The 287,363-nt window shown below is 42.3% G+C and overlaps 2 protein-coding genes across 4 annotated transcripts; one reads left to right on the forward strand and one right to left on the reverse strand.

Moving 5' to 3' along the window:
- Positions 1 to 44,315: 44,315 nt before the first annotated feature.
- LOC148039063 (P-loop containing nucleoside triphosphate hydrolases superfamily protein) lies at positions 44,316 to 74,779 on the forward strand. Of its 2 annotated transcripts, XM_087674949.1 has the most exons (10): positions 44,316 to 44,915; positions 45,648 to 45,710; positions 50,532 to 50,609; positions 50,720 to 50,940; positions 51,029 to 51,101; positions 51,177 to 51,461; positions 51,959 to 52,102; positions 73,796 to 73,846; positions 73,957 to 74,140; positions 74,357 to 74,779. In XM_087674949.1, exons 1-10 carry the CDS (start codon positions 44,538 to 44,540, stop codon positions 74,521 to 74,523), a joined length of 1,644 nt encoding a protein of 547 aa, XP_087531075.1. In that variant the 5' UTR covers positions 44,316 to 44,537; the 3' UTR covers positions 74,524 to 74,779. The 2 variants fall into 2 exon arrangements, with proteins under 2 accessions (XP_087531075.1, XP_087531076.1); XM_087674950.1 differs by lacking the exons at positions 44,316 to 44,915; positions 45,648 to 45,710 and adding an exon at positions 46,706 to 46,870.
- Positions 74,780 to 136,663: 61,884 nt separating this feature from the next.
- On the reverse strand, positions 136,664 to 242,441 carry LOC148039064 (Nucleic acid-binding, OB-fold-like protein). 2 transcript variants are annotated; one of them, XM_087674951.1, is made up of 14 exons: positions 241,898 to 242,441; positions 220,296 to 222,286; positions 219,831 to 219,969; positions 219,640 to 219,738; positions 219,104 to 219,367; positions 218,900 to 219,013; positions 218,512 to 218,583; positions 218,311 to 218,397; positions 180,000 to 180,071; positions 179,784 to 179,873; positions 177,817 to 177,933; positions 177,386 to 177,454; positions 137,533 to 137,611; positions 136,664 to 137,378 (listed from the first exon to the last, which is right to left on the reverse strand). In XM_087674951.1, exons 1-13 carry the CDS (start codon positions 242,186 to 242,188, stop codon positions 137,537 to 137,539), a joined length of 3,480 nt encoding a protein of 1,159 aa, XP_087531077.1. In that variant the 5' UTR covers positions 242,189 to 242,441; the 3' UTR covers positions 136,664 to 137,378; positions 137,533 to 137,536. The 2 variants fall into 2 exon arrangements, with proteins under 2 accessions (XP_087531077.1, XP_087531078.1); XM_087674952.1 differs by having other exon boundaries at positions 220,311 to 222,286; positions 241,898 to 242,440.
- Positions 242,442 to 287,363: the final 44,922 nt, after the last annotated feature.

Genomic DNA, 287,363 nt, shown 5'->3' on the forward strand with positions numbered 1-287,363 from the left:
ACAACCAACAAATGAGAATAGCACACCATAGAAGATCTCTGACAGACATTGTGGTTGACCTTGAGGAAGAGAGGAAATTGGCATGGATGGCATTGCAATGCATGGCAATTCATAAAAAGGAGAAAAGGCTCAAAGGTTGTGTCATGAGAGGGAACTCAATGAGATTCATAGGATCCTAGCCATATCGGGTAGGAATAGAATAGGAGGCAATGGAGATAAGGAGTGAATTTTGGAATCCGATCTTACAATGAGTGAGCTACTCACCAAGAGATTGCTAAACAGTACTAGCACCGAGCAGAGTGGAGTAGCCCTAGCACCATCGCTGCTAACCGGGTTGGGAGTCACCCAACGCCAAAAACCAAACAAAAATACACATCGTTGCAAAGAAACTTGATAAATACTAGACAAGGAGTGATCCCTACAGCTTTGTCAAGCAATTTGAGAAATTGTGTGAGACAAATAACCTCATGGACCCTGCTCAATGAGCACAAGCATTTGGTCTATGCTCGGGAGTCAAGGGACAGACTTGGTTCACTAGCCTAGATAACGCTGAGCACAATGACTTCACCCAACTGAAAGATCTCTTCATCATGAAGAGATTCTTAGAGATAGGATACTCCAATAGCCTCATAGTTAAGCTAATGAGGTTAAATGTCAACCAAAAGGACAAGTAGGACATAGAAGACTACATTACCCATGTGAGGAGCCTCTATAAGAGAATACCAACAACTGAGAGACCCAATGCGAGAGCAATCTCAACTGTGTTCATTAATGGGATCCACATTGAAGAGCTATATAAGGCCCTAGAAAGCAACTCGAACATGCAGAGAGACGTGGTTGTTTGAGAGAGTCTTTGAGGAAGCTATACAAGTAGATGACTTGCTTAAGGAGAGAAGCTCTCGGACAGCACAATAGGGTAACAATGCAATCAAGAACACTAAGAGAGTGGCAACAACTAGGGAATGAGCTTTCATTGCCGGAAAACAAGAGAAAGGGAAGAATATTGACCAAACCCAAGCTATAGCCAATCTGAAAGCGGAGGTGTCTAGACTGCAAGAGTCAATGCAAAGACCTGTGCGACCCCACATGCAATGTGTGCACTGTGGAGGAAGTCACTTGCCATCTGAATGTCTCGATCCCAGAGCAAGGACTTGTGCCAATTGTGGAAGATTCAAGCATGACACCATACACTGTTGGTTGGCAAGATGGTTGCCTTACCACCAGCAACCTTACTATCTAGGGGGTAGACAACCCTATTTGGGAAGGGGAGCCCCCTTAGCCTTCCCCATGCCCAATGACTCAAAGCTAGTTCTGCCAAGGATAAATATTAACCCTACAAGGATCCCTTGACCTCCTGCACCCATCCACCGAGCAAAGCCCCAATGCACTTGGTGGAAAAACCCCTAGAGGAAGAATCTTATTTGAATCCTTATATTTCTTACGACGAAGAAGGCAATCCAATATTGATAGACTATAGACCAGTGTCAATCATGGCCTTAGGTAGAGGAAGAGGACAAGGCTTAAGAGAAACTCAGAACCAGGGAACCATAGCATGTTGGACATGTGGCCATCCAGGGCATGTCTCATCTCATCACCTTGAAAAGGAGCAAGCAAATAGAGAGAAAGCTTATTTGAGATGCCCCAAATGCAGAGTCACACATCTTTTCGTTGACTGCCCTAGGAGGAAGCCCTTCACTAGCTCGACCATTGTACCATATGTGCCACTCGAGCCCTCTTGCATCAAGATGCATGGCATCGATGCCACACCTACACCCTTAAAAGTCGTGACACGAGCTCAAATGAAGCAGGCCAGTATCTCACTCCCGATGTCTTTGTTGGAAACGCATGCTAAGTGGCCTTTCACGAGTCCACCAGTGGACCTTCATACCTAAGGGTAGGAGAGATAACACCACCCCATGAGCAATTTCATGGGTGGAGTGAGAGGGCCATGAATACACCAGGAATACACAAATAGTCCAAGAACATTGGCAAGGAATCCATGAAGCTGAGGAGGGAAAGAGGGATAGTGGCTTGCTAGCAACACTCACAACGACTCCTGTGACAGTGTCATTGGGAGGACTGCTTAGGCAAATCCCCGCACTTTGGCAAGAATTGAAGCGATGGGTAGAACATTGTGATGACCATAAGCCACAAAACCTTCCAAATCATGATGCACTGGCACACATACCCAGTCTAGCAGTGAATTCCATGTCTAAGTCCCCACAAGTAAATGCCTTTTGGGAGGCCACTGAGATGTACGTAGTCTTACCTATCATTGCCTTAGGAGACACTAAACAAAAGGGGATAGTGGACATGAGAGCAAGGGTTAGCATACTTAGTCATGCATTCTTGCAAACTTGGGGAAACCCACGAGTGGAAATTGCAAGGTTCAATGTCACCCTAGCAAATGGAATGAAGGTTAGAACCTTTTAGAGTCCTAAAGGATTGGCCACTAAAGATAGAAAGAATCCAATTCTCTATAAACTTCATAGTCATGAAGGGAGTGGATTATGATATCTTGTTGGGGAGGCCATGGATAAGAAGTGCCAGAGAAATAGAGGACTGGGGATAATGGTCTAATATTCTTGGGAAATAGATCTGAAGCAATCCGGGTAGAAATGGATACTTGGAAGACCTCATCCATGGATTTAAAGGCTATCTCTAACTTGCTAAAGGGAGACTCAAAAGTGAGAAGCGATTATGGGGCTCTAACAAAGTACATTCCTTGCCCTAAGGATGAGCAGGATTGGATGCACGTGTTGGCAACCATTGACCTCTCCCATTCTCACAGGAAGAGGATGAGTACATGCGAGTTGTGGACTTCACTTACCACTCTAAGAGTGCCAACACTTCGAAGATGCACACAATACCTATGTGCATGATGACCAGAAGTCCCATAAGCCAATCAACATCAATCACCCATCATGTCCCAGTAAAAAAACTTGAACTTCACAGAATCCTTGAGCACTTGTTAGGAAAGATGGTCGGCAACCCAGTTACCAACTGGAAACCCCTTGAGGATCTTTTGGAAAGTAGGGAGTTGTACTGGACCAAGGTGCACAATCTAAATTTGTCATATAATTGGGCTCTCTTGACAAGTGAGACCGCATCCGGGTGTAAGGACCTTGAACCTACCTATCACATCAAAGAACCATGGGCCAAAAATGCAAGTGGATTCCCAAACGTAAACCACTGTTTCACAAACATCAAGCACTAGGGGCGCGCAATTTCCATACCTCTTACTTTAGCCTAAATGGGGGAGTTGGAACTCCCATAGTGCATATGTGATTAAGCAAGCACTGGGTCCCAAAGGCCATTTTTTGCAAGCCCAAGGATATTATGAGGGTAACCTCTCATTGCAATTGTCCAAACTAGCGAATGCTAACTTGGATCCCCAATCCCATGTCCCACAAACTAAGCCCCCACAACCTCAATCAAAACAAGGGAGGAGAGGAATTGAGACAGAAAGTGCTCAAACCTTGAGCACCCAAATGGTCTACCAACCTAAATTGCATCCTGGAGTCCAAGCACAACCAAACATAGTCTTTCCTAAAAGCTCTAAGATAATCATCAAGGCCTCTAACACCTATGCATCAATTGAGTTGCAGCCCTCACAATCCGAGCCTACCAAAACCATTGCAGATCTTTTAGTGGAAAGACCCCTAGTCAAATTGTCCTGCCCAACCTAACCCAAGACACCAAAAAAACACCTTAAGTTGCTGCCACCACGGTGATCTATCCTTGAAGTGGCATCCAACATGGCCATGGCCATGGGGGATGATTTCACCATGTGCATTTGATGGCTAGATTCAACTTTCACACTATTCACTAGAAGTTATGAACCTTTAGACCTAGTTCACGATGAAATCTCACGAGAGAAGGCCGAAACCCAACATTTAATCACATCTTATAATAAAAGCAAAACTCCCATACCACTCCAAGAACTCTCTAAACTCCAATGACTTGTTAAATCCAAGTCCAATTTCATGTGTAAGTGGTATAATTTGTGCCTTTCATGGGCCCAAGAGGGACATCAGAGTGTGACCATACCTATGTGGCCCCTATCTCCTTTAGGGTGATGTCCCTAACCAAGAATCAGCCCTTAGAAGACAATGTCATGCTTCACCCATGCTTGGATAAAATTATAATAGAGGAGAAACTCCACCTTGAGAGTCGGTTTGTTGACTCAAGTGACATCTTGACTTATGTGAGAACGTACATCACACAAGTAGGGATTCGTCCAACAGGTTTTGGATCATTATGTGACCCTTTAATATAACCCCAAATTTTACAACTGGTTCTTGAGAGATAGTGAGGCACATCACGCACATGCTAAAGATCCATAAACTTTGATTCCCACAATCCTAGGAAGGATTTCTATCTTTCCAGGGGGAAGGGGGTAATGGATGAAACTCAAATGGTGAAAACTCAAAATGAGTACTGAATTGTTATAAAAGAAAAGAATGAAGGTATGGTTCACTAGTATGTGAATTCTTAACTTGCGGATTTTTGTAGGTTATGTTCCTCATGGTATGAGAGTTTTAACTTTCAAACACTGATCTTTCTAGTTAGTTTAATTTTTATGCAAGAGTCACCCTCTAAAGAGAACTAATGGTGGATGTTATGTGGTGACACGAACCTAAATTGAAGGACAGTAAGATAAAGCCAATAGGCTTCCCTTTTCAAAGGAGGAGCACAGAAGATATGGACTGGCCATGGAAATCCAAGCTTTCAACCAATTAAAGTAGCATAGCATCCACAACCTCAAAGAAGTGGTGACAACTGAAGGGGTGGTGTCCTAGATGGTGAAACAATGCAGCTTACTAAGTATCTCGAGAAGGTGGGACAAGATATAGATCATAGCAAGTGCACTGAATTACTAAGGACCTTAATGTCCAAAGAAGCATTGGCACAGTGACCGTCAAGCAAGGTAAGAATTCTAGAAGTGTGGTAGTCCCCCTTAGCCCAAAATTTGTAGAAAAGGCATCAGGGCTAGCAGAGAAGCTAGAAAGAAGACCCAAGAGGATGTGTATGGAATGCTAAGGAAGGGTCTACACCAATGATGACATTAGCCTGGCAGATATCCTAGATCCTACCATTCAGTTGAAGGCCAAGACTATCCATACACTATTTTCAAGCCAAAGATACAATGTTCTAATGAGTAGAATCGGGGTGCCCTTACTAGAAAGCCTCGTAGACAATGCCCTAGATGAGGTAAACTAGAATGTCTATACAGAGAATGATATAGTACTTAGCAAGGATGCTAGTTGCAGCACCAAGGATGGCAAGAGGAGAATCCACAATGACCCCTTCAAAATTAGAGAGGAAGAAACCTGCCTCTAAGGCCTAAACCATAGGCTTTGGAGGAGTGCTAACAACCATCATCTAGGAAGCACTACAGGAGGCAAAGAGAGAGGTGGAGGAGGAAACCCTACAATCATCACCAACTCACCAAGAGCCATCACTAGTTCATGAGGAGCACCGCTCCCCCACCGTTACAAGACATGTCATGGACACGGACCATGTAGCTAAAAAGAAGTAGTTGAAGACCAAGGAAGCCCATGCCAAAAAGTGAATGAAGAAGCTCATTCTGCCCAGGCAAGAAAAGTGGAGGAGAAGGCAAGCTCAGAAAAAATGTGGGAGAGCACCAAATATTCTAACAAGGTTCTCTCAAAGATGGAGGTCCTCTTAAGGATGAAGGAGGTCCTCTCAAGGATGAATGAGACTCTCTCAAGGATGAAGGACGCTCTCAAGGATCAATGAGCCTCTCTCAAGGATGAAGGGCGCTCTCTCAAGGATCAAGGAAAACCTCCAAGGGCTCTGGCAATAGGAAAGTGCATGGCACAATGTAACTCATTTTATAAGAGTGCAAGGCTCCCTCCTGTGCAAGTTGTAAAGTCTAAATGGACATAGGTAAAGGGATAAGACAACTAGAAGGGAGTAGGGAAAGAGGACCTTTGCAAGATTCCCGATCATGTAAAAAAGGGGATGGGTGCCCAAGGGATTTAGGGCTTGTATATAAACTTGAAAAGTGAATGAGAAGCTCATTCTTTAGTGTGTGGCAAAGGTGGTCTCTTCTTCTTCTCTCCTTGCTTGCTTGTGTGTGCTTGAGAGAGGGAGTGTGAGGGAGTAAGGGAGTGAGTGTGTGAGGGTGAGGGATCATGGAGAAGAAGCTCTCCATCATCATCATCATCATCATCATCTTCTTCTTCTTCTTCTTCTTCTTCTTCTCTTCTCTTCTCTTGTCTCGCATGTGGCTATGGAGGATGGAGCTTGGAGGAGGAGGCTCGAGCTTGCATCTCAAACCGTGGAGCTATTGACTTGCTTGAGGGAGGAGGCTACTCATTTGGGTATCAAGCTAAGGTCACTATACCCTCATAGGATCAAAGTTGCATCAGCTAGGTGAGAGATATCCATTTATGCCCACTTGAAACGTGTGAAGCAATAAGTGGTCTGTGGGTCTTGGTGGTTGAGCGTGACCTCCCACTACATTTTGGTTCTATTGCCGAGAACAATGGATTCAAGCTTGAGCACTTGCGCACCTCAAATTGAGCGTCGAAGTAGGGTTGCATCCATGAACCGGTGTTTGAGATAGGTAGGAAATTTAGGGTTTTAAATCTTCAAAAAACATAAGTATTTTGGGTTTTGGATGAGTAGACAAGTAGGAAAAATCATAGTATTTGGGTTTTGATTTTTGTTGCATTTAGACTAGGATAGGATTAAGAAATAGAAGCGAATCAATTTAGGTTTTATATTGTAAACAAACCCAAAACAAGGCAAAAATAGGGGGAAATGGGCTTGCAATCCATTCACAAGGCATAAGCACTAATGGGGCAGCACTCAAGCATTAGAACAAAGATTTAAGACCCAAGGAAGGGGGGGTGGGGGGAAAGCTCATTTTTAGCTTCTGCAGTAGTAGTAGTAGTAGTAGTAGTAGTAGTAGTAGTAGTAGTAGTAGTAGTAGTAGTAGTAGTAGTAGTAGTAGTAGTAGTAGTAGTAGTAGTAGTAGTAGTAGTAGTAGTAGTAGTAGTAGTAGTAGTAGTAGTAGTAGTAGTAGTAGTAGTAGTAGTAGTAGTAGTAGTAGTAGTAGTAGTAGTAGTAGTAGTAGTAGTAGTAGTAGTAGTAGTAGTAGTAGTAGTAGTAGTAGTAGTAGTAGTAGTAGTAGTAGTAGTAGTAGTAGTAGTAGTAGTAGTAGTAGTAGTAGTAGTAGTAGTAGTAGTAGTAGTAGTAGTAGTAGTAGTAAAGCTCATTTTTAGCTTCTGCAGTAGTAGTAGTAGTAGTAGTAGTAGTAGTAGTAGTAGTAGTAGTAGTAAAGCTCATTTTTAGCTTCTGCAGTAGTAGTAGTAGTAGTAGTAGTAGTAGTAGTAGTAGTAGTAGTAGTAGTAGTAGTAGTAGTAGTAGTAGTAGTAGTAGTAGTAGTAGTAGTAGTAGTAGTAGTAGTAGTAGTAGTAGTAGTAGTAGTAGTAGTAGTAGTAGTAGTAGTAGTAGTAGTAGTAGTAGTAGTAGTAGTAGTAGTAGTAGTAGTAGTAGTAGTAGTAGTAGTAGTAGTAGTAGTAGTAGTAGTAGTAGTAGTAGTAGTAGTAGTAGTAGTAGTAGTAGTAGTAGTAGTAGTAGTAGTAGTAGTAGTAGTAGTAGTAGTAGTAGTAGTAGTAGTAGTAGTAGTAAACAAACCCAAAACAAGGCAAAAATAGGGGGAAATGGGCTTGCAATCCATTCACAAGGCATAAGCACTAATGGGGCAGCACTCAAGCATTAGAACAAAGATTTAAGACCCAAGGAAGGGGGGGTGGGGGGAAAGCTCATTTTTAGCTTCTGCAGTAGTAGTAGCAGCAGTAGTAGTAGTAGTAGTAGTAGTAGTAGTAGTAGTAGTAGTAGTAGTAGTAGTAGTAAACAAACCCAAAACAAGGCAAAAATAGGGGGAAATGGGCTTGCAATCCATTCACAAGGCATAAGCACTAATGGGGCAGCACTCAAGCATTAGAACAAAGATTTAAGACCCAAGGAAGGGGGGGTGGGGGGAAAGCTCATTTTTAGCTTCTGCAGTAGTAGTAGCAGCAGTAGTAGTAGTAGTAGTAGTAGTAGTAGTAGTAGTAGTAGTAGTAGTAGTAGTAGTAGTAAACAAACCCAAAACAAGGCAAAAATAGGGGGAAATGGGCTTGCAATCCATTCACAAGGCATAAGCACTAATGGGGCAGCACTCAAGCATTAGAACAAAGATTTAAGACCCAAGGAAGGGGGGGTGGGGGGAAAGCTCATTTTTAGCTTCTGCAGTAGTAGTAGCAGTAGTAGCAGTAGTAGCAGTAGTAGCAGTAGTAGCAGTAGTAGCAGTAGTAGCAGTAGTAGCAGTAGTAGCAGTAGTAGCAGTAGTAGCAGTAGTAGCAGTAGTAGCAGTAGTAGCAGTAGTAGCAGTAGTAGCAGTAGTAGCAGTAGTAGCAGTAGTAGCAGTAGTAGCAGTAGTAGCAGTAGTAGCAGTAGTAGCAGTAGTAGCAGTAGTAGCAGTAGTAGCAGTAGTAGCAGTAGTAGCAGTAGTAGCAGTAGTAGCAGTAGTAGCAGTAGTAGCAGTAGTAGCAGTAGTAGCAGTAGTAGCAGTAGTAGTAGTAGTAGTAGTAGTAGTAGTAGTAGTAGTAGTAGTAGTAGTAGTAGTAGTAGTAGTAGTAGTAGTAGTAGTAGTAGTAGAGAGAGAGAGAGAGAGAGAGAGAGAGAGCTTGTGAGAGAAGAGAGAGTCCAGGACCAAACAAACAGATCAATCGAATTGTGCTGGAGTTTTTTGGCCATCCCAAGTATATACAAACCTTGCCCCTTGTCTATTCTTGCACTCTAGAAGGTTGTGTGGCCTGGCAAGCCCAAAATCATTGCCATCGATTTTATTCTAGCCTTGACTAGAAACACGACTGGCAAAATCGAACACAACAAATAGAGTCACATTCCCAAAATCAGATTCACACTATACGATTCCGGATAATTGTACAATCCGATTTTGGAAATCAGATCACTCGGACACCACTCAACTCATCCAATCGGACAGGTGGCCCATCCAATTCTAACAATTGGGAACTCAAACGATGTGACTCACACCAATCAGACACTTAAAATTGGACCACCAGGGAATCAAATGACACAGAACAATCGGACACCCAAATCAAACTAGTTTGAATCGGAGTGACACTCAAAAATCAAACGTTCGATTCCGAGGATCAGATGATATTGTAGAATCAGACACTATCAAATCGGACCAAAATTCTAATAGGAGAGACTGACAAATCTAGCGCATCCTGGGCAAGGCAAAAAACCTCCCGTAATTGGGAAAGGCTCTGAAAGCCTTACAAGCACAATCGACCTTAGAAATCATAGCAACTGGATGGCTAGACATGACTACTGAGAGTCATATCAGCTTTTAGTCTCTTTTAGAGCTATAAACTGACCCCCATACCCCCATTGGACCTTGATCAAGGTGAGTAGAGTAGCACAGACCTTAGAGACTAGAGAGAGCAATCAATGAATGAGTATAAAGCCCTATTTGACCAAGAACATAGACCGAAGTGTGAAAGCTGCATTCGTTATCTTGTGTTCGCACCCACATTGTTTTCAACACTTGAAGTGCACTTGGAAAAACGGAAAGCTTGATTTTGCATAGCGCATGGAAAAGAACACCATGCACGCATTGAGTGGATGTAATTTGAGGATTGTCTATAAATAAAAAAGGAACACACTTAGACTTAATAACAAAACAAACCCACCAATAGGAGATGATGCTCAAACCTAGATGGGGGATCAAGCAACCCCAATCGGTAGGACCAAGTGACAGACACAACACAAAAGGCCAAATGCATCGAGGGATCAACACCATTGGGAGTGCAACATTGCCTGACTTGATCAACCTCATCGACAATTTAGTGGAGTAAGAGACCGTAGATATGGTAGAGCCCCGTGTAAACCACAAAAACAAAGAGCTTGACCTGGGAGATTTTCCAATTAAAATCCAGCTAATGGTGAATGAATATGACTTGCAAACCAGGTTGGATCACCATGGCAAACCATCAAAAGACATCATAGCGGACCTTGAGAAGGAAAGAAAGCTAGCGCAGAAGGCCTTGTAGAGCATAGCGGCATACAACCAGCAAAGCAGCCAATAGACTAGGAGATTGCGGCAGGACATTGAAATGTGAAAGGTCTAGCGAATAAAAACTAGAGAGGACCAAACACAAAGAGGGAAAGAGTACAAGAGGCAGACTCAATGATGAGCGAGCTTCTCATGAAGCAACTAATGGACAGCACATCAACAAAGCAAAGCACAGCAGCACTAGCAACATTATTGCTTGCAAGATTAGGAGTTACCCAGGGCTCCAAGAGCCAATCGAGGATCCCTATAGTTGCAAAATAACTAGACAAGTACCACCATATAGTTTTATAGAGAAAATTGAGCAGGTCTGCAAGGCTAACGGCCTCACAGATCTTGCCTAGCGATCACAAGCTTTCAGCCTATGCTTAGGCGATAAGGGTAGGATGTGTTACACAAGCCTAGACACTGTAGAGTTCAACAATTTCAATGACTCAAGAATCTCTTCACTAAGAGATTCTCAAAGTCCAGATACTTGGATAAACTTATCGTGCAGCTAATGAATGTCAAGCAAGGGGACAAAGAGGACATCAGGGACTACATTACTCATGTGCGGAGTCTCTATAAGAGAATCCCCACTAATTAGTGACCCATCGAGAGAGAGCTGTCTACAGTGTTCATCAATGAAATACATAGTGAGGAACTCTATAAGGCCTTGGCAGGCAACTCAAGCTTGGAGAGAGATGCACTAGCTAGGGTCTTTGAAGAGGCCGTACAAGTGGATGACAAGCTTAAGGAGAGAAACTCCAAGACCTCAAATCAAGACGATTTCGACTGTAGAATCCTAGAAAGGGCAACGCCATCCAATGAACAGTCAAGTCCAAGCAACCAAGTTAAAGGGAAGGGTATTGACCCAAACCTAGAGCTAGCAAAGATGAAAATGGAGCTAGCCAGGCTGCAAGAGATGATGAGAAGACCTACATGGTCACACGTCCAATGCATGTATTATGGCAAAAACCACCTTCTAGCCAAGTGTCATGACCCTAGGTCTTGACCTTGCACCGATTGTAGAAGGTTCGATCATGATGTCATGCATTGCAGATTGCCACAGAGACTCCCATACTCACAGCCTTACAACCAATCTTACCAAGGGAATAGGCCTCCAAATTTATGAGAGAGAGGAGTCCCATTGGCCCTCCCAACACCACCTAACGATACAAAGCCAACCATCCCTAGGATAGAGATCAATCCCATAGGCATACCTAGGCCGCCTGAACCTTACGTAACCCATCCATTGAGCGACACTCCAATCCACTACGTGGAGGAACCAAATGATGAGGAGGAGCCTTACATGAATCCCTACGTCTTATATGATGAAGAGGGCAATCCAATTCTCATGGACTATCGACTAGTGTGGGTGATGGCATTAGGAAGAGGAAGATGGGTAGAACCAAGAGTCAATTTCTTGTTGGACTTGTGGTCACCTAGGACACATCTCTTCGCAATGCCCCGAAAGGGAGCAAGCTAATCTAGATAAGGCTAATCTCAGATGTGTTGTGTGTGGAATCACTCACCTTTTTACTGATTGCCCTAGGCGGAGACCATCCTCTAGTTCGGAAAATGGTACCATCAGCTGTGTTGGGATTGTTTGGCATCGAGACACTCGATGGGGAGGCCACACCCATCTCATTGCATGTTAACACACAGACGAAGCAGGCTGGCATATCAGTGCTAGGGCCTAGTAACCTAGATGCACCCTCAATTGAAAAGAAAAATCATAGGTAAAGAAAGAAGAAAAGTGAAGCAAAGGTCATGTTGAAAACTGAGATCGCAATGACATTGCCTGTCGAAAAGAAAGTCACGGATGTTGAGGCTAAAACATCTGCTCCAAAGACAGCTAAAAAAGGAAGTGCCAAGGTAGGTGAGTACCCCAACCCAAAGCGCCAACTCACGGCCATTGAAAATGACAAGGAGTGGGTGAGAGAAGCCCAGGAACACCTAAAGGATATTGAGCCCATTTTGGAGGATGAGATCAATGATCTCTCTAGCATGAGCACACCAGTCTCTCCCACATGACCGAGAGGCGCATCTCCACTCCACGTAACACCACATAGATAGAGCCTAGATGCCACAGGTGGGCAGACTGCCCAAGATCATTGGTAAAAGAGTGCAAAGCCTAATGAAAAGCATGTAGTTGACAACTTTCTCATGACATTAATATTAGCCCCTGTAACCCTACCTCTGGGAAATCTACTTAGGCAACATCTGACGCTATGGCAGGAGCTAAAGCAATGGATGGAAGGATCGATGGAGCAAGCTGCCCGTCGACTTGCCTGGCCACAATGCAGTAACGCACATACCAAGCTTAACCTTGAACTCAGTGCCTAGGTCTTTGCACATTAATGCTTTTTGGAAAGGCACAAAGATACACACAATCTTGCTTGTCAATGCATTAGGAGATGCTATAAGAAAGGGAATTGTAGACATAGGGGCAAGAGTCAATGTACTCAGCCATGCAATCTTGTAAGCTTGGGTAACCCACTTGTGGAGACTGTAAGGTTTAATGTCACATTGGCTAACAGAACGAAGGTTAGACCATTTGGAGTGCTAAAAGACTGGCCCTTGAGGATAGTAGGAGTCTAGTTCTAAGTGAACTTCATAGTCAAGAAGGGAGTGGACTACGATGTCCTGCTAGGTCGACCTTGGATGCAAAATGCATGGGTGATAGAAGATTGGGGCAATGGTCTCATATTCTTAGGCAACCAATTGAAATCTATAAGAGTCGAGATGGAAACTTGGAAGGCCACTCCAGTCAACCTAGATGCCACCTTTGCTATGTTGAAAGGAGACTCACAAGTCAGCAAACTCTATGGGCCACTAATAAAGTATATCCCTTGCCCCGAGGACGAGTGGGATTGGATGCATGTGCTAAGCCACTATCGATCTTCCATTCTCAGATAAAGAGTAGGATTATAAACAGGCTACAAAGGCAGTCTGTGAGTCCCAAAAAGTTGCATCATCTTAGTCACCACACCGAAAAATAGGGTCCCACCATCAATACCGCTCTGCATAATGGCTAGGAACCCTAGTAATCAACCAATACTACCAACATATCCACTGTACGAGCCTTCCATTCTAGATCCCCCTATGTGAAATTCTAAGTCGCCACAATAATGGAAATTGAGGAGAAAGTGGCACTTGCTTACTTGCGTTTAATGGTCACTGCCCAACAGACACATAGATTTGATGCATTGATCGATGAGGGAGCTGATTTCAATATCTTAACTCACGATCATTGGAGTCAAATTGACTGCCTGCAACTACAACCTACCAACACCAAACTTAGCCCATATGGGGGTCAATCATATACCCTTCTAGGAAGGTGCAAAGTAGCAGCCTCTATCGAGTCTAAAAGCATATCCATAATCTTTTACGTGTTGCCAAACACAAAAGATGTTGGTTAAGAATCAATGTTAGGGCACTCATTTAAAAAGCAAGCACATTGTAATGTCGACTATGAGTCACAGCGTATTCACCTTACTATTGGCAATGTACGAATACTCACAACTTTTAGCAAGGGCAGCACAGCTCCACTAAAGCTCATGAGGCCACCGATAGAGGAACCCACCACCAAGTCTAAGGAGGTTCTGGGGTCGAGACTTGTCACAACCCGCCATGCCACACCATCAGCAAGCCCTTGAGATCAAGGCTAAGGCCCCTACACCGTAGTTCAACTGGGTGCCTAAACATCAAGGACTGTTTCCTAGGAGCATGCAATCACGACCTCGCAAGTCTATGTACTCATACTCAAGACCTAGAAGGCAAATAAGAAATTATAGGCATCGACGAACGGTCAAAAGCCATGATGGGTCCCCGAGACCTTATTACAAGCTCAAGGCTATTACAAGGGCAATGCTTGGATATGGGTGCCTAAAGCTAAGTTGGCCAACATCACTATTCGAACGCCACCCTTAAACCCAACTATACAGAGCCGCACAATAGATCATACACTAAGGCTGCAAAAAGCTCAAGCGCTGCGAAGCCCACAGAGCCCAACACCATTGACCCAAAACCTCAACGAGTCTATCAACCAAAACCGCAGCTTAATGACTCCAAAACAACTTAATCTAGCACTATTATACTACTCAAGCCTCATAGGTATCTGGCAACACAAAGTCAAAATCCTAAACCAAGTCTACCACACGAGAGGCCAAACTACATACTATGGAGTAGCCGCACCTATAGATGTCAACCGTTGAGCTATCGAGTCCACCAGCCCCCCCACCAGGCCTTAAACCTTCTTATGAACAATGTTCGATTCTTACCTTGGCCGCAAACTCAATTGAAAATACAGGGGATGACTTAGTTTGTTGCCTTCAGTGTTTTGATGCCACATTTACCACACTTGCTAAAAGCCATGACCGATTAGACCTAGGTCTCTTAGATGAGCCTTTAGCACAACAATGGAGGTACGCACACTGCCTTGCTCATGGGAAGAATCAAAATTTTTGTTCATCAAGGCTCCCCAAGTAGCTGAGAAACTCATAGACACCGAGATTACCCGTCGCGAACAAGCACGCAAGCAACACCTCATTACATCTTATGCCAAGGGCATGGTCCTTGCCATCGACCAAAAAATTGTGAAGCTAAAACAGATGGCTGCTAATGACTCCTCTTTCTTGCACCAATGATATGCTCTAAGACTCCAATGGGAGTAAGAAGGCTACCAAATCATGACCAATACTAAGGAGAGATGTGCAATCAAGACCTCGGAATATGACCCAACTTATGTAACCCCAACCTCCTATAGAGTGTTGACCACCATCTGCAACTAGCCCCTCAAAGAGCATATCATGACTCACTCCTACTTAGATCGCATGTTGAACGAGGAGGAGCTATACATTGCCAGCCAAATGGACTCTGGTGATTTCCTCACGGATGTCCTCACTTACCTCACCCATGTAAGCATCTGACCTGTTGACATGGACCATTATGCTCAAATGGAGTACAACCCGAACTTCTATGCTTGGCTCATGTGAAGGTGAAACATAATGAGTATGCGCTAAATGGTCTCCACCCTTCAACCTCTAATCCTGCAGAGGATTCTTCTCATCTCTAAGGGGGGAGGGTGTGAATGATAAAAGGTGTGGAGCATAAAAACAAACCATAAAACCTCAATCAATGTTCAAAAACGAAAAAGATTGTGTAACAATCAACTCATGATTGAGTAAAAGTGTCAGAAATTTGTGTGAAATCCATGGACTACTTAAAGAAAATTTCTCTTTTTATATTTAAACATTTCAATTTTCATAAGAATTTCTTCCATCTCCTATGCGTCTTTCTGCAAAAAATATCTGAAGAATACTAATGGTGGGCTATGGCTTCATGACAGGCACCTACAATGGCAAGACAGAAGAAAAGTAGTAAGCAACCATTCTAAGAGGAAGAGTAGGAAAAGTACGGCCTCTCAGTGGTGGAGACAAGGGCCTACAGTCAATTCAAATTTAGGCACATCGTGAATTTGGAAGACACAATCATGGAGGAGCCAACCATCAAGCAACTCATAAAGCAGTGTAAGCTATAGAAATATGTGGAGAAGGTGGGCCAAGCCGTGGACTATGAGAAGTGCACGAAATTCCTTTGAACTTTTAATAGGAACCACGGCACCATCACAGTGCATCAAGAGAATGAAGCCCGCTAAGTGGAAATCGAGCTAAGTCTCGAATTGGTGCAGAGAGCACTGGATCTACCCAACAAAGTTGAAAGACGGCCAAAAAGGGATGTGTACAACATGTTGGAAATGGACAAAGTGATGGTCCACACCAACAATGGCATCAACCTAGCTGGCATTCCCAACCCTAAAGTCCAACTACAAGAAAAAATGGTGCACACCTTGTTCTCTAGCCAAAGGTACAACGCATTGATGAGCAAAATCAATGTGCCAATGCTAGAGAGCATTGCTACCAAGTCCTTTGATGAAGTAAACCTAAACAGCTTTGTCTCAAAGACGATAGAAACATCAATAAAAGCATTGGCCACAGGTGGAAGACCCATGGGGGGAGAATCCCTGGCCTTCAAAGCTAGGAATTCGTCATCGTCAGTGTCCTCTACCATTGGCTTTGGAGGGGTCTTGACAGCCATCATCAGAGATGCCTTGGGGGAAGCACAAGAACATGAGGAAATCAGTGAGATGCTAGGTCCCCTCTGCACCAAGAACAAGAGCAATCTAGTGAGAGGGCAGTGAGTGACGAAGAAGGAGAGTGGCAAGCACAATCTAGCCAAAGAGGGGCCAAGAAGTCGAAGAAAAAGACTCCACAAAAGAAGGCCGAAGAAGAGAGTAGAAAGAAAGGAAAAGCAGATCTGCTAAGAGCCCAAAGTGAGTCCAAAAGTATTGAAGAAAGAAGAAAGAGAAGAGAAAAGGAGGAGATGAAAAGAATAAAAGAGGAATCCAAGAAAGCTGAAGAGGAGAGGAGGAGGAAAGCAGAGCAAGAGGCCGAGGAGTCAAGGAGGAAGGAAGAAGAAGACATAGCCCTGGCCATCCACCTCTTAGTGGAGCAGCCTTCAAGGGAAGAAGAGCTAGCAGTCATGATCCCTCACAAAGAAGAATGCCCAAGCACAAACTCCCAAAAACATGCCACACCTAGTAGCTGAGCACAAGGGAAACGGTCTAATTAACCCCATCCCACCTATCCTAATGCCCACCACCCAAGTCTCTGCATCCACCCAAGGCTCTTCTTGTCAAAAGACATGGATCTAGAGCATGGCTTGAGCTATGGAGGATGGAAGGTGTAGACAAGACTCATGTAGACATAGACACAGACAAGACCAACTATCACACAAGTGAATTAGGTTCCAAGATTGAGACTTGGACTCATAAACACAATCTTATGTGTAAGATAATGACACGGAAAATTGATTGAAGGACAAAAGTATTATGGCATTGCATTGAAAAATGAACCAAGTACATCATTATATAGTCTCTGGCATTTCTCCACTCCCCTTTCACTATGCATGTGGGATACAAGAGCCTCTGTTGGGCATCATCATTTACTCTCTTTTTCAACACTCTTTTTCAACACTTCTACCATGGTGAATGCCAGCAACCTTGTGGCATGGGTGCAATTCTTGGTTAATAAAGAGACAACTCAAGGTGCAAGTGGAGGGACCCCAATGAGTGGAGCAAAAAGACCGACAGCTGAGGATGCGGAGTCCATACATAGGACCCCAAAAGGTAGAAGATAGAAGCATCTACAACCACTACCCCCCCCCCCCTACATTGTCATCATTGTCTACAAACTACGACAAATATATTTAGGAACTCCTGTCCCAGTTAGAAAGAGAAAAAGAGGAAAAGAATGTGGCAGTTGCTAAGCTAGAAGTAGAGAAAGACACATTAGCGGCTTTCCAACTCGAGAAAACCTACCAAGTAGCCAATTATCAGCATGAAATGAGCGAGCTAAAGGCAGCATTCAGGGCCAAGGAGGAGCAGGAGGGCAGCTGGTGAAGAAAGCTTGAAGATGCAAATCAAGAGGTAATGGGGCTTCAAAGGGAGTACAAGCTCTTGATCCTACAACAAGAAGAGCTAAAAGGACAGATGAAGAGGGTCCAAGATGCCATGAAGGAGCTCGTAGTCGGGGAAGAAGAGAGAGCCCAAAGGTACTAGGAAAACATGGACAAGTTGGAGAAGATGGTGGATGTGGAGTACACTCATCGCACTTTCCCCATACAAAAACTGGGTCCTCAAGTATGGGACCACACCCCAGGCTTTGCAATTTGACTCAACTCCCAATTCCACTAGCATGGGCACAATGCACCACATGGTAAGGTAGACACACCCCCTAGGCAATGCACTTTTCTTTTTCTTTTCAAGTAAATGCGATTACAAACAACCACCGGCATCGGAGGCCCCCGTCACCCACCCAAAGTACCCTCGATCTCCACAACCTCAACCATTTTGGCATGCCTCTCTCCCATGTCAAATCCCCACAAAATCCCCATCGCCAACCCACAAGGTCAACCTTCAACCACCCAATCCCTTACCCACAAGTGCCATGGGACTGGCACTCGTGACTAGGAGGGGGATAATGTTACAGACATGTTATGGACCATACAACCCAAAAAGAAGTAGAGGAAGACCAAGGAAGCCCAAGTCAAAAAGTGAATAGAGAAACTCATTCTACCCAGGAGAGAAAAGTGGAAGAGAAGGCAAGCTCAAAAAAAGTGTAGAAGGGCACCGAATATTCTAGCAAGGTGCACCGAATATTTTAGCAAGGAAAGTGTAGGGCACAATGTAATTCATTTTAGGAAAGAGCGCCAGGCTCCCTCTTGTGCAAATTGTAAATGTAGAAGTGCAAGAGCAAAAGAACCATGGAAAGAGGAAAGACATGAGGAAAGAAGACCTTGGCTAAGACGGCTAATCATGTAAAAAAGAGGATGGGTGCCCAAAGAGATGAGGGCGTGTATAAAAGTCAAAAAGTGAATGGAGAAGCTCATTCTTGGTGTGTGGCTAAAGTGGCTCTCTTCTTGTCTTCTCCTTGCTTGTGCTTATACTTGAGTCTGAGAGAGAGGGAGTGTGAGAGTGTGAGGGAGTGAGTGAGTAAGGGACCGTGTGGTGGAGAAGCTCTCCATCTTCTCTTCTCTTCTCTTGTCTTGCGCATGTGGCTATGGAGGATGGAGCTTGGAGGTAGAAGATTGCTCGCAACTCAGATCATGGAGCTACCGAAGTGCTTAAGGGAGGAGGCTACTCAATCGGGCAACAAGGTAAGTTCACTACACTCGTAGGATCAAGAGCATATATGGCTATGTAAGAGGTGGCCGTAGCATTCAACTTGAAATGCTTGAAGCAGTAAGCAGTCTATGGGTCTTGGCAGTCGAGCAAAGGCTCCCACACATTGGATATTTAGGATGTTCATAATTGATTAGGTATAGTTTATCTTTCATGTAACCACAAGTTACATAGAAAATCAAGTATGCATGGTTTATCCTTCATGTAAACACAAGATATTCCATGAGCACTTCCCAATGTAATAAATTTTGTCCCATATTTTGTGGCTTCTTCTTTACTCGAGCTTGAGCCTTGTATCCCAACATACTGATTGACTAAACATGATACATGGGTTCTTGTATGTCATCAAAAGATAACACATTGCAACGTATAATATAGCCAACATATGCATATTTATGTACCAAATGAATCATATCCTATATATACTCTTTATATAGCATCACCATACCTTTAGATCCTCTACTTCTACCATCTATCCATGGCTGAGGCTAATCTATGATTCCTACCTATAACTATGGACCTTTGGTATCTTGCTTTCTATGAATTAGTGTATCTCAATGTACATTGCAATGTCCCTTTCTTTGAATCTGTCACACACCTGGGAAATCCATTAGAAATGTAGAGAATTATTCTCAAGGTTCTATAGGCCATGCACCATCTCACAGACCTTATTTAGTGTGATCACCTTCACATCTCTATATATTGCCCATTTTTCCTCCTTCCATGCCTCATCCACTTGTCACTTCATGAGAGTACATGCACGGCACATGCATCAACTATAATAAACCAGTGCAACGCAAGGAGACATCACTTATCTGAATTCCATGGTGTTGACTTAGATACTTATCACCTATGCTTGATTATCTTTTTCTTTTGCTAAAGCCATGAAATATATTAAACGCAGATATGAAAAGTTTATATAATTGGGGAACCTGTCAGCACTTAACCATTTAGAGACAAAAAGTCATGGCCAGGTAGCATTTGATAAGCCTTTTATACAACATGGGGCTACTCTATTTGTACGAGGCAGAGCGAGTCCAGGTGGTCGGGCGACTGAGGCTCTGCTGGTGAGAGGCTCCTGTGAGGTTGGGCAGGGAAGATGTCAGCCGGGACCTGAATGGTGTAGTCCCTGGCCGCAACTGTTTCCAGAATGCTTTTGAACAATGCATCAAATTCCTACTTGTCTCGAGATGCCCTCTCTTCTTTCGAGCACCTGGTGCCCGAGTGTTTGGTGGGGGCCCGCACGACCAGTGTTGCCACGCCCCCCATGTGCTCCCTTGAGCTTCTATTCCCCTGGCCTGGGGATTTTTTGGCCTATGTCCGAGGCAGTGTCGCTTGGGGCCTCATTTCTTTGCATACCTTTTAAGGGTACATACGTAGCATTTTGGCGGAGGAGCTTGTGCTGCATGCTCCCTCTGATGACAAACAGCGTCCTTGCAAGCCACTTGCACTAGGTGCTCCATGTTGGCTACCGTGGGGGGACCTAAAATTTGTGAACCAAGGATTAGGCCCTAAGGCAGGATAAAACTATTCGCATGGAAGGGATTATACAGCGGGTTATCTAGCACATATGACGAGGAGGGGTGAGGTGAGGCATGTAGCGTTTGTTGAAGAGGGACAGCTCCCTATTGATGTTCGTTTTGCCCAGCCATTAGCAGATCTTGGCTTATGCTAAGTTGTATGGAGTGGTTGTCATGGAGTGGAGCAGGGCTCATCCCTAGAAGGATAGACCGAAAAAGGGGAAAGATGTATAGAAAGAGATGGTGCCCCATCTACACCATCAGAGGTGTTGGTCAGAGCTTCATATGGTGGTAATTAGGGTTGCATGCCCTCCTCCTGGAGGCGGGAATGGTCACATGACTTCTAAATGTGTGGTGAGAGGAGGACCTGAGGAGCTCAACCTGTCAAACCCAACTCTTCTCCCTACGCTTGACTATCATTGCTTGTGTGTGTTAATATTATCTATACATGGTTACAAAATTCATTGTGTATTTATGTACATGTTTACGAATCCATGTCACTTCACAAGGATAAAAACCAATTGTAGAACTCTGGATTGTATTGGAGTATGGCACATGCATCCAGTACTCGTGGCAGCTTACTCTATAACGATAGATATTTTGAACATCGAGTAGCATGGCGCCTTGTCCGAGTCTATTGGCAACATGTAACTCCTCCTCAGTGAGAACCTTATCAGCCACAAAGTTCTCTTGGCTAGTTCTAGCTAAGTCCGTACCCCGAATGGCAGTTAGCACTCGAAAGGAAGTTGGTGCCACATAGGTTGGGTCTCTTTGAGATAGCCATTTGGCCAATTGCTCCTCTAAGACTGTCATAATTTGGGCTCCTAGTTTGGCCATTGCAACATGGTTTTCAAACCAACATTTTTCAAATTGACTTCGACCCTCTGATTGCCGCTTTAGTTTCTCTATCTCTAAGAGATTTGGTTGGCAGAGCACATCATTGAATGTTACAGTTAAGTGTAGTTCGTCGGCTTCCTTGTCAAAGGTGACTCGCATGCGCTCATGCAGGAGCCTGTCATAGTGCTCGTCAAGATGTTCTTTCTCTTCCCGGGATAGGGGAAATGGCAAGTATTCTTCAAGCTGCTCCCTAGGGAATGTGCCCATGTCTGCAAGGACATAGACACGTGCAAATACCCTGAGTTTAGCATCCAACTCGATTAAGCATTCTGCGACACTTCTATGTTCAACGAGGGCTTGCTCAGTTGCTATCTCATGCAAGGTTCTAGGAGTTTGCCTAGGCTTTAGCATAGCTGGGGGCTCAGGCCTAGATGAGCAAGATTGGTCAATGCTAGGATTGCTTATGCTCTCGGGGTTTCCATGTTTCTCCTAAGGCTTTGTTATTGCGTCATGGTTCTCCTTGGATGTGACTAGTATAAATTTGTCACCCTATTGTGATAGCATTGTATCCACTCTTGATTGGTCAATGCGAGTTCTATTGTTGGTGGATTGAGTGTTGCAAGCAACCGTTGATGGTAACGACTGCTTTGATTTTTCAGAACACAGGGATGTGTCTAAGGTTTCACCACTATTAGGAGAGACATCAATGGGTTCATTGGTGGATGGACTCGATGCTTTATTCCTCAGTTCTTCGACACTCTTGGTTTCAATCTTCTTGGGATCTACAGCCACTTGCAACTGCCATTGTTGTTTTCGTTCTTTTCTCTTCTTTTTCTTAAGCAATCGAGGTGTATCCCTTGAAGACTCGGGACCTTGAACTAGGTCAAACATCAATGTGCTTGGCTGGGCCTCAGCATTATCTTTCTCTAGTGTGTCCTCATGGAACATAGCCGCGGCCTACTGAATAGTCTCTCTAGGTTGTGAGGGTACAACTACCTCTCTTTTTGGAGAGTCTAGCTCTTCAGTCAATTCCCTTCTATTTAACTTCTCCAGCCTAGGCTTTAGGCACTTTGGAAGTGCTGGAGTTGTCAAGGAAGTTGGTTATGACACCTCCTCCACAGGTGAACTACTAAGGACACCTTCCACAAGGGGCATTGTCACGGCCAAGGGCTGTGACTGCTGTGATCCCTAATTGGAAGTAGTAGTAGCTAGTTCAGTGGACTGGCTACTATTGGTGGATTGCAGTGTCAAGTCCTCAGACCGATTAAAAGTGGTCGTGTCTTTTGTTTCCCTTTGAGCATTCACTTGTGCAAATCGAGCCTTAGCTGTTCTAGTCACAATAGATTGCACATGCATACCCTTGGGCCGAGAGCTACGGCTCATGCCATGTCCCACCTCTTGGACATTTGGAAGCTTAGATGGAGATAGAGATTGGGATTGAGCAGCTGCCATTAATGACTGATGTTGTGCTTCTTGTGTCCATTTGGGAAAAGAGAGTGTAGGAGATCTGGGACTCTTAAGTGGACTTGGCACTGGCTGAACGATTTGCTTGAGACTGTTAGATGATTGTGCCATTTGCTTTGTTGAGCAATCAGCCTTCTTACGAGTAGTGTTGTGCCTCTGCTGCTCATTATCCTCTTGGGAAGTCAAAAGCTCATTGAGCACTAGTGGTCTTTGTGCACGCTCAATGGTTATATCTGACATCCGCTTATTAAGCATGCTAGACTGAGACTCTTTCTTTTGAACACTCATGTTTGGTTTCTTGCCCCAAGATCTAGAGTTTCTCTTAGATTTCCTCCTGTGCTTCGTTGCTTTTGATGCAATCTAGCCTTCAGCTGATAGAGGTGGTTTAGTAGGGGGTTTTGGTACCCAAATCCATATCGGCGTTGTCCTTGTTTCAAGCATGACCTCGCTCAATGGTTCTCTTTGTTCGACCTGTGCTTGTATCAACTCTTCCAACAAGTCCTTACTCTCGTTAGCAGGCTTGACTATTATGTCAGCACCTTCCTTGCCTTTCCCTCGAGGTTCGATGAGGTCACCCTTGCTAAAGGTTGTGACAATCCTCACACCTGGTAGTGCCAAGTGTATCCTCTGTGCTACATAATTGGCCTCACACTTGGTCACCCTTTTGAAGGGTCTTCCTAGGAGGGTTTCCTTCATGCAATAAGCACTACTTTGAGGGACATGAAATAGGATAGACAAGCTTTCAGTTTCAATTGTCGCAAGGATTTTGCACTTCCCTATGAGTGCTTGTAGGTGTCCCCCATAAGGGCTAAGAGTTGCATTAGTCAGTGTGAGCTCTGGTTGGCCTAGTAGGGTCCATGCTTTATAGGTCAAGATATTAAAATCTGCTCCTTCATCAATCAGAGCATCGACAGTGTGCTCTCTTTTCGTGGTGAGTTTGACCCTAAGATAAGCAGATGGTACTATGTCTTCGTCTTCTGGGTCTTGGCTTGTAAATTTAAGCCTTCTAACAAATGCCCTTGAGTCCCCAACTGCACAACTAGATGTGGATTCTCCACTTATGTCTTGGATCGTCTGTGTAGTGCTATTCACAGAGCATTTATCATCACGACTATCATATCTAGTCATTCTCGCCGTTGTAGCTTGATGTTGTTGCTTTCTGTTTTGAATAGATGCAGTCCGAACACAACACGTACGTGTTTTTGCAGTGTGTCCTTTTTGCCCTTGTTAGCTAGATTGGCCCATTGAGGTTCTAGGATCTCTATTTGTCTCTATTCGAGTATGGGCTTTTGGTTGCTCTTTTGCACTAGATTATCCATGCTCGTGTAGAGCCATTACTACACTAGGGTCTAATTTGGAGGACCTGTCATGGTGCATGTTTTCTCTCCAACCTACTCGGGGGAGGTGTGGAGAGGGCAGAGCCCCCTCTACGGGGGTTCGGGGGGTTTATGGCTCAACGGGTTGTCTCTAGGACTCTAGGTCTCACGACAGCCTACGCAAGCTGTTAAGCAACTGCGCCTTACGATTTTGCCTATTCCTTGTGCCAGAACCGAGTTTTGAGCATCAAGAGGACTCACGATAGGTTGTGCAACTGAGCTCTAGCTGGGTCTGGTCAAATTTCTAGAAATTTTGGAAAAGTCCACACTCGACCCAACTTGTCCGAATTGCAGGGGCCGAGTGGGTGACTCGAACACGGGCCGAGGGCTGAATGGACGACTCGGATAGGGTGGATTTGGACAAGCCGAGGTGCTGACTCGGACGGGCCGAAGAGGTCCACTTGGATGGGGCCACTTGAACGGGCCAAGGGAGTCTACTCGGATGGGCCGAGGGCCGAATCAAGTTTTTCTGAGGGCTGAGTTTTGTGCGGGCCGAGGGCCGAATTGGGTCCCTCGGACGGGCCGAGGGGGCCGAGGGCCGAGCCGAGGGCCGAGTTTGTAAGTGGGGCCGAGTGATATCACTCAAACAAGCCGAGTAGGGTTTTGGGCTGAGTCAGCCAAAAGACAAAGGGCCGAGGGCCGATTCTGGGACTCGGCCTAGAAATCGGCCACTCAGAAAGGTCGAGTTGCATGCAACGAGCCAGCGTCGAGGCGATTTTGATCGAAACTGACGATTTAGCTAATCATTTCACACACAACCTTCCAGATCACAACTAGGGTGCAAGGGGAAGTGATTGATATACCTGAAGCAATTAGTAGGCTCTCTGACGACAAGATTGAATCGATTCTCTGCGGTGTCTCTCTCTCTCTCTCTCTCTCTCTCTCTCTCTCTCTCTCTCTCTCTCTCTCTCACTGCAAGGGTTGCAAATGAGCTCTCCCTTGGCCTCTTGGCTCTTAAACCCCTTCTCGGGTAAGGTTTCGACGCTCCCAATCACTCACTTGCTGACATTAAGCATCCCAAGCAATCTTTTTGCCATTTTTTGCATGATTTATGCCCTATTTTGCCCTGTTTTGCAATGGTAAACCCTATCCTTTTCCGATTTGATTTCCTAATCCTAGCCTATGCTAAATGCAACAAATCGACAGCAAAAAACTAAAATGATTTCTCCATATTTTCCAATCATCAAACAAACAAAATAACCCAAAATACTTACTTGATTCGAAGATTAAAAAACCCAACTTCCTACCTATCTCAAGCTCCGGTTTGGGGATGAATCCCTTACTTCGATGCTCAATATGAGGTGCGCAAGTGCTCAAGCTTGAATTCGTTAGTCGCGGTAATGGAACCAAAATGTAGAGGGAGCTCACGCTCAACCGCCAAGACCCACGGACCGCTTATTGTTTCAAGCGTTTCAAGCATTTCAAGTGAGCTCTAATAGCTATCTCTCACCTAGCCGACGTGCCATCGATCCTACGACTGTAGTGAGCTTACCATAATGCCGAAATGAGTTGCCTCCTCTCTCACATACGCCGATAGCTCCATGATCCTAGATGCTAGCTCAAGCGTCCTCAAGCCTCCTCCACTCCAAGCTCCATAGCCTTGAGCAAGAGAAGAGAAGAGAAGAGTAGAGAAGAAGAGAGAGGAAGATGGAGAGCTTCTCCTCCCCAGTCCCTCACCCTCACACACTCACTCCCTCATACTCTCACACTCCCTCTCTCAAGCACAAGCTCAAGCAAGCAAGCAAGAAGAAGAGGAAGAAGAAGAGGAGAACTACTTTTGGCCACACACAAGAATGAGCTTCTCATTCACTTTTCAATTTTATATACAAAACCCTAAATCTCTTTTGGGCAGTCATCCCCTTATCCCCTTTTTTACATGGTTGGCTGTGGTCTAGGCCCTTTTTCCCATTGTCCTCCTATCTTCCTAGCTTCCTTCCTACTGCCCATCTACCTTTACAAATTGCACGGGTGAGAGCCCGGCGCTCTTTAAATTAAATCATAATGCGCTTGCGCTCTTTTACAAAGGTATTGACTTGTGCTTTTTCTTGTGCACATTTTTCCTTTATGTAGGACTTTTCTGCACTTCTTGTGTTTCCATATTTTTCATGTCACGCCTTCGTCTTCCATTTACTTTTGCCTTGGCCTTTTTCTTCTGCTTTAGATTTTCCAAATTTTCCATCTTGTTCGTCTGACGGTTAACATGATACGTTCAGATCTCGAATCTGAGCTCGTTTACCCCTCCAATTTTAATGAAACTAAATGAAGAATATAAGTGTTAATTAGGTGACTAAGAGGCTAAAAAAGCCAAAAAGAACTCCATGATAGGGGAGGGAAAGGGACATGCATTTTTTCAATGCCCCCTTAGTTCTCATGATTTTTGGGATTTGCAACTATTAGACCAACAAGGAGCATTCTTTGTCATGATTTCCTGATTTTCTTTACTCTCCATTGCCACAAGAAGCAGCTGAAATGATGCATTCTACGAAAAGATTAGTTTTTAGTCTTTCTCTCTCCTCCTCTCTACTCATTGTGGGTGTTCATACGGGTTGAGAGAGAGGGAAAAGGGGTGCTAGAGTGTGATATAATGCAAGCAATGAAGTGAGGGAGTATGAAGATGGTTGTTAGTGACAATGTGGAGCATCAACAAGCTACCTAAGTGATTCCAAAATAAAAATAAATAAAATGATTTTATGAAATAACTTACAATAAGACTCGTTTTATTTGAAAATGGAAAAAAAAAGGTATATGCACACATAAAGTGTTCTTATTGAGTAAAAATCAAAAAAATATTTTCTAAACGCTTAATCAACATGCTTTCTATAATAACAATTGATTTTCAAAATGTGTTCATATGAGTAAAATTGCAAAAAAGGGTGTTTGAGGAAAATTGAATGATTACATGGATCCCGATATTATGAAATAATAAATATATGTTTGTGTAATTTTTGTATAGATTCCACGACATGGAGATTACTTTAATGTGGTTCCATATTGTATGCTAAGATATGTTCCCCTATGGTTTTTCTCATTTCATTACATTCCTAAGAATATAACAACACTTATAAATTTTATTAATAGGGCATGGTAAGAAGGAAAAATGAGATTAATTTGTTGATTTTTTGATATTTTTTCATATGCATATTGGTCTGGTTTTTTTTTGTGTAAGGAAGATAGTAGCACATGTTTTTTTGGTGATGTCTTCTATATCATCGCAATATGTATGGTGGAAAACATGAAAAGATATGATTGCGCACATGGAACATGATGTTTTTTTTCTTTTATTTGTGCACTTTAGAGCATTTCACCCTGCATGGAAAGAGCATAAAAGCATGTAGCAGAATAAACTTCCTAGATGCATAGCAATTGCTTGAGAAACCCGTTGACCCATGTGGAGTGGAAGAGGATCCCTAGCCATATGTTGGCATGTTCATTTTTGTAGGCAAGATTATGTGAGGTTATGAAAAGTCTTCTAGAATGATAAATATCAAGAGAGAATGTTATGATGTTTTATATATTTCAAACATCACGTTCTAGGGCTAATCCATGGGGTGTAGAAGAGCCATAGGGGCCACAACAATCAACTAAGGGTGCTCTTTATGTATGTGATTCAAGGTGAGGTAGCTATCTATGTGTGGAAAAATCCCTTACTTGGAGTCGGGAGGAGTAATTAGTTAGATAACAATTAGAAATTGCATTTTCAAATTGCAGTAGTTAGAATCTGAATCATTTATAGTACCCAAACACTCTTAGGCCACAAGGCCATGTAATACTCAAACACTCCTAGTCGCGAGGCCATATAGGTCATTTGGCATGTTTAAGTACTAGTTGCAAGGCCATATAGGGCATTTGGCATGTTTGATAGCCCATTGGAGAGCTGTCAGAGCTAGTATAGGGCATGATTTAGGTTCCAACATGTAGTGCATTTGTTGCGAGTCCCTTAGGATTCCCAATTGGACCTAAGAGTCAGATATATTGAGTGTATGTCTTTTTGCTCAAAAGTGGAGAGAGAACTTCTAAGTTAAGAACGAGAGAGAAGGTTAAAGATCTCTTGTATCCAACGAGAGGAGCATAAAGAATGGCTAAGGAGACATGTGGAGGTTTTTTGCAAATACTCATTTGACTTGTAATAAGAGAAGTCTCAGCACACAGAAAGTGGTATCTTATCCTTAATACCTAAAGCTGGCCAATCTACCCTTTGAGGACTAGCCATAGTGGTAAGTTAATGCTACCACCTAGTACTACTAGAAGTAGCACTATAGTTGTTACAAGTCCTATTCTCATATCTACAAGGATGGCACAACTACCACCCTTAATTCCCCCTCAAGCAATTCAAATTCCAGCAGGTACACTAGCTCTATCCGCTTTAGGGTACTCGTTGCCTATCTTTAGAAAAAGTTCAAATGAAGATGCAGAGTTACACATCAAAGACTTCCAAAAACTTATGTTCAATTGTCAAGTGAAGATGTGGAGTTACACATCAAAGACTTCCAAAAACTTATGTTCAATTGTCAAGTCGAAGAGGAAGCACATCACATGATGTTCTTAAGCATGACTTTGAAGGGAAGCACATCACATGATGTTCTTAATTGAAGGGAAGTATAGCCCATTGGTATTACCATTTGAAGTAAATTCGATTACTAGCATGTAATGGTTCTACATTATATTTCGTAGAGAGTTCTCCCCTAAAAAGGGGAGCCAATATTGGCAACATGTCTTAAATAAGATTCGACAAGAATTCAATGAGTGTAAAAGCATATGCCTAGAAGCTATGCAAGGTCTTCCCATGTTTGGATAACATCATCCAATTACACCCTACCACCCAATCACAATTCTTCTTAAGAGGTTTGGATTTCATGATCCAACTGCACTTGAGTAACATTGCACTAAATGATCTAGATGTGACCATAGTAGCAATAGAGGGAGTTGAGTCAAGAATTCAGGCTACCTATTCTCAGTAAGGGTGCAAGCCCTCTCAATGATTGGGATGGTGTCAAATGTGGTACTAAACAAAATATAACTCAATACATGCACAACCCAATAATATTATGGATTAAAGTCAAGGGACTTTACATTAAGGGTTGCCTCAATTACCCACACCTATATAAAGTCAAATGTTACCCAACTAAGACCCATGATATGAGCAGTGGGCAAGGTGAGACCTGAATTTTAAAGCCGAATTTAAAGCACAAAAGTGGCCCAAGATCCATAAAAAAACACATTTTTGGTAAAAAATATATCAATCATGAATCAAGGAGTTAGAGTTTTTCTAGTTGCATTTCAATGTTGGGAATCCAACATAAGTGTCCTTTCATCAATTAGAGTCCATTTGACCCACCATTTAATGGCCACAAAGGTTTGACGTTATGAAGCAGCTACCCCATCTAGAAGCCAAAAAGCAAATGAAGAAGGTTAGGGTAATAGATTTCAATGCCAAAAAGTCATCAGTATAGTCAGATTGTGAATCAGAGGTCATTTGCTCCTCCATTTGGACTGGAACCACTTGTGAGACAATGTGAATGCACTGGAGTGAACTAGTTTTTTGAAGTTTCAAAGATTAATGTTGATTAAAAGAAGCCAAACAAGAATAAAATTTGTCAAGATTGGGAGGGGGGAGGCACAATTTTTTTTGCATCCCATTTTTTCATGATTTTTGGAGATTTGTGACTATTGAGATCATGCCTCCTCCTCCTGGGACTGAGTTTTTGTGACAGATGTGAGGGATGGAACAAGTGTAAAGGAGGCGTCAACGGATGTAAAAGAGCATTAGTGGCATCTCATTTTTGAAATACGATGGAATGGATATTTGGTTTATAGAGTAAGCATCTTTTATTGAATTTTATGATGAGTCTTTCATTCTTATTATAGAAAATAATTGAAAATTTTGTAATGTGCTTGAGTATTTTTGAAATAATCAATAATTTCTAGCAATTCACGTAATGAAAATCAAAATCGTAAAACTTGCAATGTGGGATTTAGTAGAAAATTGATAATTTCGTGGATTTTTATGGTGCAAATGGTGTTCCTATACAATTAACCTTGTATTTGCATTCTTATACATGGTATAAAGAAAGAGGAGTCTTCTGAATGCATTGTAATTAGTTGCTAAACAATTAACCAATGATGAGACTGTGAGAATTCCTAAGCTGTAGAATAGTACGAGTTTCTTTGGGGGACTCTTATGTGAGGAAACATAAATATCTCCTAAAACACTATATCAAAAAAGTAAACGATGTTGAGACAACACATCCTAGGGCCAATCCCCGAGGTGTAGGAGAGCCATAGAAGCCATAGTGATCGGCTAGGAGGTGCTCAGTATGTGTGTGTATTGAGGTGTTAGTCACCTATATGTATGGTATACTCCCTCTGTTAGAGTTGGAATAGGAAAAATCATTGGACCTACACTTGTCAGACATTGTCATTGTCATCTGGGATTTTTTCGGGGTCTACCCTATGTTTTTTGGCATTTTTTCATTAGTGACGAGCATTTAATGCTAGTCGTCCAACATTTATGGCCTCTTTAGGATGAGGTTGGCTAGTTTTTTGGTGCTTTTGCTATTTATAGTTGCACCCCCCACTTGGCAAACATACACTCTTCAGTCTTCAATTTTCCCTTTGTAGGTGCACACTCCAATACTTTGACTCTCCATGCTTGGTGCTACCATCATCATCAGCTTGGTATGGTCCCCTCGCTGGTGCTTTGGGCTACATGCAAGGATTGATCAGTCCGTCTCCATTGTATGAACATTCTTCTTCAGTCAATGCAATATTCTTCCTTCATCTTTGGCTTCTCTTCTCTCTCTCTCTCTCTCTCTCTCTCTCTCTCTCTCTCTCTCTCTCTCTCTCTCTCTCTCTCTCTCTCTCTCTCTCTCTCTCTCTCTCTCTCTCTCTCTCTCTCTCTCTCTCTCTCTCTCTCTCTCTCTCAAATGTATAGCCTCTAGATACTCCTAGCCGCGAGGCAATGAGGGTGGTTTGGTGAGTATAGGAGCCCAACTAGATCCCTAGAGCTAGTGTCAGGCCTATTTTTGGTCCCGACACAAGGCCCCACCATAAACTAAGGGTCTATGCAACTAGCAATTCCTTTACAAAGCATAAAACCAAGTTGGAGGTGGGTCTTGATGCCACTTGCTACGAATCCTCTACATCAAATATTGTTGAGGAAGTTAAGGACATGATGAAACATTACGTTGATAAGGATCACATGGAGCTAACCCCAATTATCACACGATAACCTTTTGAGAAATGGGGGATTGACTTCATCACACCCATTAGTCCTACAACATAGTATTCACAAGCCAAATACATCATTGTGGCCATTGATTACCTAACAAAATGGCCGAAAGCACAAGCTACGAGAAAGAACGATGCTAGGACCACTGCTAAGTTCCTATGGGAGCAAGTGATCTCACGATCGGCTGCCCCATTGAACTAGTTAACGACCAAGGCACGCACTTCATCAATGAAGTAATAGCTCACCTCCTATCCTCCTTCCTAATCATCCATCAGAAATCTTTGCCTTATTATCCTCAGGCAAACGATCAAGTTAGTCCACGAATAAAATCTTAGTAAACATCCTGACCAAAGTCATATCTGCCTTGCGCAGTGATTGGGATAACAAGTTAATGGGGCAGTCTTGAGGGCCTATCATATGGCTTACAATACGGCTATAAGACAAAAACCCTTTAGATTGACTTATGGTACGGAGGCAATTCTCCCCTTGGAATTATTTATACCTAGCCTCAGGATAGCCCTGCTAGAAAGATGGGATGGGAAGGTATGGACGATTGCCTAATTGAGCTAAAATGCTTATCGAAAACCTGGCTTCTAACCACTCATGCGCTAATATGCAAAAAGGCAAGACGCAAAAGCTGGTTTGACAAGCATGTCAAGTAGTGCAACTTTGAACAGGGTGACTTAATACTGTTGTACTCAGTCAAAGGACATAAGCAAAAACTGAAGTTTCAAGGGCTAGGACCTTTAAGGTTCGAACCATTAGTCGAACGGGCAACATAGAACTTGAAACCCTAGAAGGTGAGGGCATAGGCTTCTTCAATGGAGGTCGCATAAAGAAGTACTTCCCTCCCATGCACCCATTGCAAGAGCCCCTAATGCCAGCACCCCTTATCTGTGTGCGATAACCACTATCACTGAGATGGATAGTGAGGATGAGAAAGTAGTAGAACCTGTCTACCTAAACATGACAATCACTGCTAAGCACACATGCACCATCAATGCACTGATTGATGAGGGAGCTAATTTTAATGTCTTGACCCATGACCATTGGACCCAAATTGGCAAACTGCAGTTGCAGCCCACTAATGCTAATCTCACCCCTTATGGGGGCCAACCCTACAAACTTTTGGGAAAGTGCAAGGTTGCAGTTTCTATTGAGTCTGAGTGCATGCTGATAATTTTCTATGTGTTGCCCAACACTAAGGATGCAGGCACAGAATTGTTGTTAGGACGAACTTTCAAGAAGCAAGCTCATTGCAATGTCGACTATGAGTCGCAGTGCATCCATCTAGCCGTGGATAACATCCTTCAGCAAGGGCGGTGTGACTCCTTCCAAGTCCACAAAGCCACCGGTAGAGAAACCCACTGCTAAGTCTCAGGAGGGGGGTCGTGACTTGTCACAACCTACCCAGTCTCGAGGCTAGCAACCCACTAGAACGAAGCCCATGAACCTAGTTCAAATGGGTACCTAAACAGGGAGCATCACCTAGGAATAGAAACCCACGGCCTCGCAAGACTAACCATCTGCACCCAAAATCTAGGAAGCCAAGGCCGAACCATAAACATCGACGCACAGTCAAGCCGCGATGGGTCCCCAAGGCCTTATTGCAAGCGCAAGGCTACTATGTGAGTAACACCTAGATTTGGCTACCTAAAGCCCAAGCATCCAAAGGCACTACTCAAACACCATCTTCAAGCTTGACCACACAAAACGTCCCATTAGAACCACTCAAACCACAAGTGACTCAAGCTGCTAAATCCATGGAACCTCTAAAGCCTAGCTCAGCAGGGCATAAGCCAATATATTGCCCAAAACCGCAACCTGTTACTAACAAACCAACCACATCTAGCCTCGGTGATGCCCCTCCTAAACTCTCAAACACACCGAGTAGCACGTCAATGCAACCACAACCACGCCCATCGAAAATGAGGGCAAGCTACAACCTCACGAGCAAACCAAGCGACAACCATTAGTTACTGACCTCTCTAGTGCTGTCAAACCTCAACCACCTGCCATGCTTAAACCCTCTTATGAGCGGCCATCAATTCTAACCTTGGCTGCAAATTTAGTTGAAAATAATGGGGATGACTTGGTTGCTTGCCTCTAATGCTTGGACACTACTTTCATGACATTGGCTAAAAGCTACGATTTACTCGACTTATGCTTCTTGCAAGAGCCTATAGCAACAAAAGTATGAACACCCCCTTACTCTTGGGAGGAGTGAGTTGATTGCAACCAAGTTGTCCAAGGAACAAGCAATCAAACAACATCTCATCACATCATATAGCAAGAACACGATCAAGGTCACACACCAAGAAATTGAGAACTTGCAACGACTTGTTGACAACAACTCCCCCTTCTTGCGAAACGGGTACGCTCTACGATTGCAATGGGAGCTAGAGAGATGCCAAATAATGACCAACGTTGAGCAATGATACGCAATCAAGGCATCGGAGTATGATCCCACCTATATAGCCCCAACTTCAATAGGATATTGACTACCCTCTGTAATTGACCCCTCGAGAAACACATTGTGGGACATCCTCATTTAGATCGCATCCTCACTCAGGACGAGTTGCATGTTGCTAGCCGCGGTGACTTCTTACTTGATGTCTTCACTTACATTATGCATGTAGGCATCCACCCTTTCGATATAGATGGCTATGCTAATTTAGAATATAATCCAAATTTCTATGACTGGCTCATGCAAAAGTAAAACACTAAGACTATGTACTAAAGGCCCTTCATCCTCTAACCCTTTAATCCTAGGAAGGATTCTTCTCATTTCAGGGGGGAAAGGGTAAGGTGAATCAAACCAAACACAAAAGGAAAACAATAAAGGAAAAGCACACATTGCAAGAGTAGGATGAAATAACTTGTTGAAGGAAATGTCAATAAAATTTGAAAACATTAGACCAATGGGAAAAAAAAGTCTACTTCTGCACTCAAGCATTTCAGTTCAGCAAGTATGTAGTCGTTTCTCGTGGCTTGTAATTATTCTAAAAAACACTAATGGTGAATATGGCTTCATGACAGGCACCCATCATGGCAGGCCACCAAGAAAAGGCCAGTAAACTGCTTTTTTCAAAGGAAGAACAAGCAAAATATGGGTTTTCGGTGGAAACACGAGCCTTTAACCAGTTCAAGTTCCGGCATATCTTCAACCTAGAAGACATGGCCATTGAAGAATGGGAGGTGAGGCAAATCATCGAGCAATGCAATCTACAGAAATACATGGAAGCAGTGAACCAGGGGGTGGAATACTTTCACTATGCAGAGTTCCTGAGGACTTTCCACAGGAACCACGACACCATAACTGTGCATGAGGGAGAGGAAACTCGTCAGGTGCAGATTTAATTGACCCTAGAGCTTGTGGAAAAGGCGTTGGGCCTGGCAAACAAAGTAGAAAGGAAGCCAAAAAGAGATGTATATGCCTTGCTAGGGATGGACAAGGTAAAGGTCCACACCAACGACGACATCAGCTTGGCGAATATTCCTGACCCCGAAATCCAACTCCAAGCCAAGATGGTGCATGCATTGTTTTCTAGCCAAAGATACAACACCATAATGAGCCGCATCAATGTTCCCCTGCTAGAGAGTGTCACAACAAGGTCACTGGATGAGGTGAACCTCAATGGGTTTGTGAGGAAGACCATTAAGACCTCAGTAAAAGCCTTGGCAATGAGAGGACAGCCTGGTGGAGGAGAATCTCCTGCCACCAAAGCTAAAAGGAAAGCTTCATCTTCAAAGGCTACAACCATTGGATTCGGTAGGGTCCTCACTACGATCATTAGGGAAGCCTTGGGACAGGGATAGGAAGAAGGAGGAGAAGGGGTGGGCGAAACGCCAAGCAAGTCGCCACCTCACCAGGAATGGGAGGCACAGTCCAACGAAAGGATGCTAAGCAAAGAAAAAGAAAGCAAGGAACAAGAAGAGCGAACTAGCGGCGGAAAAGCTAGGAAGACGAAGAAGAAAGCTACACAAGAATAGCAGGAAGAGGAGAGAAGGAAACAAAAAAAGGACTTGCAAAAGGCCCACAGGGAGTCCAAAACGGCCAAGGAGGAAAGGAAGAGAAAGCAGGAAGAGGAGGAGGAGGAGTTGAGAAAAAAAAAGAGGAGGAAGGCATGGTCCTCACCACACACAGGTCCATTGAGCAGAAGTCTAGGCACGATGAGCCAAAACCCACGAGCCCCATTAGAGACGAAGGGCTGAGTTCAAGTGCCTATGTGCCTGAGTTTGTGCCATCTGCAGTGCAAGAAGGCAAGGGCAAGGCCCCGATCACCCCCATACCCACCCTCCTGACCCCTGCTATCATCCTCGCTATCTCCACTCCCAGTTCTACGACCCAGGTGGACTCCAGCAACCTAATGGCTTGAGTCCAATACTTTGTGAATAAAGAAATGGGCCAAGGAGTAGGAGAAGGAACCCTCCTAATAGGAACCAAAAGGCCAGTGCAATAGATGCCAAGTTGAGGCAAGACCCTAAGAGGCAAAAGGTGGCAAGCTTGACAACCTCCATCCCGGCAATAGAGAGGTCGCTCGAAGAATACGATGAGTATGTCAAAGAACTCCTCTCTAGCGAGAGCCAAGGAGGAGAAGAGAACTGCGGTAGCAGAGCTTAAAGCTGAAAAGAAGGTCATGGCAGCATTCCAGTTGGAGAGAACAACACCAAATGACCATGGCCTAAAGGGAAGTCAATGAGATGAAAGAGTAGCTATAAGCTAAGGAAGAGACAAAAGTTGAATGGTAGGTGTGCTTGAATGGAGAAACCAAGGCCACTTGATGCATATGGCAGCACAATGAAGAGATTGTGGCACTCTACGAAGGTCTGCAAGCTCAAATGGAGAAACTCACTAAAGCCACAGATGAGCTGGAGGAGTTGAGGGAGGAAAGAGCTCGCAGGTATGAAAGAGAGGTGGAGAAAATAACCCAAGAGGCTACCTCGACACAGGAAGAGCAGCAAAAGCTAAGGGCACAAATGGAAATCAAGAATGAAGGCTAACAGTGCTAGCAGAATGCCATGAGCAGGGATCATATGGCCTGATTAGCTACAAATTAGATAAGCTACGACAATGGCAAATTGAAATAGAAGCTTAACAGCTTCTTCAGATTGTCACGGTTGCTACGTGCTTTTGCCCACCAAAAGAGATTCGAACTCTTAACCTTCAGCATGTGCTCTCCTTATTAAGCTATTGGTGTGGGTGGAAGGATCTCATTGGCAATGTTTAAAGTGCTAGAACAGAAGGTGTGTTTCGAAGATGCGCGTGAAATTGAGACTTTTGATTCAAAAGGAGATGATTAGAAGGTTTAGCACCCTTTTGATTGCACTATCGATGAACAAGTTCAACATAATCCTCCTTTTGCTAAATCAAAAGATGTTGAGGTAGAAGCTGAATCAAAAGCATGGCCTAACAAATGCTTAAAAGCAACCTCTCTTAAATGAACGAATGGTTATAAACATCAGAAACAAGTGAACCTCACGTTGCAAGTTGCTAGAATGCTTAAGTACTTTTGCTATGATGTCAGCTCCATTGATGCAAGTATATTTGATGCGGCCTTGCCGATCTAAGAAAAGAAACTCCACCAAACAATTCCGAGAACCCAGCTATTCATTTCTATTGCTTTGTGCGATGCTGCAGAACCTTGGTAATTGGGATTTTAAGACGCAATCATACCCATGATGTAAGGAATAATTGACCTACATCATGACATTTCAGTCTTTTTAACCATTATTATGATTTTTGTATTATGGATGTTGGTTCGCACTTTGTGGTATTTCCATGTTAAGAGAAATCCTGTTCCATGGGGGAAGAAGGCGGTGGGACAAGCTCTTCTTCATATGGTCCCATTTCAAAGTTCACGTCCACCTCCCTCTACTGGCTTGGCTCTTGTTGCTCTTGTGGGGCTCTTCTTTGAGGAACCTGAGTATGTCCACTTCCTGTGAGGTTAGGCCTACCAATAGGAGATAATGGCATCGTTCTTCCAATCTTGGGCCAACTCCACTAGGTTGGGGTGGCCATTGTAGTCCGGATGGCCTTCTATGCCCTAAGAGCCATCCCCAATTTCTTTTTCATTGCCTCCATGGACTCTCCCTCCTCTGCCTGGGTGACGTCCAATAAGGTTTCTAGGAAGGTGCATTGTTGGGTGTGGAAGCTCACTTGGGCGGCCTTCGCTCTGCTTTCGGTGAGTATCTTTTCTTCTTCGGCTTGAGCGAGGTGGCGTGCCAAGGCTTTGACCCTTTTTTCGTTTCGATTGGCCCATTCCTCTACCCTCTTGTTCATATCTTCGAGGCTTTCCCCCAAGTGTTCATTTTCTTATTTTTCTGACACTGAGAGATGAAAGCTAGGGGAGTGAATGGGATTAGAAATGCCATAGTCCTAGCCGTAAACAATGGATACTAAGCATTGCCTATATCGACCTGTGCAATGTTGTAGTGTTAGCGTTAAGTATCCGAGAGTACTTAAGTGGCTAGGGGTGAATCAAAAAGCTACGAATCTATTCCTTTATTGAAGTCTAAAGGGCCATAAGAACCTACAGGCGGGAAAAGGAGTCCTCCTTCACCCCACAAGTGTGCAACCATTGTGAAACAGATCCAGGTCCCAATACACCCAGTGCCAGATAATAGCAAGAAACAACAAGCCAGATAGTATGATAGCTACACCTCGTAACTCTAGATACCTACATAAGTTATGGTATCTCTGGTAAAGCTCCACAACCACTCCGTGACTTTGTTACTCCAATGCGAGTCATAAATGGAATAACAAACATGCCTTGTTAGGAGGAAAGCCTTGAATAGAGGCCTTTTATGATGAAATGTTCTGGCTACAAGTCAATGGACATGTAGGAAGAATTGCTCAATATGCATTAGCTCTTGAACGTTTATGGCATTGAAGAAGTGAGAAACACAAATCAAAGAAAAAATGAGATTGTTTAAAGCTAGAACAACAAAATAACCATCCTAGAAAGAAGAATGATTGACTATCATACTAAATTGTCAGTGGTGGATGAGACCGGTTGAGTGATAACGGTCAGGGATGGAATTGCACGTGTTTATGGATTGAACAAAACTTAACCAATGGAAATGGTAGAATTTGCTAGCAGTGTCAAAGGAATGGCTTCGAATTGTGTTCAAATCCTATAAACGAATCATAGTTGTGCTTTGTTTGCTGTTTGGATTCGCCTTCCTACTTATGCTTTTATAACACAAGATTTTACCACCCACTTTATACCCATCACCAATATATTGCTAGGTTTACCATGGTAGGGGCCATATTCTTCATTAGGGATTATGATCCGAAGCAAAACAAAGACAATGTATTGTCAAGAATGTTGGAGCATAAAGAAGCAATAATATCTCATTTAAGTTGGGCTAGCTTATTTCTAGGTTTCCACACTCTAGGTCTTTACGTACATAACGATGTCATGCTAGCCTTCAGAACTCCAAAAAAACAAATTCTTATTAAGCCCATTTTTGCATAATGGATACAATCTACTCACGACAAAGTCTCGTATGGATTTGACGTACTTCTATCCTCAATAGATAGCCAGCATTAAAAGCTAGTTAGAGCTTATGGTTACACATAACTTTTTTTTTGGCATTATCGAAAAAGAAATATGGTTATCGATCTTTCTTAACTTTACAAAATACTTTAACCACCTTTTAAGCACCCTAACGGTTTAAAGCAGTTATTTCATTTAGAAATCAATCCCGTATTATTATAGTAAAAATATCTAGATTATAAGCGATGATCTCTTGAAAAAAAACCAGATCGGTTTACCATACTAGCCAACTATAATGCCTTAAAATGGCACGCTATAAGAAAACAATGTCAATTATAATAGAAACAATGCCTAATTTAAACCCTAGCAAGAATCATGAGAGAGAGATCAGATTCAATGCTAAAAGATGGATTGAACCAAACTTTAAGGGCTTTCCCTTACTTTGTTTCCAGAGCACAGTAGCTAAATAGTGCAATATTTGACTATTTATCAGGCATTTCCTTCGACCAGAAAAGTGGCCATTGGTTCACGATATAAATATTGTTCTAGGGATGTCGCTAATAGTTTCTACTAGACAAAAGTACTATTTTGAACAACTGCCTCAGCTTGTATTGTAGCCGTGGGAATGACGGTTTCGGTACGCGTTGTTGTGACTGAGCTAGCAAGGTTGTCTTTCATAACAGTAGCAAGTTCGTAACTGATAGGTGCAAATAAGGTTGTGTTTATACAAGTTCGACAAAAAAAGAAAAGCAATAAATCCTTTGGTTTCCAGTAGATGGAAGATCTGCATGAGCAATACAAAAATTCTTGTTTAATAACAATCTTTGGTATTCGGAATGTAAGGTGATTCACCTTGCCAATGGCCGTTTCACTTACGATTGTTAGTAAAAGCTAGTAACTTACTAAGAAATCATCATCAACCTGCCTCATATGGTAGAAATTCACTAAAAATTTGGGCTTGATCCTAGCCCAGAATGAATGCTAACGATATGCTTAACACATGTAAGTTGGATGTCATTTCTGTTATATTTTTATGGAATAATTGAAAAAAAAGTAGCAAACCAGTGCATAACGTGCAGAAATCTACCAAGCAGTTTGGGCTAGATCCCAAAGCAATGCAAGCAATAAAGCTATGCAAGAAGATAATAAAGCATCGTTTGATGAGCCTAAGTAGTATTAGGTAGTTGGTTGGGTCAAGGCCAAGTCAAGGCCAACCAAGCCTACGATGCTTAGCTGATATTTTCGGATGACCAGCCACGCTAGGACTGAGATACAGCCCAAATTCCGCTAGGAGGCAGCAATGGGGAATCTTGGACAATGGACGAAAGCTTGATCCAACAATATCACATGAGTGAGTGAAGAATGTCGCAAATGCGAGGAATGGCAATACCACTTGTAAAACCCTTTCGTCAAGTGTGAGATGGTGACAAAACTTAAAGAAGAACTCTCGAGTAACTTCATGCCCACAATCGTGATAAGATGGGGGGGCAAGTGTTATTTGGATGACTAGGTGTAAAGGGCACGTAGGTGGTGAGTTAGGTTGAAGAGGTCAAAGACACTAGCCCAACTGCCGAAATGCTTACGAAACCAATTTACTTGAGTAAGATAGAGAAGAGTGAAATTTTGTGCGTAGGGATAGAATCTGGAGATATATGAACATTGAAGTAGCAAAGGCAGCTTTTTGGGTCTCTATTGACACTAAGGTGCGAAAGCTTGGGGAGCAAACGGGATTAAATACTCTAGCAGTCCATGCTGTAAACGATGAGTGTTTGTTTTTGGTCTATGGATCGAAAGCTCAGCTAACGCATTAAACACTCTGCCTGGGGAATACGGTCGCAAGACTGAAACTCAAAAGAATTGACGGGGGACTTGTACAAGCGGTGGAGCATGTGGTTTAATTTGATACAACATACAAAACCTTACCAGCTCTTGACATAGAAACACTTGGTGTATGCACATTTGACATATGAACTAGTGTACTTGTTCTTAATGGGATAAGAGAAAATTTCGTATAGGTGCTGCATGGTTGTTGTCAGCTCGTGTCGTGAGATGTATTTGGTTAACTCCTATAACGAGCGAAACCCTTGTTTCATGTTGCAAAGACATGCTTTTTACAAAGGATCCATGCCGTCTTTCATTAGTAGCCATACATAGTTGTGGACAAACAAAATATGCAAATGAGAATAGTTTAGAGCTTAAAGAATCAACATATTGTCGCACAGGTAATGATCACTATACCAAGACATATCAATTTGTTAATGTTAAGAGCTACATCAACAAAAAAAAAGTTGTTACATACTAAAATGCAAAGGCAGGTTGCAAATAAACACATCCATGTGCAACATGCATGGGCGTTTCACAAACACATGCTAACAAGAAACCATGACTGCCAGAGGTATTTAATTTTGCATCATCAAAGAAAGCAAGCTACACTTCCATCTAAACAAGGCAAGACAGTGCAAGAAATAAAACCAGGCAATTCAATGAATGTGCATTTGCAAAGTAGTGGCATGCATTCCCATTTATGTCCTTTGCTAGGTGGCAATGCAAAACATTTTTGACAGTCCATCAAGAATTGAATGGAGCAATCACTTATCCTTGAAACCGCTATTCAAAGTAAGCCTACATTTGCAAAAAAATACTTAAACATTGATAGAGTATGATCGACGTTGTGGCCCTTTGGCACAAACAGATCATAATGAAGACAAACATTTTGAGGCATTCTATGTAAACTTTCAGACATAATATGACTAGAGGCCAAAAAACAACTCTACTTTTAAACAGAACTATCGAGTTATTGCATGCCTCGCAATATAAAATGCAAAGCTCATGACCATGGAGGACATGAGAGACACCATTTCATGATTCTACATTAAATAAAATAGGTGGATGCAAACATAGCTAGTGTTCTAGGCATGGATGCATTATTACAACACTTTAGAGATGTAGGCTTTTCCTAAAGAATTTTCAGGCATGGAATTAAAATGCAGAATTTACATATTAAAAATGGATGTTGGCCTTGCATGCATGTGATTTTGTGGGTGTGAGATGAGGGAGAGGAGCAAGATTTAATTGACCAACCACAATCATGCTCTTGATGTTGAGTGCATGCTTGCTTTTCATGTGTTAGTGATTTGAAGGCAAGGTGGATGCAAGGTAGGTTTGATGCAAATAGGAAGAAAGCATCATGGAAGAGGTGGAGGTGCATACTTGGAAGGGAAGATGTTGACGTTGGAGTATGCAGACGGAGACCTAGGTGTAATCAAGGACAATGCTCCTAGCATCTCTCTTCAGAAGACCTCTCTCCCTGCACCACGCAGACTCCACATCCTAGTAGATAGGTTGTGTGTATGTATGTGTGTTTCTCTCTCTCTCTCTCTCTCTCATTTGACAAGTTGTAGAATAGGAGAATGGGCCACAAGTGTGAAAGTGGGAATGGAAGGGGGCAAAGACATGCAAGGGGGTAGGGACCCCAAAAATCGATCATGATCGAGAGCTCGACACCACATGGTGATCAAGTTCTCTAGGTGCTCCAAGTCACTCCACATTTGGAGTGGCTTGGAAGACCATGCCAAGTCGCCACGGCCACATGTGGGTTGCATGAAAATTTGGGACCCCACCTAGGTCCCACAACTTAGGCGAGACTCAGCTCTTATTCCCTCTTCCTGAGCAACAAGTCTCTAAATGTATTGTATATTTACAATAGGTAAAAGAAATTTTTTAAAAAAAGAAAGGAGAGAAGAAAATGAAAAAGAAAAAGAAAAAAAGAAAAAGAGAAGGCAAGACCATGATGAGAGAGAGCAGAGCCACATGCACTCAGCCTAGGGATAACCCTAGCCCCTCCCTCCTATTCACCATTCCAAGGTGCATCAAGGGTATGACACCACATTTAGACCATGGATTTGTCACCTTGGGCATTGTACAATGCAAACAACAATGCACCAATTGTGTCCTTAAGAGTGGAACAACACCTTGGGCTTCAACCCCAACTCCCAATGGACTAGCATTCATATCTTGCATTGTATCGAGATGAGGTACACCCAAGGGAGTGCACATGATTGTCATGGTAACGATATCGAACGTGAACCCAATGATATTGTGCAACCTCCACCTCTCCATCCCCTTTGCTTACATTGACCATGAGGCTATTCTCTAGGTAATGAAATGCCACTCTCTAAAGCAACTAAGTAAGCCCAACCCCTCCATGCATCAGGACTACCACCCTCCAACAATACATCACTCCAAAGCCATCCTTAGTGCAACACCCCACCACGATGCTGAGTGCCAAGAGATTGGCACTCATCTAGGGGGGTAGATGTTAACTCATGACAATAGCAAAAGAGCAAAAGAAAAGGGCAACAATAGAAAAAGAGGCATGATGATCTTAAGGCAAAAATCTATTGTAAGGGCTAACAAAAAATGGGGTGGCTAATGTAAGAGAATACCCAAAAAGTACCCATGTATACTTCCCTCTCTAACTCATCTCTCTCCCTCCCCCCCCTTACATAGACCTAGCCATGGGCAATAGCCCATGCCTAGATGGCTTACCTAATGAGGAATTCAAATACTTCCTCATTCAACCTCTCTTGGTGGTCTCGAAGGAATCTAACAGAGCATGTCAATTGGGAATTGGTAATGGAAAATGTCCAAGATGTTTAACTGAAGTAGAAAGCATACCATATATATTCCTATGTAGTACATATAACTTGAATGCATTGAATTTGATGCAAGAAATTATAAAGCTATACCATCCAACAACTATCAACTAGAAAGAGTAACTTGTAGGGAAAATCTATGGACTTCGCCCCTTGTCATTTGGAATTTGTTAATGAGTCTATTACTATGGCACATCTGGCTTAATAGGAATAAAGCATTGTTTAATAATGAAATTGTTAACCCAATTCATAGTTTTAAACTTGACTTTGTCACATAGGCCCAAAAGAGACGAGTCCAAGATTGCTTAGCAACATAAGAAATGGTCCAAGAAAAAGTCTACATAGGACCTATGGGATGAAAACGATTTAGATATTTGTGCAGAAAGGTGGAAGAAAGAATAAAAAATGAAAGATGAGTAGCAACCTTAGAGGCAACCTCAGCAAAGACATGACCGTCGAGTCCATTTTTGTGTAGGCTTTAGCAAAGGATGCCCAATAGTTGGCAATAACCCTACCATCTAAATACTGCATGGAATTAGCTCTCAGTCATTATTGGCCATATAAACAACTATTAGCCATGAGTTATTAAGCGCTAGCCAAGGGTTGAGCTTCGAGGGAAAACCCGATGTAATCACCAATCTTGTTAACCTTTTTTGCAACACATTTTAACATTTCTTCCAATTTTTTTTTTTCAACCTATGAAACAAGATACCATTTATAATCCCTCCAAAAAAGAAAAATCACTTTCGCCTTCTCTTTGTCTCCCTTATTCACGATATTTAGTTGCAAGCTTTGTAACCACATTTTATCACCAGGGAATATCCCGTCCGCCAGCGCGTCGTGGAATATTCTCTCGATTAGCTTCCTTGTTCTTCTCTTCATCATAACGATCACTGCCTCCTTTGAGCGCCCACCCATTTGCCGTGCCGTGACCTTCCTGGTCACGTCTATTCGCATTTTCTATCTTCTCTGACGAATGGGCTTGGAGCCATAGCTACCACAGTCCTAAGAATCTCCTCTGCTCCTGCAAGAGCCGCCCCATCCCCTTCTTCAGTGTGCCCTTTGGCCAAATTGGAAGGCTTCTTGGCCAATTGGAAACGTCTTTGTGGCAGAATGCATGCCCTCGGAGCCCTCCGCCTTGAGGCTGCACCATCCTTCTGCCCCGAGCTCGCAAGAATTCGCCCGGACCGCGTCCACATTCCTCTCCGCACTTCCCCCCACAGTAGCACCCTCAGAAACAGATTAAGCTTCTTCCTTTTGAATTCTGATAGTGGATCTTTGAGGACGCCTCCGAGCAGTTCGTTGTCAGCTGCGGCTTTGCACCGTGATTTGAAAGTGTCCTGCTCAGCTGGAAATGAGGCACAACTTGCAGGGTCCTCCATGAATGATGTAGATTCCGTATACAACAGTCAAAGTGAGCTCTCCTCAGAGGGCTGTGCTGCTCGGGATGGCGCCATTATAGTTTGTGATGATCTGGATGCACTGCTACAGGTGGTTTAACTGAATCCTTGTGAAAATTGTAGTGGGCTCTTTTTCCACAACTGTCGGCACGTCACACATTTCCAGGATTTTTGGCTTTTCATGGTGCAGCACACACCAAACATGCCATTAGGATGTATACTGATTGCTACGTGCTGCATCTAGAAGCTTACATCATTCTTTATTATGTAGCTTCAAATTCAGTGGGAAGAGTTTGCTACTGTTAAATCTCATAATTATGGTACTTGAGTAGTGGAAGTTAACAGCCTGTAAGGGTTGAACCCCCTCAAACTTTTTCCAACATAACTGGTAGAGTTATGTTGGGAAATGGCCTTTTTGTTCCCTACATTCTAATGAGACTCATAAGAAAATAGACATTCCAATTCTTCTGATTTAAGTCAAATTACTTATTCTTTCATGTGTGATAGTCATAGAACCAATGTTCAAAATTTATTCTTTCGAAGTGGACTCTTGAGGAGGCTGGCCTGACTGTTTTAAGATTATTTGTAAGGTGTAGGTAGCAGGGATTGATACTGTTTGCTGCCTGTAGTGGTTGAGATCTAATAGTGTGTGTCATAAACTGCTGTGAATGCAAGTGCTCACACATTGGCAGAAACATCAAACATTCAGGCACCTTTCAAGACTTTGAGATGTATGGCAAGTAAGACCACAAGTTAGCAGGCATAACAAGAAGCTGTTAGAAGCTTTTGAATTGTGACAATTTTTGTTAGGGGTATTTTGCAGGTTTTACCCGAAGATGTTCAGGAGAAGTTGCTGATGCATCCTCGCAGATCAGACTTGCTGGAGGTAATTTGTCAGTGTCACATGATTAATCTCAACGTTACTAACGCTTATATAATTACAGTTGTAGTTTTTTTTGCTCAGTAACACCTCCATGCATGGCAGCATTAGCAGGGTTAGTTCTTCTAAAGCTTGTGTATCAAGCAGGTCCCGGTGTCCCCGGGTAAGCAAAAAGTGATGTCGGAGCTCTTGATGGGCCTGGGAATTGCCCTGCACTTGATCCTAGTGGCCACAGAGTGAGTGGATGATGGATATCGAGAGCTCTACCAAGGTTGCATACACAGAGACACACTCTCCTCCAAAGATCACATATGTGAATGAGTGCATGCACACACATGAGCATAGACGTGAGTACTTTCATAGACAACATCAAAATATGAGTGTGAAGGGTTGGTCATGATGACATTTGGCACTATCGCAAGAGCCAATTGGCACAACTAGGGAATCATTCTTTTTGGACATGTTAAGGATTGTAGATGACAAATTTGATATTCTTAACTCAGATGGTGTGTGTTGGAATGTGCCGAGCCATATGTAGAATTGGTGAGAGACTGATGTGGTTATCTTTAATGGGAAGGTGCTATGTTTTACTGATTTTAACGCTTGGGTGCTTAGCAACCTTAATCATGGCCTTTGTTGATGCTACTTTGTGAGAGGGACTTGTTTCATTTCATCCCTTTTGTGAAGAGGATTCATGTGAGGCATATCATCATCAATGAGTTAGAATCAACACTACTTGAATGTTTATGAAAAAGCTCTATGGGATTTTGGTATGCTTGACTTGAGACTGGAGGTTTGTTAAACATATTTGCTGATTGATTATGTAGTGATTATGAACTAGAGGCTTTTGGAAAAACTCGTTGAGTTTGTGCTGCAGAGGACTAGTCAAAAACAAGAGAAGGCTAGATTTTTGGCAAGGATATAATGACTAAATGCTCCTTGTTTATGAAGTCTTAAAAGAAGCCTTGCTCTGTTTAGGTCTACAATATCTGCTCAGCTTGAGGAGCTAGCATGGAGGCAAGATCATATCAGTAGGTTTAGGTGTTTTGGCCACCTCAATTGAGAAGGTGGTTTATTCATATATATAAATTCTTTTTAATCAAAGGGCAATGGAGTTGCATACACATGGACAATTGCCAATGCGAAGTGGACCACAAAGTGAAGAGGTACCCCTGTAGCTGTCAACCTCTCTCACTTGCTGTAGTCTACTTTTCAAGATTTTTGTATATGTAAAGGTGAAGTGAGATAGATTTAAGAGGCATTGAACTTATATAGGACAACTTTAAATGTCCTATATAGTGAAAGGTTTTTGTATATGAAAAGGTGAAGTGAGATAGATTTAAGAGGCACTGAACTTATATAGGACAACTTTAAATGTAAAGTCTCTCAAAAGAGAAGAGGTACCTTTGTAGCTCTAGGCCTCTCTCTCTTTGAAGTTCATTCAGAAGACGCATGGATATGAAAAGGTGAACTGAGATAGTTTAAAGAGGGGCTAGACTTATATTCAGGCATCATTGTAGATTATAAAATCAATAATACATCAACAGTGATGAGCATTAAATAGTGGGCACAGGGTGAAATTTTGAAATAATGATACAGTTTAATACAAACTACCATAGAATATATGAAAAATGGTTAAAACAATAATAATACATTCACATACTAGGATCAAACAAAAGTTCAATAGTCCATGATGCTTGCTATTACTACCTTGGAGATGTTCCCACAGACTTTTTCGGCCAGCAGACATTTGCATTTTTCTATTGCAGGTCCTTCCATCAGTAAACAATTTTGTTTTGTTTGGTTTTTTTTGGTTTTTTTTCACTGTATGTCCTTCTATGAGCAGACAAATTTTGTTTCTGCTATCCTGACCATTATCCATATTTGTGGGCTGCCTTTTGTTCCCTTCACTATTATCCACCTGTATTTGGTGCCTTCTTTGACATTCCCTATGTCTAGAGGACTGCGCATTGCTCTCTCTGCTGCATGGTTGAGCGTAGTGGATTGTGTCAGAAGCGGGTGTAGTGATGGAAGCATGGGAACTTGCTATAATGGACTGCACAATATGAGGAAAGAGAGATACCAGGTCCTAAAAATAGTAAGTAGTCATAGTAGGTTCATATGTCTGTCAACAATGCCTTTGAAGTAGCAGACATGACTAACCTGTCACCAATGATGGAGTGCATAAATGACCATGGACTCCCCACCTTTGACTAGACTGCTAAAGTGTCTCCTTGTGTGAGCTTGGATGAGCAACCAATCTTGCTCTCTATCTAAAAACAGCCCATTATGAACTTGGATGTCAATTTCAGCTCTAGAGTTTTGTAGCTGTTAATAGATTGCATGACACAAGAGAAAAGAGAGAGACTGCAAAGAAGAGAAGAACTTTGTGAAAGAGAGAAGTCAAAAGAATGCTTGGGAAATGAAATCCATTTACCAAGGCATGAGATAGAGATACAACAGTGAGTCATTAGGTGAGTGGGCACTAGGACTAGCATTGGCTCCCTCTCTCCAAGAGGACTTGTAGATGTTAAGAGTGTGCTGATGTGAATGATTGAGGAGGGAGCTCAGCCCTAGAAATAGGCCATGATCAGCATAAAGTTGGCTAACAGAAAATGCATAAAATAATCATGTTGGTGAGCTAAAAAATATCAGGAGGCCACAAACTGGTGCAAATAAATTGACACCCACTGATCTTCTCAGGAAAAGAAATGCAGAGTCCACAAAACCCATCACAGACTCACATGAACTAACTAATCTGCCAACAAATTGTTGTTGCATATCAAGTTCCATAATGAGTAATGACACATTCGGACACCTAGACACATTCTTAGGCACCTCTACCCTGTCCTCGAGACACTAAGGTTCAAAGCCCCTTGGTTGTACGATGTTTCATCCATATTCTCTCATTCAGCATTCCACTGACAGCGTACTATGTGTTGTTGTGCACTTTGCATTTTCCCTGTGTTTGCCATACAGTTTCTTTGCAAGCATGTCCTCTCACCATCATGTCAATGCTGAAGGTGGAAGAGGAGCTAGGAGACCATGAGTGTTTGTTGGGGTCCAAAGACTGATTGAAGGATGCCCAGTTGAGACGTGGTCATCCTTGCAAGTTGGTTGCCTTGATTGAGGTGCATCTGCTGCCATCTCTCTGCAGCCATGTCTGGGGTTTATCAATGGTGGTGGCCACCTTTGTGAGCTAGGACAAAAAAGATGGAGTATGAAGATGAGGGGAGATGGGCCTCACAGGTGAAGGATATTGTCAATGCATATTTTCCCCAATCACACTTCTATCGATTACTGAAGATCTGTGTGATGTGATGCCACCAATGATGAAGAAAAGTGTGACGTGTTCTCCATGATGGAGGAAAGCGGACATAAGATGTTAGGTTGTATGCCTTGTGAAAAATCAATGTTCTTAATACCTCACGAGTTGTTGATGAAGCTGTGAATCAGCAGGAGTGTGTTGTACTCAAACAGATTCTGAATCCAGCAATCTGTGAGCAAAGGGTGTTAGACCTGAGAATATCATGAATAATGATGCCAATCAGCTGCCCTGCAAGTACAATCAGGATAATACAGCTCTTTTGGCCTGAGCTGGTGACAAGGCAGGCTGAGCTAGTGACATGACAGTTGTGTTTTCTGGCAGCAGTAGGGGTGCAGCTTCTTGGAGATTAAAATGCAGCTGTCCTCTGATGTGGCAGCAGCAAGGCAAGTCTGGGCAGCATAGATGGTATTGTCTTTAGCAATCACTGGGCTGGAAAACTGCAGCAGTAGTGGTGCAGTTTCTTGGAGAGAAAAATGCAGCTGTCCTCTGATGTGGCAGCAGCAAGGCAAGTCTGGGCAGCATAGATGGTGTTGTCTTTAGCAATCACTGGGCTGGAAAACTGCATTTGGGGTAGCATCGGTGCTGGAGCAGTAGGACATTCACCCAAGGTAGCAATGAGGTTACCAGTGAAGCAGCACAATGCCTCCCTCTAGTGTAGTCTTGAGAGCCTAGAGTGGAGCTGAGGGCTGATAGTGATGGCATCTGGAGCAATCTGGTGCAGAAATTTGGCAGAAAAAGGGATGAAGAATGGCCAAGCACTTTTGTCCCTTGAGCCAATTGTCCTACCAAAACTGTTTGGGTTTTGGTTTCTTAGTTTTAAAAACATTTCAATTTGGGGCTGGCCGTTGTACAATAGCCCAATATATTGGTGGCCAAGATTGAGGATTTTACTTTGACCTAAATTTTTGTAGCTTAACACATTCATGTAAGTAGATGCTGGCACCAGTGGTCGTTTCACGTTGCTCCATTTAGCTTATCAACTTCTAAGTCCAAGATGAGAACTTTCTGAATTGAGCTCACTAGTTTTTGCCATGCTCCAGCATGAACAACATGAGCTCCCATTGCACATTGCAAGCATTGTGTACAAGCATGACAGCCATATGCCCATGTGCAATAATTTTTAAAGGCCCCAAGCCCAAGATTGTGCGTTTTGAACAAGGAGAGAGAAGAAACTGTTTGCTGTATGACAATGGCTAACAGCTGGATCATGAATGGAAATGGAATGGGTGTATGCATTGCAGACAAGATCTTTGACAGCAGTAAAAACATTTTTGGGCATTGAAATCTTAACACCTGCACTTACTGCTAATATGAGCGGTGCAACAATGAATAGGTGCCTATGTATTTCCAGTTTTCTGGTTAGATTCTAGAAAGAAGTTTGAACACTTAAATTTACAATACAGACTTTGTGAACAGTAGAGGAGAGCAAAGTTAATATTTAAGCTTTTAAACCAAAAAAGCTGCTTCTTTTACTGCTTCATCCTCCATATGCATTGCAGGTGGTCCTGGATTTGGGCAGGCGACCTGAAGCACGTTTTCTTGGGGATGGGGCTGGAGAAATTTTGGGATCAGAGGAGGTATTTAGCCCTTTTTGTCTTGTCCCTTTTAAATTAACCTTCAGTATTTCATTGATGTGGTCCTTATGTTGAGAGGCCTAAATGGCACTTTGCATTTGTTCTCTTTACAGATTACGCGGGAAGATCTTGATGCTGCACAAGCGTCTGTGGGAGAGTTTGGTGGTGACAATCGTGCAGGGATTGAGGGGACTCTACACAGAATTTCAGCCATCCGTAGCAGAAAGGGCTCTGTGGTTGGACTAACATGCAGAGTTGGTCGGGCTGTAACTGGGCATGTGGATATGGCACGTGACCTTCTTCATCTTGGTCAAAGCATTCTGTTTCTTGGAAGGTACTTGGCATATGAAAGTCATGCAGGACTAACACTTTCTTTTTGGGTACTTGGATCAAAATTTGACTTGATAAAATTTTGATTCCAGACCAGGGGTGGGGAAAACGACTGTGATTCGTGAGATAGCTCGAGTTCTATCTGATGAGTTGCGCAAACGAGTTGTATGTTCTTTTTAGCATCATTGTTTTTGTAATGGATTTTCTTTTCAAGGCTTTGTGACAATGTCTTATTTTCAGGTGATTGTGGACACAAGCAATGAGATTGGAGGAGATGGTGATGTCCCACACCCAGCTATAGGAGGAGCTCGAAGGATGCAAGTTCCAGATCCTTCCATGCAACACAAAGTGATGGTGGAAGCAGTGGAGAATCATATGCCTGAAGTGGTCATAGTTGATGAGATTGGAACTGAAGCAGAGGCCTTGGCTTGCAGAACAATTGCAGAGAGAGGTGTCATGTTGGTTGGTACGGCTCATGGTCAAATGCTTGAGAACATAATCAAGAACCCGACATTATGTGACCTTGTATGCCTTATCCTTTCAGCTGTTAACATGTTGTTCTGTAAATTTTATTACTGGTGAAGCTACTTAACTGGAGAGACTTTAGATTCAGAGTCTTAGTTGTGTTTGCTGGTGAAACAAGTAACCTTAGTTTCATGCTTTCCATACTTTTTCCTAGTTCCGAATCTGCAAAGTTTGAACGGATATTTCATAATTCCTCTCCTGTCATGTGATAACTTTTCATCACATTTGGCCTCAATCTTCTTGGTACAAGATTGCGTTATCTAAATGTGCTACCCATTGCATTTGAGATATTCTTCTACAGGGTCCTTAGATTCATTTTTTATGCGTGAAGTGAGGTAACTCAGAATTCGCATGTATATGTCCTGAAGTAGAAGAATTTGGTCACACAAGTAGAAAGAAACATTGTGTGTTGTAATGAGGGCCAAGTCTTGATGTCAAGCATGATTTGCAACTCCTCAATTTCAGCAATAAGCTTAAACAAGATGTGTATGTTTCAGGTTGGTGGAGTGCATACTGTAACTTTGGGGGATGAAGAAGCACGTGCTCGAGGTACTCAGAAGAGTGTGCTGGAGCGTAAAGCACCGTCTACTTTTCCCCTTCTAATTGAAATGAGAGAGCGGAGTCACTGGGTTGCACACCAGGTGCCCTACTTTATTGACCTAAAAGAACTAGATAACCTGCAGTTGCATTAATTTGTGTTGCTTTGTAAAACGAGCTTCATTTCTCAACTGGGCTGCATGGTGTACTTGACTGCAGGTGCAAAATGAAAAAGATATTTAAGTTCTTGAGCAATGCTTTTGGCTGTATTGGTTTGTGTGTGTCTATGCTATCTGCATAATGATTTGGATCGCTGGTTTGTAACATTGTCTCTCACACACACACACACACACGTGTGTGTGTGTGTGGTAAATCTTGTATACTAAACATGCAAAAGCTGTATGCATGTCTCAGAAAACAGCAGCTACATGCCTACTGACAGAGAGATAAACCGTGCAGAAGGTTGAACTACAACAGTGAGTGTTAAAACCGGCAAAGTTATGCAAGAACCAAACATGCAATGTAGTCAGTAATCTTTGTCGCTGGACCTGCCTCCTCCTGAAGGAGAACACCTGTGGATTCCACAGATTCCACTTGCCACAACAATAATCTTCCAAAGGATCCACTTGCCACAACAATGAACTCAAAACCTGACCAACCTGATCATGAATGCCCAAAATGGAATCAAATATAAATGCATGCCTAGTTCTCTAGATATGCCAAAGTCAGGTCTGTTGCATAAAGGGAAACAAGTGAGGATGTTGCAGTCGCAAATTGGTGGCAGATGGCAGTTTTCCCAAGGTCCATGCATGGTGATATGCTGATGTATCATAGAAGGTCAGACTTGTGAGATAAATGCCACAAATGTATAGTGACTAGATGTGTGATGAAAAGTTGAGGATAAGTCTCATCACATGGCACAAAATCAAATGGCTATGCACAATTTTATGATGTTACACAATTTAATTTTATATTTGAGGCAATCTGTCCCCATACTTAGTATGGCCATCCTTTGATGATCACATTTTTTAGCTTCCTCTATGACCCATCTCTTATTTTCCACCATCTTATATAATCCTTTATTGGCTATATACTAAAAAAAAAATCCTCCAATTAACACCAGGCATGATCTAGATTCTAGACATGCAGTGGAATCCTCATATTGAGGTAGCAAAGAATGATGCCGTTTTTTGTCCTCCAACCATTTCCTAACCGGTCTCTAACTTCTATGTAGTTGAAAATGATAGTCATGTGCGGATCTAACTCCATAAGTGAGAACATGATGGAGAGGAGAGGCCATAGAAAGCATGGACTAACATGGGTAAAAAGTGTTTGCTTCAAAGATGAAATGAAATAATAATGAATGAATGGTCTTGTTAGGTACAATCTCGAGAAGTGGAGGGATCCAAGTGCAATTAGCTAACATGAAGGTGTAAGCTCTAAGCACAAGTGGGAGAAGCCAATACAAGCCTCCACAAGTCATCGAGGGCTATGGGGTTGAAGGTAGGGCTTGTTGCCTTGCAACTACTGACCAATACATGGTGCATCATGTATGCCCGCAACGGATAGTTGGATCTATCCAACTAACATGCAATGCAGTCAATAATTTTGTTGTTGGAGTATGTATAGAAAATACTCATCTATGGATAACGAAAACAATTGTATGACAAAGCATAGACTGATAAAGAACATAGTTAGGGTTAGGGAAACTTAGAGACAATGAACACTGAAGATGGAGGAATGAATAATGAATAAATACAATGCTCAATGCAGCAAACACACTGTGCAAAATGAATATTAAACCTCAAACTCTCATTTCTCTAGGACCAAGGTAGAGAGTATGAGTTGGAGAGTGTCTCATATTCGAACAGACTGCGAAATGTGGTAGGCAGCTTCCAATCAGTGTGCAGCAGGCCGAAATCTGTCTTGATGATGCAGTCGACTGCTGCAGCAGCAAAACACAGTAGTTTGGATGATGTGGCAGGCTCACATGACAAGCAAATCAGCTAATGTAGGTGCTGTAGATGACATGGTAGTCAGATGGCTGAAGCAGAACAGCAAAGGCAGGTTGGATGGTGACATGGCAGCAAATCATAGCTGTCTGCAGTTGCCAGGCAGTAGGAGATGGCTGGGATCTATGGCTTGAAGACTCAACAGCAAACACCAGCTGCAAACACATGCCTTGACAGCAGCAAATTGATGCGTGATAGCTGATGATGGGGCTGGAAGCAACTGCTTGGCTGTAGGCAGGAACTCAAACTAAGATGTCCTTTGGAAGACCAATAGAGATAGGTTGCCAACTCTAAAGAAATACCCTAACACAAAAACATAAACAGAAACCGTACGACAAAGCACAAATTGATAAAAGAACACAGTTAGGGTTAGGGTAACTTAGAGACAATGAACACAGTGAATGAATGAAGTGATATGACTACTAAATATACGACGCTCATGTAGCCAACACACTATGCAGTGAATGAATACTGTACCTCGAACTCTTGTATCTCAAGGATCAAGGTAGGGATAATGAGTTGGAGAGTGTGTTGTACTCTGAAAGGATCTCGAATTGCAGCAAGGCAGCCTCCGAATGTCGAACACCAGCAAACGTAGCAGTGAGAAGTTGGATCTGATGCAGACAACAGTAAGGTGAGAGAAAGACTAGGAATGTAAATTGCAGGAGAGAGAGAGACTAAAAACGCAAGCAAGACAGCTTGCAGGAGAGAAAAAGACTAAAAATGCAGGGAAGACAGCTTGCAGGAGAGAGAGAACTACCAAACACAAGCATAACAGCTGTCGACTTTGTTGGAGGAGAGAGAAAACTGCGAGTCAATACCTGCAGTAGCTGGGCGACAGCCTGTAGGAAGCAAATGTAGGGCTGTGATGTGGTGATAGGCTGTACGGTAGCAGGTCTGCACAAGAACAACAGTCGCTTGGTTGGAATCAGCTTCAAATTGCGTAAAGAGGGCTGAAAATCAGACGCCAACTGATGGAGACAACAATTGACAGCTTCGGCTGAGATGTTTTCCGCGAATGGGATGTGGGTAGCAAGCTAAAACATCTGAAATCTGCAAAAACGAGATTGAGGGCTGAATGGAAGGCAACATACATATTTATAGAAAGTTTGGGCCCTCCCAAGTGGGTTTGTGCTTATGGGACACAGAAACTCTCTAGGATCGCGTTTCTTTTAAATAAACTAGGTTTCTTCATTAATTAAGCATGTTTTGAGGCTGTTTAAGTAAAGCTAATGAATTTTTAACGCAACACCCTCTCTCAGGCCCAACAACGGTGCCACAAGAAAAGAGGCCAGCCAAGCCCCTGCTTTGTTTCTCTTTTACCCCAAGGCGTTCCATCCCAAAGTAGCCAAAGCATTGGACAAAGGGTGTAAGTCGGCTGCCCAGTGGCTTATTAAGACTACAGAGGCGATGGTTATCTTACCAAGGGAGCCCAAGTGCTCACCCCAAAGAGGACAAGGCATCAGACAAAGGTTGCACGTCGGCTGCCCAGTGGCCTACCAAGCCCTACAAAGGCGGATGGAATCAACTGTGGACTTTTTTCTTTTTTCGTTTGTTTTGTTTAAAAAAAAAAAAAGAGCTTTTTAGGTTTGATAGATTAAGCATTAAGGGAGGGTTTCAAATTAGTTTTCGTTCTATTGAGTATTCATGCTCCAAATGGGAGAGTGATAAGGTATGGTCAGGACTTGGATCCAAGACCTTCACATGACATGCATACTATCCCTACCATTATTGGGTGTCGGTGACGAAGAAAATGGCGAAGGTGGGTGTATAGCAAATATGTCAAGCAAGCAAGATAAGCAAAGCAAGTAAGCAAGCTGGGAAAGACTGCCATGTGCAATGCCACGAATATAGTGGATCTGAGAGTTGACCACTCCAAATGACCGAAAAGGGATAAATGCGCACAGATGCACGCTTACATGAGCAGAATGCCAATGCATGGGGTAATGCAAAGGGAGATGCAAGATATCATGCTCATGCAATATGCTATGCAACGGTGCCATTGGGACAATGCCCTCACAGGGGAATTGTTCACTTGTATAAGTGTCCTTTTACAATCATGTCATCCTGACACTGCGGATAAAGTTACAAATGTCCATAATACAATACAAAAGAATAAATCAATGTAATGTCTAAAAAAAACTATAAGTATCATAACTATCTCTATCAAGAGTAGAAGCCGCCCCCTCTCAAACTGAAAGGGAAAGCAAGAAGGAAGCACTCTCTCCCCGTCAAGCTAAAGAAGTAGGGGAGGGTATGTCCAAGCCGAATCTTGGGTAGCAGGTATTGAAGAACCAGCAGGTTGACTGGGGCGGTCAAGATATATCTACAAAATTATCTAATGATGGCACAAACTCTAGGCGAATAGTGCCTAGCTCAACCTGCTCTCTGGAAAAGTGGAAGTGGACTCCCACATGCCGTGTTCGTGGTGTGATGATCGGATTGCCTGCAAGGGCAATGGCACTCTGGTTGTCGCAGTAGACAACTGTGGGAGAGTCACATGGAAAGTGAAGTGCCGGTGGTGCCATCGAAGAGAGCTTGATACTTAGTCTCGGTCGTGGAAGTCGCCTCCGTCACCTGCTTATGGCTGGACCAAGAAATGGGAGCCGTGCCCTAGGTAAAGAGGTAGCCACCATGGGAACGCTGGGTGTCAGGATCTCCTACCCAATCAGATACAGTGAACCCCTGCAAACATAAACGAGAACCATACGTCAGGCCATAAGAATAAGTATACCACAAATAACGCAACACACAAAGACATGCAATCCAATGTGACATTCTAGGTGCTGTGAAATATTGATTGAGTATGCTAACTGAGTAAGCTAAATCAGGCCTAGTGCGAATTAACCAAAGAAGTTTTCCTATAAGAAAACGATGGGTATGTTCATGGAAGGTCTGTCTTAGGGTATTCTTCGACAAGTGGACAGTAGGATCTAGAGGCGTGGCCACTGACCGTGTCTGATCTGGAGTGTACTGGTCCACGAGGTGAAGTGCGTACTTTTGTTGTGACACAAAAATATAGTCTCCAGAACGAACTACATCCATCCCCAAGAAATAGGACAACAAACCAAGGTCTATCATCTCAAATGTAGCTTTAAGCTTAGCCTTGATTTCTGCTATGGCAGTAGAATTTGAGTTTGTGATGAGTAAGTCATCAACGTATAGTAGGACATAGCTAACCCCCTCTGCAGTAGATCGAGCATATAAGTTCGGGTCATAAGGGATAGAATGGTATACGTGAGTATGCAATAACTCATCTATCCTATGGAACCAAGACCGCGGCGCTTGCTTCAACCCATAAAGAGCTTTATACAAGTGGAATACCTTATCCCTAGGGTTCCTTGAAGGAAAGCTCAATGGCTGTTTCATATAGACTTCCTCCTTAAGTAATTGTTCAGGAAGGCACTCTTGACATCCATTTGATGTATCGGCCAACTGTCGTGAGGGGCTAGCGCGAGTAGTAATCGAAAGGAAGTCAACCGTGCAGTAGGGGCAAAGGTCTCTTCATAATCAATGCCATGCTTGTGTCGAAACCCTTGCATTACAAGGAGAGTCTTGTACTTGTCTAAAGTCCCATTTGGCTTTTAGCTTGGTTCTAAATATCCACTTTGTTCCGATGACTTTCTTGTGGCTCGGACGATCCACCGATGTCCTATTGAGAAACCCTTCACCCTTCACTCGTAGTTTGCGTTTTTGCATTTCTGCGTTTTGGGTTTAGGATTTGCAACCACAAAAAGAGGCGCCATCCTAGACTGACTGTGCCTATTTATAGGCCACTTTCTTATTCATTCCTTATGGCTGATTCATTCAGTCCGTCACCTCTTCTCTCCAGCCTCTCCACTACCCTCACACCCCTTCAGGAGGACATTGCGGTTTGTGGTTCGTAGTTGTCTTCATCATCTTCCTTGTGCTACAGCACCCTTGTTCCCTTGTATCACATTCATTCCATGATTTAGAACTTCATCATTCCATTCATCAGAGTTTCTTCTCTCTTCTCTTCTCTTCTCCATGTTTGCCCAGTCCACTCTGTGTTCCTCCCCACAAACCCTACTGTCTCGCTGGTACGTCATCTTTTGACATGATATTAGAGCCGGATCTACTCAAATAGCGGCAAAGATCCTCCACTCGAGTGAAGGCAAAGACCAGTGGCGGGTGGCATCCACTTCTCTTCTTCCACTGCATCAATATCTCGTTTTTGCAGGTTTTAGGCATTTTCAGCTTGCTGCCCACACCCCTTTCGCGGAGGACATCGCAGTCTCAGCTGTCCCTTGCTGTCATCTACAGTTTGGCGCCTGTTTCCAGCCTTCCATCCGCAGTTTGCAGTTGTTTGTAGCAGAGCGACTGTTGCTTATCACTCTCCATTTAGAAAACGATCTCGTTTTGCAGATTTTAGGTATTTCAGCTTGATGCCCACACCCCGGACACGCGGTCCAAGATGGCCATTGCTGTCTACAAGAGTGTGGCGCCTGTTTCCAGCCTACCACACACTACTCGGAGCTGATTTCAGCGTACTGACTGTTGTTGCTGGTTTCATTTGCGTTTTTAGTCTTTCTCTCTTCTTCTCATCAGAGAAGATAAAGACCGGTGGCGGGTTCGGCATCAACATTTTATTTCTCTATCATTTCTGTTGCCCATTGGGAGATATCCTTCTTCTCCCTCCCACCCTCCCTTATCAAGTTTACCACACTGACACCATGGCATCTCCCCCGATAGATTGCCCTTCTACTGGGTGTTCCTTGTGCCACCTCTCCTTTTTGGGCCACAGAGATCATTCTGCATCGGCTATTGAAGTATTATGCTCAAGGCAATAAGCCGCACCCAACGCGCACTAAGTCCTTTCAACCACACGGAGGCTCTAAGACCTTATGAGGCGATAAGCCCTCCTGGAGACCACCCCACTGCGTGGAGGTTTTTCCCCACCCACTTCCGGGTACAATTGCTTCCACGGCCCACATCTCCTCCACAGCCCACTCTCTCGAGAGCCCGCTATTGTTCCCCACCCTTGGTTCATTCTAAGCCTTCTTCTTCCCCACCCTCTTTAACTTAGGTTTGAGAGGCCACTTCTAGTTGCTTTCCGGCTTCTTCTGAGCCCCTGATACCTTCTTCAGCATGACCAGCGGCACTTCCTTCGTCATTAGATGCTTCGCAGTCCATGAGCCATGAGTGGTTGGATTCCCTTTCTCTCTCAGACTGGGATTCAGAGGGGGATTTTCTTACTTCACCCTTATGAGGGGGACTTCTAGTTCTTCGACTTCAGAGGGGGCTCCTACTACTTCTTTAGATTCAGAAAGGAACCCTATTTGCCATGAAGTTCTTCACATACCACCACCTTTTACTTTCGAGGAGTGGCTCTCCTTTGAGTAGCCATTTCCTCTACACATACCCTAGATCTAGAGGATCTACGTAGATCGGCACCCTTGGATCTTCAACAGCGACTTGGTGGCTAGGCCTTCGTATTCCTTCCAGCATGGAATCACGGAGCCAGTGGCTTCTCTCTCGAGGTTGAGTTTCGGGTTTTACAGCTCATCCAGCCTCTTGACTATCTTCAAAGGTCTCCTTTCAAGTGGTATTCTCAGATTACAGGGTGGATCTTCTCTTCTTGCCTCGGTCACTTAGTAGGTATGGAGCCACCTCCCGAGATCGAGTACGGGCATATCCTTATGGTTCTTGGCATCACACAAAGTTTGATATTCCTCCTATGCATTGCATGTTTTCATCATCTTTGTACTAGGGCTCTTGGGCAAGTGAACAAATTTCCCACGAGGGACACTGTCCAAGTGGCACCTGCTGCATGAGCATTCTTTAGCATGTAGCATTGCATCTCCACCTCACTGTTCTCTTATTTCCCTTTTTGGGCCTAAGAGGGGGTGTTGAGAAACCCTTCACCCTTCACTCATAGTTTGCGTTTTTTGCGTTTTTGCGTTTTGCATTTAGGGTTTGTAGCCCCAAAAAGGGGCGCCATTCTAGATTGACTGTGCCTATTTGTAGGCCACTCTCATTCATTCCTTACAGTTGATTCATTGAGTCCATCACCTCCTCTCCAGCCTCTCCACTACCCTCACACCCCTTCAGGAGGACATTGCGGTTCGTGGTTCATAGCTGGCTTCATCATCTTCCTTGTGCTACGTCACCCTTGTTCCCTTGTATCACATTCACTCCATGATTCAGAACTTCATCATTTCATTCATCAGAGTTTCTTCTCTCTTCTCTTTTCTTCTCCATGTTTACCGAGTTCAATCCGTGTTTCTCCTCGCAAACTCTATTGTCTCGCTGGTACGTCATCTTTTGACATGTCCAAGTCTCATTTCGGTCAATACTCTCTAGCACCTTCTCCATGGCCTCTAGCCATTGAGGGTGCTGAAGACCCTCTTGCCATGTATCTGGCTTAGAATGCACTATATAATCAGTTGTAAACAACGACGCAAATGATGCTTGAGGAGTAAGCCGAGCAGATCTTCTAGATCCCTCCGAAGTGGAATCCAGTGGTAGGATCCCCGAATCCCGCATGGTCTGCTGGTACCAGCGAGGTAACGAGTCTCGCAGAGGGGGCTTGGGAGCGGAAGAATTTGTGGAAATGTCAGGAATGGGAAGTAGACCAGGCTCAGTAGGCAGGATCTCTGATGTTGTGGAAGAAGGAATCGGATTGGAGTCCTGTGCAGAGGACTGCACGATATTCCGTTAAAGACAACATCCTGCCTAACGATCACCTTGTTTGTCCGAGGATCAAACAAACGATAGGCTTTCGCTTCAAGGAAATATCCCACAAAAAATAAGGAGATAAGCTCAAGGAGTGAGCTTGCCTATCTTGTCATCAGGCGTGTGTGTGTGTACGCATGACACCCGAAGACTCTGAAGTGGAAAATAATAGGCCGAGAGCCAAAAAATGCCTCATATAGGGTCTTTTGAGAAAGAGCCGTAGTCGGATACCGGTTGAGGATGTACATCGAAGTGTTAACAGCCTCGACCCAAAGGTGCTTAGGAAGCGCTGCTGCAAACAATATAGAGCATGCCATCTCCATGACTGTCCGGTTCCTACGCTCTACGACTCCATTCTAGGAAGGGGAGTTGATAGAGACAAGCTGGTGTAAGGTGCCATGCTTCTATAGCAACTCAGAAAACTTGTGGGAGATGAACTCACCACCGCTATCATTCCTCATGCAAGCGACACGACGACCAGTTTGGTTATGAACCAACAGCATCCAAGTAGAAAAATATGTGAAAGCATTTGACTTATGCTTGTGAAAGTACACCCACATGTATTTGGAATGAACATCCACTATCAAAAAAGAAGTACAACGTGCCATTCAAGGTGGCAGTGGATATCGGCCCACAAAGATCAACTTGAATCAATCTAAGAGGGGCCTCAGCACGATGTGAGGCTTGTTGAGGGAACGGGATATGGTGCTGCTTCCTGAGCTGACATGCCTTACAGACATCTTGAGCTAGCTTTAGGCGTGGAAGGCCCTTAGCCAGCTCACGGCGTGACAACTCATAAAGAGAGTCATAACCAAGATGCCCTAAGCAAAAATGCCAAAGGTGCTCATTGTTTGTAGGCTCTCGAGATGTAGCTAAGTCCTGGAAGCTATGGAACACAGAGCCCTCAACTATTGGCTTGGTTAGATGATGTGTCATGTGGTATAGGCCATTAGGCTGCGCCTCACCGCGAGCAATCACTAAACCAGTATGAGAGTCAAGGACCTTAACTGTGGTTGTTGTAAAGAAGACTGCTCGCCCCAACCGGGAAAGCTGTTGAACAAATAACAAGTTCACCCCAAGCTGAGGGACATGATATACATTGTCTAATGAAGCCAGATCCGGATTCTTGTCCGCGACAAAGCTGACGCAACCTTGAGCATGAATCTTGACCAAGGAGTTGTTTACTATGCGGACCCGTCCGGCTATAGGGGCTCGGAAACGGAAAATGTCCGCTATAAGAGTCATATGATGTGTAGCTCCACTGTCCACAATCCAAACAGGAGTTGAAGTGCTCAGCTGTCTACAATCCAAATAGGAGTTGAAGTGCTCAGCTGTGACGAGTGGGCCTCTATGGTAACCTCTTCAAGAGGTAACTCACAGATATGGATGAGACTCGCATCGGATGTCTCCATGGAGACGATGTGGGCCTCTGCAGGCCAGTCAGACAAGCCATCTGGAGTTGAGAATGCTGTCGACTGAGATGGCTGAGCGGTGGCAGTATGAGTCTGACCTCTAATGTCCCTTGCGATCACTCTATCTCCCTTGTTGGGGTTTGCCCCAATTGAGGGGCGGGGGTGTGTGACTTAGATTTTGGTGCTGTGCCTCTTGTCTTTGATCGACACTTGTGGTTAAAATGGCAAGCCTTTTGACAATGTTGACAATACCTATTTTTTAAAGGTACATTCTGCTACCCAGGTTTGAGAGATTGGGATGTTCCTTGTGATTCCTTGGATTGATTTTGCTTTTTCTTTTTCTTTTGATTTTGATTTTGATTTTGATTTTGAGTGGAGGTTTGATTTTGTTTTCCGTTCCCTTGTTGCTCTTTCTAAGAATGAGCAACAAGAGCCCCCTCTGAAGAGGAATTCATATGAAACTGATCGAACAACCGTGCATAATGCAACAGATGACACTCAAATTCATAGAATGTAGGCATGGTAGGCTTTGAAACTATACCTTCCATAAAATTGAAATATTTCCTGGGGAGTTTATATAAGAATAATGTGATCTGATCGTCAGAGGACTTGCGAGTCCCCATGGTGGAGTATTCAGCGAGAAGATGCCAATACTCAACCAACTTGACTTTCAAGTCATCAGTGATTTTGAAAAGCTGGAGCTCATGGTCAAGATTGATATGACGGGTCCTATCCCGAGCCGCATAACAGTCGGTCAAGTGCTGCTCAGACACTAAGTCAAATGCCGAAGCTGAGAATGAAACTCAGGTAATAATCCTTGCATCAGCTCGACAATAGTGGAGGCATTCCTAGCCTTCCATGAGCAGACAACCTCGTATGGGAAAAGTGCGGGATTGGGTTGGGGTTCCAACCCTTGCACAAGATCCCATAGGTTCTGGGAGTCAAGGACATGTCTCATCAAGTTCGACCAAGTGGTAAAGTTTGACCCGTTAAAACGAGTCTTGTCATTAAATGCATGCTTGGTAGAAGATGAGTTAGAACCATGAGGTGTCGTGTCGGTGGGGTAAGGTGGATGTGGGGGATAAGATGGTGGAGGTGGATATGTCTGATAGGTAGAAGGAGGGGGTAGAGGTGGGTAGGCAGAAGTAGGCTGTGAGTGTCCAATGAGTGCCGATTGAGGCGGAGGTACTGGAACATGAATGTTTCCATAAGGTGCCGATGTAGGTGGAGGCATTGGGACACGGAAGCCCTGTCGAAAGTGAGGCTGGGACACAGCAGTATGACCAAAAGGTCCACTAGGTAAACCCATGGAGGCTAACTGTGGAGTTAATTGATTCACACTCGGGAGAGATTGGGGGGGATACCCAGGCTGCAATGATCCTGAAAATGTGTGTGAAGTAGATGGAATACCACCCGGCTAAGGGAAGGATGAGGTCCTAAAGGATGTGCCTATGTTTTCATAACCCTCGGTGTGATGTGTGGTGCGACATGAGGTGTTTGAAATGGAAATGTAAATGGTGTGAATGGAAGTGGAGAAGTAGCGGAAGAATGTGGTGGGTTTTGAAAATGTGGTGTGTGAGGTGTAGATGTGTTTTGTTCATTTTTATCATTTAATGATTGGAAATGAAAATGTGAAGATGATGATGCACTATGCAATGAAGAAACAGGAACACCAAATTCATTCTGATTTTGTGAAGTAGATAGAAAAGAAGGAAGGTTAGAAGATGAGGTATCTGGCTTTTTCTTATAATCCCCACGACGTGTGTTAAAATATAAGAATTGGTCCTTAAGAGAACCTTTTCCGTAGTCAACAGGCTGGACTCTTTCTTCCACATGATCTCTACTAGAATATTGCAAAGCAGAAGAGGTAAAAGAAGAAGGAACAAAAGACAAATCTAAAGTACTTTACACGGGAGTGGACGAAAGAGGATGAAAGTAAGGAACATACTCCAGGTCTTGTTCTCCAAGAGGGGAGACCCTTTCCTAATGGAGGTCTCGACAGCCCTATAACATCATTAGATTTACGTGGAAGATATGAAGAGAGAAATTCATGCATATCTTCATTTAAAAGCTTTTCTTGAAGGGCAATCCTTCAATCAAGCTCCTTAATCTTCTTTCATCTATAAACTATGATTGGTTTGTATTCTTTAGAGGTCATCTTGCCTAGCTTTTCTTCCATGTAATTAGAAGTGTCTTCCATTACGTCAGAACTTTGCGGAGCAAGCTGATCGGCCCACTCTTGCTCGGTTCTTGGCATAGTTAGTTCTGGAGACTGAATCGGTGTTGTTGTATTCAAAGTCATTTGAACCTACTGTTGTTCTTGCTTCTTATGTAGAGCTTTCAGATCAAAGGCCTAGGTTTCTCAGAGAGAACCAAGCTCTGATACCATGTAAAGAAATACACCCTAACATAGAAACATAAATAGAAACCGTACACTAAAGCATAGATTGATAAAAAAACACAGTTTGGGTTAGGGTAACTAAGAGACAATGAACACAATGAACGAATGAAGTGATGACTACTGAATATATGATGCTCATGCAACAAACACACTATGCAGCGAATGAATATTGTACCTCGAACTCCTGTATCTCAAGGATCACGGTAGGGGTAATGAGCTGGAGAGTGTGTCGGACTCTCAATGGATCTTGAATCGCAGCAAGGCAGCCTCCGGATGTCGAACACTAATAAACGCAGTAGTGAGAAGTTAGATCTGATGTAGACAACAGTGAGGAGAGAGAAAGACTAAAAACGTAGGCAGTAGGTGAGAGAATACTAAAAACACAGGCAAGACAGCCTGCAAGAGAGAGAAAGGCTAAAAACGTAGGCAGGATAGCCTTTGCAAGAGAGAGAAATACAAAAAACGCAACATACAAGAGAGAGAAAGACTAAAAACGCAGGCAAGACAGCCTGCAGGAGAGAGAAAACTGCCAAACACAGGTAGAACAGCTTGGCAATAGCCTATAGGAGCTAGAGATTGCTGGAGGAGAGAGAAAACTGTCAGTCAACACCTGCAGTAGCTGGGTGACAGCTTGTAGGAAGCAAATGCAGGGCTGTGATGACGTGGCATGCTATACGGCAGCAGATTTGCACAAGAATAGCAGTTGCTTGGCTGGAATCAGCTCCCAACTGCATGAAGAGGGCTGGAAATTAGGTGCCAACTGATGGAGATAGCAATGGACAGCTTCGGCTGAGATGTCCTTTGCGAACGGGGTGTGCCAGCAAACTAAAACACCTAAAATTTGCAAAAATGAGATTGAGGGCTGAGTGGAGAGCTGCATACATATTTCTAGAAAGTTTGGGCCCTCCCAAGTGGGTTTGTGCTTATGGGACACATAAACTCTCTAGGATTGAGTTTCTTTTAAATAAACTAGGTTTCTTCATTAATTAAGCATGTTTTGGGGCTGTTTAAGTAAAGCTAATGCATTTTTAGCGCAACACCAACAATCTATGAAAAAGAGATTGATTGAGTGGTGGGTAGTGTGTCTATTTATAGATGGATGGGTTCCCCCAGATAAGGGTTTGGCTTATGGGACAGATATTAGATATGCTCAACACCCCACCCTCATAAGGTGCCACCAATGATCCATGGTGCTCAAAGTTACCCCCATTATAAGGAGAAGCCATATATGAGCTCGGATATTGGTTGAGTCCTGACTTGTATGTCAGATGAGGTCTATGTGACCGGATGGCAAAAAGGTGACCGTTGTGGGTCTAATCTTTGGGTTAGACGGAGTAGTTAAGCTGGTAGCAACTCGAGGCACATTGCATTGAGTTGCGGGGTAAGGGAGTTATCAGGGGCCCCTATTTTGGGGTCCAAGGGCCGCAGAAGCGGCCCCTGTCTCGGTAAAGGGAATATTTCCTGGTTGACTAGTGGAGGCTCATATGGTTAGGTCAGTTAAGCTGACCTAACCGCCTTCGCGAGCTATAAAAGCTAAACCCCTTCACAGCCATCCATCATCTATCTTTCACCTAGTCAGAGTTGCTCCAGCTAGTCTTAAGCTCTTCACCTATCTTTTGTCTAGATCGCCGTGTAAGCTTCACAGTGGAAGTGCTCTTGTAGACAGAGTCGTCTTTGTATCGGTTGTTTGGAGCTAAAGATTTTTTTATTCTCCTCTTATCTGTTGTGTACTCCCTATCTCTTTCTTAGATTTTGTTCGCTGTGCCGTGTAATTTTTTACAACAGATACTCTCTATTACATTTTTTAAAAGAATATGGTAATTTTGAGTTTTGACCCTTTTATAAGAGCTAGTTAAGTTATAATGTATTTTAAGCTCAATGCTCTCTCTCAGGCTCAAAATTGGAGTCAGGAAAGGGTAGTCAAGATAGCTCAAGCCCAATTTTTCTTTTTTTCCCAAGGGGTTCCACCCCAAAGCAGCCAAGACATCCGACAAAGGATGCATGTCGAAGCTGCGGAGTGACCTACCAAGACTACAAGGCGATGTTTATCATACCAAGGGAGCCCAAGTGATCACCCCCTTAGAGAGACCAAGGCATCAGACAAAAGGGTGCTTATCGGCTGCCTAGTGGTCTATCAGGATCTATGAAGGTGGATAGAATCACAACGGACTTATCTTTTTTTTTCTTTTTTTTGACCTTTCAATTGCTATAAATAGTAGAAGAAGCAAAAAAATGACCGATTGCTGACTAGTCCGACTTGCCAAATCTGGCCGATTGCATTTAATGCAGTGAAATTGACGATGTGACAAATCTTGGGAATAATCACAATAGTCTGGGCTTGGACAACATTTAGTAGGCACCACAGGCTATGTAAAATGAATGAAGGCACAACCAGAGCTCCTATGTTCCTGTCAGACATTGACTAGGGCTCACAACTAGGAGATTACATATAGATAGCTAAATAAGGTAGGCTAATATCCCCTCTCAGATCTTGGGGGTGTTTGAAGACCTAACAATCTCATGTGATGAAGTAGAGAAGCCTTGGGCAAAGGCTTTGTGAATAGATATGTTGCATTGTTCTCCTACTGTGGGATAGTAGGCCACCACTAACTCGGAATCCACAATCTACTTCTGTCCATAATGATTTTGAATCTCTATGTGCTTTGTGCGAGCATGAAACACATGGTTCTTTGCTAGAGCTAAGGCACTTTGGTTATCCATGCGCAATTGAGTGGGTCCTATCTGTGGAAAGCCAATCTCTGCCTCCATATAACGAAGCCAAATTGTCTCCATAGTTGTAGAACAAAGGGCATGGTACTTTGCTTTTGTAGAAGAAAGTGCTATGGTAGGCTGCTTCGTACTGCTAGATAGCTCTCGATCCAAGGAAGAAAGCATAACTTGTAGTGAATCGTTGTCGCGAATCCACATTACCTGCTCAATATGAGTCACTCCATCCAGAAAGAGTGGCCCCCTCACTGTACATGATCCCGTTGCTTGTAAATAGTGTAGAACGTGCAGTGGCTCTCTAGTGAGTTTGTGTAGGAGTCTTCATAAAAGAAGACAACAATGCCACCGGAAAGGAAAAGTCTAGCCAAGTGTGAATAAACTAGATAACGAGATAGCCAAAAACTTGGACTCTAGGTCCATGGGGCAAGAAATAGGTCAACACTCAGCCATACCAAACTCCAAAAGTAATTTGGAGATGTACTTGTGTTGGGACATGAAGAGGCCTTGTACCAACTGATAGATTTCCAAGACAAGGAAGAAGTGTAGGATCCCAAGTTTCATCACGTTGAACTCTTGTTGCAAGATCTTCCAAGTTTGATCCACCTCAGATGAGTCACTTCTTGTGATAATCAAGTCATCTAGATACAAGATGAGAAGTACTCACATGTCATCCTCAACCTTATAATAAAGGTTGGGGTCATGATTTGATTGATGGAAGCCTTTGGTACCAAGCTTGAGGAGCTTGCTTTAGGCCATAAAGGACCTTTCGAAACCTATAAATATAGTCCTCCTTTCCTTGCACAAGAAAAATAGGAGAGACACAAATCTCCTTCTTTACAATGCCATTCAAAAAGATAGACTTCACATCCATTTGAAGCTTTTGAGAGGCTGAATGTAGCAAAATAAGATGGTGGAGGTGCTCTTCTGAAGGTAGAAGACTATTGAGAGCTTGAAGGTAGCAAACTAGGCCATTCTGAAGGTGGATGTGTGTACCAAGAGGAGTTGAGGAGAAGGTGGTGACCCCGGGGAGTCCACTTTACAGAATATGTAAGATACCACGTGAGTTCAAAGGAAATGGTATTTTATTTAGTAAAATTTACAAGATTATATTCACAAAATGGTTTTTTAATTATAATAAAAACAAACCATAAGTTTAGTAAAGTAAAAGGAGTCATTTTATGGCCTTATAGCATTAAAAAAAGGGTATTGATCCTTAAGAATTTGTGACATGAGAGCATAGTTCACACAGAGTACATAGAGTGAACTATTCCGCTGGCCCTATAATCTAGTTGATCTAAGTGGGCTTGAAAGTATAGCAGGAAAGTGAGAAACACCTAATTCCTACATAAGCTGCCGATATCACCCAGCAATGGTGATAGGCTCATCTTGCTGCGAAGGAGACTTAGTAGTCTTGGGTACTTGCAATGTACTTGTCTAGGATAGGAACTTTCCCTCACTAGGTGAAGGTAAATCCCCTTATCCGAAGAGGAAAGCTCCCTTGTTGATGGCTCAACAGCCCCAAAAGAAAGGTAAGGGAATGGGATAGAGTAGGAATACTCCAAGACGAAGTAGTAGAAGGAGCTGTCAAAGGAGGAAGGGAAGCAGGTGGAGAGGGAAAAGGAGTAGGAGGGAGAGGAGGTGTAGATGAAGGAGTGTGGAAGGAAGGGGAGGGGCTGATGGTCTTGGGGGGGCGGGGGGGGTAGTTGTTTGTTGACGAAGAACCACTTGCACAAGAAGAACCATCAATTGGATCTTTGGAGGCTGAAGCTGCATCAAAGATCGCATCTTTGCTCACCTTGATCTTTTTTTGTTCGGGTCGTAGAGTCAATAGCCCTTTGTGTTTATACTATAGCCCAACAAAGATAAGCTTCTTTGACTTGAAGTTGAGTTTTCTCCCTTGGTTCTTCTTATCCACATGGATAAAGGTTCTTCTTTTCCACATGGATAAAAGCATTACACCCTAAGATGCAAAAAAGGAAAACAAAAGCTTCCTTTCCAAAGAAAGCCTCATAGGGAGTCATATGTTGTAATACAGAGGTAGGAGACCAGTTGTGGATGTGAACTGCAGTAGCCATCGCCTCACCCCAAAGGGAGTGAGGAAGACTCCTATGCTCTAACATCGATCGGGCCATCTCCAACATGGTCTTATTGGCACATTGCACCACACCATTCTTGGGTGGTGTGTTCAGATGGGAGTACTCCATGTGAATGCCATTATCCATGCAAAACTTAGAAAAGAGGTTAGAAGCTCAGATGCCTCGAACCGTAAAGGATGTTTGTGTTTCCTCCAATCGCAGGAGTTGGAGTATGCCCCGCTTAGGTATTCCAGAAAATAAGGCCACACTTAACAGTGGAAGTCATCACAGCGATCTGTTAGAGATTTAATCATCCCATGGACTAGCATTGTTAGGCTACAATAGGTACAGCTAGTTTTCTTAAGCACAGCTATGCATTTCTTATTAGTTTTGGGCATTTTCAGCAGCCACTAGGAGCGAGCACCCTTTATAGCAGGTCAGACAATCTAGGGCAGCAGTGCCACGTGGCAGCTCTACTGCAGATGGCTGATTTTTTGGTATTATTTATGTGCTGTTGGTCAACTGGTTGACTAGTTTTACTCGGCTGAATCGGTCATTTTATGGCTATTTTTTCAACTATTTAGGCTGAGTATGCAGCCAAGCCACGTTCACTTGTTTTCATGTGGTGAGAGAGATATTGGCTTGAGGAGGTACCTTGAAAGCCCATTTGTATATCTGCCTTTTGCATTTCAGCATTCATTGATTGCAAATTTTTGTTTTACTGTCTCTTTTCTCTCTTCCTCTTTTCTCGTATTCATTGTCTTTCAGTCTTGTCCATATGCTTCCACATTTGCTGCACTCTAACATGGTGTCAGAGTAGTGTAGAAGGGTTGATTGATTGTAGGCAGACTCGAATGAAAGGATTCTTCGTGACAAAAGTTTACTTTTTCAGCAATCGAAGGCTAAGCTGAACAGGTGAAGTGCAGGGAAGGAGCGAAGTTGCTAACTTTTGCAGATTTTTGCTGTTTGTGAAGAAGAAAAGGTTGTGCTTCGGCCTTCTGGAGCAGATTTTGAGTTTTCATCGCGTTTGGCAGTCGAAACTCTTTTTGGGCGAGCGGAGGAAGCCCTAGCAAGCATTGTGTTTAGAGTTAAAGGGGGACTGCCTTTTTTGTGCCGGTTATTCTGTTGACAATGTCTATTGAGATTGACGTGGAGTTTCAGGCTATTATGGATTGGAAGGTCCCCATATTATTGGCTGTTTCTTCTGATCAGAAGCTCAATGGGGAGAATTACTACATCTGGCGGATAATGATGCTTGATATCCCAAAATCCTATAGCCCATGATGCCTCCAAGCCTTCTATTGACGAGAAAGTCGAGTTGATGAAGGTATAAGTACGTTGGGATAAATTGATTGCCCACATCCATTCTTTCTTCTTTCTCTCTTTTACTCTAGCTATTATTGCTCACATTAAGTACTTTTGGGGGTCAGTTGGTATCAGTTTTGACCCTAGGATAGTTGTTTGGTCAATAAACGTCAGTGGTGATACTAGGGACTAGTGTTAATTAATTAATTAATTCCAATCTAAGGGTCCCCAAAGGTTGGGGATCACTCCAGGTTGCAAATGGCCTAGCCAATTTAATTATGAATGGGCATATTTAATTTTGGGTAGGGTTAGAGGGATTGAATTAATTTTCAAGATTATTTAATTTTAAAAATTAATTTAATGACTAGATAATGCTGAAAAAGGGGATTAGAAGGCTGCCACTTGGCAAGAATGCCCATGCAAACTCAAAAAACGTTTTTGGGGGCTTGGTCTCAGCCACTTAGTTAATTTATAGCTGGGGAGAGAGAGAGAGAGAGAGAGAGAGAACTGCTGGTCTATTTTCTAATTAGAGAACAACAATTTGCTATAGAAGATAGCTATATGGGGGCCTCAACAACCAGGGGACAGCAAGGAGACACCTTTTAGGGGCTGGCAATAGCATTGCTGATCAGGTGACAACATTTTGGAGGTGCTTGGCAATAGGTGATTGCATTAAAAATAGACTGGAGCAAGTGGCAGGCAGATTTTAGGGTTTTCTTGTGAAGAAAATAAGATTTCTCTCTCATCTTGGCTTTCTCTCACTTGCTCTAGTCAATTCTCAAAAGATCTCAGCATTTCTCAGCCATTCTCAGCAAACCTTATTCAAGATTTGGTGGACAGCAAGAGAATTTTTTCTGTAAACCCTAATTTTTTGCAAAAAGTAGGGTTTACCAGCCAACTCAAGACCTGTGCTAGCAGGATAAGGCATCATACACTGAAATTAGCACCCTCAATTTGTTGTATTGATGTGGATTTTAGGTGCTAGGCCATCCATTGTGAATTGGGGCAGCGTTTGGTCAATTGGTGGTTCCATTTGTGCAAGTCCTGGGTAAAAATCAAGGGGGAATTGGCCCAAATTGCTTGCTAATTGTTTGTACCACAAGGGGCTCTTGGATTAGCCAAGGAGATTGGAGAATCTCGGCTTTTAATTATTCCATTGGCAATTGAAGTTAGAGAAATGTTGAAAGGGGCACCAAATTTGGGGCCAACAGGGTGTCTATTGCCCAAGATTGTTAAGGTAATGTGTGCATTTCAGCTTTATACTTGATTATTAATTGCTGTAATTAAGTGCTTGATCAGGTTTTACTACCCTATCTGAGAAGGAAGATTGGTTTCAAATGAAGACACAATTAGAGCTCCTATGTCCCTGTTGGACTTTGACTAGGGCGGCTCACAACCAGGAGATGATAGATTGACAGACTAAATAAGGCAGGCTAACGGTCTCGACATTGCAATGGTAAATGACATCGTCAATGGCAGATGATAGATTGACAGACTAAATAAGGCAGGCTAATGGTCTCGACATTGCAATGGCAAGTGACATCGTTGATGGCAGCACTTTTGAATAGTATTGTGAGTTGAGGAAATAATGTTGACAATTGTGTCACCGAGTAGGCAGGTCAATGATGGGCAGTAGAGGAGTGATATTGCTGTATACGATAGTAGTCATGAAGACTAGGGTGCAAGCCTGTTGGTTTAGGTGATTGGCGGTAGTCTGCAAGGGTAAGGTTTTCATGAAGCGCTCCAAGAAGAACATCCATCACGTATGGACAGGTCCCACAATCTCCACTTCATCTATGGGATGCACTAGAAGGTGAGTTTGTATCGTGAGCATGCTTGTGGGCAGGTACTTGTCAAAGAGATAGACCATTTCCACCACTCCTTACCTTGCGGATTCAATAGAGGATGTCTTGATCTCCTTCTGTGAGATCCATTACACTAAATTTGACAACCTATAAATTGCCTTGCGTATTTCTGGAGTGAGGCACCCCATGATCACGATCGACAGTACAAATTGTCACAAATAGAAAAGTATTACAAACATCAAGTAGACACTAAATAGCAAAATATTGAGGCTACTTGCAATCAACATCAAGACCAAACCTAACATATCTTATGCTAATCATGGAATTTCAGCCTTAATAGAGTTGGTCATCTTTAGAGAAAGCAGACATGAGGGAACACATTATACCCGTCGGGGTGAAGATAGACCTGATAATTTGCTTCACGATGCGCTCTTCTTTAGTGGATAGGACCCAAGGAGTGTGAGGTAGTTGCAAGCGACCATTAGTGCTTGGATTGTGGCCAAAGTGCCTCCATCTTTCCTACCTCCTTCAAATCCATTCATGCCCTTATAGTGTCTCTCTTTCTTGTGATGTGGTCCCATAATAAGCTACCCACATTCTTGAAAATATGCATGGGTTCCAACTCAGCCCTAGCAACTATTGCACATTGCACCCCATTTTCCCAGTATAGATTTTGAGCATCGGGATGAAAAATAGACCAAGGATACAAGCCCTCTAAAAGCATATGTCTGCCAAATGTACTGAGCAGCTGCTGTATGTACCCAAAAAAACTGGTTATGCTGTAAAGAGGACTATTAAAATGCGAATAAAAATGCTTGAGCAGGGCTTTAAAGGCCTCTGCAGGCTGCCACAATGTTTTGAGCATGTTGGTTGGGACCACTGCCCCCCACCCCCCCTTTAAAACAGAAAAACCCAATTGCCCCCATTTTTCCTTTTTCTTTATACCCTTTCTTTTTCTCTCTCTGGTTCAAAACCCACCTTTTATAAAACACGTGCAAGTATATGCATGACATGTCTTATGCTATGGTTAGAGTTCTGTATTGCACTCTCTCACACAGAAACATGTTTTTCAAAAAATATTGTCATTTACACACACGTGGACACAAAAACATCATGCTTTCTTTGTCTTAGGATCCTTTCAAGTCAACCCTGGAATGTATCTCATCCTTGCTGCTTCACATTTTTATTGTTTAAAAGCAGTCTCTTTGTCAGATTTCATCTGATCTGGTTTACATGGTTACTGCAATGGAATTTCTACAAGTATGCTGGTGCTAATTTGGAACTGACAAGAAGCAAACAATTTTTTTTTGTTCTGCTTAAATTGTAGTCTCATTCAAGTCTTTGTGAGGTTTGTTTGAGTTCAGACAGATCGAAGTGTGGACTCTCTTCTTCATGGACGAAGGCCAATAGTGGAGGTAACAACCATGCACTTCATCTCATTTGCACTAACTCAGAGAATGTCTCCTAGCTGGTAGCCCTTTGGTTGTCACATATTATATTTCTGATATTTACCTGGTCTCTTCAGGTTCGAACTAGAGATGAAAACTTTAAAGTGGTTGTTGAAAGGAAAATGTATGACGTGCACTTGAATAGTAAAGCAGATGGAGATTACGAAGGAAGTTTTGGCACAGCTGTCTTATCCATGATGGGAGGTCTCAGAATGTCATCGGAGGAGTCTCAAGAAAACTATGCTTGGGCATCTAAGCTAGGTGTGTTCCGTCGATCTTGTAACTCTAGCAAATTTTATGTGCTTTGAGCAGTCAATGTTCACGTTTTTTTTAAGCTTACTGGATGACCTAACACTTTGGCTCCTGCTTCTGTTACTTTCAAGTGCAATCACATGCTGAGAAGCTTATACAGAAGACCATGCAGAGTGCTATTTGCAAAAATACATGTGTGAATGTTGTTTTACATGATTGTTTCAGGTTACATTCAAGACAAAGATGCAATAGCTGAGCGAGCTGTAAGCTATGTTGGCAAGAGAATTGCAGGGGAGGATTATGATGAAGAATATGGTTATGGTGGTTCTGTGTACCCTGGCAAAAGAGGATCAAAGCGTGGGCCTCGTGGTATTCGGCAGCGGAATGTGTAGTTGAAATTTGTCGACAAGCCATTTAAGCAACTAACTATGCGAGAAACTCCCATTCAGTTTCTCTGGATAGCCCACCATCATGTACAGTGGTGGGATGATGTATATTCATTTTTCCTCAGTTATTTGACTATTATAACATTGATTCATCAGTTTGGAGATGATAACTCGCTATCATCCACTGATACTACTTGTATATTAATTTGGATGTATAAAGTTGTGCAGCTCCCTCTGCTTTGGCAGGGTGGTGCACTTTCTTCCTGATTGCATCTGTTGATCCTCAATATTGCATTACGTCTGGGGCTACATATTACATTATAGCCTGTACAGATTTTTTTGATAAAGTGCAGCTAGAATTCCTAGGTTCAAAGTCTAGCAGAAGACTTGAGCCTCAGTGCATGATCACAGTCTAGTCTTTGGATCATGATTTTCAGAAACTGTTTGACTTGTTCTCAATTGTTGCTTGGAGGAGTTATTTGATGTCAAGGCCGTTGAACAATGTTAAGAGTGCTGCTTAAATCCTATTTACACCTTGAAAGGTACAACGGAAACCTCTTTGGGGCTTCGTAGGTATGCTTTGGAGTTGGATGCAAAACGCACCTATATGCAACTAATGGCGTGCTCAAGTGGGGTGTCCAACAAGTGATCTCCATACTTTGTGGTGAACACTCACATGTGCAGCATCATGAGGGTGTAGTCCAGAGTTGAGATTTATGTGTTGTATCTTTCTATTGAATCAAACAAGGATTCCTTACTGATACATTCTGTGTCCCTTTCCACTATGCCATTTTTCAGGTTTCCACTTGAAGTCTCACGAAGGTCCATAGCCGACCGTTTGGGCAGCGGGGGGGGGGGGGGGCTGCTTTGGTTTGGGGTTTTGAGACCACCCCTCTTGTAAGAAAAAAGCAGGCAATATGGCAGAAACAAACTAAATTAATGAGATCTAGTCTTTATGTCCTAAATTTATAGGTGTTTTTCAAGGTTCTAAATAGCAATTGATTAAAAAATGTATAAAATAAAACTGAGTTTTTATCAATTTTAAAATCTCCTCTCTAATATTCTAGAGTTTTCTCCCCGCCCAACAAGGATTCTTAGATAAGTTTGCATGAGGAATCAACTTTCTTTTTATATGTGAAAAACATATAGTTTTTAAGAAAAGAAGGATAAATTTGTACATCACCCTGAAAAGGGAAAAATTAGGCTAAGACCCTAAACGTCAATGACCTAGCAAGAAATTGATCCTCACAAAGCTTGGAACAGAAAGGACTAAACTCAAGAGTTCTGAGCCAGTCATTTTTATACTTCCACATTATTTTCAGGAAAAGGCCTCCCTAATAGCTCATATCCTAATGTAGTCATGGGACAATTGGTTTTTGATGCAGATTTTATACAATTTGTAGAACAGTGAACATGATACTTTGATTTTACATAGAATATTATGTATATTTGAAGGTTATTTAAAACTACTGCCAGAGTTCCCATAGTATGGAAATTAATTGCAGAACTCTATTTATAGTAGAGCCAAAGTCTAAAATAATTTTGAAGATCATTGTATTTTTTTTGGTCTTTACCTTAGCCTTTTCTATTGTCTTTTAGCATTTTGAGCTTCTCCTGTTTCTACTGCCAATATATCTTGAGATTAAAGGCTCATTATGACTGAGAACTCAAATTGAACTCTCATTGAGAAGGGAGCTTATCGATAAATGCTCACAAATGATGCCATGATGTGTAACAAGAAACGACCAGAGCAAAACCCAAAGACACTATGTACTGCAAATAACCCCAATCCCAAGAACACTATACATTGTAGCTTTGGTTACTAGCTCAAAGGGGTGCTCATATAATGTAGAAAGGAAAACCAGAACATAGCTCAAGGTGGGTTAGGTGCGGCATAACATTCTTAGACCACGATGGGGTGGAGCCCATGTGTAAGGGTGTTTTGGCAGTACAGCTCACTCAGAGATGAAATGGATGTCGAGGGTAATGCTGGGAGGTAAATCGCCTGAGGTACAACGAATACAAGTTAATGAGATCAGCATCACAACCTTTTGCAATCACGCCTAGATTAGAGAGGGCAAGTAGAAGCTCTCAGCTAGCCTAATTCCAGCTCTCCTTCTCAAGTCGGCCTCTAGCTTGCTCTCGACGACACCACCTGCCCTCCATGTCCGTGCAGCCGCCTCACGTTTGCCTCCCTTCCCATCAACACCACCAACCTTATGTAGGCTTCTCTTCTCACCACGGCGGGCGGCCTGGAAAGCCTCTGTTGATGTCGCTAGCCCTCCTATTCGCATCCGCTGCCATCGCAGAACATTTGAAAACACGAACATAAAGACCCATTGGAAAGCTTTGGCCTTTAAGCCTCAAAGTCACAATTGGCAAATGCCTTTCAAATGCTAGATGATAGACAATCCATGCTAGTCAAATGATGGAAAAACTATTTAAAGTAGCAACAACACAAATTCATTCAATCATTCTAGTAGGAACAATATGAATGCTTCTAGTCAATGAAATCCATAGCTGAACAAATAATAACATGAATCCATCCAATTATTCTAGTGGCATTGCCCTCCTATTCATTGCTCCCACCCTTCCAATCATTTTGAGAGCTCTCTTGCACTTCAATTGATAGCAACATTAAGGCATCCAAAGTGTCAAGGCATAAGCTGCACCTTGCGTTACTCTTTACTAGCTTTTGCCTTGGAAATCCATGCTCACATGAAGCTGTGCTTGCTGGAATGACCATGCTGGTTTACCATAATTGCATCATACATGGATATAAATCCCACCAAGGCTTGGTAGTACTACAAACTTCCCAAGCATCATACATACCTTTATTTTGAGCGACTTGATATAACATCCTAATAAAATCCTCCCATTCATTCATACACCTTCTAATGTCAACTACTTGACTATCAACATTGATTTTGTTGATCACTTTTCCTAACCATTTTTGAGTCATTTTATCCCTCTCAATTGAATCCATAGGATGTGATGAAGGGTTCAATATCTTGAATGCATTGAATACCAATAAATCCTCAAACTTGCTAGTCAAAGCATCCAAAATATATTGCACATATGCTCGTTCAATAGAGGTACATTCAACTAGAGAACCTATTTCAGTTGCATCACCTTCAATATACATATTCAAGTTCAAACCCTCATGCTCACTTTCTAAATCACTTCTAGCCTTAGATTTTTCCTTCATTTTGACACTTTAGGAATTGGCTCCAATAAATATGTATGTACAACACCATTAGCATTCGTATAATCCATCTTTTGATTGCTTGCCATCTTTATAAATTTAGCAAGGTGTTTGTACCCAACCACAAACTTATCATCATCACATATAAGATACCCTCTTTTAAGTTTTTAAAAAGTTAAATCAATAAGTGCACCAATCATAGTGACATCCATCTTCTACCCTTGAAATTTTGAGTTTAATTTATTTAACTCTACAAGCACATCCACTGAAAGATGTATGATAAATTACACCATAAAAGTTGTAGCATATTAATATCACTTATTCTTGTGTCTTTTCCATTTCTCAAGAATAGTAGGCATGATTTTTACAAACCTTTCTATGATTTTGACTTCTAGAAAGCCATCGAATTGCATTAATTTGCAACATCTTTGCATCCATACTATCATATTCGTGCATGATCTTCCAATGCTCCAAGCGGCAGTTTGTTGATCTACCCAACCATACATACACTTGGTTTGCAACTTTATCCATGAAAGAAAATACATGAGGATATGAAATAAATCTATCCTTTGCTGCCAACGCTCGTCGGTATGCAATACAATGTATGTCTATAATGCGTAGAATTAGTGCTTGAAAGCATCCCACAACTCTAGTTTGATGGCCTATGATAGATGAAGCACCATCTGTTGCTATGCAACAAGTTTAGACATATCCAAGACACTTTCTTGAAAGAATGCATTGATAGCATCATATATGGTCTCTGCTGACCCATTTATTATTGGTAGTAATTGTATGAAACTACATATTGCATGCCCTTTGCCCCCATCATTGATATACAAAGTATAAATAATAAAATGTTTCTCCAAGGTGCAATGCATGCTCTCATCAATGAGCATAGAAAAGAAGGGACTTCTATATACTTTTGCATACATTTGCTAGCTGCCCTTACATGGTCTCTTATAGCCAATAACATCTCTCTTCTTGAAATTGGATTGACATGCGATCCATGTTGCAAACATATTTGCAATAGAAAGCTCTCTTTGCAACTTAGCGCTTTTGTTTGTGGGATTTTTTGTCCACTCCATGATCCATAGGTCCTTTACTATCATTGCTAATTTTTAACTTTGCAATTTGAGTATATAGAGCATTAACATGATCATAAGTTTTTGCATGATCATTTAATGCAAATAATCGGATGCTTTGAGAACTGGCTTGAGTGTAGGCAATCACTTTACCACCTTCTTTGCACCACTGATATTTTACCCTTTCTTCATTACATATGGTTTTGCATATATAAGCCCATGGATGAAGCACAGTCCAGTGGTGTCACCACTTTCATTTGACTTTTTAGAAGAAGCATCACCTGGAGATGAGCTCTCCATCCGATCATTTTCAACAATTACATTTACATTCTCTACGTTAGGTTCTTATATTGACACTGTGAGATTTGTCATTTTCTCCCAGTGTTGCACCCTTTTGCCTTGTAGAAATATTTTGACATCTACAAAAGAAAGACATGATAGAAGAATCTACCTTTCGTTTTATATTGCACCCTTTTGAGATCATGATGCATCCATCCTTGATTTATCTAAATGCACCCTTTTGAGATCATGATGCATCCGTCCTTGATTTATCTAATTGTACATAAACAAACTATATAATAAGCATTACATTTTGATGATATATATAAGAACTTTGAATAGATCTCATACTATATAATAACAAAACTTTGTAACTTTATCTAATAAGCAAATATATGCATATATAGGTGAGTCCACAAGAAACTTTCAAGTCTCAAACCCAAGAAAAAAATCCAAAATATCTTTACATAATGTATCACATAATTATTTTCATCAAATTCTAAAATAATACACATTACATGCCAATGTTAATATAAGTGCTTTTCAATAGATTTCATGCTTATATCATTAGAGTAAGCAAGAAACAAAAGAAAAGAAAGAAAGAAAGAAAGAAATTGATACTCCTTGAGCACTAAAGATGGTTACATCAATGTATGAAAAGTCCAAGATACTAGGGTGTATATGCATAGGCACCCCTGTGAACTACAAGACGAAACCATAACTATAACCATTGAATGAGGATGAGCAAAGGAGAAATGTATCACTTGCCCAAGGAAAACATTGCCCAAGATTTCCAAACTAGAAATCATAAACCCAAGATACTTAATAGAGAATGAGATATTTCCATATATGAATAAAATAAGGGATAGCTTAGGCACCTTGGATCTACTATTAGAAAAGGACATCATAAGAATCCTTAAGATAGTGTGGACCTATGCCAAATTTGGCCTTGGTCTTACGAAAGGAATTATGTCTAGATTATATTTTAAATCAAATATCTACACATAATTATTCCCATCAAAGTTTTGTATAAACACATTTCATACAACACAATAAGAGAATGAGGTATAAATTTGTACATGAAATGCTAAATAACGTACATTGTGAATGAAGCTGCAAGGAACTCTCGAGTCAAAAATTTGAATCCCAAGCTCAAATGCAATAGTATTGGTAGAGAGTGCATCACTTAATTATTTCCATTGACGCTTGATTTATTTAAGGCAATGGCATCACATGATACTGGCTTCCAAGTTTACCTTTGGATGTGTGAGGTTTGATGCAACAATCACCTTGTGTTTGTGCATTGAGATGATACCGTAGGTCCTCAACATCTCGTTCTTTTCTCGAAGTGCTAGAGTCTACATTCCAATTTCCCATCGAAGAACAAGGGAAGAAAATAGTTAAAACAATAGAAAAAAATAATTAAGAGTGTCTAAAATAACGAACTAGAGGCTACAAATTGCATTAGGAATCAAGCGATGAAGATGAATCAAAAGGGGTTGGTTGTTGTGGTGCTTCGCGGGTGATGCTTGCCGGTTGTCGATTGATGCATCATCCTCTTGCAGTTGGCACAATCTTTGGTAGTTGGAGGCCCTGTGGTGCTTGGCGGCTGAGCCATCCATCATCTTGTAACTTGTTGCAGTTGGATGCAGCACCTGGCCACTGGTGCAAGTAATAGCAGTTGCATTCGGCATCAGTGAGATTGAGAGATGAGTGAGTGCGATGAGACTTTTGAGTCCTCTGACTAAGGCTCACCTATGGAGCACTGCAACAGTGGAATAATGCCAGAGTGGCGAGCCTGGAATGGCGGGTGAGTTTTGCCTCAAAAGGTTTAAATACTTAAAAGTGAAAAATCCTCGTCAGCTCGACTTGGTGAAGTAGTGGGTAAAGTTTTGACTCAAAAGGTTTAAATACTTAAAACATGAAATATCACTAAGCCATACAAGTTGGCTAAATTGTAAAATGTAATTACATAGCTTAACTTTACCTTTTTTCTTTTGTTTGGCTAAAAGCATTAATTTTATTGCAAAAAAGATAGAGTTTGTACAATGGAGGGGACTTAGCCCATTGTTTGGGACTTAGAGAAGTTACATGGAGAATTTACATGGGTTCAGTCATAAGTAGGCTTTCAAATAGGGTTAGAGTGGGAGCTAGCAGAGTGTTGGGATGTGGGATTGGGTGTGAGGGTAGGGAAGAATCCGATACTCGAAAGTCCTCTTCCCATATGTGTTTTTAGATTTCCTGATGTTTAGTCCATCGCCTGGCCCGCGCATCTAGTGTGTTGGTATGCCTTGGGGGAATGCCTGATGTCCAAGGTCCAAGTGAGAGCCCCTTCTCTAGCTTGTTAGTGGTCCTATTGGGTGAGACCATATTCATCGGGACATGGATGGTGTAGTCTCGAGATGTTGCTGTAGCAATGATTGACTTGAATAGTTCAGCGATTTGTTTCTTGATCACAACTCTTCTTTTTCCTCTTTGGAAGCCCTTTTCCTGCTTTTCTTGATGATGGAGCGAGCTTCCAGTGTGGCGAGTGTTCAGGTCCTCCTTGCCACATGCAAGAAACAATCATCTTTGAGATAGTGAAGAAGGTCCACACGTTTTTTATTAAATACTTGTTCATTTCAAGTACATCAGACTGTCCATAGATAGAGGCCTTGAAGAAGAGTCCATAGAGACGGGGGGAGGCTATTGGTCTCACCTAACAGAAGTTCCTTCCAAGTAAGTTTGTAAGGGTGGCTAGGGAGGATGAAGCTTTGAAGCTAGTGGATATCTTTTTTATTACAGGGGTAGTTGATGAACTGATGCATTAAAGTTTCCTTGTCTTTGTGACATCGAGTGCATAGCCCATTGCCTAGTCCAAGTGCCTTTGCTTGTACATGTGTCGAGACCGCTCTTGTGTAAGATCAACCAAAGTAGGATTGAAATTTTGGGGGGATGAAATAGGTCCAAACCTGTTCAGACTAATATTCCCATTGATAAGGGTTCCAACTACGTAGCCATTTACAACTTACGTTAGCAATAACATAGGTGTTGTCTCTCGGAAGAGTAGGCAATGGGGTGAGGGAGGAAGTGACAATGCTTGGCACTAGAGTTGGCGGACCATAATGAGGGGAGTTGCTGCAAAATAAAGGGATTATCATCTTTGCTTTCTTCCTCTTCAGATTAAACACATGCATTTTAAATGCATATGTCAAGAGCTTGTCTAAGGATGGGGTCAGCAATGTAAGGAGTGTTTGCAGTTGTGTGAGTAGTGTGCTTGTTCTTTCCTTGGTTGAAAGTTGTAGATCCACATTGGTAGATGGCATGGTTACATTGTTGGAAGTGCTATCGAAGTTTGCAGATAGAGATGAGACCATATCTATCTTGAATGAAAGGAAGGCATGTTCTATGTTGTAGATTGAATGGTGGGACTATAGATTTTATTTATGGAAGTAGCGCATACTGGATGGAAATTCTTTGTGCAAGCAAGAGCAATATAGAGACAGTCAGAGAGTGGAGGGTAGGTCCATATAGGCAATGTGAACACATTGTAGGGGGAGCTCAATGGATGGGCTAAGAGAGACAGAGTGAGCGAGCTTTGTTTCTAAGTGTTTATTGACACTAGGTAGAGAAGTTAGACATGCATGACATCATAGAATAAAGGCCACTAGCGTTGGAGAGAGAGAGAGAGAGAGAGAGAGAGAGAGAGAGAGAGAGAGAGAGAGAGAGAGAGAGAGAGAGAGAGAGAGGCCAAAGAGAGATCTGTAATGACTAGAGAGAAGAAAATAATGTAGTGATTGATCCTTTGAAGCTTTGGTTTATGCACAAATATTTTTCTTCACTGGCCTACAAGTTTGTTAGGGTTTCGGCTTTTGAATCAATTCTCTTTGACACCCTCAACGAAAAATGCAAGAACATAAAACATAATACGAGATATCCAGAGATAGCATGAAGCTCCCACTAGCAGAAAGATTGATGTTAATTGAGCAACCAAGCTCAAATATAGCATGTGAATGCAATATGCATCATGGAGCCAAGACCGTGTATCAATGGAGCATCTAGAGCAAGAGATTAGTCAAGCATCACTAATAACATCAAGTACATCATATAATGGTCAATGTCAAATCTTTGACAACCCAAATAAGCATCCAAGACCTCCAAAGCATGCAAATGAACATCCAACTGAAGCTCCAAGTGGCAATCAAACACAGACAATGTAAGGAGCATGCATTTTTGACATATGCATCAAAGCATGTATTGAAGGGTTAAGCATAGACCATAGGCATAATGACTATCACAAAGCATGCCACTGTAGACCAATGTCAAGACAAAGCTTGATCAAAGCTCAAAAGGCATTTCGGAGCAATACAAGACATGTGGCAACCTCCGTATACATCCGTGTAGTTGTATGAGTCACCCGAGAAAGCACCCGTGACCAATAGGTAGAGCATACACTAACCAAATAGGCTTCAGCCATGGTTATTACAACAATAAATTCACGGTCAAAATTGAGTATATCAATCCTCAAATGAAGTTCAAAGCCACCTCAAATCATGGTCAAATGATATACCAATGTATTAGCATCAATAGTACACATTAGGAATGCATATAGAACACCAGAATCATAGCCAGAAATAATAGGCACATAAAATCCCTGTTAAATGAGGTTTAGCCCTGTTGTATAAAACAATGAATACACTATCAAACCAAGCTATTTCAGTACCAAAATCATCTCCAAATCGAACCCATAACATGGGCATAGCATTCCCATACATGTAGACATCACTTCAGCATAATCGGGCATCATAAGACTAACAAAGCTGATCCCATAGAAGCATCAAATAGAGTGCTATCCTATATTTCTAGCCAGCAGACCTAAGCCAAAATAGAGTAAATGAAGTGGTTAAATCAGTCCAAAATCAACTCCAAGCAATGACATAGCATCCCCGAATATATAAGCATCAATTGGGCATCATCCGACCAATAGCAATGAGTGTAGACATCAAAGATAAGTGCTGCCTTGTTTTATGACACTTTATGGACTGTTATAACAGTCCAAAACTGAAGCTTAGCACTCAAATGGAATGCCAAGAGTGGAAGGATCAATGCCAAGCATAAAAATCAAGTGTATAAGTGCTTGTATAAGGAGATTAAAAACGTGAGATGTTGCAAAAAATGTTTCACACAACGTGATGCTGCATCAACAAGGTGAGGGTTGCTCCAACTTACTCAAGAAGACTCAAAGAGTGCCCAAGAAGAATGCAACCGATATGAAGCTCGAACGGAGTGGCTATGGTTGCCAACAAAGAGATGACTGCTGTAGGTATTGGAATGGAAGTTGAGAGTGTGCTAGACCAAGCTCAAGCTCGCGAAGAAGAAGGCTTTGATACTAGTTGAAGGGAGATGAACCCTGAAGTGGAAGCACGAGTAGGAGTAAGAGCTATGGTGGAAGGAGCAAGAGCAAGAGAGAGAGACACACACAATGTGGGAACTCTAAGAGTCACAATGTTTGACCGGCCTTCCCTTTATTCAAATGTCACTTAAAGAATAAAGAAGAAGTGACAGTGATGGGCACTCCCCGGTTGCAGTGTGCAGGCGCGGGTACTGTCAGTGTAGTAATACACGGGCTGCTAGGCATATGCGCCATCCCAAAGATATAGCTTTGTTTAACATTGCCAAGTTGGATGGCACCAACTATGGCTTCTGGAAGTCTCAAATATGGTAGGTTTTGGTGTAGAAATTGCAGATTAGGCCACTAGTAAGAAATAAATGTATTAAACCTAAGAATATGGACAATGATGACTAGGCTAATTTAGATGCACTATGCAAGTCCACTATCATTTTATCACTCTCTGAAGAGGTCCACAATAATGTTGTCGAAGATGAAGATCAGAGTGCATGAAATCTATGGAAAAGGATTCAGGAACTTTATGTAAAGCAGAGCCCTACTTTGCAGATGTATTGGCTTAAACAGTTGATGGATCTCGGCATGAATGATGCCAGGAGGCATATTTCACGGTGGATTCCGTGAGGTTTTACGGTGGATTCCGTAAACTTTGTTGACCGGGGCTCATACACAAAGTGGATTCTTTGTGCGAGAAGTTGATGGGGACGGCTATCCTTTTCGGGTGTTTCATTAATTTAGTGTGTACATGGGTGATTCCATAGCGGGTGATTCCGCAAAATACATATTAAATTAATAAACGTTTATGAGTTTAGAGTGGGCACTCGTGATAAATTAAGGTTATGATTGATTTCTAACCAGTTGATTTATTTATGTAGCTGAAGATTGCTAGGTATTCACTTTTGTCGGTTTAATTGTATTATTTTACTAACGATTGTGAATGCTTCAGTTGATGTGTAGAGATAGCAGCAGTGGTGGAGGAAAGCATTGGAGGATAGCATGTATTTGAGTTATCACTTATATTTTGACGGGCGCATACCTTAGGCATGGCGCCTATATTTTGTCGCGCCTATTTATTGAGGCGTTGGATATTTATTTATTATTTTGTATGCGCATGGGCGCACGATTATGATATTTGTGTTTGGACATTCTATTGGGTATGCCTGACTCTTTGGGCGTCCGCCCATTAGCTTTATTTCTATTTTGTGCTAAAGCAAACTCAAAAGCCAAAAGGGTGCTATTTTGCAATTTGGGCTATTATTTGAGCTTGAAGATGATTAATACATAAAATACATGCTTTGTGGAGCGCTCACACAAGGCATGGGGAGAGATTGCACCCAATTGGTCTCTTGTTTATGTCGTGCATGCTTTCTACCTTGAGTTTTGTGCAAAAAATAGAGTTCTTTTGTTCTTGGGGACCTTCCGGCGTTCACTACGCGAGCATACAACATCCGATCTATGCACCAATGAAGGAGGGAACCCCATTGTCTGCTCACTTTAGTCAGTTTCATTCTATCATGAAGAATTTGCTTCAGCAGGGTATTGAGTTTCAAGATAATAAGCATCCTTTGTTTTTACTCGGCACTTTACTCGAGTCTTGGGATGTATTTCGCACTGCGATCTCTGTACCAACAAACTTGATGGGCTGGAATTGAAAGATGTAGAGAGTGTTCTTTTGACTGAAGAAATTAATAGGAAAAACAATGATGCTTCTCGTAGTTCACATGCTTTATCTGTTAGAGGTAGTGGAAGTGGTAAGAGAGATAATGATCATCATGGGAAGAAGTCTCAGAAGTCCCAGTCTAAGTCATGTAAACGCAGCAAGTCCTGTGGGCGTAAGTTTGATCTTATATGCCATTATTATGGGAAAGCAGGACATATACGGCTGCAGTGCCATAAGATGCACGATGACAAGCGCAAAGAAAAGAGGAAAGAAAAAGTGCAGGAGAAATCCAATGATCGCATCATTATACCTGCAAAGTCCAGCATGAGATTGAGGAGATAAATGTCATGCAACCTGAGGAGTCCAATGGTGACTACATCTTAGTAGCCTCTTCATATGATGCCTCTCAGTAACCACGGCTCATCTATTCATACATAGCGTTGGCTCTTGGATTTGGGTGTGCCTTTTCGTGTGACCCCCTACGGTGAGCAGTTTCATACCTATTACGGTGTATCTGGTACTGTGTGCTTAGGAGATGATCAGTCTCTTGCTATTGTTGACATTGATAATGCCACTCTATAGTTTTCCTCTGGTAGCACTTTTGTTCTGTATAATGTATGTCATGTACTCGCCATGACTAAAAGCCTTATGCTTGCTGGGTAGCTTGATGATGTAGGCTATCGTATATGCTTTGGTGATTCTGCATGGAAGATAACTCGTAGCAAACTTGTTCTTGCAAGAGGTGCCAAGTCTGGCTGCCTCTATCCCTTGGTTGCATGTAGTACTATTGACCATCTTTTGTCAATGGGTTCTATCATCCCACATGTATCTCTTTGGTATGCTTGTCTTGGGTATATGTCGCTTAATGGAATAAAAATGGTTAGTGCTTTGCAATATCTTCTGCCTTTTACCTACTTATATTTTGAGTTGTGTGATCATTGTTTATATGGCAAGCAAACTAGGAATTCACACAATTTCTTTCACAATTTCAAGATTGTTTTACTGCTGACTTACCACTTGGCTTACCACCTATACGTCCTGAAGATCACAAAATAGACCTAATTCCTAGATCACAACCACCATGTAAAGCACCTTATAGACATAACCAAATTGAACAAAAAGAAATTCAAGTCCAAGTTGAAGAATTGTTAACTCGAGGACTCATTAGGCCCAGTAGTTCTCCATTTGGTGCATCTGTCTTATTAGTGAAGAAGAAAAACAATACCTATAGGATGTGCATTGATTATCATGCCCTAAATAAGATCACTGTCAAGAATAGATATCCGATCCGTAGGGTAGACGATCTTATGGACAAACGACAAGGGTCTGCAATATTTAGCAAGATAGATCTTAAATCTGGATACCATCAAGTCCGATTGGACACATGTGATATTTTCAAAACTACATTTAGAACACAATTTGGACACTATGAATTCCTTGTTATGCCTTTGATGAATCACATATTTTGAAGCATCAACATTGTGTCATTGTTTTCTTTAATGACATTTTGGTTTTCAGTAAGAATGAGAACGAGCATTATGAACGTTTATCCTTGGTTTTCAAATTATTGAAAGAGAATCAATTATATGCTAATCTTGAAAAGAGTAAAATTTTCCAAACACAAATTGAATACTTAGGACATATTGTTTCATCTAAAGGTATTATAGTTGATCCTAAAAAGATAGAAGCAATTTTGAATTCGTACATGAACTACGTTCTTTTTTAGGTCTTGCTAGCCTTTACAGAAAATTTGTGAGAAAATTTTCATTACTTGTATTACCTTTGACAAAATTATTAAAGAAAGGTATTGTGTATCATTGGTCTGACAATCAACAAAAGTCCTTTGATTTACTGAAACATGCTTTAACTCATGCTCCTGTATTGCAATTACCTGACTTTAATAGACCATTTTTCCTAGTAGTCACTGACGCTAATGGATCTGGAATAGGAGCTGTCATTATGCAAGATTCCCATCCCATATCCTACTCTAGTTGCAAACTTAAATCCTCTGAACTTAATATTCTACCTATGATAACGAATTGCTAGATGTAGTACAAGATTTACGTCAATGGAAACACTATTTAATGGGATCTGAATTCATGATCAAAATTGACCAATAAAGTATTAAACATCTCCTTAGTCAACCACAAATATCTGACCGACACATTAAATGGGTTGCTTTTATTCAAAGTTTTCAATCACTTATATAATATCAATCCAAAAAAGAAAATGTTGTTGCCGATGCTTTAAGTAGAAGACCGCGACTATTCATAATATCTCTATCATATCTTTTGATTCTCTTCTCCCTATGAAAGATACCTATGATTAAGACCCCAATTTTCAAGCTGATTGGAATAAATTAGTTGCAAATAACTGGATTCCAATTGATTCATTATCTTACGCTAATGGATTTATATTTTATGAAAAAGATTATGTGTAACTGTTCCATTTCGATTATTTGTCTTGCACGAAATTTATTGTCCCCCATATCAAGGCCATAGAGGAATTATTTCTACTTTGCGTACATTGATTGAAGATATATGGTTTATTAATGCCTTTACCAATTCCAGAACGACCATGGGAATAGATTTCAATGGATTTTATTACTTGTTTATCCAACACTAAAGCTAATCATGATATGATTTGGACTATTGTAGATAGGTTTAGCAAACAATCATATTTCATTTCATGTTAGAAAACGTTAACTGCATCTCAAGTTACTCAATTGTTTTTGAAAACTGTTTTCACTAATCATGGTTTGCCAAAAGTTATTATTTTTTACCGTGATTCTAGATTCTTCAATAATTTTTGGACTAATTTGTTTGCTAATTTAGGAACAAAGATTGATTTTTCATCTGTATTTCATCTTGAAACAAATGGCCGAACAGAAGCTACAAAAAGTACAATTTTAGATCTTTTGCATGCATACACAATTTCAAAACCACAAACATGGGATATACATTTACATTTACTTCAATTTGCATACAATAACACACCACACACAGCTACACAGAAAGCACCATTTGAAATCATTTATGGATATAGATTGCCTACACCTGTTACATCATTGTCAAACAAAGTTCAAGCTGCTAATGATATTGCTAACATGCATACTACTATTTTTGATGAAGTTAAAGATATGATTGCGAAAGGCCAGCAATCATATACAAAACAAGCTAACAAGAAAAGAAAATCTATGAGTTTCAAAGTTGATGATTATGTTTAGTTACACATTGAAAAGAGAAGATTACAAAGTGTTGACAAACACCCTGTTGTAAAGTTAGCTCCTAGATTTTATGGAGCTTTCAAGATCATTCACAAAGTCAATGACAATGCATTTAAACTAGAATTACTCCCACACTGAAAATCCACAACACTTTTCATATCAGTTTGTTACGACCTTTAAGAGGCCAATTACCTGTACACCCTGTCTATGAAAGCCCTTCTTTGTTAGAAGAAGAAACTGAAATCCTTGAACCTGAAACTATTCTAGATACTGACTTTATGACCACTAGAACTAGCCGTAGATATTCCAAATATTTGGTTAAGTTTAAAAATCATCTTGTTGAAGAGGCCCAATGGATGCACGCTCGCGACCTAAGTGCTTACCCCTCACTGTTGGCTCCACATTGAGCTAATAGCAATTGAGGACAATTGCTATTCCACCCTGGGGGTATGATGCCATGAGGCATATTCCACGGTGGATTCCATGAGGTTTTGCGGTGGATTTCATAAATTTATATTTATTGCTGTCGGGGCTCATACACAAGGTGGATTCCTTGTGCGAAAAGTCGATGGGGACGCCTGTCCTTTTTGGGTGTCTCGTTAATTTAATGTGCTAGTGGGTGATTCCATAGCGAGTGATTCTGCAAAATTCATATTTAAATTAATAGACATTTATGAGTTTAGAGTGCGCACTCATAATAAATTAAGGTTATGATTGAGTTCTAACCAATTTATTTATTTTGTAGCTGAAGACTACTAGGTATTCATTTTTTTCGATTTAATTTTATTATTTTCTAACAATTGTGAATACTTCAGTTGATGTGTAAAGCAGGGAGCGGCTTTGGGAAGCACTGGGTGATAGCGTGTATTCAAGTTATTTAGAAGAAATTATCAATTTTGATGGGCGCGCATTTTAGGCATGGCGCCAATATTTATTTTGGTGCACTTATTTATTAAAGTGCTTGACATATATTTATTATTTTGTATGTGCATGGGCGCATGATTTAAATATTTGTTATTGGACATTGTATTTGGACACAACCCGACTCTTTGGACGCCCAACCGTTTTATTCTTTACTTGGACAAAAGCAAACACAAAAGCTAAAGCGTGCTAATTGTAAATTTGGGCTATTTTTGAGCTTGGAGAGGAATAATATATTAAATACATGCTTTGTGGAGTGCTCACACAAGGCATGGGGGGAGATTGTACCCAATTAGTCTTTTTGCTTCATGCTGTGCAAGTCTTCTCTCTTGTTTTTTGTGCAAAAGTAGAGTTCTTTTGTTCTTGGGGACCTTCTGTCGCTCGTCACTACGTACACATATAGCATCCGATTTGCGCACCAATTTGTGTGGAAACTTGATAACCTTGGTTGAGTTTGGTACAGTTTTGGATAGGTTGGAGTTAGAGTTTATTGATGGCTGTTGAATATTGGAATAGATATGTTTTTCTGTTGATACTCTTGCACATCATAGGGATTATGGGTTCATGAGTACTTCAGGTTGTGCTTGTCAGATGCACTGCACTCGGGGGCCGTCTCTTGATCTTTTCAAATACTTCCATGCCATGGGTTGGGTTTATGTATGTTTTGCACCATCATTAAGCACTAGCACGGCATGAGGCCCGTTGCAGCTATATGCAGTAAATCTTAGTTACACGTGCACTTGAGAGGAAACCTTCAATGAGCATACCTAGTTTCTTGCATGCACGAAAATTGGGATATTCATCACCAAATTAGGAACCTGTGGTTGAGAGATTAAGGTGGTTGGGTGAGATTGAGGGTCGTGTAGGATCCGCCAGTTGTGAGATGGGTTGTTTTACTAGTCAATATCTTGAGGACTGTCATTCTTTTTAGTGACAATGAGATTTTGGGTGGGAGGAGCGGAGTATGACAATTTTCTTTTTGAGTGTTGAGAGAAGAGGATAAGGATCTTAAATAATCAAGGAATTGTATTTGCAGGTTGCATGACGCACGGGCACATGTAGATAGGCTAGGCACGATTTTCCAGTGCATCCATATTTTTCATGTTGAAACATTGCTTGTTTGATTGCATAACATGGATTTGACTTTGTATATCTTCTTCAATTCACATATGATTGAGCACGGGGTACATTTTTTGAAGCATATTCTTTAGGTCAAATTGCATGGAAAAAACAGATATGTACATCAGTTTTAGAAGACTCAAGAGGGGGAGTTAATGTGAGCCAGAACTTTTGATATTGGAGGGGATTTTTTCAATTAAGGTTGGAACTAGTGTGGAAGATTATAATGCCAAAGGTAAAGCAAAAAGTAAAGAAGTTCTCATGCTTATTCAGAATGTAATAACTCGGGGAAGTTACTAATTGAAGTCATTGAAAATTTGGAAGAAGCAAGTTTTTAAGGTCATCATTTTGAACTTGAAAGTGAGATTATGGAGCATTAAGAGTTTTATAGCTCATCACAAACCTAATTTACATGAAGATAAGAGTTTGGGGGGGTGTGGATTGACCAAACTACAACTCTTGGAGCTTTGTACTTTATTGCAAAACCTCCATCACTAGACATTCAATTGCCACCAATTAAACTTCTTGAGATTGAATCTGTTACAGAAGGAAAGGGCCGTATTGAGAAAATGGCTCAATGTTAGTTTTCGATGACTGCAACACTCAACAATGAGGAGTGTTTCATCAATTGCAACAGCATAGATTCTGAGGGTGGTGTGACAGTTTTGGAGCGACTCATGTATATTGTTGGCTTGCTTGTTCGTATACTTTTTTGTTATAAATCAATGTGAGGAGGACAACGATTCTCTATGAGTTTTTGGGAGACTCCAAGAGTATGTATATCATCCGATTGTTCAGGGCGCCATATTGAAGGATGAGAGTATCAGTCGAGTCATCTTATGATCCCTTAAAGGCATTTTATGTGCCCAGAAACAAGATTACCATCATGTGTTCTACTGAGCTTCTTTAGTGGCTTATGTACTGTCAAAGTTGAAGGAGACATAGGCCTGTTTGTTTGGGGCATTGGGCCAAAAATTATCTTTCGAGAAAAAACGTTATTCATTCAATAAGCTTTTAAGCTTGTTTTAAGAGTTAAGAGTTTTTTCTTTAAATAACACATGCATGTTTCTTAAGCCTTATGGCTTTTTGCCTTATGCTTTTGGGAAAGCTAAAAGCGTGAGTGTTTGAGAAACTCAACGTGTGTAGGAGAGAAGAAAAAACTATATAAGAGAAGAGAGAGTAGTTGTACGGGCCTTGCCCTACTCTTGAGAATTCAAGTTTTATAACTTAAGGAGAGTGGAGGGTCGCATGTGCAAGTGGAATCTTGTCGTGCCAATCGAAGAGATTGAGAATTTGGAAGCTAAAGGGCCAAGTGTCATATCAAGTTTTTTTCAAGGCATGTGAATTCAATACAATTGTTTTTTGTTTTCGAAGTGTGTGTTTCCAAACATTACCCAAGGTGTGTGATGCTTTACTTAAATTGTGTTTTTGATATTTTCAAGCTATAAGGCATTGTGTATCATTTGGTTTCGTGTGTGGCTTGTGTGGTGTTTGTGAAACTTTAAAAATTTTATGTGTTGTGTTGTTCATCAACAAAGTTAATAATCCTAATCGACACTACTAAACGTCTTGTTATCGGTTTGTGAGTGAGGCTTGCTCTCGATCATCGCTCATGTAACAACGTGAGACATATTCACCCCCATTATTAGATCTTAGTCATATTGGCCAATACCTAGATTAATTCTCAACAAACGGAACAAAGTATTAAAATATGGCTAAACCCTCATATTTTTGCTTTATAAAATAGGCCAATAATTAATCTAAAAAATCATCAGTAAATGTGCCAAAGCACTTAGCACTATGCAAGAATTGACAAGGCATGGATTCACAAACATTCGAGTTAATGAGAGCCAAGGGCTTACGCATGCGTGTAGAACCAAACTTATAATTTGTGTTACATATCTGTCGGTCAAAAAACAATGATCACAAAAATCAAAATACGAATAATCCAAGGATGGAAGATACTCTAAAAATGGGTCAAAACTTTCATTCATTTGAGTGGCATGTGCCCAAGATGGCGATGCCATATAGATACATGAGGGAGGTCAATAATAGCCAATACGTGATCAATGAAGCTAGAGATAGTAAAGGATAAAGACTTCCAATCTTGGCACCTCTATCAAACATGAGGTTGCCACGAGTAGTTTTCCAAGCAAAGTCACCAAAAGAAACATGATACCCAATATCATCCAACTATCATCACTAATGTCAACAATATTAGAGACATGGTCATCCCCTAGGTGTACTAAACCAGAAGAGTATGGCAAGTATAGAATCAACTATCATGTGGGGTCATATAAAAGGAAGCACCTGAATCGAGTAATCAACACTGAGAGAAAGAAGAGAACCATTAGTCAATATCATGGCATTAAGTAAAGAAGCAACTAAAATATAATAATTTGAACTATACTCCAATGCATTTATCTCCTCAATTTTGATAGTGGACTTCATAAAACATTGTTCATTGAATGTCTTAGTAGTATCATGTGCTTTAACTTTGCCTTTCTCATGCCTATCATAGTGTATCTTATGGGACTATGGCCATATATTATGTTCCTATTTTCCACAGCAATGATGAATAAGAGATGACTTAAGATTGCGAAATTTGCTGTGACCCTGTCCATGAGGTCTAGACTTAGACCTATTTTGTTGTGGGTCTCAACCATGAGTCTTAACTGCCCCTAGTATCATTTTTGCCTAACTATAAGAGTATGAGAAGCATGAGCTATATCAACATTCTTTCTATTCACTTCCTCGTCGGTAAGCAAAGCTCCCTCTATATCTAAGCATTTCAAACCATCCTCAAGGCATTGGTGCTAATAGCAATACGGAACATATCCTAAGACTCTAGAAGAGTGACAAGAAAAAATATAGACTTTATGTTAGCATCAAGGATAATCTTCCATGAAGTTGCTTACGAATAGAGTGAAACTCATTCAAATGAGTAGACATAGGCATTGTTAAAGGGGTTTTTATCGAAAGGTCGAATCCACCGAGGATCAGAAGTAGAAGGAAGTAGAGATAGGAGATGGAAGAGAAGATAGAGAATACCCAAGTGGTAAACACGACAAAAATAAATCACAATGAATTGAATCAATATGTATTGAAAGAACCTGGAATCTTTGCACTACTCAGAAGCAATCTCCAAGCATTAGTTCTCCTAGAGCTCCTTCGTAGACCAAAAACGTGGATCAGAAAAATCAGCTCTTTCTCTACTGCCCAGAACTCGAATTTGATGGCTCCGTTGGCTCCGAAAGGGGGGCAAAACTGCAGGACACCTGCTCACGGATCTCCTAGATCACTCCTTCTTCCTTCAGTTCAATCTGCAGTTTTTAGCCTGTTTACGGCGATCGCGGCGTGCACGTTTTCGTCAATCTGTCCTTTTTATGAAAAATCTCATAATTGGCTGAAAAAGCAAATAGCTTTTTGCATGCCATCCTAATCTAGAAGCTTTTTCTAACTTTTTCAGATTTTTACAATAAATAATATAAAAAATAGACTAAAATTATCCAAAAATCTAGTATTTTTGGATAATCCATGCAACTCACACTAGTACTAATGGTGTAGATCACATTGACTCTCTAGATCAATAGAGAAGTCAGATGATGATGCATTCCATACTTTTTCACACTGTGTCCTCATAACATCATGACATCCACCCCCTCTGAACCTGCACATCCTCCGGTATGTGCCAAAATCCTAGTTGTCACCGAATTATGAGTCCTCCTTATCCTCTACAACCATATCCTTAACTTCTTCATCTTCCATATCTTCCTAGCTAGCCCCTATATCATGGTACTATTTTCTTCCAATTCTGGCAACTCATAGGCAGTAGATTCCCACCTTTTGAATAATTTGATTCTTTTCCTTGCTATTGGAAGTTTTATGGCTGTCCCATCTAGCTCATTTAATGCATAAGTAGCATTATCAAACACCTGTCTTACCACATAGGGTCCAAACCATCTTTTGGAAACTTTACACATGGCACTATGCTGGTTATCTAAACTACTATCATAAACCAATACCCAATCCCCATCTTGTATGGTTCTTGGTCCCAGTCTATGTCTTTTGTCAAACCGTTTCTTGTTCTATATCCTTGCTGCCCTTAACTTTGTAGTTGCCGCCTCTATGTCTTCTGACTTTCTTTCCAGCTGTCTAATGCGTAAGTCCAACAACTCCTCTCGATTCAACTTCTCCTCCCAAGGTAACACACTCCATGTGACTGTCATCTCTTCTATCGGCATGATAGGTTTTTGACCATACATCAATTCTGCAGGCATATATCCTGTAACAGCACTATGAGTTGTTCTGTCAGCCACAAAGCATAAGGGAGCAATCATGGCCACTCTTTTATCTTCTCTCCACATGCTTTTGCCAATGCTTTCAAAATAGGTGGATGACCTCTTTCATTTTTGCCATTTCCTTCAAGGTTATAGGCTGAAGTTAAAGCAAGCTTTGTCCCCAACCGTGCAAAGAAATCATGGGCTTCATCTGCATCCAACTCACCCCTATCTGCTGTAATTTTTCCCACACAGCCATATCAACAAAAGATCTCTTCTAAGAGAAAAGTACATACATCATTTGTCATCTTAGTACGTAGAGCTCTCCCTTCCACTTGATTAGTCAAGTCTTCACGAGCAAGCACAAGATACCTCATTTACCAAAGACCTGTAGGCATTGTGACCAAATCCACCACCCACTTAAAATGAAGAGACAATGGATATGTGGGTTGCAATCCATCCCGATGTCTCACAGTTGAATACATTTGACATGTCGTACATGTTTCGACAAAGTGAGCAACATCCTTATACATACCCTACCACCAATATCTTTCTTTGATTTTTGTAAAAGTACCCCAAATACCTCTATGACTAGCCCACAAGCTTTTATGAAATTCTTGCATTACTTTTACTTGTGAAGCTCTGTCACCCAAAACTCGCAATGGCATACCTTGTTTCTTTTTAGCATGTTTCCATAAGTATCCATCTTTTAAGAAAAATCCATAGGCTTTCCTCTTGATCTTCTTAAACTCCTCATCTGACCATTCATCTCTCTTTGTTAATGTACTCAGATATTGACCAATTCTCAGGTGCAGCCACTCTCTTGCATATTTGTCTTCCAGAAACACTTCTACACAAGATGCAAAACATCTAAAGTGTCTTCTCTTTGTTGTCCAAGCTTCTGTTAATGCTATAGCAACACCTTACATTGCTAAATTTACTCTTGCAACATCATTTTCAGCCATAAGAAAGTCATCTTCTTCCTCCTCATCCATCATCCAATCTTCATTCTCATAGCGTGCTCGATATAACATGTATGCCATTGGGTTATCTCTTCCTGCAATATGATGAAATTCAGGGTTCAAAGATTTGATGTATGCAATCCACCGGAGCATAGCAATGTTCGGGGTAGCACAACTAGTAATCATACCCAATATCGGCAAATAATCAGTCTCAATGACTACATGAGCACCCATAAAATACTCCTTATCACATTTAAGGGCTGTCACAATTCCTCATAATTCTCTTTTTACTTGTGGATATCTTCTTTGTCGTTCAGTCAATACTTTTGCACCAAAACGTATTGCATACCTTTCCCCTTCCTCATCATCTTGCCTAATTGCCCATCCAATCCCGATTGGGCTTGTATCAACAGTAATAATGATAGGCTTTCCATTTGAATAGTAAGCCTTTCTCAACATAGGAGCATATTTTAAGAGTTGCTTCAATTTCTTCATTTCTTTCTGATGCTTCCTTTCCCAGTGAAAATTTTGACCTTTCCTTAGAAGCTGATAAAGAACATCGGCTACATGTGCAAAGCGAGGAATCCATATCAAATAGAACACACATGCACCTAAGAATCTACGCACCTCTTATACATTCGTGCATACATCTTGCATTCTATCAATCCCATCTATTTTTGCTGGTGATGGCCTTCGCCATAAGACCCACACATATGCCCAACAATCAAAACCTCTTCAACTCCAAAGACAGACTTTTGTCTAGAAAGAGTTAAATGCACCTCTTCTAGATGTGTCAAAATTCTCTCACAATCCATAATATGATCTGCAACAAACTGTATGCATCCACAAACATCCATCTCTTCATTCTTTTCATCCACTGCACACCATTTGATTGGAACATCATCCAAGAAGGGCATAGTCAATTGTGGTATAAAATCCCTGAGTACCCTATTCATAGCATTTGTCAAGTGTACCACTGAGTTTGTTGCACCCTGTGGGAGAGTACACATTCGTACTAACCCCAAAGGAGTCTTCATGGTTGTGATATCCCTGCTTTCAATTGCAAGCTGAAACTGATCATAACCCGAGTAAAGATCACCCAAAGAGTAGATCGCTCTGCCTGCAAAAGCCTCTACAAATTCATCAACCACAGGATCTGCACCCACATTTCTTATGGTCACTTTATTGACCGGTTGCATGTCTTGAATAAATCTCAAAGCCCCATTCTTTTTGGGCATAGTAAACCAACGATTTGAGTACGGGGCTGAAGAAGGCTCCAAAATCTTCATGCAAATCTTTTCATTTAGTAAATCCATCAGCTTTGGCAAGTAAGCTTTAGGCACTGGAATAGGCCTCAAGTTCCATGGTACATGTGGCACAATAAATATGACCATAGGAGAGACAACATTTGGATCCACACAACCTATCTCACTTGGTTGAAATGCAAATGCCTTCCCATGTCTAGCCAACATTTGCATAAAAAAGTTTCTCTCGACAGGCAAAAGAAACCCTTCTGCACCAACTTTCAATTCCTATAATATTTCAGATGTAAACTGATGACCTATATCTTTAGGATCCCGTAAGCTTGGCTGCCTTGACACTTTTTCATATATACCCTCACTCTCTGGTGGAAGTGGCAAAGTGGAACCAAAGGAGACTCTCAAAGCATATCACGATTTCTAGGATGATTAACACAAATAGTAAGAAATTGGACTACTTTCCTCCCATCTTTGCTTCTGACTCTTGCATAAGCAGAACCATCATCAAGTACATTTGTTTCCATATGCACTCCTGTAATATAGGGCTATTCCAAAATCACTGCATATGAGGAACTATATTGCACAAAGAAGTGTTGCTCTTCCTATACATCACCAATTGTCACTTTTACGTTAAGACATGCAGCATATAACTCCCCTGAAGAATTATTTGCAGCCCTCATTCGCCAAACATGATCATTGTCTACAGGCCATGCACCATTTTCATACAATCCACGCTCAATGATATTTATCTCAGACCCATGGTCAAGTAAAGCAACACAAGGAGTTTCACGCTTTCCTATTTCCACTACCGTTTCAGTGGTAGCTCTAGCCCAATGATTTCTTGTGTAGTGACTTCGAGGAATAAATCCTAGTGTCTCTTCTCCATATTGTTGCATTTGCCTTACTCCACCATGCATATTGCTACAAGACAATGCATTTTCAACCACTTTCTTCTCTTTTACACATGCTGTCCAGTGATTAGTAGCATCCTGCATAGATAATCCAGTACTTACTTCATGCTCATATTCGGCCCGAATACCCAACAAACCAGTTTCCTCTTCAAATTGCAGCAATGCACTAGTGGTATCACCAAGAAACTGGCACTTCCTTTTAATTATGTCAATGATCTCATCATGAAATTGTCGCTTGGCAATGCCAAGCACCTCTCCCAAGGTAAATTCCACCCGACTGTTTAAGATCGGTTCTTCAAGAACCTTCTTATCTCCACTCTATTTTCAAACTGGTCTCTGTAGTCTGATCCTCCAGCAAATCATCAAGCTTCTCTTGAAGCTCAGAATCAGCTGCCTGTAGAAACAATTCAATTTTTTGACTTGCAAGAGCTTGCTGTTCTGCAAGATCCAATTGTTCAAATCTACTTTCAAATTCTCTTAATAATTCTGTAGCCACAAGACCCTTATTGGGTTGTATAACCCACTCCTGAAAAGTCTTGCGTGTAATCAAACTGGTGTCCTCAATGTAAAATTCTTCCCTGAGTGTCTTCTTAAAGGCTACCCAGTCAGCATCCTGCAAGTATAATTTAGTAATCCGTGCTTTGAATTCATGAATAGTAACACATACAAAATACCGGCTCCATGCAGATTGAGCCACTCCAAAGAATTCCATCTTCTAAGCATAGGTATGTACATATGCAGATACATTCGTGCCATTGAATAACTTCACCTCGCGCTCAACTACTTGCAAAGCATTCATCACAACACTTTCTGTTTGAGCTGAAGCTTGCATCACTTGTTGTTGTTGTTGTACCTGCATAAGCATATTCATATTTTGCACCAACTATTGCAAAACATCACTAGAGATTTTATTCAAAGGTTCTCCCATATTATCTTTCCTTCTTCTATGACGACCTTTCACATCGGGTTCACCAATGTCATAGGGGTTTTTGTCGAAATGTCAAATCCATCGGGGATCAGAAGTAGAAGGAAGTAGAGATAGGAGATGGAAGAGAAGATAGAGAATTACCAAGTGGTAAACATGACAAAAACAAATCACAATGAATTAAATCAATATGTATTGAAAGAACCTGGAATCTTTGCACTACTCAGAAGCAATCTCCAGGCATTAGTTCTCCTGGAGCTCCTTCGTAGACCAAAAACGTGGATAAGAAAAATAAGCTCTTTCTCTGCTGCCCATAACCCGAATTTGATGGCCCCATTGGCTCTGAAAGGGGGGTAAAACTGCAGGACACCTGCTCACGGATCTCCCAGATCACTCCTTCTTCCTTCAGTTCAATCTGTAGTTTTTAGCTTGTTTACAGCGATCGCGACGTGTGTGATTTTGTCAATCTTTCTATTTTATGAAAAATCTCCTACTTGGCTGAAAAAGCAACTAGCTTTTTGCATGCCATCCTAATCTAGAAGCTTTTTCTAACTTTTTTGGATTTTTACAATAAATAATCTTAAAAATAGACTAAAATTATCCCAAAATCTAGTATTTTCGGATAATCCATGCAACTCACACTAGTACTAATGGCTCAGATCACATTGACTCTCTAGATCAATAGAGAAGTCGAATGATGATGCATTCCATACTCACACTGTGTCCTCATAACATCACGACAGCGTGCCTTCCTTCATCTAAAGGTCCACAAGCTTTTTGAGCTAGTATGACTATGAAGCAGGGCTGTGCTTATCATAAAGATCACATATTTTCTCCCATAACTTCCATGCATCACCCTCAGTCTCAATGACAATAAGTATTCATCTCAAGTGTCAGCATCTATATATTTATGCTTTATACCTTTGCATTTCAATGGTCGAACATGCTTCTTTTGCACCAAAACTTGCTATATTAGGGTCTTCCAATAATTGAAGTTATTGCCATCCAACTTATCGATATTAAAGATGGAACTATCCTCAAATGCACTAGAAGTATCCACCATTATGGCTATAAAGCAAGGAGAGAATGGGCTATTGTAATAATGGTAAATCAGTCCCAAAAAGTAAGCTAATGCAATAGGGGGAGAACAACCCAATGGTATTGCTGTCCACAAAGTAAAAGCATTAGAGTGCTTGACCAAGCTATGTTTTAAAGAGATTTCAAAGTATAACCTATTGTGACATGACATACTACAGCATGCTTGATACAAATGTCTCCTCTCAAGAAAGTAGCTCAAAATTTAATTTTAGCAATGCTGTCCATAAAACTCAATAAATAATAAGACAATTGTAGGCAAAAAAATCAAATTAGAGTCCTCCCACTGCTAAGAAGTCCAAAAAGAAACATGACTTACAATACAACTAGTAGTATCTAAGAAAAAGCATGGAACTTTGAGTACCAAATATTGCCAAAGAATCCAAAAGTGTAAGATACAAATGCATCCCAACCATGGGGTAACCATGTATATACGCTACTTGTGCACAAGAGATCTCTAAACACTTGTGAGATCTACCACAATGCAACAAACTCATTGCTCATGAATAGTAAAGCTTAATACATAATGAAGTATTGTTAACCGTCAGACGAACAAGGTGGAAAATATGGAAAAGCTAAAGGAGAAGACAAAGGCCAAGGCAAAGTGAAACGGAAGACGAAGGCACGCCAAGAAAAATCTAGAAACACAAGAAGTGCAGAAAAGTCCTAAATAAGGGGAAAAGACGCACAAGGAAAAGCGCAAGTCAATACTTTTGTAAAAGAGCGCAAGCGCATCATGATTTAATTTAAGGAGCGTCGGGCTCTCACCCGTGCAATTTGTAAATGTAGACGGGCGGTGGAAAGGAAGCTAGGAAGATAGAAGGACAATGGGAAAAAGGGCCACGGCCGGCCATGTAAAAAGGGAATAAGGGGATGACCGCCCAAAAGGGATTTAGGGTTTTGTATATAAAGTTGAAAAGTGAATAAGAAGCTCATTCTTGTGTGCGGCCAAAGCTTCTTCTTCTTCTTCTCTTGTTTCTTGCCTTCTTGCTTGTTCTTGAGTGAGGGATTGAGGGAGTGTGAGGGAGTGAGTGTGTGAGAGTGAGGGATCGTGGAGAAGAAGCTCCCCATCTTCTCTCTTCATCTTCTCTTCTTCTCTTCTCTTCTCTTTTCTTACGCGGCTATGGAGGATGGAGCTTGACGGAGAGGGCTTGAGGTTGCTTGAGCTTGCCGCAAGGATCGTGGAGCTACCGGAGTGCAAGAGAGAGGAGGAAACTCGATCGAGCGTCAAGGTAAGCTTACTACACCCGTAAGGTAGGCATTGCGCATCGGCTATATGAGAGGCAGCCATGGCTGCTCGGCTTGAAACGCTTGATCAATAAGCGGTCCGTAAGTCTCGGGGTAGAGCTTCGTAGCTCCCCTTCATTTTGGTTCCATTGCTGGGACCGACGTAATTGAGCCACGAGCGCCACGCGCATCGAATCGAGCATAGAAGTAGGGTTTGTAGCCCGAACTGGTGCTCGAGATAGTTAGGAGATTTAGGAGGTTTTAATCCTTGGAGCAAGTAAGTATTTTGATTTGTTGTTGAATATTAGAGTAGGACCATCCATCTCCATCTCTGTTTTTTATTTTTGTTGCATTAGGTTAAGATTAGGATAGGAAAAAGAAGGAAAACAGAAAGGGTTCTGCAGTTGCTAGAAACAAGAAAATAGGGGCATAGATTCAAATTTCTGATTGGAAGAGTGTGAGGGATTAGCTTCTGAGGTTACAGCAGGCTGGGATGGGGCAATAAGAGGCCTAGGGAACCAGAAAAGACCACATTTGACATTCTGCTTTGTGAGAGAGAGTGAGCTTGAGAGCCAGGGAGAGAGAGAGAGCTGCAGGGAGATTCTTGAAGTGCCGTTCGATTCGAGCACCACAGTGATTCCAGGTATGTCTGGCATTTCCTTGTAGTGTTTTGCACCTATCTGGAAGGCATTGGATGATTCCATGGAGTAGGCGCTGAGCTTGAGTCATCACATGCCTGTGGACTATCGTCTGCGCAGTCGGACCAGCCCGTCTGATTCCCGGAATCATACCACCCGATTTCCTGAAGTCGGACCATCTGACTGCGAGAATCGGACCACCCCGTCCGACTGTGAGAATCGAACCCAGTGCCAAAATCGGACCACATGTCCTAGTCCCAAAATCGGACCAATTGCAAGAATCGGACCACTTTTCTTGGTGTGAGAATCGGACCACCCTGTCCGATTTTCACAATCAGACTAGTCCATCCGATTCCCACAATTGGACCACCCTGTTCGAGTCCCACAATCGGACCACTTCACCTGAACTTAAAATAGAGGGTTTTTGAACCTGCTTGACAGTCCTGGCCACCCTGTTCACATCTCTGACCCCCCTCGAAACCCAATTTAGCCCTTAGAAGCTAGAGACCAGACATGATAACCAAGGATTCACCCCAAACAACTAGACACTGGTGAGCGAACCAAATTAAGAACTTGACTTTCGGTAACCAACTGACTAACCTTGAAGCAGAATAGAGAACACAACATGGACTTTCAGTAAGACCTTAGATCAGCCAGAACCTGCGCTTAGAGCCATATCAGGCTACGAACATGAGGGGAAGAGTGGAGTTTGCGTTGGGCATCTCCTACATCCGCACCTCAACTTTGATTTTATCACCAAAGGTGCGCTACAAGAAAAGAAAAAGCCTATTTTCGCACTAAGCACTAGAAGGCACGAATCACAACTTGTGAATAAGTTTGATAACTGCTTTCAATAACAAGGAACTCATCAGGAGATATAATAACATCACGGAACTCACTATTAGGAGAAGATACCAAAACATAGTTGGGTGCTTGAGAGCCCCATCAGTAGGACCTTAGGAGGACACAAAGATTCAGGAGGCGATAACATAGAGGATCGGACGCTGTTGGAGCTACTCAAATTGATCAACGACCTTGTGGAGTTGGAATGGGAGCAATGTCAAGATCACGAGATGGACAAGGAGAGGACCGACTGGACTTGGGATAATTCCCAGTCTTAGTGCAGGAGTTAGTCAATGAGTACGACTTGTTGACTAGGACGGTAGTTTAGGGCAGACCAGTAGAGGAAGTGGTAGCAAGCCTAGAAGAGGAAACAAAGGTGATTAGAAAGGCACTAGAGAGCATAATTTCCTATAACCACGAGCAGAAGGCTAGGAAACTCCAACAAGATATAGACATGTACGAGGCTCGGCGTGTGCTAGCCTTGGCTGGTGCGGCCAAAGCAGGGCCAAATGCAGAGAGAGAATGAGCAACAGAGGCTGACTTATCGTTGAGTGAACTCATAGCCAAGTGGCTCATGGACAATACGTCCGCTGAGTAGAGCGCAACAGCCTTAGCCACTGCATTACTCTCGGGATTAGGGGTCATGCAAGGGGCAATCTAGAATCCCTATTGTAGCAAAGTAGCTAGATAAGTATGAACTTAGCAATGACCCATATAGCTTTGTGGAGCAATTTGAACAAGTTTGCGAAGCAAACAATTTCACGAACCTTGCACAACGCTCTCAAGCTTTTGGTCTGTGCTTAGGTGATAAAGGGAGAAATTGGTACACTTAGTCTAGATGCAGTTGAGTGTACGAATTTTGCCCATCTTAAGGACCTCTTTATCAAGAGATTCTCTGAGGCAGGGTACTCTGACAATCTCATCATCCGGTTGATGAATGTCAGTCAGAGGGAAAAGGAAGACGTAAGGGACTATGTCACTCATGTGCGTAGCCTCTTCAAGAGGATCCCTGCAAATGAGAGACCTAACGAGAAGGTTGTGTCTACCGTAATTATAAATGAAATTCGAAGCGAGGAGCTCTACAAGGCTTTGGCTAGTAACTCCACTCTATACCGAGACGTGTTAGCTAGAGTTTTTGAAGAGGCAATAAGGGTGGACGATCAGCTTAGGGAGCAAAGCATGAGGAACAACAGTCGGGATAGTACAAGTCAAAGAGCTCCAGAGCGGTCAACAATTTCAGGAGAGAGAGAGAACTCTAGCATACAGGATAAGGGAAAGAGTGTTGACTAAGGCCAGGAGTTGGCTGAGGTGAGAATGGAGCTTGCACGATTGCAAGACCAAATGAGGAAACCTGTGCGGACGCATGTGTAGTGTATACATTGTGGTGGTAAACACCTCCCAGCCAAGTGCCAAGATCCTAGATCTAGGCCATGCTCGAACTACGATAGGATTAGACATGACGCATTACATTGCAGACTGCCAAGGAGATTCCCATATGTGTAGCAATACAACCCTCCACACTTAGTCAACAAGCCACCTAACCTCTTTGGCAGGGGAGCCTAGTTGGCGCTTCTAGCACCAAATGATGCAAGACCGGCCATTCCTAGGCTAGAGATGAACTCAACAGGCATACCCAGACCATCAGGGCCCTATGTGTTAACCCCAACATGAAGAAAGCAAAAGAAAGTGGAAAAGATGCAGGGCAAAGGCGGAAGAAAGGTAGCCCGACTGAAGAAAGAAAAGGAGAAAAGGCCAAAAGCGCAAAGACAACCTTAAAAAAGGGAAAGACGCATTTTTGAATAAAAAAGCGCACCCTAAAATCTTGTAAAAGAGTGCCGGGCTCTCACCCGTGCAATTTGTAAATGTAGAAGGGCGGTAAAAAGGAAACGAGGAAGATAAAAGGATAATGGAAAACAGGGCCTAGGCTATGACCGGCCATGTAAAAAAGGGAAAAGGGGATGACCGCCCAAAAGGGAAGTAGGGTTTTGTATATAAGGTTGAAAAGTGAATGAAGAGCTCATTCTTTGGTGTGTAGCAAAACTAGTCTTCTTCTTCCTCTCTTCTTCTCTCCTTCTTGCTTGTGTGTGCTCTTGAGAGAGGGAGTGTGAGAGTGTGAGGGAGTGAGTGTGTGTGAGAGTGAGGGATCAAGAGGGTAAAGCTCTTCACCATCTCCTCTCCTCTACTTCTCTTCTCTTCTCTTCTCTTCTCTTGCGCGCGCGGCTATGAAGGATGGAGCTTGGAGATGGAGGAGGCTTGAGGATGCTTGAGCTAGCATCTAGAATCATGGAGCTACCAAAGTGCAAGAGGGAGGAGGGTACTCAATCGAGCATCAAGGTAAGTTCACTGCATTTGTAGGATCGACGGCGCGTCGGCTAGGTGAGAGATAGCCATTAGAGCTCGCTTGGAACACTTGAAACAATAAGCGGTCCGTGGGTCTTGGCGGTTAAGTGAAAGCTCCCACATTTTGGTTCCGTTGCTGGGACAAACGGATCCAAGCTTGAGCACTTGCACGCCTCATATCGAGCATCGAAGTAGGGTATTCATCCCCGAAACGGAGCTTGAGATAGGTAGGAAGTCGGGTGTTTTCGATCTTCAGAACAAGTAAGTATTTTGGAATAATCTGGTTATTAATGATTGGAAAACTTGGAGAAACTAGTTTAGTGTTTTGCTTTTGATTCAGGTTGTCTTTAGGATAGATTAGCAGTAGGAAATCACACACGAAGAGGCAGAGGGCTGCTGCTGTGAAATAGGGGGAAAACCATAAGAAACGAAAGGAAAAAATGGAGTAAATGCAAAGGTAACTGCATAGGAAACGCCAGGGAAGGAATCTGTATTGTTCAGGGCAGAACTAGCAAGGTATAAACTCTGGGAGGGCAAGAGAACCCCATTTCCAACCAATGGAGAGTGAGAGAGATAGAGAGTGAGAGAGTGAGCGAGCTTGGCAGCCATCCGATCGACCAAGGCACGGAGGACATCGCATTCGGTGACTCCCAGGTAGCCGATCTCCTCCCCACCACTTCAACTCCGTCGCTGGTTAATCGCATGGTCAATAGGATAAAACATCTGGAGAAAATCGAGCAAATCCGTGTGCGCAAGCTCATCGGACCGGCGGAATCGGACGTCCGACCTAGTGTCCGATTCTCGGAATAGGACACTCGGACAACCGTCCGATCGAAACGACCTGTCCGACTACTAGGCTCGAACCAACTAGTCCAATCGGACGTGCCACATGGCACTCGGACCAACCCGTCCGATTTTGAGAATCGGACACTCGAACCAACTTGTCCGACTCAGACAATCAGACCACTCGAACGCTCTGACTCAGACTCCCCCTGTCTGATCGGACGAAGTAATACACGTCAGCAATCGGACCACCTGTCCGGTCCGATTCCCAGAATCGGAATCGGACCACTAGGAATCGGATTACCCGGTCCGATCGGACCGCCCAGAATCGGACCCTCTTGGCCGATTCCTCGAACACCTGCCCATACGATTCTTGAGAATCGGACACGCGGACCTTAAGACTACCACTCAGCCCTGATATACCTGGTCCGATTCCCACAATCGGACCACTGGTAAATCGGACCGCTGGTAAATCGGACCACTGGTAAATCAGACCATTGGCAAATCGGACGTCCAATTCCCAGAGTCAAACCAAAACAAAACCTGACCCATCCAGGGACACACTGGGGCACTCCCCCAGCGACCCACCCCCACGTGAGCGACAGGAAGCAGCATAGGACCCTGGGACCCGTAGAGCAGCTAGGACTAGAGTAGCAAAGCCTGTCAGGCCCAAAACAAGCAAGAGTGAGTGAGACGCCAGGGAATCACTCACAGCACTCGGGTTGAATTTCCGCACTTGAAGTACACTTAGGAAAGCCGAAAGCCTGATTGAGCACAAGTGCACAAGGAACAACACACTCACGAGTGACCATAAGTTGAGCGCTACATTCAAAAATTAAAAAGAACTCACTCAGATAAATCGCCCAAAAAACCCACCAATAGGAGAAGACCCAAGGTGTATGAAAATGCGCGGAGCGCAAGGTAGGATCAAGCAAGGAGCATCAACGACAAGGATTTGACTTACACCAGGCGCAAGAATTCAACCATGACAGAGGGAGGCTCAGATCATCGGTTTATAGGGGAGCTAGATGTTAGCGCATTTCCAGACGCCATACAACAAATGGTGAGCAGTTACGATGTGCATGCCAGGTACGAACACCGTGGCAGGACGGCAGAGGCAATCATTGCGGACCTAGAGGAGGAGAGGAGGCTAGCCCGCAAGGCATTGCAGGGCATAGCCGAGTACAATAGGGACCAACAAGCCAGGAGCCTAAGGCAAAGCATGGAGCTGCATGAGGTGCAGTGAGTGCTGAACTTGGCTGGCCGAAACCAAATAGACCAAGAAAGAGCACTAGAGGAAGACCTGTCTCGCTAGGCGAGCTCCTCATGAAATGGTTGCTCGATAACACCGCGGTAGAACAGAATGCCACTGCGCTAGCAACCTCGCTACTTGCAGGGCTGGGGGCAAACTAGGGCTCAAAGAGCCAAGCTTGTAGACACAGGAGCTAGGGTTAGTGTGGTTAGCCACGCAGTGTTACAGAAGTGGGGAAACCCGCCTGTCGAAGCTGCTCGGTTTAACGTCACGATAGCAAACGGTATGCAAGTGAAACCATTCGGGGTCTTGAAGAATTGGCCAGTGAAGATTGCAGGAGTCCGGTTCTCTGTCGACTTTATCGTCATTAAGGGAGTGGACTATGATATCTTATTGGGTCGACCCTGGATGCGCAATGCTAGAGTTATCGAAGACTGGGGTAACAGCCTGATCTTCCTGGGCAACCAAACTAATGCTGTGAGAATAGAGATGGACACTTGGAAGACCTCGCCAGTCGACCTAGACGCCATCTCTACTCTACTCAAGGGAAACACCCAGGACAAGGAACCCTATGGGTCCTTAACTAAGTATATCCCATGCCCAGAGGATGAGCGAGATTGGATGTACGTTCTCGCTACACTCGACCTACCGTTCTCAGATCATGAGGCATACGAGCAGGCTGTCAAAATTATTGGCAAGCCAAAAGAAACACTTCCTACACCTGTCTACATGATGGCAGCAAGCCTCCATGAAGGGCCTAAGCCTGTCGCCTTCCAAGTGCCTACCAACAGGAGAGAACTCCACGGAATACTGGGGCACTTAACGGAATGACTGGCACGCAACGCACCCGCCAATCTCAAGCCTCTCCAAGACCTCTTGGAAGAACCCGAGTGGAAGTGGACCAGGGTACATGAACTGAACCTCAGGTACAACTGGGCGTTGGTTCCCGACCAACAAGACGAGGCAGAGCAGGCTTTGGGGGACGATTTGCAGTCTAGCAATGCAGATTCTTGTGACGAATACGAAGATTGCCAATCCTTCGATGAAGGAAGTGAGGGTGAGGTGGACACCGTAGAATACGACACCGAAGGGCGAGAAATTGAGCAAATCCGGGCAGATGCTAAGCCGCAGACGAGACCGGTCCTTAGAGTGGACCAAGGAGTCATATGTATGAAATGCGATCGTGCTTGGTTGGAACAGATGGGAGCTGTGGATTTTGAGCAAGCCGGCTTGGCCCAACCAAGAATGGCAGCAATGCTTAGAACCGAATCGCCATCCAAACTGCGGCCGCCAGGGGAGCCCATCTCCTCTAGTGAAAATGGGGAATTCGACTCTGAATTTGAAGTTACTTCAGATGGTGACCCAGAAATCCCTAGGCCACCCATGACCAGACGCACCAAGGGAGACTTACATGTCCACCTGAGGCGTAGACGGTTATGACAGAATGAGGCTAAGCGTCCCAGCGATGCGCGATCAGAGGAACAAAGGAAGCCACAAGACCTCCCCAAGCACTTTTCGAAATTCAAAAGAGGGGACAGGGTGGTGGTTCTGCTAAGTGCCAAGCGCCAAGGGCAAACCCGCGAACCAATCGAAGGGCTAGCCAAGGTCAAGGAGGTGAACCTAGCCCTGGAAGGGGAAGTACCCCGACCAGTGTTCATTGCCGAGAACTTGACCACGGAAGAAGAGTCGAATCTTGTTACTCTTTTGTGGGAGTACCGGGACGTATTTGCTTGGTCTTTAGATGAGCTACGAGGGGTAGATCCGAGTGTTGTGACTCACAACATACCCATGACGACGGATGCAATGCCGGTCAAGCAGCGACCATACCCCATGAATCCAAAGCACGCTCATGCTATCAAGGAGGAAATTGACAAGCTGATGAGAGCCAGATTCATTTACGAAATTGAGCACACAGACTAGGTGTCACCCATAGTCATTGTGATGAAGAAAAACGGCAAGATTCGAGTGTGCGTCAATTACAAGAAAGTGAACGCTGCTACAAAGAGAGACAACTACCACTTACCGTACACCGAGCACATGCTTGAGAGGGTGGCAGGTAAGGAAGCCTACAGTTTCTTGGATGGCTTCTAGGGGTACAATCAAGTGCAAGTGCATCCTGCAGATAGGCACAAGACCGCCTTCGCTACTTAGTGGGGTGTCTTTGCATACGTAGTCATGCCCTTCGGGCTAACCAATGCCCCCGCCACCTTTCAACGCCTCATGCACACCATATTCAAGGACATGCTTCGCAAGGAGTTAGAGGTCTTTGTCGATGACCTGTGTGTCCATTTGGCCTGGATTCAACATCTCGAAAAACTCCGCGCAGTCTTTGAACGGTGTCGCTTATATCGTCTCTCCCTCAACCCCCTGAAATGTCAGTTTTGGGTGAAGCACGGATGCATCTTGGGGCACGTGGTGTCCAAGAATGGCATTGCCACGGACTTCTCGAAGGTCAAGGTCATCGTGGACCTCCCACCCCCAAGTAATTATAGGGGAGTTCAATGCTTCTTAGGTCACACAAGAAACTATCGACGGTTTGTATTGAACTACGCGCTGATCGCTAGGCCATTGTACAAACTGCTGATTGTCTTCGAGTGGACTGAAGCGTGCCAACGAGCCTACGAGGAACTGAAAAAAGCCCTAACAACGACACCTATCCTACGAGCCCCAGATTGGACAATGAATTTTCACGTACACATCGACGCCTCTAAGTTTTCCGTGGGGGAAGTGCTGTGACAACTTGGTGAGCATAACTTAGATTACCCAGTGAGTTTTGCTAGCAGGCAACTCATTGAGACAAAGATGAATTATTCAACAACGGAAAGGGAGGGATTAGCCATGGTATTGGCCGTGAAGAAGTTCTGGCATTACCTATTGGCCACCCCCTTTACCTTCTTCGTAGACCATCAAGCCCTGCTCTATTTAGTCAACAAACCTTGCGCTACAGGACGTATAGCTTGATGGCTTCTCTTGCTCCTAGAGTTCGACTTCTCAGTGGTGGTGCGGAAGGGAAAACAACATTACATGGCTGACCATCTGTCCCGTATACCCACAGGAGAAGCTGCTGGACAAGGCATTGTGGACGAGTTACTAGACGGCCACTTATTCCATGTGTCCAACGAAAGAGAGCTATTCAGGGCCGATCTGACACCATACTGGGCAGACGACATAGTCCAAGTGCTCGAGCATGGGCTGCCCGAACGACCAATCAAACGGGCACGGCTTAGGCGCTTAATCCTGAAAATCCAGCCCTATCAGCTAATTGTAGGCCAGCTCTATAGGCTGGGGCAAGACGGATTGCTACGTAGATGCGTGTGTGAGAATGAGATGCACGATGTACTCTCAGAGGCGCACAACGGTATTGCAAGAGGACACTTCAGTGGGGACACTACGGCACGAAAGGTGTTGCAGTCCCAGCTATGGTGGCCCACACTCTTCCGCGATGCCACACAATTTGTCAAGCATTGTGACGAGTGCCAACGGACAAAAGTCCCGGTTCGTAAAGATCAAATGGAGTTAACCCCTATTATCGCTCGCCAACCCTTCGAAAAATGGGGGATTGACTTCATAGGACCCATCAGCCTCGCGGCACAATATTCACAAGCTAGGTACATCGTGGTGGCCACGGATTACCTCACCAAATGGGCGGAGGCGAGAGCCACGCGAAAAAACGATGCTAGGACGACTGCCAAGTTTTTATGGGAGCAAGTAATCTCGCGTTTTGGTTGCCCCATCAAACTGGTTAGCGACCAGGGAACTCACTTCATCAACGAAGTGATAGCCCATCTCCTATCCACCTTTCTCATCATCCATCGCAAATCCTCACCATACTACCCTCAGGCTAATGGCCAGGCTGAATCAACCAACAAAATCCTCATCACTGTCCTAACCAAAGTAGTCTCAGCCTCACGAAGTGACTGGGATAACAAGTTGATGGCAGCCTTGTGGGCCTACCGAACAGCTTATAAGACGGCCGTCGGTCAACGCCTTTTAGGCTAACCTATGGGATTGAAGCTATTCTCCCATTAGAATTCTTCGTCCCTAGCCTGAGGATAGCACTCCAAGAACGATGGGAAGGGAAGGAAGCATGGACGCAACGCTTGGTTGAGCTAGAACGCCTGTCAGAGGTACTGTCAGAGGTTCGTCTCTTAGCCACCCACGAACTTATCTGTGAGAAAGCCAGACGCAAAAGCTGGTTTGACAAACATGTCAAGCAACGAGAGTTTGAGCAGGGTGACCTAGTGCTCCTCTACTCAGTTAAAGGACATAAGCAAAATATGAAATTCAGAGGTCTCGGACCCTTTAAGGTCCGCACAATCAGCCAAACTGGTAATGTCGAGCTGGAAACACTGGATGGTGAGGGAATGGGCTTCTTCAATGGCAGTCGAATCAAGAAGTACTATCCGCCCACTCATCCGCTGCATGAACCACCAATGGTGGAACCGCCCGTCAGAATACGAGTAGCCACACTTACAGAAATCTGCGAGAATGAGGAGGAGCTTATAGAACCCGCCTACCTCCGCATCACGGTCACGGCCAAGCAGACGTGCTCCTTCAACGCCCTGATTTGACGAGGGGGCGGATTTTAACAGTTTGACGCATGAGCATTGGACCCAACTTGGCGCACCAATACTTCATCCCATAGCAGCCAGATTGAACCCATATGGGGCCCAATCCTACCCGATCCTCGGCACGTGCAGAGTTGCCATTTCTATCGAGACTGAAACTATTTCCATGCTGTTTTATGTCTTACCCAATGCCAGGAATGCAAGCACAGAGTCATTGCTCGGGCGAACTTTTAAAAAGCAGACCCGTTGCAATGTTGATTATGAGTTGCAATGCATCCACCTAACAATCGAGAGCATGCCTATTGTCACAACTTTTAGCAACGGCCTCGTAACCCCATCACCGCTCACGGGGCCACCGATAGAAACAATCGCACCTAGGACTAAGGAGGAGGGCCGTGCATGTTTGGCATTTCCTTGTAGTGTTTTGCACCTATCTTGAAGGCATTGGATGATTCCATGGAGTAGGCGCTGAGCTTGAGTCATCGCGTGCCTGTGGACTGTCGTCTGCGCAGTCGGACCAGCTCGTCCGATTCCCAGAATCGGACCACCCGATTTCTGGAGTTGGACCATCTGACTACGAGAATCAGACCACCCCATCCGACTGCGAGAATTGAACCCAGTGCCAAAATCGGACCACGTGTCCTAATCCCAAAATCGGACCAATTGCAAGAATCAGACCACTTTTCCTGGTGTGAGAATCGGACCACCCTGTCCGATTTTCACAATCAGACTAGTCCGTCCGATTTCCACAATCGGACCACCCTGTTCGAGTCCCACAATCGGACCACTTCACCTGAACTTAAAATAGATGGTTTTTGAGCCTGCTTGACAGTTCTGGCCACCCTGTTCACATCTCTGACTCCCCTCGAAACCCAATTTAGCCCTTAGAAGCTAGAGACCAGACATGATAACTAAGGATTCACCCCAAACAGCTAGACATTGGTGAGCGAACCAAATTTAGAACTTGACTTTCGGTAACCAACCGACCAACCTTGAAGCAGAATAGAGAACGCAGCATGGACTTTCAGTAAGACCTTAGATCAGCCAGAACCTGCGCTTAGAGCCATATCAGGCTACGAACGTGAGGGGAAGAGTGGAGTTTGCGTTGGGCATTTCCTACATCCACACCTCACTTTGATTTTATCACCAAAGGTGCACTGCAAGAAAAGAAAAAGCCTGTTTTCGCACTAAGCACTAGAAGGCACAAAGCACAACTTGTGAATAAGTTTGATAACTGCTTTCAATAACAAGGAACTCATCAGGAGATATAATAACATCAAGGAACCCACTATTAGGAGAAGATACCAAAACATAGTTGGGTGCCTGAGAGCCCCATCAGTAGGACCTTAGGAGGACACGAAGATTCAGGAGGCGATAACATAGAGGATCGGACGCTGTTGGAGCTACTCAAATTGATCAACGACCTTGTGGAGCTGGAAGTGGGAGCAATGTCAGGATCACAAGACGGACAAGGAGAGGACTGACTGGACTTGGGAGAATTCCCAGTCTTAGTGCAGGAGTTAGTCAATGAGTACGACTTGTTGACTAGGACGGTAGTTTAGGGCAGACCAGTAGAGGAAGTGGTAGAAAGCCTAGAAGAGGAAACAAAGGTGATTAGAAAGGCACTAGAGAGCATAATTTCCTATAACCACGAGCAGAAGGCTAGGAAACTCCAACAAAATATAGACATGTACGAGGCTCGGCGTGTGCTAGCCTTCGCTGGTGCAGCCAAAGCAGGGCCAAATGCAGAGAGAGAATGAGCAACAGAGGCTGACTTATCGTTGAGTGAACTCATAGCCAAGTGGCTCATGGACAATACGTCCGCTGAGCAGAGCGCAACAGCCTTAGCTACTACATTACTCTCGGGATTAGGGGTCATGCAAGGGGCAATCTAGAATCCCTATTGTAGCAAAGTAGCTAGACAAGTATGAACTTAGCAATGACCCATATAGATTTGTGGAGCAATTTGAACAAGTTTGCGAAGCAAACGGTCTCACGGACCTTGCACAACGCTCTCAAGCTTTCGGTCTGTGCTTAGGTGATAAAGGGAGAAATTGGTATACTAGTCTAGATGCAGTTGAGCGCACGAATTTTGCCCATCTTAAGGACCTCTTTATCAAGAGATTCTCTAAGGCAGGGTACTCTGACAATCTCATCGTCCGGTTGATGAATGTTAGTCAGAGGGAAAAGGAAGACGTAAGGGACTATGTCACTCATGTGCGTAGCCTCTTCAAGAGGATCCCTGCAAATGAGAGACCTAACGAGAAGGTTGTGTCTACCGTAATTATAAATGAAATTCGAAGCAAGGAGCTCTACAAGGCTTTGGCTAGTAACTCCACTCTACACCGAGATGTGTTAGCTAGAGTTTTTGAAGAGGCAATAAGGGTGGACGATCAGCTTAGGGAGCAAAGCATGAGGAACACCAATCAGGATAGTACAAATCAAAGAGCTCCAGAGCAGTCAACAATTTCAGGAGAGAGAGAGAACTCTAGCAAACAGGATAAGGGAAAGAGTGTTGACCAAGGCCAAGAGTTGGCTGAGGTGAGAATGGAGCTTGCACGATTGCAAGACCAAATGAGACCTGTGCGGACGCATGTGTAGTGTATACACTGTGGTGGTAAACACCTCCCAGCCCAGTGCCAAGATCCTAGATCTAGGCCATGCTAGAACTGCAGTAGGATTAGACATGACGCATTACATTGCAGACTGCCAAGGAGATTCCCATATGTGTAGCAATACAACCCTCCACACTTAGGCAACAGGCCACCTAACCTCTTTGGCAGGGGAGCCTAGTTGGCGCTTCTAGCACCAAATGACGCAAGACCGGCCATTCCTAGGCTAGAGATGAACTCAACAAGCATATCCAGACCACCAGGGCCCTATGTAACCCATCCACCGAGTGATGCTCCTGTTCACTACGTGGAAGAACCTAGTAAAGAGGAGACCTATGTGAACCCATACATATCCTATGATGAGGAAGGTAATCCAGTCCTGATGGACTACTCACCAGTACCGATGATGGCGCTAGGTAGAGGAAGAGGTAGAGGCTTTGGAGGGCCAAGCCAAGATTCAATCTCATGCTGGACTTGCGGTCATCCAGGCCATATTTCATCACGCTGCTCGGAAAGGGAACATGCAAACAAGGACAAAGCTGACCTTCGATGCACCGAGTGTGGAATCACACACCTATTTCTTGACTGTCCTAGACGAAAGCCATCAACTAGTTCTGCAAACGTGCCCTCAGTACCCTTGGGGCTGTTCGGGGTGGAGACCTTTGACAGTGAGGATACGCCCATCCCACTACATGTCATGACACGAGCACAAACAAAACAGGAAGACATCTCATTGCCTGGGCCCAAAGATTTCCCTTAAGACTGAGGAAGCTACAACGTTAGTGATAGGAAAGAGGGTCACTGATGCAGAGGCAAAGACCTCAGCTCCTAAGACATCAAAACTAGGGAGTGCTAAGGTAGCGGAATACCCTCACCCCAAACGGCAACTCGAGGCTATAGCCAAAGTCAAGGAGTGGGTCAAGGATGCCCAGGAACACCTTAAGGACATAGAGCCCATACTGGAAGACCAAATTGAAGATCTCTCTAGTGTGAGTACACCTGTTTTACCATTGCGACTTCAATCGGGAAATGCACCCACACCACATGAGATGCCATAGAGGCAAGACCAGGAAGAAGCATATCAGCAAGCTAACCAAGACATATGGCCAAAGAGTGCTGACCAAGGAGGAAGGCAACCACCCAGCAACCTCCTCACCACTTTAGTAACCACGCCAGTAACCTTGAGCCTAGGAGATCTGCTTCGGCAACACTCTTCTGTAAGTATGGCAAGAATTAAAGCACTAGGTGGAGGGAAAAGAGGAGCACACTATTGTTGACTTGCAAGAGTAGGATGCAGTCACGCAAATTCCAAGCTTAACGCTACACTCAGTTCCAAGGTCACTACACGTCAATGCTTTCTGGGAAGGCACTGAGATGCATGCAGTCTTACCTATCTTAGCCTTGGGGAATGTAACACGAAAAGGAATCGTAGACACAAGCGCCGGTGTCAGTGTCTTGAGCCACGTAGTTCTACAGGCCTGGGGAAACCCACCTGTGGAAACGGCTAAGTTCAATGTCACATTGGCCAATGGAATGAAGGCTAGACCATTCAGGGTCCTAAAGAACTGGCCAGTAAAGGCCGCAGGGGTGCAGTTTTCTGTGAACTTCATTGTCATGAAGGGAGTGGACTACGACATACTGCTAGGCCAACCCTGGATGAGGAACGCTCAAGTTATTGAAGATTGGGGTAACAATCTCATCTTCTTGGAGAATAGAACAAAAGCGGTAAGGGTTGAGATGGATACCTGGAAGACTACCCTAGCCGATCTTGATGCTATCTCAACCATGCTAAAAGGTGATGCACATGCAAGCAAACCCTATGGGTCATTGACCAAGTACGTTCCTTTCTTTCCCTGAGGACGAGTGGGATTGGATGCAGTCTTGGCAACCATTGACCTACCATTCTCAGATGAGGAATAGCTATATAGGCAAGCTGCTAAATCCCCAAGCGTGCTAGCAAGGGAGCCCATCATGCCACTCTGCATGATGGCAGGAAGCTCATGTAACCCAGGGAAACCGGTCTCGTTCCATATCCCCACCAACAAGCTCAAGCTTCAGGAAATCGTAGAGTACCTGACCGATCAATTGAAGAGCAACATGGCTGCCAATCTAAAACCCCTAAATGATCTTTTGGCTAAGCTTGAGTGGAAATGGACCAAAATTCACGATTTGAACCTATTATACAATTGGACTTTAGTCACTGACGAAAAGGAGATTGGAGAGGAAAGCCTGGGGGATGACGAAGAGTTAGAGGGGCAAGACTTTGATGATGAGGAGTACAAGGACTGCTGCTCTATTGGAGACGAGAGTGAAGAAGAGTTAGACACGATAGAATATGACACTAAAGGGAAAACGATCGAATAGATCAAGGCAGACTCTAGGCCTAGAAGGGAAAGGGCAGGCTGGAATGAAAGAGGAGTCATGCGGATGGAGTGCGATAGATCTTGGTTGGAGCACATAGGAGCCATGGATTATGAGCAGGCAGGAGTGACACAACCATTGGTAGTTTCAGTGCTTAAGACAGATACACCTACTGAATTACGACCCCCTGGCCAAACTCCTTCCTCAAGAGAGAGATGTGAGTTCAACTCAGAGTCAGAAGTCAGTACGAAGAGTAATCCTGAAATACCCCAACCCTCTAAGGTCGGACGCACCAAAGGGGACTTGCCAATCCACCTAAGGCGCAGATGGCTAAAGGAGAAGGCCATGAAGCGAACTAAGGACTCAGAAGCAGAGAGGCAAAAGAAGCCGCAGGATCTCCCCAAACACTTCACAAAGTTTAAGAAGGGTGATAGAGTGGTGATTCTGCTAGGAGCAAGGAGACAAGGGCAAACTAGTGAGCCAATTGAGGGACCCGCCAAGGTCAAGGAAGTCAACTTGGCAGGGGAAGGCGAGAAGCCTCGACCTGTGTTCATTGCTGGCGACTTGACCAAGTATGAGGAGGCTAAACTTGTTGCTCTCCTACGAGAGTATGTCGACGTGTTTACTTGGTCCTTGGAGGAACTTAAAGGAGTCGATCCTAGGGTTGTGACCCATAATATCCCAATGGTTCCAGATGTGGTGCCAACAAAGCAATGACCTTACCCTATGAATCCCAAACACGCCTATGCAGTGGAGGAGGAAATCGATAAGCTCCTAAAGGCGAGATTTATATATGAGATTGAGCACAAGGATTGGGTATCACCTATAGTGATCGTTATGAAAAAGAATGGTAAAATTCGAGTGTGCGTAAATTACAAGAAAGTTAATGCCGCTATGAAGAGGGACAACTACCCCTTACCGTATACCGAGCACATGCTGGAGAGGGTAGCAGGCAAAGAAGCCTACAGCTTCCTATATGGCTTCTCTAGCTATAATCAAGTGCAAGTGCACCATGACAACAAACACAAGACTGCATTCACCACGGAGTGGGGTGTATTCGCCTACATCGTTATGCCCTTTGGGCTAATGAATGCGCCTACGACCTTTCAACAATTAATGTGCACCATCTTCAAGGATATGCTTAGACGCGAGCTAGAGGTGTTCGTAGACGACTTATGTGTACACTCTAGTTGGGCCGAACACTTAGAAAAGTTGAGAGCTGTCTTTGAACGGTGTCGATTATACAACCTCTCATTGAACCCCTTAAAGTGCCAATTCTGGGTGAAGCACAGATGTATCCTAGGGCACGTAGTGTCAAGGAACGGCATTGCCACTGACTTCTCAAAAGTCAAGTCATTGTCGACCTACCACCACCCCCATTAACTACAAGGGCGTTCAGTGTTTCTTAGGCTATACGGGATACTATCGACGCTTTGTATTGAATTACACACAGATTGCTAGACCATTGTACAAGCTAGCGATTGTATTTGAGTGGACTGAGGAATGCCAGCATGCATATGAAGAGTTGAAGGAGGCTCTCACCACTGCACCAATCTTACGAGCCCCAAACTGGAGCATAATGTTTCATGTACACCTAGATGCCTCTAAGTTTGCTATTGGAGCTATTCTATGCCAGCCTGGTGAGCATAACCTAGATTATCCCGTGAGTTTTGCCAGCAGGCAACTCACTGAAACGGAGATGAACTATTCCACTACAAAAAGGGAAGGGTAAGCCATGGTGTTTGTTGTAAAGAAATTTAGGCATTATCTGTTGGCCACCCCCTTCATCTTTTTCATTGACCATCAAGCCTTGCTTTATCTCGTGAACAAGCCGTGCGCATAGCTAGATGGTTACTGCTCTTGTTGGAATTCGATTTCCCTTTGGTTGTACGTAAGGGAAAGCAGCACTACATGGCTGATCACATGTCTCGCATACCCACAGGAGAAGCTTTTAGACAAGGCATACCTGACGACCAACCAGACGCTCATCTCTTTGGCCTGTCTAGCGAAAGAGACTTGTTTAGAGCCGATATGACGCCATATTGGGCCGATGATGTAGTTCAAGTGCTAGATAATGGTCTACCTGAGAGAGACCTATTGAGAAAGCCAAGCTAAGGAGACTTATCTTAAAGATCCAGTCATACCAACTGATCGCCGGCCAATTCTATAGGCTAGGACAAGACAATTTGTTGCATAGATGTGTGTGTGAGCACGAGATGCATGATGTATTGAGAGAAGCACATGGTGGAATAGCTGGAGGACACTTTAGTGGGGATACAACATGCCGTAAGGTGCTACAATCCCAACTATGGTGGCCCACCCTATTTCGTGATGCTGCTAAATTTGTAAATGCCAGAGGACTAAGGTTCCTGTGCGCAAGGATAAGATGGAGTTGAGCCCCATAATAGCACGATAGCCCTTCGAAAAATGGGGCATTGACTTCATTGGACCTATGAGTCTTGCATCACAGTACTCTTAGGCATGCTACATCATTGTGGCAAAACTGATTACCTGTCGAAGTCAGGAGGGCGAGCCAAGTGGGCAACAAGAAGATGCCATAGCTTTCCGGCTATGGTATGAACTTGAAGAACAAGACAGATTGGAGAGGGAAATAGAGTTCGTAGAACAGGAAAGGCCGGGAGTTCCCACAGTAGAAGCACAAAGGCTGCAGAATGAGGCACAACGACTGCAAGATGCATTGGAGATTACCAAGGGAGACATAGAGGCCCTCATGGCCATGGCCTTCACCCAAAGAAAATTGCACTTCGCAGAGACCCAAAGTCATGAGCAGCTTGTGCAAGAAAAGTAAGAGCTATTTGCTTAGGCAGAAAAAAGATTCAGCATTGCAAATCAGGCAAAAGAAATTGCTGAAGAACAACTGGCTCGAAAATCTAGGGAAAGGAACCAACTCTGGTTCTTAACGAATGAGTAGCAGTAGGTTGTGACAACCTTGGCAAGTGAGCTAGAGGAGGGAAGAAAGAAGATGGACGAGAGAGCCAGTGAGTGGGAAAGAAACAATTTTGAAAGAGTTAGGGACTTAACAAAACACTTGGCAGTGGGGGCTGAGTGCGAGAGAGTGCTTGCGGAGTCCAAGAAGGCAGAAGCTACTGATGTATGTGCCAACACACAAAGGCAAGCCTTCCTCAGCACAGTACTACATGTCACCCAGGCGGAGGGAAATGATTCAGTGGAAAAGGTAATAAGGAAGCTAGAATTGACCACCTGAGCACTAAAGTATGGCCTTCAAGAACGGGAGCTTCCAATAGGCACATGAATCACAAAAGAGCAGCAATTTCACTACCTACAATGTGTCGACCTCTCCACTGTTGAGCTTAAGGAACTTGGGTTTGAAGAGCATGAGCAGCCACCATCACCACCACAAGCGGTTCCATCAGTTGTCAAGCAAAATGTCGAAGAGGGTCCGGACTTTGAGCAGGATGCTGAAGAAGAGCAACAAAGAATGCCCAGTCTGCCTCTACCAGACCTCCTGCCTGAAGAGCTCGAAGATGCCCATATGCCCGAGCGCATTGTGGCAGCCAGAAGAAGAAGACAAGAACTAGCAGAGGAAGCCCAATGCAAAGCACGATCACTACCAAGACAATTCCCCGAAGAGCCTGTGCCACTACGGGGGGATCCCCATCCTATCGATTGGCCTTAGGAATTGGACATATGGTGTCAACGGGAGTTCCAGACGAGGCCGTTTGAACTTTCATTTGCTTATCCAGGTTCTCTAGACCATGCTTTTGCCTCTAGGAATTCTAGCCAAGATCAAGGATCTGGCCAATGATCTTGCAAACAGGTGGATAGAGGAAAGAAGCCTCATAATAACCAGATGGAGGCAAGAGCTTGAAGACTACTAGCAAGACAAGGTAAACAGGGCTCCCAAAACCGTCCAAGGCTACGAGGCATAGCCGAAGTGGTGGAGGATTTGGGATACCAATTTTGATGCCTGGACCGCCTTCTGCAGCTCGCTCCTTGAAGAACGCAACGACCCCATCTACATGCCCTACCCCCGTAGGCATGGAGTTGACTATGTTCGAAATATTCATGGGTATTTTGACTTTCCTAAGATATATAATGTTAATGCTCGGAGCCCCGAGGAATACCTAGTCTTTAGGCTAGAGGATCTCCTCCCATCTATCAACCGCTTCCTCGCAGATTTTTCTTCTTGCCCAGATCCAGCCTTCTTAACTACCTATAATTATCTTAGGCTTATCAAGTTCCTACTAATGCAGAGACCCACAACCGAGGAAGCCCACCTCCCTCCACTCTTTTTTGACATCAAGCTAGGGATAGATAGTAGAGCCATGACTAGACTAATGATGAGGGCAACCCTGCTTCCCTCCTTTTGCCTAGAAATCTTAGAGGATATGAGTGATACCCGCTTCACGAGGTGCAATCATCCTTTCTTGTCATCCACACCCTTGAAGGCCTGGGCCGGTATTAAAGAATATCTACAAAGTCGCGCATTCCTATCCCAATGCTTGCGACAGCCTCGTAATCCAGTTCTGAAGGTGATAGGCATTAGCTAGGATATCTTCCTTGTATGCAATTCTTCAAAAAAAAAAAGAGAAGAAAAAGAAAAAAAAAATCACGAGGGCTCACTTCACTCACTACACCTAGGGTTTATACCTAGCCCCTCCCCCACTTCACGCTTGGGGCACATCAAGGGTAGGACTTCTAGACCTGTCACCCTAAGTTTTGCACTGCACCTCCAACAACACACGAACTGGGTCCTCAAGTGTGGGACATTACCAAGGGCTTACCCAAGGTTAGATCCATCTCCCAGTTCCACTACACATGCACTTACACCACACCATGAGACAGACACACCCCTTAGGGAGTGCACAACTTTCTCTTGCAGGCTATGATTGTGACTCAGTGAATGGCTACCCAGCTAAAGAAGATCATCCACGACATCTGCTAATGACAAATAATTTTTCCTTGAGTCGGACAGGACACCACTACAGCAGCTTCAGGAGTTTTTGCATACTCCAATGGTTGGATGGACCAACATGCTTGATGTAGCCGACCATCTGCCCGTTGATGGCTACCATGACTGAACCAAATCAAGCAGGAGGAAAACTCAATGATGGACCCATCACTGGCATAGATTTTGGAACCTCATATTCTCCAAATGATTAGAGATGCCCATGCAAAACCTTTATCAGCTGTCGCAGAATGGGAGCTACAACTGTGTGAGAAATTCGGAGCATCTTCATGAAGTCTAAAGCACGCCGGAATCTCTCCCGATCATCGTTAATCCAACTCCATCACCTCTCATTCACAACAGCACCTTTTGATTGTGGTCATCTACCCACCAGTTCCACTTAGCAACAACCCCAACTACCCCACTACTCCCTACCACAACGCCATGGGACTGGCACTTGTCTAGGAGGGGGGTAATGTTAACCGTCAGACGAACAAGGTGGAAAATCTCAAAAAGCTAAAGCAAAAGACAAAGGCCAAGGCAAAGTGAAACAAAAGACGAAGGTGCGCCAATAAAGATCTAGAAACACAAGAAGCGTAGAAAAGTCCTAAATAAGGGAAAAAGGCACACAAGAAAAAGTGAAAGTCAATACTTTTGTAAAAGAATGCAAGCCCATCACGATTTAATTTAAGGAGCACCGGGCTCTCACCCGTGCAATTTGTAAATGTAGATGGGCGGTGGAAAGGAAGATAGGAAGATAGAAGGACAATGGGAAAAAGGGCCTAGGCCACGGCTGGCTATGTAAAAAGGGGATAAGGGGTGACCGCCCAAAGGGATTTAGGGTTTTGTATATAAAGTTGAAAAGTGAATGAGAAGCTCATTCTTATGTGTGGCCAAAGCTTCTTCTTCTTCTTCTCTTGTTTCTTACCTTCTTGCTTGTGCTTGAGTGAGGGATTGAGGGAGTGAGGGAGTGAGTGTGTGAGAGTGAGGGATCATGGAGAAGAAGCTCCCCATCTTCTCTCTTCGTCTTCTCTTCTTCTCTTCTCTTCTCTTTTCTTGTGCAGCTATGGAGGATGGAACTTGACGAAGAGGGCTTGAGGTTGCTTGAGCTTTCCGCAAGGATTATGGAGCTACCGGAGTGCAAGAGAGAAGAGGAAACTTGATCGAGCATCAAGGTAAGCTTACTACACCCGTAAGGTAGGCATTACACATCGGCTATATGAGAGGCAGCCATGGCTGCTCGGCTTGAAACGCTTGATCAATAAGCGGTCCGTAAGTCTCGGGGTAGAGCTTCGTAGCTCCCCTTCAAGTATGTATCTATGATTGACAGTATGTTTGATAGGAGGAAGTAATGAATACCAAAATATCAAATAAAGATCAACCTAAAGTGATCAATGATTGCATAGAAAAGTTGTGCATAAACTAATGAGTATAAAGAGAGATCCCACAAGCTCCAAAGGCCAAGCTTTGCAATACAAACATAAAAACTACTCCCATTGGAAGCAAACCAGAGTGTTGGAGAGCAAGGTAAGCTCGATGCATATACATCATAACATTTAAAAGCCCAACAATGTTAAGTAATATATTCAAGAGCATCCAAATGACATAAATATTCAAGCCTACAAGTGGTACATCATTGATCAATGTAACCTCTACCAAGTATGTATGTAAAAGAATCTTGAAATCAAAGTCAAAGCTCAAGCAAGAGCATATTCATCATAACCACCAGTTGTAACTATACATTTGACCCAAGAGCATTTTTTAGTAGCATAAAAGCATGTATTTCATTAATATTCAGCACATAAGCTTGTTTTCCATGGTTTATGACAATGAAAAATATTACAATGGTTGGCAAACCAAGCTCTAATCGATCCGTGGAGTCACCCTGAGCATTAATACATCATCCCAACTTTAAATCTTTAGTGTATATACATACATCAAAGAAGCATAAACCTTCAAGATTTTAGTGCCCAGAACCGTGAACATAAGGTCTTTCCATAATAGTAAGTCAATGGCTGATAATCTCAACTTGGAATGATGCTTGAAATGGAGTCCAATAAGCCATAATGAGCCACCAAATGCTAGCCAACAAGCACCATGAGGCATTGGCTGATGCAAGTAGGGAAGGGACATTCCCTAAAAATGTGGTGCAAATTTTGGGTTGTTCCTTGGGGCTTTTCCCTATTGTGGATGGCATTTCAGGGTCACTTTCTAGTGAGTAAAGATGCTCCATATGTTAGGAAACAAGCTAGAGGAGTGCATACCTCCGTTAAAAGAAAATCTGGTCGTGATGAAAGCTCGGTTGAAGCTCTCTTTCCCAAGCTAAAGAAGAATGGTCGAAGCTCCTTGAATGCTCGCTCTAATACCATTTGAAAGGGTGAATATGTATGAGAGTGAGAGAGAAAGAGAAGCTCAAGTGGAAGCATGAGAGGAATGGTTATTGAGATCTAAACTCATGAGAGAAAGATTGATATGTGAGAGCTCCAACTATCACAATGTGACCTCCGTGCCCTTTATTATTTTACATTAAATAATAGAAAATAAACATGACAATGATGGGAGGCTACCATCTACAATATACATGTGTGTGGGCACTAATTACAAGATAAATATAGGTGGCTAGGCACATGTGGCCTTTAACTCCCAACAAGTAAAAGATGATTATTGAATGATAAAGCTCAATCCTTTAATTGATGTTTCCCAACCAATTCATCCCATTCCACCCCCTAATCTCTTTCTTTGACCCATGTGATTTGTTATCATCTAAAAGATGTTGGGTTAAAGGCCAATGTGGCCGACTGCCCATCTTACTCACACTAACCCTAACTATATATACACACACTTATTCTTTATTCTTTGAGTGATAAGACAATAATATGCTACTCACAAGTGAGCTATTGAAGGAACCAACGTCTTTTGTGTGTGTGTGTGTGTACAACCCCTATTCTCCTTGCAACTCCAACAAATAGTATTAGAGTGGGAGGGAGTCTCCAACTAGTGCCACCAACATAAATCTTCATGGTCTCTATTTTGGATGAGATTTGATATGCATGAAGAGATCGAGAAATTCTAAGGGTAACCCAATTAGGGCTTAATCTACTCCATTTTTTTATTTGAGGCTATTTCAAGCCCCATTTTTTACTTATGAGTATTGCCCATGCTGTTTCATCTTTTTTTGCAATTTCTCACATGTTGTTTAGAACTTGCAAAATAGTTCAAGGATTACAATGTCCACTATTATAGAGATGGTGTAGACAAGTTGCTGAGAATTGGTTAACCAATGACAGACTTCTAGAAACAAGTAGTTTTAGATTACAAGTAGTTTGATGCATGTTGTAGATTACAAATTTCATGGTCTTGGAGCTTGTTGTTTGTTGACTGCTATTGTATGTAGCAAGTGTTACTAGAGTAAAGACTTGGATATACATGCAATAGTGATTCTTGACCTACATAGCTTGTCCACTATCCATACATATTTACTTCTAAATGAAGTGGCTTTCACAATGTTTGGACAACAATATATGCATTACTACTAAACAATGGATCATTTTCGATCTTCTCTCAATTTTGGTTATACTAAGCGGGTGTTGTAGAAAGTCTGTTAGCTTTGTGGTGTGGTTTGGTGATTTTCTAGCTTTTGTCACTTGATAGTTAGTTGTTGTTTTGCACAAATGGCTTTAATGGACATGGACCTATAAAAATCAGGAAGTTTGATGTTACCAACTTGAAGGAGAAGATCCAAGATATCCCTATTTAGAAGAAGTAGCTAAGTCACATAAGAGGCATAGATGAAAAACCGGGAGATGTCTTTAAAGATGATTAGCTATACATGGCTTACGAAAGAAGCTATGTGACACTTATAAGAAGTAGACTATCTCTAATGAGGTGTATCTTATGAAAAAGTTGTTTGAGTTGCAAATAAAGGAGATCTCTGCTATCGCCTCCCATCTCAATGAATTCAATATCATATTTACTTAGGTGCAATCTCAAAAGTTGAAGCTCAAAGATGAGGTTAAGGTAGTGTTTTTATTATGTTCCTCGCTTGCATCATCGAACACCTTTAGAACAATATTCGGTAATTCAACTTTAGATGGTGAGTTGAAGTTTAATGATGTTGTGGGAAGTTTATTGACAAAGAGATATATAGGAAATTGATGGACCAAGGCTGAAATGGTCAAGCATTGGCAACTTTGGAAGAAAGAGGTAGAAAGTAGTATAAAGGCAAGAACCAAGACCATGGACAATGGTCGTATAGCAAATCCAAGTCCAAGAAAGATAATGAATGATTTTGCTATGATAAAACATGTCACATTAAGAAGGATTATTACAAATAGAGGCAAGAGCAAAAATATAAGAATAAGTAAGATAAAGACGTTGACAGGAAAGAAGGTAAAGGAAAGGCAAATATTAAATAAATCAATGCACTGACTATGCATAATGATGATAATGAGGTGCTATTTACTTTTACTCTTCCTACACACATGCTAGCTGCATTAGATAAAAAACTAGCTCAAGATTGGATGCTTGATTCTGACACATCTTTTCATGTGACTCCTCATATAAGGAGTGGTTTTGTTATATGACAGCAAGTGTGGATCAATCTATCATGGTAAGGTGTGGATCAGTCCATCTTGGTAATCACTATATATGCAATATAGTTAATGCAGATGATATGTAGTTTGCTTTTCAGAATGGATCTACCTATATTCTTTAAAATGCACACCATATTCCTAAGCTTACTAAGAGATTGATATCTATTGGTCAGTTAGATAACTTGGGATACTCTACTACTTTTGGAAGTTAGTGATGGAAAGTCCACAAGAGATCATTTGTTGTTGATAAAGGAGCCAAATGTGGCACTTTATATCCCCTTTATATATCTTTTGTCAAAAGTCATATAATTGCAATAATCGAGCAGCCATCTGTATCTTTATGGCATTGTCGATTAATGGATTGAAATGAGATCTCATTTGGGTCACTTGCCTTCTCTTGATTTTTTTGATCTTTTTGTTGTGAGTGTTGCATATACAAAAAGTATATATGTTCATCCTATCATAAAAACTTAAATAGGAAAAAGAGTGAGACCCTTGACTTAGTGCATAGTGATATATGTGGGCTTATACCTATGAAGTCTTTGGGGAGGGGCACGGGAGGGAAACATTCTAGTTTATCACATTCATTGACAATGCAAGTAGAAGAGTATGGGCTTTCACTATGGGTAGGAAAGATAAGGCTTTGTCTTATTTTCAAAAAAATTCTAAAAATTACAAAAAATTGGTTTGGTAAGAGACTTAAGTGTCTTAGAACTAATAATGATGAATTAGATTTCTCTCATGAGTTAGGAATTTTTAATGAAGCATGTGGGATAAAGAGAGAACTCACAACACCTAGTAATCTTGCCCAAAATGGTGTTGCAATATGAAGAAATTTCTATGAAGCACATGTGATAAAAAGGGAACTCATGACATCTGGTAATCTTGCTCAAAATGGTGCCGCACAACAGATAAACATACCAATAAATGAAAGGATGTTGAGTATGTTGTCTAATGTTATTCTTACTCAAGGATTTTGGGATGAGGCTATGGTGACTATTGTACATTTAACAAATAGGTTGCCTAATACTACTTTGGATGTTGGTAATCTTGAAGAGGCATGGTTGGTGGGCAAAAAGTCCTCTTATGATCACTTAAGAATGTTTGATTGTGAAGCTCATATACATGTGCCAAAAGAAAAGTGTAATAGGTTAGAACCACAATCCACTCATCTTTTTGGGCTATGTATAGAGTGCTGAGATAGGTTATCACCTTTGAGATCTTGAAGGTAGAAAGATTTTCCGTAGTAATGATGTGATATTCAATGAGAAGAAGATGCATAAGCATCCTCTTAAGAAAGTGGAAACAAGGAGGGTTAATTTTCAAGATGCAATGCCACCTATTGTTTTGCCACATAAGGAAAGTGTTCATGCTCCAAGTATGCAGTGGGCACAAGTGATGCTTTCGCTAGTGAGCAAGATGCATGGAGATATATTGAGTAGCAAGTTGAGACCCCTATGGTGCTTGACGAAGACAGAGTGTAGGTTAAAATTTCCACTCTAAGTTAGCCCATTGTGTTATGTAGATTTACTTGTATTTCTCATCCCCCTTAGAGATTTCAGTTCGGGGTTGACAGATTGTGGGGAGCCATCTTGCTACAAAGAGGCCATGATTCATGATGATAAGAGTAAGTGGATGCTAGCTATGCAATTTGAAATGGATTTCATTTTGAAGAATCAGACTCTAGAGTTGGTTTTATTGTTAAAGGAAAAAAATACTTTGCCATCCAAGTGGAGCTATAAGGTGAAGGTCACAAGTGATGCTAAATCAAAGTACAAGGCAAGGTTAGTGGCAAACCTTTTTAGAAAAAAAAAGTTGTGGACTTTAATGAGATTTTTTCACATGTGGTAAAATTGAATACTCTTTGCATTGTGCTTGCCTTGGTGGCTAAAGATGACAAGGACCTTGTACCATTGGATGTTAAGACATCATTTTCTCATGATGACATTCATGATGAGCTTTACATGCAACAACTAGAGGGTTTTGTGGAACATGGTAAACATAAGCTTGTTTGCAAGCTAAAAAAGAGTCTCTATGGATTAAAGCAAGCCCCCATGAGAATGATATAATAAGTTTGATGTATTTGTGTAGTCTCTTGTAGACACTGCTTATGCATTAAAAAGGCTAAAGATGACAACTTGATAGTGTTGATACTTTATGTGTATGATGTGTTGATATAATTAGGGTAAACAAGTATGAGATTGATACCTTGAAGAAAATATTAATGGAAACCTTTGAAATGAAGGATTTGGGACATGCATATCACATTCTTGGTTTTGTGGAACATGGTAAACATAAGATTGTTTGCAAGCTAAAAAAGAGTCTCTATGGATTAAAGCAAGCCCCAAGAGAATGGTACAATGAGATTTGATATAGAGTCTCTATGGATTAAGGCAAGCCACATGAGAATGGTATAATAAGTTTGATGTATTTGTGTAGTCTCACAGCTACAAGAGAAGTGAGGCAATAGACCACTGCTTATGCACTAAGAAGGCTAAAGATGGCAACTTGATAGTGTTGATACTTTGTGTGTATGATGTGTTGATATAAATAGAGTAAACAAGTATGAGATTGATACCTTGAAAAAAAGATTAATGGAAACCTTTGAAATGAAGGATTTGGGACATGCATATCACATGATCAGGAATAAAATAAAGAGATTGCTTTATTTGTCCCAAAAGGATTATGTCAACAAAGTGTTGCAATGTTTCAATATGGAGGGGGGAAGGAAAATAGTACTCCATTTCCTCCACATGTGAAAATTAGTACTAATTATTGTCCCAAATCTAATGAGGAGAAGACTGGCATGGGCAAGGTTCCATATTCATCATGTATGGGTAGTCTCATGTATGCCATCATAGCCACACACTTGGACGTTTCATTTGTAATATCAATAATGAGTCCAGGTCCATAATAAATCAGGAGGAGAAGACTGCCATGGGCAAGGTTCCATATTCATCATGTATGGGTAGTCTCATGTATGCTATCATAGCCACACACTTGGACATTTCATTTGTAATATCAATAATGAGTCTAGGTCCATAATAAATCATGGCAAGAAGCATTGGGAAGCAATGAAAAGTATCTTAAGGTGCTCAAGTGGTATAAGAGATATATGCATATGAGTTGGGAGAAGTAGTAGTGGTATACTTTGATATGTAGACACAAACTGTGCAGGGAATGTTGACAACAAATAGTTAACCACATGATATGTTTTTACCTTGTACGGTGGTGCATTCTCCTAGATAAAACCAAGTGTATAGAAGTGAGATATTACTTTATTTGTCAAGTGCTTGAGGTAAGCAAGTTTGGCTTATCAAAGTTAATACTTATGCTAATCCTATATATTTTCTCACTAAGATTCTACCCTCTAAAAAGTTTGCACATAATAGGAAGTTGATGGGCATTGGGTTAGGGTAACTCACATGTATTACACCTCTCATTCTTTTGTCCCCCCCCCCCCCCCCCCCCTCTTAACGACACATTGGCATATAAGTGGGAGGTTGTTGGGGTAAAGGCCAATGTAGTTGGCCGCCCATCTTACTCACAAACCCTAACTATATATGCACACACTTATTCTTTATTCTTTAAGTGATAAGATAATAAGGCACTCCTCACAAGAGAGCTATTGGAGGTACCACAAACATGGCATCTTCTTGCTCTCTCTCTATGCAATCTCCATTCTCCTTGTAGCTCTAATAAAAGGGTCATATTCTAATCACTACAAGTAATACGGCATGCCTTGCCCTAGTAAGCTTTAAGTCTCACCAATGCTAACAAGTTAAGGCATAAATGTGGATGACCTCTAGGATATCATCACCCTCTATAGTTTTAATAACAACCAAATTGCCATCATCTCCTTTACATATCAAAGAAGGATCATTCACATCTTTAACCAATAGAAGCATGCATTTTTGATACTTTTATAAACATGAAAAAAGGATAAATATCCTCATCCGCATCCAATTTTAGTATCCTGCAAAGCTAATATGCTAGGTTTTCTCATTTTAAATATCCTATTATATACTATCCGAATCTAAGTTGCTCACATCCTAAGAAACACGCATACCAAGAAAACCAAGAAAATTTAAAGGGTTTGGAGCAATAGTTTGGTCCTTCTAAGAAATAATATAGAGAGAGTGAGAATCAAGTTAGAAAGGTGAAAAACCATTTTTGTGGATTTGGATACAGTCTCTAGCATGTTTGTTAAATGGAGATATGAATTGTTCTCTTGCACAATGATATTTGAATTGGTACATACCATGCCCCAAGAATAGGCAAGATTGGATTCATTGGCTACATTACAGTTTTCCTTCACAAAGAAAGGGGGTTATTGAGAAGCCCACAAATGCACAAGTCAGAAAGACACACAATAAACTACTTTGCACATGCTTGCACCTTATCAAGAAGCACTCTCTGAACTAGTATTAATGATGAAGATTAGAGCTTTGCAAACAATGTCCTCATTTCAAGAATAAGGATGAATCTAATCTACTCATTTTGAGGAGCTTCTTATTAGCTCAGCTTAGCAATGGACAAAGTTTCATCAACTATTATGTGACTACCACAATGAACTCTTTGTCTCACCCATGGAGACAAAGGAGATAGAGAGTGAAGAGAAAAGTGATGACGAAGATACACTAATTGAATATGAGTATAGAGAACCTGAGAGATAAGTTTGCAAACTATGATATTGATGGCAAAATGATAGATCAAATCTCAGCTAACCCTAAGCCCTCCAAGGCTAAAATCTTGAACTCTTTGTCTCACTCATGGAGACAAAGGGGATAGAGAGTGAAGAGAAAAGTGATGACAAAGATACTCTAATTGAATATGAGTATAGAGGACTTGAGAGATAAGTTTGCGAAATATGATATTGATGGAAAAATGATAGACTAAATCTCAGCTAACCCTAAGCCCTCCTAGGCTAGAAGCTTGTACATAGATATTGATATCATCGAATTAAAAATTGATATGGAATGATTAGATCACTTAAGAGTCCTAGACCTTCAAAAATCCAAATTTCTACTCAAAGACCTTGTCCCAAATCCTAAAGTATCGAGGATTGAGCAAGATGAAGACTTACCTTTTGATGCTCCATCAATGTCAAAAGACACTAGCTTAGAGTTGGAATGAGATATAGACACAAACCATGAGGCTCCACAGGGATTGCTACTCCAAATTCCAAGCCTAATCTTTCCATCCATTTGAGAAGAAGATAGTCAAGACTACTCATAAGGATGTAGAATCTAACCACAAGATCTTTGGAAGTAGTTCAAGATACTCAAGAAAGGAGATTGAGTCATAGTAATAGTTCGCATTGAGAGATAAGGCAAAGCTAGTGAATCCATAAAAGGACCTACGAAGATGAAAGAGGCGAACCTTGTTAAAAGAGGGAAACACCCTAGGCCAACTTTCATTGCAGATGACCTTGGTGGTGAGGCTAAAGGTAAACTTATCAGCTTAATAGGGATTATCTCCTCAGGTACTAAGATTCTGAAACTTGATGCTAAGCCATTGAAACAAAGACTTTACTGAATGAATCATGTCATGCATACCATGTTTGTGAGGAACATGTTGGGGTGAGCATGCAATGGAATGCGAGACAGAAATAGAGCAAGAGCAGTGTTGAGAGTGAGAGTGAGAGAATCCCAAGATGAGTGTACCAACAAAGTCACACTTAACAAAGAATAAAATGTATTTTTTTATTAGGGTACAAAATAGGATGTATTCACACCCATATAAGTTTATACATACAAAGATTAAGGGACTTTATGCCCAACAACCTCCCACTTAAAGGATCGAAATGGTATCTTCAAGCTAGCAACTCCCACTAATTGGATGCAATGCTCATGTTGGAGCCTTTGTAAGACTCTTAGCGAGAACATCTGTAGGGTTATCTTGGATTTTGACCTTGGTTAGTGTGACAAGACCATCATCCAAGACTTGTCAAAAGAAATGGTACCGAACATCTATGTATTTGGTACATGCATGAAACATGGCATTCTTAGCCAAACATACTACACTCTAACTATCACAACCAAGCACTGGAGTACGTGAAGAGAGACCAAAATCCTTGACCAAAAAAGCCAAGTCAAATAGCTTCCTTAGAAGCTTCTGGGCGGCTGAAATAGCCTCTATAGTACTCAGTGCAATAATTTTTTGCAACCTTGAACATCAAGAGATAGCTCCACCAACTAAAGTAAAGACATACCCACTGGAAGATTTCCTAGCATCAAGATCTCTTGCCATGTTTGAATCATAGAATCCCTGCAACTTGTGTACCCTTTCCATAGCATATACAGTTCTCTTGTATACTTGTGAAGTATCTAAAGATACATTTCACTACTTCCCAATGTGGCTTGCTAGGGTTAGACATGAATCTACTAATAAATCCCATTGCATGAGCAAAGTCATGGCGAGTTGCAACCATGGCATATACCAAAGAACCACAAGCTAATGCATAAGGTATGCCCTTCATAGCACTAGTAGCTGCATTATCCTTTGGGCAATTAGCTTTGCTAAGCTTTGTATATGGTGGTAAAGGCACACCAAGAGGCTTAGGATTAGTCATGCTAAACCTGTCAAGTACTTTGCTCATTACTTGTCCTATGAGAGAAACAACAAGTGCTATTCTCTATCTCTTTTAATTCGCATGCCCAAAATGTGTTCAACTGCCCCCAAAACTTTCATTGAGAAGGCTGAACTCAACTACCTTTTAAGAGTATTCAAAGTACTCTTATGCATTCTTGCAATCAACATGTCATCCACATATAAAACTAGCACAATAAGGCTTCCATCATTAGCTTTTTTAGTGTATAAGCAGTGATCTGCATGACTGCGTTTAAATCCATAGTTGAGCATGAAGGTATCAAACTTTTTATACCATTGTCTAGGGACTTGTTTTAGCCCATATAAGCTACCTTTTAGCTTACAAACCAAATGCTCTTTCCTTGGAATAGCAAAACCTTTGGGCTATTTCATGTACAATTATTCATCCAGGTCACCATGAAGAAAAGCAATCGTTACATCCATTTGATCTAACTCTAAATCCAAGGATGCATTGAGAACAAATAAAACACAGAGGGTAGTTATCTTTACCATTGGTGAAAAAACCTCTTGTAAGTCAATGCCTTCCTTTTGTGTATAAACCTTAACAACCAAACGTGCCTTGTACTTGGGCTTCCCATCAATACATTTCACCTTAACAACCAAACGTGCCTTGTATTTGGGCTTCCCATCAATACATTTCACCTTATAAACCCATTTGTTAGGGACAGCTTTCATATCCTTCAACAAAGGTACAAGCTCCCATGTGTTATTTGTATACAGAGACTTTATCTCTTCCTGCATAGCAAGCTTCCACTTTCTCTTGTTTTCATACGATTCTCTCTCTAAATGTCAGAGGTTCACCTTCATTAGTCAATAAAATGCAATCGAAAGATGGTTGAAACCTCTGTGGCTACCTTTTGATATGTGTAGACCTTCTTACCCAATGATATGTATTGTTAGGCAATGTGTCTACATCCTTAAGTATGTGCACACCATTACCTAGCGGCTGATTTTACGCATTTTTTTTCTAATGTAACATGCTATTTGTACTGTCTTATTCCATCATATGCATCTATTTGTTGCTCTTTATCTTCTGGCTGTAGCACAATAAGTTATTGCTCATTTTCAACATCAAAAGAAACAGATTCTTCAATTGATGGTTGTTGAATGGTTGGTTGTTCATGCTGAAATTTGACCTTTTTGTCAAGGTCATAATGTGTAGCATTTTTTAGCAACTTTGTCTCATTAGATACTATGTCTCGACTATGTACTATCTTTATATATCTTACGAAGCCAAACTCTATAATATATCTCTTCCTCATCTTCATATCCCATGAAGATGCCTTTGATGGATTTCATATATAGTTTAGTCCTCTGATTTACAAGAACATGCACTAAGGCATCACAACTAAAGTACCATTTTAATGCCTCTAGCATTTAGTATAGAGCCCTTATGGACCTTCCAAGATCCACCACCAAAGGTAGTAAAATATCCTCTTATATGAAGCTTCCCAACTGACAATAGACTTTTCTTTATGCCAAATACATATTTGACATTCTATAAAATTAGTTGTTGGTTGTTTTCAAGGGCCAAGTGAATGGTATCTACACTCTCTATCTCACATGTATAGTTATTGCCCAAGTAAAATTTACCTAGGAGACAACTTAAAGTGTATCCAAAAAATGACTCCAAAGAGATAAAACATGAAAAGAGACACCGTTGTCTACTATCTATGCATGAGACTACAACAAGTATCTCTCTAGTGTCAAAGAGCTCTTCAATGACCATACTAGATGCAACATTTGCCTTTGTGATCTCTTTTGAGAGAGAGTTATCATCTTTCTTGTCATCCTTATTTTTCTTTTCTTGTTGTTTCTTTCTTTCTTGCTCTTTCTTATAGAATAGACAATCAAGCTTTTTATGCTCTTTATGTCAACACTGATAGCAAGTAACATCCTATTATTTGCCCTTGTTTTTACTCTTACTTTTGTCTTTATTTGCTACATTATTTCTCCTCTTTGACCTACCTCTAAGATGATAAGCTAAACCACAGCCTTTTTCACTGGACTTTCTTTTGATCTCCGCATTGAAAATAAAGCCCCTAACACCATCATAAGTTAAATTAAGAATGTTGCTTAGTGAAACAATCAAAGACTCCCAACTATCATGTAAAGTCATCAACAAGAAAATAACATTCAATTTATCATTGAAGAGCTGAAAACCAAAGTCTTGCAACAGACTCAAAATCCTTGTGAAAACATTCAAATGCTCAAATGCTGGCTTAGACTCAATCCAACTCCATGTCTATAAAGCTTACGCATGAGATGCATTTGATTTACTGGAATTGTGTTTTCATGAGTATCCATTAACTTTTTGCATATGACATAAGCTGTATCAAGATGCTTAATGTCTGTAAAGTACATAATTAAATACAGTCATTTTAATGTATGCAATGGCCTTCTTGGATCTGCTTGGTCTAAATTGATCTATCGATTGGCTCACCTAGTACACGTGTTTGAAAGATAACAACCTAATATATGTGAGCAAAAAACAAGCTTCAAACAATGTCGCCAGACTGTCTCTTGCCTCGAGAAACGTGCACACAATGCCCCAGCTGCGATACCAGCTTGTTAGAGTAAGTGCACAATGGAATGTGACAAAAATGTAGTAGTAGTAGTGTTGAGAGTGAGAGTGAGAGAATCCCAAGATGACTATACTAGCAAAGTAATGATAAATAAAGAATAAAATGTATTTATATATTAGGGTACAAATAAGGATGTGTTCATATATGTATAAGTTTATACACATGGAATTTAAGAAATTTTATATCCAACTAAATACCAATATTTTCTATCTTAGCATGTATTCTTTTTAGATCCTAAACATGCTTGTGTAGAATATATATAAAGTGACACCAAGATGGTACCATCCTAAAGCTTGTTTGTTCATAATCTAAACACATTGGTGCACGATGCATGCAAACTAGCACCAAAAAGTTACTATTATTTAATGCATATTTACCCCCATCTAACATATACTCCTTGTTAAACGTAAACATGGTGGTGCAAAATGTATACAAACTCGTACCAAGATATTACTAATATCTAATGTAGTTTAAATTTGTTTTTTAAAAATAATTTTATATATTTACATATTTATAAAATATATCTAAAAAATAAGACATTATTTTTTTGATTGTGTATGGATAGAGATGTTGATGTTTTTGTAGGCTATTTAGTTAGGATCACAATAGTTCTTCACAGAATAAATTCTGAATTGCAAGCTCTAGTTTATATAGAGTGGAGGGGGTATATCTTTTGTACAAAAGATTAATGATTCTACAATAATTAAGGTGTTATATGGATTATACAACCATATCAACTATATAAGACAAATTTTTAAATAATAATGCATATAATGCAACGTAATTTTCATGTATTATTTAATCCCACATATCCCTTGTAGAACTTGCATAAACATCTTTATGTTGTAAGCTCCGTAGAGCTGTGAACAAAGGGAACCAAATATTAGATCACACAAGAGCATCTCTTTGTCTACTCCCATGTCCAGCTGATTGTGCTCCCTTTCTTTCTTTCTCCCAACATCATAGAGCTCATGTAGTTTGTAGAAGGACATAATCTTTTGATGGCTTTCACATGTCTCACACGAGGTTCCTGTAGTACCAAGGTTGGGCATACCACCTTCAAATAAATAACAACAATACTCTGTCTGATAATTTGAAGCCAAGACTCCATGACCGCTTCCTCTCGTTTTAGCGATAAGAATGGAAAACTCGCCTTTGCAAAGTTCACATGCTGCTGCTCCTTCGGCATGGAACACTGCTTCCAATCTCTTGAACACAAAACCAGATACGACACAGAAGTTACTCAAACAGGTCAGATGGAGAATGTTGGCAGCCGTTCACGTCTCGGCCCTCATTCTGCAGAGGGCCAAACTGAGTTAATCGCTGGAATCAATCAGCAATTGAATGAAACCTGAAACCTACACAATCAGGACTCTGCTGTCGTGCAAAGTCGTACATGCTCCTTCATTTTCTCTCTATCAAGCGATGTGCGCACAAGAACCTGTGATTAAAAGAATTTGCTGTCACAAACAGATCCAAGCAGCTTTCCTGGGGTGTAAATATATCACAAGCGATTTCCAAAGGTAAGACTTCCGAAAAAGTATCTGTTATCAAGCAAGACCACAAAAGTAAGGGTGGCAGAAAGCTTCGTGGGTAGAGATGGAGGTGGTTGAACACCAGTGACTGATGCAATCCTATGTTGACGTTATCAATCTATCTTTATGTTTGTACTTGTTCTCTCTCTCTCTCTCTCTCTCTCTCTCTCTCCCCATGGAGTTTCATCCGCCGCAGCCTGCTGGTCCATCTTCATGAGGTCCATACCCAACAGTGGTGTTAGAGCAGTGGTGTGGTGGTTTGCTGCGTAGTGTTAGACGAAGAATGAAAAGACGAAATGAGCAGCAGAGATACTGCCCAGTGCTGCCCATGTCACCTCCGAGATCTGTCGCCTCTCATCAGCTGAACACTGCCTAGCTCCGCAACAAGAAGAAGAAGTATTGCACTTCCTGTCTGCACGTGTGCCCTGCACCTGTCCTCCACAACAGACCTGCCTGCTGCCTGTCTGATGTGTTAAGCGCACTGGGTTGGAAGGGCGAATTCCATGTAAAATCACTTGCTGGCAGTTTGTCCATCTCTGCATGTGTTAAGCGCACTGGCTGGCTTGGAAGGGCGAGTCCCACGTAAAACTTCTTGCTGGCAGTTTGTCCATCTCTGCCACGTCTCTACAGCCCCAGCCCATCGCTAATACGCGAATCGCACCCTGCCGAGTGCCAACTGGTCAAATTCGTCATTGTCAGACGTCAGTGTCTACCCCACGTCACCCTTTGGGCGACTTCTAAGTTCTCACCATCCGCAGTAGCCTGTCTCTTACAGCCCATAAACTTAAAAAGGGCGAGCTTCAATCTTTTCAAACATTTTATCACACCTTATTCACACACTTTGTTTAGGGGCATTTTACTTGAAATTGGTACTGTACAATTTTGAGCCAATTGTTCAAAATTTTGTGGACATAATTTCAAGCTTTTTGGATTCGCAACTTCTACCACCAAATTGAAGCATCTGATGAGAATCGAAGACCACCCACGTGCTCACACCTTCGACATCGGGCAAAGAATGACCCGCCAATCATCTAATGCTTGGTGACGCTGCCACAAACAATCGACCCTAACTGTGATGTCCTTGACATTAACATTGAGGAGAGGGATTTTTATCCCTACAAAAATTTAAAAAGTAAAAATTTTAAAAACATAATTTTTTTGAAGTAAGTAAAAATTAGGTGATTAGAATTAGACATTGGTCATGCTCAAGCATGTGGTAAGACCTTTCCATAACTTATAAAATCATTTTGTGGGGTCCTTTGCCCAGATTTTAATTGAAAATGAGTTGTATTTCTTTCTATTTTCTTTCCATCTGATTTACAAATTATGTTTCGAGAGGCATTCTAACCACTTTAGGGATGACCACTAAGTTTATCTAAAAACTATACCCATGTATTTGCCCTCTGGTCATTTGGCCAGTGCCTCTGTCACCAAGATGTGAAATTTTGAGATGCTTTAATCTTGCCAATAACATTTGATTTAGTTATTACTCAAATGTGCAAGGTTGCTTAGCACAAGTGATTCACATGACAAGCACGAGGCCTTCAATTTGCATGCGACCCATGTGGAGAGGGACACAAAGAAGCCCAACTCCCACCATTGAACATGCAAGTATTGCGGAAAGCGCTATACAAGTGGTGCAACTTTGCTTCTTCAACATCTTTCCAAGACGGGGGGGCAAGTTGCTCCATGCAAGGAAATCCCTCAAAATATCACGGAGGAGATTCTTGCCAAGATGAGAAGGGGATCCACAAGAGGAGGAAGTGGCTTATCGGCACCAACTCCTAGGCCTACTAACGAGAAACCATCGAATGTGGGTGTATCTTCAACTGATGCGGGAGAGGTCTCTACCATTGGTGGTGGGGGCTCCACATCTGCATCCGGCTCCAGTAAAAGACAAAGAGCGAAGGCTCATGCGGTGCCGAGAGAATCCTCTCTCTCTCAAGCTCCCGGTCATGTGCATGGATCGGTTGCCTTTCTTAGAGAAAGGCAACAACTTGCAGACATTGAAATTGCACACACAGTGATTGAGTGCAATCTTGCATTCAATATCCTAAAGCAAGAGCAATGGAAGAAGATGGTAAAAGCCATTGCCAATGTGGGTTCATGTGAACCAGTGTCACATATAATGATATGAGGATGAAAAATATTGATAAAGAGAAGGAGAGGATTGATAGAGCCCTTGATCCTATTCAGGCCGTATGGATAAAATATGGTTGCTCCATTCTTATCAACGGATGGAGTGATCGTAAGAAACGGGCATCATGAGTATACTTGTCTCATGTTGACTCGGCACTTACTTTTTGTGGGCCGTAAATACCGGCAAGAGGGGGAGGAAAACGACGGGCGCATTCATCTACCACTACGTTCGACAAGCTATCATTGAGGTATATATTGCCTTTTAAATTTATTTCACTTTCTTTCATTATGATAATTGATTTATGCATAACTATCTATCTTTCTATTCTTATTTCTCTCTAATTTTTTCTTGGGCCCCAAGGTTCCCAATCCCCATCTCTCTTCATTCTTGAATCTTAAAAGTTTCAATGAAAGGCTTAACTCTCTCTTTCTCTCTCTAACCTCCGTATTGTTAGTATACTTGTAATTTGTAAATTGTGGTTGTAGGTGGACCCCTCAAATGTGGTGCAAGTTGTTACCGACAATGCATCGAATTGTCGGCGCATGGGCCGTTTGCTTGAGGCCGAGTTTTCCACGATTATGCAGACTCCATGTGCAAGTCATTGTTTGGACTTTCTCATGGAGGACATTGGAAAGCTCAAGTGGGTGAAAAGGGTGGTCCACAAAGCTACATCAATTATCACCTTCTTCACGGTAAAGGTAAAGGTGCTTCCGATGCATCGTGAGCATAGCACACTGGAGTTGAAGAAGCCTTCTTCAACTCGCTTTGCTTACATGTGGTTATTGCTGGAGCGCCTTTATGAGGTGCGGTTTGCACCTTGCACTAGACAATGGTGTCCACTCTATGAGACAGAGGAGGCCAAAGCCATGCAGTGCTTGTGCCTTAATGAGTAGTTTTGGCAAAAAGTCTGTGCCATTGTCATTGTCGTGATTCCCTTTTATAGGATGTTACGTATGAGTGATTGCAAGGGGTCCACCACGAGCCTTCTCATTCACTTCTTTAGAGCAGCATTGGTGGAGGCACATGCTTGTACAATGATCACAAAGCCTCAGCGTGCACATGTTTTAGAGATAGCAGAGGAGATGGGCATGGATGCATAAGTCCATCCATGGTTTTGCCGCATTGGTACATCTGGCCTACAAGTCACCAGCGGTCATGGATGATAGAGAGTTCTGTTCGAACCAACTTGCTTATTTGACTCGTGTGGTCCCTGTGGATGATCACAATGCAGTGCTGGAGGAGCTAGGATGCTATGCAGATCAGAGAGGGCATGTGGCTTTTGCTTCTTCCACTTGTTGAAGGAGAGAGTCACTTGTGAAGCCTTTATTTTGGTGGCAAAAATTTGGAGACCCATTAGCCCTTAGCCATGAGGGTCCTTGCCTAGGATTGCTCTTTGGGTGCATGTGAGAGAAACTAAAGTGCCTATTCTCTCATTCACACAAAGATTCGCAATCGGCTTAGCACACGATAGTTAGAGCGGCTAGTCTATTGCCACACTAACTTACGCATGATGAGGACTATAATGAGCATGGATAGTCCGAAGCAGGTAAAGTTTAAACACTGAATCATAACATTTAAAATTTGTTGTTTTAAACTTTGAACTTTGAAGTTTATACTTTACAATTTAGACTTTAGTATCTACAATATTACGTGCATCACTGCATTGTGTAGGTGAATGTTAATACATTCAAGTTGGTGGGCGACACTCTTCCGAGTATACATCAGGAGGTGGATGAGAAGGAGGAGATGAGTTTTGCAAAGCTCTATAAAGAGCTTATAGCAGCAGATACTCGTGATATTCACAGTCAGCGTGCTTGTAGGGGACCAAGAGTTCGAGTAGATGGTAGTAGGGGCATGGTTATTTAATGCCCTCCATCATCAAGGACGGGTGGTTCAAGTGACTTGTAGACATATGTAAGGCGGGGCTCTACTAGCTCACATCCTGTGCCTCGTGATGGCATCCCCACCTTGCCTACACAATCACCACCTAGGGAGCCATCATTTCATCATTTGATGATGATGGTAACCTCATCAGTGAGGATGAGTATGAGTGTGTCTTATCATCCGATGCCGAGGAGTCATCTTCAAACTCTCTTAATGAGCACTCAGATGGTTCTGATGATGATGATAGTGATGCCTCATCATAGATTCATAGGTCTCTCACTTTTTTGTATCAGATATACTAGACTGTAGTTGTATCGCATGTTTTGCGCAGCCCATGTGACCGCGATGGTCACCCTCATGTATTTATCTTATTCTCTAATGAAATGGCTATTTCCACTTTAAACATGTATTCTATGATCTATCATTTAATGATTTATAGTTTTTACTATTTAAAAAATCATCTTAAATTTTCTTTCTTACTAATATCGTACCATACCTTATAAAATCATAAGGTACCATTTAATACCGTATTTTATTGTACCGTATCATATCGTATCTTTCGTACCTAACAACTATGTTTGCATCCACTTTTGACATATATATCCTGCAAACACTTGTTTCTTGGAAGCTAATTTGAACTTGTCCCTTTGTTTCTTTGAAGTGTGAGCATAGGCATCACATCCAAACACCCTGAAATAGAAAACATCCCGCTTTAGCCCAACATACACCTCAAAAGGAGTCATACTTGCAATGCCAAAGGTAGGTATGACTTTGAAGCTAGAAACTCCATGAACCACACATCGCGGGTTGTATAGACATCTTGTGAAATAAGATCATATATCATGTACCAATGCAACCAAGAGCTATAACCAACAAACACCTATTTCTTGGAAGCTGCCTCGAACTTATCCCTTGGTTTCTTTGAAATGTGAACATAGGCATCACATTCAAACACCCTAAAATAGGAAACATCCCGCTTTAGCCCAAAATACACCTCAAAAGGACTCATACCTCTAACGACAAAGGTAGGTGACAGAACTTATCTCTTTGTTTCTTTGAAATGTGAACATAGGCATCACATTCAAACACCCTAAAATAGGAAACATCCCGCTTTAGCCCAAAATACACCTCAAAAGGACTCATACCTCTAACGACAAAGGTAGGTGACAGATTTAGAATTTGAACTACACTGGCTACTACTTTGACCCAAAGACACTAAGGTGTCTGCCGATGCTCCATCATAGTTCAAGCCATCTCGATCACACTTATACTATTCTGCTCCACAATACCATTTTCTTCAAGAGTGTTTGTGTTACCACACTCCTTATGAATCCCTCGATCTACACAAAATTCAGACAATTCATTGGAGACAAACTCTCCATCTTTGTAGGATATCACTGTCTTAAGCTTCCTACTTGAACGTTTTTTCTCAAAGATGAGCCAATCCTCAAAATGTGAGAAGGCTTCAGATTTGAGTGCCAGAACATATGCCCATGTCATCCTACTGTAATCATCCACAATCAACATAAAGTAGAGACTCACCTTGAGCGACTTTGTCCTCATCAGTCCATATAAATCTGTAGAAACAAGATTCAAGGGCTCCTTTGCCCTTCTTGAAGCCTTGCTAGAAATCACATCTCTATGTTGTTTACCACGAATGCAAGAGACAAATGGCAGATGGCTCACCCCAATATCTGAAATCAGTCATCAATGTGGGCAGAAAATCAGCTTTAGGACTGTGCTCAGCTTGTGTGAAAACAGCACAGCGTGTGCAGACTACAGTGTGCTCACTACTGAGTACTCAGCCCCATCCTCTCTCTCTCTCTCATCTCAGTGTTTTGGGTCAACATGGTTGGAAAGCAAGGAAAAGAGTGGCAGTTGGTCACTGAATTGCAGAATTTGAAGAATGGACAGCACGCTATGCAGTGCAAATATTTTTCCCACACATGGAATCGTGGCCCCACTCATCTTTGTGCCCACATGTTGGGGCTGATAAATGCTCTCGCGCACTACAAGATGTAAAAGATGCAGTTCATAGATTGCATGTAAGTGCTCCCATGAGTTCACAGGATGCAAGGGATACAAAGGTTTCTGATTTGGGAGATGCATCAAGAAGTGCTAGTGCCAACATGGTTGCTTGTTTTCATGAAGCTAGTGATGCTCATGGAATGATGCCTAAAAGGTGCAAAGCTAATGCTAGGTAAGGCCCCTCGTTTCAAAGTTGTGACATACAAGCAAGGAAAGAGGCATCAATTGCCCTTCATCAATTCTTTTATGCAAAAGATATTCCTCATTGGAAGGTGAGGAGTCCTTACTTTCTTGACATGGTGAAGGCAATTGGAAATGTTGGCAAGGCCCCTTCATACCATCACTTGCACAATAAAGAATTGGATGATGAGATCAAATGTGTGCAAATAGATTTTCTTGATCTTAGAGAGAAATGAAAAAGATATGATTGTAGCATTGTTTGTGATGGATGGTTTGATGCACGTCGTCAACCCATTATCAATGTAATGGTTTCATACATGTTTGGTTCCATATTCTTGTGATCAGTTGATACAAGTGGTGAGTACAAGTCAGGAGAATATATCTTTGAAATTCTTAAGGGTGCCATTTTTTAAGTGGGGCCTCAAAATGGAGTCCAAGTGTGCCTGGACAATGCAACCAATTGTGTTCTTATTGGTCACTTGGTTGAGCAAGATTGGCCAATCATTTTTTTCACCCATCGCACATGCCATTGCCTTGATTTGTTGTTTGAGGATATTGGAGAACTTTCTTGGGTGAAGCTTGTTTTGGAAGAAGCTGAGAAAGTGGTGACATTTGTCACACGAAAAATTAAAGCTCTTGCTTTATATAGAAAGTTCAATTCAAAAGAATTGCTTAAATCATCACAAACTTGGTTTGCATATATGTTTATCATTTTGGCAAACATGTAAAGTGAGAAAAAGTACTAAGGCTTTGCAAGTTTCATCTATTGTCTTGGGTTCTTTATTTAAGACCAATGCCAAGATAATTGTGAAGCTATGTAGTCCAATTTTAAAGATTTTGTGTCTTGCTGATAGAGAGGGTGCCTCCATGGGGTTGGTGTACGAGCTCATTGATTGCATGATAGAAAATATTGAAAGTCTTGAGGTTTTTGATGCTTCCAATCCACAACAAGTCAAGGCACTTTGTGTAGACCAATGGAACATGATGCACTCTCCATTGCGTACTACTGCTTTTGTGCTCCATCCTATTTGGAGAGCAAAGAATCCTAACAATTGAATGTGTTTCAAACTATGATGTAAGTGCCCAAGGGGAGTTACATGATGAAGTGGATAAATTAGGTGCATTTGTGTGTCCTATTGCAAAGGATGAGAAGAGGATGTATCAAGGTGTAAAATGGTGGGAGACTTTTGGGGTAGAGACACAAAATTTGGAGCACTTGGTACTTCGGATATTGTCTCAAGGCACTTGTGCTTCACCATGTGAGAGAAATTGGAACACTTTTTCTCTCATTCATAGGAAGAAAAGAAACAAGCTTAAGCCAAAGAATACAAGAAGCTTGTTTTTATATACACCTATTTACGTCTCATAAGCAAGTTGAAAGAAAGAGGATTTGAGAATATAGAAGTGACCTTGGAAATGCTAAACAAGGAAAAGGATGATGAAAGGCAGCTTGCTTTGAAAGAAATGAGGGAGGAAGATTATGAAAATTCAGCTTTGTGGTAGTGGGTGCATTGAGTGCTGGTACCTCTAGTGTGCCACAAGATGAGGTGGAGGATGAGGATGAGGAGAATGATGTTGGAGATGAAAATGACTCATGAGTCAACTTGAGTAGCACATGATACAACAAGTCTACAATCTGGACTCTTGACCCTTGTCTCTTCAATCTCTTGGGTTTTCTCTAGTGTCTAGAGTACTATGATGTATTATGAGTCATGACATTTTGTGACCATGGTGGGCTGGTTATAATTTACGAGTCAATGAGTCATAACCTTTTGTGATCTTTGTGGGCTGATTATAATCCCAGAATTCATACAGTCCCCTTGTCAAATTTCATTGTCTTTCATGCTTGTTTTTCAAAGTGTAAGCTTTGAAATGTCTACAATTCATATTAAGGTTCAACTTATCATTCTTATATTTTTCTAGTCTTTTAAGAAAAAAATCAGAGCAATGTATGATTTCAGCCCAGGGGTCTGAATCTACTTTAGTCATACTTTCATATCGTACACGTATGGAAGTATGAGACGTATGTTATCAACTATGAGCCCAAGTACTCAAGGGTGTCGATGAAGAGGGATGAAGTAGTAAGGTGGTGAAGAACCACTGGTGGAGACAGCTCATGATCCGCCCAGGTGTGCTCTGCACAATAGAGCAAAATGCCTAGGATATTGAAACCAAGAAAGGAAAGATGTGCATTCCATGTCTCCAACCCAAAAAGGACCGGTGGAAACTTGCATGTTAGCATCAAGAGAGATGTGGCAAGATCCACCTCGAGAAAAATGCTAGGATTATGAAACCATGAAAGGAAAGGTGTGCATTTCATGTCTTCAGCCCAAAAAGGACCAGTGGAAACTTGCATGTTAGCTCTACATTGAAACACAAAACCTTGCAAAAGAGATCAAAATCCGCAAAACAGAGGTTGGTAGGGAGATGCTCCAAAGTATAGGCAGCTGAGGCTATTTGTGTGCCACATGCCCAATAGCCACTAGGGCAAATGGAGCAAATGGGGCAGCAATGGGAGACGTAGCCCCATGGGATTGCCTAGTAGGAATGGAGATAGGCGTAGCGGTCTGCTAAGATTTCTTAGGAGGAAGATCCTAGGGCCTGGCCATGGTACAACACTCCTCGTCCACATGGCCTGATCTCTAGTAGTGTGTGCAAAACCTATTTTTCCTAGGGAGTTGTTGCCAATTAGGTTTAGTTTCTTTGGTTCGGTCCAAGGAAGGGATGTCACCCTTATTTTGGCTTGCCTTTGCATCTTGTAAGTTATTGCCATCATTGATTTTCCCTTGTGAAGAAGAGGTAACCAAATCCATCTTTGCATAAGAGTATATGTAGAACTTCTTGTGGACTTAATCGTGCAATCTCACATAATGCAAGCACTAATGCTTGAACTCATAGAAGGTCGCCAATTGGGGCAACAAGATAATGTACTGAATAAAATAGAAATATTTTTCAAGCAGCTCGTTTAAAAAGAATATAACCTGATTGCCATCTGACTTTTGGGAGCTAGTAGTGGCAAACTCAACGAGTAATTGCAAATATTTGGCCAACTTGACTATCAGATTATCCCCTTCCTTAATGGAAAACCCCTAAAACTCAAAGTCAAGATTGATACATCAAGTGTAATCTTCACCACATAGCACTCAATGAGATGACTTCAATGCTCAAATGCGAGGAGAAATGTTGTGATTGAGAATTAAACTCAAGAAGTAACTATTGCATTAACTCAACATTGATTGTGGCATTGCGGGATCTCCATTGACGAATGTGCTCACAGCAAGCTACTAACAAAGGCTCTAGACCAATGACAAGGTCCCAAAGTCCCTCACATTCAAGCACTTATTGCATGAAGTTCGACCAAGTGGTGAAATCCGACATACTAAAACAAGTCTTATCCGTGAAGGCATTCTTGGCCATAGCAACAAGAGTGGTAGTGCTATAGGAGGGAAAAGATGGGTAGGGTGGGTAGGGTAGGAAAGTGGAGTACACTCGGAAATTAATCCCACAATACCCACCATGCATGTGAAAAGTGTGCACAATGGATCCAAATGTGGGCATGGGCATGGTGACCACATGAGGAGACTATGGAGGAGGGATAGGGACATGTGGAGCAAAGGAAGGAAATACCTGCATAAGTGTGACCAGGGAGTGTGTGATGGTGCAACATAAGCAAGGATGGAAATCCCTGCGTTTGAGAGGTTGATAGATGAGGATGTGAGTGTCCAGGGGTAGTGAGGGGGATGCCCATCACAATCGTCCTAGGGTGAAAAGAAGTGCTCACGTGTGGGTATGTGCAAGGCATAGTGTTAAATAGTGGCATTCCCCCTAATGATGTACCGAGGTGCAAAGGAGTAGTGAAGTGACGGTAGGTAAAATATGGTGTGGAGAAAGAAAAAGTGCTAAGAGCCGAAATGAAGCATCCAACTCCTAGTGTGTTGGATGCGGAATTGGAGTGTAATTCTAAGTTTTGGAGTGAGGAAGAGAGGAAATTGAGGTGTGGATTAGAAGGGGGTGGGATGGAAGGGATTTGAGAAGAGTGGTTTATATGCTCAAATGAAATAGAAGATATAGATATACTTGATAAATGATGTTTGCTTTGAGAGCCCTCTCTATTGAAGTTTACATATCGAAAATCATCCAGATCCTACACACCAAAAGGAGAAACAAGAGAGGGTTTTGATTCATACAACTCAAAGGGGTTGTACGAACCTGACACTGGGCCTAGCTGAAATGAAGAAGATGGGTTTCTAGTAATCCCAAATGTCGTATGTCCTCCATGATCGGAGAGGTGACCCGTGAACATAGAGAGAGAGAGACAGAGAGAGTATATTAACGTCTCTAAAAGGCCAATGTGGCCTATGAGACCAAAGCAGTACATACAATGATGGTGTGTTTCTCATCTGGAATGAGAAAAAGATGAAAAACATGCCTATATGACTGAAAAAGAATGAAATAGTGTCCTATAAAAGGGAAACATGTCAGTGATCTGAAAGTGAGAGTAGAGAAAGGAAAACTCTCCATCAATGATACGTCTGTTCTCTAGGGAGGTGTATCTCTGCATGGCTGAGGTGTCTCGGCATCTGTCTCCTGTGGCGCTCAATGATGGCTTTAATTTGTCTCTGGTGTGGATGTCTAGGTCTTCGTCCGGGTGGACGTGGAAGCATAGACCGGCTAAGTGCCACTGCTCTATCCAAAGGGACACCTACAGAAGATGAGGTCCAATGATGTACTCCTGTAAGCTGTGTGGCAGTAGTAGTGGTATCTGCCATACTCTGTCGTGTATCAGTGAAAAAGTCAATGACTGCTCTCTGTCTATGTGAACCGAGCTGTGGGGGCCTCCTACTCCATAGAATTGTTGCTCTGCGCCTCTGGAGCTCCAAGAGGGAAAATCCCAAGCATCTCTGATCCTCAAACTGCATGATCCGTCTTAGGGGTCCAAAACCCTCTCGAAATAGAGAATGGTATCTACCTCGTATGCCATAATATACAGTGCATCGGCAGATATAGTGTTCCTCTATCTCTGGCTCTCTGTCGCATAGTGGGCATATGCGTTCTTCTGTCTATATACCCTCCCATCTGCCTGTCTCAATCCTCAGGTGGTGGGATGAGGTGCGGATCTGACCAATAACTGTGCGTAGTCCATGAGGCAACTGTGTGTCCATGTAATTGGGTCGGGTGATGAGACCATCCTCAGATACTTGAAGGAAGTGGGTCTGGTAGTGTGCCATCCTCGTGCCATGGGGGGAGGGGGGTCTTTCTATTTCTAGTCTACTCAGGTATTCCCGCTTCTTTTTGCGTACCAACCGTCTAAAGAGTGTTCGAGCATGCTTATGTGTACATATGCCAAGTGCCATCTCTCGCTGAAAATGTGCTCGTGTCTCTCTGCACTCATCGTCATACCAACCTCTCTGTGGGGCATTACCTTGTGGAGGTTTATCTAATGGTATAGTGTGTGGGAAAGCGTATGCTGCTGAAGTGTATTATCTCGGCCAACTGTCCTGTAAACTCATCTAGAGAGGCTTGTGTGTCTAGCTCCCTCAATGTATCTCGCACAGTAGTGTTGTATATGTGTGAGGTCGCTTCCACAAAATCATAGCGTGGTAATTTTGGTATGTGTGACTGTGCTTCGTGTATATGCCCATATTGCATTGTGAAAGCTAGAATAGCATGGTCTGCTACTAATCCAATTGGTCTATCTGAGATTTCAAAGCTTTTTATGTCAGGTAGCAAGTTGGGTGATTCAATCAAATAGTCCACTGTGCTTGACCCTTTCTTGTTATTCCAACATGTGAAACCATTAGATCTTGGCCACTGTGGTAGCCCGTTAAGGATGGCCAAACCATGTGCACTTCCCAATGCCAGTAGATGTATTCCATATTCTGTTATCTCTCTATCTTGGGCTGATCTAACTAATCCCACTTCATCTAATGCAATATCTCTGAATATCTCATCACTAGTGTCAAAGAAAGCAGATTGGTTGTTTCCTGTGCGTGCATTAAAGTCTCCTGCTAGTAGAACATCCCCAATTCTCATGTATCCCATTATGTCCGCATATAGTGGTGTATACGGAGATGCCTCTTTAGGGGCAAACTTAGAGTATGCAGGGGGAAAATAGCATATGGCAATATACATGTCTCGAGTTCTGCTTGTACGTAACCTGATCCACATGTATATTGCCTCTACATCTCTATATACCACTTGGACTATATCTCGGAGCTCTTCCCTAAATAGAATTGCCACACCTCCTGATCCCCTCGTCCCTCTAGGCTGCCTAGGCTGAGGGCGATATACACTTTCCCATCTATATCCATATACATCAGGTAGACGACTGTCTTTACATTGATGTGTCTCAGTATACATAGCAATGTCTATTCCTTTGAAAGTATCCTCAAAATAACCTGCATTTGTCTTAAGGGAGCCATTGCAATTCCACAGTGTGAACTTCAGGGTCTTATAGGCCGCGCACCGTCATGCCGTCCTTTTCTCTGTGATGATGACTCTTTCATCTTTGTATACAGCCCATTTACTTGCTTTCCGTGCCTCTAGAACACGTGGCATATTTTCCCTCCTGTGGGCTAATTGGGCTGGGGTGAGGTCTTCATCTAGGTAGATCTTTTCTCCTTTCAGAGCGATTCTCTTGGAGAGGAAGGCTCTCTTCTTTTCCAAGTCTCCAAACTTCAAGATTAGGACTTGTGTTTTTGTGTCAGCTTTCCCGACTCGCCAAGCCCCAATGATGGGTACATCTGTAGCCCCAATTTTGGTGGCAAGAGCTGTAGCATCTTCAATTGGGGAGCTTTTCTCATCTAGTCCAACCAATCTTACGTGGAGTGCGCGTGCCCGTCTTTTTGTCTCTTCTTCCAAGGTGGCATTCATAACTTCCACTTTGTTGCCATGCATTCCTTTGTTCTTTTTTGCCACATCTATCCATTCTGCATTTTCTTTGATGGTATTCTCAACATTCTCCATTTTCTTTTGGGTGCCTTCCACCACACTTGCGTAGGTGTGCATATCCTTTTTTAAAACATCCATTTCTTTTTGTAGTTCCGGTGTGGTTTGTGGTTCCTTTTGTGCGTCCAGTTTCTTTTTGCATTCCTCTAGTTCTTCTTGTAGATTAGAGATCATTGAGTCTTTCTTTACCATGTGTGCATCCAATGTTTGTTGCATCTCCTTTTTTAGTTCTTCCATCATTTCAGCTCGAACCCGCTCTTGTATATCCTTTTCCATTTCCTTCCTCATGGTACGTATTTCAGCACGGAGTATGGTCAACATCTCCTCATATAGTGTTTCATTAATTTTGCGGGATGTCTTCCCATATCTATTCGACCCTGGAGAGACATTCCAATCTCGGGTTTTACGCCCATAGGTTTTGTATCTCGTGTTCTTTGGCGGTGTATGAAACATTGTCTCCATGGTTGGTTTTGTGATTCCTTCATTGTCAGTTTCTTCCATCATGATTATAGTATGTGCTATAGCATAAAACTGTTTACAGTCTGAGTGGAGTAGTAAACCAGTAACATAAACTATCACTCTAGTATGAACTGTCAGTATATCATAAACTGTCGATGTGATTGCATCATAAGATATGACTATAGCATGAACTGTCAATGTCGCATAAAACTATCGATCTCACATAAAACTATCACTGTAGCATGAAATGTTAATGTGCGTCAGTTTGAAATCACGCAGGTCTCCAATCCACACAGCATGCAAGGTTCACATCAGTCTGAGTACATCTGCAATCTCAATACATTCACAGTGTCTGCATTCATGTCAGTCTGAGAGAGTCTACAGATTTCTTATACAGTCACAATCACGACCCAAAACTGTCCCATCAGTCCTTGCGTATCTCTGCAGATATTGCTCACAAGACCCACCACTGTTTACTACAGGTACATCCCGTCACTGTTCATTTAGTGCTCATTCGTCACTGTTGCCACAGTACATTCGTCAATGCTGCCACAACACTCATTCGTCAGAGCATTACTGTCTCGCATCACGCTTGCATTACTGATGACGTATCCTGCATCAGACTTGACAACCCATCACGTCAGAGCATCACACAGCAGCCGTCACGTCAGCATCACACGTTACGCCAGGCACACGTCCCCGTCATGTCAGCGTCACACAGAAACCGTCACGTCCGTCAGCATTCGCTCATCACACGCCCGCCAGCATTCGTCCGTCACACGCCTGTTAGCACACGCCCGTCAGCATTTGTCTGTCACACGCCCGTCAGCATTCGTGAGTATTCGTCCTTCACACGCCCCGTCACACACCCGTCAGCATTCACCCGTCAGCATTCGCTCGTCACACGCCCCTCAGCATTCGCCCGTCAATAAGAGAGAGAGAGAGAGAGAGAGAGAGAGAGAGAGAGAGCGCGAAGGAGACAGTGAAATGCAGAAAATCTGTAGTGTAGTATGTTGTATAGGAGTGCAGAAATATACACCGCTGTAGACAGAATATTTGCATGTGTCTCCGCCTTGAGAACCTCGATCTCCGTCAGCCCGGGTGTTGTCAATCTCTTTTTTTTTGCAAATAAAGTGTGGCTAATTATATTACTTCAGAAAAAACTGAAAACAAAGAAGTGTTCATGCTCAATAAACTAGTTGGAGCTGATAATGAGTTACAGATATGTCAAGTGTACAAGCCTCTCAAGGCAGTCTGGGGGGAATGGGGGCAAGAAGTCATGGAGGGGGGATGTATTGCCATCTGGGGCTGCCTGCCTGCATCACGAAAAATAGGTCCCGGCCGCCCCAAGTGCGTAGGAAATGACATTGGAGCTTCTGACGACCCTGGACCCGCCCTGCACCTGATCCCATCGGCCGCGGAGGGAGTGGATGATGGAGGTCTAGAACTTTGCTAAGGTCGCCTGTACTGAGAGTCTCTCTCCGCCGAAAGCCTCCTGACACCGCACCTTCTAGATATGCCAACCAATAAGACTACCTATGATCTCCCATACCTCAGAGCGGTCTGCTGTGGCCTCCAATACCTGGCGGATGGGTAGAGCCTCTAAGCCGACCACTGCACACGACCTTGCCTCGATAATGAATATCGTGTCTTGCATTCCGGCCTCATACAGAAGGTGACGGTCCTGGCTAACCGCCTGCCAAGAAAGCTCCCCATGAGATACATCCAAGATTGGGTGCTCTACAGCGAAGGATCCGACATGCTCCTCTCCATATGAGTTTCGCCGCCTCACATGACCAAAGGCAATGCTTTGGGGTTTCTAGAGACTGCTGTGTGCAATGCTTACAACCTCTCTCCTTTTGCCTTTGGGCAAGCCAGCTTCCCACTGCCAAGTCTCCCATGTGCCACTAGCCATAAAAAATACGATACCCTCCTCGGTCTCCAGCCATTCCATAGGTGGCGCCAGAAGGTTCGTTGGAAAGGCTCCGTGATGCTTTGCTCCGCCCAGTGCCTGCTACATGACGGCGCCCAATCCATATCCTCCTGCATCAGTGCGTGTCTGCCAATCTTAGTAACGTACTCCAGGAACCTCGGTGGCTTCTTGGCAACCGCAGTGGCCGGCCATAGCCACTCTCTCAGATCCCACTCTGGCTCATCAAGTGGCTTGCCCTCCCAGATCCAGAGGCGCTACTTCGTGAGCTCTTGCCAAAAGATAAAAGGGTCTAGCCGCCATGTCTTCCCCTAAAGGCCAATCACCCGGATCCTCTTCCATGAAAGGACAGCTATCCCCTCATCCTGCTACCCTCTGTCAAAAGCCAGGCGCCCCCCCCCCCCCCCTGTATGGTGAAGAAGGTCCTAGGTGGAGCGCCGCCCACTCTACCTACCACCTATGAGGGGATGCCTGCAGGTGAAAACCTAGTGGCCCATACCTCCTAGGGCTCTATCGACTCTCGTATCAGGGGAGCAAGACACTCTTGAGTTATTGTTGCATCTATCTTACTTCTCCTCAAATCCACCCCTCTTTGGCAGCCTGATACTTGTTGCAGCACCTCCTTGTCCACCATCCTGTACACCTCCCGCCATGTTTTGATGGTACAAGCCGGGCCAGCCTTCCAACCAGCCCACTGGATGTGGCGGCACTCGCCAATCTGTGCCCCTTCTCAATCCCTAACCTAGGGGTTCCAAATCACTGGCTGACGGTCTATCTCCTCCTGGCAGCCTTGGGGGCTCTGGATTAGGGCCTAACGGAGGCCTTGCCACACACGGAGCAAGCTGAGTAGGAAAGGTAATCTAGGGAAGGTGATCTGGGCTGACATGAAGATCCATCTTAGGGACGGCCTCCACTCACCGCCAAGCCTCAATCTACAATCCTGGAGACCCTCCTGCAATAGGACCTTCTAGGTCTGCCCTCCCAGTGTGAGGCCGCGGACAACTAGCTTGCCCAAGAGGGCCATCCTCTGATGCTCTCAGTCTATGATCCCAAGTCCTCACTCTGACCGATGTCGTATGATGGTCGCCTACACCATCTTGGCCTTGGAATCCTTGGAGCCACCTGACCCGGACCAAAGGAGATTCCGCACTAGGCGGCGAAGCTGCACTACTCAAGATGATCAGAAACACCAACACGAGGCGATGTGCCAAGCCGTCGCTAGAAGGACCAAGTTAACCACCAGGGCTCGGCTAGCTAGTGAGAGGCGAACCGTGCTCTAGTAGGTCAGCTTCCTTCAAATAGAATCGAGGACTAGAAGAAACTGCTGGGCGGGAGTGATGTCGAATCCCACCTGGAACCCTAGGTACCAAATGGTCTGTTGCCCTCTACTCACCCATCTAAATCCCAGGTGGATGCCCCACTCCGTGAAAGAGTCCGGGTCTGTGAGGAAACCAACCAACTTTCACCATTTGATTTTCGCTCCCTTTGCAGAACAGAACACCTCAAGAGCTACCCTCACTGTCTCCAGCATCAACTCATCGTCCTCTATGTAGAGTGCCATATCGTTTGCATACTCTGAGTCTAACAACTCGGTCTCCTCTCTCACTGGAAGTCGAAGTTCGCGTAATCCCCTCGCACGTGACCTGAGGAAGTGAGATATTGCATGTGCAAAGAGTAGGAACAGGTATGGGGCCAGGGGGTAGCCAGAACGATTTCTCCAGCCGAAACTCCTCCCCTCGCCTACCACCTATGAGAACCTGCTGGTGGGGCCAGGGGGCAGCCGGAACGATTTCTCCAGCCGAAACTCCTCCCCTCGCCTACCACCTATGAGAACCTGTCGGTGGCTGATCTGTAAAGTGCGGAGACCCCGCAAATCCAAGCCTAGGGGAGATCCAACCTCACCATGGTGCCCTCTAGGAAATCCTACTCCACCCTATCATGAGCTTTCTCAAAATCCAAAAGTAGTACAGCCAATTTCTGCCCAGTGTGCTAACCCACTCTATCACCTCAAAGAAGGTGAATACATTGTCGAGGATGCTCCTATCCTGGACAAAGCCTGTCTGTGTGTCATGGATGATATCTAGAAGCACAGGGCGTAGTCGCCTACCAATCATCTTTGCCAGTGCCTTATAGGCCACTGACAATAAGGTGATCGGTCTCCACTGGGAAAGCTCCAACCGGTCTCCCCCTTTGGGGAGAAGACTAATAAGGCCTGCTGAAAAGCTCCCTGGCATCTGTCCTGAAGTGAAAATCTCTTGGAAGGCCATCAATAGGGGGTCCTTCACCACTTCCCAGTAAGTAGTTAAGAAGGCCTTAGAGAGGCCATCCTCTCCCGAGCATTTTTGCGTGTCCTGTGTATCGAAAGCCTCCTCTAGCTCCTTTGTGAAGAGGGCTAGGGGGGAGCGTCCCATCTCCTCTATGACGAGGGATGGGATGTGATCCTAGACTTGCTGCCTACATCGCTATCCTCTAGCTAAGGCTATCTCCTACTGGAAAAGGCGTCTGTAGTAGTCGGTGGCAATCTTCATCACATCGTCTAGGCTAGAGCGAGTCCTCCCGTACTGGTCTCGAAGGCTGCGTATCTGCTCTCCTGAGGTGGAGGCTGGTGCACCTGGGAAAACTCCCTACACATTGTGTTTCCCTTCAACGCCCAGAAAGCTCCTCAGGTGCAAAAAGAGAACTCTGAGCGCCTCTCCTCTAGACCAGCAATGGCTGCTCGTGCGCGCACCTCCTGTGCATGGAGGGTGGGATCCCCTAGTGCCTCCTATAATAATCTCTGCGTGGCCGCAAGGTCCTACCGGAGTGCTCTTTCCTCCTCCCAGCTTTGTTGCCTGGCCTGTATGGCTAGCTCTTGGCAGATTCTACTCGACTCGGCTAGGATCTCAGCAACCTCCTCTGTAATCCGGTCCCTCCCACCCCACTCCCTAGTCCAAATCTGCTCTATTTGTCTCGTCACCTCCTTCCTTCTATAGATCGAGTCAGGGATCCAACAGGATCATGTGTCTAGGGCAGATGCTGGGGGATCTAGTGTCAGGAGAACCAGGCAATGATTGGACAACGTGGTGGCCACCAACTGTCCAATCTGTCCTCCATGAGAGTCTTCCCACTCTCCCATATATAACCTGTCCAATTGCTCCAATAGGACTCCATCTAGTTGCCTGTATTCCCAAGAGAAGTCTAAAGACCTCTCCCTCTTGTGGAAGGACGGGTCTCTCCAGGCATCGCATGCTTCTACTGCCAGTAGAAAGACCTCCCATGCCTCTTGCTCCTCCCCGGCCATGTCCTGGTAGTTTTTGCCTCTACCCTATTTGTCCTCCAAAGCCTCTAGGTTGTTCAAGTCTGCTCCAACGATTCAGGAGTCCACCTTTGGGAGTCTATCCGCAATCTCCACCCAGAACTTGCTGCATGCCCTAACCTCCGTAGGGACATAGACATTGAGGACTCCAAGGCACGAGTCCCCAATATCCAATATGATCCATAGAACCCTCCATGCCACTATCGTCCCGTGGTCTTGTACACAGGCGATAAGACTCCGGCCAATAGAGGTACATACGCCTCCACTCCTGCTGTGGGTGCCTATAGCGTACTCCCAGTAAGTATACGAGTTGCCCGGGAGTATCTTCCCTATCTGCTCGGCCTGCATGGAAGCGAGCTTGTGCTCTTGTAGAAGTAAGATGTCGATCCGTCCGGCAAGGGCAGGCTGTAGCTCCTGCCAAACAATCAACTTCCTAGAATCACATGCCCCACTGTAGTGGAGGCTATTCACATTCCAAGATGCAAGGTGTATGCTCATGGGAAAACCTGTGATTGACCGACCGAACAAGCACCTGTTCAGTGTGGAGGCTGTTGATGAGGAGGAGAAACTGTGGGGCATGCAAGTACACTTTGCTGCGGGTTTGGATTGCGAACTCCAGTCCCCCATGGTAGCCCTCAGACGGACCATAGGGGTGATAGATGCTCTAGGTGATACTATCAATATATCTATCAGCCATGCTGAGAGTCGTAACTCTGTACATTGGTAGAACCGGGCTGCCTGTGCCAGGGGCCACTCAATCACATCCCTCGGATCTCTTCACTATGAAGGGGCTCGGAAGATAATGCTCAAGTGTGGGACCTCGGCACCAGCCCACCAGTTAATGTCCATCATGCAATGAGGCCACTACTATGCAAACAATGCTAGTCCTACTTCTCCCATCCACTGGGAGATGTAGTCCGCCACTTGACTCTTCAACTCCTCTATCTGTGTCATTGTCCAATCCCCTGAATGAGAGGACTGAAGGAAAAAAGCATAGTTTGGTCCATCCAGCAGTGCTAGTAGATGGACCTTGCCCCTCCTTGACTTACGAACCACAAAGATCCCCACCTCTAGAGGTAGTGGAAACTCTCCGCGCTCCGCAAGTCTCAAGTAGGATTAGGGCCCTGTTGGGTGTAAAGGCCCTTCACTACACTTCCCGTGTATATATTTTACTTGTACATGTGACCGCACTCTTGCGGGTGTAAATGTACCGTACCCTAAAACATAAATACATTATTTCATTCTTTGTGTGTGCCACACTGGTACACACCCAACTCAAGTCTCTACTCTCTCTGCACTCTCTACTGTTGAACATACTCCATTCTCGCTGCGCACACTACTTGGGCATTTTCGCTTTCCTTCAAACTGATATCAGAGCTTCGGCTAAGGTGTGTGCGCTTCCCGGAGCTTGTGCGAGACATCGCCAGCGCTTTGCTCATGAGAAATCAGCAAGTCGTCATCTCTGCTGGTCAGGTGAGAGCACGCACGAAACAGGCAACATTGCTACAGGCTCGTTTTTGCTCAGTCTGTAACCAGACAGGTCAGGCGCAGCCATTCCAGGTCAACACAGGTCAGGTCGTCATCTTTCCAGGTCACGTTTCTATTCAGGACAGTCAGGCGACAGTGTTCAGGTCACGTTTTACACAGGCGACAGCTGGACACACAGTCGCTAGGTCAGAAACAAGTCAGAGTGGACAGGGGCGACAGCCAAATCTGCTCAGCGACAGTCAAGCGACAGCTGACGTGGTCAGCGTGGTTAGGTGGCAATTCGTTTCTGATCAGCGTGATCAGTCGACAGGTCACAACATTCATTTTTGCAATTTTTTGTGACTTGTCACATTAAAGCAGGCCCGGGTTCGCACGCGTAAGCACAGTTCTCAGATTTGTGCAGATTTGAGCCAGAAAATTTGGGCCTTTTCAGATTTAGTGCCGTTCATGCATAATACAGACATCTGCGTCAAAATTGCAAACATTGTGCGCATATAAATTGGGGATTTCGCCAAATTTGGTGAAACTTTGCTCGTTTGAGTAAAATTTCTCAACATTGGACCCATAAAATTTGGGCCTTTTGCTGTATTGGTGAAATTTTGCTCAGCTAAGTCAGATTGGTTGACATTCGTGCACACTTGGACCCAGAAAATTTGGGGCTTTTGCAAAATTTTATGAAATTTTGCTGAATTTGCTCGTTTTATGCTCTCGGGAACATGTATTAATGCAATTGGGGCAGATTTATTCCAGGAAATTTGGGGCTTTTCACATTAGTGATGTATTTTGAGCCGATTTGTGCTTTGACAGTGGAATTACAGCAAATTCACTGCTAAGTGGGAGAAATTTGGACTTGGGATGTATCAAATGTTATGAAAAGGCAGCTTCTCTTGGTACATGTATTGCTGAATGCTCATTGTACAGTGAAACAGTGGCACATACAGCACCCGGGTTATTGCATTTGGGCATTACAGTGATGTATTATTGAAGTGGGAGCTGTCTTGTATGCATATGTATCAGATTTGCTTTGTGTATATGGTGTAATCAGCCCTTTGGACTGAAATTACAGCAAAATATCTACTTCTTGGGCACACTTTGAAGTGCAAGTTTGTGTATTTGCTGTTATATACAGCAACCTTGCTATTGGCTGATTGCATTCAGCATTCTATTGCAGAAATTTATTGCTGAAAAATGGCTGGAAGTGCATCCACTGCTAACACAAAGAATCTTTTTGAGATTCGCAAATTTGATGGCAATGGCTTTGATCTTTGGAAAGATCCTATGCAAGGTATCCTTTTTCTGAAGGATTGTGAAGATGCTTTGGCAGAACAAAAACTTGCTGCTTTGTCAGATGAAGATTGGGCTAAAATGAATAAAAAGCCATTACTTACATCAAAATGGCAGTTACTGATGATATCTTGGTTGATATCAAGGGACTCAACAGTGCATATGCAGTTTGGGAGAAACTCAAGGCTATATATGAGAATTCTACTCCTGTTAATCAGGTCCATCTCATGCGAAAGTTAGTCAACTTAAAGCTTGATGAGTCTAAGCCCGCCTCAGAGCATTTGGCTGCATTTACAGGTATTTTGAGTCGGTTACAGGATGCAGGCTTGCCGGCTTTTGATCCTAAGCTAAAGGCTATCTTCTTGATCATGACTTTGCCAGATTCATGGGAAGCATTGGTTGTGTCATTGAGCAGCAACCCCAACTTGACATTTGATGGTGTACGTGGTTCTATCCTCAATGAGGAGATTAGACGCAAGTCTAGTGGGGAAAACAATCGATCAGCCTATAATATTAGAGGACATATTGAAGAGAAGTCAAATGCTGCAAATAAGCATAAAAATCGCAGCAAAATCAAAGAAAAACAGCAAGATGTCACTTGCTATCAGTGTGGACGCAAAGGGCATAAAAAGCCCGATTGCAGGTACTATAAGAAGGAGCAAGAACGCAAGAAGCAGGCTAATGCAAAAGGCAAAAAGAATGAGAAGGATAGCAACTCTACCCCTAAAGAAACAGAAAAGGCAAATATGGTATCTAGTGTTGTCATTGAGGAGATAGAAGAAGATAAAGATGTTGATTTGTTGGTTGCATCTTCAGATCCACATGCTATGACAGTGGAAGACATGTATATCACTAAAAGGGATGTGATAGATGCCTTGTTATCTGCTCATGATGGTTTATCACAATCGTGGATTGTTGATAGTGGTGCCTCATTTCATGTAACTCCGTCTCTGGAGTGTTTTTCTACTTATACAGCAGGTAATCTTGGGAAAGTTTACCTAGGGAATAATCATGCATGTCATATTGAAGGAGTGGGCACCATACACCTGGCTCTTGAAAATGGCCAGGAATTGATTCTTCATGATGTTAGGTATGTACCTGGCATTAAGAAGAGCTTGCTTTCTGTTGGGCAGTTAGATAGCAGGGATTACTACACTACCTTTGGTGGTGGAATATGGAAAATACAGAAAGGATCTATGCTGGTCACTAGAGGTGGTAAAAAGGAAACTTTGTATTATCTTCATTGCAAGGCACTTCCTGGAAAGTTTGTTGCAGTTGCAGAAGTACAGTCACACATGGAGCTATGGCATAAGCGTCTTGGACACTTGGAAGAGTTGATGTGAAAAACTCAAAGCTTGACTTTTGTGATGACTGTGTCTTTGGAAAACATGTAAAGAGTTCATACTCTCATGGAGCCTCTAGGAAGGCATGTATCTTGGATTTAGTCCATTCCGATGTATGTACCATGCCAATAAAAACTCATAGTGGTTTCCATTATTTTGTGTCTTTTATTGATGACCACTCTAGAAAGCTATGGGTTTATTTGCTTAAGCAGAAAAGTGAGGCATTGGATGCTTTTAAAAGGTTTTATGCATTTGTTAGTACTCAAAAGGGCTTAAAACTGAAATGCATAAGAACAGATAATGGGGGAGAGTGCGTATCTAAACAATTTAATAGTTTTTGTGATGAAAATGGGATTAAACGAGAGCTTACAGCCCCTTATAATCCGTCATCTAATGGTGTGGCTGAGCGAATGAATCGCACTTTATGTGAGAAGATCCGGTGCATGCTATCCACAGCTAATCTCCCGTAATTGTTTTGGGGAGACGCACTTAAAACCGCAGTGCATATTTGCAACCGATCTCCACATCGTGCACTTGATAGTGGCATCCCTGAAGAGGTTTGGTCTGGCAAACCTGCTTCATATGACCACTTAAGGGTCTTTGGCTGCGAATGCTATGTACATGTGCCTGTTGATAGCAGAACCAAACTTGACATGAAATCCCTCAAAGGCATTTATATGGGTTATGGAGATGATGGTGAAATGGGTTATAGAGTTTGGGTTCCAAGCATGAAAAAGGTGCTACGCAGCCGAGATGTGGTATTTAATGAATCAAAGCTGCTAAAAAATGCCACATCTAGTGATGTAGACAAAAGGAAAGTGAAATTTCAACATGATCAGCCACTTAAACAGCCATCAGCCACTGAAAATTCAGCTCCATCTGATGCTGATTATGATAAACAGCGTGTCATTATTGAGCCAGATGCAAATGGGCAGCAAAGGGATGCTGAAAATCAGTTTGAGCAACAAAATCAGCATGCTGAACATCAATTACAGCAGCCTGAAATTTTATTACAGCAACCTGAAAATGCAGTTCAGCAGCCAAATAATGAGGTCATTGACATTCCTTTGGATGTAGATCCATTGCTTGATAACACAGATCATTGGGTGAGAAGGTCTACACGTGTCAGGAGACCCATACAAAGGTTTGATCCCTCTTTGGACTGCATTTTACTCACAAATGAGGGTGAACCTTACATATAAAGAGGCATTGTCATGTGAGTTAAAGAAAAAGTGGGAGCAAGCTATGCATGAAGAAATGAAGTCATTGTATCAGAATGATACTTGGGATTTGGTTTCATTGCCCAAAGATAGGAAAGCTATTCCTAACAAGTGGGTCTACAAAATCAAATGTGTAGATGGCAAACCCAAATACAAAGCCAGGCTTGTGGCTAAAGGTTATACTCAGAAAGAGGGGATTCACTTTCAGGAAGTTTTTTCACCTATTGTCAAAATGACCACTCTTCGGGTATTGTTTGCTATTGTTGCATCTATGGATCTTGAACTTGATCAGATGGATGTTAGAATTGCATTCCTGCATGGTGATTTAAAAGAAGAGCTGTATATGAAACAGCCAGAGGGCTTTGTTATGCCAGGAAAGGAGCATTTGGTGTGCAAGCTTAAGAGAAGCTTGTATGGTTTAAAACAGGCTCCTAGACAGTGGTATAAGAAGTTTGATGCCTTCATGCTCTCACATGGGTTTAAAAGAAGCAATGCAGATCACTGCTTATACACAAAGAAGGCTGATGATGGAAGCCTTATTATCCTTGTGCTTTATGTGGATGATATGCTTATTGTTGGTAAGCATAAGAGCCAGGTTAATGCATTGAAAAGACAGCTGAATTCAGCCTTTTCCATGGACTTGGGTGCAGCTAAACATATTTTGGGCATGCGTGTGATGAGAGATAGAGAGCAGAAGCTCTTATTTCTCTCACAAGAAACGTACAGCTTGATCATTTCTCTATGATAGATGCTAAGTCACTTGGTATTCCATTACCACCATACCTTAAGCTTAGCAAAGCTGATTGCCCAAAAGATGACATGGTAGCCAACTCTATGAAGGGTGTTTCTTATGCTTCAGCTTGTGGATCACTCATGTATGCTATGGTTGCCACTAGACCTGACATTGCTCATGCAGTGGGAATTGTGAGCATGTTTATGTCGAACCCTGGCAAAGCACATTGGGAGGCAATGAAATGCATCTTTCGATACCTTAAGGGCACACAAAGAAAATGTATTTGCTATGGAAAGGGTACATTAGATCTGCATATTGTGATGCAGACATGGCAGGTGACTTGGATACTCGCAAGTCTACTAGTGGGTATATATTTACCTTGACTGGTGGGGCAGTTTCTTGGTGCTCTAGATTGCAAAAGATAGTAGCACTTTCTACCACTGAGGCTGAATATATTTCAGCCACTGAAGGTTCGAAAGAAGCTGTTTGGCTTGGTCGCTTGGTCAAGGATTTTGGGCTGCCCACCAAAACACCTGTACTTGGATGTGATAGCCAGAGTGCTATATGTTTGGCTAGGAATGCCATGTTTCATGCACGTACTAAACATATTGATGTACGGTACCACTTTATCAGAAAAGTTCTAGATGATGGTCTAGTCACACTGACTAAGATCAAAACACAAGATAACCCTGCAAATGCTCTCACAAAAAATCTTGCAAAGGCTCAGCATGAGCATTGCATTCGACTAGTGGGAGTTGGTTAAAGGTTTGCTCATGACCTTTAAGTGGGAGGTTGTTGGGTGTAAAGGCCCTTCGCTACACTTCCCGTGTATATATTTTACTTGTACATGTGTACCGTACCCTAAAACATAAATACATTCTTTCATTCTTTGTTTGTGCCACACTCGTACACACCCAACTCAAGTCTCTACTCTCTCTGCACTCTCTACTGCTGAACACACTCCATTCTCGCTGCGCACACCACTTGGGCATTTTTGCTTTCCTTCAGGCCCATTGCGGAAGAACTCCTGTGGCAACAACTATGCCTGTCTCAGGAAAGTGTGGCAGGCGGTAGGGGCAGATGAGCTAGTAGCTGTGTGGAAGGGTGAAAACTGTTGGTACGAGGAGGATGTCGGCATGTGTGGCTCATCAGCTCTTGTGGGAGGAGGGGGGGTGGATCTGGGGGGGATCACCTGAACCAGGTGCGGATTAGGGGGGGTGCTTGGCAGGGGAGGTGCTAGGGGGGAAGAGGATCGAGGGATGGTGGGATGGTCCAAAATACATGGCGGTGTGTGTGTGGGGGCTGTGGGATCTCAGCTGAGGTAGTCTGTGGCACGGGTGGTAGATGTGGGGGACTGCGGTCCTACCGGGTGGGGCAGGCAAGGGGGGCTGCAGGGTGCTCTACTGAGGGGGCGTTGCTCACCCTCGTGCTCCCTCTTGTCGAGGCTGTGTCTGAGAAGCTGGCAACGGCCCCCCCTGCCATCTTCCTCTCTGTCGTCTCTAGACCCATGTGAAGCCATCAGCGTCCACCTGTGGGCTTGTCGGCGGAGCCGCCTTGACTCCGAAAAGCATGCAATCTGCTGCTTGATGCCCAAAGTCATGGCAATGCAGGCACTGCCCCAGTTGCCCAATCACAATGACTTGTTGCCTAAAGGAGTGACCTTTTGTCTCAATCTCCAGGAACTTTGGTATATTCTTTGTGTCTTTCACAGCCACTCATACCTTTGGGACTCCTACGGCTGTCACTGCATCCGCGAAGGAGGCAGGAAGAATTGTGCCAAAGAGCCGTTCGAAGTCCTCCACAAGCTGGCAGTGCTCTACTGCCAGTCCGGGAAAAAGTAAGGTGACTGGGTGTCAACTCTATGGCCCGGATAGCTAAAAGCCGTTCCTCAGAAAGGACGATGCGCAAGGTGTCTGACTAGGGGGCACTCACTGAGTGTGCCAGCATCTCACCAGCGGTTTCCATTGCGTGTCCTTGCTGAGAACCTACCTATCACATTGCTGTGCTACTAGAGGGGAAGTTGTTGCAAGGGGGGTATGAGCAGGCGCTAGACCAGGCAGGGGCAACATGCCACAGGCAGAAGGGGGGGAGGCAATGGCGAACGGGGGGGGGGGGGGGGCGCGGGGCTTGTGCGACGTGATGGGTGCTCTTCAAATCACATGATTTCTTGGTGCACCTTTCAGACTTGGATCAGTCTCTTCTCCAAAGGGAACATTGTTCTAGTAGTTTTTGCGGGTGCTGTCAATCTCTGCAGTCTGTCTCTGTCAGATCTCAAGATCAGAATGTATCCAAGTGCTGGACTGGACTGCTATAAATAGTAGAGAAAATACCACCAAAAATGACCAGAAGCAGGTCAGCTGTAATCAATGCAGCTGACTGCATAAAACAGTCCGGCTGCTGCTGTACCTGGGTCCTGGCCGACTGCTGTACCTGACCGACTGCTGATGTGGCTGCAACTGCTGACGTGGCATCGACTGCACTGTCCGTACTGCCTGCTGCAATACTGCTGTCCAGGAAACGACTTCTAACAGATTTTGGGTGCCTCTTTGGCACGGTCCCTCCCCCCTTTTGCTAATGTAATCATGGTCGCAAGGGTTCCGAAAGTACAAGTGGCAGTGGAAGATACAAAGAAAATACCAAAGCTTTTAGAGATTGAGGTTGACAAGCATACCTTTAGACAACAGGTCATTGTCACAGGGCACCCAGTTAGTGCCTACAATGTCACAGCTTTGGACACTAGGCTGCAGAGTATACTCACTTGGTGGGAGGGTGACTCAGCAGGCAGTTGCACAAGTGGATGACGAGGAATGCATGAGGTTCTAGCAACATTAGAGGGAGAGGAGACGATACTGGCCACAACTGGTACCACAGCCCCAGCCTCGTCAGCATAGAGCCAGTAGCTGTTAGTTAGGTCCCTGTCAGAGGGCCCCCCTCAGCAACCACCACATCCCCCCCACCCCGCAGGAGAGCAGGGCTCTCCCTATGTCCCCCCACCCCCCTCATTTTCCCCCTTCGTAGGACTCTCCACCCTAGCCTCCCCTTCCTACACCAACCAACCACCTTCTCCCCCCACCTCCACCAATCTACTTCCCACCCCCCCCCCCACATACAGACACATACCACCCCTTTACCTAGTCCCTCACTAGCCTCATTGCCCCAGCTGTAGCCTCCCCCCACGAGGGGTGATGACCCCACACCTTGCTAGCTCTCCTTGTCTACAACCTATCTCCCCCCTACACAGTGCCTCTAGTTTCGCAATAGTGCCAGCTCCTCGCACCTTCCCCCCATCAAGCACAGCTTATGACATAGGAGTTTTTTCATTGTGGCCCCTGGTCACACATGAGACTGGCTGGACATGTAGAGTTTCCGCTTCCCTAGAGGTAGGGATCTTTGTGGTTTGCAATTTAAGGGGTGGCAAAGCCCACCTACTTGCACCTCTAGATGGGCCAAACGAGACCTTCATTCAATCTTCTGATTCAGAAGCTTGGTTGACAACACTCGTGGATGAGGTCATGAGGAACGAAGTAGCAAACCATATCTCTTTGTGGCTGGGAGAGGCAGGACTAGCACTACTAGCATAGCAGTGGCCGAGATGTTGGATGGACATCAACTGTTGGTGCACGGCTGAAGTCTCACACCTCAACACCATCTTTCAAGCTGCCCCCCCCCCCCCCCCAGTGGATCTTATTGATAGATGTGATTGAGTGGCCACTTGCCCAAGCCACACAACTCTATCACATGACAGAGTCTCGTCTCTCAGGGTGGCTCATGGATGCCTTGGTTGTGCAACCGGGAGTGTCTATTATCCCCTCGTACATCACAGGTCTACCATGGGGGAATGGAGTTCACCCACTAGGCCTATGGCAAAGCAAATGCACAAGCCCCACGATTCCTCTTCCTCCTCGGCTTCATCCATGCCAAACAAGAGCTATTTGGCAACTACTAGCCCTATCCATGAGTTTACATCTTGCATCCTAGAACGTGAAGAGCCTCGACTATAGTGGGGTGCATGGTGCCAGAAAGTTGATTGTCTAGCACAGCCCATTGTACAAATTCTTCGTCAATCTTCAGCATTCATACTCTGCAGTCTTTAACATAATATTCTCTCTCTCTCTCTCTCTCTCTCTCTCCATGTTCATGTCATTTCTTTTCAATCCAGTCATACACTTCCACATTCGCTGCACTTTGACATGGTATCAAAGAAGCTTAAAAGAGCTAATTGATCATGGACAGACCTGAATAGGAGATTTCAGCATGACTGTGTTTTCAGCCTTCGAGGGCGAGTGGGAGGGCTGTGCATTGACACAAGGCTGAAGTAAGCAGAGATGCACAGGAAAGGAAGGAAGTTTGCTGTTTTTTGTCAAAGAAGGAGAAAAGGTCGTGTTTTTAGCCTTTTACAGTAGGTTATGTTTTTTAGTTGCCTCCCATAGTTAAGGTGAGTGAACAAGCAGAGGAAGCCCTAGCAGGCTGCCTTTTCAAAGTCAAGGGGCCTGCCATTGTTTTGTGCAAATTATCAGAAGCCATGTCATCCGAAATAGATGGGGAGTTCCAAGCGATTATGGACCAAAAGTTCCCCGTTTTACTAGCTCTTCCATGTTATCAAAAGCTAGATGGGGAGAATTGCTGCATTTGGCAGGTGATGATGCCTGCCATCTTGGAGTCTTTTTTATTTTTCCAAGAAAAAATGGCTAATTATATTACTTATAAAACTTTACAATGAAGTACATGTGCTCAATAGCCTAGCTGGAGCTGATATAAGGTCAAGCTGGGATCATATATACAAGCCTCTCAGGGTGATCTAGGGAGAATGGGGGATTAAAGGTGCGAAGGAGGAAAGTAGTACCTTCCTGGGGTTTGTTGAGTTAAAATATGCATTACTTGCTGATTAGCCTCTTAAACAGCCCCAAAACATACTAAAAAATGCCCTTTTAGAGTAAAAACCCTAAAACGGGGAGCACTTCGAGAGAGTTCAATGGAAACCCTAATTTTTGGGGCGCCCTTCCACATCTATAAATAGACAGGCTGCCCCCATTCAGATTCATTCCATCTGTGCAAGTTTCGGACTCTCAAGTGTAGATTTCAGCCCCATCAGTCTACCTCCACATGGCTGTCCAGCCCTTGCGACTGCTGCCACCTCTCCCTCCAACCTCGCAGTGCCCTGCGCCTTCTTCCAGCTGTCACCCACTATCAGGAGCCATCTCCCAGGCTACGTTTGGCCTCCAGCTGCCATCGCCAACATCAAACGACATCCTATAGCCTGCATTTGCATCCTTCTGGAGCTGCCTAGTGTCATCTCCCCACTCTGCAACTATCGCCTTTGTCTCTGGCAGGCCCTGGTATCAGCATTTTACAGTTTCCTCTCTCTTCACTCTTCAACTGGTGGTTACAAACTTGGGATCCGTCTCCAATGGACGTCACACTCCGACATTGCTCTACCCTTGAGCACATTGTACACTCTTACATTCATTTACAGCATTCATTCACTTCAAGGTTGTGTTCTCTCTCTCTCCCTTCTATTTGTGTTTGAGTTTTTGAGTTTTGCGTTTAGGGTTTGAGTTTTGAGTTTTTCGTTTAGGCTTTGAGTTTTGCTCTCTGTGTCTGTGTCTGTCTCTTTGTGTTTCTATCATAGTCGTACACTTTGTGTGTCCTCAGTGCAAACCCTAGCAGTTTTCTTCACATGGTATCAGAGCCAGTGCTCTTGTAAAGAGCATCCTGCGGATATTGTGGAGAGCTAGTCTTTGTGCGAGGCACACAATACGACTTGTAACCGAATCACAATGTCCCATACACCTTCTTCTCTAGTTCTTATGATGGCTTATCACGCTTCTCCATCATTGGAGGCCCTAAGATGGCATTATGGACTCGGTGAGAAGGACGACACTCCACCTTCACCAGATTTCACTAACATGACAGAGGACTTTGAGGAGTACTATCGCAATAAGTACGGTGATGTTTACACCCCTCCTACCAATTTTGCTACCACATTCGGACCAGTTGGTGAGGCTGGCCACCTCTCCAATCATGGAGGACATAGGGCATTCGGAACGTCTAGCGATTCCATCTTCATTATCTCAGCCAAGTCCAAAGTCAGGTTTGTACAATTCTTTTGTGTTGCATGAATCAAAACCCTCACCTGTTTCTTCTTTTGAGGTGCAGGATCTGGATGGCTTTGCGTATGTGAACTTCAATAGAGGGGGCTCACGAAGCAGACGGAATTCAAGTACATCTACAACTTCTGTTTCATTTGAGCATATCACACACACTTCCCACTTCCCTCCCATTCCACCCTCTTCTATATCACACCTTGATGACCTCTCATCATCTTTCCAAAACCTTGGATTACACTCCACATCTGCATCACACACCCTAGGATTTGGCTCTTCCATCTCCGCTCCTGGCGCCTTTTCCTTCTCCACCCCATTCTCTACCTCTTTGCACCATGGTACTTCATTAGGGGGAATGCCACCTTTTAACATAGTGCCTCTCACCTTTCAGCAAATGAGCACACCCATAACTCCTGGGTTGACTATGATGGGCATCCCCCTCACTATCCCCAACTTCACATCTCCCATGACCACTCATACGCAGGGGTTTCCATCCTTAGCTTATGGTGCATCTTGACACTCTCCTTGGGTTACACCTACGCAAGGATTCCCATCTTCTACTTTTCGTGTTTCCGTCCCATCTCCTTGGGTTCCTCATGTGGCTACCATACCCATGCCTAGTTAGCCCATCCCTACCTATGGATCCACCTTGCACACTACCCGTATGCCTGGTGGGCACTCTGGGGCCCATTCCCAAGTGTACTCCACTCCCCCATCCTACCCACAATACACTTTTTCACACTATCCATCTCCAAGCACTACCATTCTTGTTGCAACGGCCAAGAATGCCTTGACGGATAAGGCATGTTTTCACAGGTCAAATTTTACCACTTGGTCTAATTTCATGCAACAAGTGCTTGAGTCTCAGGGTCTTTGGAACCTCATCATTGGTCTAGAGCCTATGCCGGCAGCTCACCCCGATTACATCTGTCAATGGAGAGCCCGCAAGCCACAACCAATGTTGAGTTGATGTAGGGATTGCTTCCTGAGTTTCACTCTCAGTTGCAGCACTTCCCACTCGCATCAAAGTGTTGGAGTCACCTTCTCGACCACTATGTGGCTCATGATTGTACTTGATGCATCAATCTCGACTTTGAGCTTCAAGAATTCTCTATTAAGAAAGGGGATGAGATCTGAAAGTCAAGCTGGCTGAATATAGGCAGTTACTTGCCAAGTTCGCCACTACTGGCTCTCCAAGTCAGATGACAATCAGGTTACATTTTTCTTGAATAAGTTGCCCGAAAAGTACTTCGATTTCATTCAACACATCATCTCCCAACCTCGATTGCCAACCTTCTACAAGTTTGAGTGCCAGTTCTTGCATTACGCAAGGCTGCATAATCAAGTCTACAAGAAATCCTCATCACAGCCTTATTCAGAGCAGAGGGGGTTGGTTGCCTCTTTTTCGAAAGGGAAAACCACCAGTGGCAAGAACTCGCAATATGCGATGGCAAGCCAATCCAAGGGTGACTCCTCTTCCTCAGCTGGAACCAAAGAATCTAGATCTATCTGGCAGCAACTTCCTAAGAAAAACCGGTTTTGCACACATTGCCAGAGAGCAGGCCATGTGGACAAGGAGTGTCGCTCCAAGGCCCAAGGTCTTCCACCCAAAACGCCTCAGCAGACCATTGCACAGTCCAGTGGGGCTACGCCTTCCACTCCTGCTTCATCTGTCCTTCAGCACCCGTTGTTGCTGCTCAACATGTGGCTCGAGTACAACCTCAACAACCCATCTCTTTCACTTCCCCTGAGGGATTGGTTGATCGGTCTGCAGGTTCTAATCCCGTTGCACTTCATGCATCTATCTCACCTTCCTCCCCACCTCGTCAAGCGTCCCCTTGGCAGAGAGCCCTGCTACTGGAAATACGTGATGGTGGCCACCTTCTTAGACTCGCATGTCTCTAGGTCCTTTCAAATACCCTAGGTCAATCTAGGATTCATTTTTCGCACTCTTAGAGTCGGGCCCATAGAATTCATTGTCCTTAGCTTTTCCATTATTTTGTCTTCCACTGCATTTACACACACATACACATTCATTGCATTTATTTTGAGTTAGATTTTCTTTCTGTTATGTTTTGCTTTGAAGCATCTCACCACTAACCTATGTGTTTGCAGATTCTCATCTCTTTTGCAAGGTTTTGTCTTTTAGTGTAGGGCTAACTTGCAGATTGCTTTGGTCCTACTTGGGCTCAAGACGTGGGAATACCCACCGTTCCTTTCATGGTTTCATCATCCTAAGAGTGCTTGCTCTTCTTCCAGCATGGCGGTTTCCCCTCCCAAGACAGATCGTGCAACATCTCTCTCAATGCTATCATGGCAGTGACTTCTACCTTGCTCTTCTAGCAGGGTGCTTCATCCACTTTCTCTTCTTTCATTCCTTATGGTTCTCAACACCATACAAAGACCAACACCAGGCTCCTCTTCCTTCTTCAGCATCTACATCCAAGTTGAGAGGGAGATTTCTATCCTCCTTGGTATTCTATTGGATGCAACACTTTGTCTTCGACATCGGCTTCTTCCCCCCTGTTGTACCTTACCCTTTGCATTGCATGATTTCATCATCTTTGTACTAGGGCGCTTGGGGAAGTGAACAATTTTCCCATAAAGGACACTGTCCAAGTGGCACCTGCTGCATGAGCAAGCATGTAGTATACTTTGCATCTCATTGTGCAGAGCACCACTTGAGCAAATCCTAAGCTATTTCCACCGGCGGCAAATGTCACCACACCACCATCCTCCATTCCGTGGATACCTCATCACCTATTTTTTCTCGTCATCAACACTCTGAGTGGATAGGGTAGCTTGTTCTGTTTTGTGATGTGTTGGGCGTACCCTCCCTACTCCGGTCTTCTGGGTCACTATTACTCAATCAGCCACATCCCATAAAATTTACCTCACTTATTAAAAAAAAAAAAAGTTTCATGTAGTTCCATCCGCCTTTGTAGGGCTTGGTAGGCCACTGGGCAGCCGACATGCACCCTTTGTTCGATACCTTGTCCTCTCTAGGGTGACTACTTGGATTCCCTTCGTAAGATCACCGTCGCCTCTGTAGTCTTGGTAGGCCACTAGGCAACCGCCGTGCACCCTTTGTCTGATGCCCTGGCTGGTCGTACACCCTGTGTGTCCTCAGTGCAAACCCTAGCAGTTTTCTTCACAAGGTTGCCTACCTATATTGTGAAGAGCGGATCATGGCCACCCTAGGTACGTAAGAAGTGGTATTCGAGCTACTTGCAAGCTTGAGAGTCACCTTGCACCTAGTCCCAACAGTCGCAGAGGGATTGGATGGTCCAAGTCCACAGCACTGCTAGAGTCTCATACGTGGTTAGCCACTTACTGCCCAAAGCCAACTGAAAGCATGCCTTTCAAATGTGCCAAATTGTGAGGCTTCAAATAATCTCCCATACCTTCGACCACTTAGCTATCGGCTCCAATACTTGCTACATGGGTAATGCTTCCAAATTGATCACAGCACAGGCAATTGCCTTGATGAGAAGAATGGTATCATACATCTCCGTCTCATACAATAAGTGGCCGGCCCTAGCTAGCTACATGCCAGTAGACAATCCTCCCTAGGATATAAAACCTAGGCTAGGTGTCACCAATGGAAAATGCAACATGCTCCTCTCCACAATAACTATGTTGCCTCACAAGACTAAAGGCAATGCCTTAGGGGTTCCAAGTGGTACAATGAACAACATTTGCAGACTCCATTGTGTTGCATCCGAGCAAGCCAACTCCCAACTGCCAAGCCTCCATGTGCCAGTAGCCTAGAAAATAAGACACCTTCCATGGCCTCTAGCTATCCCACAAGCGTTAACAGAAGATCCGATGGAAAGCCTCAGTGATGTGTTTTGCTCAGTGGTTGTTGCATGAGGATGCCAAATCTGTGTCTTCTTGCATTAAGACATGCCTGCCAATCTATGTCGTGTATTCCAAGAAGCCCTGGGTTTCTTGGCAACCACACTGGTCGGTCAAAGCCATTCTCCAAGGTCCCACCCCGCCTTACTAAGGCACCGGCTCTCTTAAATCCATAGGTGCCATTCCCAAAACTCACTCCAAGGCATGTAGGGGTCCACCAAAGTGTTCTACAAGGAGGGCTTGTCCCATCACCTTGGTCACAATGGGTGGGATGCACTCCCACACTTGCTATCTATATTGGAGCACCCTATTTGATGTTGCCTCTTCCTGAAAAAGCTGTCTATAGAAGATTGTACCAATCTCCATCACCTCCTCTAGGCAAGAGCGGGCCCTCCCATATTGGTCATCGAGCCTCCAAATTTGGTCTCCCAGGTGCATGGTTGATGGGTGTGGAAGAACTCTTTGCACATCATGTTCCCCTTGTACACCTAAAATGCCACTAATGTGCAGAAGGAGAACTTTTTTAGCCTATCCGTTAAGCCTACAAGGGCCGTCAGTGCTCTAAGCTCTTGCGTGTGCAAGGTGGGATCCTGAGATGCCTCATGGAGCAATCTCCATAAGTTGAATCTAGGATGCGACAAGAGTGAGTGTCCAGTGCAAAGGCAGGTATCTTCAATGTGAGTAGCACCAGACAATGATCCAAGAAAGTGGTCCCAACCAGGTACCCAAGTTGCCCTCCTTTGGAGCAACCCCCCACTTCCCAACATAAAACATGTCCAGTAGCTCCAAAAGGGTGTCACCCAACTGCCTATAACCCCAATAAAACTCCAATGAACCATCTCACTTGTGGAAGGCAAGGTCCCTTGGACTCTCTCCGAGCATCTCATACGCTTATTGCACAAAGGAAGACATCCCATGCCTCTCGCCCCTCCTCCGCCATGCCCTAAAGCACTTTACTGTGGCCATGTTGATCCTCTAGGGTCTCTAGGTTGTTGAAGTCACTTGCAACAATCCAAAAGTCGACGATGGGGAGCCTTGTTGCAACCTGCATCCAAAAGTTGGTGTGTGAACCTTCATAGGAGCATAGATGTTGAGGACCCCAAGATAGGAATCTCCCATATCAGGCCTGATCCATAGTACCCTTCTTACCACAATTGTCCTATGGTCTCATACACAAACCAACAAATTGAGACCAATAGAAACGCAAACTCCTCCACTCCTATCACTGGCACCGATGGAGTGCTCCCAATATGTGTATAATCTCCTTGGGAGTATCTTCCCCACCCTATTGGCCTAGGTGGGGGAAACCTTGTGCTCCTAAAGAAGAAAGATATCAATCCATCCTTCAGCCATGAAATCAGCCCATAACCATAATGGCAAACATGACTCTGCAATACATCAGACCACATAGTAGCATCCAAGTCAATGCAAGACCAGTAAGTGGCATAAGATCCTACCATGGTCAAGCTCTAGGAGAAGCCCAAATACCTGTACAGCATCATCCATACAAGTGGCTCTGTAAGGTATACAATAGTAGACTATGTGCATAGATAGGAAAGCATACATAGCATCTGCTCTCTAACATGGACGGCAAGCAACAGTAGCCCAACTAGCATAGAAGCTAGACAACAGAGAAGCAAGAAAGCCATAACTACAGCCCAAGCATTGGGAAGTCCACTAATCAACCAAAAAGAACCCCATAGCTATTACCACATGGGTAAGAGACAGAAGGGTGTAGGGAGATTGAGAGATGGAACAAGACAAATGCAAGAGAATCTAGAATTTGGAAGATTTAATGGAGACAGATAGAGGTGAAACCAAGTGACTTCATTTCATATGGCTCACTAGAGCAATCAATTTGCAATACATCTAATAGATCTAATAGATATGCTGAAGGCAAAGGCATATGCACACACTTGGGACAATAGCCCAAAACAAATTGAGACTATGGCTCAATATACACACTAAGACATGAATAAGCTCTCTTGAACATAATTGAAAAGTTGTAGGTAATACCTCCAAAATCTCATGCATACATCAATCTGCTGATGAAAGATGATAAGGGGCACCAATGTAGACAAGCCACATGAATAGGAATGCATAAATCCCTGTAAATACCCTCTACAAGCCTTCAAAAGCACTTCAGCCTAGTAATTATAATTTTATTGCAACAGCAAAACAAGGTATAGATGATGCCTCAAATCCAAGAGAAACTATATTTGTCATCTATACTATGTCTACCAAAGGTAGAGAGCAAAAATCAAGCGGCAAAACTCAAGAGAAGCTCTATTTGAGCATCAAATCTTCATTTCCAGCTTGCTGCTCTATTCTTCCCAAAACAATCCACATGAAGAGCATAAACCAATCAAAACTCTTCTTTGATAATTAAGGAAGGCTCCCCCAATGTTTGGGACCAAGAACCAAGTGAGAGATGGCCTCAAATACCTTGTAAGAGATGAAGATCTTCAAGTATAGCTTTCTGCCTTCTCTTCCCCTATTTTCTCCTATTCCAAAATACTCCCAATACTCTCCTCTCTCTTCTCCCATGTATGAGCCTCTAGCCCTCTTACTTTCTTTGGCTCTTTCCCCCAACCTTTCCCTTTTATCCTATCCCAGTTAGCATGCCATTGCCCTCACCATTTGGGCACGTTGGATAGCAACAACCCAATTAGTCCTGTTGGTGCCCCTAAATCTATGTTGAACGGTCTTCTTGATCTCACGCTTCATTCTCCACCATATAGCCAACAAAACAAGTCACTTAAGTGACTATTAATCACTACTCAAAGCCACATGGTCATTAACTCCCAAGACTCCACTTGACTAACTCCTATTATCAGGACAATGAGTGAGTTAGAGAAGTCCACTAACTAAGAAGTTCGTCACTTATCATTCAGTAAACAAAGCATGAACTCTTCCACAAGACAAAGCATATCTTGCTTTTACACAATATGTCAAAAATGGCATGACACCGCCCTGCCAATCTGCCCTAACTGCACAATAAATGCTGGCGACTCCACTAAAAATTGTCTGACCTGCTCCAAACCAGGAAAATCTTCCCTAGACTGTCCTGGCACAGCTTGTGCCCATCTTGGGAATGACCAAATCTCTAACAAAGTCAAAGCGTCAATAGCCAAGCACTCAGAGCATGGGGAATCAACCAACATAGAACGTGCACCTTAACTTAAATAGGCTGATGGACTAAAGGTAGACTAAAGGTGAAACCTATGGGAGTACTTAAGGATTGGCCAATGCAAATTGCAAAAGTGCAGTTCTTTGTGATCTAGCAGCAATGAAGAGCATAGACTATGACGTACTCTTGGGAAGACCCCAAATGCAGATTGGGATGATAGCCTAGTGTTCTTTGCCAACATGACAATGGCAATATGTGTGGAGATGGAAACTTGGGAAACCTCTCCTATCAATCTTGATGCTATATCCAAACTACTAGTGGGACAAGAGGACCTTATATCAAATTCGAGCGAGTCCAAAGGAAGGGCAAGATTGGGGTGCATATCCTAGCCATGCTAGACTTTTGCAACATTGAAAGTTGACCAATGTGAGACTAGTCTAGCTGACAGAGCTAGACCTAAAGATGAACCAACCACACCACCATTTTACCTTTACTGTAAGAGAAGGATGTATCCATCCTTGCCAGGTGCAAAAATAGTACCTGTCTTCAGTCATGGTGGTCCCACCTAGCAGGAAAGCTCAATACAAAAACCCAACCCAAGAAATAGACAAGGGAAATCAAGAGTTGGGAAAGAGGCTAAAAGAGCCATCAAGAATAACCCTCAGCTAAGTCTCTACTCCACCTACTAAGAGAGAGAGACCACAGAAGCAAAAGTAGAGCAGCCCACAAAATAGTACACCTCAGACAAAGAGCCACCCAAAGCAGACTGCTCGAGGAAGTAGATATAATAGGAAGAAGAAGCACTAAACCGAGATGGGCACCTAAAAGGCTACTGAAAGCCCTAGGGTACTATGAAGGTAACCAAACCGTTTGGCTTCCAAAAGCCGAAGACAAGTCCCCTTTTGTAAACCAAGTTCTGCCATAAACCACAACTACAAATTGCACAGAAGGTGAAGAGCTAGGAAACTCCTTCCACAGGCATCCAACCTAAACCATGATTATGCCAAAAAAAGCTAAGAGGAAAAGCTTGCCAAAGTCTAAAGCCGTATTCATGCCCAAGTGAGCATTACTAATACCAAAAATGAAGCTGGCCATAGCAACTTACAAAGAACATAAAGGAAAAGAGATGGAAAACGTTCCGATGATGACTCCAGCTCCAATAGAAACTCAACTCAACAAACCATGAGTTTATTGATTTCTTGACTTCATGAATACTTAGCATCCTTAGTCAAGAGGTTCCCCCACCTCCAAGCTTGTTGCATGAGGTGCGCCACTACTATGGCCAGCTTGACAGCACCATTGTACCCTTTCAGCCAGTTTCTAGCCCATTGAGCATTCAAATTCGAAATTATAAAAGGCTCTTTTTGTGGAATAGAACAAAAGTATAACCTACCCGACGAATATTTCATTCTATCAAGCCAGCAAATAGATATTGACTTGGCAATATATCACTTCAATGTGACAAAAACAGTGATCTGAAAATTCCACAACATGATATTATCTGCCCTCCACTTTCTTCAGATCTATTCTAAATAATATCCTGATTCTTTCAAAATCTCATTGAAATGTCTGATAAGAATGCCATTAGCTATAATGGTCTAGAATTTTGCACCATTCTGACAATGATGGAAAAAGCAAACTAAGAACTCATTTTACCTCTTGTATTTGTTTTTCAAAGCGTACAAGAAGCTTGTAGCCATTGTCTTGAGGAGTTGACAAGAAGACCTGCAGGTGACAGTCAGAAATGGATAGATAAGTCAAAGATTCAAATTTAGATCCTACAGCTCCACAAGAAATGCATAGAAAAGGGAAAACTATATAATAACCAAACATAAGCATCCCAAAATATGTTTCAGGGAATTTGGAAATTATGAATGACAAATTGTGGCAGGGGAATTTTTCTGAATGAATGATTTTGGCAAACAATAGCCTTGCATGTCTATACTTTGTGAAAAGACTGCAATAGCCTTGCATATCTATGCACAGAAGCAAAGAGTGCATAAATGTCTAAAGTAGGGTATTAACATATCTATGCATGAAAGCAACGAGAGCACAAATGTCTAAAGTAGGTGTCAATGAAAGTCTACCTGAAAAGATGGGGCTAATGCTGCACTACGCAGACATCGGCCCTTTGATACAGAAACTATATTTTCCATCTGCTCAAGTTTGTTTACAAGGACTTCCAGCTCAGGCCATCGAGCTATCTGTAACAAAGGAGAAAACAATTTCCAGGAGTAAGCAAAATATTTTTACATGTTGTAGTTAAAGGTACATAACACCACATACAAAAACTCAGAAAGCCTATCAATGGCATTAACTGTAGAACCTCTAAAACCAAAAGTAAGACAAGCAGAAAACAGTTGATCCCTTTCAATATGTCAACTCAACTGCAAACCAGATCTCAGCTGAATTATGGGCAGACCTGGGATGTCCAAGATTCCTGCAGCAATTAATGTTGGTGGATACTGGCTAGCTAGGAGGATTGTGTAGCATATATTCTTGGATCAATGTACAAACAGCAAGTATCAGCTTTCATGATAATAGAAGTGTAGGATTCTCATTTGGTCCTAATAGTTACAGGTAAACTGTTATATACCAGCAGTATTCTGATTCTGATTTTGGACTGTTTTGGGCTCTGGTACTTGAGCGTATATAGCATGTTAGTTAAAACTAGCTTCTTGAAGAGATGGTCTTGCTAGCTATTCAGTCTGAGATAGCTTCCAAACTTATGTCACTGAGCAGTACCTTGCAACTTTGAGATATTCCAAATAATTAAAATTTGGGTACAAAACATATGCCCAATGCTGATGACACAAAGGAAAAATCCTGGCCAGGTGTCTGCAAACTGGTTGATTGATGTCAATGTATTCAATACTTCATACAAATTAGCAGACAGCAGGATTCTGACAGGCTAGAGTCTGCCTTGATGAAGGCACAAACGTGGACTTTTTGTTAGTTTGATGCTAACTGGGTCTTTGCATTGAAAAGTACAATTTGGATGGTACTGAGAATCAACATGCAAGTGGGTATGAATGGACTTTGCTGTGGTATTTGTACACACCATAAATTATGAACAACATTGACAGTTTTTTTATCATTTTCTCATTGATTATCTGGGTATCATGTCAGCTAATCACAATTGCAGAGTGTGAGGCTATCCCCAGCGGCCTCCTAATTTGGTGGAGGTGCAAAAAGGGAAGTTTTATTACCATTTTCTCATTGATTATCTGCGTATCATGTCAGCTAATCACAATTGCAGAGTGTGAGGCTATCTCCAGCGCCCTCCTATTTCGGTGGAGATGCAAAAAGGGAAGTTCAATTGCTTGATTTAAGGTATCATGTTCTAAATCAGACAGCTTGAGGGTGTTTGGCCTTACAGAATGATTCCTTTGTTATCTGAATGCAGTTCACCAACTCTACAGCTGGTGGTACTCTAATGTGCTTTCAACAAGTATAGCTAGTCTCCAATAATAATAATAATATTCCTTTATGGAAAAAAAAAAAAGCTAGTCTCTACTATGAAACTTAAAATTAATATTGATGATGCTGTTGACAGACCAATGAGAAGTTGAAGCATTATGTTTAGATGATAAACTAAGGACAGCGTTTCTCTCTCAGCAGAATATTATGGGGAGGTTTTAGGCACTCCATTACAAAGGAGTGGAGGCATCATTTCTTCTACTGCTATGTAGTAATAACAGCCTAGATTACATCATGTGAGACTGATGGCTTTTGACCAAATACTTCCTAAAAGGGGTAGTACATATATCTTGAATATCCCAGGCACTCTACTTCTCAAATGGGAAAAAAGGTTGCAGATAGTCACATCTTGTGCTGCCAGGACAGGTATCACATGGGATACCAGTTTACTCTGAGAAGCTACAGTCTCATTACTGCAACCTGCATGGAGAGGAATGGGGGGCAATTTTTATTTGTCATATGTCTGAGGTCATGTCTTATGCTTTGTCTAAACTGAAAACGGCAACCATCCTTTCCATCCAACAAAGTCATATTAAGTTTCAGCTTTTAATGAGTAGACATTATAAAGAATTACCTCAGTTTCAATAAGTCCAGCCTCATACATCAAAGTGTCGCTTGCAGAGTTTCCAACCACAGATTCCAAAGTCAACTTCAGAGGGTCAGGCTGCAGCAGCAAGAGAAGAATAAGGCACTTTTAAATAAAAGGAAAAGTTTGAGCATGCATATGATCAGAAACAGTTACACAAGGTGCTCAAGATCTCCCAAAACAAAAAGATAATGCTATCTCAACCTGCAATGACTTCAGGGAGAGATTGATACGTTGAAGCATCCTATCCAACCGGCATACTTGCGCTTTGATCACCTACATCCTTTCCAATTTTATTTTGACGACTTAAAAGAATGGTTTAAACAGCATGTAAATCATTGATTCCAGCAACTCGAAATGAAACAAGTCAATACTCCAATCTTCACTCATTGTTCTTTCTAACACAGTAATTAATCACTACAGAAAACCAACAATTTTCAAGATACAACCTGGCAGTTATGAATGGCAGAGATTACACCGAAACCACATAAAACAACCAAAATTCCCACACACAATCTTCCAGAGAGGGACATGTCACCCAGCAAAGTGCCACCATACAAGCTGTTAGCAGTTATTTTATTGTACATCTCATGGGTTGGGCACCTCTACTGGTGGGCTTCCTGTGTGGCCATTTTTCTTAGGCTGGCAACTCATTCAACAGACCAGGTGCCTGCTTTTATTGCTGATCGCGTCCCTAGCAGCACCACTACCAGTGACGGCTATTTATGCCCCTCCCCCCCCCCATCTCCTTACCTTGGCATCGTCTTACATCCCTTGGCATCGCTGCCCTTGAGGCACCACATAACCTTGCCATTGTCTTGCACCTTGTGGACAGAGAGACTAGGCGTGCTGGAAAGGGTCACCAAGAGTTGTGCCGCTTGAGGTTGTACTTCATTCTCATGTCATCTATGAATTCCATTTGCTGTTGTTGAGCATCTCTTCATGGTTGGTGTTCTGTCTTTTCTTTCTGTTTCAAATGCTTCACCTTCCATTGTGCCTCTGGCATAGTATCAGACATCTAGAATCTTAGATTCTGGTGCTGCTTTGTTTGCATTTTCTGCTTTAGCAGGTTTTTTGTGGCTGCTGTATCAGACTTGGGGAGGGACTACTTGCGCTTTTGTCTCTACGGCCTGCTCTCCACCTGGGCGGCCTGTTGGTCTGAGAAGAAAAGCATCACATAATCTTTAGTTCTTTTTCTCAGCTGTGGTTTTGCTGCTTAGAGCTGTAGTCCCTGCATTTTCTCTTTCCTCATCATCATACGCTATCAGGAGGCCTGTTTTCTAGCTCAGCAGACTGTTTCTAAGGCTGGCGCCTGTTTCCTACCCTCAACCAGCTGCCAACATCTGCATTTTGCTGGCTGCACTGGTGTTTCACTTTTGTGTCTTGCATTTGGGACTGAACTGTGGTTGACTACTGCTCCTACCTCTTCTTAAAACTGCATTTTTTCTTTTCCCCACATCTCCCCCCTTGCACTTGTTGTACTAACTTCATAAAGGGTACTCTTGTGTTGGCATTCATACTTGTACTAAACTTTTTCCCTCCAGAAATGAAAAGTCTCTGAATAAGACCTCAAAGAAATTCCACCTGAGGTAAAACACAAAGTACAAGGAACTCTCAAGAGAGTGTCTAAGTACATTCCAAATAAAACAAATGTGTGAACAACCAATCTGGTGAGCTTTAATGCCAAAAAATCTGAGGGGCCATATGGAAAAAAGAGACCGAGCTTTGGGCTCTTGAACTCTATTACTTCTCTCTTGGACCCTTGACCAATCCATCACCCCAAGTATGTCTCGTTTTGCAATTCTATCTGTGATCCCTTATTGTCATGAGGACATGAAATTTTATTGCTTTGCTTAGCATTTGATTAAAAGTTGATCAAATGTGCAAATGTGGCTTGCACATGTGAGGTGCAAGTTAATTATTTAACAATGTGGAACCCAGGACCTCGAGATATCACTTGGTGCCAAAAGAAAAAGTTTAATAAGTCATGCTTGACAGGTTCTAGGTGGTATGTAATGCAGATTATTTGGACCTAAACCAATTTATTGGCCACGAGTGTCTCGTGACATTAGAGACCAAGCATTAATTAATTAATCAATATCAATTTAAGGATCAATAATTGCTTAGGGATACTTGAGAGACAAATGGGCTTAGCTAATTCAATTGGAATTATTTATCTGGGAACTAGAATAATGATTAAATTAATTTTAAAAATTAATTTAATAAGCTGGTTAATGCTGGAAAATGGAATCGGAAGGCTACCACTTGGCAAAACTTGCCCATGCAAGTGGGGAAGACATTTTTGAGGGGGGAGAGAGAGAGAGAGAGAGAGGGAGGGTTCTTCATGTGAGACTTAAAGTTGCTCAATGTATCATGATGAGTATGGTATCGTTTTTCCTGCCACTACTTCCTTGGACTAAGAAGTCTCTCTTGGAATTGGTTCAGCCTATTCGCTTTATGTTGTGGAAAAAGAAAGAGAATCATTTGGGCCAGGTGTGGATTTCGTGGCAGTATGTGACTACTCCTAAAAGGATGGGGGGTGCAAATTTATTGGATTTTAATTTGCATATGGTTGCTTTGAGATTTGCACTTTTGCAGGCACTCTGTGTACAAAGTCATCCCTGGTCAAATATTGCAAAATTTTTCATAGAAAAGACTAGCATCTCTCATGTTAGCACAATTATTCAAGTCTCTTGGTGGCATGTGCTTAACTCCATGAGGCCTACTAAGGTTTCCCAGTCTTCTCTCCATTCTCACTTAATTGTATCTTGGTAGGAGATGTTACATTTTGCACTTTGGCACCCTCCTGATTTTTGTAAGGAGGAGAATTCGTTGCAAGGAGAAGTGTTGCCTACCTCCAGGTTGTTAGATTGGCCTGATAAAGATTTACTGCAAGATAAGCTTAATCGCATGTCTCGTTCGGGGTTGCAGACAGTCCATGATGGTGTTATTCCTAGGCAGCTCTATCTTTATTCTTTCCACCATATTCATCAGCACTTTCGGGTGCCTCGTGGTTATTATGACATTTGGTCATCCATATAGGGCAAGCTTCACTCCTTTGTTTGCATTACAGCCATCATCTCCCTGGTGAGATTGGATGTTTATGCTTCCTAATGATTTTGAGAAAAGGTCAACCAATCAAATCTATCATCAGATCATTGAGGTCAAGAGATGGATTACTGGAAAGGCTAATAAATTATGGCATATCCAGGATACTAAAAAGAAGTGGCAGGAAAGACTTCTCCAACTTTGGAAGTGTAAGGTTCCTTATCAGGGCAAAGTATTCATGTGGAGGTTGTTTATTGAGGGTCTTCCAACTGGGGATGTGTTGCGTGCTCGCAAGATCTCTCTTGGTCGTTGTATATTTTGCATTACATGTGACAAGACATTGCTTCATCTCTTTGTTTCTTGCCCTGTTGCTCGACAGATTTGGAGCTTTATCTCTCGTGTGTGGTTCTCGGTGACTCAGCAAGCAGATTTCAGCCCATTCATGGATCATGGGAAGAATGACTTCTATGTTTGCTTTGCAATCAGATTGTTCCTACCTCTTCCATTTCCTTAGATGGACCGCTCTGTGGCATATTTGGCATACTCGGAATGCCTTTATTTTTTATTTGGCCTCGAGCATCCATGGTCATGTTTCCCGTGTTTGTGATTTAGTGCTATGGCAGATTCCCTCTATGGTTTCAATTGATCTGGTTCTTCCAAACATTGTTGCTCCCTGGCTGGATATTGTTTGCTCCACACCATCTGTCCTTTCTATGTGATATTTGCGTGTTAGAGTCTTTATGTTTTGTGTCTGACTTTTTTGTAACGTGTCACCTTTTGTTTGGTTGGCCTGAAGGCTTGATGTAAATATCTCCATACATTCACAGGCCATTTCCAATCAGCAAGAGACCTCCTAGGAGGTGGTGGCATGCCCTAAAGAGACTGCAGTAGTAGATGACAATAGTTTAAGTGTTGTTTCATCCAAAGAACATCATATAAGATATGCTCCATCAATGGAGACAACTTTCATGGCTATCTAGACAAGGCACAACTAATTTCTTCCATTTTCTCGCGATGAAAGTCTGAATTTTCTCTCTTTTCAGCATTCTCTCTCAACCTCCAATCATCTCTGAAGTCTGGAATTGAGGAATTTCAACAGGATTCAAGAGTTCAGGTAGCTAATATCAGATTTGGGGCCGAATTTGTCTCCAAGGAGCAAGGTGAAGGCCAATCCCGAGCAAACCAAGGGGCAAATTAGTTTGAAGGCTTGTTGTGATCATTTATGACAACAAGAGGCCATTGGGGAGTGAAAAAGATTCAAGGAATCTCATCATATTCCATCCAGATTGCAACTCAAGATAAAGAAATACCACAAGGGGCACCAATTTTGGGGCCAACACACTCTCCATTGTCCAAGATTAAGTGGTAACATTTTGATTGTAAGTTTATGCTTTCTCGAAACCGAGAAGAGCCACAATGAGGCCCTAATTTCTAGAATGAGCAAAAGTGATGGACTCTTAAAAGGTCAAGACATTGTCCAAGATGCTACACTCAAACAAGACCAATCTGAGTGGGGGGGATGACCCATTGCTCTAGAAATCCCATCTTCTGCATGGTGTCCACTATCCCCCCAAGGACTCCCAATCTACATAGTCATACATCTTCTTGAAACTAAAAGCAGGATAAGGCCCTGGTTTCTCAAATGAGCAAAGAATGGTGGACTCCCAAAAGGTGAGATGTTTCTTTCAAACCATCAGAATACACAAAGTACGCAGCATGCACCTAGACAAACTACCTAGGAGAGCTCTCGAAGCTTCCAAGCAGCTAGCATAAGCAAGACACAAGAACTAATGGTATGTGCAGGTCAAGCAGTGCCTCATAGGATATGGGATTGACACGGACCACCTCCCACATTTAAGTATGATCCTAACTCCTCTTCCATACACCTCTCTCACATTAAGAGGAACATGGTCACACAACAGGATCTCTACCAGCTGCACATCTAGCATACATGGATCTTGCCCCAGCAACCCCTCCCCCTGAAGATGTTATACTATAGGGATCACTTCATGAGAACTGTAGCAGATCGTTTCATTGAGAGGCCTAATATCTAGATGTATACATGCCACACGAGAGACAGTAGCCATTGGCCAACTCAAGATCTCATCTTACCAACTCGAGATCAAGCCTAGGAGAGCAGCCTACATCCCCAAAGCTGAGAGGATCTACATACTATGCTAGGAGGAGATGGAGAGTGAGGATCACTATATGTGCAAATGCAAATCCTACAATACAGTCTGGGTTAGATATCCCACAAAGACCGGAATCACTTGGGCCAATTCCTACCTTGAGATTCAATAGTCTCGACTACATACCCCACAAAGGAGACATGTCCCTCAAGCTAGTCATGGAGTCCCCAAACTAGCATCACTTGGGCCAACTCCTACTTGAGATTCAAAGGCTCCAGCATATCATTACTACAAGCAAGCACTCTGCATAGAGAGGGGCGATGGTCACACCCCATCAATTTCTTCCAGATAGTATCTACACACACTGCACCTACATAGAGAAGGGTGACAGTCCAAAGGGCTAGGGAGATCAGAGCAACATGCCAACCGGAGGTGCAAGGGTAAACAACACAAAGGATATACCAAAGAGAGATGAGGAAGATCCACCAGTGACATGAGCAGTACTTGACAAAGCTAAGGGATCAGTCCAGATGTTACCTCCAACTTTCTCATTAGGGATGTATGACATACTATACCCAACACCAATTCCGATTAGATGAAGCTAGTCATCAGTGTATCATTATTCAGCCACACGTTCTAGGTATTGCTCCACACATCCACATCATCCTCCTCTTGTTGTATTCCTATATGGGCACTATACTGTACATCACTTTCACTACTTTGCACAATATGTCATTGACAATCATTTAGCATGTTATACTTTGATATCTAGTGATGATTATCATTGTGCATGCTTTTGTCTCATAGGCTGTTTTACGCCTCAACAGACATTAATATGTCTTTCTTTCTTTCTTTCTACTATGTTGAAATCCTTGACTCATATTCAATGATCAACCTAGGGTGGGGCCTGCCTGAGGGTAGTTCAAAATTGTCTCCTGTCACGCTGGTGATTTGTTTAGGGAATAAGTGGCCAAAATACCACATGGCTCTCCTTGCAAGTGAGATGTCTCAGTCCTGTAGTACCTAATTCCCACTACTCTCCAATACATATATAAACTTACATGGATCTCTACGAGTCCCACAACTGTACCCCAATAATTGTAGCTTTGCCCTAGCAAAAGCTTCCCACAATATTGTGATATCATCTATGTTGAGAGGTGGTGCTAGTGTTCCTGTACCATGAGAAAACCCAATGATCCTCCCACTGGTGCTGAATGCAGGTCCTTTCTCATCATGCTCCCACCCTGCCTAACGTAATTACAGGCACATGAAACCCGCCTGAGGGGGTTTTGTGGGTGAAAGGGGGAGGGGAGCAGAGGCCATTAATAAGAATTTGAAACCCTAGTCTATTTTTGTTTTTTCATCATTTTTAAGCAACCAAAACTCTTTTCATGGTTAAAAAGCGCCCAAGAGAAAAGAGTTTCAATCCATCATTGTTGGCTAGTTGTTGTTGTTCTCTCATCCCCTACTGCTACACTGACTCGTTCTCTCCTTTGTATTTGCCGGGAATTTTGTACAACCCTCAGACTTGTTGCCTGGACTGCCTCAACCAACATCAGTCGGCTAGAAGCTCTGCATGGGAGGGAGACCAACTCAACCATCCACATGCATGTTCCAAATCTTGGCCTATAGAAACCAAGAATCCAGCACCTCAATCTTTGATCTTCCGCACTCATGAGTTTGCTAGACAAGGAAGCCCTTTCCCTTAAGTATAATTAGCAAAACAGATAATTTGTATCTGGAAACTCCCTCCGTCACGTAGCCTACTACCCCGCCCCCGACAGCCACATCACGCCCCCCCTGCCATCGCCATCGCATGTGGCCCCGTTGCCCCCCGGTTCCTGCCCGTCGCTCCCCCGCTTGCGGCCTGGTGGCGCTTGGCCTGCTCGTCGCCCTCAACCCCTGGCCGTCGCCTTCGCATGTGGCCCCGCCTGCGGCCCCTCGCCCTACCCCCCTGCCTAGTGATGCTGCCCTGCCCGCCGTCACCCTGCCTGCGGCCAATGGTGCACTCACACCACCAAACCCCCCCCCCACCTCCAAGTGCTCCCTCCCCCTGCAACAACTCTCCCCCCCCCCCCCCCCCGGTAGCATTGCAGCACGATAGGTAGGTTCTCAGCAGGGATGCGCAATGGAAACCTCTGGTCAAACGCTGGCACATTCTACAAGTGCCCCCCAGTCAAACACCTTGTGTATCATCCTCTCTGAGAAGCAACTCGTAGCCGTCCAAGCCACAGAGCTAGAGTTGAAAGAAATAGCGGTCTTTGGTCAAGTCGTTCGACACTCCCCATCAAGGGCCCAGCTGCAAGATTGGCTCCACTCCACATTGCGCATTGGCACAGCGTAGATCGTGAAGGCAGTCCTCATGGGCCAAGGGATCTTCATGGTTCGACTCACCTCTACGGATGCAGCTCGTGAGTTAGTGGAGAGCGCGCCCTATGCCTCCACAAAGGGAGTCATTTACATGGTCCCCTAGTATAGCAACTTCACAATGGAGATTTTTGCGCTCCATAACAGATTTCTCAAACATCCAATCACTCTACTTTTCCCTGGTCTGGCGATAGAGTATCGCCAGTTAGTGGAGGACTTTGGACAGCTCTTCGACACAGTTCTTCCTGCCTCCTTTAAAAATGCAGTGACAGCTGCAAGAGTCCCAAAGGTACGAGTGGCCGTGAAAGACACAAAGTGTATACCAAAGTTCCTAGAGATTGAGGCAGGAGGTCACTCCTTTAGGCAGCAGGTCATTGTGACTAGGCAACTAGGGTAGTGCCTACGTTACCATGACTTTGAGCATCAGGCGATAGATTGCATGCATTTCAGAGCCAAGGCAGCTCCGCCAACAGGCCTGCACTTAGACACTGACGACTTCATACGGGTCCAGAGACGACAAAGAGGGAGACAACAGGGGGGGCTACAACTAGCTTCTCAGACATAGCCTCGACAGCAGGGAGAAGGATGGCGAGAGACGCCCCCTCGCCAAAGCACTCCACAGTCCTGCCCTGCCCGCCCCACCCGACAGGACCGCAATCCCCCACAGCCACCACCCGTGCCACAGACTACCTCACATGAGAGCCCGCAGCCCCAACACCCACCCCCCCCCCCCCCCCACCTCCCATGGTCCCCCCCACTGACCCTGGCCCACAGCCCCCCCTAGGGCCACCAATTCCCCCCCACACCCACCATGTACCTTCGACCATCCCTCGATCCTCTTCCCCCCCACACCCACCATGTACCTTCGACCATCCCTCGATCCTCTTCCCCCCCACCACCTCCCCTGTCAAGCACCCCCCCTAATCTGCACCCGTTTCAAGTGATCCCCCCCAGACCCACCCCCCCTCCTCCCACAGGAGGTGATAAGCCACACATGCCTTCATCCTCCTCAAACCAAAAGTCTTCCCCCTCCCACAAAGCCACTAGCTCATCTGTCCCTGCCGCCCATCACACTTTCCCGAGACAGGCGCAATTATTGCCACAGGAGTTCTTCCGCAGTGGCCCATGGTCCTACCTGAGAGTTGCAGAGCGCGGAGAGTTCCCACTACCTCTAGAGGTGGGGATCTTCGTGGTTTGTAAGTCAAGGAGGGGCAAAATCCATCTACTAGCACCACCAGATGGACAAACTACCCTTTTTTTTTTTCAGTCCTCTCACTCAGGGGACTGGACGTCGACAAACATAGAAGAGTTTAAGAGTCAAGTGGCGGACTACATCTCCCAGTGGATGGGAGAAGAAGGACTAGCACTGCTTGCACACAATGGCCTGGTTGTATGATGGACATTAACTGGTGGGCTAGTGCTGAGGTCCCACACATGAGCATTATCTTTCGAGCCAATCCACAGTGGAGAGCTCCAAGGGATGTGATGGAGTGGCCCATGGCACAAGCGGCCCATTTCTACCAATGTACAGAGTCACAACTCTCAGCATGGCTGATAGATGCATTGATAGTACCACCTAGAGCATCTATCAACCCTATGGTCCAGCCAAGGGCCACCATGGGGGACTGGAGTTCGCCATCCAGACCTACGGCAAAGCATACTTGCATGTCCCATAGTTTTGCCTCCTCATCAGCAGCCTCCACACTGAACACATGCATGTTCGGTCAGTCGCAGGTTTCCCCATGAGCTTACACCTTGCATCCTGGAATGTGAAGTCTCCACTATAGTGGGGCACGTGGTTCACGTGGTTCCAAGAAGTTGATTGTTTGGCAAGAGCTGCAGCCTGCCCTTGCCGGACGGATCGACATCTTACTTCTACAGGAGCACAAGCTCACTCCTACCTAGGCCTAGTGGTAGGGAAGGTACTCCCGAGCAACTCGCACACTTACTGGGAGCATGCCATAGGAGCCCACAACAAGAGTGGAGGCGTATGCACCTCTATTGGCCCGAGTCTCACCGCCTATGTACAAGACCATGGGATGATAGTGGTAGGGAGGGCTCTATGGGTCAGATTGGATATTGGGGACTCATGCCCTGGAGTCCTCAATGTCTATCCCCCTACGAAGGTTAGGGCATGTAGCAACAAGTTCTCGGTGAAGATCGCGGATGGACTCCCAAAGGTGGACTCCTAGATCGTTGGAGGAGACTTCAACAACCTGGAGGCTTTGGAGAACCAACAGGGCAAAGGCAGAAACTACCAGAGCATGGCTAGGGAGGAGCAGGAGGCATGGGAGGTCTTTCTACTGGCTGTAGCAGCACGCGATGCCTAGAGAGACTCTGCCTTCCACAGGAGGGAAAAGTCCCTAGACTTCTCTTGGGGATACAGGCAACTAGGTGGAGTCTTGCTGGAGCGGTTGGACAAGTTTTATGTGGGAGGGTGGGGAGGCTCTCGTGGAGGCCAGATTGGCAGTTGGCATGCACCACCTTGTTCGATCATTGCCCGGTTCTCCTGACACTAGATCCCCCAGCATCTGCCCTAGAAACACACAAACCTTTCGGATCCCTGACTCGATCTATAGGAGGGAGGAGATGACGAGACAGATAGAGCAGATTTGGATTAGGGAGTGGGACATGAGAGACCGGATCACAGAGGAGATCGCAGAGGTCCTAGCCGAGTCGAGCAGAATCTGCCAAGAGGCAGCCATTCAGCCCAGGTAGCAGAGCTGGGAGGAGAAGAGAGCACTTCGGCAGGACCTTGCAGCCATGCAAAGATTATTACAGGAGGCACCAGGGGATCCCACCCTCCACGCACAGGAGGTGCACGCGCAAGCAGCCATTGTTGGCCTAGAGGACAAGCGCTCAGAGTTCTCTTTCCACACCTCAGTAGCTTTCTAGGCGCGGAAGGGGGAAACGATATGCAGGGAGTTTTTCCAAGTGCACCAGCCTCGCACCTCAGGAGAGCAGATACGCAGTCTTTGAGATCAGTATGGGAGAACTCGTTCTAGCCTCAGACAAGGTGATGGAGATTGCTACCGACTACTACAGACGCCTCTTCCAGTAGAAGACAGCCTCAGCTAGAGGACAGTGATGCAGACAGCAGGTCTGGGATCACATCTCGTCCCTCGTCATAGAGGAGATGGGACGCTCCCTCCTAGTCTCCCTTCATAGAGAAGGAACTAGAGGAGGCTTTCCATACACAGGATGGGTAGAAATACCTGGGAGAGGATGGCCTCTCAAAGGACTTCTTCACGACCTACTGGAAAGTGGTGAAGGACCCTCTATTGATGGCCTTCCAAGAGATTTTCACTTCAGGATAGATGCCAAGGAGTCTTTCGGCAAGCCTTATCAGTCTTCTCCCCAAAGGGGAAGACCGGTTGGAGCTCTCCCAATGGAGACCGATCACCTTATTGTTAGTGGCCCATAAGGCACTGGCAAAGATGATTGGTAGGCGACTACACCCCGTGCTCCCAGACATCATCCATGACACACAAACACGCTTTGTCCAGGATAGAAGCATCCTAGACAATGTGTTCACCTTCTTTGAGGCGACAGAGTGGGCTCAACATAGTGGGCAAAGATTGGCCATACTACTCTTGGATTTCGAGAAAGCTTATGACAGGGTGGACTGGGATTTCCTAGAGGGCACCATGGTGAGGTTGGGTTTCCCCCAGGCTTGGATTTATGGGGTCTCCGCACTTTACAGATCGGCCACTAGCAAGGTTCTCATAGGAGGTAGGCGAGGGAATGAGTTTTGGCTAGAGAGATCAGTCTAGCAAGGCTGCCCCCTAGTCCCATACCTGTTCCTACTCTTTGAAGAGGTAATGTCCCACTTCCTCAGGTCACATGTGAACGGATTACGCAGCCTCCAACTTCCAGTGAGAGAGGAGACCGAGTTGTTAGACTCAGAGTATGCAGATGATACAGCACTCTACATAGACGACGATGAGTTGATGCTGGAGAGAGTGAAGCTGGATCTTGAGGTGTTCTGTTCTGCAGCGGGAGCGAAAATCAATTGGCGAAAGTCGGTTGGTTTTCTCACAGACCCGGACTCTAGCGCAGAGTGGGGCATCCACATGGGATTTAGGTGGGTGAGCAAAGGGTAGACCATCCGGTACCTAGGGTTCCAGATGGGACTCGATATCACTCCAGCCCAACAATTTCTTCCAATCGATTCTATTCGGAGGAAGCTGACCTACTGGAGCACGGCTCGCCTCTCACTAGTTGGCCAAGCCCTAGTGTTTAACAAGGTCCTCCTAAGTAAATCGCCTCGTGTTGGTGCTTCTCCTCATCCTACATAGTGCAGCTTCGCTGCCTAGTGCAGAACTTCCTTTGGTCCGGATCAGATGGCCCCAGGGATTCCAGGGCCAAGGTGGTGTGGGCAACCATCACACGGCATCGGTCAGAGGGAGGGCTTGGGATCATAGACCCAGGGTATCAGATTATGGCCCTCTTGGGCAAGCTAGTTGTCTGTGGCCTCACACCGGGAGGGCAGACCTGAAAAGTCCTATTGCAAGAGGGTCTTTAGGATTGTAGACCGAGGCTTGGCAGTGAGTGGAGGCTGTCCTTGAGATGGATCTTCACGTCAGCCCAGATCACCCTTCCTACGCAGCTTGCTCCATGTGTGGCAAGCCCTCCGTAAGGCCCTAATCCAAAGCCCCCCAGGCTGCCAGGAGGATATAGACCGTCAACCGGCTATCTGGAACCCCCAGGTCAAGGATCGGGAAGGGGCATAGATTGGCGAGCGCCCCCACATCCAGTGGACTGGTTGGGAGGCTGCCCCGGCTTGTACCATCAGGACATGGCAGGAGTTGTACAGGATGGTGGATGAGGAGGTACTACAACGAGTATCAGGCTGCCAGAGAAAAGTGGAGCTGAGAAGAAGGAAGATAGATGCAGCAATACCTCCGGAGTGGCTTGGTCCCCAGATACGAGAGCCGATAGAGCCTAGGGAGATATGGGACGCTAGGTTTTCACCTACACGCATCCCCCTACAGGTGGCAAGTAGAGTGGGCGGCGCTCCACCTGGAACCTTCTTCACCGTACAAGAGGGGGGGCATCTGGCTCTTGACAGAGGGCAGCAGGATGAGGGGATAGTTGCCCGTCCATGTAAGAGGGTCCGGGTGATTGGCCTTCAAGGGAAGACATGGCGGTTGGACCCTTTTGTCTTTTGGCAAGAGCTCAAGCAGTGGCGCCTTTGGATCTAGGAGGGCAGACCACTTGATGAGCTAGAGTGGGATTCGGGAGAGTGGCTATGGCCAGCCACTACGGTCGCCAAGAAGCCACCGAGGTTCCTGGAGTACATCGCCAGGATTGCTAGACATATATTGATGCAGGAGGATTTGGATTGGGCACTGTCACGTAGCAGGCACTGGGCGGGGCACAGCATCAAGGAGCCTTTCCGACGGACCTTCTACCGCCGCCTATGGGATAGCTGGAGACCGAGGAGAGTATCGTATTTTTATGGCTGGTGGCACATGGAGGCTTGGCGGTGGGAAGCTGACTTGCCCAAATGCAAAAGGAGGGAGGTTGTAAGCACTGCACACAGCAGCCTCTGGAAACCACAAAGCACTGCCTTTGGTCGTGTGAGGCGGCGCAGCTCGTGTGGAGAGGAGCATGCCGCATCCTTCGCCGTAGAGCACCCAGCCTTGGATGTATCTCATGGGGAGCATTCTGCTGGCAAGCGGTCAGCCAAGGCCATCACCTTCTGTATAAGGCCGGGATGCAAGACACGATATTCATTATCGAGGCAAGGTCGTGCGCAGTGGTCGGTTTAGAGGCTCTACCCATCCGCCAGGTACTCGAGCACACAGCAGACCGCTCTAAGGTATGGGAGATCATAGGGAGTCTTACTGGTTGGCATATCTGGAAGGCGCTGTGTTAGGAGACTTTTGGCGGAGAGAGACTTTCAGTATAAGCGACCTTAGCAGAGCTCTGAACCTCCATCATCCACTCCCTCCGCAGTCGATGGGATTGGGTGCAGTCCAGGGCTTATTAGGAGCTTCGGTGTCATTTCATGCGCACTTGGGGCGGCCATGACGTGTTTTTCGTGATGCAGGCAAGCAGCCCCAGATGGCGATACACCCCCTCCATGGCTTCTTGCCCCCATCCCCCCCAGACCGCCTTGAGAGGCTTGTATACATGATGTATTTGTGACTTTCATCAGCTCCAGCCAGTTTGTTGAGCATGAGCATTCCATTGTAATCAGTTTTTTTGAGTAATATAATCAGCCACATTTTACTTGCAAAAACAAAATATTTGATCTTCCCCACTCATGAGTTTGCTAGGCAAGGCAGCCTCTCTTTTGCTTCAACATGCAGCTGTCCAGCATGACCATCCTCCTCCATCCAATCCACTTAAATCGGATGCTACTCAACAAAAAGTTTCTATGCCACTTAAATTGTTCTGACAGCCTGGTACCTAGACTCTTAGCATTATTAAAGTCCACTTCCCAGGCAACTGTTGACCTACTGTCTCTCCACACATCGGTACCCATGCTATCTTCACTGAGCAGGTGGTCAATGTGGAGGATGCTACCTCAGGAGCCATTCTTTGGACAAGTCATCAAGAGCTTGGGCTTTATGTGCTCCATTTGCTTGCTTCTACTACTTCTAAACAAGGTCCTCCAGCCATTTCCCTATTAGTTCAGGCTGTTCCTTCCAAGCACCTGTCCATCCCTTCCCTTCCAGAGTTCCATCCTATCCCTCATCATCTCTTCTCGTGGTTCCCTTCAACCCACTATCCCTTTCAAAGGAGGATTCCAGCATCAGCGATGCGGCTGTGGACTCCTTGACCCTCTTTCAGTTTCAAAGGGGATTTTTCAAGATTCTAAGGAGCTCTTTCGGGTTTTTCACTCTTACAAGGTTTTCTTCTTGTAACAGCTCCTTTCGTTCTTCTCCAAGCTACTTGCGCTTGCTGCTTTCAAGCCTTTCCTTTGCTCTCTGGTCCCAGATATCCATCAATTGCAAGAGGGCATTTCAGCAATTTAACTAGCTCCTCAGTATTGTCAACTTGTCAAAGAAATGATCCATCTCATCCAATCCCGACTGAATACCATTCTTTCTGTGACCCTTCAAGGGCCTCTCCATTTCCATTAGCATCTTCAGCCCACCCATTTATTTGGGTTCTTCTCTGGAGAGGTGGTCATACTCCTTGGGTGGATTTCTTCTTCGATGAGGGCAACATCAACAGCTATCAATCTTCCTTCCTCTACTACCCTCAGATCCATTTCAAACCCTCGGAGCTGGATTTTGAGGTCGTTCATGGTGTACTACGACTTCTTTTCCTCTAATCTTCCACTGTCTCCACTTATTTGGCCTTTAGCCACACCCAACATCTAAGAGGAGGTGTTAGCAATCATGTGATTTCATGTCTCTCTCCTGGTTGTGAGACTTGATCTGAGTCAGATGATGTTTGGAGTTTTAGTACTCATTGTGTCTGTAGGTCCTTCCCATTCATGGTTGGTAGTGTTTGTCCTTGACATCTGCAGTGGCAGCAGCCCATAGGGCACTCAGATTGGTTGTGATTCAGGCACCAAATCTGTTCATTTTCTTTCACCAGCCGTTGTCACTTTCAGGTCATCACTTGCTTCTTGCCGCCATGTGGCACATCTCAGCCCTTAGTGAGCGGGCAGGAGATTTTATGGTCATCAGACCTCTTTTAAAGCAGGTTGGCCAATTTTGGTTCTTTTTGCCTATATGTAGCCTTCCCACTTTTCATCATCTTCATCATATTTTCTCCTTTCAAATCGTGATCGCCATCCATCTCCAACTCCCAGTCTTCTCCATCCACTCTAGTGTTCCCTCTCATCTCTCTGTTGAGCTAAAAATGCATTAGCCTAATTTAAACAGCCCCAAAACATGCTTAATTACTAAAGAAAGCTTCTTATTTTAAAAAGAAACATGATCCTAGATAGTTATTGTGTCCCACATGCAAAACCCTAATTTGGGTGCCTCAAACATTCTATAAATAGGCATGCATCCCACCACTCTCCCTTAATCTCTTTTTTGCAGGTTTCAGGAGCCGTATCTCTACTACCCACACATCGTTCGCGGGGGACATCGCAATCAGAGCTCCCCACAATCATCTGCTTCTACCACCTCGCACCTAATATCAGCCTCCATGTCCTTCATCCATTGCTTGCAAGTGGATCTAGAGGCCCTTCTACTACTAGTGATTGCTCTACACTGATGTTCAGCTGTTTTCACTTGTCGCCCAGCTGCACACCCCCTTCTGGAGGTTCTGTTTACAATCTAGAGCTGCCACCTTGACTCTCTCCTCTCTCTACTAGGTTTGCATCATCCTATAGTTGTTGCCTAGATTTTCTCTCTTCTTAGGTACCTGCTTTTTTAGTCTTTCTCTCTCCTCACTACTTGTCTGTTGGGAATAAAGGCTCACCGTGCCTTTTACCGTGTTCGGGTGTGAACGCACCCTTTCACATGTTGTACTTTATATATATTCAAAACCTAAAATGTGGTACACTAGTCCTTTTTGTACCGAACATCAAGTGTCATGCTAACTCTCTCACTCCACTGCTCTCAACTCTCTGCACCTTCACTCACAGCTCAGAAACAACCTTCACAACAACAAACTGGTATCAAAGCACACAGACTGTGCACACTTCCCGAAGCCAGTGACAGTTGTCAAGCTCTGCACGAAGCTTTGGGCACCAGCTATCAGTGTTCAGCAGGTGCAGGAGAGGCGATAGCGAGCAGTAACATGCGGCATCTTCGTTAACGCCTGTTGCAGGCGACACGCAACACGCTGACTAGGCCAAATGGGACCTGCACACGACCAGCCAAGAGACACACAAGGTTGACAAGGCCAAACGGGACCACGCGACCAGCCAGGCAACATGCAACCTCGTTCAAGCTGCCAATGAGACGGCAGCCAAGCTAACACGGACTGGCAACCAGATCAGTCGCCATGAATGTGGCATACTAGGCCACCCGACGACGAGCAGAGGTTAACATCTCTTTTTTTTTTGAAAATTCCTTCAATTTCAAATAAATTCGTGCAGACCGGACCCGAGAAATTTGGGGCTTTTGCAGAATTTCATCAATTTGTGCAAGAATTGCTTGGTATATGCACTTGGGTACTTGAATTGATGCAATCTGAATGGATTATCCTCTAAAAATCGGGGCTTTTGACCCAAATTGTCAAATTTGTGCTCGGGAATGCCTTTGGAGCAAAAATTGTAGTGAAATTTTGGGGGTTTCACATGTAATTGTTGTTGGCTTGGTCTCTAATTGTGTCAAAATTTGCTTGAGGAGTGCAGCAAAAGACATTTTTTTATTCTGAAAATTCATTTACAGATCTGAAATTTCTGCAATCTTGGGATTTTCATTGCTGGTTGGTACTCTTGTGCACTGTGGTCACTTGTGTCATATTTGGGCTTGCCTTTGGTGACTGGTTAGTCAATTTGCAACTACAAATTATGGCTGAAAACACTGACAGTAGTAATCTTTCGCACATTAAGAAGCTCGAGGGTGCCCATAATTTTGCAATCTGGCAGAAACAATGCTATAATGTCTTGGTGCATAAGAAACATGTAAAGCCCATCAAAACAAAGGGAATCAAACCAGCACCGTGGAACAAGGCGAGTGGGATGACTTGGACGAGCTTGCTCACTCTACCATTGAGCTCTCAGTGTCACACAACTTGCTCTTGAACATTGAGAAGCTGAATTCAACATATGCAATGTGGCAAAGGCTTGAAGAATTATATGCTCAGAAAAGTGTAGCCAGCAAGGTTTATTGATTGAAAAAAACTGATGGACTTTTGCATGAAAGAGGGTACAACCATGTCTGTACATTTGAATGAGTTTAACTCAATTTTCAATCAGCTAATTGCTTTGGATTTTCATATTGATGAAGAGTTCAAAGCTACCTTCTTGTTATGCACTCTACCTGAAAGTTGGGATACTTTTAGGGCAGATTTGAGTAATTCGAATGCTCAGTTGTTGTACTCTGATGTGGAGAGTTCTTTGCTGATGGAAGAACTCAATAGGAAAAATAACTCAGCAAACAAGTCTTCAAATGCATTACACACTAGAGGCAAATTTTAGCATAAGAGCAGTTTTGAAAACAGAGCATGCAGCAAATCTTGTGGAAAGAATGTGGAGTGCCATCATTGTGGCAAAAAAGGGCACTACAAAAGCGATTGCTTTCAACTAAAGAAAGAGAAGGGAAAAAACAAAAACAAAGAAGCCAATAAGGCTAAAAACAAAGACAACCAGCGTGTCAAAAAGAGCAATGTGAAAATAGAAGAGGTTACAGTGATGGTGATGTACTTCTTGCTTCTTCTTTGGATACACATGCATTGATTGCACATTCTAAGGATGATATTCACACTTGGATACTTGATTCAAGTGCATTCTTTCATGTCACACCACATCATGAGCGGTTCTCTGACTACAATGGTGTTGTACGTGGTGTTGTCCACTTGGGGGATAACTATGCATGTAAAATTGCAGCCGTTGGCAGTGTGAAACTAGAATTTCAGCATGGCTCTGTGTTTGTTTTGCATAATGTGAGACATGTACCTCAACTCAAGAAGAGTTTGATAAGCACAGGGCAACTAGATGATGAAGGCTATCACACCACCCTTGGGGATAGCAAATAGAAAATATATAAAGGCTCCCGCATTGTTGCCAAGGGGTCCAAAAGTGATACTTTGTATCCTTTGCATGTATCTAATGTGCGTGACCATGTAGTCGCCATAGCTAAGCAACCAAGTGTTTATTTGCGGCATAGCCGGTTGGGACACATGTGTCAATTTGGAATGAAAGTGCTCTCTCATTTGGGTTATTTACCGTATTTGAGGTATGTTGATTTTAAACAGTGTGATCATTGTATTTATAATAAACAAGCTCAAACGTCATATAAAAAATCTCTTTCTCTAAGTCTTCACCCTTAGAGTTAGTACATTCAGATGTATGTCAAATGCCAAGATTATCTCTAGGGGGGAAAAAGTATTTTATTACCTTTGTTGATGATGCCACACGCAAAATTTGGGTTTATCCAATTCATCGCAAAGACCAGGCCTTGGATAAATTTAAAAAATTCCGGGCACTTGTTGAAAATCAAACCAACAAGACGTTAAAATGCCTTCGCTTTGACAATGGTGGGGAATATGTGTCCAAAGCCTTTCAAAAATTTTGTGACAGCAAAGGGATTAAAAGGGAGCTTACTGCTCCTCATAATCCGCCCCAAAATGATATTGCACAGCATATGAATAGGACCATTCAAGACAAGGTCCGTACAATGCTGTCACATATTGCTTTACCCCATGGTTTTCGGGCATAGGCTATTATGACATACACTTGATTAATCGGTCACCAAACAGGTCTTGGGGGGGGGGGGGGGGGAGTTCCCCAAGAAGCATGGTCGGGCAAGCCACCTTCATATGCACACTCAAAAGTGTTAGGCTGCGAGACATTTGTGCACATACGCAAGGAAGAACGTAGCAAAATTGAGTCAAAGTCTTGTAAATGTATTTTCCTAGGATATGGTGATGAAGGTGAAATGGGGTATAGATTATGGGATCCCGAGAAAAGAAAAGTAGTACGCAGCAATGATGTCATCTTTTAGGAAGATCGCATGCACAAATAGCCCGAAATAACAGAGAAGGTCCGAAGGGTTGTATTTCGAGAGAATGTACCAATAGGACAGCAAAGAGTGCCCTTTAGACAGCAGCAAATACCTGCTGAAAATGCAGGAAATGGTGTTGTAAATGATCAGTAGGATCTTGCCCATGATGTCCCATAAATTCAGCAAGAACATGTGCACTTGGAACAACCTCACAAAGTTTGTTAGGCACAAGGGCAAACACTAGGCCTTGAAGAAAATATGAAGGGACATCATATTGATAAATGTTTTTGGAAAATCTCAATAAGTGAGATAAAGATTTTTGTTTAAATTAGGGCTTAGAGCTTTACAGAGCGAAGATTCTTTTGAAAAACCATAAGAGGGGCCATCTTCTACAAAAAATCCTTTAACGGTAAAAGCAACATTTTTAATGGCAAAGGCTATTAAGACTTAGTTTCTTGCTTATGTGTACTTGAGAGAGGGAGTGTGAGGGTGAGGGATCTTGGAGGTGAAGCTCTCCATCGTCTCCTCTCTTCTTCTCTTCTCTTCTCTTTTGTTCCTTTGCCAAAGTACAAGGTACGCTTGGTTGCTAAAGGGTACAAGCAAGAACATGGAATTGATTTTGATGAAATCTTTTCTCCTATAGTCAAAATGGCTACTCTGTGAACCATCTTGGGCTTGGTTGCATCTGAGGACATGGAACTCATACAGATGGATGTAAAAACTGCATTTTTACATGGTGATCTGCATGAGGAAATCTAATGCAGCAGTCTATTGACGGTTTGTTGCAAAGGGAAAAGAACACATGGCATGTAAACTCAGCAAGAGTCTGTATGGGCTGAAGCAGGCACCACGAGAATGGTATCACAAATTTGATACATTCATGCAATCTCAGGGATTTCATCGTTCTCAAGTTAATCACTGCTTATATACTAAGCAGGCAGCATATGGCAGCCTTATTCTCTTGGTTTTGTATGTGGATGACATGCTAATTGCAGGCAAGGAAAAAACACGAGCTCCTGCCTGTCGCACTGCTGTCCCACCATCGGGCCCAGCTTTCCCCCCTCTCCTCCCATCGCATTGCGCCTCCTCCCATCGCCCAGCTTTCCTCCCCATCATCGTGCCAGGAAATCCTCCCCCCGTTGTGTTGTGCCTCCCCCTCCCACCAACAATCCTCCTCCTCGTGCTCTCTCCCCCCCCCCCCCCCCCACTGTCGCAGCGCGTAGGGTTGAAGGTCACCACAAGGGTTTGGCAAGAGAAGAATGTATGGGGGTTCAAAAGCTTAGACTCCAAAGATGATAGAGATAAAAGAAGGGTTGAAGGTTTCAAGCCAAGTTCTTGAACATCAGTGACAGCAGGGTGAAGGTAGATTCAAGGAGAGGAGTAGACAAAAGAGAAGGGGTTCGAAAGAGATTGAAAATATAGAAAAATACTTCCAAAAAGAATTAGAAAATATAGAAGAATACTAACAGAGATAAAGCCTATCAATTTCTTTCAGCATTATGAGAAAATATAACTCTAATAGACAAAAATGTGTACAAAATAATACCTTCCTCTATGCTGCTCAGATCGCCAATCTAATCCTTCCAATGGCTGCGAAAGGGGGGTTAAAAACCACGACACCTGGCCAGAATCTTGCCAAATCACTCCTTCATCTTCCACTTTCGAAGTGTTGTTCACTGCCTAAAAACAGCCATTGCGCATCGTGTGATTTCGCTAATCTCTCTTTTTACATAAAATCCTCTCAAATTAACTGAAAGCTACATACTTTCTTTTACATGTCATCCTAATCTAGAAGTTGTCTATAGTTTTGTAGATTTTTTTACAAGAGATAATATCTAGAATATTAAAAATTAACTAAAATCTAATATTTTTGAACCATGGACACTAACACTAATGTCTAAAATGACATTGGCTCTCTAAATCTAAAAGGAAGCCACACTCTAGATTTTTTTACACGGTGTATGCATAGTGACATGACACTGCGCTGGCCCTCGCCTTATCCCCCCCCCCCCCCCTGTTGCCCCCCCACCAGGCAACTTTCTGCATTGCACCGCCTCCTTCGCCCTGTAGCCCTATCCAACAGGCCCCCCACCCGCGTATTCTCGTTGTGAGACGGCCATCTATGGAGTCCATTGTCTCCCTCATCGCCACAAAACAGCATCTACCCCTCCTCGCCATCGCTCCCCCCCCCCCAAGTTGCTCCCTCCATTTACCCCACCCGCCTGTTCTCGTCACGAGCCGGCCATCTATGGAGTCCATCGCCTCCCCCATCGCCACAAAATGGCATCTGCCCCTCCTCGCCATCCCCCCCCCTGGTAGCACAACAGTGTGATTGGTAAGTTCTCAGCAGAAACGCACAATGAAAACCTCTGGTCAGACGCCGATGCATTCTACGAGTGCCCCCCAATCAAACACCTTGTGTATTGTCCTCTCTAAGGAACAACTCTTAGCCTTATGTGCCACAAAGCTAAAAGAAACAGCAATCTTTGGTCAAGTTGTAGAGCACTTCCCATCTAGGGCCCAGCTTCATCAGGATTGGCTTCACTCCACGCTGCATATTGACACAGCGCAGATCGCAGAGGCAGTTCTCATGGGTCAAGGGATCTTCATGGTCCAACTCACCTCAACAGACGCAGCCCATGAGCTAGTGGATAGCTCACCTTATGCCTCCACAAAGGGGGTCATCTACATGGTTTCCTAGTACAGTGGCTTCACAGTGGAGAAATTTGCGCTCCACAACAAGTTTCTTAGACATCCAATCACCTTACTATTCCCCGAATTGGTGGTAGAGTATTGTCAGTTAGTGGAGAACTTTGAACGGCTCTTTGACACAATTCTTCTTGCCTCCTTCGCGGATGTAGTGACAGCTCGCAGGAGTCCCAAAGGTACGGGTAGCTATGAAAGATACAAAGAACGTACCAAAGTTTCTGGAGATTGAGGCAGGGTGGACACTCCTTCAAGCACCAAGTTATAGTGACTGGGCAGCCAGGGCAGTGCCTGCGAAGCCATGACTTTGGACATTAGGCAGTAGATTGCATACGCTTCGGAGCCAAGGTGGCTCTGTCGACAAGCCCGCAGGTGGACACTAACGGCTTTACACGGGTCCAGTGATGACAAAGAGAGAGACGGCAAGGGGGGCCTCAGTTAGCCCCTCAGACACAGCCATGGCAGTAGAGAGCAGGAAGGCGAGCCATGGCGGTCCCCCCCCCCAGAGCACCCCGCACGTCCCCCCAGCTCTCATCCCACCCAATAGGATCACAGACCTCCACATCCACTATCCACGGAGACGTCACAGGCTACCTCACCCGAGATCCCACATCCCCCACACCCACACCCCCCCCCCCAAGGATCACCCCCCCGACCCTAGCCCACAGCCTCCCCCTTCGAGGGCCACCGGCCCCCCCCCCCCCCCCACACCCGCCTCATACCTCCGATCACCCCACCATCCCTCAACCTTCCTCCTCCCCACCATCTCCCTCGCCAATCAGTCTCCTTGATCCTCACCCAGTACAAGTGACCCCCCCCCCCCCCCCCCGCGCTCATCCCCCCCCTTCCCATAGGAGGTGACGAGCCTCATACACCTATATCCTCCCCTCACCAACAGCCTAGTCCCCCCCCCTCCCCACACAGCCACTAGCTCGTCTGTCCTTGCTACCCATCACACTTTCCCGAGACAGGCACAGCTACTACCACAGGAGTTCTTCCGCAGTGGTCCGTAGTCCTACTTGAGAGTTGCAGAGCGCAGAGAGTTTCCACTACCTCTGGAGGTGGGGATCTTCATGGTCCGCAAGTCACGCAATGGCAAGGTCCATTTACTAGCACCACCACCAAATGGACCAAACTATGCTTTCTTCCTTCAGACCTCTCATTCAAGAGACTCGACAATGACACAAAGAGAGGAGGAGGTGAAGGGTCGGGTGGCAGACCACATCTCCTAGTGGATCGGAGAAGGAGGACTCTTTTCCCAGCAGTAGACAGGTTGCATGATGGACATTAACTAGTGGACTGGAGCCGAGGTCCCATATCTGAGCATTATTTTTCAAGTCCCTCCATAGTGAAGAGCACCGATGGATGTGATTGAGTGGCCCCTGGCACACACTACCCATTTCTACTAGTGTGCAGAGTCACGCCTCTCAGCCTGGCTAATAGATGCCCTGGTGGTACCGCCTAGAGCATCTATTACCCCCATGGTCCACCCGAGGGCTACCATGGGGAAATGGAGTTCACCTTCCAAACCTGTAGCAAAGCGTATCCGCATGCCCTATAGCTCTTCTTCTTCATCAGAAGCTTCCACACCGAACAGATGCCTATTCGGTCTGTCACAGGTTTTCCTATGAGTCTACATCTAGCATCCTAGAATGTGAATAGCCTCCACTACAGTGGGGCACGTGGTTCCAGAAAGTTGATTGTTCGGCAAGAGTTGCAACTTGCCCTTGCCACACGGATCGACATCTTAATTCTGTAGGAGCACAAGCTCACCCCCGCCCAGGCCCATCGAGTAGGGAAGGTACTCCCAGATAGTTCACACACCTACTCAGAGTATTCCATCAGTGCCCACGGCAAGAGTGAAGGCGTATGCACCTCTATTGACCCGAGTCTCACCACCTGTGTACATGACTATGGGACGATTGTGGCAAGGAGGGTCCTATGGATCAAATTGGATATTGGGGACTCGTGCCTTGGAGTCCTCAATGTTTATGCCCCTACTGAGATCAGAGCACGCAGCAGGTTTTGAGTGGAGATCACAACAGGACTCCCAGAGGTAGACTCCTGGATTGTTGGAGGAGACTTCAACAACTTGGAGGCCTTAGAGGACCAGCAGGGCAGAGGCATAGATTACCAGGGTATGGCAAGGGAGGAGTAAGAGGCATGGGAGGTCTTCCTCCTCACAGTAGGAGCACGTGATGCTTGGCGGGACCCATGAGCTCTTCTCTGGAGCAGCTGGACAGGTTCTATGTGGAACAGTGGGGGTGCTCTCATGGTGGCCAAGTAGGGCAGTTGGCTGGCACCTCTTTGTCGGATCACTGCCTAGTCCTCCTTGTACTTGATGCTCTAGCTTCAGCCTTGGGCACACGATCCTACCGGATCCTTGACTCGATCTACACGAGGGAGGAGGTGAGGAGGCAGATTGAGCAGCTGTGGACTAGGGAGTGGGACACGAGGGACTGGATCGCAGAGGAGGTTGCAGAGGTCCTAGCCGAGTCGAGCTGGATCTGTCCAAGAGGCAGCCCTATAGGCCAGGTAGCAAAGCTGGGAGGAGGAGAGAGCACTCTGGTAAGACCTAGCAGCCACGCAGAGACTACTCCAAGAGACACCAAGCGATCCCACTCTCCACGCACAAGAGATGCATGCACAGGTAGCCCTTGCCGGGTCTCGAGGACAGATACTCGGAGTTTTCTTTCCATACCTTAGCAGCCTTTTGGATGCGGAAGGGGGACACGATGTGTATCAATGTCTCCTTGCTTGAGTTCTCAACCATTAGGGCTCTTAATTCCTTTGATGATTAGGTTACCTTGTTCCTTAACAAGCTACCAAGAAAATATTTCCATTTTGTGTAGCAAGTGATTTCACAACCTCAGATGTCCACATTTTATGAGTTTGAGTGTTTGTTGTTGCATTACACACGGTTGTTTGATCGATTTCATAACACACTCTCGATAGAGAGGACTCTTGTTGCAACTTCGCAAAGGGAGCAATAGAGCAAGGGCAAACAAAACTTGCATCAAAATCGAAATCAAAACAAGGCAAGTGAATTCCAAGGAACCACCCAATCTACTCTTAAACCTAGACGAAGGAATTTATCTAAGAAGAATAGGTATTGTCAACATTGTCAAAAGACAAGCCACTATGATGATGAGTGTTGATCTAAGGCACAAGGCACACATCCAAAATCCAAGAATCAGAACCCCACACCCCAACCAAGAAACCCCCGACAAGAAAATCAAGTTGGTGGCAATCCCTTGCAGGGGCAGTGGCGAGGCCAGACCCACACTACCACTGGTCAACCATCACAGTCGGCAAACTACTTAAACTCCACAGGGTTTATCTAGCTAGTTTGTAGAGGCCCACATGATCTCCTTAGAGATATCAAATGCCAGTCTCATTCACATCTACGAGTTGCCTCCTAATGAGGTGCCTACAAAGGCCCACTCATCTCATAATCGAGCACCTCGGAACGTATTTGTCTTGTGGACAGTGAAGCCACCCATCACATGACTCCTATAGCAAACATTTTCATTTCCTGAGCCCCTGCAGTCAGGAGTGTCCACGTAGAAAACAACTCCTCTATCAAGATTCAAGCCCAAGGTTGCGTTAGTTTTCCCAATAACCAAGGCCCGGATCTCGCTTCACTGGATGATGTCTATCATGTCCCCCAGCTTGGGGTGAACTAACTGCTCGTTCATTAGCTTTGCTAGTTGGGGCATACAGCTTTCTTCACCACAACCACAATCGAGGTCGCGGACTCTCAAACTATAGTGATTGCTCGCAGCAAGGTGCTACCTAATGGCCTTTACCACATGACACATTTTCTTACTACCGAGCCAACTGTCAATGATGTTGAGAATAAAGGCTCATGTGCCTTTCATGGTGCTCGGGTGTGCACGCACCCTTACACTTGTACTTCATATATATTATCAAAAACCTAAAGTGGTACGCTTTTTTATTGTACCCACACATTGAGTGTCGTGCTCTCACTCTCTACTCTGCACTCACTCCCAATCTCATTGTGCATACCTCGACTGCACTCTATCTCAATCTTCGCACACTCGACATCAAGCTAGTATCTGAGCGCAAGGAGTGTATGCTTCTAGAGGCTGGGCAAGTGCAGGTTGGTCAAGCGACCTCAAGCGTGAAGTGACGGCAATAATCGACGTGGGTGCAAAGAGTGGGTAGCGGGGCAAGTCAATGGCATCAGCAATCAAGCGTAACAGGCCACAGCAAGTGATGGGTTGCAGTGGTCAAGAGAAGTGGGAGCAACTCGTGAAGTAGGTCGGAGAGGCCTGCGAGGAGTGGGGACTCTTCCAAGTGCTGAGTCATAGGGTGAACCTTCAACACATCACACGATCATTCGCAAGCTCTGTGAATTGCGACAGATCAAGTGACAAGTTGCGACAGGCTATGACTGGCGCAACAAGTCAAACATAACCAGGCATGCAACCTGCAATCAATTTTTTGTCATTTTTTTCAATTTCTCAAATTTATTACTCTCCCACTGATGGGTGTTTGCATGCCCACGCACAATGTGCAATCTTCACCTGAAAAATTAAGGCTTTTCTTGGATTTGGGAATTTTGATGCAAAACAAGACAATTTGACTCAAAAATTGCAAATTTGATGTACATTTGCATGGGAAAATTTAGGGCTTTTCACATTTTAGTGAATTTTTTCAATTTCACTGAAATTTGTGCACACCGAGCTTGAGAAAATTGGGGCTTTTGCAAAATTTCATCAATTTGTGCAAGAATTGCCTGGTACGTGCACTTGAGTATGTGTATTAATGCAATTTGGGTGGATTTGCCTTTGAAATTTTGGGGCTTTTGATTGAAATCGTCAAATTTGTGCCCGAAAATGCATTTGGAGTCGGAAATGCAGCAAAATTTTGGGGATTTCACATGTAATTGGTGCATTGGACTATAAATATGATTGTAATTGCTTGTGGAGCACAATAGCAGACATTCTCTAATTTTGAAAATCAATTTGCAGATCTGAAATTTCTGCAATACCTTGATTTTCACTACTGATTGGTACTTGTAGCGTACCCTTGTCATTTGTGTGACATTTGGGCTTGCATTTGTTGACTTTTGAGTCAATTTAGTAATGCAAACCATGGCTGGAAACAATGAGAGCAGCAACCTTTTGTACATCAAGAAGCTTGAGGGTGCACACAATTTTGCAATATGGCAAAAATAGTGCTAAAATATCTTGGTGCAGAAGAAACAGGTGAAGTCCATCAAAGTAAAGGAAATAAGGCTAGTAGGTATGGAACAAGAAGAGTGGGATGATTTGGATGAGCTTGTACACTCTATCATAGAGCTCTCAGTGTCGAACAACTTGCTCTTTAACATTGAGAAGCTGAATTCAATATATGCAATGTGGCAAAGACTTGAAGAATTGCATGCTCGAAAAAGTGCAGCCAACAAGGTTTATTGGCTAAAAAAGTTAATGGACCTTTGCATGAAGGAAGGTACAGCCATGTCTATACATTTAAACGAGTTCAACTCAATTTTCAGTCAACTGATTGCTTTGGATTTCCACAATGATGATGAGTTCAAGGTTACTTTCTTGCTATGCACTTTGCTTGAAAGTTGGGATACTTTCAGGAGAGCTGAGTATGTTCTTGCTTGTACGCTTTAGCAACCAGTCGTGCCTTGTACCTTGACAAAGAACTAGAGGTGATTTTCATTTTGTAAACCCATTTGCATGGTAACACTTTTTGCCCTTTAGGCAAATTCACCAAATCCCAAGTGCTATTTTTCATGAGAGATTCTATCTCTGATAGCATAGCCTTATGCCATTTCTTGTTGTCTTTTCTGTCCATTGCTTCCTTCAAGCATGATGGCTCACCACAATCTGTCAACATGACATAATCAGCCACATAATTGACACCACGATCAAACCTATCTAGCTGTCTGTGCACTCTAGTCTACGGACGCAATGATCAAGATTTGCTAGTTGTTCAGCCTGCACATTTGCATTAACAGCTTGTTGTTTTGCAGGTTTAGCATAATGTACAATTGGTTCTAGTTGTTCCAAGGGTATCTATTCTTGCTGAATTTGTGATTCATCATGAACAATATCTTGCTGATCATTTTCAGCATTATTCCCTACATTTTCGGGGCCATTTACAGCAAGTATTTGCTACTGTCTAGCAAGCATTCTTTGCTATCCTATCGGTATATCTTCCAAAATACAACTCTTTTGACTTCCTTAGTCTTTTCAGGCTGTTTTTGCATGCAACCTCTCGGAAGATAACATCATTGCTGCATACAATTTTTCTTTTTTCAGGATCCCATAACCTATACCCCATTTCACCCTCATCACCATATCCTAGGAAAATACATTTACAAGACTTTGGCTCAAGTTTGCTGCGTTCTTCCTTGCGAATGTGCACAAATGCCTCACAACCAAACACTCTCAAGTGAGCATACGAAGGTGGCTTGCCCGATCACACTTCTTGAGGGACTCTCCACCCCCAAAGACCTGCTTGGTGACTGATTAATCAAGTGTGCACTTGTCATAACAGCCTTTTCCCAAAATCCATGAGATAAAGCAGCATGTGACAGTATGGTACGGACCATGTCTTGATTGGTCCTATTTATATGCTTTGCAACACCATTTTGGGGTGGATTGTGAGAGGCGGTGAGCTTCCTTTTAATTCCTTTGCTGTCACAAAAGTCCTAAAAGGCTTTGGACATATATTCCCCACCATTGTTAGAGCAAAGACACTTTAATGTCTTACTAGTTTGATTTTCAGCAAGTGCCAATAATTTTTTAAATTTATCCAAGGCCTCGTCTTTATGTGACAAATTGGATAAATCCATACTTTGTGTGTGGCATCATCAACAAAAGTAATGAAATACTTTTTTTTCCCTAGAGATAACCCTGGAATTTGATATACATTTGAATGTATCAACTCTAAGGGTAAAGACTTTAGAGAAAGAGATTTTTTATATGATGTTTGAACATACTTACCATAACTACAATGATCACACTATTCAAAATCAGCACACCTTAAAGACGGAAAATAACAAAAAGGAGAAAGTACTTTTATTCCAATTTGACTCATGTGTCCCAACCGGCTATGCCACAAAGAAACACTTGGCTGCTTGGTTAGGGCGACTAAATGGTCACGCATGCTAAATACTTTTATCCCAGTTTGACTCATGTGTCCCAACCAGCTATGCCACAAAGAAACACATGGCTGCTTGGTTAGGGCGACTACATGGTCACACATGCTAGATACATGCAAAGGATACAAAGCATCACTTTTGGAGCCCTTGGCAACAATGCGAGAGCCCTTATAAATTTTCCATTTGCTATCCCCAAAGGTGGTGTAATAGCCTTCATCATCTAGCTGCCTTGTGCTTATCAAGCTCTTCTGGAGCTAAGGTACATGTCTCACATTATGCAAAACAAATACAGAACCATGCTGAAATTCCGATTTCACACTGCCAATACCTGCAATTTTACATGCATAGTTATCCCCCAAGTGGACAACACCACGTGTACCACCATCGTAGTCACAAAACCACTCATGATGTGGTGTAACATGAAAAGACACACCTAAATCAAATATCCAAGTGTGCATGCCATCCTCACAATCTGCAATCAATGCGTGTGCACTCAAAGAAAAAGTAAGAAATACATCACCGTCATTGTCATTCTCATGAGTTACCTCCTCTATCTTCACAATGCTTTTCCTGTCTTTTTTCTCAACCATGTTGTCTTTAGTATTTTTGCTTTTTCCTTTCTTTCTTCAATTGAAAACAGTCCCATTTGTAGTGCCAATGATGACACTCCACATTTTTGCCACGAGACTTGCTGCGTGCTCTATTTTAAGAATTGCGCTTTTACTGAAATCTGCCTCTAGTGTGCAATGCATTAGAAGACTTGCTTGCTGAATTATTTTACCTCTTGAGTTCTTCCATCAACAAAGAACTCTCCACATCAAAATATAACAGGTGAGCTTTGAGTGATTTTGATGAAATTTTTCCTCCTGTAGTCAAAATGACTACTTTGCAAACCATTTTTGGGCTTGGTTGCATTTGAAGATATGAAGCTCATACAAATGGATGTAAAGACAGCTTTCTTACATGGTGATCTACATGAGGACATCTATATGCAGTAGCTTGGGGGTTTTGTTACGTAGGGAAAAGAGCACATGGTATATAAACTCAACAAGAGTTTGTATGGGCTGAAATAGGCACCACGCGGATGGTATCATAAATTTGATACATTTATGCAATCTCAGGGGTTCCATAGATCTTAAGTTGATCACTATTTATACACAAAGAAGGCAGCAAATGGCAACCTTCTTCTCTTGGTTTTGTATGTAGATGACATGCTAATTGCAGACAGGGAGATTCATGCCTTGGACTCCTTGAAACAAAGTCTACACAATAGCTTTGATATAAAGGATCTTGGTGAGGCCAATCATATTCTTGGCATGCGTATACTCAGGGACAAATCAAAGGGTCTTCTCTATCTATCACAGCATGAGTATGTTACTAAGGTTTTGCAGCGTTTCAATATGGACGGGGGGGAAAGGCATTGGTGTACCATTGCCTCCATATGTGAAACTTAGCACAGATGATAGCCCTACATCTGTTGATGGAAAGGCTGAGATGACCAAGATTCCTTATGCTTCAAACTGCTGATAACTCGATGTATACAATGGTTGCTACATGTCTTGACATCGCATTTGTGGTGGGAGTGGTTCACAAGTACATGGCATATCCTAGAAAAAAGCATTGGGAAGTAGCGAAGGGTATCATGAGATACCTTAAGGGCACAAAGGATTTGTGTATCTGCTTTGGGAAGCAAATGTCTTCTATTGTTGGCTTCATGGATGTAGACTATACTGGTCATCCTAACTGCAGGAAGTCTACTTCAGGATATGTGTTCACGTTCACAGGGGGAGCAATGCTTCTATGCAGACTCTGGATGACAAGATAGAAAAGTTCAACCCTTAAGCACATCTCTTGTTTTTTATGGGCTATTCTTCCAAAGCGAAAGCCTACTATTTGTTTGATTCTCGAACGAACAAGGTGATCGTTAGGAGGGATGTCATTTTTTATGAGAGGGATATAGTGCAGTTTTCTGCACTAGACTCTTCATCCTCCCCTCCATTCACATCATTTGAGATCACGCCTACTGAGCTAAGTCTATTGCCCACTCTCGACTTTCCTATAGATACTTCAACTTCCAGGCCTCCTCCACAAGACCCATTACCTCGCTCGTAGTAGTAAACCAAGCACAATTCGGGGATCCTTCCATCGGATTCCACTTCGGAAGGCCCTAGAAGGCCTGCTCAGCTCATCCCTTAGACTTCATATGCATCGTTGTTACAATTCATTACATTGCACATTCTGAGCTCAGGAGGCTCTCCAAGACCCTATATGGCATGAGGCCATGGAGAAGGAACTAGATAGCATTGATCGAAATGGGACTTGGACTTGGACATTGGTGGATCGTCCTTGTCTCACAAGCCGCTCATCCAAACGAAGTGGATTTTTAGGACCATGCAAGGTCTCACGCAAAAGCACGATATTGACTATCAAGAAACCTTCGCACCTACCACTCGGTTGACATCATTTCCTATGTTGATTGCGCTTGTTGCTCACCAAGTTGGCCAATCTATCAGATGGACATCAAAAGTGCATTTCTAAATGGTTATTTGGAGGAGGAAATCTATGTGGAACACTCTCTTTTCTTCTTCCTGACGGGAATGACAAAGTATTTTGTAGAAAGCTCTTTATAGGCTGAAGCAAGCATCGAGGTCTTGGAACCACACAATGGACGAGTTCTTACAGACTCATCAATACCATTCTACCCCTTGTCAAAATATGACTACCAGCGAGACAGTAGGATTTGCGGGGAGGAACACGGAGTAAACTCGACAAACATCGAGAAAAGAAGAGAAGAGAGAAGAATCTCTGATGAATGGAATGATGAAGTTCTGAATTATGGAGTGAATGTGATACAAGGAAACAAGGGTGTTGTAGCACAAGGAAGATGATGAAGACAGCCACAAACCATGAACCACAATGTCCTCTTGAAGGGGTGTGAGGGCAGTGGAGAGAGGTTGGAGAGAAGAGGTGACGGACTAAATGAATTAGCCATAAGGAATGAATGAGAGAGTGACCTATAAATAGGCACAGTTAGTCTAGGATGGCGCCCCTTTTTGGGGCTGCAAAACCTAAACGCAAAAAGCAAAAACGCAAATTGCGGGTAAGGGTTTCTCAAACACCCCCTCTCAGGCCCAAAAGGGGGAAGAAGAGGAGGAAGAAGATGTAGAGAATCACTAAGATCCAAGATTTCCACCTGAAATGTAACCTACAGTAAAGAACGATGGACAATGTGAACTGGAGAACCCAAAAATCAACCTAGGGAGAGAAGCCACTAGCTCCCTGCATCTATGCAAGAAGGAATACAAAGGCCTCGTCACCAAGCCGCGGCTGAACCTCCAAGGCCCCAATCTAGGTAGATCCTCGAGATCCTGGGAATCAATAAGTGAGATGACCTCTAGAAGGAAGAAGGTAAGAGGCCTCCGCTAGGGTGTGCGAAGGATTGAGCGTGGGGTGGGGACCCCCTTTGAAACTGGAGGAATAGGAGTTCCCTTTGAAGTCACAGTAGATGTAGATGCCCCCTCAGAGAGCAAGGAAAGATCATCCCCCTTTTAAATCCCCCTCTAAGGTAGATAGAGAATCCAAAAACTCATGGATCACAGACTCCAAAATGTCTAAGGATGAAGGAAGTGCCACCGGTCGTGCCGAAGAAGGTATTTGGGGTGGTGAAGAACGCCCGGAGGTGGCCTCTCGAACCTGAGTAGGCCAGGGTGAAGGGTGGGGCTTAGACTGAGCAATGAGTGGGCAACAGTCGCTTCTTCTCAATGGAGCGGACTGGGAAGCCAAAGAAGAGGAAGGAATTGAGCAGCCAGTGTCTCTCGAAGGAGTGGACCAACGAGGAGATGGTATCAAACAATCACAGTCTCTTGATGGAGTGGACTGCAAAACCACAGGCCATGGTAGCCACTGTACCCAAAAATAGGTGGGAGAAGACTGCCGCTAGCATTGGACGATCTCCAGGAGGTCGTAGTGCAAATTGATCCTCCATGTGCTCGAAAGGACATAGTGTGCATTGGATGTGTCTTATTGCTTTGAGCATAGTACTCTGATAGCCGATGCAGAACGATCTCTGTGGCCCAGAAATGAGAGGTGGCACAAGGAGTGCCTGGTGGAAGATACATATACTCCGAGGGGGTAGGGAGCAAAGGTCGAAGTCGGCAATCGTCGGTGGTGTGTCCGGTGATGCCACAGTAGGAGCACCCAGTAGTCTGGTTATCTGTTGGTAAGCCATTGGTACCAGTGTGCCTTGCTGAAGAAGGAAGAGGTCAACCACGAACCATGAACTGCAATGTCCGCCCTGAGCTAGGAGGACAGTGGAAGGGCTGGAAGTGAGCTGCCAGTGGGAGGAGGATGTGACCAACAGTAAGAGGTTGCAACTAGTAGAAAAACACAGGTGAGGAGAGAGAAATACTAAAAACGCAGGAAAAACCAGTAGTAGCAGTCAGCAAGCTGAAATCAGCTCCAAATAGTGTGTGGTAGGCTGGAAACAGACACCAGACTGTTGTAAACAACAATGGCCAGCTTGAGGACCGCGATGTCCTCTGCCTCCGGGATGTGGTTAGCAAGCTGAAATACCTGAAATCTGCAAAAACGAGATTGTTTTCTGAATGGAGAGGAATCAACAACAATCGTTCTGCTGTAAACAGCTACAAACTGCGGGTGGAAGGCTGGAAACAAGAGCCAAACTGTAGATGACAACAAGGGGCAGCTAAGACTGCGATGTCCTCAGCAAAATGGGTGTGGGCAATAAGCTGAAAATACCTGAAACCTACAAAAATGAGATTTTGATTCAACGGAAGGAGAAGAGAAGTGGATGCCAAACCCGCCACCCGTCTTTGCCGTCACTGGAGTAGAGGATCTTTGCCGCTGTTTAAACAGATCCAGCTCTGATACCATGTCAAAAGATGATGTACCAGCGAGATAGTAGGGTTTGTGGGGAGGAACACAGAGAGAACTCGGCAAACATGGAGAAGAGAAGAGAAGAGAAGAGAGAAGAAACTCTGATGAATGGAATGATGAAGTTCTAAATCATGGAGTGAATGTGATACAAGGGAACAAGGGTCCTATAGCACAAGGAAGATGATGAAGACAGCTACGAACCACGAACCACAATGTCCTCCTAAAGGGGTGTGAGGGCAGTGGAGAGGCTGGAGAAAAGAGGTGACGGACTGAATGAATTAGTCGTAAGGAATGAATGAGAGATGAGTGGCCTATAAATAGGCACAATTAGTCTAGGACGGCACCCCTTTTTGGGGATGCAAACCCTAAACGCAAAACGCAAAAACGCAAACCGTGGGTGAAGGGTGAAGGGTGAAGGGTTTCTTAACACCCCTTATAATCCAAATCTATATGTACGCACCACTAACACGAGGGCCAATTATATCCTACTGTACGTTGATGATAACTCACTCGCTCAGATTCTGCAGCTATAGCGGATATCAAGGCAAAACTTTGCTCTACATTCAAGATGATGAACTTAGGTCTCTTGTCTTATTTCGTGGAGATGGAGATTATTAGATCCAAGGGAATTGTCTTTCCGTCGCAGCAAAAGTACACTCTACAATAGGTGGAATAGTATTGCACTAATGAAACATGGCCAGTGGCCACGCCTCTTGATCCCACTGCCCATCTGCATAAGGATACCTTGCGTCCGCCTTATGATCTCATACCTATTATTCTATTGTAGAAAAAGTACTTTGGTTGATTCATACTAGGCCAGAACTTACATACTCAATTAGTTTGCTTAGTGAGTATTTAAATGCACCTAGAATGTCCTGTTGGATTGCTCATCTTTGTGTTAAGATATTTACAGTATACCTATAATTATGGACTAACTTATTGTCATGATTTATACTCGCAAGGCTACATTGATTCTGGCTAGGCAAGAAATCCTGACACCTGGCGTTCCCACGGTGGCTACCTCTACACCTTGGGCATGGCACCTATCTCTTGCGCTAGCCATAAGCAAGAGACGATAGCGGCTTCCACGAGGGAGCCAAAGTATCGGGCTCTCTTCAATGGTACTACAAAGGCCATCTATCTGAGGAACTTGCTAGCCGCACTTCAGTTTCCTTGCAAATTGCCTATAGTTCTCTACTATGACAATCAGAGTGCCATTGCCCTTGCGAGCAATCCTATAATCACCCCTCGGACACAACACGTGGCGGTTCATTTCCATTTCACCAGAGAGCAAGTTAAGCTAGGCACTATTCGCCTAGAGTTTGTGCTTTTCAATGACAATTTTACATATATTTTAACCAAGATGGTCAACCAACCAATTCTACAATATCTTTTACCACAAATCGCAACTTAGATACACCCTCCTCTACTTCTTCAGATTGACAAGGAGAGGGTGCTTCCCTCTTACTTCTCCTTCTAATTTGAGAGGAATCGATTTCCTTCTCTTAATAGTGACAATGATGATCCTTGTAGTTTTTCTCTTTTAGACATTTATTTATTTTATATTGTACATTATGGATATTTGCAACTTAATCTGCACTGTCAAGATGACATGATTGTTAAAGGACACTTAGACAAGTGAACAATTCTCATACCAAGACACTGTCCAAATGGCACCATTGCATCACATTCTGCATTAGCATGAAAACCTGCATCTCCCTTTGCATTACCCCATGCATTGGCATTCCGTTCATGTAAACATGCATTTGTGCGAATTTATCCCTTTTCCGTCAGCCTTGGAGGGGTTGACTCTAGATCCACCATACTCGTGGCATTGCACATTGCAGTCTCCAAAGGCAGTGATTTCCTATGCTTGCATGCTGCCTTTGCTTGTCTTCCTTACTCACCATATCATCGTGCTTGTCTCTCCACATATTCTCCATACGATTAACGCATACACATACACACACACTTCCTTAGGAATCCCTAGGCACTTATCCTAGTAGTGTGCAGGCTTATTTTGCCTATTTTATGAAGCTAGTGGGGCCATCCATCCCTATTTCCCGTACTTTGGTGCCCCAGGGGATCCACTAGGGTTTACCGTATGGTACCACGTGAGTGTAAGGGAGGGGGGTTATTTAAGGTAAGGTTCCATAAATAGGGGGTAGATAAGGGGTATTTTCATATATTTCTTGCACGCAGGTGACGTCTCCTTATTACTACTAGTGAATCCCCCGTGTTTGGTGCATAATGACTCAATGGGACGAACACTACCCTCAGTGCTAAATCTTGTGAACAAATTAAAATAAAGCCCTTTAAAAAATTTTAAAAACAAATAGTCCATTGTTGATTCCATCCGCCTTAGCACAACTTGGCCCCTGGACAGCCGACAAGCACCCTTGGTCTAATGCCTCTCTAGGGTGATCACTTGGGCTCCCTTCGTAAGATAACCATCACCTCTATATCTTGGTAGATCACTTGGCAGCCAGCCGACGTACACCCCTTGCCCAATGCCCCAGCTACTTTGGGATGGGACGCCTTGGAGTAAAAGAAAATACATATAAAAGGGCTTATTCCTCATAGTTTTGGACCTAAGAGGGGGTGTGTTGAGCTAAAAATGCATTAGCTTCATTTAAACGCCCCAAAACACGCTTAATTAATGAAGAAACCTTCTTATTTTAAAAAGAAACACAATTCTAGAGAGTTACCATATCTTAGATGCAAAACCCTAATTTGGGTGTCCCAAACTTTCTATATGGACATACAGCCCATCACTCTCCCTTCATCTCATTTTTGCAAGTTTTAGAAATAGTATCTTTACTGTCTATACCCCATTTGCAGAGAACATCACAGTCAGAGCTTCCACAATCATCTGCTATCACCTGGCGCCTAATTTCAGCCTCTGTCTCCTTCATCCATTGCTAGCAACTACATCTGGAGGCCCTTCTACTGCTAGCAACTCCTCTATACTGACGTTCTACTATTTTCACCTGTCACCCAGCTGTACACTCTATTCTGGAGGCTGCATTTACAATCTAGAGTTGTTGCCTTGACATTCTCACTCCTCCCCACACTGCATTTACTGTCTGTGGCTGCCGCCTTGACTTTGTCTCTCCTCTCTTTGTTGCATTTGCATCCTACAACTGTCGCCCAGATTTTCTGTCTCCTTAGATACCTACGTCTTTAGTCTTTCTTTCTCCTCACTGCTTGTCTGCATCAAATTCAGCCTTCCTAGCTGCATTTTCTGTTTTTCAACACAAGAGGCTGCAACTACTGCATATCCATTCGGAGTACGACACACTCTCCAACTCATAACCTCTGCCTTGATCCTAGAGATATGAGAGTTTGAGGTTCAATATTCACTATATAGTGTGTTTGCTGCATGAGCACTATATATTCAGTAGTCATTTACTTCATTATTCATTGTATTCACCATCTCTAAGTTACCCTAACCCTAACTATGTTTCGTGTTTATCAATTTGTGCTTTGTCGTACAATTGGTTTGTGATTTCTGCATTTAGAGCATTTCTTCACACTCTCCTCATCAAATCTCCATCCTCTCCTGCTGCTCCATCCAGCACCCTCATTACCCTATCTCTCTGAGCCTCAGCCCATCGTCATCAGCATTGCATGCGGTCCTGTTCCATTCAGCATTACACAGCTTTTGTGTTTCATTCTCTTTCTCTCTCTCAATCGCATTGCTATGTCCATATGTGCATTGACAGATTTGCTGTTGGCAGCCTTTATGCTCGTATGAGGTCTAACTTCTCTTACTTCTTTGTTGTGCATTTAGGAGACTAGTGTCTTACACAAGTTGATGCTGAAGGGATTGTGGAATACCATGCTTGGAGCTGTGTGCTCCTGTGATCTTGCTTATACTCAGCATGAATTTTATGGTTTCAGCTTGTGATGCAATTGTCATTTATCTAGCCATAGATCCCTCAAGCTGACATTTTTAAGTGATCGCAACCTCAAGAAGAAATTTTGACTTTTCTATGGAAGTTAGCTTTAAATACTGACCAACAAGCCTGCAAATGACTCATGCATTTGTCGGTTGCAATTAATCCAGTGTCCATGCAACTCTTCTGGGTCACCTTGTCTGTGGTTCAGTTCAGTTATGCTTGTGGATTCTGTGGCTGCTATAAATGTGTGACAGCCATAATTAAGCTGTAAAATCAAAGCAATTTACAAATATTGTCCTGTGACATAGATTTCTGTTGGCCATGAGAAAACTGTCATACATTGGAGTCAGGTATTTTTCTTTGCTAGAGGACAACTGCTTAAAAACATGGATCTACTTTCTCAGGCAGTAACTTAGATGCATCTATCTTAACCAAAACAAATCTTTGACAGCTTTCTTGTCAGATATCTCATTTCACATCACCAAGATTGTGTTTACATCAGCCATCTAGGAAAGCAAGTAATGCTCCACTTCTAAAAATGAGAAGATGGTGGAAGGTGATGGTATTGTCTACATGAAACAAAGGAAAAATGTTGGTTATGGACACCAGAAAGAACAATCAGATAATGATTTTACAGTTTAAGCAGATAAGTACAATGCAAACCAAAGAGCAGAATGTGGGGATTGTAAACAACTTTTGAAAGATCAAAAATCCACCCAAGATACAAAGGCTGACCTCTCCAATGGCCAAGAAAGATGCTGGATCAACCCCAGGGTGCCACGATATCTCTGAACGATGGATCAAAGCAGATACACCATGCAACTAAAAAGTCAACAACCCAACAAGACAATCAGAAGCCACATCCATGGCTATACTTAGCGAAAAACATAAAAGAGCAATTGCTAATTATACAATGCTATAACAAGGTACACTAACCTCCACAAAAACACCAATGGGAGTAATATTTTTTACTTCACAAGAGACGACATCTCCAACTTGAAGCTCATTCTGCAGTAAAAAGATGTAAATCTTCCTTTAAACTTCAATAAATCAATTACTTTTTGCAAGTCAGAAAGTCATGTGAAAAATACCCAGAACTAGTTCGAAGACAAATAATCACAACAAAATTTCAGATCTTCTCTGATATGAAGCCTAGGAGAATTCACAAGAAAGACCTCTTGCTTAGAAGACTGCATGCATTTGAAGGATGTACAGTTGTTGGTCATTCAGAAGATGATCTGAGAGAATTATTTAGCATACTCAAACAATGCTTAGTATGCACAAATGACTGGCCTTAGACATTAATGTGTTCCCAAATACTGACCAGCAGTTCAGCCTTTTTCTGAACAACTTCATGGTAGTGTGGGTCCGCTTCTCTCTCAGAAAACTTGAGCCTTCTTCCATTCTTGTCAACTGACTTAACGAGGACTGTAACTTTCTGCATAGCAATGAAGAATGCTTCTAACTCAGCAGAACAACAATGTCAGCTCCATCAAGTAGAGAACCAGGGGCCTGATATTGAGAATACCTCTCCCACAAAGGAGTACAAAAGCTTTGAAATTTCCTCATTATATTTGTCCCGCAAATCTGTCATGTCTGTCCTGTCAAGCGCACCCTTCCCATGATTGCTGATGGAAGTATCTGACTGAGGAATACCATTCACAGCATCCGTATCCTTTCCAGTTCTAATATTAGAATCGTGTTGTTGTGCCCAGGATGAGAAATCAATCAGTCCTCTTTGAGGACTCAATTCAAATATTGGGAGAAACCCAACCAAACAACCAAATGAAACCTGTGAAGCAATCCCAGAAAAGGAAAAGCTTAACTACAGAGCCTCTGTTCTATTGACAGACACGAAAACAACATTTGTCAAACATAATACAAGAAGGGATATTTTCTTCAATAATGTTATTTCCCCCATACATTCTGGACTTCAATTTTAGCATATTAAAAATGCAAGAGATCATGATGGACCAACTTTGATCTTGTAGTACAAAGAAGGTCCTGAAATGGAGCAACAAATACATCTACTACATCACAATTTAGTAAAATAAAGTCTCTTACAGATAATCCAGCTCTATTGCTCCCAATAATCTTGACAATAACATGTTCTTGAGACTTTAGCAAAGTTTCGGCCCGTGCCCACTCTTCTTCCTCCTCTATCTGTTACAAATGCACATTCAACACTTCCTGGTTGTGCACCCAGAAGATCTCAATTTAACAATCTGGAACTGCTTCCAAACTTATTCATTAACCTTAGCTTGATGCCATTTTGAGCCTGCCGCACCAAGATCCTTTACTTGAGGTTCAGACAATTGTGATTGTTTGGGTAGAGAGGGCCTTCGAACTGTTTCCAGGGATCGATCAACTGACTGTTTGGTAGTCAAAGAATCTCTTCAAATTTTCAAGAGAACACTGGTTAGAAAAGACTTTTTTCATTAACAAAAAGAGTTTCCTCTTAATTGCACTGCTTAGAAAAGCTTTTACTCAATCAAAGATCTGAATGAAGGGATATAAAATTTGTGATCAACCTTGAGAATGGGCTCATAGATATTTCATTCTACCTAAGTTTTCGGATTTGATGGCACAAGAAAGATCAAAGCCCAAAACTTAAGTAGATTGATATTTCTACGAGTCACCTACACAATTCAGAGTGATCCATCTGATTTTCTACTTCTAATCCACCTTAGTTATGTCAGTACAAGGGAGAGGAATATTACGTAGGAGCCACATACATGCTTCCTCTTTGTGAAACTGCTGAATCTGTTCTTTCAGTATTTTCCTCTGAAGACCCAGCCACATTAATGGCTGATGCTTTAGAGGACCTGGGAAAAATAGACGGAATGTTTCCCTCCTGATGAATTGAAACACCATCAGCTAAAGTTATTTCTGGGTTAAGCCCTTGCAAGGTTTCCATAACTGACTCAACATTATTTGCTAAATCTGACACTTCTAAAGATTCCCCGGCATTCTCAATGGTGCCATTTGCATGCTCATTGTGCACAGGGATTGTAGGACCTAAGCCATCCCCACTCCTGACAGTTGGGAGCTTTTCAACACCCACCACTCCAGTTTCTTGAGATATGTAAGAGCTAGACTGAAGAGGAGTAGCCATTGCATCGGAAGGACTAGGCCGGAAAACTTTCAAACGAAGAGGGATTTGTGCTTCATTTTTATTTAAAGGTTTGGTTTCCACTGTTTGTAAGTCTTTGATCGTCTTTAGCTTATCTTTAGAATCAAGGATGCCAGATTCTTGCTGCTCAATTTGATGTTGTCCTACTTTGAGCCCCAGGATCTCACCAGGATCAGATGAATCGTCTTTGTTTTCATGAGAAGAGGGATTATTGTGCTCAGCCAACAGATCTTTCTGTTCTGACAAAAGTTTTGCCCTATGGCCTTCCTCATTGAGAACTAGCCTGTGTTCTGCTCCATCAGCTTCAGATGATGCAAACATTTGCACTTGATTCTCACGGAAACCTAGTATTTCTGCTGATTCTGAGTTCTGCTGTGTGTGATTCCCAAATGAATATGATGTATCGGCTTCTCTTTGTGGTTCATTATCCATATCATGCACTTTACTTTGACGAGTAGGTTTCCTTAATGCAGAACTGTCAACCAGAGTATTATGGGCATTTTCTGTGGTTACATCATCTGCTCCACTTTGTCGAGAAGTAGTAGGTTTCCTTAACAAAGAACCATCCAAAGAATTATCAAGCCTGTTTTGTGTAGGCATATCACCCACTTCACTTTGTTGTGAAGTAAGTATCCTGCTGTCCAAACCAGTGTCAACTTCAATTTCTGGAGCCATACTATCCGCATCCCATTGCTGAGGAGCAGGTTTCCTCAATAGATTATCATACAAAGCATTGTTGATGTCATTCTGTGACTTTACGGTAGATACAGGTGTTGCCCATGTATCTTTCTGATGGAATAAACCGACTGAATCTTTCCTTACTGGCGGGGAGGCAAGACTTGGTACGCCAGATTTTGGACGATGAGCAAAGGGCTTATCTTCAAGTCTGCCTTCCACTGCCCCATCACTTTCATTCTCCAATAACACAGCCTCTTCTTTAACTGTGTCACCTGTATTGATAGGTGCAGTCCAAGGCCCCTCATCATGCCTTTTTTCCCTTTTTGGTGGTGAAACCAAATTAAGGAGCGAGGGACCTGAAGAAGAATTGAAGGATTCATCAAGCATACGTTGAAATTTATGTTTGGAGATTTCAATTGAGTCCTTATCCTGAGAAACAGATGAAGATATCAAAGATGAGGAGCTGTCATCCGAAATAAAAGATCTCACATCTTCATCTCTCAGACCCTGTTTAGAATCTGCAGAACTCTCTCGCTTTGATGTTTCCATAGATGGCTTCCGCAATAACTCACTATTAAGACTTTTTCCTTCAGCTGACTTTACAATCTGGCTTCTGACACTTGAAACTGTAGGTGTGCCAGATGGTAATGGCATTGCTGCCCTATCAGAACTCTTTACAGTTCCCTTGTTCCTCGCTGGAGGGGAAGCAAGATCTGGAAGACCAGCATGTGGTGCCACAAACACTTGTTTTGCAGTACTTTTGACTGCTGCATTTTTTGGTGAATTGATTCTTATTTTAAGGCTTGAAGAATTCATCACATTCATCATGTCTTTCCCTTTCTTTACTTTCTTTTCGAGTCCTATGTAAGTTGCATCAGGATCCAACTTTCTCTGAACCACCTGAAAAGGGAGTGAAAAAATGCTAACATGGTAAATTACAGCTCTTAGTATAGCAACCAGTTTTCTCCGAACAACCTTAGCATAAAAGGAAAATGCTGGCATGGTAAGTTATAGCTATATGTGTCAGAATCATATTTTTGACCATCTGTTTGAAAGTTCAGTTAATCAGATCCTCACTGGTCCAGAGAATTACTTAAGGCCGAATGATTGACATCAAACAAAATAACATAATCTTGAAAAGTTTGCTAAGGAGAATGTGGAAATGGAAGACACACAGTGCCAACTCACTAACATAATTATACTTGACACAAATATGTCAGCAATACAGGAAAATAGCAGTTTGTTTGTGCAGTCTGCAAACTATATAATTGTGGCCAGCCAAGCTAGTCTGCCATTCATTAAAAATTTTTCTTTCTTAGCAATGAGGCGTGAAGAGACCAGACAATATTATGGAAAATGAGGTAAGAACGAATTACAGTTTAAATTCATAAACAAGTCACTATCAGACAAAAACAGGCCAACATCAAGCTAATGATTAACGCATTGAAGATCTCAAGGGGGTGAGCCTATGGTTGTCTCAAGTGCAAGTGCAAGTGGCTGTAAATTCAGCACTATATGATTAATGAAACCAGCCTTCAGATAACTAAAAGGCAGTGAATCATGAACAAACAAGCACAATGAATCAGAACACTAAATCAGCATATGAAACAATTGCAATATCGGAGCTAAAATGCACCCCCATTGAAGGAATGACACTGATTGGCCCCAAATCCCAGCGCTCCATGCAGTATTTCTTAAATGATGATGAAAGAAGAGCTTTACAAATGGTTGTTCACCCACCTAATCAAGGTTCAGGATGGACTTCAATGGCAACAAAGTATGCCTAATCCACCAAACAATGTCCCACTACAGACACTACTATTTATCGCTGCAAATCAGCCCCAAATTCGTCACTGATTTATCTATCTAGATGATGTGTGCTCTTCAATATCAGCCCAAGTTTGCCCTATTGCATCTGTCAATTGTTGCTCTCACCAGCAGCAAACTCTTGCATGACAAAATAGACGAATTCAATTCTAGCAGGTTCCAACATGCATCATAAAACAACACACTGCTCCAATGATGATTGCCATACCTATAAACCCTGCATCCTTGATGCTATTCACCAATGAAGTTGTTGTCCAAAGTACATAGAACTTATTTACAGCTGGGTATGGCTCACAATTGCACACTAGTAACTAATTTGGCCCCAAATTCACAAAGCAAGCTCACACAAATCATGCCAGTTTGTCCTAATGCACTTGTGCATTGTTGCTCTCACCACAGTACTTTCTTCACAACAAAATTATCTCAACTGCACACTAGCAGCATGCATCACAATGCTGTCTCAGCCCAAATAGTGATCGCATGTCCAAGATCATGCATGACAACTACTGTTAAACATCAACTTGAAATGTCTATTTCAGCTTAAATAAGGCTTGATTTGGCCAAATCATCCAAAACCTAATCAGCCATGATCAGAAAAGCTCTAATCAACATTGATCAACAAGTTCTCTTTGCCGAGAGAGAGAGAGAGAGAGAGAGAGAGAGAGATTCATCGGGACTTCATATTAATGCTCAGAAATCCACTTTGCTCTCTTGTATGGAAAATGATTTGCAAGCTTTGGGCTGGAATGGTATTGTGATTCCTAAGGGAAATATAACCAAACATTTGGGTTATCCTATTGGTGTGGAAGTAGCTCCTCATGCCTTGTTGGATTGGATGGCATCCCGTATTCATGATCAGTTTATGTACTAGAAGTCTCAAGGCTGGCCTCTCCATGTGAGACTCAAAGTTGCTCAATGCATTACGATTAGCATGATTTCGTTTTTCTTGCCATTGCTTCCTTGGACCAAGAAGTCCCTATTGAAATTGGTTCAGCCTATCTAATTCATGTTATGGAAAAAGAAAGGAAATCGCCTTGACCAGGTGCGGATTTCATGGCAGCATGTAACTACTCCTAAAAGGATGGGGGGAGCAGCTCTTTTGGATGTTAATTTTCATATGGCTACTTTGAGGTTGGCTCTTCTACAGCAGGCACTTTGTGTTGAGAGTCATCCTTGGACAAATATAGCAAATTTTTTTATAGAAAGGATTGGCATTTCTCATGGTAGCACGGTTATTCATGCTTCTTGGTGGCATGTGCTTAACTCTACAAGATCTATTAAGGTCTCCCAGTCTTTTCTCATTTCCCATATGATCACATCTTGGCGGGCGATGTTACGTTTTGCAGTTTGGCACCCTCTTGATTTTCAAAAGGAGGAGAATTCCCTACTAGGTGAAGTACTACCTACCTCCAGGTTGTTGGATTGGCCTGATAAAGATCTACAGCGAGACAAGTTCAATCGGATGGCTCATTTGGGATTGGAGACAGTCCTCGATGGTGTCATTCCTAGGCAGGCCCATCTTTATTCTTTTCGGTATATTCGTCAGCACTTTCGGGTGCCTAGAGAATATCATGATATTTGGTCGGCCATAAAGGACAGACTTTTGAGGTGCTATCCTTTGCTTGTGTTACACCTATTGTCTCCCTGCCATGATTGGATATTTGTGATTTCTAATGATTTCGAGAAAAGATCAGCTAACCAGATATATCATCAGATGGTGGAGACCAAGAGATGGGTTACGGATGAGGCTAGTAAAGTATGGCATATTCGGGATAGCAAAAAGAAGTGGCAAGATAGATTTATGTAGCTCTGAAAATCTAATGTTCCGTATCAAGGAAAAGTGTTTATGTGGAGGTTGCTTATTGGGGCTCTTCCTACTAGGAATGTGTTGCGTACTCATAAGATCTCTGCTGGTCGATGTGTATTCTGTACTACATGTGATGAGATAGTGCTTCATCTTTTTGTCTCCTGCCCTATTGTGAGACAGATTTGGAGTTTTCTTTCCCGTTGTATGGCTCTCGTTGACTCAACACTGGATATCAGCTCGTTCGTGGATTATGGGAAAGATAACCTCCATGACCTCTTTGCATTCACATTATTTTTTCCTTTTTCCATTTCCTTAGATGAACAACCTTGTGGCATATTTGGCGTACTCGGAATGCCTTCATTTTTTATTCAGTATCTGGCATTCATGGTCATGTGGCTCGAATTCATGGTTTAGCATTGTGGCAAATCTCCTCTATGGTGTCTACTGATCTGATTCTTCCCGACATTGCTGCTCCCTGGATAGATATTATTCGCTCCACACTAGCTGTTCTTTCGGTGTGACATTTCTGTGTTAGAGTTTGTATAGAATTTCCTTTATGTCTGTTATTTTCAATGCTGACCTGATGGTCTGATGTAAATATTTACTACTTAGTTCAATTATCTTCACGAAAAGAGAGAGAGAGAGAGAGAGAGAGAGAGAGAGAGAGAGATTAACATGTACTGGAAATCTCGAGGCTAGCCTCTTCATGTGAGACTTAAAGTTGCTCAATGCATCATGATCAGTAGGATCTCATTTTTTTTGCCATTACTTCCTTGGACTAGGAAGCCTCTCTTGGAACTGGTTCAACCTATCAGATTCATGTTGTAGAAAAAGAAAGGGAATCGTTTGGGCCAAGTGTGGACTTCATGGCAACATGTGACTACTCCTAAAAGGATGGGGGGAGCAGCTTTATTGGATGTTAATTTGCATATGGCTACTTTGAGACTAGCACTTTTGCAAGCACTATGTGTAGAAAGTCATCCCTAGTCAAATATTGCAAAAAATTTCATAGAAAATACTGGCATCTCTCATGGTAGCACGATTATTCAAGTTTCTTGGTGGCATGTGCCTAATTCCACAAGGCCTATTAAGGTCTCCCAGTCTTTTCTCCTTTCTCATTTTATTGCATCCTGGCAAGAGATATTACATTTTGCAGTTTGGCGCCCTCCTGATCTTCATAAGAAGGAGAATTCATTGCAAAGAGAAGTACTGGCTACCTCTAGGTTGTTGAATTGGCCTGATAAAGATTTGCAGCGAGATAAGTTTAATTCATGATGGTGTCATTCCTGGGGCAGCCCTATCTTTATTATTTCCGCCATATTTGTCAGACTTTGGAGTGCCTCGAGGCTATCATGACATTTGGTTGTCCATACGAGACATGCTTCTGAGGTTCTCTCCTTTGCCTGCTTTACAACCATCGTCTCCCTGGTGATTAGATGTTTGTGCTTCCTAATGATTTCAAGAAAAGGTTAGCTAATCATATCTATCATCATATAGTTGAGGCCAAGAGACGGTGGGTCGTTGAAAAGGCCATGTCCTACCTAAGCTAGCTGCCTAGAGACCTTGAAAATCTCCTAGGTAGTTTGTTTAGGTGTATGCTGCATACTGTGTATATAGCAAATGGTTTAAAAAAGGGCCTCCAACATCATGGGGCATCGATGCAACAAACTCTGCTCTAATGATCTCACGTGGTACTAATGGTTTATTGCTAATCATCTAAAACCAGCCTTCCTTCCGTGGATGGGTGGTAATTCCCTGATTACAACTTAGTTATAGCGACAACATTTATTACAAAACTGAGAAATGCAAATTAACTCACAATCTTGGTCAATGGACACTTTGTTGGGCCCAAAACTAGCGCCCCTTTTAGTATTTCTTTAACTTAATTAAATAAGAAGTTGATGTACAATGGGATTTTTACAATCCCTTTCAATATTCCAACTCCCCTTGCTATCCGAAATGAGTAGCAAGTCTTCAATCTGATTTGCCCCTTAATTTGGATAGCCAATTGGCCTTCACCCACTTTGATGGAGATGGAAAATGCCCCAAATTCACTGGTTTGCTCGTCCCTCCACTTGAATTTGACTAAAAACAAATTCAGCCCTGTTGAATCCAAATCTTGGAGCTTTCAATTTCTGGCATGCTTCCCAAGGCTGCTACTAAACCCTAATTTCTACTGTAAATTAGGCTTTACAACAAGGAAATCTGAAATTTCTCAGCCTTTGGTGATCTCAATGCTGTAATCTTCGGAGCAAGGCTATAGAAAGGCTAGAAAATGAGAGAGAATACGAAGGAAAGAGAAATTTCAGACTTTCTTCTCGCAAAGAACTGAAGAAAATCAGTCATTTACTGCTACTGCCTTGTCTCGATAGCTTGTAGATGCTGTCGCTTGCTGCAAATCGGTCTTCTCTTGCCCCTGGCTACCTCAAAAGGTCCTCCAATGGCTACAAATCAAACTAGCAACATCTCCTCCCCCTCTCTTGTAGGCTCAATGCACTAAAATGCCTCTCTCGAGCCTCTGAAGATACTTTTTAGACTTGCATGGGTATTTTTGACAAATGGTAGCCTTCCCAAACGGTTTTTTCAGCATTATTCATAATTAAATATTATTTTTCAGTATTTAAATACTAAAAATTAATCTAATAATTATTTCAATGCCCAAAAAAATAATTTGATTCGCCAATAATTTAATTGGCTAGGCAACTTCCATTCCCAAGTGTCTCTGCGCCTTCTTTGACCATCAGATTGGCATTAGATACCATTAAATATCACTTCTCTAGTATCACCAACTAACACTTAATGGCCAAATGAATGACCTAGGCCAACAACTTGCACTAGATACCGCCAAGTACTTGTGCACATAACTAATAGCAACTTTTTTCTTTGACATCTCATGATTTCCTCGGTCCCGCGCTCGTAAATTTACTCTAACCCCAATTACACCTCACATGTGCAACATTTACTTAACCATGTGATTAAAAATTAATCCACATATTAAGTGAGTTTTCAAAACTACAGGTCCTCATGATAGCTCTCCCTCTTAAAATCCTTGCAATCCTCCTCGATTGCACTACTAGATGCATCAAAAGCAAAATAGTAGACTAGAATTTCCGCAAGGCATCATAGTTAACACAACATTGTGCATTGCTACTCAACCATTCCATATGCCCAAGACACATTGAAAATTACCAACCAACATAACATAACATAAGACTCACAAAGAATCTCAAAAACATTGCCAAATTATCATGTGACATGTCTATTTCTCATGAGCTCAACTCATTTGGTAAAACCAAACCATAGCATAGTATAAACCAAACATAAACCATGGCTAAAACATTAATGGCATCATAACATATGCTGATATTCACAAAACTAGCTGAATACCACTGAATATTAATGATCATACACTAAAAACCAGCATTCGTTAATCAATCTCCGATAACCATTAATCAATGCAAACATATAGTTTTAGAGCTGCAGTGAAAACCATACCTGTTGTCGCAGTGCGTAGGGTTGAAGGTCACCACGGGGATTTGGCAAGAAAACTGGACAAGATAAATGGAGATATATCTTCAAGAGAAAAGTAGATTACATTGAATGTTTTAAGATTCAAGAGGTATTTTACGGTCAATCACATGGGTTTGAGAGAAAAGTATGTATGGGGTTTCAAGAGCTTAGACTCTGGAGATGGTAGAGATAAGAGAAGGGTTGAAGGTTTTGAGCCAAGTCCTTGAAGATGTTAATAGAGTTTCCAACTGTTTGTTCTTAGCAAAGATCACAAGAGTATTACCTCATAAGTTCTAACTAAAATCAAGCTTGTTTTTCTTGACTGTAAGAGCAATCACAAATTATGAAATCATGTACAATATGTCATAAACAGCTCTGCATCCCATCACTCATACGTGATGCCATAACATGAATCAACTTTGCATGATTATATTCAACATAGACTATAAGGAACAAAAACTTACGAGTCAATTACAAGGCTTGTAGTGCAAAGAGACTTGCATCAAGAGAGCTTCAAATAGAGATCCTGATAAGGATAAGTCATCACAGTCAAGAAATAAAGAGAAAAATGCTTCTCTTAATTCAACTCAAAGCATTTAAGAATGGTCTACAAACATTGTCCTGCCATAGGGCCACATAATACTTGCATATTTCGACAAGATATCTTCTGTAGAGCAAGAAATGAATTAAAAGAACACTGCGGTAGCTAATTCTTTGAATATGGCTGAAGATATCAGCCCAAAAAAGCTTCCGGAATTCACCTTTGATGATAGCATAAACTTTTCCTAACACGGAGTATTAAGATCAGCCAAGTGTCTATCTCGCCGTATGAAGCAATAGAGAAGGAAAAGGACTTGTTGTCCACAAAATCACTGTGTGGCTCCCTATTTCAGCCCATATACATGGCATCAACCTTCCAAGAAGACACTTTGTTGAAGTACAAAAGCAACCCCTAGATTCAAGAGCATGTAACAAGCAATAGGTAGCTTGGAAAAAGCATGTAGAAGTAGGAGAGGAGGAAATCCTGCTGCCCTTGTCTGCCTTGTTATTGGCTGCCTATTTCAGCCCAAGCATATACATAGAGCAATCAAGATGCTTCTTGATGCCCCTTCCACAATGCTTATGCAATGTCAACTTGCATCAAGTATATCAATGTCGAGTAAGACCAATCATTGATCATGAATTTTCAAGAAGAGAAAGATATGTACAATTGCCCTCAATTCTTTGTTTGGGCTGCCTATTTCAACCCACTTCCATCACATATCCAAGTCAAGAAGGCTTCTAGATACTCCTCTCTTCAAGCTTCTTCAATGGTTGCTTCCAAGAGCAAGAATGAGCCCTTGATGTAACAAGATTAGACAAGAATGCAAGGAGATGAGCCTCAACTCTTCAGATTACAGGTTTGGACAGCCAAAAGCAGTCCTCATTCAACTTTTAAATAACTTAAGAGGGTAAATTTGTTGCCTCCCTTGGCATGGGAGATCAGGTTCAGCATATAAAAGAATACCCAAATCAAGAATATATCTTTTTCAAGAATCATCAAAGAGCATTTTGTAAGTATGGGCTGCTGCCCTTAAATACACAGTTCAGCCCTGTTTTACACAACCAAGAGTGGCCTTCAGTTTCGTCAATGCATGGGAAGAGTGGTACTCAAATGTCAAGTGGAGTCATCTTCAGATGCTTGTGGTTGCATGGCTTGAGCTCCTTCATGTATGAGCTTCATTCTCCTCCATCTAGGATGCTCCCTATTTCAGTCCCGAAAAATGAGGCACTGATCACACTGCCCTGAGGCGCTGATCACGCTGCCCTCTTGTTTCTTCCTTGACTATTTTACATGTATCTTTGGTCACACAAGTAAGGTGCAAGACATATACAATGTCCTATGCTTAGTCAACTTAGATAGCTCCATCTTCCTTGTGACTTGGCTTGTGAATACACTTGAAACTCTTGAATATCTTAAGTTCATAACCTCATCATTGGCTTCTTGAAAATGTAACCCAAGGGAACCTACCAAGTCATCTGCCCATGACCATATTTCTTCTTGTTTAATGTTTCCCTGACTTATAGAACTTGTAGCAACTTCTTGTAAGCAATGCAAAGAAGGTTAAGGGTAAGTAACCAAAATCAATCATCTTGTCAAGGACCCATAATAAATTTATTGTATTTTAAGGCAGAGAGCCCCCGTCTTAATTACACCATGCCATATGCTGGTGGACTTAGGTTTTTAAGACTTATACTAGGCAAGTCTCTATGTAGCATGTCCAGATTACAAGTGACTAAGTGATATATGTAAAGGATAAAAGTTTTATGTTTAGACCATGGGCAAAGAATCCCATGACAGCTTCTCCATACCAAACATAGTGACTAGTACACTGAATAGTGATCTCCTAGCAAACATACTGTAAGCTATAGTATCCTGAATATATGCTGAATACATCTGAGATCCAGTACATCTAGAGCTGTCCATCAGTGATAGAGGAGCAGAGGGGCTAGCTCCCTCACGAACATCAAGTAATACTCTGGACCCCTGCCTTGCTGAAACCTGATTAAGCCCAAACTACAGCTCTAACTGGAAAGCATCGACCTATGGGAGTCCAATTATTATAAATAGGCTGCTGCAAAAAGGGTGCATTTGCTGTATTTACATGATAACCAACACTATCAAATGCTCCTACATGACCAGCACCAAATCCTTATGCTCCAATAGTCCTCGGGGGTGCAAATACATATCCATATGGCCCGCTTTGTACCCCAAGCATCATGCCTATACTGTCATACATGGGATTAGGCATTCCACTTGCATTACCCGAATACATTGGGTATTGTGAGCCATGCATTGGCTGCTGCATACCATAGAGATTTGAGCCATACATTCCCGTATGCAGTGCCTCTTCAACCATAGCATGAAAAATGGCACCACCACCAAAGTATCCTTGATGTCCCATGCTTACATGTGCATAATTACCTTGCTACCCATGTTTCCATCAATTGGCACTACCAAGTTGGCCATGCATTTGCACTTGCTACCCCACAGATACCAATTGTTTATGCTCATCACGCATTTTGGGCTCTTGCAAGTTGTCCCAAAGTTGTAGAAGGTGTCTTCTTCTCTTTGCCTTTGTTATCCTTCCTTGGGGCATTCACGAATAGAGAAAACTAGGGATCCTTTGCCAATTCAACAACAAGATTTGTTGTTACATGCATTCAATCCTTGAAACTATCATCGAATTCTTCAGCCCCATGTTGGTCATCAACCTCTTTATGCATTGAAGTGCCAACATTTGGGTCATCTACCACATTTTCAGCTTATTGTCCATGCTGAGAACCGTACCTAACATCGGTCATTGCATTTCCCCCTTCACTGCATGACTAACCAAGGAGTGATACATCCTCTCCACTTGATCCCATATCACCATGTGAAGACATGCTTGCTGTAATTCACTGTTGAGAGCAATTTCAGCACTAATGCAATAGTCCCAAGCCGCAATCAAGTGCCACAAGCCCACCATGTTGGGTTTGACTCACGCCTATGCTCACAGAGGAGTTTCGGCGATCTGCAGTAGGACACTTGGGCACTTTTTACTCTCCTTATGAGAGGTTTTTTCCCCCAGCTACATTATCTTCTATTTTATGTGCTTATGTTACACAGTTCAGTCACTTATCATATTTTACACCTTTCGAGTGTAAACGCACATTAAACAAGCCTAAGGTTTAAGAGTTGTACTTTGTACTTTCATTACACTCTTGGTAAATGCATTGGAAGTCGTGCTGTGTCTTCACTCTCTCTTACTCTCTACAGTCAATTATGTACTCTCAGCTAAGAGCTTCCATCTCCATGCCTCACATTAGTAGGGTTTGCGAGGAGGAACACCGAGTGAACTCGGCAAACATGGAGAAGAGAAGAGAAGAAAGAAGAAACTCTAATGAATCGAATGATGAAGTTCTGAATCATGGAGCGAATGTGATACAAGGGAACAAGGGTGTTGTAGCACAAGGAAGATGATGAAGACAGCCATGAACCACAAACCGCAATGTCCTCCTGAAGGGGTGTGAGGGTAGTGAAGAGGCTCGTGAGAAGAGGTGACGGACTGAATGAATTAGCCGTAAGGAATGAGTGAGAGAGTGGCCTATAAATAAGCACAGTAAGTCTAGGGTGGCGCCCCCTTTTTGGGGCTGCAAACCCTAAACGCAAAAATGCAAACTGCGGGTGAAGGGTGAAGGGTTTCTCAACACCCCCTCTCACGCCCAAAAAGAGGAAGAAGAGAAGAGTGAGGTGGAGATGGAACGCTACATGCTGAAGAATGCTCATACAGCAAGTGCCACTTGGACAGTGTTCCTCGTGGGAAAATTGTTCACTTGCGTCCTAGTACAAAGATGATGAAAACATGCAATGCATAGGAGGAATATCGGACTTTGTGTGGTGCCGAGAACCATAAGGATATGCCCGTACTCGATCTCAAGAGTTGGCTCCATGCGCTGACCAAGTGGCCAAGGGAAGAAGAAGAGAAGGAAAAAGATGTAGAGGATCCCTAAGATCCAAGATTTTCACTTGAAAGGTAACCTATAGTAAAGAATAGTAGATAGAGTGAACTGGAGAACTCGAAACTCAACCTCGAGAGAGAAGCCACTAGCTCTGCGCATCCATGCAAGAAGAAATATAAAGGCCTCCAAGGCCACCAAGTCACGACTGAACCTCCAAGGCCCCAATCTAGGTAGATCCTCAAGATCCTGGATATCAATAGGTGAGATGACCGCTAGAAAGAAGCCATCCCATCCAAGGGTAGAAGAAAAAGGTAAAAGGCCTTCGCCAAGGTGTGTGAAGGACTGAGCAGTAGGTGGGGACCCCCTGTGAAACTAGAGGAATATGAGCCCCCTCTGAAGTCGCAATAGATATAGATGCCCCCTCAGAGGCCAAAGAAAGATCAGTCCCCCTCTGAATCCACCTCTAAAGTAGATAGGAAATCCAAAAACTCCTAGATTACGAACTCCGAAATGTCTAAGGATGAAGGAAGTGCCGTCAGTCGTGCCAAAGAAGGTATCTGGGATAGTGAAAAACTCCCAGAGGTGGCCTCTCGAACCTGCATAGACAAGGGTGAAGGGTAGGGCTCAAACTGATGAGCAATGAGTGGGCAACAATCGCTACTTCTCAATGGAGCGAACTCGAAAGCCGAAGAAGACGAAGGAGTTGAGTAGCCACTGTCTCTCAAAGGAGCGGACTGATGAGGAGACGGTATCAAACAATCACTGTCTCTCGATGGGCAGACTGCAGAACTGCGGGCCGTGGTAGCCACTGTACCCGAAAATAGGTGGGAGAAGACTGCCGTCGGCATTGTGACGATCTCTAGGAGATCGTAGCGCCGATCGATCCTCCATGTGCTCAAAAGGACTTAGTGCGCATCGGATGTGTCTTATTGCCTTGAGCATAGTACTCTGATAGCTGATGCAGAACGATCTCTATGGCCCAGAAAGGAGAGGTGCCACAAGGAGTGCCTGGTGGAAGACGCATATACTTTGGGGGGGGTGGGGAGTAAAGGTCGAGTCGGCAAGCATCGGTGGTGTGTCCGGTGATGCCACAATAGAAGCACCCAGTAGTCTAGTCATCTATTGGTAAAGAAGCCGTGGATACCAATGTGCCTTGCTGAAGAAGAAAGAGGTGGAAGAGGTCAGCCACGAACCACGAACCGCAATGTCCGCCTCAAGGGGTGTGAGGACAATGTGAAGCACGAACTGCAATGTCCGCTGCAAGGCGTGAGAGGGCAGTGGAAGGGCAGGAAGTGAGTTGCCAGTGAAAGGAGGATACTACCAGTAATAAGAGCTTACAACCAATAGAAAAACGCAGATGAGAAGAAAGAAAGAATAAAAACGCAGGTGAGGAGAGAGAAAGACTAAAAACGCAGAAAAAACCAACAGTAGCAGTCAGCATGTTAAAATCAACTCCGAACAGCATGTGATAGGCTGGAAACAGGCCAAATTATTGTAGACAGCAATGGCCAGCTTGGACCACGATGTCCTCCGCGTCCCCGAAGTGGGCAGCAAGATGAAATACCTGAAATCTGCAAAAACAAGATTGTTTTCTGAATGAAGAGTGATTAGCAATAGTCGCTCTACTGCAAACAGCTGCAAATTGCGGGTGGAAATCTGGAAACAGGCACCAAACTGTAGATGACAACAAGGGACAGCTGAGACTGCGATGTCCTGCACGAAAGGAGTGTGGGTAGCAACATGAAAACACCTGAAACCTACAAAAACAAGATTTTGATGCAGTGGAAAACGAAGAGAAGTAGATGCCGAACCCGCCACCGGTCTTTGCCGTCACTGGAGTGGAGGATCTTTGCCGCTATTTGAGCAAATCCAGCTCTAATACCATGTCAAAAGATGACGTACTAGCAAGACAGTAGGGTTTGCGGGAAGGAACACGGAGTGAACTCGGCAAACATGGAGAAGAGAAGAAAAGAGAGGAGAAACTCTGATGAATGGAATGATGAAGTTCTGAATCATGGAATGAATGTGATACAAGGGAACAAGGGTGCCGTAGCACAAGGAAGATGATGAAAACAGCCATGAACCACAAACCGCAATGTTCTCCTGAAGGGGTGTGAGGGCAGTGAAGAGGCTAGAGAGAAGAGGTAACAGATTGAATGAATCAGCCATAAAGAATGAGTGAGAGAGTAGCCTATAAATAGGCACAGTCAGTCTAGGGTGGCACTCCTTTTTGGAGCTGCAAACCCTAAACGCAAAAACGCAAACTGCGGGTAAAGGGTGAAGGGTTTCTCAACAACTCCCCTGCCTCTTGATCTGTCAGCCGCATTGCAGCAAATACCTGCGCCAACTCCACTGCAAGCCTACCATCTATATAACCAACTCATCTCCTCTAGATCCTTGCCTCTAGTTGTCCCTCCACTAGCTCCACAACTGTATCAGAGCTCCACCAAGCCTGAGGCAGCCAACATTAGAGATAAAGAAGGCATTTATTCTTTTTTATTTTACAATCTGAATTATAGTAAAGGGCTTTTGCCCAGGTAGTTTGCTTCTTCTCCTGGACGTGTCTTGGACACACTTACTGCAAAAATTTCTTGGGAAGCGGGCCAAAAAATTTGGGCCTTTTGCATATTGAGCAAACATTGGCACATGTACTACAAGTTAAATAGACTGAAATTGTGCATTTTGGACAGTAAAATTTTGGGGCTTTTACATTGGTTGTGTTGCTAAGCACTATTTGTACACTGGACAGCATGTACATTGGACAATTCTAATCAAGTGTGACACAAATTTGATAATTACAGCATGGTGCATGCTGTTAATTCTGGAAATTTCCAGATTTCCAAGTTGTTCCAGCTTTGGCTCTGGCTTTTGTGTTCTTTGAAACAATGACATTTCCCATAGCCAATCAAGGACACAATGTATTCACATATGTATCCAAGGAGGATAGATTGGACAGCAATAATCTTCTCTATGGTCTTTCATGATAAAGAATGTGTTAATTGCAAAAAATCTTTGGGATTATGTTAGTGATGAAGAAGTCCATCCTGGAGTTGTGGCTCTTGCAACACGTCCCACAAAAGGACATGGTCAAAGGCTCACTCCAGCTCAGCTACTTCCCCAAAGATCAGTAGCGCAAAAGGCTTGAGACATACGGGATGCTCAAGCATTGTCACTGATTGCATTGGCAGTTCAACAGTCTATAATCCCACATATACGGTCTGCAGCTTTTTCACGAGAAGCATGGCTCACACTTGAGCATATGTTTGCTGGAAAAAGTGAGACACACATCTCTCTCTTTAAAAAAAAGCTTGAGAATGTGAAGATGGATGAAGGTGATGCCATGCAAGATCATCTTAACAAAATTCAGGACTTGCATGAGTAGTTAATGAATGTAGATGAGTATTTTCTGATGCACACATGATCTCTACTACTTTGAATTCCTTACAGCTCTCTTATTTGGCCTTTCACATGGCCTTAAATCTTACCATGAGAATTTCTCCGCAGCCACTTACCTTTCTTCAATTGGTTAGTTTGCTCCTAGAAGAAGAGCAACTGCATATTAAATGTGTTATCAACCAAACTATGTGAAACATTGGAAACTCAAAATTTCACGAAAAATAAGTCATGGATAAAATGGAATATCACATATCGGATATAGTGTTGCAAAACCACAATATATAGTAAAGATATAGCGCATTGGCCCATGTACAACTGATCACTGACATGTGCATGATTGTGCATTGAATTTATCATCAACAAAACTACTTATAAAATTGGAAACTTAAAAATACGCACAATCCAAATCATGGTCAAAATAGAATATTACATATCGGATTTAGCATTACGAAACCATGAAATACACAGTAGATAGTGCATACACAGTAAGTGATGTATGTGTATATGTACATCTTTTATAATCTTGTCAGAGTGAGAACCACTTCTCACTCTCTAGTCGATTGTGACTGAGCTCTTCCCTAAAAAACTTGGATTTAGCATAAATAAATTCATTTGAAGTGGTGTCCATATTCAATCCTCAATCTTATCTCCATTACTTTTATATTTCCATAGCTATGAACTGTATTATTTAGCTTTAAGTATTTATTCCCTCTGTTTCTAAAAATATTAAGTCTTGAAAAAAAATTAATATTATAATTATTGAGCATACTGCATTGTTTAGCGCATTTACACACTCCTTGTAGTATGAATGAACATAAGAAGATTGAGGAGGATGTGAAAGATGAGGCATGATATATTCTCTAGCATCTAAGAATGACTTTCTAGTACTTTTCATTTATGCAATGAACATTTTGGCAAGGTCCATGGGTCTTGTTTAACACTTTTATTGGATGTATTCATGTTTATCACTTTTATTAGATATGCAACATGTCTATGATTTAACTTGGCCTTTAATACTTATGACTTTCCTCTTAGATATTGTTTTCTTGATCATTGTAAATAATAACACGATTGCTTTCCTTTTAACCACATTATAAATTTTAACATGATTGAGAAATGACAAGCCCTATATTGTTGAAGAGATAAATTGACATTCTTTCTAGGTTTATATTATAGTATCTGATCATTGATCATGTACATAATGAATAAATATGCCTATTTTTCTGAATATTTCATATATACAAGCCCTATCAACCATACCTTTTAATATATGTGTAAGAAACGTTTTTTTGCCGTTTTCTAAAAATTGATACCATAGGAAAAACTTGTTTTCTACCTTGTTGTTTCCAGAACTTCTAGCTACTATGCCACCATCCACTATCTTCTCCTGAATGTAATGATATTGGATCCCTATATAGATGGTTTGTGCGTGAAACCCGGGTTTCAAGCGATAGCTATGCAAGTTTACCATATTGGTACATGCAATGCCATGTCAACATGTAACATCATTCTCCAAGAACACACATTATTCATAGTCAAAAGTAACATCTCCAAAAGCTCTTTCCAAACATACAATTTATTACAATTGGTCAATTATGAGCAGTGTCCAATGTCTTAGTGTATGGTGTGGACACAAACTAGGTTAATAAGCTGTGTCACTAATTCTAGAGTTAAGTTAACTCCAATTGAGTTAGAGATAAGTCTAACTTACTTTACACCTATTGTACTTTAATCATATCATTCTAGTACTTGCATCTTTTAAGTGTGGGACTGTTGTCTTCTGTGTGTGTGTGTGTGTGTGTTTTTTTGGTAATGGGTTGTTATTTTAATTAAGAAAAAAAGTACAAGATCATAAGATTACAAAGTTTGGAGTGGCTCTAGGCCATCATATAGAAACCAGTTATGAGAGACAAAGAGTGCCCTAATCCTCTCTCTTTCTTTTTTCGTAAACCTAATCCTCTCTCTCTCTCTCTCTCTCTCTCTCTCTCTCTCTCTCTCTCTCGTAATAGATAATTGTGTTAGTTACAAAAAATGTATAGGATTCAAGATTACAAGATACAAGACAACTCTAGGCCATCATGTAGAAAAAATACAAAGCCATAGCAATGAAGCAAAGGAGATTGCCATATGCCAAGGAACTAAATCCTCCCGAGGGAGCAGATGAATATGACCTTGAACACATGCAACTGAATCAAAGATTAAAGCCTTCCAAGTGACCCAATCATCTCTCTCTCTCTCTCTCTCTCTCTCTCTCTCTCTCTCTCTCTCTCTCCATGTCCAACAGTCGTATAAAAGCTAGACACATGGATCCATCTTGCCACCGTTCAACTGTTGCCATTTGTGCAAAGTCCACTCAATCGAGGAAGCAAGAGACATTACTATTTAGAAGGGAGGAGCTGTTGTTATTTCTGTACAAGAAGCATCTACTGCTATTTCAGCCTACGCGCAACCACGCACGCAGTCTAATATGCAATCTCGCACACAACTACACACATGCAACCTCTCTCGGGCCTTCCATTTTCTCAGACGGAGTGGTTAAGCTGGTAGCAACTCGAGGCGCATTGCATCGAGTTGCGGTGTAAGAGAGTTAAAAGGGGCCCCTATTGTGGGGTCCGGGGGCAGCGCCCCCGGCCCGATGGTAAAGGGAATATTCCCTGGAATATTCCCTGGCCGACTAGTGGTAGGTCGGTCAGCAGGCCGACCTAACAACCTTCGCGGGCTATAAAAGCTAAACCCCTTCGCAGCCATCTTACACTCATCTTTCACCCAGTCAGAGTTGTTATTCCAGCTAGCCTTAAGCTCTTCACCTATATTCTGTCTAGATCGCCATCTAAGCTTCACACAGTGGAAGCGCACGGGTGGACAGAGCCATCTTTGTATCAGTTGTTTGGAGTTAAAGAATTTACTGATTCTCCTCTTATCTGTTGTGTACTCTCTATCTCTTTCTCAGATTCTGTTCACTGCGCCGTGTAATATTTTACACTATTTAGAAGGGAGGAGCTGTTGTTATTTCTGTACAAGAAGAATCTACTGCTATTTCAGCCTACGCGCAACCATGCACGCAGTCTAATATGCAATCTCGCACACAACTACACACATGCAACCTCTCTCGAGCCTTCCATTTTCTCAACCTTGCTTGCCATTTTCTCAACCTTGCCTACCGTTTTTATAGATTTGGAAAAGAATGTAAAAACCCTGATTTTTGAATTTAGGGGATTTCAAAAGTTTGTGCGATTTCTGGTCCATCTTGCCCGTCTCTCCCATTTTCACTTGTGTAGATATCCTTAAAACCCTAAAAGTACAAAAACCCTAATTTTAAAATTTAGAGATTTTTGAACATTTGTGCAATTTCTTGTCCATCTTGCAGGTCTCATCTTAAATTTCAAATATATTTTCAATTTCTCACACACTGTGCAAAGAAATTTGGGGGTTTTCAACTAACTTGCCCAATTTTAAAATTTCTTAAAATTTTCATCAAAAAATCAGGACTTTTACTAAAATAGACGCCCATTGATGATGAAATCTCGAGATTTATTGCCAGCATTGGTCACTAGCTGTAAGTAATTCTGAATTTCTCAAATTTTATGCAAAGAAATTTATGGCTTTTCGCTCTTATGCCATTAGTGGCACACTACAGGTGGTGATATTGCATTAAATTGCTGCTCTAATCAGTTTGGGCATGGAAATCGAGGCATTCATAGCCATTATTTAGATACATAATAGTGATTCAGCTCTTGACAATTTCAGTATAGCAAGTGCTCTCGTTGCATTGGGATCCCGAAGAGGATTTTGGTTATTTACACCTCTTCTGTGCTGGAAGTTTTGGTTCCAGCTTCCATTGAATTTTTTTTCTTCTATGGTAGGGAATAACTATGATATTCTTGGCATCCTCACCAATGAGGAAAATTTGGATGATATGAATTACTCCCTCTAGAGTTTCATGATTGGCAACCTCCTTGTGGCTAAGAATATATGGGATTATGTCAAAGTGATGAAGTTCAACTTGCAACAATTGCTCCTATCACACCTCCTTCTATGCAAGGGAGAGGCGAACGACAGCCTATTGCTACTTCCATCGTTGTTACACCTCACCAAAAGAGATGGGATTCTAGAGATGCACAAGCTTTATCTTTGATAGCTCTATTAGTGAGAAGAGTCATCGTACCTCACATTTGGTCTTACAAAACCTCACGTACAACTTAGGTTATTCACCACGTAGACTTAGAATGTTGTCCCATACTTGAGGACCTAGTTAGTGCGAAGTTATGGTACTGTTTTAATCCCAAGATGACAAGTCATCCGAGTATGCCCAAGATATCCTACCCTTGACGTGCCTTGAGATTGTGATGTAGGGGAGTGCGGTAGGGGATTACCCTAGGTGCTATGAATGTATAGCATGCTTTTCTATTTTCTTTTTTTCTTTCTCTTTTTTTAAATGTAATAAATGGACATAAATCAAAATTTTAGAAAATAAGCTAAAAGCTTGTCAAAAATAATCTCTAGACTATGAGTACTTGAACAAGGCTCTATTCATTAAAATAGCTATACATGGTCTTTTTAGTCATTAAAAATTGGGATTTATAAATTGCCCAACTTTGTAATTTATCAATGAGTTGGCCTACCTTGTAAGCAAAAAATATATGTATCAAGTTCTAAATGTGGGAATTGAGGAGACTTAAGTAGATTCCATATGGTAACTTGTCATGTATTGGTTGTATCTCTTTGATGAAAGCCCAATCCTTATGCCCTTTGAAGAAAATCTTCATGGAGAAATGAGTCTACTTCATCATGCTCTAGATCAAGGTGCTGATTTTTTCTCTTACAAGATTCTATACTCCTACCTTAGGGCTGCATCTAGATGTCCTTGAAATGTATCTTCGTATTCCATGTTGCAGACAAGTGTGGATGCGGTCGATAATCGAGCTTGCCACCATAGTGTTTGGGTATCAATCTCATATATGCTCAACAGTCAGACCTGCACTTGCAGATTCAAAAGGCATGCAGCTGACAAGTTCTCAAGTCAAATCTGCTCTATTTGCAGTCATGGGAAGGGCTTCGTATTATTGTTATTTTCCTTTTCATACCACTTGACGAAGGTATCATTCCTGGGCATGTATCCAATGTTTTGGATCTCATTTCATTTTCCATTTTGTATAACCTGATGAAGGTTATGTATGTAAAGTTTGGGTCTCATAGGCATCTTTACTCTTTTTCCCTGAGGAGAGTACAGCATTTTTAGAGAGTCTCATTGATCATTTTGTACATGATATCAGCCTATGCTTGCAGTCCTTAGGATTGTAAGCATCAGCATAATTAGTTGTTTTTATTTTCACTGTTCTTGAGTCGAGACCACATGTTCAGATATGTTTATTTCTTTGTCTCGTAGGCCATTCTGGCCTATTAAAGACGCAAACACATCTCTCTCTCTCTCTCTCTCTCTCTCTCTCTCTCTCTCTCTCTCTCTCTCAGGGACACACACAGAGAGAAACCTTTGATAAAGTCTTATCCTTGGATTCTCCCAAGCGTCGCCCAAATTCGAGCGCCATCAAATCGATAGCATCCAAGTTCACTTCTTTGCTCTCGTCCTTGTTGGTACTGGCCACTACACTCCATCTCCTCTTACTGCTGCTGCTACGACGGCACTTTGAAGCCACAGCCGAAGGAGAGAGCTGAAGCTGCAAGTGGGTTTTCCTCCTCAGCTGCAACGGCCTGTTTGCTGATATTCCTGCCTCGCTGCTGGTGTGGGAGAACAAGGAATAGGCGTGGGATTGCAAAGACATGGCTGCTTTATATCATTATAATTGTAGTGAGATGAGATGAAATTGTCACCGCTCCTCTGTCAGAGAGGCCCTCAGCTAACCCATGGAAAGCGAAGGATGGCCATAGAACAGACACAGAGAGAGAGAGAGAGAGAGAGAGAGAGAGAGAGAGAGAGAGGATGGCGCAGCCGATGGATAAAATATGCTGCGTTTGCCGACGTGGTGACTCATTCCTAATCATATGAAGATCAGCGAGTGTTGATGAAAAACCAACCAACCAACCAAGGTTTAAGCTAACACTGCCCATGGCCTCTTAAGGGCTACATTGGCAGACTTTGTATTTATAAGTGATAATCAAGGCTGGGTTTAGATGAGTGGTGGCAAAGATATATCAAAGGGCTTTTGATGTGGCATCTCCCAAATGGTTGAGACTTCCCTTCTTTTTCCGTCGGGCCTACCCTCTTTCTACTCACCCCTCACTCTTGGAAGAGCCTTGGCACTAAGAAAAAACCTCTCTTTACCTTCTTGTAGCACATGGTGCCTTTGGCTTTATTGTTCACACAAAGGAGGTAGAAGGTTGGTCATGGTTTGCAGTGCTGCCACCTCCGTATGAACCCAGCCCAAGTTGAAATAAACTTGTTCTATTGGGGGGTTTCCCTAAAGCCTTAATAGCATCTTGATTGACAATGCTAACCCTCGCTCTTGTATCAATGATTCCTCATCTAATGGAGTTACCTAACTTTTGCACGAGAAGAATGGTATGATGATTGGTTACCTTCCTTAATGTGTTCATACTCAAAGACTCCAAGGGTTGGAGTTGGCAATAGTTTGCTCTCGTATTGAGCCTCTTTTGTTATTGCTTCAACTACTTCAATTTTTCCAATCCGAATTTTGAATGTCTTTTAAAAGATTGGACTTCCTTTGAGTAAGGTTCCTAATGGTACAATGACCCTAGTGGAGGCTAGGGTTGCAATGAGACTAAGTTCAACATCTTGATATGTGAATTGTTTAGGCTTCACATTACATTACTATGTTCGTAAGGTCTTTCCCCAAAGTTCCTCTTGAGCTGGTGATTTAGTAATAGGACTTTCAAAGGTATGGGGTCCAATGGGTGTAGACATATGTACTATGCTGCTTGAGACACCAAGAGCGCTCGTACACTCTACTGCCTTCTTTGTTGGTGTTTCATCCTATCTCTTCCAAGTGCTTTGACTTATTAACCAATGCTGATTGTTGCTCTTGGTTAAGGTATTCTCCCACTTTGGTTGTTGTAAGTTTCTCTTTGTGGGATGCACAAGTGGCACTCTTTGCAATTGAGGCAATTGCTTGTCCTTAGAGTGTAGACAATTCTTTACTTTTCAATTTGATATCAATGTCCTTCTCTCTCTTCTTATCACTATCTTTACCAATTGCTCATCCATTCATGATAGTTGGAAAGTGAAAAAAAAAAGGATTAGATAAGAGTAGCCTACTTTTTCAAGCTCGATATATTTGCAATCCCCCCTTTAAAGAGACAAAATCAAAGATTTAGTAAAGATTTGGGAGAAAGATAAAGAGAAAAATGAAGGAGAGGTGTCCCCTAAGACCATCCAAATTGAGGGGCACATGCCCTTCAACAAAAAGACATAGGAGCTTCAACGGCTTAGTTTGATGAAGTTGCTAAGTATTGGAAATGAGCAATATCGCTTTCTCCATGTAATCACATTGAAGCACAAATAGAGATCAATAATCATCCACGAGTTGAGATTGACAAATTTATAAGAATTAAAAACTCTTTTCGTTACCTATTTATATTTTCCCCCCTTTCCTAGTCATATTTAAACTCTCAAGCTTCTCAAACAAATAGTTTATTCCATGAGGTCTATGAAGCACTTATGTGCCTTGTAATAATAAGAGTACATGTATGCCATGGATGAATCTTGTACCATAGCCATTCTAGGTTTAAACTCACAGAGGAGGAGTATACATTATAATGTAGAAATCCAATCTCTTAGAATTTTTGTATCACCTATCGATAGGTCGTTACTATCACTCGTCTCAAAGAGAGGAGAATCTAGATACTATTCATTCACCAATACTAGAAGTCAAGATTATGGTGGAAAAGGGTCATGTAAGAACTTCTTTTGAGAAATGGATTATTTAGTCAAGGATCTAAGTTCAACCATGTGGATTTGGAACTTACACATTGACACTCATAACTTTGATCATGCACCAACAATTTGGAGGATATATCCTATAAAATACTTAGCGCTCATTATGGTCAATTAGCCATTATTCTCATTTGGTTAAGTGGTATGTACTTCCACATAGCTCATTTTTTGAATTATGAGGTGTGACTAGATGATCCAACCCATGAAAGCCTAGTGCTCAAGTGGTTTGGCAGATAATTAGTCAAGATATACTAAATGGAGAATGTTACAATGGGATTCTAAGGAGTATAAATAACATCTAGATTTTTAAAGATATGGTGAGCAACTAGAATAACTAGGGAGTTGCACTATTGTAGGTCCCCTAATTTTTGCGAGCTGAACGTTTTTTTTCAGTAGCTTAGGTAGGACACCATATCCATGTTTCTTTACCTAGCAAGCAACTCCTAAATGTAGGAGTTGATCTCAAAGAGATGCATCTTCCTCCTCACAAACTTATTATTTATCATTATCTTATCACTCAAATATACCTTAGCTTTAAAAGGGATTCCTTTTTCACACTTAACTAGTCCAACACACATATTTCTTAGCTTTTTAGGAATATTAAACCCAATAATAGGAGAATTCTGGTTGATCGATACGGCACATTACCACCTAGCTTGTATATCTTTTCTTGGTAGTAGCTAGTCACATGTATAGAACCAATTGAGGTATTGGACATGAAACAAAAGAAGTCCTTCAAGTCCACAAGGTCCTTGTAGGTACTCGTGAAGTTCACAAAGGTCTTTACAAAATTGTGACTACTTTGTGGCATGGTTAATTAGCAATCAATTTCACCATGCTAGAATCTCTAACAGTTAGAGTAGCTCATCATATGTATGCCATGCCTCCTTAACAGTGATCCAAAGTAGATCCTCACAAGAAGAATAACTGAATTGCTTAGGTTATGAATAGTTCTATTTGGAAATATACATGAGAATAAATAGATATATCTATGGTAAAGCACTCCATCTTTCTCAATGCTTTCACTTGAATTGGTTTAGGGAAGGAATACCAAAAAAGGTGGAGTGCTTTTTTTTAATTGCCTTCCTTTTTTCTTATTAATCATATTTATATTATTAAGAAGACCTAAAAATATATTCTGATGGAGGTTTTAACATATTATGGGTACCTCCTCTACTAGGCTCATCATAGAAAAAAATTATAACCAAATTCATTTTTATATCTGGCATGAGATTGGAACCATGTGCATCTAAAGCACCTTTCACTAAGATCAATGTGGTTGTATGTAAACCCAAAGCAATAGCATGCCAAACCAAAATATCTCTAAGTCCATTACTTAAAAGTAATGAGTTATTATTAGTATTAACATCTAACCAAATGAGTAACCATCTCGTAGCCATAAACTTGGACCAACTCTTATGATGGGCTATCTATCAAGGATAGATGTACATCAAAATCATGCGAGACTTTGGTGTGAGTGGATTGTGCAAAAACAGAATCAATAAGGCTTTTTTTTTAAGTTCTGAAGGTGACATCTGTTATATAGTAAAGGCAACTATTAGCATGACATCTGTTATGTGGTAAAGACCTAGAGTGTGAAAACATGGAAATAAGTTACCCTAGCTTAAATAGGATATTGTGCTTCTTTATGCTCTAGCATTCTTGACAAAACATTGTCTTTGTTTATTATGAATCATTATCCTTAATGAAGAATATGGCCCCATATGAAAAAGGCCCTACCATGATAAAACCAACAATATGGTGATTATGGATATAAAGCACACCTTGCATGGTAAAATCTTGTGCTAAAATAGCATAGTCGAGTAAGGACTATGTATGTTGTGCAACTAAGGAAGTAATGACCCCTACAATAGAGAGACCAAGTCCTTACATAAAATGTAGTGAACTTTTAATTGTAATCTAAATTCCTTTATCCCCATGTCCTAATCTACCCCCCAATCAGAGATGTGCCTCTAGAATATCCTTTATGTTATGTCCAATCCCAAAGTTTGTTTTGTACATGTGACCAACAATGATAAACACAACAACAATGATAGGTGGTAATAAGCAAAAATTGTCAATGTTCTAACTTTGTGAATGAAATCCTCCCATAAATGTTTGTTTCTACTCATTGAATACCATTAAACAAATGATCATTGGTACTTCCTTTTCATTGTGAGTTCATTGTATGGAATTAGAAGAAGCTCTAAGGATTCAAAGTCAATTGAATTGAACCAATGGTCAAAAGCACTTGCATCAAGCTCACTCCTCATATAGTATGAGATAGATGGATCAAGAACCTCAATCTTTTGTTGTATATCGAAGGGAAGCTCATGCATTATACACCTATCAAAGGAATGGAAATAGTAAGCATCAACATGAAAGTCTGTTGGTAGAAAAATATAGTGAGTTAAAACAAATTTTGGTAAACTATACCTCATCCCAACAAGAATAATCGAGTCATTTACTTCTCTCACTTTATTCTTGAGAATTTGAACACAATCAGAGTCCAAAGATACCATATCAGATCTTTTGTTAATATCACTAGGTAAAAAGCAACAAACATTGAAGCCCTTAGAGTCAGCCCTTTCAAGAAGGGTAGATAACTCCTCTTCAAAAGATGGGAGTTATTATGCTTCCTTTTCTTCTTCCTTATTTCTTTTATACTCCCTCCATTTATCTCCCTGCTCTACTGTGGCATTTCCTCTTTCTCATGTTTTCTTGTGTTCTTTATATGCGTAATATCTTCAACCTTTAGACCAATATCATTTTTCTTCTTTCTATATGGAGGCAAATTCAAAATATTGAAAGCCTTCACATTAGAAAGAGGGACTAGCTCAAGGACCTTTGAAAACTTGTATCTCAATCTCCTAAGAATTATCACATCTTTATCCATAAGCATAAGCCTATGTGCATGAGCAGCACAGATATAAGAATCTTGAAAAAACTCAATCAAAAAATCCTATGTAGCCTCCTGAATACAATTGAGACCTACCCTAGTCCTTCTAAAACTAAGTAGACTATGCTTGTCACAAATTTCTCTGACAAGCCTCTGAAAAGAAAGCTTTGGAATTGCATTATTCAGAGCCTTCATTGCACTTCTAATCTCCTTAAGGCACCTCACATGCTATGAGAACCTTCTTTTTGGCTTTGATTTCCTTGAAAGTTTGGAAGGCTTCGAGGACTGATGAATAGTTGAAGTAAGACCTCTAGGATCAACTTTTTTCTTCCTTGCAGTGTTCATAGTTCTAGCTATCTGAAACATCCAAAAAAACAATAATACAAATAAATTAGAAAATATCTCCTAATCTCTCATATCAATTTATCTACAATCACTAAGTAGCAAGCAAACACTAATCACATAGTCTAAATCCAATTTCAATAAAGTGATGCACAACACATATGAAACGCGAGGAGGCCTTTTAGACCAAGGAACTTAACACCATATCGTGTTTCATATGACACAAGGAAACAATGCAAGACCAAGTTGTATGAAATGTGAGGAGGCTTCACTCGAAAAAGTGAACATAACACTATTCGTGTTTCATACGTCACAACAGAAACATGGCAGGCCTTAGTCGTATGAAATGTGAGGAGGCCTCACATGGACAAGAGAAACCTAACACTCATCGCATTTCATATGTGCATATTCTTGTGATAACATTCAAAGAACAATATGTGGTATCTAATTACTTAAAGGCTCCAAATTGGATGTTAATACTTCTCTCTTGTAAAGGTCCTCAAAAGCTACAAGATTCAAAAATGACATACAAACATTCAACCGTCTATTCTACGAAGTATCTTTACCTAGTACCTTCTAGCAACATTTTCCATCTCATTATCATGTAGCAAAAATTATATTTCAAGGAATTTATATTTGAAGTTTTATTGTTCAACTAAGCTTTTAAACTACTTTTTGGGCAACATTATTTACCCTAAATATCTTTATCCTTCTTCATTGAATTTTTTTTTAACTTTTGACTTTGTAATATATGTTGTTCCAACAAACACACATGCATCTGGAAGATTCAAATAGATTCAAAGAGAAATAGGTTGTTCAAAGACACACATGCATTTGGAAGAAAAACTTAAATTTCGACTTTGTAATATATGTGAATGTGCATAGAAGATATTCAAAGTTCTATAACGTGCATGTGCATGGCGTAAGAAATGTGAGGATGGCTTAAATGGACAAGAGAATGATTGCACCCATGTCACAACAGAAACAGTGCAGGCCTTAGTTGTATGAAACATGAGGAGGTATCACATGGACAAGAGAAACCTAGCACCCATCACATTTCCTACGTTTGGCATTTTTGGGGGTGCTTTGGTAGGATTATTCAAGTGATTTAGAGCTTACTCATATATTAGCAAAAAACTTACATTCTTGACTGTTGGGTGCATATGCTGGCAATGAAACCTTCTTCAATAGCCTTGCACGGAAGAATAATTTTATACTACGATCAAATTAGTGTTGCGTTGGTGTGGTTGAGCATAGAGAGGGTTTTGTCTTCGAAAAAACTCTTTTGCGGTTCAAAAATTGGGTTTATAACGATGTTGGTTTACACGTGTGGCTGATGTAATGCATAGTTAATTTCACACGTGACTGAAGACCGGTTTGCCTTGGAAGTTGTGCCACGTGTCACTTACTTTTTTGGAATGATAGTGCTTTTATGGCTCTGATTTTTAGGGTTTTTTTCAAAAAAAAAACATTTTAAGCGCACCTCCTCCGAATTAGTGCAGCATATTTTTTATCAAACGTACGGTGACCATTGGCATATATATATATATGAACACTCACGTTTGGGTTTTGGTTACTATTTCTTTCACGTATCTTGTCTTGTCTTCGATCAGCTATTTATCTTATAAGCATCACATGTCAAACCAAGCATATTCTTACAAGAAATCATTTATTCTAAGGAGCAAAGCCTGCAAATATCAGGTATCACATTTTCTTAATATTTTTCTCTGCAATCTTGAATTTCGAGGCATTGAATATGTTAGTTGGTTTAAGAGGAGAAAGATACATCAAGGACTTAGAAATTCAGTAATGGTTTTACTTTGTCTTTCTATCAATATTGGTCTAGTACACATGTTAAACAATGGGGTTTTGATCTTCTTGACGCATTGTTTTGTTTAAATTGTTTGGATGTATAAAATGCGAATTCGTCAAGTTTTTTTTATAAGTGACATGTGAAATGCGAATTTGTGAACTGTGAGGTGGTCTAAATCATTGTTTTTACATTTCATGAGTCGAAAATGTTAAATAAAGTTTGATCGATGAGACTTGGAATTTCATGCTTTCTCTGTTGCATAAAGTTTTAATTCATTTTATTCATCTTGTATTTCCTAAATTTTCTTAGCAATCTTTCTTTAGTCTACTGGATATAAGCAAATGTGGATTTGTATATTATGTCCCCTTTTTTTTTGGATTTTCTTTTGTGAGTAATTAGGATGACTAAAAGGAAGTTGTCTTTAGAGGGAATGGAGGAGGAGGATCTGGAGGGTAGCTATGATAAAAAGCTGTTTGATTTTCTTCATGCAACTGGAAATTCATCTAGATTTATTTACATCAGAGATATGCTCAATGTTCCCTTTGATTTTCAAGAGCTTTTAAAGGATCTTGAAGAAAAACTAAAGGATTTTAGGGTGTTTTATGATAGACATATGGAAGGCCTGGAGATTGAGGGATTTGTCCATTCTAGCAATGTAATGGAAGCTTCTAATGCTACTAGAACAACTTTGCAAACAAGGTTTAGCCTTATTGATGAAGAATTCAAGAAGTGGAAAGTAGATTGCCCTTTTCATTAGAATCAGCAACAATATCTTCTTATACAGAAGGATGTTGGATTTCTTGTATATCTTCAATATATGGATAGTTATTCTTCACATACAATACAAGAGAAGAAGGTGGAGGATATCGCATGCAAAGACAAAGAAGTTGAAGAGAAGGGTGAAATGTTTCAGGAGGATATTGAGAACCAGTTTGTACACAGATTCAATGTTGCTTTGTTTAAAAGTGAGAACATTACAAAAGTGGAAGAAAAGGAGATAGAGTTGAGTGCAAAGATTGAAACAGGTCCTCTTGAATGTGTCCCAACATTTCCCAGTTATCTCATCAACAAAAAGAGATATGTATTGCTAAATGATATTCAATACCTTTTTTATCTTAGAGAAGATTCTTGCTTGGAAATCCTTGCTGCATGGGGTCAAAATGATAAGAATTTTACAGGTTATGAAGAGGAATTGCTAGCAACTCTTGACGTTGAGGGAAAGAATTTTCAAGACAGTTCCGTAGCCTTGCATTCTTGTATTAATCAGATCGTGGAATATCAAAGGGGGGGGGATACCTACAGAGGAAGAGTACTTACAAATTCAATAGAGACTTGGTATTGACAACATGGGGTATGAAGAGAAACTGAAGTCTCCACTAGAGGAGAAACCAAAAAGTTCAATAAATCTATATGATGATAGTCTTCTTGGAGAAGACGAAAACCTTAAGGTATGAAAGATAATTCTAAAGATATCCATTGTGATTTATATTAGAGCATGTTATGCATTATAGACAAATATTTTTGGATATTTATCCACTGACATCTTATACTATTGTGGTTTATTGTGCAGATAGAAATTGAAGATGTAGACAACTTTCTTGGAAGAGCCAAGGGCTCAAGGCCATTGAAGCTTGGCAAAAGTCAAGGCCTTGGTCATTATATTGGAAGCTTAAATAATCAAACAGTTGCAATTTATCATAGCAGGTTGTCAAGCTCTCCAAGCTTACCAATAATGGCTTTGAAAGCTATCTCCAAGGTGATTGGATCCCAAGCTTTCAATAGAGGTTTAGACAAGATAATTTTGGTGAAGAAGGAAGAAGCTATAAGAGTTTTTGGCTTCATGCCTAGATATAGTGGACTAGGGCAGGATACTTTGGAGTTATTGCCTCTTATTTGCTCTCCCATGTAGGAGATGCCAAGAATTTAAAGCTCCTTCCAGGCTATAGGAAACAAGAGTTCCTAAAATGTAGAGGTCTCATCGAGTGGAATGAAACAAAAGATTCCCTTAGAGGACCTAGTGAATTCCCTTAAACTAAAGACATTTCTGCAACAAAGTTAGACTAAAAGATATTAAGGGTTTCTTGAAACCCATCTTTTTCCATCTCTTTGTCTAGTTTGTACTCAAAATATCTTTGCTTTGCACAAGAGTTTAAATATCCCTCTTTTCTTCTTTGGGTAATAGTGGATATAGTCCTTGCCAAAGATGATGTATTACATGATGCAATTGTGTCTTTGAGTTTGAATTTGTGCCAAATTTGTTTGTAGAACCATTGAAAGACCTCTAATAAACTATTTGCTTTGTATCTTCCACCTCCATGTCTTTTGTGTCTAAAGTATTTTGTTCTTGCTTGATAATGTGATTTTTCCATACCTTGGGTTGACCAAATAGATAGAGATCCATATTTCTTAATAAATATGGAGCATGGTTGTATAAAATATGACGCATGGTTAACAAATAAAAAAATTCAATTAGAAGACCCTGTATGAGTCAGACAATAAAGAAATATACATATGCAAACTTATTACCATATAGTGAGTGAAGTGTTGATTACCCCAAGCTTCTATCATTGCCTTTTTAAAAAGGTTCAATTGGTTTTTGAAGTTTTTAAGATCATCATCATTCCACTCTATTTTATCACAATAAAAGAATACTTTGTCTAGTGTTTTCCAAACATTGGCTTTTCTATTTCGAGCTTGTCCATTATCAACATGATCCTTAACTGCATTATGTAGGCACTTCCATTGATTGTATCTAATAGTTGAGCTACCATTCCTAGAGTTTATCTTACCAAGTCTCCCATGAAAATCTAGGAATCTTCTAACCTTCACTCCACCAATAGATGGCTTTTTGGTGACACAATTGCCATCATTTGACTTTTGAAGATCTAGTTCAATAACAACATTACCACCATGCAAACCAATTGTAGATAAGACTTTTTCAATCTTTGTTATAGCATTTGTTCTAGCTAATAATGGCTTCATCTTCCATACAAATCCTATATAAAGATGAACAAGCTTTTCAATTATCCTACAAAGCATATGAAGTGTACAAATATGGGCATTCACTAAAGGAATATTTAGGACTGGCTTAAACTGTGGATCCTTGTTGTGCCTAGAGGGAGCTCTATTCCAATTGCTTGAGTTCAACTCTATGGCTAGGGAAATGCAATATAGGCAAAGGAGATCTAGAGTTGGCTCCCTTTGATACATTGTGCATACATTTAAGTGTTTTTAAGTCACCAGCTATGTGCCACTCAATCTTATAGTTTCCAAATCCTTCAACAAATAGCTCTTCTCCTGCTTGTCTCTTAATAACATCAGGTATTGGTGTTCGATGAAAAACCCAATACAATATATCAAAATCCTCTGTATCTACTTCGAATGCTCCTAGCCACCAAATGTTGTGTTCTGATTAAACACTAAATGAATTGAGTGATTGTAATGATTTGATGAAAGTACTCTATTCATCAAGGTAATAGAGATCATCTCTAGTTTTGTACATTTTATGATCTCACTTTCATCAAGTTAAACCATAAATCTAGCCACTCCTTGTGCTTCTTCTAGTGACAAGTCATATAATCTAATCATTAAGCATTGTAGAGTGGAAAAGTCAAGGAAAGTATTGTTAAATTCATTGAATACAACTTCCTTTTTCTTGCCCTTGAAGTTAGCCTTAATATGGAAAGGCTCACCCAGAATCTCCATTCCCTTGTTATTCACTCTCTGTTTAATAGTTCTAATCACATATGGTCTTGGAAATATGCAATTACGTACTTGTCCTTGCTTCATATTTGACTGTAAAACTAGGAATAGTTATATATAAGCATCTCGAATGATGCCAATATTATCTAATGTCTTTTGCACTATACCAATATGATAATGAAACCATATAGACAAATAGCTATAGATTTTAACTTTCCTAAAGAAGTAGCAAAACTTGATAGGAAGTCAACGCCATGAAGAGGGTGGTCCATCAAGATTTAGCTATAAGTGGTGCGATGGTCAATAATTTTCGAGAAACTATCATAATGTCAAATGTGACATATATGGAAAGTCTAGCCATCTAGCTAGTACTTGCTGGAGTAAGATTAGCTCTCTTTAGCAAGGGAGTAAGCAACCCAATACAATTAATCATCGAGTACAAGGAAATAACCTTCAGTAGGATGAGGGACCAAAGTAAATGTTGCAGAGAGGAAAATCTATCATAGAAGAGCTACCTAGAGGTAGTAGTATTAGCCTTATTGAAGCTATGCATGTCAACACCATTGAGGCTTCCAATTTACAAGCCATTACAAGAGGACAGAAGGTTAAAGAAGGCAATAGGGATAATGTCAAACTTCTTGAGGCAAAACCTAAACAAGATGATAAGGGGACGCAAGTCCTCAACCCTGATGTGAAAGCCGGTCCTCTAAAACTACTGATGGCAAAGCTGACTCCAATAAGGCACTGCCAAAGAAGAAGGTAAAAGCCAAGAAAGGGGTACCTAATCTTATTCAGCGAGACCAAGAGAAAGAATGGTCTGACAAGAGAAGAGAACCATTGCTAATTATTATGAATTTGACTTAGTCAATTCTCTTTGCGAGGTAAAGCCTAATGTGAACCTCCTGCAACTAATCAAGTTATCTCTAGGAGTGTGTAAAGAGTTTAATAATATCCTTCGCACTAGGTATATAATCAAACCCTTGGGAATAGTCTGTGTGGGAGATGACTAGTTTAAACATGCTAAAGCATTGCCTAAGGGCAGTAGCATATGTTGACAGCATATTAGTGGATCATGCCATTGTGGATACAGGATCCTCCATCAATATTATGAGTTTAGAATTGATGGAAAGGCTAGGACTAGAAATCCAAAAGGATGCCTCCACAATTATCCAGATTGGCTAATGACTGTTTTAGGCAACCTGAAGGTTACATTACCAAAGTCCACATGATTGTTACTAGTCTGGAATGCATTTTGGACTTTAGGGTTATTAGGTTTGCAAGGTGGCCAAGTTATCAAGTATTATTAGGAAGGCCATGGATCTTGCAATATGACTATCAAGTTGATATACCCACTACTTGTCTGATTTTTGGTAGAGATGCCAAATGCATAATAGTGGATGCATATTGAATCTCCTCAAAGCGAGAGAGTACCCTTATCTTTAAGAGAATTAGATGCATTAAAGGATCCTTCTAACAATGAGACTTCATCAAGCGATGAATCAAGAGAGGGGTTCACTACAAAAGGTGTCTACCCATGACTCTAAATGAGCCAATAAAAGCTCAAAACAGAATTAGGGACACATATGTGATTGAGCTAGATCTTAGTATATTGGATGAGCCATGACTAATTAAAGTAGGATTTATGGTTGTTAGTCTAGAAGAGAGGAAGGACTATATGTCCATGATCTAAAAACTCCATGATATTTTTACTTGGAGAGCTATGAAGAGCTGAGGGGTATTCCTCCTAGTCTGGCTGTGCATACTATTCCCCTGAAGGAAGGTAGCCATTCTATTTAACAAAAAGTGAGACATATGCCTTTTGAGCTCAAGAATAAACTATTTGAGGAGCTACAAAAATTGTGTAAGGTTGGCTTGATATTTCCTATACAACACATGGAATGGTGTTTGCTAGTAGTTTTTAGGGAGCTCAATAAATGGATGGTCAAAGATTACTATCCGCTGTCGAAGGGGTTTTAGTCCAAATGTCTTATCCACTAGGGATCAAAGATCAAAGAAGAAAGTAGAGAATGGGAGGTAGAAGAGAAGAAAAAGGAATAGAGAATCTCTTTAAATGAATCCCAAGAATGCTAGAAATAAGGTTCCCTTTAAGACATGTCCATACATAATGAATCGATCATAAAATCTTCTACCAAGTCTACCAAAGCCTTTACACAATATAAAGACAAAGCTCAATTATTCGAAGCACTATGTATTGATAGAACTTGAGAAGGTAAATAAAATCCTTGTATGGAACTCCAAATACACTTCAGTCCTATGTATTCTTGATTATTACAGTACTCATAAGCTGATTGTTTAATAGGCAAATGATTCTTGGATTATTTAGACAATGTCTACTCCTACTTGGAAGCAATCTCCAAGCATTAGATCTCTTGAGCTCCCCATTATACCAAAAACATGCACCAAACACTAGATTCTTCTATGTTGCTTAGACGGAAAATATGATGGTTCTATTGGCTCTAAAAGGGAGGTAAATTCCCAAGACACTTGAGCAGAATTCTCTCAAATTGCTTCTTCTCCTATCTTCCCCTCCAGAGTGTTGTTTGCTGCCTGAAAATTGTGATCGCATACTGTGCTAATTCGAGAGCCCTTCTTTTTTATATGAAATCTCCCAAATTGGTCAAAAAGCAACTTGCTTTTTATATATCACTCTATTCGAAAAGTTTACTACACCTTTTGAGGATATTTACAAGGAATAATGTCCAAGATATCAAAAATATGCTAAAATTATCCAAAAATCCCATCATTTTGAACCATCCATACTATGGATACCAACACCAATCACTAATATGACATTGACTCTCTAGATTAATAAGAAAGATGGATGATGGTATACTCTAGCATTTTTCACACTTGTCCACATAGTGACACGACACCACTGCCATTTATTGGTTAGATTCCAAATCAATTAGAGGGAAGGGATATCTATTCGTTTATGGACTACTTTGCTGGTTATAACCAAATGGCTATCGTAGAGGAAGATAAGATGAAAATGATATTTATCATTGTATTTGGTACCTTTGCATATCATGTTATGGCTTTTGGATTATGCAATGTGCCAGCGTCTTGGCAACCTATGGCTAATAAAACTTTCGTTGATATTTTCCCAGAGGAGCTCAAGGTCTTCATTGATGACCTGGGGATAGCCACCACAAGAGAGAGACAACTGATTATTTTAAGAAAATGTTTCAATTGTTGTAAGAAATTTTGCATTGCTCTCAATCCAAGGAAATGTGTCTTTGGAGTGCCCTATGGATTGCTATTGAGCCATGTGGTTAGCTCGGTTGGTATTGAAAGCGATCCTGAAAAAAAAAAGATTATTATTGCTATGAGTCTGCCACATATTCCTAAAGAAATTCATAGCTTTCTATCATCAATCGGATATTATTGATGCTTTATTAATGCACTGGTTGAGAGGACATTAACATTGACGAATCTATTATCCTTTAATTGTCTGTTTGTTTGGAGTGATCTGTGCCAAGTATCATTTGGGGATGTGAAGCAGGAATTGGCAAAAGCGCCAGTCATGAAAGCACCCAAAAGGGGTGAGATATTTTATATCTTTTCAGCAGCTACTATGATGTATAGTGTGTCAATTGTGTTGTTTAGCCCAGATTTGGAAAGAGAAGTGGTACCATCCGATTGCGTTTGTCGTCGCAAATTGGGGGTGTCCAAGACTAACTATACCTACATGGAGAAACTATACCTTGGGATAGGCTTTGCAATGAAGAAATTCAGGCACTACATCTTGTATAAAAATGTAGTATTTTATATGAAGGCAGAGGGACTGAGGCTATTGTTGAATAAGTTACAACTACGTGACTGCTTAGCAAAGTGGTTGATCACTTTGCAAGAGTTTAACTTTGAAATTAGGAGTAAGCCACCAAAGTTGCAAGGCATTGTTGAATGTCTTATGGATTCTGAGAAGCGGAAGGAAGTCTTTGTGAAGATAATGACCTTAAGGGTGTACTCAAAGTCAATATGGCCTCCATTCCATCTTAATATGATGCCATAACACACTATCTATCCACAAGAGAGGTAAGAGCCACTTTGTGGAAGCCTGAAAAGAAAAAAATTAGGCAACAAGCCTTGAAATTTGCCTTGATTGTAAGAATACCCCTGTGGTCACATTATGGGTAGTGCGATCGACCCATAAGGCGTAAGGCAACAATCTAGGCCACTCCCTAACCCGTCCATTGCATGCTTTGGCCAAGCCTTTCACAATCGACGGATGGCCTCTCTCGCTGTTCCCAGTGCCTTCTGGATTATATGCTGAAGTCAACGCAAGTTTAATGCCAAGGCAAGAGAAAAACTCCCTTGCCTCATCAAGATCCAATTCACCTCTATCTAATGTAATTTTCCTAATGCAGCCATAACTACAAATAACATCATCCAACATAAACTTACAGACCATTAAATTAGTCTTCGTCCTCTATGCTCTTCCTTCCACCTGATTCATGAGATCCTCTCGTGCCAAAACAATGTAATGCATCTGCCACAATCTAACATGCATAGTAATCAAATCAAGAACCCACCTGTAGTGAATACATAGCAGGTAAGTAGGGCGAAGCTCATCTTTATGTCTCATTGAAGAAAACAACTGACAATCAATGCATGTCTTGACAAATTGTGAGATATCTTTGTACATGCCTCCCCACCAGTAGCGCTCTCTAATCTTCTCATAGGTCGCCCAAACAGCTCTATGTGTCCTACCCAAAGATTTTCATGAAACTCTCTCACAATTTGCACCTGTGAAGCTCTATCACATACAACTCTCAATGGTTGTCCTCCTCGCTTCTGTGGTTGCTTCCAAAGCAGACCACTCTGCAAGAAGAAACCATAAGCTTTCCTCATTATCTTCTTGAAGTCCACATTAGTCCATCCATCCTATCTAGACATGGTACTCAAATAACTGTCAATCTGCAAATACTCTCCTATATATACAAAGACTCATCAAAGCTCTCCAAAGCAGATACATGACAAGTATGATTAGCATGTATGGCTAAAAGATCATCCCCATCATCAACATCATCAATGCAAGAAGAATCCATAGCATCATACCTCGCTTATGAAAGCATATCAGCTATTGGGTTGTCTTTTCATGCTATGCACCTAAACTCGGGATTCATGGATTTTATGTACCCAATCCACCTAAGTATGGCAATGTCTAGAGTAGAACAACTCATGATCATACCTAGAACAGGCAAGCAATCAGTCTCGACCACCACAACAGCACCAATGAAGTACTCTTTATCATTCTTGAGAGCCGTGACAACTCCCAAGAGCTCCTTCTTAATCTGTGGATACCTACATTGCCGCTCGTTTAGGAAATTTTCCCCAAACCAAATGGCATACCTATTCCCATCTACATCATCCGCCAACAACCCATCCAATTTTCTGATAGGACTAGTATCAACAGTGAGTACAATAGGTCTCCCACACTCATAATTTGCTTTCTAAAGAGTCAAGTAGCTCTCAACAATCTCTTCAGCTTCTACATAGTTGTAGTGTGTCTCATGTCCCAAAAAAAATGTTGCCCTTTTCTCAAGAGTTGGTAGAGATCATCTGCAATACGAGCAAAATGAGGAATCCAAACAAGATAAAATACACAAGCTCCAAGAAACATGCGAACCTTCGAAGTAGAAGAGCAAGTCTCCACAATCTTCTCTATGGCATCAACCTTTGCAAGGGAAGGCCTCCTGCAATAATAACCACACATATATCCAACAATCAAAACATCTCTAGTACCAAAAATAGGCTTCAGCCCCAACAAGGTCAAATTCACTTCCTCTAGCCTGCAAAGAATCCTCTCAACATCTTTGATATGCGTGGCCACGAAGTACTTGCATCCATAATCATATAAAGTCTCATCCTTCTCTTTATCCAAACAACCCTTGATAGGTAGATCATCAATGAAAGGCATAGTAAGCTCTGGAATAAAATCTTGTAAGACCTTGTTCATCCCATTCATCATATGAGCAACTGAGTTAGTAGCTCCCTGTGGAAGCATACACATCCGGACATGGCCTAAAGGTGTCTTCATTGTAGTCAAATCTCTACTCTCAAGGGCAAGCCAGAACTGGTCATAGCCAGAATAAAGATTGCCAAGTGAATAGATAGCATGTCTAGCAAAAGCCTCTGTGAACTCATCCACAATAGGTCCTGCACCAACATTCCGTATAGTGACCCTGTTCACTGGTTGTAAGTCCTATATGAATCTGAGTTTCCCATTCTTCTTGGGAACTGTGAACCATCTATTAGAATACGAAGCTGAAGATGATTCTAGAATCCCCATCTTGATCCGCTCATTCAAAAGCTCCACCAATTTGGACAAGTGAACCCTAGGCACATAGGAATAGGCCGTAGATTCCAAGGGACGTGTAGAATGGTAAAAATAACCATAGGCATCACAACTCTAGGATCAACACAACCTATCTCATGTGGGAAAAAAGCAAAGGCTCTCCCCTGTCTACTCAACATCTCCTCAAAACATTTCACTTTTGCTAGAAGTAACAGTCCGAATCTTCATCTCTTTTAATGTCTCTATGGAAAACCTGTGTCCAATACTTGCAGGATCTCGTAAAGGAGGCTACATAGCTACTCTCTTAATCATCTCATCACTGTCCAAAGATAGCAGTCCTACAATTGGTCTGACCTTCTTGTCAACTGTTTTATATTTTGTCTGTACTCTAGCTTCTTTGCTACAACCTACAAATTTCAGTCTTTGTTGTAAATACCCCAGTAAACACAAATTTTGTCATGTATAAACAGCACCCAACTTTTTTGACTAACAAAAATCAACCATATCTTTTTTGGATTGCATATGAATAGCTCAACACTGAGGCTCACAACTTACTTCCATTGTAAATCTTGTTTGTTGCTGTAAATCAGCACCTTGTAAATCTCTTTGTTGAAATATTTAAGCAAATTGCACTTTTTGCTGAGCACCCAAATTTTCTTGCAGCATGAAAATTAGTAATTTCGCAATACGTCGCCAAATAATGGACCTATAAGACATATGACATCTCTTGATTTTCAATTTTCAGCAATGCTAAAAGATCCTCCATAGTATCCAAGCATGGCAGCCCGTCATAGAGACCATCTACCCTATCTTCATCCTGTAAAAGACCTGCATGCTTCAATTCTTTTTCTTTTCTCTTTAAGTACTACTGCCTGGTAGCTCTAGGCATGTCCGTAATATGCTGAAAACACAAAGTACTTTCAGCAGACACCACATAAACTCCTGAGGAAAAAACTATTGCTGCCAGGAGGTGAGAGCTTTCCCTGTCTTGTACCACTGTCATCTCGCAAGATAATGGTACCTAACAAAAATCCGGCTCTCCTGCGAGAAGAGGGGAATCCCTCAAAGAATCCTTATTCTGCTGATGGTTGACACAAACTGTCATGAACTGGACAGCCCTCTTTACATCCTTGCTTTGGATCCGCGCATAAGCAAACCCATCGTCCAAAATCTTAGTCTCCATCTGAGACTCAGCAATGAAGGACTGCCCCAAAATAATAGGATAGGAACAAGAGCTCTACACAAAGAAATGATGTCTCATCCACATCTCCAATGGAAATCTTCAAGTTCGAACAAACAATATAAAAATCTCCTATAGTGTTGTTGGCCGCACGCATGCGCCAACCATGATCCACATCAACTGGCCATCTACCGGTATCATACAATCCATGCATTATGATGTTAATCTCAAAGCTATGATCCAAAAGAGCAACATAAGGGGTCTCCATCTCACCAATCTTGACTACCGTCTTCGTAGTCGTACGAGCCCAGTGACTACGAGAAAAATGGCTATGAGGCATCAATCTGGGCATGTCATCACTCTCCACATACTATACGGGTTGAAGTAAAGGCTGAAGAGTCTTCTCGGACTCCATACATAAAGCTCCATCTGTAGACTCCTCAGTAATCTCCTCATTAGAATCAATCTCCTCAATCTACAAGTCATAGATAATAGCCTTAGCAACTGCTAAAGCCTCTCGATGGATCATATCCTGTGTTGGCTCTTCAATAATTTGACATTTTCTTTTAATGATGTCGATGATAACATCATGGAATTCTCTTTTGGCAATTCCCAAGATTTCTCCAAGAGTGAATTCAATTTTGCATTTAAGAATCTGATCCTCAAGCACCTTCTTCAAGTCCATAGTCGTCTCAATGTCAGAAAGCAGCTTGAATCCAAGTTGATTTTTCGGCTTTGGATTTTTGTCTTTGGGGCTTTCTGATCATCTTGTATTTTTGGCTTTTGAACATTAGCCATACTCTGATTTGGTCCTGAAGAAGAAGGCTGAGAGACTGGATCACTCCTCCTAGTCACCCTCTTCAAACCTTCAAGCTTATCATCATCTCTTTTCCGCTTCTCCTCAACAAGCGCTTCAAATCCTTGAGATTTCACCATATAAGCATAGATAGAAAAGGCATCAACTCGATCACCCCATCTAGTCCCTTTTCTAATCTCATCACCTATGATTGAAAGTTTGGATATTGAAGCTTTTTTCTTTTTCCCTACGTGCAGTGCATAGAACCATAAAGGATATTTGTCCTTTGGTAATTGCTCTAACTGAAGGCCATAGGCAACAACTTCTCTTGCCATCTCTCACATCACGTAAGAAGAGTGCAAAAGAGACTCCTCTAATAATTTCCTCATGCCACCCTTACCGAAATGTAGTTTGATCGGCTACTCTGTATCTCCAAAACACATCACCTTGTCTTTCCAGACTACCAACTTCAGCCTTATCACCTCTTCAAAATCTTGACAGTCCTTCCGCTCATGATTTGGACTATCAGACCACATGCAAAGATGGACACAATCACTCCTAGAAGAATTTATAGGAGTAAAAGAAGTTGGGGCTAAAACTGGAGTTGGACTAAGCGGTTGTTGCTCCATTCTAGTCATCATGATTTGTGGGTCTTTTAAGTTATTTGATATCTCCTCCACCATATCTTCGACAGTCGATTTTGTAATTAATTTGGCAACCGCAGTAGGAATAGACATAGGTATAGACACATGCTAAGAAATAGGAGAAGTAATGGATGGTGCAACGAGAGAAGTAGGAGAAGTCGTGGTAGGAGAAGACATCGTTGGTGGTGACTGCATCCTATTCTGCAAGCAAGCCTTCCATCTCCACCTCTTTGTCAGTGTAGAAACCGCATTGACAGCATCGTGCCAATCCGTCTTCAATCCCATAGGCTACATACGGTCCTCTAGTAGCTCTCCCAACTCATCCTGAAGTGCAAGATCAATCGCCTGTAAGAATAACTCCACTTTCTTTGACTTTAGAGCTCTTTACTCTAGTGCATCCAACTAGTTGTATCGCTCTTCAAACTCCCGTAACAATTCAGAAGAAAGAAGTCCTTTATTGGGCTGATAAACCCACTCTTTGAATGTCTTTCTCATAGCAATATCATAATCCTCTAGAAAATGTTTGTCTTTGAGGGCTTTCTTAAAAGCATCCTAATTAGAATCCTATACAAACATATCTATTACTCTAACCCGCAAAGCAGCCATGACAAGCCATAAGAAATAATTGCTCCAATTGGATTGGAACTCTGAAAAAGCGCATCTGGCTTTCAAAAGCCTTAATGTAGGCTGAAACATTCTGGCCATTAAATAATTTTCGCTCACTAACCACAGCCTCGATCGCACCAAGCGTATGCTCCTGTTCTTGATGCAACAGTCATTGTTGATCCAACTGTTGTTGATGCGACTACTGCTACTGTTGCATAAATAATTGCATCTATTGATTTTGCATCATAATGGCTCAAGAAAGAGTTTGTAACAAAGTCTTCATCTCATTGATAAAAAAGGAAGAAACATTCGATGATGAAGGTGAATTATTCAAAGGGTCTCCCATCTCGATAAATAGAAGCGACGCTTTCATGTCGAGTTCACCAAATGTCGCACAAAATACGTGCAGAAGTTCATGAAAGTCACTCTCATCGCAGGGATGCTATGCAAGATGGGAGCAAAGGATTATGAAGAGTACTCAACTCAAAGTAAATACATAGAAGAAAAAGTTTAGATACAAGGAGGATACTCAAAGTAAGTTCATGAAGTAAGGGTAACTTTTGTTTGGATAAGAAGATGGAGCCAACATAGAATCAAGTTCTCCTCAAAACTCAAATCGCTAATTTTATATACTTCTCCAATTTAAGGTTGAACCACAAATGCAAGCCAAGTCGTAGTGTCTGCTCTTCATTTTTTTTTATAAAATTGCAAGATTGACTCTTTCTCTTCATGATTTTAGTGCAAGGCAGAATAAAATTAGAATTCTTTGCATATTTCAATACAAAAAAAAAAGATCATGGTAAAGTATAGTGGCTTCTCACTGAGCAAGATTAGTTGCTGCAAAAACTGTCATTCTAGCATTCAGAGAAATAGAAATGCCATCCTTGACAATGCTTATTGTTCGCTGCTCCAATTGATCTTCTTCAATATCACAAATACTCAAGCATGACGGCTAGCACATAACACTTCAAGCTCGCAACATATCCATATTTTTCTATTTTCGTGATCGAAAATCCCAAAATATGCAAACTAGTCTTCCCATAAGCACATTGAAACAATGCTTTTCCATATGGCTCCATACTTCCAAATACACTCAAATTCCAAAACTCTTTGCCTCCTTTGCTTGATGCCTTAAATCATGTAGACTTGCATAGAATTGTAGACTCTCTCCTATAAATGTAATGACTTATATGCTTTTATGGTAATCCACCAGTTATACATCTAGTTTTTCTTCAAGTACGTTGATCTTCGCTTCATAATACCAACTCCCTTTGCATATTGGCCTAAGCTTGAAAACTCATAGTAGAAATCATCTCTCTTAAACATACACAGTTAACCCTGGAAATATGAGTCGATCCCACTTTGCATATAGCCATGCATATCATAGGCCTTGTGGATTGAAAGGTCGGTGTCAAACATAAATGCAATGCTTGCAACAACCAACGAAATACACAAAGGTGAGGGAGACGAGCATCCCATGTTGATCATGGCCTCCTTGACTTTACGGCAGCCAACTAGCGAGACAAGTTGCGGCGGCTGGATACAGAAGTTGATGGCAAAGAGAATCATGTCACATGAAACTTAGATCTGACTTGAACTTGACTCATCAAAGGTCGTCGATAGAAGGCAGGCAGGTAGGCCAGAAGGTCCCTCCGTCGTCTCTCCTCTCGCCTATTCTTGCTGAGTCGGGTCCCGAAAGCTCCATTTACTATAGTTGTGAAATTGTCATCCCATGTTATCACATTTGTACTCGATCTTGCTACCTCCGTGTGGGCAATCCCCATTGCAAGTCCAATATCTGCTTCGTGAAGAGCTGGTGCATCGTTGGTCCCATCACCTATAACAACAACAACTTCTTCTTCTTCTTTCAAATGCTGTACTAGCAATAACTTGTCAAATGGTGAGGACCTTGCTATAACCTTCTCCTATCACTTATCGTGCTACTATTGAGGATGCACTCCCGTATGTTTGAGCCGGTACTTCTCTTCTTGTTCACCCTTTCAAATTGAACATCATGCAAATAAAATAGTCACCTAGTTTGATAATCACAAACTATTCCTCGGCCATATCCATGGATGCTACTTTGTATAGTTTGTGATTAATGTGTTTGTTTTGCATGATGTTGGTGGGGATGGTTCAGTACTCGGCACGAAGAGGAAGGTGGTTATTGTAGAGTGCCCAAGCTGTTGTCTTTGTCTTCGTCTTCTAAGTCTCGTCTTATGTCCCCCCTTCTTTCCATCTTAGCTAGTGTCTTCTCCTTACTCTAAGCTTGTCTGGCAAGTTTAACTGAGCCATGGCCAAATCTGGCAATGTACTCTTTCATATTTGCAATCTGATCCTGTTTTCATCTATTTTGTTTTATCCGATTTTCTTCCATCTCTGCCCTAGTCTGCACATACTGATTAGAACAAACAAGCACTTAAATGAGCTACCACACACACAAACATACACACAGGTTATTCGTGACTAAGTACTACTCAACGAATACAAAAAGTTTAGGATGGAACCAAGAAATCAAATTTTCAAATTGACCATTCAAACTAAATGGCAAAGAAAAAGGCGCACACAACGGAAAACAAATTCCAAATGATGCTAACTAATGAGTTCGAATTCCTGGCAAAAAACTCTGCCCTCAAGTTCACAGCAGTGGACATGCAATGTCATGACACTAGGTGGATGTGATTTTTGCATCATTGGGATCAATGGTTGGTGATTTGTATCAATTGTGAATCTTTTGCCATGTAAGTATGGATGTAGTTCATTGATAGCCCATACTATTGCGAGAAATTCTTTCTCTATTGTGCTATAGTTCTTTTTTGTTTTGTTAAGGTATGGATGATGTAGGAAATTGGTTGCCATGTGTCATTTGTGGCTTATTGTAGAAGTACTTTCCCTAACCAGCATTAGATGCATTTGTTTGAAGTTTGAAATCTTTGTTGAAGACTGGGTAGTTGAGTTTTATTGGTTTTTGCATCACTTGTTTCAATGCCTTGAAACTTTCTTAACATTGTGAAGTCCACTGATATTTTTTTCTCTTCTTTGATAAGTTTCGTAGTGATTGTGTTTTGGATGTTAGGGTAGGAATTATAGGAATGAACCTAGTAGAGAATGTGATTGAGCCAAGGAAGCTTTGAAGGTATTTTGTTGTCATAGTAGGCCTTGGGAATTGCTTCACTGCATTGATTTTAGTTTATTTTGGTGACTATTGTGCATACTTTACAAGGTGAAGGCTTTCCTATAATTTTGGCATTGCGAATGTGTGGCCTTCATTATCCATTCACTTAATGGTTTTCTTGAATGGCACCCAAAGTAGCTAGTTCCATTGTGTGTACTTGCAAATTTTGCATTTGTGCTCGTTGTAGTTTTCTACGTGATTCTTCACATGCCTATAATTATTACAATAGAAGCAATTCAGCTTGTCTTGCTCATCAGTTGGAGGAACTAGCGGTTTCTTAACTACATGAGCTAGTTTGTTGGTAGAGTACTATTGTCTTCTTTGTGAATATTGTGCATTCTATAAATCAATCTCCATTGGTATGGGTTAATCAAACTACAACCTTGTTGGATGTTGATATTTGTCTAATGTTGATGGTTTTGATTTGTTGTTTGCCTCTATACATTGTGCTATTTGGATAGCTTGGTGAAAGGTAGTTGGTCCCACGTTGTTACAAGCCATTGCCTAATGTGGCATTTCCATGTTGGCTATCCAATGAGCTGCTGCCACATCACTATATGTATGTGTGTGTGTGTGTGTGTGTGTGTGCGCGCGTGCGCGCGCGTGCATGCATTGTCGGAGGGGTTTTTGTCGAAAGGTCGAATCCATCGGGGATCAGAGGTAGAAGGAAGTAGAGATAGGAGATGGGAGAGAATAAAGAGAATAGACAAGAGGTAAACATGACAAAGACAAAGCACAATGAACTAAATCAATATATATAGAAAGAACCTGGAATCTTTGCACTACTCAAAAGCAATCTCCAGGCATTAGATCTCCTGGAGCTTCTTCGTAAAACAAAACGTGCATCAAAATTACAGCTCCTTCTCTATTGCTCGGAACCCAAATCTGATGGCTCCATTAGCTCCAAAAGGGGGATAAAAATCCAAGACACCAAGACACCTGGTCATGGATCTCCCAAATCACTTCTTCTTCTTCTTCCACTTCAAACTGTAGTTTTCAATCTGTTTACAGTGATCGCGACGCGCGCGATTTCATCAATCTGTCCTTTTTATGAAAATCCCATAACTGAGTGAAAAAGCAACTTGCTTTTCGTATGCCATCCTAATCTAGAGGCTTTTGTAACTTTTTCAAAAATTTTACAATAAATAATATCAAAAATATGCTAAAATTATCCAAAAATCTAGTACTTTTGGATAATCTAGCACTAATGACTCAAATCACATTGACTCTCTAAATCAATAAAGAAGTCAGACGATGATGCATTCCATGCTTTTTCACACTATGTCCGCATAGCATCACAACATTCACCCCCTTTGAACCTGCACATCCTCCGATATGTGCCAAAATCTTAGTTGTCACCGAATTCTGAGTCCTTCTCATTCTCTGAAACCATATCTTTTGTTTCTTCATCTTCCATATCTTCCTGGCTAGCCCCTATATCATGGCTACTATTTTCTTCCAATTCGTGCAACTCATAGGCAGTAGATTCCTGCCTCTTGAATAATTTGATTCTTTTCCCTGCTACCGAAAGTTTGATGGTTGTCCCATCCAGCTCATTTAATGCATAAATAGCATTATCAAACACCTATTTTACCACATAGGGTCCAAACCATCTTTTGGAAACTTTACGCATGGCACTATGCTGGTTGTCTAAATTGCTATCGTAAACCAATACCCAATCCCCATCTTGTATCATTCTTAGTCTCAGTCTATGTGTTTTGTCAAACTGTTTCTTGTTCTGTATCCTTGTTGCCCTTACCTTTGCAATTGCTGCCTCTATGTCTTCTAACTTCCTTTCCAACTGTCTAATGCGCAAGGCCAACAACTCCTCTTTCCAAGATAGCACACTCCATGTGGCTATCATCTCTTCTATCGACATGATAGGTTTTTGACCATACATCAATTCTGTAGGTATATATCCTGTAACAGCACTATGAGTTGTTCTGTCAGCCCACAAAGCATAAGGGAGCAATCGTGGCCACTCTTTTACCTTCCCTCCACATGCTTTTGCCAATGCCTTCATAATAGGTGGATGACCTCTTTCAGTTTTGCCATTTACTTCAGGTTTATAGGCTGAACTTAAAGCAAGCTTTATCCCCAACCGTGCAAAGAAATTATGAGCTTCATCTGCATCCAAATCACCCCTATCTGCTATAATTTTGCCCACACAGCCATACTGACAAAAGATCTCTTCTAAGAGAAAAGTACACACAGCATTTGTTGTCTTAGTACGTAAAGCTCTCCCTTCTACTTGATTAGTCAAGTCTTTATGGAAAAGCTCAAGATACCTCATTTGCCAAAGACCTGTAGGCATTGTGACCAAATCCACCACTCACTTAAAATGAAGAGGCAATGGATATGTGGGTTGCAATCCATCTCGATGTCTCACAAATGAATACATTTGACATGTCATACATGTTTCCACAAAGCGAGCAACATCGTTATACATACCACCCTGCCACCAATATCTTTCTTTGATCTTTGCAAAAGTACCCCAAACACCTCTATGACCAGCCCATAAGCTTTCATGAAATTCTTGCATAACATTTACTTGTGAAGCTCTATCACCCAAAACTCGCAATGGCATACCCTGTTTCTTTTTAGCATGTTTCCATAAGTATCCATCTTTTAAGAAAAACCCATAGGCTTTCCTCTTGATCTTCTTAAACTCCTTATCTGACCATTCGTCTCTCTTTGTTAATGTACTGAGGAATTGACCAATTCTCAGCCACTCTCCTGCATATTTGTCTTCTAGAAACACTTCTACACAAGATGCAAAACATCTAAAGTGTCTTCTCTTTGTTGTCCAAGCTTCTACTAATGCTGTAGCAACACCTTGCATTGCTAAATTCACTCTTGCAACATCATTTTCAGCCACAAGAAAGTCATCTTCTTCCTCCTTATCCATCATCCCATCTTCATTCTCATAGTGTACTCGAGATAACATGTTTGCCACTAGGTTATCTCTTCCTGCAATATGCTAAAATTTAGGGTTCAAAGATTTGATGTATGCAATCCACCGGGAGCATAGCAATGTCCGGGGTAGCACAACTAGTAATCATACCCAATACTGGCAAATAATCAGTCTCAATGACTACATGAGCACCCATAAAATACTCCTTATCACATTTAAGGGCTTTCACAATTTCCCATAATTCTCTTTTTACTTGTGGATATCTTCTCTTTCGTTCAATCAATACTTTAGCACCAAAGTGTATTGCATATCTTTGCCCTTCCTCATCATCTTGACCAATTGCCCATCCAATACTGATTGGGCTTGTATCAACATTAATAATGATAGGCTTTCCATGTGAATAGTTAGCATTTCTCAATGTAGGAGCAAATTTTAAGAGATGCTTCAAGTTCTTCATTGCTTTCTGATGCTTTCTTTCCCAATGAAATTTCTGACCTTTCCTCAAAAGTTGATATAGAGCATCGGCTACATGTACAAAGTGAGGAATCCATATCAAATAGAACACACATGCTCCCAAGAATCTACGCACCTTTGATACATTCGTGCATACATCTTGCATTCTATCAATCCCATCTATTTTTGCTGGTGATGGTCTTCGCCCATAGGGCCCACACATATGCCCAACAATCAAAACCTCTTCAACTCCAAAGACAGACTTTTGTCCAAAAAGAGTTAAATGCGCCTCCTCTAGACGCATCAAAATCCTCTCACAATCCACAATATGGTCTGCAACAAACTATCTACATCCATAAGCATCCATCTCTTCATTCTTTTCATCCACTGTACACCCTTTGATTGGAACATCATCCAAGAAGGGCATTGTCAATTGCGGTATAAAATCCTTGAGTACCCTATTCATAGCATTTGTCATGTGTGTCACTGAGTTTGTTGCACCCTATGGGAGAGTACACATCCGTACTAACCCCAAGAGAGTCTTCATGGTTGTGATATCCCTACTTTCAATTGCAGGCTGAAACTGATCATACCCCGAGTAAAGATCACCCAAAGAATAGATCGCTCTACCTGCACAAGCCTCTACAAATTCATCAACCACAAGACACACCCACATTTCTTATGGTCACTTTATTGACCGGTTGCATGTCTTGAATAAATCTCAAAGCCCCATTCTTTTTGGGCACAGTAAACCAACGATTTGAGTACGAGACTGAAGAAGGCTCCAAGATCTTCATGTGAATCTTTTCATTTAGCAAATCCATCAGCTTTGGCAAGTAAGCTTTAGGCACTGGAATAGGCCGCAAGTTCCATGGTACATGTGGCACAGTAAATATGACCATAGGGGAGACAACATTTGGATCCACACAACCTATTTCACTTGGCTGAAATGCAAATGCCTTTCCATGTCTAGCCAACATCCACATAAAATAGTCTCTCTCAATGGGCAAAAGAAACCCTTCTGCACCAACTTTCAATTTATGTTTCACATGTAAACTCATGGCCTATATCTTTAGGATCTCGTAAGCTTAGTTGCCTTGACACTTTTTCATACAAACCCTCACTCTCTAGTGGAAGTGGCAAAGCAATTGGTTTTACCTTTTTGTCAATTGTGTTATACTTTGTCTCCACAAGTGCTTCAGCCCATTGTAATCCTTCTTGCTGAGCAAACAATGCTATAACATCATACATATCCAAAGAATATATTGACAACACTCTGTTTTCAGCCTCATTTTTTGCATGTATAGTTGCTGAAATTTCAGCCACATTGTCATTAATGTTCAACCCATAAAAGATGCCTGAAATGCCTTCATTTTCAGCTAACAATCCCAATGCTTTTAGTTCCTTAGTAGCCTGTTTCATAGGTATACATTCAGCCTTGCACATAGCTTCCATAGGCTTAAACCAACATGAATTGTTTGCTGTAAACTGAGAATAATCAATAGTAAATACATGGTGCGCAGATCGGACGCAGATAGCTCACGTGGTGAATCCCGGAAGGTCCCCAAGAACAAAGTACTCTACTTTTTAGCACAAAAACCAATGTAAAAGCAAGCACGACATGAGACAAGAGACAAATTGGGTTCAATCTCCCCCATGCCTTGTGTGAGCGCTTCACAAAGCATGTATTTAATGTATATTTCCAATCTTTATGCTCAAAAATAGCCCAATTACAAAAATATGGCAAGCTTTTAGCTTTTGAGTTTGCTTTCTACCAAAAATAGGAAAATAAAGCTAATGGACGGTGCCCATAGAGTCTGGCACGCCCAATCTCAATGTCCAAATAAAAATAACATATTCAGGCGCATAAGCGCATACAAAATAATAATAAATAATCGATGTCTCTATAGACATAACAAAATATAGGCGTGGCGCCTATCAAAATATAGTCAAAAGGTCGAAAACCCGCTAGACTCCAATGCTTTCCTCCGCCACTGCTGCTATCTCTACACATCAACTGAAGCATTCACAATCGTTAGTAAAATAACACAATTAAACCGACAAAAGTGAATACCTAGCAGTCTTCAGCTACATAAATAAATCAACTGGTTAGAAATAAATCCTAACCTTAATTTATTACGAGTGCGCACTCTAAACTCATAAACGCTTATTAATTTAATATGCATTTTGCGGAATCACCCGCTATGGAATCACCCATGTACACACTAAATTAATGAAACGCCCGAAAAGGACAGGCGTCCCCATCAACTTCTCACACAAAGAATCCTCTTTGCGTATGAGCCCCGGTCATCTAAGTTTACGGAATCCACCGTAAAACCTCACGGAATCCACCGTGGAATATGCCTCCTGGCATCAATACATGCTTCATTCCATCGAGAGATGAGTACATCCTTTGAACAACACTAATGTAGCCCTGCATTACAACAATGCTTAATGAAAATCTAGGTCTTTGAATTCCCTTGCATTTGGAGTCAAAAAAGACTCTTGAAGCATATCTCGATTTCTAGGATGATTAACATAAACAGTAAGAAATTGGACTACTTTCTTCCCATCCTTGCTTTTGACTCTTGCATAAGCAGAACCATCATCAAGCACCTTTGTTTCCATATGCACTCCTGTAATATAAGGCTGTTCCAAAATCACTGCATATGAGGAATTGTCTTGCGCAAAAAAGTGTTGCTCTTCTTATACATCACCAATTGTCACTTTTACTTTAGGACATGCAGCATAAAGCTCTCCTGAAGAATTATTTGCAGCCCTCATATGACAACCATGATTAGTGTCTACAAGCCATGCACCATTTTCATACAATCCACACTCAATGACATTTATCTCAAACCCATGATCAAGTAAAGCAACACAAGGAGTTTCACGTTCCCCTATTTTCACTACCATTCCAATGGTAGCCCTAGCCCAATGATTTCTTGTGTAGTGACGTCGAGGAATAAATCCTAGAGTCTCTTCCCCATATTGTTGCATATGCCTTACTCCACTGTGCATATTGCTACAAGACAATGCATTTTTAGCCACTTTCTTCTCTTTTCCACATGCTATCCATCCATTGATTAGTAGCATCCTACATAGACAATCCTGTACTTACTTCATGCTCATATTCAGCTCAAATACCCAACAAACCAGTTTCCTCTTCAAATTGCAGCAACGCACTAGTGGTATCACCAAGAAACTAACGCTTCCTCTCAATTATTCAATGATCTCATCATGAAATTCTCACTTGGCAATGCCAAGCACCTCTTCCAAGGTGAACTCCACCCGACTATTTAGGATCCGTTCTTCAAGAACCTTCTTAAGATCTGTGGCTGTCTCAATGTCAGACTACAACTTATATCTTGGCTACTTGCCCTTCTTTTTGCCCTCTTGTTTGTTATCCTGTTTTTGCTCTTGACTGACCTCTTCCATAACATGCTCGGGAGGTGGCTGATTTGCAGCTTTAGGCTAATCCATACTTCTTCTTGTCATTCTTTTAAACGTCCCTGCAATATCTTCATCTCTTTTTTATTTTTCTTCCACAAGTACATCCGTGTTTTGTACCTTTGCTAAATACGCATACACTGAATATGCATCTACCAATGATTCCCAACCAGTTATGCCACGAATATCTTGCCCTGCATGAGATATTTCACTATCAATGACCTTTCTCTTTTTAGCTGCGTGTAAAGCATGTGTCCATATTTCACCCTTTGGACCAACCATCACTTGGCCATGCATTTTATCCAATTATAGACCAAAAATAGAAGCATGTACTGCCGCATAAACATTTCTAACTGCCAAGTCTTCCAACAACTTCTGCATACCTCCCTTTCCGAAATTCAAAGCAAGAGGCAATCCCGTTTCTTGTGCATGGATCTTTCCATCTTTCCAAAATATGAGCTGTCATGCCAAGGCCTCCTGATAGGCAGCACAATTCTTTCTCTCATGCTGTAAACTATCACACCACATACATCTTTTTTCTGGCTTAGGGGCTGCTACCCGTCCCCTTTCCTCTTGTCCTTTTTCATCCAATTTTGCAATCTTCAATTGAAGATTCCACATCACTTTGACCAATTCATCCAAGACATCTTCCCTAACAAAGGGAACAATACCAGGTATAGCCATAGGGTTAGCCACAGAAGTAGGTGGCTTATTGGATACCTCAACTGTCTTGCCCATAAACAGTGGGCAAGCTAGATACATGCAATCTTTCTCTTCTTCGATGCTTCTTCACAAGTGCAATAACAGCTTCCTTGACATGTCTCCACTCTATTTTCAAACATGTCTCTGTAGTCTGATCCTCTAGCAAATCAAAAGGCTTCTCTTGAAGCTCAGGATCAGCTGCTTGTAGAAACAATTCAATTTTCTGGCTTGCAAGAGTTTTTTGTTCGGCAAGATCCAACTGCTCAAATCGACTTTCAAATTCTCTTAACAATTCTATAGCCACAAGACCCTTATTGGGTTGTAAAACCCACTCTTGAAAAGTCTTGCGTGTAATCAAACTAGTATCTTCAATATAAAATTCTTCCCTTAGTGTCTTCTTTAAAGCTATCCAGTCAGCATCCTGCAAGTATAATTCAGTAATCCATGCTTTCAGTTCATATATAGTAACACGTACAAAATACCAGCTCCATGCAGGTTGAGCCACCCCAAAGAATTCCATCTTCTGAGCATAGGTATGTACATATGCAGATACATTCCTACCATTGAATAACTTCACCTCACCCTCAACTGCTTGCAAAGCATTCTTCACAACACTTTCTGTTTGAGCATAAGCTTGCATTACCTGTTGTTATTGTTGTACCTGCATAAGCATATTCATATTTTGCACCAACTGTTGCAAAACATCACTGGAGATTGTGTTCGAAGGTTCTCCCATCTTGTCTTTCCATCTTCTGACGACCTTTCACGTCGGGTTTACCAATGTCGAATGGGTTTTTGTCAAAAGGTCGAACCCATCGAGAATCAGAGGTAGAAGGAAGTAGAGATGGGAGATTGAAGAGAAGAAAGAGAATAGACAAGAGGTAAACATGACAAAGACAAAGCACAATGAACTGAATCAATATGTATTGAAAGAACCTGGAATCTTTACACTACTCAGAAGCAATCTCTAGGCATTAGATCTCATGGAGCTTCTTCGTAGAACAAAACGTGCATCAAAATTACAGCTCCTTCTCTATTGCTCGGAACCCAAATCTAATGGCTCAATTCTCTCCGAAAGGGGGGTAAAACCACAGGACACTTGATCACGAATCTCCTAGATCACTTCTTATTCTTCTTCCACTTCAAACTGTAGTTTTCAGTTTGTTTACAGCGATCACGACACGCGCGATTTCGCCAATTTGTCCTTTTTATGAAAATCCCATAACTGGCTGAAAAAGCAACTTGCTTTTTACATGCCATCCTAATCTAGAAGCTTTTCTAACTTTTTCAAAATTTTTGCAATAAATAATATAAAAAATAGGCTTAAATTATCCATAAATCTAGTATTTATGGATATTCCATGCTCACATTGACTCTCTAGATCAATAAAGAAGTCGAATGATGATGCATTCCATGCTTTTTCACACTGTGTCCGCATAGCATCATGACTACATGTGCGTGTGCATGTACGCATGCACGCGTGCGTGCACGTGCATGCATGTGTGTGTGTGTGTGTGTGTGTGTGTGTGTGTGTGTGTGTGTGTGTGTGTGTGCGTGTGTGTGTGTGTGTGTGTGTGTGTGTGTGTGTGTGTGTGTGTGTGTGTGTGTGTGTGTGTGTGTGTGTGTGTGTGTGTGTGTGTGTGTGTGTGTGTGTGTGTGTGTCCTCACCTCCTCCTCCCTTAGATCCTCTTCAGGCTCTTGCTCTAACGATCCTTCAAGCATGGAAGACACTTTCTACATTGATATATCAGGAGGCTTTTTGATTCTGACAACTTTCTTGCATGTGAATCTTTGATGGTATCCTCAATTATTGTAGCCATGATGCCCCCAAACCCCACTAGTGTATCCTTCTTTTTTTATCTATTAAAATTTTTTTGGAGCTAGCTATCAATGCCAATAATACAATTGTATCCTCACCTCCTCCTCCCTTAAATCCTCTACAGGCTCTTGCTTTGATGTTCCTTCAAGGGTGGAAGACACTTTCTACATTGATATATCAAGAGGTTTTTGTGATGCTGACAACTTTCTTGCATGCAAATCTTTGATGGTATCCTCAATGATTGTAGTCATGACGACCCCAAACCCCACCAATGTAGCCTTGGTTGTAGCCTTTTTCCTTTTTGCTCCATTGCTTCTATTGCCAATGTGGTCTAGATTCTTAAGGGCATGATCTTGTACTCAATGTTTTGACTGTGGCATGGAAAATTTTGTTGATGTATGCATTAAGATTTATTTTGTCCATGGTTCTCACTGCTATGTTCTCTAGCATTTCCAAATGGATTCTACTCATCGTAGAGCTATACTTGGTGCTAGAAAATGGTGTGCATATAAGCTTTTCTTAGATTCTTCTAGTAGGGTCCAAGATGTCCTCTATGCTCACACCATCATTGATAAACACTTTTGACATGTCTATTCCCAATCTTTCTAGACATCCATCTTGCTTCTTAGTATCTTCTCTTTTTTTTCTAGCAAGTTGAAAGCTCTATTTACCACATTTGGTTAGAGTAGTATCTTAATATGATGTTCGCCATTGTTATCCTCCACCATGATATCTTCACTATGCTTATCTCACGATCATAGGTTGCAAGTAACTCTATATATGTATCATAGTCTATCTCCCCTTTAGAATTTTCCATATATGGATTCATATTTCATCCATCCACCAACTAATGCCTAGAAGCATGGGGGCTACTTAAGCTCAAAATTTACTTGAGGTAGGAGCTGCTTGATAGAAATAAGCACACGGGCAGCTTGATTTGAAGCACATGGCCTACTTGGAAGAATAAGAAAAGGGCTTAGTTGTCAAAGATAGAGAAGAGAGGCTGAAGATTGTTTGTGTAGCCAATAGTAAGAGCGTGAAGCTCTAACTCCAATCGAAGCTCTTAAGTATGTGGAAGCACTACTCAAGTGGGATAAAAACCAACAATGGAAGCACTACTCAAAGAGAATTAGTCAACTCTAAGATGGTACCCAAGAGGAGCACTTTGGATTTGAAACATGCAATTGAAGTAACATCCACAATTCCAAATCCTACTCGTTCACAGGAGGTGCCTTTGCATTAGGTTATATAAAATACAAAGTATAATCATGTAGAAATATTCATTATGTAGCATATGGAGGGCATATGGAGTTTTATTTCATGACTACATTATCAAAGATCGGTACTAGGAATTGGTATTAGAGAAAATGAGCAAGCACTTGTAATGATAAGTTGAATTATTCTTTTTCTAGGAAAGTAAGAACACGTTGTTATGGATTGCATCTTCTTTCTCGAAGTATCCAAAGAACATGGTTTTGGTTTGGTGAGTTTGTCTTTTTAAGAAAAGGTTAATTGTTTTGGAAAGAGATGGCCTTACTAGCCAAGATAAGTGAGTTGACGAAATCTTCAAAAGTGATTGTTTGGTTGATATTATGGGAAAGAAATATTTTATTGGTTGTTGATAATAGCTTGATTTTCTTGGTTGTATATTTGTACAAAAGTTATTATACCCTCATGGGTGGATTGCTAGTTGCACACTAAACCTCCCCCAAAGTTAGTTGGTAGGAGCCCTTCACTAAGGGGCTAGTTTGACCATGCTAGAGGCTAGGACCAGCTCCAAATACAAGAGCTCTTTCTATAGGGAAGACATGAAGCTAGGAGGCAACAAGGATTCTAGGGGGGACTTTGGTTGTAAATCCCTTCGGTCTAACGGATAGGTCTAACCTTACGATGGTCAGTCTAAGGCCTATCAAGGATTAGTCTAACCCCTACAAGTATAGGATGGACTTCCTAGAAGGCCTTGCTATTAGATAAGGGTGGATTGGTGGATCATATACCATGAGATTTAGATACAAGTTTTGGATTAAGAGACAGAATGCCGGGTTAATATTACACCTTAGAGAAGGTGCAAATAAATATTCTTGATTTATAACTATTTTCAAAAGAATATTTGATATTATCTTTATATTGTGTATTAATTTACATAAAGGAACCTAGTACCCTAACAAGGTTAATTAAGAAAGTTACTTTTATGTGTTAAAATATGTTGAAATGATAAGCTTAATATGTATGGACATTGATGATAAAATATCTAGTTAGACGGGTCCGCACGTCTACACTTAACACGTGGTGGTCATTATGACTCTTATACGGCCATTGACTTATCACTTATTATATTTGGTTTGTTACATCTATCTACAGCTAGTATACTTATAGCACCAATCAATTAATATAGTCCATTATGCATTGTTTGACTTGGTAGGTGACTTTTCTTTTTGTTGTATCTTATCTATACTTTTTTGTACATTGAAAAATGTGTAAAAGAAGAAGAAGAAACCAACAAGAAAATGTTTTGGCCTCCATATCTCTTTGTGTGTTATTGAGTGAGCTTCTCCTTGTGTGTATTGTATGTGTTCAATGCAGAAGCTTAAGTAAGTCCCCCCCACCAAGTGAAACATAACATGGTATCAGAGCTGCACCACTAATAGAGGCCTTGGGGAGTCCACCTTATAGAACATGTAAGATACCATATAAGTTCAAAAGAAAAGGTATTATATTTAGTCAAATTTACAAGATTATATTTACAAAAAGAGTTTTATTAATACAATTATTAAAAAATCCATAAGTCTAGTAAAGTAAATGGGGTCATTTTAAGGTCTTATAGTATTTAAAGAAAGAGTATTTCCTAATATCCTTTGAATGCACATTATATAGATATTCTTATAGGTGGACCCCCCCCAGATAGAGGTTAGTTTTGGAGGTTGAAGTAAAGGAAAAGAGTTAAGGATTTGAGCAAGCAAGCAATGGTAAGAAGCTCCCCCATTTTTCCACTTTTTCTCTTGGATAGTGCCTATGGAGGCATTGGAAGAAAAGTAGAGCAAAAATCTCAGATTGCTATGAGATTTGTTATGCGAGCCCCATTTTAGATCCCCAAGGTTGCAACAATATTTTTAGGGTATATTATGATTTCAATTGTGTCGACCAAAAGTGGATACAAAGGTTATAGATATTGAATATTTAAGTTTTGAGGCATTTTCTAGGAATCAAACACAAGTTTTATATGCAAATTAGTTTGCAGATTACATGTACTATAGGGTAGTTATACTGAAAAAGGCTACTTAGTGTGTTGATGTATACTTGTTGTGAAATATTACAAAAGACTTGCTTGGTGTTTTGTATCGATTTTGTGATAATGGTAGAGAATAATGGAAACTCCATCATTGAGAAGTTGAACAAGAAAAACTACCCATCATGTAAGTTCCATGTGATAAACTTCCTTATTGAAAAAGGCGTCTTCAAGTTTGTTTCAAGTGAAGAAAAAGAGCTAGAACTAAGTGACCCTATGATTGCATATGAATTAGAGGTGTGGAAAGAATGGAATACAAAAGACAAAAAGATAATATATTGGCTATCATAACACTATGCCCTAGTGTATCAAAAATACAGAATGTTCACATGCAACATGGAAAATATATGTCAATGAGTATGTTTTGAAGGTGAGAAGCATTGTAGATGCTTTGGCAACAATGATTAACTCAATGCCTAATGATGATGATTTGATGTCAACTACCGTGCATGGCCCTAAAAATGAAAAGGCTTGGAAATTATTAGTTAGTTATGTGTATGTAGTACAAAAGCCATTTCCAGATTTTAATGAGTTGGTCTCTCCCATGATCATTCGACAAGTAAAAAGAGAAAGATTTTACATTGGATATCCATATGCATTTCAAAGACCTTGATCCAACATATCAAAAAAAGCTAGTATATGTAAAGATGCATTGGAGATCTTTGAGAAGATGTATGGCACTTGCATAGAGACAAGAAAGATACTATTGAAGCAAAGATTGCATGGTGCATGGCATGGGAATTAGAGCATTAATTACTATGTTGCAAAGATAAAGTAGATTGTAGGGGATCTTGCTTTGATTAATGCATGTGTAGATTATTGTTTTGGTTTCTGTTACCTTGAATAGACTTGGTTATGCATACAAGTTCCTTGACACTTTTATTTCTATGAGAGGTGGTTCTATGCTTGACTTTGAGGAGTTGATTGCCTTGTTGCTCACTAAAGAAATTAAATTGGATCTTATTGCATTTAGTAGTGGGAAAAATGCTAATCAAGATAGTGTATTCACCATTAGAGCAATCATGGTAGTCCATCAAGAGATAGAGGATCTTCATACAATCGTGGAGATAGATTTGCTCATGGCTATGGTACCTTTGGACATAGAGACTTAATGCCTAGAGACAAGGAAATAGGTGCTTATCATTATTGTGGACAATTTGGCAATTTTGAGAAAGAATGCTACCATGAGTAGAATCCTATGTTTAGAGGTCATGGAAGAACTTAGTATGGTCATTATGCATGTGGTTATGGAGGCACATGTTATGCCTCTAAAGGTGGTTCATCACCTAGAGGTCATCTTTTTGCTATGGAGCATGTACTTGGTAGCATGATACATCTTCCTAGAGAGGATGATTGGTTTTTAGATTCAGGAGCTACGAATCATATGACACATAATGCAAAATGGTTTGACAACACGCAACAAGTGTAAAGTGAAGAGTATGTTTCCATAGGAGATGATACATTGCATAAGATCACTCACATTGCCAATGTACCATTGGTAATTAGAGATGGGATAGAGAATAAACTTGGAGATATTTTACACATGCCTATGATCATTAAGAATTTGGCTTCTATTGGAAAAATGGCTGATCAAGGCCTATAAGTAAGGTTCAATAAATATGTTTGTTTCATTGAGTTTAGAAATGGCAAAACTTGGTAGGTTGATTGCATGTGGCCAAAAGAAAGATAGACCATTTGCATTGGATGCAAGTACTCCTGTCATATAGAGCTCTATGTATGTGGAAGTTGGGCATGGACAAGACAAGGATATTGAGCTATGGCATAGAATAATTGGGAATGTAAACTTACAAAGGCTGAAATAAATATAGTCTAGATAGGTTGTCAGTGGTCTCTTGCACTTTGGCTATGTAAACTATGACAATGTATGTGAGGCATGTTAGTTTACTAAGCACTCTAGACTTCCATTTCCAAAGAGAGAGAGAATTAGCATATATCCTGTGGGAATGATACATTCAAACATATGGGGTCCATGTCAAAATACTTCATTGAGTGGAAGATGCAAGTTTTGCGTTCCTTTTATTAATGATTTTAGTAGGATGACTTGGATCTTTTTTTGCAACATGAGTGAGGATTTTGAGAAGTTTTTGGAATGTTAAGCTATGGTAGAAATGTAGTTTGGATCATATATAAAGTCTTGGTGATCAAATAATAGAGGTAAATACATGTCAAATGAGTTTTCTGACTACCTAAGATATCATGTGATTAAGAGATAAGCTACATGTAGATATGCACCCCAGCAGAATGATGTTGTAGAAATAAAAAATAGGATCATTGCTAATGTGAAAAGAGTTATGATGAACCAAATACACATACCTTTGACTTATTGGCTTGAGACAATATATACTCCAGCTCATATTATAAACAAGGCTCCTATAGCATTGACTCATCACATACCACCATAATTGCATATTTTAGGATATCTACTTGCATATATTATGTTCATGTTCTTGATGATTTGAGGAGAAAAATGGAACTAAAGGCTATCAAGTGTATTTCCCTTAGCTATCCACATGAGAACAAGGATTATAAATGTTATAATCCTATTATAAATCCCTAGAGAGATCAAAGAAATCAATATATTGAAGATATGTCTTGAGAAATAGAGAGGTATCACTAGAGCGGTCAAGTGTATCACTAGAGAGGTCAAAGAAATCAATATATAAAATATATGTCTAGTCCTCAAGTCAATCAAGAAAGCAGTGGAAGTTATAACATGTGGAGTGGCAGGTTGAGGAGTCCACAAAAGATATTAGAACTCCAAGTATAAAAGTGTAGGGAAGTATGTACCATTGCATACAAGATTAGTTGAGACACCATCTAGTATACCTTAGTTGAGAAGATTAGAAAGAGTAAGGCATATAGTTCGATAGGTTGATATATAATGGTATTATGAAAATGCATATGTGTACATGGTATCTTATGTGCATCATGTAGAGCCTACTTGCTTTGATGATAGGTGAAAGTAAGTATTGGAAGAAAGCCATGGATGAGCAAATGGATGATTTGAACAAAAATAAGACTTGGGACTTAGTTGAGCTACCTTATGCCAAGAAAGAAATTGGATGCAAGTGGTGTATAAGGTCAAATGAGAGTTTGATGACTCATTGGAAAGATACAAAGCAAGATTGGTTGCAAAGGGTTATGCACCAACATGTGGATTGAACTATGAGGAGACATTCAATCTAGTTACAAAGATGACTATAGTATTAACTTTGCTTTGCTTTATGCTTGGAATTTATACCAAATGGATGTTAAGAATGCAACCTTGGAAGAGGAAGTGCATATGGAATATCTAGAAGGGTATATGCACCCTAAATATCACCATATGTATGCAAGATAAAGAAGGCAACACTGTATGGGTTAAAGTAGGCACCTAGAACTTGGTGTGAAAGGATCCCGACACGTATTTATGCAACATGGGATTTTAGCAAAGTATGGCTAATGACTCACTTTATACTAGACACATGGAGGATGGAATGATGGTTGCTATTTATGTTGATGATGTCATCATAACAAGTACCCTTGAGAAAGAGAATGAAAAAGTGGGTGAAGCATGGTTCACACAAGGAGTTTGACATCAAAGTTCTTGGATTGTTGAGGTATTTTTTGGGCATTGAAGTAATTGATATACACCACGTGGAATTTGGTTCCTACAAAGGAAATAGTCCTTGGAAATGTTGGAGAAGTATGGGATGATTGTATGTAAGCTAGTTGACACACCATTGGACTAAAACAAAAAGATGGTTGATGATGGAGAGTATGTTGAGGATAATACCATGTTTATGAAGATGTTTAGTAGCCTGATCTACTTAACCATAACAAGACTAGATTTGAGCTACATAAATGTAGTGATATGCCAATTCATGAAAGGCCATGCAAGTCACACTTGGTTGTGGGTAAGGAGAGTATTCAGGTATTGTGAAGATCACAGTGAATCATTTCTTGTTCTATGAAAAATGAATCAAGGCTACATTGTTTGGATATAGATGCTAACTTGGCAAGAAGTCTTATGGATAGCAAATTGACTAGTGATTATGTATTTTCATTTGGGCTTAGCCATGGTAAGTTGGACCAACAAGAAGCAATACACAGTAGCTTTTACAAGAATAGAAGCAAAGTATAGAGGAATAGCATTGGTAGCTTGTGAGTAGATATGGTTGAGACTGCTTCTATGTGATTTGGGGATTGAGATAGATGGTGGAATTATCATGAAATGTGATAACATTAGCATTACCAAGTCTATCATGCAAGAACAAAGCATATGGAACTGTTGGAGGCTACTTAAAAGAGAAATTTCTATAACAAGCATTCATCTCCCATGATTGAGCATAGTCCATAGTCAGAACATGGAGCTGAGTTTGTAATGAGGACACAATTTAACATGCATTCTTCTCCCATGATGGAGCCTAGTACGTAATGAGAATATAGTTTAACTAGCATTCCTCTCCCATGATGGAGCCTAGTTCGTATAATGAGAACGTAGTTTGATGAGAATTCCTCTCCCATGATGGAGCCCAATCCATAATGAGAACATAATTTAATGATTAATTTTACACATGTGAACATAGAATCATTTAGTGGGAAGCTCATTGCTATAAGAACATGAGTTTGGGAGATTAGAGGTAATATGGAAAATTCCATGCAAGAAAGACTAATATGAGTGAAGTTTTACAAAATTATTCTACATTTAAATCCCCCTAAGAATGATCAAGAAATGTTGAGCATAAACAAGAGAAGATTGTGTTATGAATTATACTAGGTAATTCTCTTTGTAGAGGGATTGAGTACTTACCAAAATATATGATGTCTTCTTCATGGAGCCTAGAAAGGGTTTGATTGAGTAAATATCAAATTCATGAAATAAGAGGATCTTTCTTTCAAGGTTCCATCGTAAAAAGACTTTTAAACCCTAGGATAAATACTTTGAGAGAGGATCCTAGCCAAAATAGGTTAAGAATTAAGAGTTAATTTGAAAAGATAATATAGGCTTGGAAATGTGAGAACTTAAAGCACTGAATCCATCAAGAAGAGAAGTTGGCATCACGGGGGATTCACTAGTAGTAATAAGGAGACGTCACCTGCGTTCAAGAAATATATGAAAATACCCCTTATCTACCCCCTATTTATGGGACCTTACCTTATAAAATGTACCTTCCTTCCCTTAAATAACCCCCCTCCCTTACACTCACATGATACCATACGGTAAACCCTAGTGGACCCCCCAGGGTCGGGATCAAGTATAGTAATTTATAATCAACTCGACGAAATTTCCCTTCCAAGAGGGATATGCTAAGACTTCACGACTGTTAGAAAAATGAACAAAAGCTCGTACTAGAGAGAGTTATTTAGGTGTATTTTGTGCATGGAATTATATTAGAAAAACGGTTTAATGCATTGAAAAAAAATTGTCTTGATTGTTTATGTATCCTAAGTCATACTATAGTGACTCAAATTGATTTTGAGGAGCATGTGTGACCTCCCTCAAGGCCAATAACCACTAGACTCTCCCACCCAAATGCACCATTATGCTCCAAATGCTAAGACTAGCATCAAACACAAGAGAAAGTTTTTGTAGGGACTTGTAGTTAGCTAAGAGGTGCTTCCTCATGCACAACTTCCTTCATTTATTTCCTTGGGCATACTAGGATTGGTCTAATCCCCTATAAGTCCAGGATAGGTCTCTAGAAAAGCTATGAGAATGGTAGATTGGTGGTTGCATATGGGTGGAGGTTGATTTTTTGACTAGAAATTGATTGAATAAATTTATGATTTTACAAACTTCCAAATTTAAATTGCACTTTTTCTAAAGAACTTCTTATTTTTGTGTCTTTGCTAATATTACATGAAGGAATGCATTATAATGGGCTAATTAACGTAGATGTCTTTATGTATCCAACATCAATGTGATATGATTAATTCAAAAACCAAAACTACACATTCAAGGGAAGAACATGGATAAATCCCTAACAACAAGTTCATCCTATAAGAAGATGATCTAAGTTAGTTGAGAGGTTTCCCAAATAATGTTAGTTTAGAATGTTACTAAGGGCTAAAACATTGACTATCCTAGAGTGTCATCATAGAAACTTGGCCTATGCCATTTAAGGGGGCTAGGTTGAGACAATACCCCATGAGTAGAGGGTTGAGACATCCATCACCCTGCTTGTTTCTCATTCTCTTTAAACCAATTGTGGTACTATCTGCTTTAGTTCGTGATGTTTGTATAAATAGTTATCCAAAACTGATGCTAGAGATTCTTTTAGATCACCTTGGAAGTCAATTAGGATCCTCTTAGGTCAATCCTTGTAAGAATGAGGTGGAGCTTCTCCTATGGAGGTGGACTTTGGTGATTCTACATCATGAAGTAGGAAGTTCCAAATGGAGTAGCTAGATACCTCCATTGATGGACTACCAAGAATGTCATGTCAAATATTTGTTAGATAGGATGGTTACAAATAAGAGGATGGCAAATGGAGCCCTCTACACTTGTCCTCACCCAAAACCTCTCTCACTCTCTCCCTATGCTTTTGATTTCTTCTTATAAGAATCAAATAATGGGGAACTCTAATATGTTATATGAATATTGTGAGTTATGTAATGAGAATGTTATGTAAATTGGAAGTGTCTCATTCTAAGAATCCTAATTCTTAAATCAATTTAAGCACTCAAAACACACATGAAAATTGATAATATTGGTGATTTGAAGGCTTAAAATTTTTTTACAATGTATTGCTAGGGCAACATGTCACATGCGTAAGCTTTTCTAGCCTTCTTCCAATCAATGCACTATTAATCCTAATGTAGGATCTCATACATGTGGTTCCAAATAGACTTTGAAGGGATTCTCTTACATCTATCAATGTCCATATCTTATTTATTGACAACTATTCAATATCCTCATATTGCAAATGGATAGTCATAAATAAAGTAATTATTGCTTTCCTTAAAGTCAAAAGCTTCTCCTACACCCATAGTCCTCTTCCATCTTCTATACTAGAAAGCTACATGCAATGTTTGAGTTGGAATGTTGTATGTAATATAATAAGGTTCTCTCAACATTTTCTCAGAAACATATCACCCTTGTGTGCTTTCTCCATTAAATTCTAACGTAGTCTAAATATTTTAACTAATGGTGGATGAGATTTTCCTACCCAACCATGTTGTTTTTGCTATTTGCAAATTTGTTCCTTAAAATATTAATCCAAAAATATACAATGGAATAAACCAAGATAAACTAACTCTCCTTCATTTGCTCCCATTGTCCCTAATGTATGAAGAGAGAGAGATAGAGAGAACATAATTCATGAAACATACCCACTATTAGTCTTTAAAGACTAACTCAGGCCTTGCCATCATCACCTCCAACATCTTATTTTATGAAATTTCATACATGACGTAGTAGTCATCATCCCCATAATCATCTTTGTTTAAGTAATTTTTTCCTCACACCTATTCAAGGCATGTGGACATGTGTGTGGGTGCTCATGTTAACTTAATCACACACACATGTATGTGTGTGGGGAGCGATGGCAAGGAACTATAGAGCACTATGTATGTGCAAGTCTATCATTTCTACCACATCTATTGGATTAGACCTTAGATCGGAGTTTTTATTTCCTAGTGACTTTCATGCTCCAATACACATTCTTCATAGCATATGCTTCATCAAAACATTCATATACTTTACATTATGCATCAACATTGAACCTTCTTATCTAGAATGTCGTCTATAGGGTAGTTTTATGCTCAACATATCTATGTTATGTCCCCTTCTGAAGCATCAAGGTTTCCCTCAAGAAAATAATAATATATCAATGGACATCAAGCCTAGCTAGGAGAGGGAGAGTAGGCCAAGTTTGTTCAAGGGCTATATCACATTCTATTTTCATTGAGAGGATGACAATACCAATTGTATGACCATGCTTAAAAACATATTGAGGTAGATGATGGGATTGTGTAGATGATCCAAAGGATAACAAAAAAAAAAGAGAAATTCCTAGAACAAGTATATGGTATGCTCCAAAAGGACTAGAAAGATTGCAATAGCATGTATGGTGGCCTTAAGGCTTATTTCTATGTGACAAACTCGATTCTAAATTGTTGATTCTCATGCCTAATCTAAGTGGTCACATCAATTTACTCATGTGATGCTGCTTCACCATACAGAGAAATCTGCAACAAGCTCAGAGGAAAGGAAAAAAAAAAATGATGCAACACATCAACACCACAAAGAATACAAAGAGGGACAATTCATAAGTGTTTACTATCTGACTAGAAGGTTTGGTTTGTCAGAGTCATTTATACATTAATGGGTGGGCCTTACATCATACAAGAAAAAAATAAGGGATACCCTTACAAGATGAACCATCTTTCCAAAAACACCACACAATGGCTCATGTGCAATGAATCAAACCCTTCTTTCATCCCTACCTCACCAATAGTATGGCACATCAGAGATCATCAACAAATCCAACTTGTGAACAACGCCCTACATCACAACACATACCATTAGCTATAGATCAACTATGAGGTAGATAGGATCATCAAAGCAATGAAATACATAAAAGCAATCCAATAACGCAACATATTCTCAATCCACATCAATTTGCCAATAGAAACACTATAGGCTCAAATTCTTACTTGTCGAATCTAAATGGGAAACACATATTGATCATGCACCCTCTCAAGTTGAGTTTTCTCATTGTCTCTCACCCTACAAGCTCTCCTACCCTCTAATCCCACTCATTCGGCTAGCTACAGATTGCTACCCGCTACCTGCCAAGCAACAATAATAACACAAGAGAATATTTGGGTCAAAGGGACTCACCACGTTGTAGTTTAGATGCTCATTGTGAGCTCCAAAGCTTTGATGACTCCACTAACATTCATGCTCATGAGGTCTATGCTTCTCGATATGCCATCCTT

The sequence above is a fragment of the Lygodium microphyllum genome, chromosome 3 (genome assembly GCF_053477565.2).
Source record: "Lygodium microphyllum isolate KBCC chromosome 3, Lygodium_microphyllum_v1.1.10, whole genome shotgun sequence".
Lineage (NCBI taxonomy): Eukaryota > Viridiplantae > Streptophyta > Polypodiopsida > Schizaeales > Lygodiaceae > Lygodium > Lygodium microphyllum.

Excerpts from the sequence above, each read along its gene's own strand:
- LOC148039063 (XM_087674949.1), top strand. The coding sequence starts at position 44,538 with ATGCATGCCCTCGGAGCCCTCCGCCTTGAGGCTGCACCATCCTTCTGC. Across the intron at positions 45,711-50,531 it reads GCAGATCAGACTTGCTGGAG|GTGGTCCTGGATTTGGGCAG; the intron begins GTAATTTGTCAG and ends TATGCATTGCAG. Across the intron at positions 52,103-73,795 it reads GTCACTGGGTTGCACACCAG|ACAGATCGAAGTGTGGACTC; the intron begins GTGCCCTACTTT and ends GTTTGAGTTCAG.
- LOC148039064 (XM_087674951.1), bottom strand. The coding sequence starts at position 242,188 with ATGTCTTTGCAATCCCACGCCTATTCCTTGTTCTCCCACACCAGCAGC. Across the intron at positions 219,368-219,639 it reads GCAATAGAGCTGGATTATCT|GTTTCATTTGGTTGTTTGGT; the intron begins GTAAGAGACTTT and ends ATTGCTTCACAG. Across the intron at positions 177,455-177,816 it reads CATTAGCCCCATCTTTTCAG|GTCTTCTTGTCAACTCCTCA; the intron begins GTAGACTTTCAT and ends TGTCACCTGCAG.